General features: G+C 49.7%; 1 protein-coding gene and 1 non-coding gene across 3 annotated transcripts; both read right to left on the bottom strand.

Annotated features, from left to right (window-relative positions):
• Positions 1 to 18,805: 18,805 nt before the first annotated feature.
• Positions 18,806 to 190,598, bottom strand: SLC24A4 (solute carrier family 24 member 4). 2 transcript variants are annotated; one of them, XM_027066462.2, is made up of 17 exons: positions 189,753 to 190,598; positions 187,746 to 187,856; positions 78,292 to 78,368; positions 75,268 to 75,342; positions 72,301 to 72,385; positions 71,651 to 71,754; positions 70,752 to 70,826; positions 68,042 to 68,067; positions 66,390 to 66,443; positions 64,662 to 64,747; positions 60,200 to 60,369; positions 55,380 to 55,584; positions 30,555 to 30,721; positions 26,185 to 26,299; positions 21,956 to 22,068; positions 21,428 to 21,493; positions 18,806 to 20,243 (listed from the first exon to the last, which is right to left on the bottom strand). In XM_027066462.2, exons 1-17 carry the CDS (start codon positions 189,880 to 189,882, stop codon positions 20,091 to 20,093), a joined length of 1,812 nt encoding a protein of 603 aa, XP_026922263.1. In that variant the 5' UTR covers positions 189,883 to 190,598; the 3' UTR covers positions 18,806 to 20,090. The 2 variants fall into 2 exon arrangements, with proteins under 2 accessions (XP_026922263.1, XP_026922262.1); XM_027066461.2 differs by having other exon boundaries at positions 64,605 to 64,747; positions 189,753 to 190,597.
• Positions 74,701 to 74,773, bottom strand: TRNAK-CUU (transfer RNA lysine (anticodon CUU)). Its single transcript has one exon. It is a non-coding gene; the product is annotated as a tRNA-Lys (tRNA).
• Positions 190,599 to 249,043: the final 58,445 nt, after the last annotated feature.

The raw sequence follows: 249,043 nt of genomic DNA, 5'->3' as shown, positions 1-249,043 counted from the left end.
ACAGACTCAGTCCTGAGGAGCACCCTGGGATTTTTCAGGAAAAGGTCACCCCCAGGAGGTCAACTTTAAGCCTTGCTGGAGTTTCTAGGGACGATTAGCCAAGAAAAAAAGTCTCACGGCACAGTCTTGCTTTTTAAAACTTCCCCAAACCTTTCTCTGAGTTGGATAAGAGACTTTAAGGAAACAGAGCGTGTTCTTTCCCCAGATATTTTCCTTCTATCTAGAGTAGTCAATGAGAGCAGGGGCTTGAGTCAGGCTGCCAGGGTTCAAATCCCAGCTTTGTCACTTGGTGGCTGTGTAACCTCAGGCAAACGACTTTGCCTCTCTGTGCTTCAGCTTCCTCATCTGTGAGATGGGATAATAACAGTGCCTACCTCACAGGGTTGCTGCGAGTGTTGCATGAGCTCATGTAGGTAAGGGGCTTAGAACAGAGCCTGGCATGTAGTAAGTACTCAGTAAGTGTTAGCTATTATTTGTACCATGACTAAGGTCTTTAATGTATCAGATCTCACAGGAAACAAATGGCACATCTGATTAGGATAATTTGAAGAGGGTTTTGGTTTTATTTTTATTTTTGAGAGAGAGAGAGAGAGAGAGCGAGAGAGCCGGGGAGGGACAGAGAGAGAGGGGGACAGGATCCGAAGCAGTCTCTGCACTGACAGCAGAGAACCCGACGTGGGGCTCGAACTCACGAAGCGTGAGATCATGACCTGAGCCAAAGTCGGATGCTTAACCGACTGAGCCACCCAGGCACCCCTTGAGGAGGGTTTAATAAATTTGTAGGTGGGGAAATGCAAGAGAGAGTGCTGTCAGCCTCAGATCTGTTACCTTCCTCAGCCCAAAGATGGGGAGAAGGGGTAGTGTCCAGACCCAGAAGCAGAGAGTCCTGTCCTCCCCTGGCCAGGGGAGTGGAGCAGGGTCCCTCAGCCTAGGAACACAGCCAGCTCACAGTGACCCTGAGGGAGGCAGCCAGGAAAAGAAACGCTCCGAGTCTTTTCCCTCCCGCCAATCTCCTGCAGCGAGGGTATCCCCAAGTTGCCCAAGGCTGCTGGAAGCCAGAGGGCTTGGGAGCCCCTCGGTCAGTCCCTGTGGGTGAGGAGTCCCTATGGATCAGCCTGCTGGAGTGCGGAGAAGGGCTGGGGGCAGGGGCGGGGGCGGGAGGGCAAAGCTGGGGAATCAGACACACTGGCTCAAATCCCCCTCAGTCTCTGGCCCGGAAGCCGGGCAAATCAGTCAAGGCAGCAGACATGTGAGCGAGGCCGTTTGGATTCTCCAGACCAGCCCATCTGCCAGCGAAATCCACGCAGTGACCTCTGTCGCTGTTCCGTGGAACAGGAGGATCACTAGGCCAGACCTGCCTGAACTCCCGGCTGGTAAATTGGTGACATACAATAAAATGGTTGCTATTCGGGATGTTTTATTTTGCAAAAATAGATACAGAAAACAGCCCTTTCTGTGGCTTTTTCCATTGTTGGGCCCCCAATAAACCCCCTCATCTGCATTCCCTGTTACTTTAGAGAAATCTTAAAAGACCTGGCGGGCGGTGGGGCACCTGGGAGGCTCAGCTGGTTAAGCCTCTGACTCTCGATTTCGGCTCAGGTCATGATCTCACGGTTGGCGAGATCGAGCCCCACATCGGGTTCTGTGCTGGCAGCGTGGAGCCTACTTGGGATTCTCTTTCTCCCTTGCCCTCTGCCCTCCCTCCGCCCCTGCAAAATAAATAAACTTTGAAAAAATAAAAAAATAAAAGTGGGAGGAAAACCACTTTATTATTGCAAAATCAATCTGTATCCTCAGGGGTCAGCCAGGAAAAGAATGCACCTGCTGCATAGGGGCTGAGGTGGCCTGGGAACTAGACTCTGGGGAAAGCAACAGCATCTTCTCAGTTCTTGTGACGTCTGCTCAGCAGCAATGAGGGCTGGGCATACAAAGGCCTTACAACTAAAAAAAACAAGTCCTGGAAATCTGGAATTTGATAGGACCGTTTCAGATTTCTAGAGTACTGTACTGGCTAAAGAAACACTTCCGAGGGCCCAGGCACCCTCGGGGGCTAGTGTGAGATCTTACTTCTGTCTTCTCTGAGGCTCTATCTGTCCGCAAGGTGCATCTGACACTGGCGTGGGTGTGCCTTGTGAAACCCAGGGGGCACTTGGGGATTCCCCAGGTTCTGGAAAGGACAGAGCCCTGACAGACCTATTCTGCGTGTCTCATCGGAGACCATGCAGGCTGTCTCCGGCACTGGTCTCTGCAGAGAGAGGATGTTCACGAGACACCCCCAAAAGTTTTTAAAGCAGCCCTCGGCCTGGATTATTGAGGCAGCAGATTCTTGTCTGCTCTCCCACTCCCACTTGGCCAACACCATTCATCCCTGAGGCAGGAACTAGAGGCTCTGAAGATCTGCCTCAGGGAACTCCTCTCCCCGCCAAGACGACTAGCTGCATTTGTTCATCTGACTCCAAGATCTGTCCCTGAAGCCTGTCTGTTCCCAACCAAGGTGCCCTCTTAACCTGCACTTGTTACATATTTCCAGACACACTAATATTCTCATGCTTCAATTATCTTTAGTGTGAGTACAGGCTCCTTAGGAGCGGGGAATACACCTCCTTTTAAATTCTTTTCTACACCCCACCCAGCAATAACCAGTGGAGAACTCTGTAAACAGTAAACACTTAAGAAGCTCTTATTGGCTAAATAAAAACAATTTGTTACCAAGGAGGAAAGCTGCTCCATTTCTGAGTTCTGTGCCATTGTGAGGATTATCTCTGCTTTGTGCTGTCCGAAGATGAGCTAAAACTGGGGCCAGGAATATCCTCAGTTCATACAGTGACACCAGTGAGGTACTGGGAGCTCATGGAAGTCCTGTGCTGAGGACTTTTTAGGTTAGTGAATGAGCCAAGCCACAGGAAGATGCTCTTGGGTTTAAGTGACAGAAAGCTCTGAATCTAAGTGGATTGAGTACAAAGGAAATGGATTGTCTCTTACAACTTGAAGCCCAGAGACAGGAAGTGCATCAGGTATCTATTGCTGTGTAACAAATTACCCCCAAGGTTAGTGGCTTAAAACAACACAAATTTGCTATCTCACAGACTCTGTGAGTGGGGGGGGGGGGTCTTGGCAAAATTTTGATGGTTGCCTCTGCTTCAGGGTCCCTCACAAGGCTGCACTCAAGTTGTTGGGCTGGGCTGGGGTCTCATCTGAAGGCTCAACTAGGGAAGGGTCTGCTTCCAAACTCAGATGGCTGTTGGCAGGATTTAGTTCCTTCAGGGGACCCAGTTTCTTGCTGGCTGTTGGCTGGAGGCCATCTTCAGTGCCCTGTGGCATTGAACATGGCCTTTGATTCATCAAAGTGTGAAGCTGAGAAGGCAACAGAGAGAGTATGATGGAAATCACAGCTTTACAGAGCCTAATCGTGGAACTGACATCCCAACATTCTGATCCTATTCTTTTTTTTTTTTTAAGTTTTAAAATTTATTTTGAGAGAGAGAGAGAGAGAGAGAGAGAGTGAGAGCAGGGGAGGGGCAGAGAGAGAGGGAGAGAGAGAGAATCCCAAGCAGGCTCTGTGCTGTCAGGAGGATCCCAGAGCTTGATCTCACAAACTATGAGATCATGACCTGAGCCAAAGTCAAGAGTCAGGAGCTTAACCGACTGAGCCACTTAGGTGCCCCTGGACCTATTCTATTAGAAAGTCACAGGTCCTGTCTACACTCAAAGGCAGGGGATTAAATAAAGGTGTGGAGACCAGACGGCAGGGATCATCAAGGCCATTTTAGAAGATAAGTAGTACAGGCAGCTCCATGTGCAAAAGAGTCAGGGGCTCGATGCTGCCATCAGTCACTCTTTTGGTCCCTTTCTCTGCTTTGCCCTCCTTGGCACTGACTCCATCCTTGGGCTAGTTCTCGTAAGCTTCCAAGAGAGCTGTCCATGGCAGTGAGGGTCATGCTCTCTAGGTCCGTCCTGCAGGAAAGGGGAAAAGCCTCTCTCCGAAGCCTAGGACAGAAGTCCTTGTAGTGCGATTGGCCATATTAAGCCACACACCTGCCCCCGTCACCCGGAGAATGTCATGCCATGGTGGCTTATGTTACTTAGGACCCATACTTGGTCCTGGGCTTGGAAGTGATCTTCCCCCAGATCATGGTGGGGTGGGGTTGAGACCCAATCAAAGCTAAGGTTCTGCTGGGAAGGAAGGAGAGAATAGGTATTGGGTAGATAATCAACCTTGTCCACTACATTTGTATGGAAATGACCAGAAAAACAAGACCATGCATGAGAAAACATTTGGAGTTGATTGATATATTCATTATTTTGACTGCGGTGGTTATTTCATGGATATTTACATATATATAAGCATTGGGGCGCCTGGGTGGCTCAGTCGGTTAAGCATCCGACCTCGCCTCAGGTCATGATCTCACGGTTCATGGGTTTGAGCCCCGCGTTGGGCTCTGTGCTGACAGCTCAGAGCCTGGACCCTGCTTCAGATTATATGTCTCCCTCTCTCTCTGCCCCTCCCCAACTCTCATTCTGTCTCTCTCGTCAAAAATAAATAAACATTAAAAAAAATTAAACATCAAATTGTATACTTTAATATGCACAACTCTTGTATGTCCATTATACTTCAAAAAAGGCTGTTTTAAAAAGCATGTCATATCTTTAGTCATTATGTTATGAAAAACACAAAAAAATCAAGCAAATATTCTTCCAGTTTTCAAAAACTACTGTTTGATTCTGCAGAGAATTTATTCATGTCATTGATGAAGGAGTAAATTCTGAGGTATGCCTTTGTTGATTTGCTTCGGTTGTACACGTTAGTGTAAACAAAAATGTGATAATCTATAGCATTCCTATAGTTCACCGGTTGCAACCATAGGTGTGTTAGAGGTACAAGAGTTTGGCAGCCCTTCGTGAAAACATTTGGTGAGAATCAATTGCATGTGTGGAATTTATAGTAGAGCATTATATAGTTTATTATGTAAGGAAACAAGGCCACAAGTTATAGGTATAGTTCAAGTTGCTCTAACAATATGGTTTCTAAAGATTCGGCACGAGGGAGTCATTTTTCAGGATCATCTTCTTTGCCCCCTTCTCCCCCCAGTGAAGGATGGCCAGGGAGGCATAGAGGAGGAGGTGGCCCTTGGCGGGCCTGAAAGGACTCAGCCCTTCACATGGGTGCAGGCAGTGGGGGGGCAGCTGGCTCGGGAGAGACTCACTTGCCTTGTTAACATGGCCCTCTCGGCAGCACCTGGAGTGAGGGACTGGAAAGCCTTTGAAACAGTGACTTCTGGGGCGCCTGGGTGGCGCAGTCGGTTAAGCGTCCGACTTCAGCCAGGTCACGATCTCGCGGTCCGTGAGTTTGAGCCCCGCGTCGGGCTCTGGGCTGATGGCTCAGAGCCTGGAACCTGTTTCCGATTCTGTGTCTCCCTCTCTCTCTGCCCCTCCCCCGTTCATGCTCTGTCTCTCTCTGTCCCAAAAATAAATAAAAAACGTTGAAAAAAAAATTAAAAAAAAAAAGAAACAGTGACTTCTGGGAAACAAATCCATTTTTGACAAGAGGCCAGATGACTGAACATTAGCAGCTCATCAGATCTGAGTTGGCTCATCCAACCAGAAGGCAAGCTGGGAGGCCCGAGGCTCTTCTCTGGGACGCGAACTCCTACTGTGTGCCAGGTACTGTGACCCTACGTGTCAAGGTGGGGAGACAGCTCCGAGGGCGAGGACACTTATAATTTCTGCCCCCCTCCCCTGGGAATTCTTCGTATTCTGGTACGCAGTCTTTAACCATGTGTGATTCATTCATGTGTGCCCAGATTAGGGGTTCAGGATGGTTAAATAAATGAGATAAAACCTGTGTACAGAGTATATTACCTACCCACTAATGTATAAAATATTACCCCAAATGTAACAGCTTTAAGCACAGTAAACACTTTTTTTTTTTTTTTTTTTTTTTAATAATCTTACCATTTCCATGGCTCAGGAATCCTGGAGCGGCTTAACTAGTTGGGTCTGACTCAGAATCTCTCATGAGGTTGCAGTCAAGATGAAGGTTGGCAGCCATTTTGTACTATGAGGCTATATGCCTCACGTGGGAAGATAGGGCAAAAACGGAGAAGGAGGCTGGGTCGCCGCCACCATGGAGTGCGACACCAGTCTGGACTGAACACCTTTGTCTTTTTCTATGTGACAGAGAATAAAATCCTATCCTGTTCAAGCCACTGTTCTTTGGCATTCTTCTGGAGTAGGATTTCAACAGGCAGAAATAAGGGAAGGGCACCTTTGGGGAGGAACGTGACTGTGTGAGTAAAGGGTTGGAGGCAGGACCCTATTTACCTCTCAAGACAGGGATGAGGGAAAAATTAATTACCGCCTAAGAAAGCGTAAGTGCCCATCTTTGAGGGGTGCCATATTGATAACGACTAATCCTCCTTGTTTGTTTTTGTCTCGAGGGTAAGGACTGTATCTAACATTCTTTGTATAGCAGGCTTGGCAAAAAAGATGTTCCTTAACTAGTTGGTGGTCATGCCGTGATTTATTTCTATCTCACTTCTCCCTTTAGGGGATACTCACTTCCTCTGAAAATCAAGCGTGGTGTCCTCAAACCTTCCTGGCGAGAAAAGCCAGGGTGGTTTGTTTAAAATCATGGGGTGGCAACAGGCTGGTCAGTTTGATCCCAAGGAATCTGCAGATCCCGAGGCTCTGCAATGCCTTCCACCTTGTGCCCTGCCCCTGACAGGGGTGCCAAGAGGTGTGTTTGGGGAAGTTTGGGGTTCAGTTCAGGTGCTACTAATTAATGCTGCCTCGGGCAAGGCGATGTTGGGGAAAGGAAGGAGCAGCACCCACGCTTCCCAGGGGTCTCGTCTGCAGATGTCTCAGATCCTGAAACTGTGGGCTGTGGTCCTCACAGGGATCCTGGTCTAGGGCAGGGCAGGCTACGTGGTTCGTGGGACCCACTGCCGCATGAAAATGTGTGACCCCGTGCTCAAAAAGTATTGCAGATTCCAAGGCAGCAACAGCAGAACATGAAACCAGGCACGAGAGCCTTCTACGGGTGGGCTTTCTAAGCATGGGCTCCGTGACTGCACGGGTGACCTGGGGTGACCAATATCTCAGTTTGTCGCAGCCCGATGGGTTTCCCAGGACACGGGACTTTCAGGGCTACCCTGGACAGTCCCCACTTGGTCCCAGCACTCTACCTGGCTCAGCATCACAGGGAGCCTCCCCGGATCTCCTCAGCCGAATCCCTAGCCCAGAGGCCCGGGTCAGTCCCGCTTGGAGCCCCGCAGGAATGCTCTGGGTCCTGCACCCAGGAGCAGCCTCTCTGCCTGCCTGACAGTGCAGCCCACCCTGGACTCTGCTGGCTGGCCCCACTAGCTCCTCCCAGAGGCCCCAAGGGCGGAGTGTGGCAAGCTTTTTTATCTGGCAAGCTTTAAAGAAAAACTTATTCGTGACCATCGCTAAAGAAGGAGACTAAAGAACAAGGAAGGTTATCGCCTCGGGGACAGGGACCCCTGCAGTGGGAGAGAGAGATTGGGCTGGAATCCTCAGACAGCAAGGAAACAGTGGGGGTTTCTATCCAAGGAGCAGGGTGGGGTCTGTGGATGGAAAATTACTGAGAGGAAACATCAGGGGTACAGGGATTCTGGCTAAATGTCAGGGGTACGACGGATTGTGGGTTCTTGCCGAAGGAGGGCCAGGGTGGTCAGCGTCCCCTGGGGTTAGTGGGGGACAAGGAGCCAGATGGCAAGTCGAGGGTGACCAGTGTGGAGGATTGGGGCTTCTGGCTAGACCCACTTAGCAGGATTGCTTCTGAAAGTTGACAGGGTGGGGACAAACATGGAGGCCCAGAGGTCATGGGCCTCGTGGAGAAGAGAGATCAGAGGAGCCTGACCAAAGCTTGGCCAGAGAGGGGCTGTCTCAAACGCCCTTGGCCCTCTTTGTTCGCCATGGCTCTTTTTTTTTTTTTTTTAAATGTTTATTTATTTGTTTTGGGGAAGATAGAAAGGGAGTGGGGGAGGGCAGAGAGAGAAGGAGACAGAGAGAGAATCCCAAGCAAGCTCCTCACCATCTGCACAGAGTCCGATGCGGGGCTTAAATTCACAAACTATGAGATCGTGACCTGAACCGAAACCAAGAGTTGGATGCTTAACCGACCGAGCCACCCAGGCGTCCCTGTTGCCCACAGCTTTTATCTTGGGTGCTCTCCCTCCCAGCGCAGAGATCCCCAAGAAGGCAGCCTGAGACCCGCCCACCACACCCCCCTCTCCATCTCCTTCTTTTCCTGCTGCTCCTGGGTCCCAGGGCTGAGTCTCAAGACAGACAGGTGGTCTCCTCTCTGTGGGAGAAACTGTCATTCCTGCCCCGCAGGCTTGGTTCTTGATGTCCTACCTGAACCCCCCCAAATCCTCACCACTCCTAAGCCCATGTTCCCCCTTCAAGCGGTCAAGTGCGTGCTCTCCCTCGCCCTGCTGGAGAGAGAGCAGTGGGGAGGAGCTGTGGACGAGCAAGGTGTCTGTTTCGCCCGCACCAGTGCTGCCTGTCTCGGGTGTTCGCCAGACTGGAGGCCCTGGGTGTGGGGCCGGATCCGTTATCTCACACAATGGGCCGCATAGCCCTGTGTGATAGGCTTTACGACCCTCGTTTTGCAGAGGAGGGAGTGTTCTCTGAGAGGCTAAGTCAATCAGCCAATGTGGGTCCCACAGGCTTACTGGACTCCAACCTGCTCCTCCCCAGGGCTTCCTGTGGGGAAGCTGGTAGCCCTCCTCTCCGGACCTTCTCCTTTATCTCGATAATCAGTTCCTGGGTCCTGTGGGCGACGGCACCAAACAGAAGCCCACCGGTCACTCGGTGAGCATCGAGCACCTGCGCTTAGCCAGCCTCCCCTCTCCGCCAGGGTCTTCACTTCTTTTCTGGGTTTTGGACTCCTGGCCAATCGCTCCGTTCTAGCCCGGCCACCGTGCCCGGGGCCCAGTGCTTCTCCATCTGCAGTCCGAGAGATCATGCGGACACTGGAAGGCAAAGCGGGCACTGTCCTGTTTGGCAGCCTTCAGTGGCTCCCCACTGCCTGACCCCCAGGGGCCCTGGCAGCCTCGGCCTCCGTCCATGTCCCCCTCCTCGTCCCACTCATAATCTCTGCACGAGCGTCCCGTGGCCACTGTAACGAATTACCCAACGTTAGTGGCTTCAAACACCTCGGTTGTATTAACCTGCAGTCCCGGAGGTCAGAAATCCAAAATGGGTCTCAGTGGACTAAAATCAAGGTACCAGCAGCCCGTTTTCCTTCTGGGAACCCCAGGGGAGAATGTTTCCTGCCTTTCTAGCTTCTGGAGGCTGCTGAAAATCCCTGGATCGTGGCCCCACATCCCCCTGGCCTCTGCTTCTATCATCACATCCCCGCTTCCCTCTGATACCTGGCATCCTTCTGATGAGGATCCTTGTGAATAAATACATCAGGGCGACTGGGACAATCCAGGAGAGTCTCCCATCTCAGAACCCTTAACTTCACCCCATCTGCAAAGTCCGCTTTGTCCCATAAGGTGCCACATTCACAGCTTCCGGGCATTTGGGACATGCGCTTCTTTCGGGGGCCATTGTTCTGCCTCCCACAGGCCCCATAAGTTTCCCAGCTGGAATCCCTTGGGGATATCTGAATATCCCCATGTCATATTTTTCCTTTACGCGTTGCCTCTTTTTAAATCTGAACGATTTGACTTCTGCATGGCTCCTGTCTTGTGCGTCAGCTACTTGCCATCACCCCTCCTCACTCCCCTTGTCCACTGAGCTTCAGCTGGGGTCAGTGTCTGCCCTGTCAGTACGACTGGGTGCCCTTTCTCCGGGCTCCTGCCTCTGAGCGCACTCCTCCCGAGAACTTGGGGACTCCCTGAACCGGTTGGAAGTGGGCCTTCCATCTCTGCAACCAGCAGTTGGCTTGACGGTTGGCACAGAGCAGGCCTATCGAATAAATCAGGGGGTGACAAAATGTGCTCTTTTTTAGCTTCAAGGGCCCATCTGAGAGAGGTAGTTTAGACATCCCCAAATTGGTGCCCTTCTATAGTTGGCGGGGGCCATGGGTGAGTATATATCAAGTTGAAACTCTTCTAGAAAATTCCAGATGCATACTTGCTAAAGAATAATCAAAGCAGTCTCACCAGCAACAGATAATAAGAAACCAGAGGCAGGTGATTCGTTCTGGGCTAGAGGTCTAGGAAGCCCTGAAGGCAGAAGGGCAGGTTCGTGCAGGACAAGGGGTGGGGGACCTCTTTCAAGCAGAGGAAACAGCATGAGGACAGGCAAAGAGGGAGGTGACGATGGTTGATGGTCGTGGAGGGTCTAATGTGGCCCGTTGAGGCAACTGGGAGTCGCTCAATGTTTCCAAGCAGGAGAAGAACAAATCGATTCCTGCTTTAGAAGATCCCTCTTTGCACTCTTTCGAGTGTTTGGCTGTGTTGACTAAAGCTGCTGTGAACACTTGCCCACGTTAAAAAATTGGATTACTTTTGGTCACCCTGACTTTGAGGCACTTGGGAGGCTGAAGAGTCCAACAGGAGGTTAGACGTGCAGGTAAGGGGGCACCTGGGGCGCTCAGTCAGTTAAGTGTCCGACTCTTGATTTTGGCTCAGGTCAGGACCTCCCGGTTTGTGAGTTGAAGCCCTGTGTTGGGTTCCGTGCTCACAGTGTGGAGCCTGCTTAGGATTCTCTCTCACTCTCTCTCTGCCCCTCCCTTGCTCATGCACTCTCTCAAAATAAATAAACTTAAAAAACAGGAAGTGCAGGGGCCCCAGAGGGACTAAGCCTCTTGGGGCGGGTGCTTTGGGGGACAGTTGTGAAGGTTCCTATCATTGCTGCATCTAGAGAGGCTGAGCCGGACCAGTGGTTCTTGATGTTGGTTGCACATTAGAATCACCCCTGAGGTGGCTCAGCTGGTGAGCGTCCGACTTTGGCTCAGGTCATGGTCTCACAGTTAGTGAGTTTGAGCCCTGTATTGGGCTCTGTGCTGACAGCTCAGAGCCCGGAGCCTGCTTCCGATTCTGTGTCTCCCTCTCTCTCTGCCCCTCCCCTGCTCACACTCTGTCTCATTCTCTCCCTCAAAAATAAACATTAAAAAAAAGAAAAGAAAGAAAACCATGGTGCCCAGGCCAACCTGGTCACCTCTGGGGTGGGGTTCAGGGAAGCTGTGTGTGTCAAAGCTCCCAAGATAACTCCAATGGGCAGCCAGGATTGAGAACCATCGGACAGAAGAAAGACGCTCCAGGATAGTATGCAGACGAACACTTTCATTTAAGGGGCAGGTAGAAGGGAAGCCAGGAGACGGAATAAAGCCAGGCAGGAATAAAGAAGTGGAGGCCCAGAGGAGTGAGTTTGCTTATTAGAGAGGATAAAAATCCACAGTATTAAAACCTGCAGAAAGATTAGGAGAATGACAGGCCAGGGGTATCGTGGTCTGATGACACATGCAGGGCAGAGGGTGGGACACGAGACCTCAGAGGCAGCGAGTGTAAGCAGAGTCTCAGAAGACAGTGCCTTTCGTGGGGACAGAGGGAGGCCAGAATCCACTCCTCCCCTCTGCGCTGCCTGGTGGACTCCAGCTAGCACAGGCCCATTCAGTGGACTATCAGACCACCTGTACCAGGACCATGGTGAACTTGGAATCGCCTGGAGCAACTTCTAGCAACATCAAAAGCAAGTTGACAGAGCCTGAGGTGTGAAATCAACTAGGAGGTGAGCCCCCGGGAGGGGATAGATTCAGCCAAACGCCTGCTACCTTTTCTTGTGTGGGCAGCTGTGGGCAGTGGAACGAAACAGCTTCTCAGCCAGCTCAGTGAGGAGCGGAGTTCCCGTGCACAGCAAGCTTGCTCTCTCTACCCCATTTCCCCATCTGTGGCATGGAGACCATACCTGCCCTGTGTTTCACTGGCTTTGTAAGTCACAAAGCACCAGACGGACTGAGGGATGCTGAGATGCTCAGAACCAAGAGCATGTGGCTTGGGCTCTGGTCGTTAACTTGCGGTTTGTGAGTTCAAGCCCCACATCGGACTCTGGGCGGACAGTGTAGAGAGCCTGCTTGGGATCCGCGCTCTCTCTCTCTCTCTCTGTCCCTCCCCTGTTCGTGTGTGTGCACATGCTCTCTCTCTCCCCGCACCCCCCCCCCCCGCAAAAAAAAAAAAAAAAAAAAAAAAAAAGAGCACAGGGCTGCAGGACCCACAGAGATTACTGGACTGGAATTACCAAAACTATCATGGATTGACTTTCAACAGGAAAGAGTTCAAACAAAAGGGGTTTCTGTCTGTCTTTGAAAGTAGAATTTCTACCTGTGGAAAGATTTTTAAAATATATGTTTAGATTTTAACTCATTGTGGGTGCATATTTTAATAAAATACAGTAAATTACTATAGGGGCATCTGAGTGGCTCTGTCGGTTAAGCGTCCGACTCTTGGCTTCGGCTCAGGTCATGATCTCAGGTTGGTGAGTTGGAGCCCCACACTGGGCTCTGTGCTGACAGTGCAGAGTCTGCTTGGGGTCTCTCTCTCCCCTCTCTCCCTGCCCCTACCCCACTTGCACTCTCTCTCTCAAAATAACTAAAAGAAAATTTTTAAATAAATTACTAGAAAATGCAATGAAAAAAAAAAAACAGATTCAGACATAACATTACCCATCATAGTGCCATAGATGTTTATATTCTGTTTCTCTCCTCGTCTTGTTGCAGATTGGGAACAGCCTGTGAGTCCGCAGAGGTGCCCCCGTCGTGCTCCGAGTAGGACTGATCTAGCTTCTCACTACTCAAAGTAGACCAGCAGCACTGGCACCACCTGAGAACTTGCTAGAAATGTAGCATCTTTGTCTCCATCCCATTCCTGCTGAACCAGGATCTGCTTTTTAACAAGCTGCCCGGGTGATTCACGAGCCTGTTAAAGTTTGTGGTGGCGGCTGAGGCAGGTGGGTCTCAGGACACTTGCAGAATGAAGGAATTAACTAGAAGCTCTCCTCCTAATCTCAGTGTCGCCTAACACCACAGCTGATGGCCTAACCTGTTCCAGATGAACAGAACCAGACATCACTGGAAGGGCCCAGTGCCAAAGTGAGAATGTGGGCCCCCTTTTCAAAAAATCATGAATTCTAGAATGGCGACAACTAAGATTGGGGCCCTTCTGAGTGTGAGGCCCTTGGTGACTACGTGCGTCGTCCCCTGCTCATCAAGCTGGCCTTGCTGACGAGGTAGCAAATGGTTGGCTCATTCCGAACTCACACGTGCTGGTCAAGATAGGTTACAAAATTTCTGCTTTGTTTTTTTCATTACTAATCATCGTCAGTAAAAAGCTCCAAGCCTCAACCTTTTTGAATTTTCTCAATATGCAACTAGAATGGTTTTACATGGCCGTTATTCCAATGCAAATGATTCTTTCACAACGTACAGAGATGTAGGTCTGTTAAAACGTGAATGGGAGCTCTGTATAGGGAAAGACAACTTGTGCTCATTTATTTTATTGACAGTGTACAGATTTTGATATATTGCATTACAATACTGACTGCTAGGTTTCTCATAAAGATTTAGTTCATATTTACTCTAGATTTTTCTTCACAACAAAAATAAACTCATGCCAGTGTTTAGTAACCAATGATATCAATTCATTCAAATTTAATGACAGTTTTATTAAACTAAGAATCTCATATCACAGAGCATTCACAGTGCAGGAGGTCACAGTTATTGAAAAAATAAATAGTGAGATAAATATATTTATTATTTACAAGTTTTCAACTCATTGCTCCTGCTTTGCCTGTTAGAATGAACAAGGATGGCGGGCACTGAGCCCCGCATGCCAGAAAGGTCTTGTGGGGGACTCAAGTGATGTGGAACAGCCCCAGAAGTTCTTGGGTTTGGTCGTTTTAAGCGAGTTCTGTCTGGACACGAGAGCCCCCTGATTCTCTCTACCTGCTGCTTGGTAAGTCATGGCTAGCCTCCAGGAAAATCCCATGGCCCTGCAGAAACCGTGCCCAGCCTACTTCCTGGGCATCTGCAATGTGCCCGGCCTCTCCTTGCTTGGCCTTTCTCTTGGCAGCTCGTGCCTCTGCCCACAGGCCTGGCCCCATCTGGCCGGCAGCCCTCTTTCCTCTCTAGGTAATCAAGGCTCTTTTTGTCTTCACCCAGCAACTACTCCGGCTTGGCGGCTGCTGGCCAGGAGACACACGCAGAAGGCACTTTGCTCCGAACTGGACATCCAGCCTCCCAGACTAACAGCCCCCTTAAGACGTTCCCCAAGGTCCGGCCACAGAAGCTCAGCCACAGCCTCTGTCCGCTGGGTCCCCAAATATCCTTGATCTAAGCCACGTGGAGGAAGCTTCAGGAAGTCTTTAACAGCTCCAAAGGGCACCTCTGGAGGGGAGGGCAGGGATGCCCCAGTGGACAGAAAAAAAACAAACAAACCCAAAACCCACTGGAACATTTGATTTGGAAAAACACAGCTGCCTTGCCCACACCCTAGTCATTTCTGGTGTAAGGGAAAGCCTTGCTCCTTCTTTTGAAAGGAGACTGTCCGTCTGGATAACTGGGAATTCCTATCTTGGGAATTCCGGAGCGGGAGCAGGGAGGGAGCTGTTGTCTGAGACCTTCCCTTTACGCACAAAGGCTGATCATACCAGACCACGCCACTAGAAACCCAACTGCACGTACTTTTTCTTGATAGCTTTAAAAAAATTGTGTTTTCCAGTGGTGGGGTAGGCAGAGCACATACTTTCTCCAGGATTAAGGGTTTTATTGGCCTTGACCATGGAAAAGTCCCAACCAACATGTTACATAAAAAGCAACTGTTTAAATTCTGGCAACAGTGGGAATAGGTGTGGATTGTGTCCCTGTTTGTCATCAGGCTTTTAACCAAGGAGTGGCCGATCCCAGGCCCAGAAATCGAAGACACGGATAAGCTACACGAAATAGGGCTGGACTTTCAAGGGGTCCAGGGGGCATTTTCAGCTCTCAGAGCTGCCTCCCCTCGCCCCCAGTTCCATCTCGGGGTATTCGGGCCTCAGATGTTTCCGCAGACTGGAAGCATGTTCTTGGCCCCTGGTGCAAAGTGGAGGGCACCTGACCCCGACAAATGGGCACCGATGCCTGTAAGAGGCGAGGAAAAACCTTGAACACACGAAGATAAAAGGTGACAGAAAGCAGGCCTACTGGCCCCTGTTCCTGTGTGTAGGTTTCACAGAGACAAATGGAACCAGGGTGCCATTTGTCATTGAAAAATGAGAATAAAAAAAAAATCTCCATAAAATATCAAAGCTCTAATACCAGCCAGCTGGCTTCCTTGTTGCGATGGAAAAAACAGCCCCACCTGGGGGGGGGGGGGGCGGAATGGGAGAACAGTGCTTTTTGTCCCAATTTTACGCAGATGCCCACTTCCTCGAGGTTGGGCAGCATGGTGACAGGGCGGATAGTCTCCCGTTGGCTACCAGGCTTGAGTGACAGCCTGACCACAAAACCAGTTTGCTTTCCTTATTGAGGAGCAAATACAATTACCTAAAGGTCTTTAAAAAAACATCTGTATCCCCGTGGTCTGTGCCCTTTGGGAAACGTTTTCAACAGCACGGCAACCCCGATGAGTCAGGTTGGCAAGAGGCTGGGCTCGAAGTGAGGAACCAAACAAAATCTGTGTCCCACCCGTGGTCTCTGCCTCGTGGGAGGGGTCCATGGGAAGAATCTCTTGTTCTGCCGCTCACATGACTGATGCAGTGGGGAAGGTTCACCCAGTGAGGGAAGAGTCCCCTTCCTCTGCGCTTTGAGAAGGCCCGGAAGGAGCCTTCATGCTTGAGGGGCTCACGTGATCAGCTAGAGAGACCAGAAAAGCCCAAGTAGGTGTCCACACCCGGTGGGGGTGTCCAGACACTTGGGCGAATCCACCAAGAGGACAGGGGTCAGCGAGACAGCATTTGGGTGTGTATTCGGGGTGGGGTGGGGAGACGACAGATTTCCTGCCACCCAACAGCTGCCCAGAGAGTTTTCAGAAACTTCTGGAAGTTTCTTTGGGCATGATGTGGCAACAAGGCTGCCAGGACACGAACCATCTCGGGTGCCCCGGACGCATCTGCTAACTGTCCCAAGGGGAGAAAGACCTACAGAATTGTGTTCAGAGGGCATTAGAGAGACCCAGCAATATTTAAATCACGGCACAGGGGAAGAACATCCTGAAGATTTTCACCCTAACACGCAAGTTCCTTGTTTATTGAAGTAACAAGCACTTGCTGAGAGCCTGTCACATACGCAGCACAACCATCTTTTCCAGGCAGGGAGGAACATGGTCTGCAGGGGGAAGGAGAGAGGGGGGTGGGAGCAAATGGGCCACCCCCTCCCTAAGTGCCCACTCAGTGTCAGGGTCACAGCCCCATCAGAACATCAAGGCCACTGAGGAGCACCGGCCCAAGCTGCTTCCCTCCTGCTGGCCCCCAGGGGAAAGTCCCCAAACACGGCAGGTCCCCAAACACTGTTCCAGTGCCTGAACCCCACTGGCCCATCTCATGCCTGGGCAGGGAGGGCAGGGCATGGAAGCAGCTTCAGCCGCTGGTGCTGGGATTCTCCCCCACTTTTCCGCGGAGTGGGGGCTCAGAACTGACCCTCTCCCAGCCTATCACGCCTCTGTCCACCCCTACCTTAAGGAGAGGGAGGACCCTAGGACTCAGGTAGGAGAAACGCCAGGGGGACGGAAGGGGGTCGGCAAGGAGCCACCCTCACTCTTCCCGGATTCCCAGCACTTGTGTGGAGTCCGGCATTCCCTGAGTACCTGGCTCCTGCTGCAGTGGTCAGGCTTGCAGTTCCTCGTCTAAAGGGAAAGAGTGACAGTTTCTTTCTTGAGGACCTAGACCCCTGGGCAGCCCAGGAGGGGGGTCTTTGGTTGGGGACTGCAGGACTGCCCTAGAGTCATGTGCATTCCCCACCTGGTTTAATCTGGCTCTGGGAGGGTTCTGCCTTATCAACCGCTTGGGTCTGTAAAAGGAGGGGATGGACAGAAGCAAGAAACAGCCCTAACAGGTGCGGGGAGAGGTGGCGATGGGCAGGTGAAAACTCACAAGGGCGGCGAGGTCTGCGCACAGGGGCGAGAATCACAGAGACCGGCACACTGCAGGTCATGGGAAGGATAACGACTAACCTGTCTATAGCGCCCTTAACCATTAGTCTCTCCCTGCAGCTGACCCAGAACCTTCCTCCGGGGCCAGGTTTTCACCCACCTGTTCACGCCTGAGCCGGTAAGGGGAAATTCCAAACCAGAAATTGACAGGAGTCCCCTGCTCCCGATTCTACAGACATTTTCAGTCTCAGTTGCAACGGTTCGTTTTTCTTTTCTGCTCCCAATGAGAAGAGCTAAATTTAATTTTTTTATTGCCTATTTGTGACGCAGAGTAATTACCCCATGCTAATTAGCTTCGGGAATAAAATAAAAGGAAGTAATCCTGCGGAGTGATGAAAACATTATTTTAAGATGAAGTCCTAATTAATCAAGCAATTCTTTAAACCTGTGATGGAAAAATATTTAAATAAGAGACTTTTTCACTTACAGCACATGGCTTCCTAGTTACAATAAATGCACAGATCCTTTAAGGAAGCTACATTGGCACATTAGAGTCCAAAGAGAATTAGCCAGCAGGAGTGCTCTACGCACTAAAAACACTATTTTAGCCTCAAACTGCCAACAGCAGTATACTTTATCATCTCAGATGGACTCCGCTGAGGAAGAGGCAGGTCATTGGGATGTATTCTCTAAAAGCTACACAAGGATTCAGAGAAGTGAACACCAGCAGGGACACCCTCGGGGGCCATGTGGCCTGTGCCTTGTAGGGAAAAAGATCTTTTGGTCTTTACCAGGGGAAAAAAACGTACACTGGATAGAGATAGATATTAGGATACGAGCTGGGGCACCAGGAGTCAATTAAATATTTGCTGAAGTCTTAACTTCAACAATAAGAACCAACCACAAGGGCAAAGACATGCCTCCGCCCACCCCCTCCCCCCCTCCCCAACCGAGGATGGCTGACCCACTGGCTGACCAGGGAAGGGTAATGACCGGGAGCCTGGCTCTGCTCTACTTACTGACAACAGACCTCGAGTCACCTGATCGCTCCGAGGCTAGATTTTCTGTTAAATGGAGAGACCAAATCCTACTTACATCAACAGGGCAATTTTGAGAGTCAAGTTGGAGACAGACCCACTCTGAAACCCAGAGGAGTCTGTAAGACCAAAGGGACCAGGTGGGCTTCCCTAAGAGGTCACAGAGGGCTTGGAAACCCTGCGTATCTGAAGTTGATACGAATGATCCTCCCGGCTCCCACCTAGCTAATTTCTTAGGAAAATCACCTTTGCCCTCCATGGAAAGACCACTGAGCCCAATCCAGGTAAAGAAACTTAAAGAGGAACCTTAATGTGGTGTAGTTACTAACACTGATGCGGATCCAGAACAGAAGCCCGGCGACGACGGTGTTCCCTCCCACCTTAGGCTTAGGCTCACTTAAAGGACACCAACTCGAACGCTCCCTCCTTCTGAAAATCAGGAGGCCCTAACAAATACAGCCACACATTCAACCTCGAGTCACAACCTTTGTGTTTCAGGAAGGAATGAGCTGTTGGTTTAGGCTCATCCCCGACGACTGATTACAGGTGAATGGCTAAAAACCTGTCCTCACACTATCACGGGCAGTTGCCATACAGTCTTCCGTGCAAAATATCCCAATATTAAAAGTGCATCAAATCCAGTAGACTTTTGCAATAGAAACGTTACAAAAATAAAAAAAAAAACACACCTCTATATAAAATTAATTGTGCTTTCTTTTTAGAAACCACGGATGGTTTGTGTTCATAAATCTTTTTTAATATATATTTGAGAGCTACGAAGCAGGTGAAAATTATTTCCTATTTTTCTATTTTTGACTCAGCCTCCCGTCCTTGGCCCTTCACGTGGAGCCCACTGTAAGGCTCTAAAAATTCCAAGTTACGTTTTTCATACTCGCCTCCAGGTAACCAGACAGCAATTTTCAGGAAATCTCCCATCTTGTCATTAACTGTTACTGGTGATACACTCGTTCCAGCAGGCTATGGAATTTGCTGGGCATACAGACGACTGGGTCTTTCGACCGGGTGGTTTTGAGAGCAGCGCATTAACAAAGAAATGACAAACCCAAACCGACAGGGGTCCGCATCACACGGAACGTCTGGAATGTATGGCTGTGAGCTTCCATCTCCACTGTGTCTCTGAATTAGCACCTAGGTAGATGTTAGTCTTTCACTCTCTTCTGTGTTCCAAACCAAAAGTCTTAGTGTCAGTGCGACATGATTGATACACATAGGATTCATTTTCCACGGGGTGTTACCTGTTCTTGGTCCCCGGCATGGCCTTTTTGTACGGAATGAGATTTTTCAAGTATGATGATCGACATGACATTTTATTTTTAATATTTCACTGCTCATTCTCCGAACGCGTCAATGAAAGTGGTAAGGAAATTCTCTTTTCTGCGGCGAGAAGCAGTTTCTGTTCTTCCAGCTTTTCCAGAGAAAGGGGCAGAATGTTTGCCCTCGTGGCCCCAAACCCTCAGCAGATGGAGGCCTTGCCCCCTCCAAGGTGTGAGTGTTTCCAGCAGAAATGGGAGGGACTGAGTGTAGCACAGGCTGCCTCAGGGACTCACACCCTCTGGCCCAGAGGGGACACCGGAGAACGACATTCCTATTTTGCACTTGCCCCAGGGGACCTCACATTCGCCGGCCACCTCACTTCTGAGGCTGCCCTACGACAGAAAGACAAACTGCACACAGATGTCCTCACTAAAGTGTCCGAGACAGATGAGACACAAGTACATCCCTGCGGCTGCCAGCTCGGGGGTCTGCGAAGCCACTCCCATGGCGGCCCCCGAATCTTGCCTTGTGTGGGGAGGGCAGCACTCCGAGGAGGAGGAGGATGCCCAGCAGCCTGGCCCGTGACCAGACAAAGACCACGATGGCTCTTCCTTCCAGTGTGTGAAGGAACAGACGGTGGCCACCGAGGCAGGAGAGACTCGTGGTGGGGGAGGGAGGGAGAGAGGAGGCTGGCATCAGAGTCCAGAACAGCCCCCCGTGGGGGGTGGGCAGCAGCTCGGCTTTAATCGTCTTCTCGGCACATCGGCAGGTTGACGAAGGTGAAGACGTTAAACTCTATCATTATCGAGAAGCACAAGAAGACGGCATAGAGGGCCAGCACACAGACCCCCAGCTTCCGGTCAAGTCTCCATTTGTTTAGATGGATGCCGAGGACCTGGAGGGACAGAGGACAAGCAGTGGCCTTGGGGACAGAGGAATACAGGGAGGCATTTTACCAGGGCCACTATACACAAACTAGGAACTGCAGAACTTTCTCCAAAGTGTGGACAAGGGCAGAGCGGTACCACAAGGCACATCCTGGGTCTGGTCAGACTGAGTCCCTGAGGGCTTTGAGACCTGTCTGATGGAAGGGCGAGTCTTGCCCTTGACCCAGGCCTGCTGGCTCCAGGGACACAGGCAGCCGCCCCCTCTGGGCTGGCCCTCCCCGAACAGACACACCACTTTGCTCAGGACCCATGTTCGGCACCGAGGGCCGCCCTGCCTGGACTTCCTCTAGCAACAACCAGGGACTTTCTCTGGGTCTTCCCTTTGCTGCAGAACTTGGCATCCTCAGCCCCTCTCTGGGAAAACTTCTGATGCATCTACTGGCTCACGGCTTGGCAAACTTCAGCTTGGACCACCTTTTGGTGTGTGTGTGTGTGTGTAGACGGGCTTGGGGGCATATCCTCATTCTACATTCTTTCTAGACTCTCCCACACTTCACTGCCTTTCCTTCTCATCTCTGATTTGAGACTTCCTAAGGACTGGATCACAGTTACCCCATCAGAGCAACATGATGTGTTCTACAGAGACAGACCAATCTGGGTTCAAATCCCAGCTTTGCCACCTCCTATCCCTGGGATTCTGGGCACACTTTCTCGAACCCGAGCCTCGATTTCTTCCGCACAACGGGAATGGTATCATCAGGTGGCTGTAAGGACTGACTAGCATAAGCAGAGGTAAAGTGTATGGGACAGACGTGTGGGTACGTGGGGTGAGGAGGCCTCAGTATGAGGGTGTCCTGGTCCCGAGGCCTGACAGCCATGCTCCCCACCTGTCAGCTTGGATGGACAGGGGTGAATTTCTCTCTTACTGGCACTAGTGAGGGGAGACAGACTGGGCCGTGGGGATACAGGGAGGTGGGTCACTTGCTCTGGTGACTTCTGGGTCACTCAGGCAAAAATGTGGTGGTGGGGGCCAACATTCTTGGCACCAACTGTGTCTGGAGGGACCTGTGAATTTGTGTTTGCTCATTTTTATGCCTCACTGCCAAGGGGAGGAGGGAGGGCTTTCAGAGACTCTGCAAGTGACTGTGGATCCCATGGAACGACACGTAATTCTGGAACCGGAAAGACTCACGGTGAGAGCGACGGAGCCCAGCAACAACACCACGGAATAGACCAGACCCCGGCTGTTGATCTTCACCTGGAAAAACAAACACGGGTGCCCTGAATCTCTGGGCTGCCGGGGCCCCCATTCTGAGAGCCTGGCGTACCCCGGTGTATTCCTTCCCCTTCTGGAAAGCACAGGCGGGTGTTCGCAGTGAGCACATGGCGTGGAGGGTCAGCCAAATGTGGGTTTAGGCCTCGGCCCTGCCTGTGAGGGAAAGGACTCGGAGGGGACGTGCACGCCCACAGGCTGCAGTGTGGGGTGGCCGTCCCGATGTGTGCTCAGCACATGGGGGCTACACATGGGCTTCTCCCCAACAGCTGCTCCTCCGGCTGTCCCGGAGGCCTTCAAGGAAAGGGGGTGCCAGGGTGCCAAGGGGAAGGGGGCAGCGTGTCCCCTGGAGCTCTCGGCTGGAACAGGGCCAAGGCCACTGTCATTCCCCGTAAAGTGCTCGTGTCTGGCGTCCATCTGGCTTATGGGGCAGTGAGAGGAACTTACCGTGGACCCATAGTTAATAACCATGGTCTGCAGGCCCCAGGGTATGCCGAGTCCCACTAGGATGTCAAACACATTGCTTCCTATGGTGTTTGAGACCGCCATGTCACCAAGGCCTAGAGGACAAGGGACATGAGTCATTCACTGAGGTGGCTGGAAACCCCTATTAGCGTCCTAGGAATCCCTTCTTCACAGACTCCGAATTTCAGAAACTTTTTATGAAGTCTAAATCCACTCTATGAAGTCTAAGGGGTCTCTTAGGGACCGAATTGTGACCCTTAAGATTCATATGTTGGAGTCCTGACCCCTGATTCCTGGGAATGTGGCATTATTTAGAGATAGGATCTTACAGGGATAAACCACTTAAAATAAGTCATTAGAGTCAACCCTAATCCAATATGATTGGTGGGGTTTGTTTTTGTTTTTTTAAGTAGGCTTCATGCCCTGCATGGAGCCTAAGCAGGGCTTGAACTCACAACCTTGAGATCAAGACCTGAGCGGAGATGGAGAGTCGGATGCTTAACCGAGCCACCCACATGCCCCCCAAGACGACCGGTGTTTGCTGATGTTCTCCAGGGGCTCACTGCATGCTTCACCCTTGTTGAATCCTCCCAGTTACCCTGGGAGGGAGAGGGCACTGTCCGCTGTCTCACATGGCAAATAATGGAACTGAGGCTTGGGACATGCCCAAGATCACACAGTTTGTGGGCGGTCCAGCATCCTTCACCCCGAGCCATGATGTGTACTTGTGGCCCAGGTGATGGTGCCATGACCTGGGCTCAGAGGATAAGCTGTCAGGTCCTCCGCCCTCATGGCTTCTGCAGAGTGAATTCTTTTCTCCCCACTAGACTAGAAGCATCTTCGAGGCTAGGGGGCCATGCCGTCATCCCCTGCTTCCTGCCCAACCAGCCAGTGTCATGCTGGCCACACAACCTAAGGACTTAATGATCGTGAGGGGTAGGAAAAGTGAGAAAACAAACGTTCACAACTAACACTCATGCTGGCTCACACCTGTTCTAGCCCGGCTTCTGAGCTCTCATTCAACGTGAGTGTCAGAACCTGGCACACGTACAAATGTGTGTGCAATGAACACACCCGAAACACAAATGGCCACAAGCACACAACTGCTCTTGTCACCGAGAAGCCTGCAGCCACCCAGGCCGGCACCTGGATGGTCGGCTCACCCGTTTGACCACCGGTGCCGCTGCTGGAAGCCAGGTCCCGCCCCGCCTCCTGCCCTGTCGCTGTCCTTTGCAGACCTCCGGGATACAAGGCCTCCCTCGACACTGACACTGTCTTCAGTGACTTGAAAATCGTGGCAGCTTGGTGCCGCTGGGGGTGGAAGCTCTGGGAAATCAGCCTTCCCGCGAATGCAGCTGCTGTTTTGAGCCAGCTACTCGCCCCCATCGTTCGATGGGTCGATGACTGAGTTTGAGGGGCACCTGGGTGGCTCAGTCTGGTGAGCATCTGACTTCGACTCAGGTCACGATCTCACCGTCTGTGAGTTCGAGCCCTGCGTCGGGCTCTGTGCTGACGGCTCAGAGCCTGGATGGAGCCTGCTTCGGATTCTGTGTCTTCCCCCCTCTCTCTGCCCCTCCCCCACTCGTGCTCTGTCTCTCTCAAAAATAAACATTAGAAAATAAAAAATAAAAAAAAAGATGCCCGAGTTTGAGAGGACGAGGGTCTCTCTGACGCGGTGGCCTTCCTGCCCCACACAGGTGCTGCGTATAGAGGAATCATACGGCAACACTTCTCAGCCTTTAAGAGCACAGGACTCGCTTGGGGGCCTCACTGAAATGCAGATTCTGAGTGGGTCCGGGGTGGGCCTGAGACTCTGCATGTCCCACAAGCTCCACACACAGAGCCGGGAGCCTTCAGGGAGCCGAGGGCGCCCTATCCCTGCGTGCTGCGGGATCTGCTTGTGGGTGGACAAGCAGGAGTTTCAGTGCCCTCTCATGAAGAACCCTGATGTTCTCATCAGTGGGGGAGGGGCGGAGGGAGCCGGAGAGAGAATCTCAAGCAGGACCCGTGCTCAGCGTGGAGCCCAACACGGGGCTCGATCCCACGACCGTTAGATCATGACCTGAGCCGAAATCAAGAGTCGGACGCGCTCGAACGACTGAGCCACCCAGGCGCCCTTACGATGATACACTCCACCCCTGCCTTGCCTTTCCTCGGTTTCTGTGCCCCCACACTCCACAGGGCTCACTCTGAGATGACGTCCTACCTCAGAGCCTCACTCAGCCCCAGCTCCCAGAGCCCCCTTTCTGACCTCACTGGGGCCGCCCCCTCCCCAGGCCTTAACCTTCTAGCATCAAGACCCCTGCCCCCAGACAGCCCGGACTCTGCGGGCAGTTTCTTCAACTGCATTCTCTTGCCCCCTTGACCTCCCATTGTATCAACCCAACAACCCCAGGGCCAGGGAACTTGCCCTCTCTCATCCTCTCTCATCTGTTACTGGCGCTGGTGTGACTGAGTCCCACCCAACTTTGTGCCACAGAACACCAGCCAGGCCCTTGGGGCTCACTGCCTTTCCTATTCCTCCCTGTACTGGCTTGAACAGTGCCCGGCCCCGCAACTCACGTCTGCCCAGCACCTGTGAATTGGGCCTTACTTGCAAGGAGGATCAGAGGAAGGTGAAGTCATAACTGAATTAGGACGGGCCCTTATGCAGGGACCGGTGTCCTCGTGAGGACAGAGAAGTCTGGACACAGACGCACACAAGGGGAAGACCACCACGTGCCCACGGAGGCAAAGACCATAGAGACACAGCCTCAAGCCATTCGGTCATCATTACAAGCCAGGAGAGAGCCCTGGGACAGACCCTTCAGCCTTTGGAGGGAGCACGGGCCTGCTAACACCTTGATTTTGGACTTCAAAGTCTCCAGACCCGTGCGACAATCAATCTCTTGTTTCAAGCCACCAAGTTGTGGTATTTTCGCTATGGCAGCCCTAGGAAATGAATGCACTCACCTCAAAGGTCACTCGATCACACCCCGTTCGCCTCAGCTGCTGTCCCCACTGTCCCCATTCTCCTCAAGCCTCCAGCCTACGCCAACCACGTTCCCACACTCCTCTCCCCTCAGCTCTTATCTTCTCAGGACCAACCGACCCCTCAACCAACCCTTTCTCCTAACTCGGAGGAATGAAAGGTCCTTGGCCGATTTTCCAGAGCCGACTTTCTCGTTGGGGACTTCTGTCCCCTCTGAGGTGTCATTCTGTGATTGGCCCCCACCTCCCGCCCCCCCTCCCCAAACTTTCACACTTTCGTTGGTGGATGAAGATCTATGGAAGTGCATGCTGGGTTGCTACCTCACCAGTGGAAACAGCCTTTATTCACTGCCCTTTACGGCTCTTTTGTTCTGCCATTAAACAGCATACAGGTTGACCCATGCCACATAGTGAGCCCTGACTTTAAGAATAGGAAAACAGAGGCACGTGGGTGGCTCAGTGGGTTAAGCATATGACTATTGATTTTAGTTCAGGTCATGATCTTGTGGTTTGTAAGATTGAGCCCTGCATCAGGCTCTGTGCTGACCACACGGAGCCTGCTTGGGACTCTCCCTCTTTCTCACTGCCCCTTTCCCACTCTGTGTGCCCCCCCCCCCCCGCCTCTCTTAAATAAATAGATAACCTTAGGGATGCCTGGGTGGCTCAGCTGGTTACACGTCCGACTTCGGCTCAGGTCATGATCTCACGGCTCATGGGTTTGAGCCCCGCGTCAGGTTCTATGCGGGCAGCTCAGAGCCTGGAGCCTGCTTCAGATTCTGTCTTCCTCTCTCTCTGCCCCTCCCCACTCGTACTCTGTCTCTCTCTCTCAAAAATAAACATTAAATAATTCTTTAAATAAACTAAAAAAAAAAAAATAGGAACCAGATATAGGATATCCCTGCTTTGCCGTCCCGGGACCTGAACACTCCTTGTTACTGTTATATTTGGTATAAGAAGTTGGAGCTTCAGCTCTGTTCAATGTCGCACTGGTGACTTTAGAGCAAGTTCATTTTTATCCAAGTTTGCACAAGCAAATGCTTCCCAAGGGCTGGAGGCGTTATATCTTGGTAGTATTCTCTCCACGGATGGAATCTGCTGCATGATGCTTTCCCACCATCAGCTGGCTCTGTAGCAGGACTTATCAACTACCAGGCAGAAGAGCCATGAACTAGAACTCCGGTGGGGGACGGGAGCCTGCATGGCGATGCTCACAGCTGTGGGGGCCGAGGCACCGTCCTTACCTTGTCTCGCCACGATTAAGCTGGCCATGCAGTCCGGAACACTCGTGCCTGCCGCCAGGAAAGTGATACCCATGATGACATCCGGGATCCCAAGCGTGTATCCAATAATGGTCACCTGCAGAAGACGGGGGACAGGAACTCACGGAGGAACACCCAGACCTTTGCTTACTCTGAGTGTTTTCCACTTGAACCACAGCACTGCTGTTTTATTTACTGTTTTCAAAAGTCTAGCAAACGCAGTCAGATGAAAACAAAAGTCACCTACCGTTTCTCAAGACCCACAGACAACCACTATTAACACTTTTCATGAGCCCGCGGCTCTCAAACTCCAGCATGTGGAAAATCTTCTGGGGAGGGGGAGGCTGGTTACAGTGCAGACTTCTAGGCCCCACCCCAAGTTTCTGATTCAGGAGGTCTGTGGTGAAGCCCAGAGTTTATATTCCTCACAAGTTCCCAGGTGGCCGGGACCCTCAGGCTACTTGTCTGGGAACCCGCTTGAAAACCGCTGCTTTACAAAACATCCTTGACTTTCTCTTCGGGGTGTGAGAAAAAAAACAGAATCAGATGACACTATCGACACAGATTTTGCAGCTACCTGTTTCATGTAATAATTGACTGTGAACACCTGTCCACCACACATTCTCAACCACGACACTGTCTTAAACTGATGCACAGATTTCATTGCACGGCTCTGGAGTTTCAGCGCATCCCTCACCGGTGGATATCGAGGTGGTCTCTTTCCCACTGTGTATAAGTGACATTTATTGAGCACTTGCTGTGTACCAGGTGTGTCACATGCACAATCTCAGGCTCTCTATTATCCCCACCCACTGGGGAGGGGCCACTCTCGGCGTGCTCATTTTACGCCCCGGGAAACAGAGGCTCAGAGAGGTTAAGCGGCATTGCCTGTGGGCACGAGGCTGGTGAGCCGTGGAGCAGGGATTCTGGGCCAGGTCTTTCCGACTCTAAAGGCCATGCGCCAACCTCAACACCACGCACCTTGTGCGTACAGCTTTGAGTTCTTACTGCCTCCTTAGGATAAGCTCCAAGAAACAGAACTGCCGGAGGGAAGGACATGTGAGCTTTGAAGGATCTTGACTCTCGGTCACACAACTCCCCTGATAAATGCCTGACACTTGAGAGATGGCTGGGGCCCTGAGTAGCAGCCAGATGGAAAGCCCTAGAAGCATCTGGATAACCCCATTCAAAATACTCATTAGCTCTGGCTTGCTTCCCCATCTAAAAACTGGGAACACTGGCATCTCTTAGGGTAGTTCACATCTTGATGGATGGCTCCAATCCCAGTGAACAGTTGTTTGATTTAGACAAGCTGGTTTGCTTCTCTGAGCCTCAGTCCCCTCATCTGTAAAACAAGCTTGTTGATAAAGATTAAATGAGAAAGTGTGAGGTGACCATGCCTGGCCGGTGCAAGATGTCCGTAGGTGTATGTTTCCCTTCTCTTTCAGTCATTCACCTTACAATCCATAGGGGCAGAGAGAATGAGGGTGATCAGATTCACAGAGCTCAGAGAGCCCCAGATGAAGTAGGCTAAGTGCAAAGCTCAGCCCTGGAATGTAGTCAGAGCATGTGGACTGCAACAACATACCTCCCGGGACAAAGCTTTGCAGGGGGGTTTGAAGATGCCCCACCTGCTGAAAGACGGTACCCAGCTCAGCATCACCAGGTACAGGGCAGAGCACACACTGACAGGCCCGCCCTGGTCTCTGCAGGAAGAGACACCGAGGAGGCCAACATGGTCTGCTGATCCATCAATCAATGTTCAGTCTACCTTGGCCATGATGGAGATCTCCCTAAGTACAACCAGGCCATGGCCGACTTGCTTTCAGTGAGGGATGCCAGACATCATAAACACAGGAGCCTGGGTTATTCTGACGTTATTGGATGCCTCCATTTTTTTTTTTCTAAAATCACTGAACTGTGTGGCTAAGAAGCCAAAGGATGGAAGAACAGAAGGAAGGCCTCGTGTGTGCGTGCGCCATCCAGGGTGCTTAGGACCGGAGAGGCCACCTGAGTGTTGCTTTGCCCTGGACTCCGGCCCTGGGCTCTCGGAGCCCACCTGATACTCAGGCTTCAGAAAGGGAAGCAGAGCTGAGTCCAGACTCTGGGGCTATCTGTTGTGACCTAGTGGAAGTCACGGCTCCCCTCCGGTCCTCAGTCTCCCCAACTGTGCAAGGGAGCTGGACACGGCAATCCCTTTCGAAGGACCCTCCGTTTTGACACTGGCATTCAAGAATCATTTCCCCTGAAGGCTTAGGGGTGAGGGATGCAAAAGCTGGTGGGAGTAAGGGGTGGGCAGGTGACCCTTCACTGCTCCCTGACACACCGGTCAGGGCATAAGGAAAGTAAGCTCGTGTCCCTCTGGCCAGCACTTCTTGCTTCCGTAGAAATGAAGGCTAACGTGGGGTGCTGTGACCTATACAATTTCTACTATCAGGCTCATTCCATTCCCTCCAAACTAAGGCGGGTTGACGTTCAAAACCGTAGGTAAGGGGGCCCCAGCAAAGCGGCTCCTGTGACCCCGGCCAAGCCGCTGCCATGACTCTGCTTTAAGAAGTGTGGGTGGGGTCTGTAAGTCCAGGTGGTGTGGATGAGGGTGCTGTTAAATGTCCTGCCTCACTGCCAACTAATAGAGCGGATTTCAGAATACTACTGTTTTCAGTAGAGAAGAAAAAGTCTCATTCATTCATGAATTTGATCTTATGTAATTCTCATAACCCACCTGAACGTCATGGAATACTTTTTTTTTTTTTTTTTTACTTGCAGTTGTTAGTTTGGGAACGCACTTTAATAAGAGAAACCACTGGATCCTTTTTATCGAATATAAAGATAGGCTGGCGTTAACCCTATTCAGAAAAATGTCAATTTACAAGTGCAATTCATTTAAGGAATAGTTTTCATGATCTTTGTCCTCCTTTTCTGGGGGTGGGGAGGGTTGGAGAGTAGCTATTTTCAACTCCTCCCACCCCAACACACACACACACACACACACACACACACACACACACACACACACACACCCCCAGCATCTATAAGGACTTTAGCCTTTATCTGAACAAAGCATGGAAGCAGCATTGGCTGCACCTTGTGGTGCGAACAGCCGTTAGCTTCGGCGGTGACCGATCTGTCATGCTCAGACCACGATGCCCGAACAGACACTTCCACTCTCCCAATGACCCTGTGAGGCAGGGATGATCGTCCCCCTTTCGTAGAGGAGACTTGTGGCTCTGGAAGCTGAGTCACCTGAGTTCGTGGCTTGTGAGTGGGAGATCTACGATTCAAATTCATTTCCATGTGATCCCACAGCCCTTTTCTCCCTGCCACACTGCTCCTCTGGGGTTACGGGAAAGGCGGCCCCTGTGCCTCTCAAACCAAGACTCTCTGCCCTCTGCAGCTGGCGTCAGGCATCAGGCTCTCTGCCTGAAATGTCTACACTGCAGTGCGAGCTGCTGACAGGTGAGCTTTCACAGCAACAGAAACAGCTGTCTGTCACTGCTCCTCTCCTGCTCCTGAGCTCCCTACGTGGAGCGGAAGGGGGGAACCCCATGGGGTGGCACACGGAGCAAGGGGGAAGGGGCTCCTGCTTGGCCCGCCCCAGGGGGCTGTCCCACGTGGCCCAGAGGAGCTTACAAGGAACTGTGCCAATGCCTCTCTGCCTGCAAAACGTCTGTCCCCATGGCATCAGAAAGCTCCAGTAGGAGACTGATAGGCAGCTCGGGGTCACAACTGAGATCATGGACTCAGGGCCCAACGCTGGGGACTAACCCCAACTCTAGACCTTACTGATTATGTAACTAATTGTGCCCTAGTTGGTAGTCGTGCAAGGGGGCCGATGACTCCATCTGGATGCCTCAGTTTCCTCCTCTGTAAAATGGGCAAAATAAAAAACACCTACCCCATCGGGTTGCCATGAGGGCAGGGGTTCCGGAAAGGGCTGCCTTGTGTTGTCTCCCTCACGTTCCCCCCAGGGACCCTGGAGAGGAAAGGGGCCTAGTGACTAGCCCCCCAGAGATCCTTATACAGCAGCCACGCCACCCCCGCCGTATTCCTCTTTGCACGGCACCCGGGCAGCATGTCTCACAATCTCCGTGTGAAGGTCTGTCTCCCTCAACGCGCCCCAACTTCTGCCTGGAAGGCAAGCGCCACGCGGTGTCTATCTGGGCGCCCCCGGTGCACGGCACTGCCCCGCGCTCCTCTGCTGAACCTTTCTACCCAGCGACATGCCAACAGCTGCGAAGGGAGGGACTTGCACAGCAGTGCCTGAGGCCACTCTTTGAACCCAGCTCTCCCAGCCTCCAGCAGGTGCCGGGCAGGGGCTGTGCCTACAGTCCGCCCTCGCTTCCTCCACTCACCAGCCACACCATCAGGTAGGAGAAGACAGCAATCCACAGCGTGGCGGTGATGAAGGTGACCATGAAGTACTTCTCCCAGCGGGGCTTGCTGCAGTTGGGGATGGTCACGCACAGGAGGAAGATGAGCGGCCAGGTGAACACCCACTTGGCTTTGTCCCCTCTTGCCTCTGCAGGGGGGCGGAGCCGGGGGCGGGGCGGGGAGAGAAACACATGCCGGTTATACACCTGCCAGTCTACCTGTCCGTTTCGTTTCTCAAGCCGAACAAGACAACGCCCCCAGTGTGAGCCCCTGAACTCAGAAGTACACGCCTCCATAATGGCACCCTGGAGGCGATCTCAATAAGACAAGCCGGTAAGTGTTTGCTGACCGAATAACTTCCGTCAGTCCAGATCTTTCGTTCGTCAGAGTAAAGGAAAGCGAGACCCAGAGCCGGAACGGATTTGCCCAGGAGAGCTGGAGGGGGGGGCTGTGGGATACGGTGGGCTCTGCAATCAGACAGACCCGGGTCGGTGTTCAGACGACCTTGAGCAATCCCATAACTCCCCCACCCCCCCCCCCCCCAACGGCAAGAGTTGTAGTAACAACAGTGCTATAATCAGTAGACGGAGTCTTTGCTGTGTGGAGCAGGCATAGGGCTAACTAAGCGCTTTGCCTTTTAGTGCTTTCTTCATCTGTTGAACGGGAATGTTTTCTCTTTCTTGGGTGTTCCAAGAACGACATGATGTACACAAAACACACGCTGCGGCATACAGTAGGTACTTTGGAAACCTCAGCTCCTTTGTTCCAAGATCATATGCTCGGCTCGTTGCAAACGCGAGACTAAAGTGTGGGTGTCCTGGCTGGCAGGTAAGACCTCACTGGCCCCTACCGACAGAATTGACAAACAATTCATCCATGAAGAAGTGGCTTCAATAAGCCTGTGTGCAAGCCTGGTGTTCTTAATTAGCCACTGAGTATGGGTGCACATGCAGACTCACAGTCAGCTTGTTGCCAATGAAACAGTGGAGGACGGACTTCTGAGGAGTCTCTCCTCCATAAAAACAATGAGAACATTGGCAAAAATGGTCAGATCCAGCCTTTTTCAGAACTCTGGAAATGGACCAAAGGCTTGTAGTAATCCAGGCAGAGTTCACTTAAGAAAACTGGCTGCATATCAGTGAGAACAGTGAGCTTTGTGGAGTGTTAACTTGCTCTTTTTCCATTCCTTCCCACTAGTTCTGGAGTAGCCTTGAAAACCATCATCCCCGGCATCCGCCGCAGGGGGCGGGACAAGGCTGGAGCCCCTTCAAGTCCATTCTGGGAGAACTGGCATCTTCTGACTTGTCTGGTGGTTTCCTGGAAGATCCCACTTCCAAGGCTGTCTTTATTTTTCCTGCATCAGAGCTCAGCCAGTGTGAACAGCTTTTTCCTTGGAGGCATTTGTTGAAAAGAATCAGAGGCAACTGCTGAACATCACAGTGTCCACGGGGGTGGATAACAGTTGGGACAGACAATAAGCTGACCAAACAGCTTAAAAAAACAAATTGGGGAATGGGATGCCTAGCGAGGGCTTTGAAAAGCTCCTACATATCTTGGTATCTAAAGACCAAAACCATATGCCCGTGGTTATTCACATGCTCGGTGAAGATTTGAGAATGCCCTAAGCTGTCACTTCTGCCTCAGGGTGAGCCTCTGAGCAAGCAAGGAAGTAAAGACTAAGGTACATTTGTAAACTTCCTGCCTCAGTGTTGAAGGTACGCCTCCAAACACACACAGAACTCATCAGCAAAGCCTGGAAGATTTGTTTTGATCCAGGCATCTAGAGAAATCTCTGTGCAATCATTAGATGACCCTCAAAGAACCTGGAAGCTATCTCAGGGGCTACAGTGAAGAAGAATACAGATTTTACAGAATTAGCTGAGAAAATTCACTGAACAAACATCACCAATAAGCAGTGGCAACAAGCAGCCCTGGGAAGGGAGAAGAATCTGATGTCTAGCATCATCAAATTATTATTTTAAATGCCCAGTCTTCAACAAGAAGAAATCATGAGACATGCAAAGAAACAAGAAAGTATGGTCCATACATAGGAAAAAAATCAGTCTATAGAAACTATCTCTGAGGAATTCCAGACACTGGATTTACTAGACAAAGACTTTATTTTCTTATTAATTTTTAAAAATGTTTATGTATTTTTGAGAGGCAGAAAGAGACAGAGTGTGAGTGGGGGAGGGGAGACAGAGAGGGAGACACAGACTCCAAAGCAGGCTCCAGGCTCTGAGCTGTCAGCTCAGAGCCCGACGTGGGGCTCGAACCCACGAACCGTGAGATCATGACCTGAGCCAAAGTCGGACACTCAACCGACTGAACCACCCCGGTGCCTCTATTTTTTTATTATTATTTTAAAGTTTACTTATTCATTTTAGTAACTTCTACAGCCAACGTGGGGCTTGAACTCACCACCCCGAGACCAAGAGTCGCTGCTCTACTGACTGAACCTGCCGGGCACCCCTAGACTAGGTGGTTCTATAACCACTCCACAACGGAAAGAAATCAGAAATCAACAACAGAAGGAAAACTAGAAGTTCACAAATATGTGGAAATTAAACAACATGCTCCTAAATAACCAATAGGTCAAAAAATAAATCAAAAGGGAAATCAGAAAATTCTTTGAAATGAATGAAAATGAAAATACAATATAACAAAACTTATGGGATAATAGGAAAGGCAGTGCTTAGAAACTGGTAGCTATAAATGACTATATTAAAAAAGAGGAAAGATCTTAAATCAATGACCTAACATTTCTCCTTAAGAAACAAAAAAAAAAGGGCACCTGGATGGCCCAGTCAGTTAAGCATCTGGCTCTTGATTTTGGCTCAGGTCATGATCTTGTGATTCATGGGTTCGAGCCCCATGCTGGGCTCTGCACTGATAGTGTAGAGCCTTCTTGGGATTCTATCTCTCTCTGCCCCTACCTGCTCGTGTTTTCTCTCTCTCCCAAAATAAATAAACATTAAAAAAAAGAAAAAAAAAGAGCAAATTAAGTCTAAAGAAAGCAGAAGAAAGGAAATCATCGAGATTACAGTAGAAATAAAAAAAATTGAAGAAAGAGAATAAAACTAAAAGTTGGTTCTTTAAAAAGATCAATGAAATTGACAAACTGTTAGCTAGGCTGACCATGAAAAAAAAAAAGGGAGAAAACTCAAGTTACTAAAATCAGGAATGGAAGAAAGTGATTGTTAACGAGCCTCACGCAAATAAAAAGAATTATTAAAGAAATATTATGAACAATAGTGTGGCAACAACTCACATAGCTTAGGTGAAACAGATAAAATCCTACCAAGACAGAAACAGCAAAGCTGGCTGAAAATGAAAAAAAATAATCCAAGAAGATTTAACAAGAAACTGACATAGTAACAACAACAACAACAACAACCCTTATAAGTTTACGGCCTTAAAGTACAACCAGGACCAGATGACTTCATGGTGATTTCTACCAAATGTTTAAAAAAGAATTAGCATGAATCCTTCACAATTCTTCCAAAAGGTAGAAGAGCAGGGAACGGTTCCCAATTTGCTCTATGAAGCCAGTATTATCCTGGTAACAAAGCCAGACATCAAGAGAAAAGAAGCAGACCAATATCCTTATGAACACAGATGCAAAACTCTTCAGCAAAATTCTGCCAAACCGAATCAAGCAAACATATAAAAAGGATCATAATCCCATGATGAAGTGGGATTTATCCCAGGAATGCAGGCTTGATTCAAATATGAACTTCAATCAATTCAGCATACCATGTTAATAGAATAAAGGAAAAAAAAAAGCTGCACAATCATGTCCACTGAGGCAAAGGAAAAAAAAAAAGGTATTTGACAAAATCCAACACCTTTTCATGATAAAACACTCAACAAACTAGGAAGAGATGAGAATTCCCTCATCCTGATAAAGGGTATCTACAAAAACCCCCATAGCTAACACAGTTAATGGTGGAAGACTGAAAGCTTTCAACAACATGAGGATGTCTGCTCTGATCATTTCGATTCAACACAGTACTGCAAGTGTTAGCCAGGAACGCTAGGCAAGAAAAAGAAGTCAGTCATTCAGCTTGGAAAGAGAAAGTAAAACTATTCTTATTTGTACATAGCATGATCTTGTAGAGAGAACATTCTAAGAAGTCTACACACACACACACACACACACACACACAATTACAATAAACATATTTAGCCAAGTTGCAAGATATAAGATCAATATACAAAATTAAATTGTATTTCTACACACTGACCATGAACAATCCAAAAATGAAATTAAGAAAACCAGTTCCATTTACGATAGCGGCCAAAAAAACCCCAAAAACAAAACAACAACAACAAAAAACTTAGGAATACATGTAACAAAAATCCGAGATTTATATGCTGAAAACTACCAAACAACATTGAAGGAAATTTAAAAAGCCTTAAATAAATGGAAAGACAGCCGTACCTTAAATCAGAAGATTTAATATAAAGATGGAAATGTTCCTCACAAACTGATCTATAGGTTCAGTGCAATCCCTGTTAAAATTCTAGCTGACCTTTTTTGTAAAAATTGACAAGCTGTTGCTAATATTTATATGGAAATGCAAGGGACTCAGAACAGCCCAATCAATCTTGAAAGAAGAACAAAGTTGGAGGACTTACATGCCCTGATTTTATAATTTACTGGAAAGCTACAAGCACTCAGCAAAATGTGCTACTGACATAAGGATTTATCTATCAAAGGAATAGAATTTTGAGTCCAGAAATAAACGAACTCATCTATTTAAGGTGAATTCATATTTAAAAAGGGTGCTAAGGCTATTCAATAGGGAAAGGACAGTCTTTTAAACAAATGGTGCTGGGACACCAGTATATCCACCTGCAAAAGAATGAAATTAGATCCCTCCCTCAAACCACATACAGAAATCAACTCAAAATGGATCAAAGGTCTAAATATGAGGTGAAACTATCAAACTTTCAGATGAAAACAAGGGCATAACTCATGCCATTGGATTAGGCAACGGTTTCTTAAAAGACACACACACACACACACACACACACACAAAAGAAGAAATAAATTAGATTTTACCAAAATTTAAAAATTCTGCCTTCAAAAGATACTATCTAGGAAGTGAAAGACAATCTACGAGATGGAAGAAAATATTTGGAAATCATATAAAGTTCTAGTTGGCAGAATATACAAAGAATTCATCACTTAACAATAAAAAAATCTCAATTTGGAAAGTAGTCATAGGATTTGAATAGACAGTTCTCCAAAGAAAAAACAAAAATAGTCAAGAAGTATGTGAAAAGATGCTCAACATATTTTGTCATTAGGAAATGGTAAATAAAATGGCTTGGTGCCCACAAGTATGGCTATGCCAAAAAGGATAGATAATAATATTGGCAAAGATGTGGGAAAATGGGGACCCTCCTACGCTGCTGGAGGGAATGTAAAATGGAGCCACCTCCTGGAAAATAGATTGGTAGTTCCTCACTATGCTGCACACAAAAAACTTCTATTCAAATGCTCATCGCAGCATCACACATAATTGCCAAAAGGTAGGAACGACCCAAGTATCCATTAAGCAGTGAGCAAACAAAATGAAGAATAAAAACCCAATGGAATATTATTCATCCATAAAAAGGAATGAGGTACTGACCCACACTGCCATAGCTAAATCTAGAAAACATTGTGCAAAATGAACGAAGGCGGACACAAAAGGCCACATGTCATGTGAGTCCATTGATATGAAATGTCTAGAACAGGCCAATCCAACAGAGACAGAAAGATTAATGGTTGTCAGGGGATGGGAGGAACCAGAGTGTTCAAGGGTGTGGGGTTTTTTCCGGGGGGGGGGAATTTTCTGGAAATCTATAGTGATGATGGCCAAACAACTTTGCAAATACACTAAAAACCACTGGGCTGTCCACTTCATAAGGGTGAATTTTGTGATACACGAATTATGTCTCAGTAAGAAAAGAAACTGCAAAGTAGGCTGGCAGAAACTCTACTAGCTTTGCATGTCTGTGCTTGAATCTTCCTAAATCATTAAAAGCATATTTGCTAAGAAACCCTCCCCCCAGCCTGCTCATAATAATGAACAGAATATGGTTAGCTCAAAAATCAGCAAATCCATTCACGTATTCAACCTAGAGACTTCATCAGAGAAACATTCGTCTTCGCAGATCTTCCTCTACATACATGCATACATACATACACCTTTCTGTGCCTTGTGGTCTTTGTGCAAAGGGCAGAAAGGTTTCCTGCCTGATTGGTTTGTCCACAATTCCTGGCTCTTCCCTCATCAGCCCCCGCCCCAAGTCATCGAGGCTGCTGGGGAACGCCTAGGGCATCTCCAGAACTGAACCAAAACTCCGTACCTAGGGGAAGAATTCACTTCAGGGAACTGTTAACTCGGAACACTTAAATTCTCGGGCGCATCTTTGGAGATCTATACAAATGCCACAGCAGAAAGATGGTTTTCTTATTTTCACAGACACAACATTGTGTTGTGTTTCTGCCTGGCATGGGTTTCACATCTGGTTTGGACATCTACCCTGAGCTGGCCCCACCCAGCTGGCAAGCTCACGACCCACCATTGTTTTCTATAAAACAATGCTCCATCAGACCTGCTCTGTGCTTTTTCAACTGTTGGATGAGACCCATTGGTGGATTGTGAAATCAACTTAAGCGGGTGGCAACCAGCATTTTCTTTAAAAGAAGTAAACATTAAGAGTTCTGATCTATAGTTAAGAATGAACTATTATCCTATGAGATTTGCTTCCTTTTTATAGATATCTGTATATAAAATACTTATTGCTGAGGATCATGGTCAAAATATGGAAAACTGTGGAGTGCTCATGCTATGCCCCCCTCGCCCCCACTATCCTACATACACACCTTCCACCTGTCTGCAGACTCCCCATTGTTCGGACTCTTCTGGAAAACCTTTCCTCATTAACTCAGTCCCTCATGATCTCTTTCTACAGTAACTGCTTTGAATTTTAAGAACACATAGATGTTTGTGAGTTACTGAAACTACCCAAGCTGACCTATGGCCTTACTGCCCAAATCCACCATCCACACCTTTCCAGGATAGGGTGCAAACACGGCTGGTAGCAGCTTCTGGTGCCTTCTGCAGTAGCCTGGAGCATACGATTAGCAGGAGGTGATGCACTGTCCTACTTTCTAATAGCTGGCACTGCATAATTCAGCACTTTATGTACCGTTTTGTTCCCAGATTGCTGTGTATGCTGAAGTGCAATAGTTAAAGGCCAGGGACAAGACAGGCAGTGGGCAAAAGGCCTGGCATCTGACACGGGTTCAAATCCAGCTGGGTAACTCATCAGCTATGGGTCATAGGGCAAGCAGTCCCCCCAAACCCCTTTTCCTGACCTCAGATGGGGGTGATGATAGCGAACTGGGGGCTTGGGAACAAGACAGTACTTGTCAGTGCACTGGGGCTGTGAAATACTGACCCAGCTTCAGATATTGTAGGGAGCTATCACCATGGCTCTCGGTGTCGGCTCGGATGTCACGGTCACTTGCATGAGTTCTGAAGCCAGAGCGCAAGCTGCTCACAGGCAAAGACTTTCTGGATTTTTACATGCTTGTGTCCTTGGCAGAGTCCAAAACATGAGAAATGATTGGGAAACCAAGGTCCAGCCAGGATATAGGGACGAGAAGAGGAAGAGACCATCTGACATAAAAACTAAAAAAAATCTCACAGATGGGGCGCCTGGGTGGCGCAGTCGGTTAAGCGTCCGACTTCAGCCAGGTCACGATCTTGCGGTCCGTGAGTTTGAGCCCCGCGTCAGGCTCTGGGCTGATGGCTTGGAGCCTGGAGCCTGTTTCCGATTCTGTGTCTCCCTCTCTCTCTGCCCCTCCCCCATTCATGCTCTGTCTCTCTCTGTCCCAAAAATAAATAAAAAACGTTGAAAAAAAAATTAAAAAAAAAAAATCTCACAGAGCAGATGTAAGAATTCTCATTTGAAAGAATCCTCTCTTCCCAGGAGAGGATTTCTATAGATCACGCTGATGAAATGGGATTTCCTCAACTTCTCTGAGAGAACAGGACATGTCACGGGGATGTATCACCAGAATAGAGACAGAGAACCCTCTGGGGAAAGGAGGTGCAAATGTCCTGGAAATGCCCAGGCCTTGCTGGGTGGCTGGGCATGGGAATTCGGATTCACCGAGATTCCTAGGACAACTGTGACAGCGATCCTGATGGGGGGAGGCATTTTCTCCCAGTCACATTTGTGCTCTTGCCTGCCACTGGCCCAGGGGTGGTTTCTATCAGACTGAGTTAATCAGAGTCTGCTTCCCAGGATGAACTTGAGACCAATGGCAGCGTGTGGGCAAAACTGTGAAGTGAGGGTAGGAGAGGCAGAAAAGGGGGATAGGTAGAAAGGGGCCTGCCTGATCATGTTTCCTGGCCCTGCTTGGTCCCGAGACCCGCCTGCACCAGCCCCGGAAAACACATATGTACCTTTCTCAGAAATTTCCCTTTCCTGTTTGGGGGGGCTCTAGCTGGTTTTTGTTTCTGGTAGCCAAAGGGTCCTAAGCAGCAGTGAAGACAGAAACAGCCCTGCTGTAGGAGGGGTTTTTCATCCTGCTACCCTGGCCGGAAGCTTCTCACTCCTTGTTTTAATTCTGTGCTCACCACGCAGCCTCCTGCCCCAGGATGTGGTCTCCTGACATGTCCACCAGGCTGGGCCCCAGCTCGCTCATCTGCAAAGTGAGGACGAGGCTACATCATTCGTTCTCAGGACTTGCTGAACAACTGTATCACCTGGGGTGGAGGGTGTGCTTAACAGAGTTTCCCGAACCCTACTGAGGTCCTACAGACTCTTTCTGCTTTGATGCCTTCAAGGCTGTGCTCAAATACACGTTATCTTGCCAAACCCAGATCTGGTGTGTTTTAAAATGCACCTAGCATTGGTTTTAATCAGGTATGGTAAGATGCACAAAAATGATGGTTTTTTTTATATATGAAAGTTTTTATATTCACAGATCCCTAGCAACAGGAGGTGAGGCATGCCACGCTGGGGAAGGACCAGGGTTGGTCAGCAGACAGAAGGAACAGGCGGAAAGCACTGGGCAGGAGCCTTTATTGGGATTTCCATGGGAAAGAGCGGGTACAGTGGGAAGGCTTAGGATTGGCTAGTTTGAATAATGTCCGCAGGCTCTGGGTGTCAAGGCCATCTCTAATTATCTGGTATTTGACCCTGGGGTGGTCAGGGCAGAGGAAAACTGCCTCATGGGGTGGCAGAGGCAGACAGAGGTGGGGCTTCAGAGTACTGGGATCTGGATTGGTTAGTTTGCGTATAAAAGGTGTGCTCCTGGATAAGTTAGTAGTATGCAATCTCTAAAAATCAGCAAGTTCGAGTGCTTCTGGGTTGTACTGGCCAGCACCCATTCCTTTACTGGTAGCAGCACGCTACTGTTCCTTTGGAGAGCCAACCCCCCATTACCACATCAGCCCATGTGGCTTGGAGGGCTGACTCCACCTCCTACCTCTATGGGTGGGTGTGTGATTCAAGCTTGGCTGATCATGTGTCCCATAAATACTTGGTGTGTGCATTCTCTGTGCTAGGCACCATTCTCGGTAGTGGGAATCCAACAGTGAACAAGACAGCAACCCTTTCCACAGAGGGGTTTACACAGGTTTGGGGCTGGGCGCACGACTAGAGTGTCAACCCCGGGGATTTTGCTGGGAATCGCTGCCTCTAATATCCACCGTCCCCTCCTTCTTATTAAAGGAATCCTATTACGTGTGCAACATTTTCCAGCTAGAAAGCTTAAGTTCCTAGGCTTTCCTGCGGGTAGGAGGGGTCACAGACGGTGCTGGCAACGAGACGGAAGTGCAAGTCCACACGATGGAGCTTCTAGAAAGGTGAATATTTTCCTGAGGAGACAAGACTAGTGACATGTGTCTTCTGCCCTTCGTCCTTCCTCCTTGTTCCTGGCTGAAACACGGGCACACCAGAGTTGCAGGAGCAACTGGCAACCCTGAAGACAAAAGCCACCCACTAAGGATGGAGGAACAGAAAGGGGACACTGATGATATGCTAGAGCTACAAGACTAACTTCGAGTCCCTAACTTCAGGGCTTCTTTCTTGTTAGGTAACAAGAACCCCTTGAGGCGAAGGTTCGGTCACTTGAATTTTCTGTTACATGCAGCTGAATGCAATGTTTAACTCAGACAGGGGCACAGCCTGTGCAGTGAATTAACCCAATGGGATGGGAGCCTGGACGGCTGGAAGCCATCTCTGTAAGATGCCCAAGGATGAAGCCACCCCAGGGAAAGCACCGCCCGGAGACGGACAGTGTCTTGTAACCATCTGAGCCCAACGTTGAGCTTTGCCTGAATGTAGATTCTCCCAGAGAACTTGCCACTATGGGCTTTTTGGCTCAAACCAGCCTGAACTGGGTTTCTCTAACAGTAAAAGAGTCTGGACTGATTCCTGGGTGAAATGAGTTTTTGGGGGGCGGGGAGCTGCAAGGGTAATGCAGCAGTGTCTATGCCTCGGGACATCTCCCCCAACGCCACCACCAGCAGCCCCTGCTGGCTCCCACTGCCTTTCCTTCAAGTTCAATGTCGGGGACATCTGAGATGCTCTGCACAGACTCCAACTGACGTGCAAACACAAGAGAAAGAAGGACTGCAGCTGTTTGTGTCACTAAACTCTCAGGTTTTTCTTCTGAAGTAGAAAATTACGATATAATTATGTGGCAAAAATCCTTAAAATGAACTGTAACAAAACAGATGGCTAATCATACTGGAGGCAAAAATTGAGAACGGATACAATTGCTGATGAAAATTTCAAACACATTCATTTGGACAGTTCTCTAGACACGCCAACTAAGGGAGTGGTTAACTTGTGGCACGTGGGGCTGTGTGTCCCTGCACGATAGAGGTCCACGAACCCTGGGGCTGGGAGCGTCTGCACGACCTAGGGAGTGTAGCCATAGACCAGGGGTCCTCAAACTTGAGGTTAAGTCTGAATCCTCTGGAGAGCTCCTTAGATGCTCCCCAGAGCTAATGGCTTGGCAGGTCTGGAATGGGGGACCCAAGAATTTCCATTTCTAACAAGATCCTAGGTGCCTTGCTTGTACTGGGACCACACTTTGGGAACCACCATTTCTGATGAACTCCGTATTGAAAAACAGCATGTAATTAACAAACTAAAAATTCACCCATTTAAATGTACAATTAGTATTTGTATATTACGAAGCTGTGTAGCCATCACCACTATATAATTCCACATGGTTTTCATCACTCCCAAAAGAAACCCTGTACCCATCAGCAATCGTGCCCCATTCTCCCTCCTCTCTTCAAACTCTGGCAACCACTGACCTGCCTCTACAGATTTGCCTATTTTGGACATTCCATATAAATGGAATCACAATATTTATCTGTGTCTGCCTTTCACTTACATGTGTTTCCAAAGTTCATCCATGTTGTAGCAGGTATCGGTATTTCCTTCCCTTGTATGGACGAATAATATTCCATTGTATGACTACACCATATGCTTACCTGTCATCACTTGATGGGATATTTGGATTGTTTCTACTTCTTGGCTACCATGATTGAGGCTATGAACATTCATGAACAAGTTTTTGTGTGGACACAGGTTTTCATTTCTCTTGGGCATACAGCTAGGGGTGGAATTGCGTCATATAGTAACTTTGTGTTTAACTCTTTGAGGAACTGACAGAGTACTTCCCAAGAGGCTGAACCATTAGGCATTTCTAACAGCGGCGTGTGAGGGTTCCAATAGGTCCGCATCCTTGCCAACACACTTTCTCTTTTGAACCTTGCCATTCTAGCGAAGGGGTATTTCACTGCAGTTTTGATCTACATTTCCCCGATGACTAATAATGTTCAGCATCTTCTCGTGGACTTACTATTCGTACATCCTCTTTGGAGAACTATTCAACTCCTCTGCCCATTTTTAAAATTAGGTTGTCTTTCTGGTGGTGAGTTCCAAGAGTTCTGTATATATTCAAGATACTAGATCCTTATCAGAAATACGATTTACAAATGTTTTATCCCATTTTATGAGTTGTCTTCTCATGTTCAGTGTCCTATAAATCACAAAAGTTTTACGTTTTGATGAAGTGCAGTTTATGCTTTTCTTTGGCTACTTATGGTTTAAGAATCCATGGTCCAATCCAAAGTCATGAATGTGGACACATGTTTTCTTCTAAGACTTCCATATTTTTCGCTATTACATTTAGGTCTCTATTTCGTATTGAATTATTTCGACGTGAGTTTGGGATACAACTTCACTTTTTTTTTTTTTTTATTGTGGTTATTTTCCTAGCACCATTTGAAGACTCTTCTTTCCCCATCGATCTTGGCACTCTTATCAAAAATTACTTGACTTTAAAAGCATTGGGTGTATTTCAATACTCTCAATTCTATTCCATTGATCTACACTTCTGCCCTTATTTTAGTACTAGTCTTGGTTACATCTTCGTAGTAAATTTTTTTAAGTTTTTTAATTTTGAGGCAGTAAGAGTGCACAAATGGGAGAGGAGCAGAGAGAGAGAGGGAGAGAGAGAGAATCCCAAGCAGGCAATGCAGGGCTCGAACCCATGAACTGCAAGATCATGACCTGAGCTGAAACCAAGAGTCGGACACTTAACTGACTAAGTACCTAGGCACCCCTGTGGTAAATTTTAAAATCAGGAAGTGTGAGTCCTTTAACTTTGATCTTTTTCAAGATTGTTTTGGCTATTCAGGGTCTCCTGCATTCCCATATGAATTTTAGGATTAGCCCACCAATTTCTTGCAAACAACAACAAAAAAAGCGAGATGGGATTTTGATTGTTCAGGATCTGAAGATCAATTTGGGGACTGATGTCATTTAAAATATTTTTTTTTAATTATTAAATGTTTATTTTTGAGAGAGCAGGGAAGGGACAGAGAGAGAGGGAGACACAGAATCCGAAGCAGGCTCCAGGCTCCAAGCTGTCAGCACAGAGCCCAATGTGGGGCTTGACCCCATGAACCATGAGATCATGACCTGAGCCAAAGTCAGATGCTCAACCGACTGAGCCACCCAGGCGCCCCTCATTTAAAAGATTTTAAATCTTCCTATCCAGAACATGGAATCTAGATCGTTGAGGTCTTTCAATGATATTTTGTAGTTTTTAGTATGCACTTCTTATGCTACCTTTGTTAAAGTTATTCCTAAGTATTTTATTCTGTTTGATGCGATTACAAATGAAATTGTTTTAATTTCACTTTCAGGTTAACGGTTACTGGACAGAAATACAACTAAAATTTGTACATTGCTCTTGCATCCTGCAAATTTACTGTTTTTTGGTGGATTCCTCAGGATTTTCTGTATGCAAGATGTTATCTCTGAATTGTTTTACATTTCCTTTCTCATCTGGAGGCCTTTTATTTTTTCTTGCCTGTTTACCCTGAATAAAGGCTCCAGCACAATGTCGGACAGAAGTAGTGAGAGTGACATCTTGGTTTTTGGTCCTGATCTGAAGGGGAAAGCTTTCAGTCTTTTCACCGTTAAGCACGATATTAGCCATGGGGTTTTTGTAGACGTCCTTTATCAGGTTAAGTTTTCTTCTATTCCCAAGTTTGTCACGTGTGTTTTTTTTTTTTTTTCCATCAAGAAAGGGTGTTGGGGGGCGCCTGGATGGCTCAGTCGGTTGAGCGTCTGACTTCAGCTCAGGTCACGATCTCGCGGTCTGTGAGTTTGAGCCCCACGTCGGGCTCTGGGCTGATGGCTCGGAGCCTGGAGCCTGCTTCTGATTCTGTGTCTCCCTCTCTCTCTGTCCCTCCCCCGTTCATGCTCTGTCTCTCTCTGTCTCAAAAATAAATAAACGTAAAAAAAAAAAAATTAAAAAAATAAAAAGGGTGTTGAATTTTCTCAAATGCTTTTTCTCTATGGAGATGATCCTATGTTTTTCCTCTTCAACAATGTGGTGTCTTGTTTTTCATACGTTGAGCCAATCCTGCATTCCCAGCGTAAATTTCATTTTAACTCCATTTCATAAAGAGGAAAGCAAAGTTCCATGAAGGCTACTAGACTGCCCCCAATCTCACAGAAAACTAGAGGCGGAGCCCCAGACTCTGCCTCCCCAGCCAGCGACCTCCAGGCTGGCCTTTGTGGGGAGGCAGGGGGTGAAGGTGAAGCACGGTCAAGGCTAGATCAATGACTGACCTCACCGTCACCCCAAATTTGTGTTGTGTCTTCACATCTTGGAGGTGGTTTGCACGCACACTCTCTCTGTTCTTCACATCAACTTTTTGGGGGACATTCTCCCTACTTCACAGGTTAAGTATATTGAGGTTTGGTGAAATTCAGTGATGTAAACATCTCAGAAAGTGAGAGGTAGAGCCAGGACTTGAAAGCAGATCTTCAAAGTTTAGATCCTCAGTCCTACTATATTGCTCGCCTGCCCTGAGTTCCCTGCTCTCAAGGCCTGGGGACATCCTTTTGCTACCCACCAGCTGTCCATCTAGAGCCTTCAACTCTTAGCTCATGGCTGTGATCTAAACAGAAAAGTCCTCTGGAGAGGAAACCATTAAAGTTTTCTTATTCCTTGGGGCAAATGAACTTTAGAATCAATTTTTAGCTTTCAATACATTTTTATCCTTAGACTTAGATATCGTCCATATTTAGACTTAGCATTAAATGAACTGCTTTCTGGGGCACCTGGGTGGCTCAGTCAGTTGAATATCTGACTCTTGATTTTGGCTCAGGTCATGATCTCACGGTTCCTGAAATCGAGCCTCGCACAGGGCTCTGTGCTGACAGCGTAGAGCCTGCTTAGGATTCTCCCCCCACCCCACCTTTCAAAATAAACAAACGTTAGAAATAAATGAATTGCTTGCTTTCTGAGGGGCACAGAAGCTCCATAATTAACTGAGGCTAGACTGCCAGGTTCAAATCCCAGCTATGGTATATGCTGTGCGAACTTGGAAAGTATTAAGCCTCTCTGTGTCTTCAGTTTCCTCATCTGTAAAATGGGGAGAACCATGGTTCCTACCTCACAGCACTATGGAAAACTAAAAATGAGCCAACACAAGTGAGGTATTTAGAATAACACCCAGTGCTGGGGGGGCGTCTGGGAGGCTCAGTCAGTTAAGCATCTGACTTCAGCTCAGGTCATGATCTCACGATTCACAAGTTTGAGCCCCGAGACAGGCTGGAGCCTGGAGCCTCGTTCTGATTCTGCCCCTCCCCCACTCACGTTCTCACTCTCTCAAAAAAAAAAATACAAAAATAATAACACTCGTTGCCAAGTGAACACTAAACTTAGCTAGCTATTGTTGATATTAACAATTGTATTAACTTCCACTTAATTGCATACGGCTGCCAAGCACCGGGCTGGGTGTTTTTACAGAAAACAGGCTCAGAGAGCTACGGCAGCGTGCCAGAGGTCACACAGCTAAGAACTGACAGACCCAGGATTCCGACACCGAAGCCTCTTATGACCCCGTCCTGACTTCTGGAGGGTGGGTTTTGATCTTGAGGGCACTAGAGGGTCGAGGAGAGGCCGCATGGGAAGCAAACGAGGTCAGGACCACAAGCAAGCTGATCTGCCACACTGAGGCTTGGGAGGGAGGGGAAAAATGAAAGCGAGGATGAGGAAGTAAACATCAGGCTTCAGCAAAGTCAGAGGCAGGCCCTGTTGAGGGCTGACACAACGATGCAGGCAGGCTGGGCACATGGGGACCCAAAGCCCAGGAAGGATGTACCTGGCAGCCCAGGGTGGAGGCCTTCCCCAAGGGAGCCACCTTGGCCTGGTCTCCATCCCCCCCACCCCCCATCACCGGCACAGCCAGGGGACAGACGTGGTAACGGAGAAGTGGGGTTGAGTTCCCTCGGCTGGTACAGACCCCCGGGCCCCCACCCCGGCCCTGTGGAGGCTCCACATCCAGCTCTGCGACTGGATGTAAAGGGGTCCCAGAGCCAGAAGGTCTGGGGTTGGTGTGCCAACGTCCTCATTCTGAAGACCCCAAGTGAGGGCCAGCTCTGGACCCCACTTCAGGGATCTCAAGGCTTCCAGCAGAGAGGGTGGTTCTGTTCCCAGTCTCTGCTATGTGGCAGTGGGTGGATCCCCAGCCTCCCCGAGCCTCCACGTCCCCCTCCGGGAGATGGTGGTAAGTCCTTGGCCTCACCCCCCTCAAGGAAGCGTGGGGAGACCAAAGAAAAGCAGAACGTACGGAGCTCACTGCCCAGTCTCTGAGGGCCTCGTCTGAACTTGGAGGCCCCAGGAGCACGAAACAGAGGCCGCGCTAATCCCAGAAACACCAAGAGAGTCCAGAACACTCGCTGGCCTGCCACCCCCCACCAGCACACCCTCTGGCCTTGAGCGTTGTGCACACTCTACAAGGACAGGGCAGGGCTGGTGGTTCCCAGTGTTTGAAAACCACACAGACCCAGCAGCCAGCCTCCTCCCTCCCCTTCCTTCCTGCTGCCCCTTACAGCTCAGGGCCGACATGCCACCTTAGCAGAAGGCCCTCTTGGCCCAAGTCAACAGTGGCACCAAAGGACGGCACTTTGGAGTCGGGCAGGCCTGGGTGCCGGCTCACCTATGGCACCCCCTCTTCCGTGTGCAGCTTCCTGAGCCCCAGTCCGCTCATTTGGCAAATAGGGACGAACACCAACCACCAGCAGGGCTGCTGGGCAGTTCCCTAAGTACTTAACATAAGGTGCTGAGCCCAGTGCTGGGGCCAGAGCAGCTGCCTGATGAAGGTAGAGGCTGGGGCCCTGCCCCTCCTCGGTCTCCCGTAGACAGAGCCATGCGTGTTCCTTGGCAGGTCCGGTCTGAGTCATCAGTAAACGCTGGGTTTACTGCTTTCCTCCCTGCTGCACTTTGGCTCTCGTGAAAGTGGACGTCCTGAGCCGGCCCTCCGCTCCCGTTCTAACCTCCCTCCGGTGTCTGCAGAGGTAGCTCCCTGACTCCCTTGAAGCTCCAGTCCCAGACTCAAGAGAGCATCCATCATGTGAGAAGAGTGGAGGCGGGGCCAGGCGGCCTTCCTACTGCTTTAGAGGCACTCTGGTCAAGCAGGGCTTGGGGGATTACTGGGATTTGCTACAGGGCGTCCGTGCCCAGGCACTAGCTGAGTGGACATCAGAGACAGTCCGGAGGTCTGGCCATCGTCCCAGTGTCCAGTTCGTGTTGCTGTGGGAGCTCAGGCACAGCTGTGGCAGCAGCCTCCCGGTCCCTGGATCCCAGCTCTGATGGGAAGATCTTGAACTCAGCAGCTCTGTCACACCTTGGCTCCCCACCGCCCTGATTCTGGTGTGGCGGCGGTGGGAGCTGGCTCAGTGGGTGGGCTCCATCGTCACGGCCGGTGTCCAGACTAGAGTGCCCTTCCCATGATCACGTAGGGCACCTACATCTCCTCTGTATTAACTTCTAGTTTTCCTGCGTCTAGAAGGGCTACAGCCGCCATCTCCTGATAGCGCTAGAGGCGGCCGTCATGGGTCCAACGAGGGATGCCGGCGTGCATGTGCCCAGACCCTCCTGCTCAGGGCCACCCTTCTTAGGGGCCACCAAAGCCATGGTGGCTAGCACAGTAGACTGACCAGGGGTGGACATCTGACCTCTGGACCAATGGCATTCTCTCAGGACTGTGGAATTCAGATACAGCACCAGTGAGCTAAGTTAGGGAGGCTGGAACTGTCACGGGTCGGTCTGGGGTCTATGGGAGGCCACAGTCTGCCACGTGGGCAGTGAATTTGAGAAGGCCGGTCTGCAGGCAAGGAAAAGAGAGGCGCATGTGAAGTAATGAAGACAAGGGCCAGGAAGAATCCTGATATCCATTGAGGCCCCGAGTCCAGACCCGACATGTCTCCAACGGTTTCTGTGCTCTTGGGATCCACAACGTATCTCTAAGTCCTTACTTTAAAAAAAAAAAAAAAAAAAAAAAGGTTCCCTTTTTAGCGCAAGGGAGCCTGGTGGGCTTCATGTTGCTGGCATCTGCAGAGGCTTGGGGACCCCAGCAGCTGATGGGTCCTGGACCCCTTCACCTCCTACCTCCCAACTTGCTCTGTCCTGGCCTGGAGGCAGGGACATCACGGAGCAGATTCCTGGGCAGGTGCCTGGATGTTTGGTTCCTTCTGCTCAAGACTGCCCCTTGGGGAAGCCCCTGCCCCTCTTTGGGACTCAGTTTCCCATTTTGTAGGAGGAGATAGGTCTTAAACTCCTAAGATCCCTTTCAATCCCAGTATTCAGACACCATCTGTCACTAATCACAGAGACCTGGAGGGAAATTACTTTCATTAGATTAAAAAAAAACAAAAACAAAAACCATTGAGACTCTTTCTCCAGTATGCTCTGTTATCTGTTTTTATAAACCACCCACAAGCCAGAAGCTGAAAACATCCAAATGACTAGCAACTGGCAGATAAATGTGGTAAATCCATACAATGGATCGTTCAGCCACTCAAAAGAACAAAGTGCTAGCACTCACAGCAACATGGATAAACCTTGAAACCACACTGAGTAGTAAAAGCAGCCGGTCACAAAAGGCCACATGCTACATGATTCCATTCATATGAAAGGTCCAGAATAAATTCCAAAGGGACAGAGGAGTGGTTGCCAGGAGATGGGGGGATGGGGCATGATTGCTAATGGGGAAAGGGGCTTCTTTTGGAGGTGGTACAGATATTCCGAAACGGATGGCAGTGATGGCTGCACAACTTTGTGAATATACTAAAAAACGCTCAGCTGTATACTTTAAAGGTGTGAACCCTATGGTAAGTGACCGCTGTATCCATACGGCTGTTCTAGGGGGTGAAGGACACACTTCATCATGAGGAGCACGGAGCAATGGATAGAAGTGCTGAATCACTAGCTTATACACCTGAAACTAATATCACACTGTGCTAATTACACCGGAGATAGGATTTAAAAAGGATGAAGTTGTTACACTAAAAAGTAAAAGTGCTCCACCAGCGTTTGTTCTCATTGGGCTGTGAGGAGACCACCTCAGGGCTTCGCGGTGAAGGACACGGACGCTCCTTTGAAATCCTGACTCTGACTTACGAGACCATTTCTCTGGTGGCTCCTGAGACAGAGGCAAGAACAAGAGACTTTCCACCGTACAGAGACGTGTCTCTGGGGGCCTGGAACAGACGGGAACCGTGCGCGGAATTTCACATGTAAATGAGCGCACGGCACCCGGGTTTCTCTACCGCTTTCACGGATGTGCCAAGGGGCTCAGCAGCAAGAACGTGCCCATGGGTTTCTAGAGCTCCATTTCTGCAGCACGCCCCCCTCCCCCCCAAACAGGGTTTTCAAAGACTAAATAGACTGCTCTCCTCCCAGCCGGGACAGCTTGCTCCAGTGCCACCTAGAAGTGAGAAAGATGGGGTGGGTTGGGGAAGAGTAAGCCCTAAAAGCGTCCCGAAACCTCCAGGTCGCCTGTGCTGAGTTCTACTATATTGAAGGAAGAGAAGGTGCAGCCGTGCCATCCAAGGCCTGATGAGAGCATGTGAGGTCCCCAAAAGGCCCATCATTCAGCTCGTTTCAACAGTTTCCTTGCCACAGATTATTTGGCAATTCGCTGGTTGGGCTACCGTGCCGCCCCCCCCCCCCCCGCCCCGAGTGCGTCTGGGGTCCAAATACCAGTGTGCAAATCCTGGCTCTGCCCCCTCCTCCTGAAGACCTTGAGCAACACAGCCTCTCTGCGCCTCAGTGTCTTCACATGGGAAATGGCGATGATAGCACGCACCTTCCCGGTTGTCGTGTGGACTCAACGGGCTAATACGTCAAGTGCCCTGCCTGGCCCACTGGAGCGCTCAGTGAGTTTTACCTCCTGTTACTGTTCCAGCCCCAATCAAGGCCCTGGACTTCAGAAAGGCACACCTGCGTCCTAGTCTCTCTACTGACAGGCGCTCAACTGCCTCATAGGTCCTGGATACATACGCACCCGAGGCCATTTACTTGCTCTATGACAGCTCTGGGGCTCATGGTCTGGGACTCTGCTGCCCAGGGGACCAGCCTGTGATGGCATCCACAGCTCGGGAGGCAGAGGCTGGAAGAGGGCTCCCCACTTAATGGCTGTGTGGCTTGGGAAGTCGCACAGCCTCTTGGGGCCAGTCGCTTCACTTCTCTGTGCCTCTCGTTGCTTTGCAAAATGGAGAGAACTGTCCCCACCTCATGTGTTGTGAAGATTAAATCAAAGAAAACACACAGAAAGTTCTTAGAACAGGGCAGGGGACACAGAAGCCCCTTAAGAGCCTGGTTCCTTGAATTTTTACTCCATGCCTGACATCCAGCAAGTCCCCAGCGCTGTGAGAACAGTGGCCAGCGTCCTGGTATACACGATGGGACTCCCTTCCCCTTTCGGGGGCAGAAGAAAGGCGTCCCGTTGGTCCACAGAGCGGGGGCCTCACAGACCACAAGTCAACCACAAACGGCCTGCACGATGGGCTTTCCCCGGCCAGGCTGGGACTCACGGTCACCAGCTGGCAATTTCAGAGCAGTTCCCAGGCTGCAGGCCAGTTTCCATGGGAGAAAAAGCTTCTCTCCCCTTCCTCTTCCCCCAGCCAACAGCTGGCCTGGGAAGCTTGTTAACCAGCCTCCGCAGCCCGGAGTAGGAAGAACAAGGCTACATTTGATGTCAATATAACACTAGCAGCAGCTCAGGTGGGCATGAAGGCCGCCAGGTGGGCACCAGGGACAGGCGGCTGCTGCCTGTCTCCAGCTCCAGCCCACAAGCCCAGTGATCCCTCATGCGGGCGGCAGAGCCTGGGGGCCACAGGCTGGGGCCCCTCCTCCACCTGTCAGCGGTGCGTTAAGGAATGCTTCCCGTAGTTAATTGCTTGGACTTACCCCACACAGCTATAAGCTCCTAAAGAACAGAGACCGTGGCTGTCCTGTTCCCACCTGCATCCCCAAAGCCCACAACCGTCTTGTACGCAAATATCTACTGAAAAGAAACACTGTCTTATCTGCAAAGTGCCCAGAGCTGGGTTCCTGGCACACAGCAGGTGCCCCCTGACGCTCAGGATGACCGCAGCTCCCGGCCTCCAGGGATCCTGGCACCTGTGACCTTTCCAGAACATGGCTTGTAGTCCAAACAGGGAAAGATGTGAAAAGCTGGATATAACTCAGTTATAACTCAGTTAATGTAACTGAGGGACAGAGGTTTAGGGAGGCGAAACAGCTTCCCCAGGGCTACCTGCTGGTGAGTGGTAGAACCAGAACTTGAACCCAGGACATCTGGATTCCAGAGCCTGCCTCCCAGGCTGCCCCTGACGACACAGAAGAGCTGTGAACAGAACCAGTGGGCCTCGATTTATTCCTGACACCGCAGCTAGGCTGGTTTCGAGCTGACCAGAGGAATGGCTTCTCCCTTCCTCCCATCCACACCCCTGCTCGCCCATGACCCCTTCCTGGGCCCAGTTTAGGAGCCCACTAGCTCCCTCTGCCCTTGGGGCCAGCTCTTGGGGCTGGCCCTCAGCCCCAGATCATTGTGAAGCGACCACCAGAGATGAACTGAAAACAAGGTGAGCGAGAGTGGGTGGCCAAAGGGCCTGGAGCCAGACGTGGGCTTTCCCAGAGGCTCTGGGCCCCACCAAGTTCCTACAAACCTCTGCCCCACACGAGCCTCGTTTCTCCTTGCCCGCTGTACACACCTGGATGGGCAAAAGCCACACAGCTCCCCTTCTACGCCCCACTCCTCAGAGGAGGCAGAGGTGAGGGCAAGAGGAGGAGCAGGAAGTACCTTGTGGTTTCCAAGGCAACACCCGGAAACACATCCATCCCTGGGGAAACAAAGGGGGAGAGAGCTTTCTGCAGGGACACAGGAAGCCAGGCCTGTTCCTGAGGGCTAGGACAGGCAAGCCCTGGCAGGAAGCTCCCTGCACTTGGCTCTGTCCCAAGCTGGGCCCTGGGGAATGTCCTGGAGCCTCTGGCTTGAGGAAGAAGGTGGAGCAACAGGAAGCCCTGGGCCACCAGGAAGGGCAGAGGTCCCTGCGGGAGGACTCACTGGGGCACAGAGCCCGGGAGCTCCCTGGTCCCCAGCCCCGGCAAGATAGCAGCATCAGAGGCCCCCTCCCCATGTCGCCCAGGACGTGACCTGCCCAGAGTCCTGCACAGGGAGCTAGATCCCATTCCCCGCAGTCACTTCTCTGAGAAGCGCCAGGTCCCAGTACAAAAACAAGGAAGGGACAGCAGGCCTTGGGGTTCACCCCACCCAATCCTGCCAAACTCAAGGTTTTGAGGAAATGGAGAGGTGAGTGGTCCTTACATGTGGCTGCCTCAACGGCAGCTGTCAAGAAGGACATATCCTTCTTTGGTTTCCTGCAGAGTCCTGGACGGCGGGCAACGTCCAGACAAGGATCCCCATGAAGTGGCCCATGAAGGGTGGTGGCTGTGGCCCCTCAGGCCCCATATCTGCAAAACGGGGACTCTGTCACCCACCTCCTGGGACTGGAGAAGACGACTCATGGAACGGTAGCTCCTCCCCGGAAAGGCTGGCTGGACCTCGGCTGCCTCTCCCTCCGTGTGACCACATCCCAGCCCCCAGTGCATCTGGTCCTCAGCCCCTGAAGAACTGAAACCCTGGGGTGCCTGCAGCCCCGAGGCCCTGTGCTTGCCCTGTGTGGATGTGGGAGAGGAAGTGGGCTGGTAGTGTTATGATGCAGGGCTGTGTGGGAGTAGCTGGGGTTCCAGACTCCGGGCCTATGCCTGGACCTCTTATGAACACAGAAGTGAAAAATTCTAGGTGGGGCAGGGCCCTGTCCCGCTTCATTGGACCTGGAGCAGATTCTGCTCCGGGTGGACACACTGCCCTCCCGGGATCCTGCCCCATGAGATCTTCTCTCCTGCAGTGTGTCCGAACAGGTAATCGGATACAGGTTCCCAGGATCTGGAGAAGACGACATATTCTTTCAGCACCCCCACACCCAGCCCCAGGGGCCAAGCTCCCGCCCAAGCACAGCGTGACCCACAGGCCACAAGACAAGCCGCTTGAGTACAGCCCTTGCTCCCCCAGAGTCTTCCAGCAGGTGGGTGGATGTGTCAGGGACGTGTGAGACCCGGTTCCCCTCAGCCTTCTGGTCGGCAGAGGAACACCTGGGGAGGCCTGAACCCCAGGGATGGGCCCCTCTGCAACCTCAGTGACGGAAAAACATTTCACTTTCCCGGTCTGCCCTTAATGTGAAAGAAGGCTGGAAGGTACTGACCAAGAGCATCAATTTCTAATCTGGCCAGGTCCCACGAATCCCCCAGAGAAGGCGTGAAAATGCTGATTCCCAGGTCCCGTGCCAGGCTTTGAAATGTCTGTGTTTTAGAACCAGACCCTGAATTTTGGGAAGAGACCCTGAGAAGCTGTGATCGGCATACCCTGGAGACACTCATCGAGTAACTCCGAGGCAGCCCTGTGATCCCAGAGGGCTCTATTTTCAAGATAAACGAGGGGGCATCCGGGGGGCTCAGCTGGTTAAGCATCTGACTTTGGCCCAGGTCATGATCTCACGGTTCGTGAGCTGGAGCCCCACGTCGGGCTCTGTGCTGACAGCTCAGAGCCTAGAGCCCTGCTCCGGATTCTGTGTCTCTCTCCCTCTGCCCTTTCCCTGCTCACACTGTCTGTCTGTCTGTCTGTCTGTCTCTCTCTCAAAAAAGAGAAAAGATAAACCACAGTGGCAGAGTATTGCAGCTGGGTAGGCCCAAGCCATCTACCTGGGGGCAAGAGTCATCCCAGAAAATGGGGATGAGGGACTGGACAGCCTCTCTCTCCACAGAGCCACCTCCCAAATTAGGTGCTCTGTGAGCCTGATGTTAAACACAGAATTCTTTTCAGAAAAACATCAAGTTCTGGACAAAAAAAAAAAAAAAAAAGGAATTCTTCTGCCTTTCAGAATGACCAGATGCCAAGATAAAAACTCCAAGGTGGGGAGGGGGGGGCTTTGTCTCCTATTTAGGACTTGAAGAAACTTGGTTAAAGATGAAGGTACCCTGGGCGTGTTTGGGGCTCCTCTTGTATGTGAACTCACTGGAGAGACACCTGCTAATCACCTACCATGTGTCAGGCATGAGCAAAACAGCCAAAGATCCCTGCCTTTGTGGAGGGGACATTTAAACAGAGACCCGAAGAAGGTGAGGGAGCAAGCCCTACGGACCACGAGGGAAAGTGCATTCTGGCGACGGGCAAGTGCAAAGGTCCTGAGGTAGGGCGTATGTAGTATGTTCTAAGAAGGATGGTGAGGAGGCCGGTGTGGCTGGAGCAGAGGGCACACGAAGAAGAGCAGGACGTGAGGTCAGCAAGGAGCTGACAGTCAGAGGACACTAACTTCAGAGGTCACACCTCAGTGAGGTGAAAAATGCTGAGGGCTTAAGGCAGAGCGGTGGCCTGATCTGACCTATTTACGAACAGGAGACGTCAGATGTATAAGGTTTAACTGTATAAGGTGTAATTTGTGGCCTTAGAATGTCCCGTCCCAGCAAATGTAGGGTTGGAGAGTCTGAGCAGGTCCATAAAAACAACAGTGCTGGCTGCTTTTTCTTACTGCAAAGGCAAGACCAGTTGCCCTGGGCATTTAAGTGCAGTCACTGGGGGTTCCTGGTACCCCTCCCCGCTCCGTGTCTCCAGCCGACGTGCTCTGTGGCACACAGGCTCCCCTACACCGGGCATGCCTGCGTCTCACTGCAGCGCTAATCCATCAATACTTAGGACATATTTATTTATCAAGTGTCTCCAAAGAATCCCGGTGACCTAATGTCGACCCTTCACACCAGCCCCGCCCCCACTGCTCCTCATGGGTCCGGGCCTCCCTCCTGAAGACCACAGCTTAGCCCGAGGGCCCTGCACCCCAGGACTCACCAGGCACGGAGAAGGGGGACAGGAAGGCAGCCTCAACGGGCTCGGGCTCTGGGGGTGGCGGTGGGGGTGGGGGTTGCTGCTCCTGTTGCCGCTGAGGGTCCTCAGGGTTTTCCACGGGAACATTCCCATTCTCGATATTTTCGTGTCTCCCGTTCTGAAGCGGCTTGCTGCTCACACCGTTTGCCGAGTTGATCAGTCTCTGCCGCTGTGTGGACAGGAGGCAAGTCAGTCGCCAAGACATGTTACAGAGTATCGCACAATGGCTTTGCTCCTTACAAGCACACAGCCCTTCCAGGTTTCTGGAACACACCCCTGGAGGCCAGTTTGCCTGGGAACTGGCCCAAGAACCTTGGAATCCACCTAAGTTTGCTCATTTCCATTTGCGGTGCTCATTCCAGCTCCTCCGGTGGGCATTTACAAGCTGCCTGAAGACGGTCACAGGGAAAGCCTGCATCGTTGTTTTTAATTTTTAAAATGTATATTGTGCAAAAAGTACATTTCTATGAAGCGTAGAGCTCGATGATGTGCTACATCAAGATGCAGAACATTTCCAGCCCCTCAGAAGACTCCCTCAGGCACCTCCCTGGTTCATATGCCCCTTTATATGTAACCACTCTGCTGACTTTTTACAAACATCGGTTAGCTGTTCCTGAACTTCGTATAAATGGATTCAAATAATATGTATTATGCTGTGTCTGGCTTCTCTCACTCAATATCTGTGAAATCCATCCACGGCGTCGCACGACTCGGCAACTTAACTATTTTTCACGGCTGTAGAGTAATACGTTGCATAACCCGCAATGCATCCTTTGCCTACTGAAGGGCACTGGGCTGTTTCCCTTCTTTGGTTATTATGAACAATGCTCCCGTGAACATTTGTGCACTTCTGGACACACGCACTCATTTCCCTTGGGTATTGAGGAGTGGCAATTCGAGGCCACGTAGCAGGTGCGTGGTGAACCATTTCGCACTCGAATCAGCAACGGATTGGAATTTCAGTGGCTTCCCATCCTTGTTAACACCTGACACTGGCAGTCCTTTTATTTAGTTTTTTTTTTAATTTTTTTATTAACGTTTATTTATTATTTTTGAGACAGAGAGAGACAGAGCATGAACAGGGGAGGGGCAGAGAGAGAGGGAGACACAGAATCTGAAACGGGCTCCAGGCTCTGAGCCGTCAGCACAGAGCCCGACGCGGGGCTTGAACTCACGGACTGTGAGATCATGACCTGAGCCGAAGTCGGACGCTCAACCGATTGAGCGACCCAGGCCCCCCTTATTTAGTTTTTTAAGTTTATTATTTTGAGAAAGTGTGTGTGCGCAGGTTGGGGAGGGGGAGAGAGAGGAAGAGAAAGAGAATCCCACCCACCTGTCCCTTTCCCTGCCCCATCTCGTAGTGACTGGCAAAGCCCGCCTCCTTTCCACCCAAGCAGAAGCCTGGCTTCCTCACCAAGTCCATGGGCTTCTATAAGCCAGGGAAAGGCAGAAGCCACATTTCAAGACATCAATAGGTTTCACTTTCCAAGGAATCTGCCTTCCTGTGCACACTTCCCCTTTGTCCGGCTCTGATTACAAACACCAGTGGGTCCGTCTGAATGAGGCCTTGGGGGTAAGGACTGTCACACAGTGGACACTTATATACCTCTCCCAATTCTTCACCAGGAAACAAAGAGTCAGTGAATGTGTCCCCCAAGGCACTATTCTCTTCCTGTGTGTCCAACGCCTATCCTCATGGTTACCAGAAGTAAAGATATCATTATGAAAATACACACATGTTATTTCTCTTAAAAAAAAAAAAAGGAATTGGACCATTTATCTGTCTTCATGTTGGTTTTAGGCAGGGACTCCTAAATCATGATGTCTAGGGTGGGGTGAAGATTTTAAAATTCTTTTCTTACAAGTGTATCCATAACACTTAACATACTGAAAAGAGCAAAGAGATCTATGCCTGTGACTTAAGCCCACATATGCAGGCACAGTGTTTTGCTACCTGTGTAACAAACCCAAGTAGCGTTAGAAGACCGGTCATCCCTGTAGTTAAAAATAAAAACCTACCTGTGAAAGGACAGAACTGTAAAGAGGGAGGGAGGCACGACTTAATGGCAACATGAATGGCAGAAATGTGAAGAGGTCATGGTTCTAGCTTAATAGGAACCAACAGAGAATTGTACCTGGAGAACTATCTAAAGCTACCTAAGGTTGTATTAAAAGAGGCATAGATTGTAACACAAAGGAGGTGATGGATCCCCACGCTGCAAGAGACAAACTGGAAGATGGTGAGGACTGGAACCCTGTTACATCAGGGAGGGTGTGAAGTTCCAAGGATGTTTAGATTCAAGGAGAAAATCGGGGGGTGGCAACTACTTCCTGATGTTCCAGGAGCTGCCACGTGGAAGAGGCCATTAAAAGCAACCCAAGCAGGCACTATTATAGAGGGAATAAAGATATAGAAAGAAGGGGCAGAGGAGGTGCCCCTAATGATCTATGCAGTCCCACTTACATAGTCTAGACTCAGGTTTGGGTGGGAATTCCCGTTCTACCCTCATGTTAGTGGTGTGGCTTTCGGCAAATTAGTTTGCCTCTCTGATAAATTGCAAGTAGCATCTTCGGATGGTAAGAGGATTAATGCTGAAACGCAGGTAAAACATCCTGCACCTGCCTGGCACTCAGCAGGTGCTCAGGAAATGACAGCTAGATGCACCAGCTCAAAGAGACCGGTACCCAGGTGGGAGACGGATTCATGAGGCAGGGGAAACTGAGGATGGGTGAAATTCTGTGCCCCTCGGCAACTCACTTCAGTGGCCACAGGGGAGGACAGTCAGGTGTAGCCTTGGAGTAAAGGAAAGCCATACCTCTCACACGTTCCCCCAAACACCCCCACCCACCCCGTGCAAGAACCCTCTCAGCTGCTCTGCCCTCTCTTGATGAACAAATGAGGGCATCTGTCCCACAAGTACTAGAATCTACCACGGATTAACTGCAGCTTTACAAACAGCTCTAACACTCTGGAATTAAAATAACTGAACATTTGAATGAGACCAAGGGTCTTAAGAAACAACTTTGAATCTGGGCATTTGGGTTTCCCACTCCCATTGCCCGAGGCACTGACCCCAAGATACTGGTTAGCCTCCAGGCAGAGTTGTGTGTCACTGAAATTTTTAGTGCTGTAAGCCTCCTGCCAAACATCCTCAGTTAGAGAAACTGAGGCCCAGGAAGATTAAGCCAGTTAGTGGCTAATGTGAGATTGAAACTCAATTTCCAGGGGCGCCTGGGTGGCTCAGTTGGCTGTGTCCGACTTTGGCTCAGGTCGTGATCGATCTCACAGTTCATGAGTTCAAGCCCCACATCTGCTGCTGTCAGCGCAGAGCCTGCTTCGATCCTGTTTCCCCCCCACCCCCACCCCCCTCTGCCCCTCCCCCAATTGCACTCTCTCAAAAATAAACATTAAAAATAAAACAAAATTATCTCAATTTCCTCTACTAGCCTGGCCTCTCTGGCTCCCAGTGCTGCCTTCCAGGGAAGTCAATCCCAACCCAGGGGGGTGGGGGGGGGGGGGAAGCAAGATTTTCCCAGCAGCCTGAAGAAACATCTGGGGGCAGGACAGTATTTTCCCAGCTCATCAAAACCCCCATTAATTCCCTGGTGTTTATCCCATGAAAAAGATACTATATACCCAAATCCTTCAGAGTGGTCCCTATCCCCACTCAATGGGTACAATTATCATGCTCATGAAAAACAGCCAGAGTTCAGTAAAATTTCATTGATTCATATTTTACTGATTTGAATCAAAAAAATGATTCAGAATGATCCAAAATCTGCAATGTTTCTTTTTTATTTTATTTAAGTTTACTTATTTATTTAGTTTGAGAAAGAGAGCAGGAGCTAGGGAGGGGCATAGCAAGAGGGAGAGAGAATCCCACACAGGCTCCACACTGTCAGCGCAGAGCCCGACATGGGGCTCGAACCCACAAACTCAGAGATCATGACCCGAGCTAAAGAGTCAAGTGCTTCACTGCTTGAGCCGCCTGGCGCCCCCGCACTCTCTTTCTTAATACACCTTCCACACGGGGGACATACGAATCCAGACGTGTTCAAAGTACACATCCTTTAAGTCCTGTGTGATATCATTCCTGCATACACCTGACGTGCTAACTACCGATTATTAGCTATCAAAGTTTCAAGCTCTCTGATAACTACCTGGGTCTGAGGGTTAAGGACTCACAACTCCAATATGCACACGCACGTATGTGGCAAAGACTGAACAAGCTGGTGAGCAATTAGAACCCCGCATCTTTGCTACACTGTGTGTATATTATATGGCATTAAAGCTTTTTTGTTTTTCCAAATGAAAAAGAGGGCACAAAATTCAAGCGGCCCATCAGGGTGTAGAGGGAAAAAGGCAGTTTCCAGAGGTAACTGCCATCCACCTCTGTTCTTGGTTTCCTTCTAGAGTTGTAGCATCTGTAGAGAACAGGTATGTGTTCACGTTTTTTTTTTTTTTTGTTCTAAGTGACACTTTAAAGACACAATCCATACTTCTGTCTGGCCTTTCTCCAATTAGCTTTACTGGAGCGCGTCACAAAATACTCCGCGGACATCGTGGAAATGGTACTCGATTGCGGCCTGCCTTAACACACCTCTGGATCCGATCGTTTGCTGCCCGTAGGGAATGTTTGCGCCTCCTTCCTTCAACAGGTGCAGTAATAAAGGACATCCTGGTGGCCCTAACAGCAGGAAGCGCCCTGATAAGCCAGGGCCTCCTCAAAGCGCAACGCATCACCCCAGGCTACTCACTCTCAACGCCCTTTACGCAAACGTACCTCATTAATTATGATCCTACTGGCCATCCGTAGTCGCGTCCTGGGCCCAAACTTATTGGTGATCATGATGCGTAAGCCCGCCTCCGGGAAGCTGAACTTGGGAGGGCTGGAACTCATGACCTCATCCACCATCACCACCGCGTTTTTGCTGTACTGTGGCTCCTCCTTCACTATATTGAGCACAATGCCACAATTAGTGCTGACAACTCCCTAAAGACAACACCCCAGCACTGAGCTCATGACTTCCCCTCACGCTGCAGACCTCCTTGGGCTCTGAGCCCCGCACCCGCTGGGGAGGCTGACTTAGTCCTAGTGGACCACCTGCCGACATGGGCTATTCGCCGGGCCCCGTGGTCCCTTGCTACAGGACTCCTTATGAGCAGACACTCCACATCCAGCCCCGCTGCCAGATGATGCCCCCCTCTCTCTGGGGCCCCTCTTGGCCAAGTGCGGGGTCTTCTGGCTCCTCGTCTAAGCCTCCCTGGGAAGCCCATCTATAATTCAGACAGGGTCCCTCCCACCCTGTGACTGTGAGGGGACCTTTCTTACCCTCTGTTGACAGAGGTTCAGAGGAAACTTTAGAGACTGACAAGGGCCCTCTAGGATGGAAAATGCTAGAAAGCATCACACGGCACTGGCTCTAAACTTCCCACAAGGCCACCTGCTGTTCCAACAACCATCCCCACCTGGTAGAGAAGGATACATCTAACTTTGCTCTCCCCGAGGCCGGCAATGAGGACAAAGATATGGCTCACAGGCCCTGAATGAGGCAAAGGAGACCCAAGAGGACAGCCCACTTGCTGAAGGCTCACAGTGAACTGCTAGCCAAATCCAGGGTCTCCAGTAAAACGGACACCCTCCAGCAGGGAGGCAGCTCTCTCTGACCCTTTGCTCCCCCCTCATAAGGCTGAAGAATAAATCTCTCCAGGCCTCAGGCTTTTTCCTTGCCACCTTCACAGACACGCTCAGGGCTGGAATCCTGAGGGATTGGACCTCTAACTCCTGAGCCCTGGAGGAGGCAGTCATGAGACCACTCTGGAACACAGCACACAGAAGCAGGTGGAGTTTTCCCCTCTGCACCGGTCACCAGCTCCCGGTGAGGGTCCCCTTCTGGGCAGGAGTCGTCAAGAGCAAATCCTCGCCAGAGTTAATGGCACAGACACGAACAAGTGCACACCAGACATGCACACTCTCCCCAAACAGGCAGCAAGGCTCAGCAGACAGGAGGCGTGTGGGTTAGAAACAAAGCCAGGGAGGACCATGCATTTGTCGGAGACAGACACTAACCTCCAGTGAGGCTTGCGCTGAGGTCACGGTTGGTTGGTTGGTTTTTGTAATGCACGTGTTATCACTTGGATGAAAGCAGATTACTTACAATTTAGAAGAAGAGAGTTAAGGAGACAAAGGCCAAGAGAGATTGCCAGAGGTGATTAGCTTGCGGTGGATGCCAAGAGCTGGGGGGCAGCATTCTTGATGGTGGCCAGGGGGTTATTTGAAGGAGTTAGTAGAAGGGTTCCTGCTACAGGGGGCTTCAATGCTCAGGGTCCCCGGCTTTGGGGATGGCCCCTCTCCCAGCCGATTTCCCTGGCTCTGTCCCACTCTGAGGAGCAGGAGCCTCTGAGCCCATCACCCCTCGCAGCTGTAGGAAAGCCTGAATCCCTCCCTCCTTGGGAGACTGCAGGCTCCAGGCTCCGTCCAGGTCCATTCTAGAACGAGCCCTGACACAGGCATCCCCGGGCAGGGGCAGGGGGCACTGGGCTCAGAAGGAGGGAGCCTGTGGAGTTTTAGAAAAACCCAAACATCCGAACAAAAAATGAAGCTGGAGAATGTTATCCCCCTCCCCCCCCACCCCCCCCCCCCGCCCCCGCTCCTCACCGCCCCTGCCCCGCCCACCGCCCCTCCCCCCCTGCAAAAAAGAGAAAGCTGGCCCGAGATGATCTGGTGAACTGAACCATATGACCTTTAAGAACATCTAAGTATATAAAGGCATTTTGCAAGAGTGGTAGTAACAAGGTCAAAAACCTGTCAAGAAGTTGGGTTAAAAATGTTGATTTGATACAGGAAGTGCCGAAACCGGTAACAGGAAAGCTAGAGCCGTGTGCGCATGCGTGGGCTCTAGACAAAGTCTACCGGCCAGCAATCTTGGACTTCCTTGGGAGGGTGGGTAGAGGGGGACCTGCCTGCAGGCGGAGGACCAGGGAGGCGAGTGCTCTCCGCATTGGGAAGATTCCCAGCAACACTGGCTGAAAAGGCCAACTCCTGAAGCCCCTTTCTCAGCCCCTGCAGGGTTCCTGGGGACTCCTTGCTCCTGCCTCAGTCTATTTGAGGGGGCATTGCCCTGCAGTGACTCACACACAGAGTCCTCCGCCAGCCGGGCTACGAAATCCCTAAGGCTGCATCTCTGGGACCCCTTCTCTCCAATTCCAGGCCTGCACCTTTTTCTCCTTGGTCTTTATCTAAACACCTTCCCCACCCCCCCCCACCCCCACCCCCCGATCAAAGTTGGAAGGAGGCCTATCTTCTTCCTTGCCCTGTGTTTTGGGGGTGGGGTGGGGGAGCAGTCCTGTGTCTAATCTTACAATTTTCTAGAAATTATCTTGGACTCAGATATTTGGGGGGAAATAATAAACTTGTGGGGAAGGTCCTACTGCCCTGGGTACAAAAGGAACGGAGACAGAGCCATGACAGAGGTCCAGAAAAGGCCCCAGGAGGGCCGCGGCCTCACAGCAGTCCCCACTGCCCTGAACAGGGAAGTGGCTGAGGCACCCGCTATATTGCATGTGACATGTTTCCCATAGGACACTGGTGAGAGGTGTCCTACCTCCCCCACACAGGTGGAAGGTAGCTCTGGGGACTGGCACCTGAAGAACTGGGCTTCTTCCGCGGACCTGAATGACCCACCACCTGGAATCTCTCTTCTTTGCCATGAAGGTGCAGAGGACCGGGGAGCACTAAATCTCTGTGTGCAGGACCCGGCAGAAATCAACCTCTGTCCTGAGACGCTGTGTGTGTGTGTGTGTGTGTGTGTGTGTGTGTGTGTGTGGCGGGGGGTGGGGGGGGATCTGTAACAGGGACCTCAGAGCCACTGTATCTGCAGAGCTAAAATGCAAACCAGCAGCCACATCCGTCCCTCCCCTCTGAGAAGGTTGTCCTGGAAACGGGATCCCCCCTCTGGTAGGCTGCTCCACATTTATGCAACAGGAAACACAGACACAGCCCCGGGCTCCACAGGCTGGACACTGGTACCTTCTCCCCAGGGGCTTTCTTTAGAAAGCCTTCTCCTGTATGGAGAGATTCATTCCTGCCTCAAGCACCTGCAACAGGTGTCTTCCCCAGGGGGTCCCCTGAGACGGGACAGAACAAATTTGCCTGAAGTCCAGGGGAAGGGGCACTACCCGGATCCACCCGGGAGTAAGGACTAGCAAGGGGGCCAACGAGTACAGACTTCAGCCCCCACATGTCCCAGACACGAGCAAACAGGTCCCCGGGACCACCTGGCCCGTCACAGACACCACGCAGGAGTTAAAGTGGCCTGAAAGAGGACATGACTTGCCCAGGGGCATGGGAGAGAGACCCTCAGGTGGCCAGTCCACCTGGCATGCTGGTTAAGAAGGACTGGAGATGCCAGCCCAATCTGTTTTCCCACGTCCTCATTACCAGGGTCCATTCAGGCCCCAACGCTCACTGGGCTTGCAGAATGGAGATGCTCCAGTCTTGCTGGCAGGTGGCCCCACAGACGGATCCCTTAGTAAGCGGTGGATGAAGATGTGGCTTCCAAAGTGGGAGCCAGGTGGGCCTAGAGGACCAGGGGAGCTCGGCAGGGACCACATGGGCTGGCTCCCGAGGCCCAGAACCCCAGACAGCGGGGCCAAAGAGCAGCTGAGGAGGCAAGGCTGCCGCGCCCCGGGGCAGGGCTCCCAGGCAGGGCTCCGTGGGGCCCACTCTGGGCATTCCCGCTCTGCTCCGCGGCTGCCCTCCATAGCCTCGCTGTTGCTCTGGGCGACGAGCCAGAGGTCCCTCCAGAGCAGAGTCCTCCCCCTGAACTGGGCCTGGCGTGTGGGAAATCACAGGGAGGCCTGAGTCTGCTCTGTCACCCCAAGTCATCAGCCTCCTGCCACCACCTTTCCCAGGGATCGGGGAGGTAATTCACCGCATTTCAAAAAAGCCCAGCAGGCCTGGAGCCTCCTTCAGGCTCCAAACGTCCCCAGGGTGTGAGGGTTTGACTTTGTCCGTCCTTCTCCCTTCTGTGCAAATGTAAATCTGAGCCACACCTCATTGAGGGCCCTGGGACCCAAAGTAAGAGAGTGACAATTTAGAGGGAAGGTGTGTGTGTGTGTGTGCAGGAAAGACCATGGGAGAGAGGCTTTGGTCACACTTTTGGCCACTCCTGTCTGCTCAGCCTTACCTTGCCCCAGCAATGGCAGGGAGGGGTCATCAGAGCTAGTATCACAGTAATCATTACCATCCTCCAGCTCACTGCTGACCGTGTTGCCATTTGCAATGGTCTTTTGTTTGATGGTGAAAAAGGCCTGCATTTTCACATTGTACCTGGAAGCGAAGGCAGGAGGTCAGAGTCGCGGGAGACACCTGGCAGGAGTGTGGGGCGGGGGGGGGGGGGGGGGGGGCCGCCTCCCGCCGCCCTGTGCACACACAGTCACACCCGGCCCCGGGAGTGTCCCAGGGGCAAGGGGGAGCCGAAGGCTTTCATCTGAGCTGACAGTCCCAACAGGACCCCTAGAATAACACGTGGTCGGAGGGCTTGCTCCACGGAGCCGTCAGTGGCCTCCTGGGGGCGTAAGGAATCTTCAGTTCCAAGAACATGACTGACGCCTACTTAGACACGTCCAAAGCTTGTCCTCATAAGAGAAGTTCAGGTCAGCCTGAAGGACAGGCTCCAAGGAGCTGTCACCAGGCTGTCCTCCCAACAGCCTTGAGTCCCACTCCTATGGGCTGCCCGGCGGGCCATCCCTGAATCACTCACAGCCAGGCCCAGAGAAGACACTGTCTCCGTCTCAGACCTCAGGCTTCCCCGCCTCACTGGAAGGTGCTCAGAGAGGAGTTCACCTGAGGACAAGCCTCCTGCACTTGACAGTTTATCACCCGTTTTCACAACACATTATACATGTTTGATATAAATGTGGAGATTCATAATGTCGTAAAGCTCAGTGTTGTTTTTAATTATTTCTGGAGGTGTGAACAAGAAGGTAAAACCTGAAGATGATGATTCAGCTCCTGGGTAGTTTTTCCTTTTTTTTTTTTTTTTTTTTAATGTGGCAAAACATAGGCAACATCAAATTTGCTACTTTAACTTTTTCTATTTTTAAGCATACAATTCACTGCCATTCATTACACTCACAATGTTGGGTAACCATCACATCACCATTATTTACTTCCCAAAATGGTTTCAGCATCTCCAACAATTCTGTGCCTGTTCATCAATTAGTAATCACTCCCTCCCCCACACCCCTGGTAATCTCGAATTTACTCTCTCTCTGAATTGGGACTCTCCTAGGGTATCTCGCAGAAGTCGAATCATCCAGTATTTGTCCTCCTGTGGCTGGCTCCTCTCACTTAGCATGTTTTTAAGGCTCATCCACGTTGTCGCATGTGACACCATTTCCTCCCTTTTTTATGGCTGAATAATATTCCTCACGGGCAGTTCTGAGAGCACTCTGACCCAGGCAGCTTCAAAGGGCCGCAAAAGCATCGCACGACCTGGGACCCGGTGTCTGCATTTTCGTTGCTGTGAGTGGTGTCCCCAGAAGTTGTGCAAGGCAGCAGCCGTGACAGATGGCACTGGATAAAGCCTGGAGCAGAAGTGAGGCCGCCTGGCTCTTCAAAAAAGAGCGGTGTGAAACTATCAGGAGATTTACAGTGACAGCGGAAAAGAGCGGCCACTTGGGCACAGAGAAATCAGCACGGAGCAGGAAGAGGGCTTGCTTGCTACTTGTTTGCCAGCAGCCTCATCTGCAACCCACCAGCCGCGCCTCCCCCGGCCCGGGTTTGCACAGCACCCCAAAACAGTATCTGAACACCTCACCCCAGAGGGGCATCCTCCAGAGAACCGGGGCCGGCTGGAAGTCACGGGGAGGTCTATCAGTTAGTTTTGTCCGGGCTCTAACGAAAGGCCAGAGCAGGAAATGGAGGAAGGCGTCAGACTGCCCCGGAGAAGGAGACAGAAGGTACTTACTTCATGATCAGAATGTAAAACACGTACAAGATGATGAGCACCAGGCCTTCCCACCTCAAAGAGAGAAAGGAGACTGGTTAGGGCTGGGGAGGCCCGCAGCACTGAGGCCTGGGGGTGACTGGCAGAGAGGGCGGGGAGGGGGCAGGGCCGGAAGTCCTATGATCCTGCCTGGCCCCGGAGCCCGGCCCAGAACTCCGGCATCCAGGGGTGTCTTCCCCAGCCTGTCCTACAATCTGAAGCCCTCTTGGGGACACAGAAGGCTGACGGTGGGCTCTTCTCAACTACAGGGGGCCTGCAGGGCTCAGGCAGAGTCCCATCAGCTACGGAGAAAAAGGAGGGACCAGGGCCACCACATCGCAGGACTCACAGAGGAGAGTGACCATAGTCATGCTGACTTGATGCTTAAGAGACCCTATGCTCACCAGAGATTCCGACCAGGGACCAGAAAGGCTGTCGGTACAGAAGGGGCCCTAAGAACTGCCCGAAAAGAGGGGCTGGTACAGGAGCCTCCTGGGCTGAACACAGGGGCGGGGCAGGAGTCTTCGGGTATATACACCACTACCGTCTAGCTGATGCAGCGCTCAACCCCACGCGTGGCGGGGATCTGTAGCTCAGACCACAAGCCTCTCGGGAGCCACACACCTTAATCTGTTTGGTAATCCGACAGCTGCATGCTGAAGACCTACTATGTGCTAGGTATAAGGTACGATTGGTTTGGGAGCTCTTCCTCTACTGTCAGAGCCCACAGACCAGCAGAGCCACAGAGAGATTTGTAGATGACCCCACTGCCACCACCCTCGACCCCATCAAGGAAAAGGAGAGCCCAGATGAGGCGTGGCTTCCTGGCTCACATAGTGGGTTAGGGGCTGGGTGGGGGCCAAAAGCAGGCTTCTGTGGGCCCAGAGCACATGGCTGCTCACGTCAGCCAGCTGACTGTCCTCAGCCAGGCCTCCTGAGTACAGCCCCACAAATAAACACAGAGGATGTGGACTCTGAATCACTGTCATAAAGAGATCATGTCTATGGCTTATGAACGTATGATACACTCATGCCCTATAGGGCGAATACGCCAATCTTTTCTTTAAAGTTGCTGCTTTATGGATCTGAATTAAGGAGTCATTTCCTATCTCAAGGTCATAATGGTGAGTCCCTATATTTTATTCTATTTTGTTTAATTTTCCTTTTTACAGTGAGATCCTTAATTCATCTGGAATCTATTCCTGTATAAGGTGTGAGGGAGGGATCCGATGTGATTCTGTTCTGTAATAGGGTTCCCAGTTTTGCCAGCAGCGTCTGAGACCCTCTCCCTAACTCACTGTCTGTCGTGACAGCTGTCATATTTCCCCAGCCAAGAAATGGGCCCATTACTAGGTTCTTGGTTCCATATTCCATATTGGCCTACGTTTACCCCGGTGTAAAACACCACACTGTTTTCGTTACTTTAGCTTTAAATATATTTTGTTATTTGGCAGTGCAGGAACACTGAGGGATTCTTTGTCACTCTGAAAGAATAAAGGTGTGATTGCTTCAAACGACGCCCTTTTTGCAAGTTCAAAAGCTCATGTTTGTAAAAATAATTTCAAAAAGATTCAATGAACCCAATGAGGAAGAATACTACCAAAAAAGGAACAAGAAACAGACTTAAAACTTACCACACGATTTCTTCATCATATATGAACTGGAAGGCAAAAGAAACAAAGGGTGGGGGACTTATTTATTCCAAAAGAACACACACAGGTCCCTACACACTCCGAGCTCACATATCATTGCCTTGTTATTTCTACACAAAGCTGGGCTCCTCTCTCCATTTCTGGGTTTCTCAACGGGAGGAGGTGACCTTAGACCTTAGTCGAAACCTAGACCAGAAGATGCCAGACTATGCGGCTCAGCTCAGCCTCCCAAGAGAAACGGCCTGTGCTTCATGACAGTCCGAGTAGCTGTTGGGGCCAACCTGCCATCACTAAGGGCACAGCCTTGCTGGAATCAACACTCTTAAAAACTAAAAGGACACCTGCCTGTCTACCTACAAACCTATGTACCTACCTATCCAGGGGACTCGTGTGTATGGGAGGGAAGGGATATCATTTTCTTAAAATAGAAAAGTGACCCCTTTGGAAATTCTGAGGGCAAAGGACCCACTTGTGCTATTTGAAGGGAGGCCAGGGGTGATGGTGCTGTCATGATGATTTCTGAAGAGGCCACTGACATTGCCCAACAACTCCACCAAGCATCTCTGGCACAGACCCAGATGAATGACACTTCTGTGGTCCAGGGGAGGGATCCTGTGACCACCTTGGCCAGGCCCAGTGTGGACAGGCAGGTGGAAGGACTGTGCCCACCAACTGATCTTGGAGACATAGGGTCCCCACACCAGATACCAGAAGAAGCCAGGGGGCTGCTGTCTGGACTTGGGCCCGTTGTGACCCTCTTCTGGTTGTCATGGCAGGCGTCACACACAGAAGCTGCTGTAGGGGCCACTTCTGAGAGAGTCATTCCTGGCCAGGCATCGCTGTGAGGCTCCCCAAACACAAGGCTCCGAGGCAAGGGCACCCAACAGAGGAGTGCCCAGTGCCCTCCCCCGCCAGAACGTGAGAACACTTGTGGGGGATATTTTTAGTTTTTTACAACCCCATGAAAGGTTACTGGCATTTAGCCCAGGGTGCTGACCAGTCTAGAACCTGTGAGCTATTTCTCTCAGAAGGGGTTTTCCACATTTGGCACACGTCCTATTTAAAAGGTCTTGCTAAACATTCAGGCAAACGGGGAAAACAAAACCAAACAAATCTGAGCCCAGAACTGAACGCTATTTTATAAATCAAAGTACTTATACTTTTTTAAATTACGTATTTAATAAATATTCAATTTTCTAGTGAGGTAGCTATCATGTAAATGGAGGGATGATTGTACTTGGGCTCCGCCCACGATTTCATCAGGAGTCATTCCTAATTTTGGAAAATCACGTCGTCAATGTCAGGAATGCTCGTGGGGTCTAAGGCTCCAGCCCAGCACGGCCTCAGTCTGTGCTGGTGGTTTCTGGGCTCAGAGATTTTTTCCTTTATGGGACAACGGATTCCACCATTCAGTGCTGTAGTGTCTTTGTGCCCAGACATTTACACACTGAAGGATGTTTTCGTCTTTTATACTTTGAACATCACGTTGATTCTTTTCTACAACTGTGTATGTACAGGTCAATGATTTTTACCTGTAACTTTCATTTTGGGGGGTGTAGGAGGCTGGGGTCCCAGTAACCCCCTGCCTGACATTCACGCCACCCCTGGATATGTGGCCTGGACCCAGGGACTGGCTCCTCATAAAGAGAATATGGCAAAAGTGAGGAGCTGTCACCTCCAAGATTAGGTTATGGGCAGAACGGGCTTCCGCCCTGGTACCTTCTCACCCTCCCTCTGAAGGAAGCCAGTTACCCTGTTGTGAACTGTGCTGCGGAACAGCCAGCCAAGCGGGATTGGAGGCCTATCCACAGCCACGTGAGTGACCCCGAAAGTGGATCCTCGTACCAGGGCCAACACCCGTGAGAAACCCTGAACCAGAGGGCTCGGTAAGCCACTCCCAGACTCTGATCCACAGACAACAAGAGTGATCAATACTTGCTATTTCAAGCTATTGACCTGGGGGGAGATTGGGTACCCAGCCACAGACAGTACGAGGGATGTGACTGTCCTTTCCAGGTGGCTCTAGGTGGTGTAAGGTTGAGAACTGTGTCTGGGGGGAGCACATTCCAGTCAATCTGGGCACACCACGTGCACCTGCCCTCATGCCACCACTTGGATTGAAATCGCTCCCTTGTTGGATGGTGCACTTCTCAGCAGTAGCCGGTGTCCTGTGCCATGAAGGCACCCTGGCCCTCGGGGGACTGCAGGGATATCGCCCCTCGCTTTCCACGCTACCAGACTCTAGAAATCACTGTTCCAGCTCTTCCGGCTTTTCTCCCTGGTGCCCCGGCTTCCCACTCTGCCTGCCCCCAGCCTGCTTCTCTCCCTCCTGCTCTGCAGTGAGCTGTGAACCCAGAAACTCTGATTCTCAGGAAACCCGGCGCTGCGTGAGGATCTGAGGGCCCGATGAGCGAAGGGCTTGAACTTAACTGCGTGGACCGTGTGACCACGCTCTGACTTTTCCAAGGCCTTTTCGAATCCAAGGTGGGCCCGGGATGTGCTCCATCACTAAGGTGTCAGGTAGGAGGCTTTCAGGCAAGGGAGGCACAGCGGGGAGGGGACTGGTCAGTTTGACTACAGTGAGCGGTCAGCACAGCCCATGGTTGGGGTGCCCTGGGTCCTCTGGTTATAGTGCCAGGGACAGAGATGGGCAGGGGTCATGTGCCTGCACAGGGGCAGGAAGGAAACTCACGGCAATGAGCACGATGACAGAGAGGGTGTAGTACACGGAGTCTCGGCACACGGCCCACCATGTCAGACGGACCACCTGCCAAGCAAAGGGCCGTCAGCGGCTAGTGGCTGGAGAGATGGGGGCGGTGGTGTGAGGGTGGCTTTCTCACCACCCCCAGACCCCCACGGGTGCAGGGACATGCCCAGGGAGCAACTCCTAACTGTGCCACCTGAAACCCATCTTTCCTGGCTGCTCAAGGCCACCCTGTGTTTTTCATTATACGTGGGGAACAGAACAGAAAGCACGGAATGTTTATAAGTGACGGCAAAGCTTCCCTCTGTTCCTCCAAGGTAACAGACATCTCAGGCTTCACAGCGGAAGCCCAGGGTCAAGGCAGAGGCCAGAGGCACTTGCTTCCCCTGTGATTCTGGAACCTCCTGGTAGTAACTAGCTGCCCATCTCTACCTCCATTGGCCAGGCAGGGCCTAATCATGAGCCCAAGTCTCTGGGGTTGAGTCTAACGCCCACGTGACCCTGAGGACCAGGGAGATGCTGATGGGGTACCAACCGCAGGCCAACGTCATGCTCCTTGCCAAGGAGGCCAAAGCAGGCTTCAGATATTTCCAGAATCTAGCTCAGGGTCAGGGTTACAGGAGGCGCCTCTCAAAGATGTCCTGCTGTTGAATGAATGCTCACCCTTGGGCTGGCCAAGGGAGCAGACCCCGTCCCTGCTCTCAGATCCACTGAGGCTGGATGTGCAAGGAACATCAGAGGCCACTTGTACACATGAGGACCTGGGCTCGGAGGGGGAAGCCAACTTGCCTGCAGCCTCGAGCAATTGAGGGCACAACTAAGGTGAGGCCTCGGGTCCCCTCACTGCTGTCCCTTATGTCACTCTACAAAGGGAGAAAAACACCGACCTGCCCCGCAAATAATCCACAGACTCCAATGATACACAGGATGTTAAACACCGCAGAGCCCACAATGGTCCCAACCCCAACGTCTCCGTGGGTGATGAACACTCCTGGAAGGGAAAGGCAGAAATCCTCTTGTGCGTACAATTCCTCAGACCCAGGCTGCTGCAAGGCCCTTGTCCCCAACCCCATGGACTGAGGAACTGGTTCTAGGACGCCCATGATGCTGACAACGGCCAAACCAGAGAGGAGGAAGTATCCCGAGGGACCACCTACTCCACTCTTCCCCGCCTCCCCCCCCCCCCCGCCTTTTTTCCCCTTTTAACAGCTTTATTGAGAAATAATTCACATGCCATAAAACCCACCCATTCAAAGCGTAAGACCCAGCGTTTTGGTAGAGTTCCAGAATGGTGCAGCCAGCACACAATCTGATTTTAGAACACCTTCGTCACCCCCCAAAAGAAACCTTGTACCCATCAGCCCTTTGCTCCACCACATGCCCCGGGGAACCACGAGTTTACTTTCTGTCTCCCTGGCTCTCCCGTTTTACAGATGAGAAAACAGAGGCTCGGAGCTGACGAATGCCCTCACTGGTCACGGCCCCAGACCGGGGCTCTCTCTAAGATCCCACGTCCCCAGCTGGTGGGATTTCTTACCAATAACAGAGGCAAACAGCTCGGGCGTCGAGCTTCCCGCAGCCATGAAGGTGGCTCCGGCCACATCTTCACTCAGATGGAGTTTCTGAAACAGAAGCAACTGCGGACATTCAGGCTGTGAGGCGGGGAGAGCAGACACAGTCCCCGGATACTCTGGCAGCCGCAGAAAGCGTGGGAAAGCTGTGCTGTTGCCAGAGTCGAGCACCCTGCACCCTGAGCACACACGTCTCCTGCTACTCTGCTGGCCGCTCAACCCAGAGGCCCCCGTCCCCTTCTTCTGTCAGTTTCCGCTCATTCCCCAAAGCCCCTGAACGAGGTCTCCTTGATGAAGCCTTTCCAGGTACAACACCCAGGACAGGTGGGAGGGTCCGGTCCTCCCATTAATGAAACACAAATCACACAGTGAGGGTCTGAGGTCTGTGAGCTTCCCTGCCCCACTGGCCGATGAGGGCACGGTCGGTCTTTTTCACCCACGGATCGCCAGTGCCTAAGAGAGAGGCTGGTACACAGCGGTGCTCAATGGGGAGCCACCTCCGATGCCCACACAGACCTTGGGTACCATGCGGACTGCGACGCATCGGGGCCGTGGAACCCGGAGGCCCCAGACACACAGCTTGGCTCTTGCATTCCAGAAGGCCTTCGCCGTGGCAGGCCCGATGCCCGGCTGGCCGCTGAGACAAACACCCAGGTACCCTACTCCCAGGGATAAGGGAGAATGAGGCAGGGCTGGAGCTCTGTTGAGACTCACTTTGCTTGGCAAGGCCGTGCTCCGGCCACAGAAGCCCATCCTCTGATTGGGAATGTGGTGACGGGGACTTTTGGTGCCAGGAGAAACCACCGAGATCCTGGGTCTCCCTGAACAGCACCTTTTTTTTTTTTTTTAAAGTTTATTTTTACTTATCTGGGTGAGAGAGAGCAAGCAGGGGAGGGGCAGAGAGGGAGAGACAGAATCCCAAGCAGGCTCCATACTGTTAGCACGGAGCCCGATTCAGGGCTCGAATTTACAAACTGTGAGATCGTGGCCTGAGCCTGAATCAAGAGCCAGATGCTTAAATGACTGAGCCGTCGGGGCGCCCCTGCCTGAACACCACCTTGAAGGTGCCCACCCTGTGGTATTCAGAAGGCCTCTGGGCAGGGCTGGGTCTCCTCTGGCATCCACCTTCCAAAGCACCCTGGTCAGCCCGGGGCTCTGGAGTCCCTGAGGAACACAGAGTCTGGCACAACCTCCCTGCTGACCTTGCTGACCTTCTATAGAAGGGGTCCCTCAGAGGGGTCAGAGCTCTGGGCTTGACAGAAGCTGGAGCATGGCACAATACTGACCTACCAGGGTGGAAACCCGGCCACCCTAACCTTGTCAGACAGGAAGGTTCCACAGAAGATGTTCTGCCATCAGAGCATCTCCAGTATCTTCTAGCAGAATACAAACTGTTCTGCCTTTGTCTCCTGGAACACCCTTCCCTGCCCTCTCTGCTTGGAGAAATCCTTCCCACTTCGGAAGTCTGGACCAAATACCACTTCCTCCACGAAGCCCTCCTAGGCTTCTCCCCGAAAGAGACATTCCCTCCCTCCTTTTGGCTCTTCAGTCCTTTGATGGCTCTTACTAGCCCCTTCCGTTGGTTTTTGCCTATAGGGCCAAGGCCATCCCGCTCATCCACCTCTGTGTCCTTACAGAGACAGGCAACCTTGAGGGGCACCTCCACGGCACATGGTCCTGTGCTATTGGTCACCCATCTTCCACAGGCTTCTGCCACCCCCAGAATGGCAGGGGACCCACCCCCCTTTGCTGGGGTCCCCAAGCTCTCGCATTAGTGAGTGCCCAGAGTGCACACTCTGTAAGGCCCAGCTGACTGGCTTTCCCGAGGGCCTCCTCCGAGGAAGCAGCAGGTGGCTTACCCCCAGCACACTGCTCCAGGGGCCCTGAGGCGAGGCCTCCCACCCCGACACCCCCGGCGGCCATTTCCAGATTCTCTCCTTATGCTCCTTCTCTGGCTCAATTCGCTTACTGACCTGTGGCTCGTTCTGAGTGAGGTGAGAAGTGGAGTGGTGAGCAAGGGGGGGCGGGGGGAGGGGAGGCCTTTGCACACCCCTGCCAGGCCACTCCCTCTTCAGGAGGCCCAAGTCAAAAAGTCCCTGTTCTGTGCCGAGCAGCAGGGAAGCACCTGTCCTAACAAGCTGTGTCCCCCGGCTGCCAATGTCACAACAACAAGGCGGCCTCAAGTAGCTGGCAGATCTCACACGGACGAAGTGAGCCAAAGCCCAGAGTCACCTGCACATAGTAGCTGCTGCAAACAGAGGTGATTCTCCTTCCCTGGCTGGAAGCCAAGAGTAAGGCAGAGCTGAGAGACACAGGAGACTTAAAAACAAATTTCTTTGTAAGATTTTATTTTTAAGCAATAACTACACCCAACATGGGGCTTGAACCCACAGCCCCGAGATCAAGAGTCACATGCTCTCCCGACTGAGCCAGCCAGGCGCACCAGCACTGGAGTTTTTACGTGTGAGGCAAGAGACAAGAAAACCAAACCTTCACAAATACTTAAAGGGAAAAACGTCAGCCTGTGAACTTGGAACAAAGGGCCTTCCTCGCTCCACCTCTGCATCTTCCCCAAAGACACAGATCCCTACCTGGTGCCTGCCACCCGCAGCTTGGTATGAGAAATGCTCCCTAACCAGACAGGCTTGGCTTCACGGCCAACAGCTCGCCATGAAGCCAGAGGCTCTGGGTGATGACCGCACGCCTCTTCTTCTGCCAAATCTGGGAGAAGACGCCCCCCCGCCCACCGACTCTCCTCTGGGGGTTCCAAAGCCAGGCTTTGCTGGGGCCACACTAAGCGTTTGGCCTGACCATCTTCACCACCAGAGTGCTCCCCACTCAGTCTGGCCCTGACACGTCCCGTGTCCTTGGTCGCCCCAGCCCTCCACCCGCACCCCGGCTTTGCTGAGGGATCCCAAGTCCCTCCTGCGTACCTCGCAGATCTTCTCTAGAGACGGAACGAAGAAGTCATCACACACTATGGCCAAGGCGTAGAACATGTACAGAGCCTGAGAAGGAAATGGGGGATCGTCAGCGAAGGCACCTACCGCCAAGGAGGCATGGCTGGGCATCCGTCATGCCCAGAGCCAGCCTGCCAAGGCGGAGGCACACACAGAGGAAGATTCTAGCACCACAGAGGCTGGCTCCCTCAATCCTCTCACGAGCAGATGGGGAAACTGAACCCAAGGAGGGGAAATAATATGCTGGGCGGCAAAGGGGCCAAAAGCTCAGGCCACACGGCCTTGGGCTCTTTCCTCTGCTCTTAAAGCACCAGCTATCTCCCTGGCACGAGAGTATGGTCTCGAAATGCAAGATCTCACCCTTAGGGCCAAGGAGAGCATTTAGAATCACCCTTTTAAGAGTTTAAAATAATACTTATCCCAATTTTCCCCCTTCATTTTTGCTGAAGGCACCATTTTCTTCTTACCAGCTGGCCACCCCCTGCCGAAACAAGTGGCACTTTGAGAGCCAGCGGTACCTGGGATGCTACCTAATGTTGGCAGAGGTTCAAAGACACAAGCCACTCACACTGGGGGGTTCAAGGCACAAAAAGTCCAGATTCTAATGCTGATTCTGGGACTTAGCTGCCATGTGACTTTGGAAAAGTCACATCTCCAGGTCTCCATTTCTTCATCTGTTTAATGGCAGAGTGAGAACAGATTGACAGTTTTCTCACGGTTTTATATACAGAACCCCTCCCTGCCCTGCCCATCCAACATGGTTTCCCCGAGCCTATCCTATGGGCCAGGCACTATTCCAGGCATCAGGGATACATGGTGAATCTGCCAGGAAATGCCTCTGCCTCCTGTAACTTACCTTAGCGGGGAACAAAGAGATAAAGTCTAACTGTTGGGGAAAGGCAAGTGCAAAGGTCCTGGGGCAGGAGTATGCTTGGTGCACCTGAGGAACAGCAAGGTCACTGATGCAGGTAGAACACAGTGAGACGGTGATGGAAAACGAGGATGTGAGGTTGGAGGGAAAGGCAAGGACCAGAGAGTCCATGGACAGGTGGGACTTTATGCTAAATGCTAAGGGAAGCATTTCTTTCTTCAAAGACAAAGTGATATGGATGCTCTATTCACAAAAATGGGAAAGGCCGGGCTGCTTCAGCAAAAACAATTGTGAAGTTGCTGAAGTAGCACACTGATTAATGGTGATTAAATCAACTGGAAGATCGGCTGTGGCCAAGGCCTCCAAGGCCTTATCTCCTGGAGCCCAGGTATGCTGTCCCTGGATCTAATTATCTTTGGGGGGAAAGCAAAAAGAAACAAATACCGGGGGTATGGGTAAAGGAGAGAGACTCTTCTATAAAAATCTCAGGATACGGACTTGAATTCACCGCCCCCCCACCATAAATTCTCCCCAACATCATCTCCCAGGCAAAGGGTGATCCCAGCTCTCTTGATTCCCTCAGCAATACTCAAGAGAAAAGGAGGCCAAGAAGGCACCATACGGCCCAGGCCAGGAAATTCTGAGAAGCTTCCTAGTGTCGCAGACGACAACTGGCTCCAAAGTTTGAGCCTTTTCTTGCTCTAAAGAAGGGGTCAGCAAAGTTTTTCTTAAACGGCAAATATTTTAGTATTGACAGGCCACGCAGTCTCCATCGCAATGACTCTGCTGCATTAGAAGAGAACACGGAGTGGGTATGGCTGAGTTCCAATAAAACTTGATTCACAAAAACAGGAGGTGGGCTGGATTTGGCCCTCCAGCCACAGTTTGGGAATGTCTGCTCTCCAGGGTTTCTGCAAAATTCCTGAGGTGTTCTCAGGTTCAGGAGAAAAGGCTTTGGGTCAGCAAATGCCAAGACCTTCATGGGGCAGAGCACCAGAACTACGGGACTAATTCGCCAAACCCACACCCTCTCAGTGAAAGGGGAGGGCACGGGAGAGCCAGGGGAAGTGGGAAGATAATATCTGTCACAGAAATACCCAGGACTGTCATTCAATATACTGGGTGGGGTTTAGCAGCCACAGATAATCCAGAAATGACCGGAATGGCTGTGTCCTGAGAAAACTTTATTTACAAACACGGGCAGCGCCTACTCCCGTCACAGGAGAGCTGACTTTGACCTGTGGCTTAGGTTTGGACCCGCTGTTCCTCTTGGAATTGTTGTTTGAACTCCACCACTTGTCACCAAGGCGCATCTAAATCCAATTCTCCAGGAATTGAGGAAGTGCACCAAAGTTTTCAATTATAGATTTATGGCAGGGTGGTGAAATTGGCGGGGGGGGGGGGGCGGGGGGGCGGGGAATCCCGGCAATCATGTATAGGGCGCTTTTTTTTTTTTTAATTTAGTGACTTTATTTTTTTATTATATGAAATTTATTATCAAATTAGTTTCCATACAACAGCCAGTGCTCATCCCAAAAGACGCCTATAGGGTGCTTCTTGACTCACATGCACGCGTGCTCACATGTCTGGGAAAGAGGCTGTCAGTCCCTTTTTAAATTTTTTTTTTTTTCAACGTTTATTTCTTTTTGGGACAGAGAGAGACAGAGCATGAACGGGGGAGGGGCCGAGAGAGAGGGAGACACAGAATCGGAAACAGGCTCCAGGCTCTGAGCCATCAGCCCAGAGCCCGATGCGGGGCTCGAACTCACGGACCGCGAGATCGTGACCTGGCTGAGGTCGGACGCTTAACCGACTGCGCCACCCAGGCGTCCCTGTCACTCTCTTTTTCTAAAAGCAGAAGATGGGGCACAGGAAGACGGGACTTCGGGGTCACTTGCTGTGCAACCCCGAGCAAGCCACCTGACATCTTTAAGATTTCTTTTCATCTTCCTTTCTTTTTTCTGGCGGGGAGGGTTAAAATGGGTCCAGGATCCGTTCTCCTCGCGGGGCGCTTCCAAGGGTGGGACATCTTTGGCACGCCAGGGCTCTGCTGTGCTCTGCACACAGGCGTCACCTGCCGGAGGTTTAGGGACATCCCAGCCCCTCCCCCCCACGCGGCCACTTACTCCGAGGATGTGCAGCAGGACGGCTCCGTGCTGTCGCTCCTTATTGGAGAACAGGTCTGTGGGGAACTCATGAATCGCTGCAAGACAAGGGGACAGAGTGTTAGTCTCCGTGGGCCTCCTGATGGGACGGCCGCCCTTGCAGTCTGAGTCTGGAACTGCAGAGTCTGTTGTGCCGGGAACCGCCCCGGGAAGGGGCCAGCCGGCTGCTTCTCCTTAGGCCACGGCAGACCTGTGCTCTCCAGTAAACGTTGCTGAACGTGAATTATCCACAGACATCCTAGGAACTCGAGGTGATCAAGCTTACCACACCCCTCGCAGTTTTCTGACGTAGGAAACACTTCCCGCCCACGAGAATGGCAAAGACAAATAACGACAAATGCTGGCAAGGACGTGGGGATACCGGAGCCCTCGTAACTGCTGGTGGGAGAGTAAAATGGGACAGCGCTGTGGGGAAACAGTCTGGCAGGTCCTCAAAACGTTAGACTGAAGAGTTGCCACAGGGCCCAGGGAGTCGACTCCCAAGTATCTGCCCAAAGGAAAACACGTCCACACAAAACTTGCACACGAGTGCTCATGGCAGTGTGATTTCATGATCGCCTCGAAGTGGAAACACCCCAAAGAGCCACCAGTGAATGAACGGATAAATAAAGCGTGGTCCATCCAATGGAATAGTATTTGGCACTAAAAAGGAAGGAAGCAAAGGGGCGCCTAGGTGGCTCCGTCGGTTAAGCGTCCGACTTCGGCTCAAGTCATGATCTCACGGTTTGTGGGTTCAAGCCCCGCGCCGGGCCCTGTGCTGACATCTCGGAGCCTGGGGCCTGCTTGTCATTCTGTGTCTCCCTCTCTCTCTGCCCCTCCCCACTTGTGCTGTCTCTCTCTCTCAAAAATAAATAATAAACAATAAAAAATTTTAAAAAGAAAGGAAGTACTCATAGATGATGGAAGAACCATCCAGGAAGAACCTGGAAGAACCCTGAAAATGGTATGCTACGTGAAAGAAGCCAGTTACACAAGACCACATGTTGTAAGATTCCCTTAATATAAAATGGCTGGAATAGGTAAATCTATTTGGTAGATTTGTGGTTGATTAGGACTGGGAGGTATGAGGGCTTGGGGGGTAACAGGTAAGGTGGGCAGGGTTTCTATCTGGGTTAATGAAAGTGTTCTAAAATTGTGGTGATGCTTGCATAATTATGAATATGCTTAAGAACCACTAAAGTGTGTAACTTTAAATAGATGGATTGTATGGTATGTGAATTAAATAAATTAAATAAAGCTGTTACCGTGGCAAACTTCAAACTTGCTGTCCCAGGATTCTGGGAGATCACCCGTTGCCACAGTCAGATCAGAATTGAGAAGCAGGCTTATTCCCTCACTCTGGAGTCATTTCTGGTCCCCTGCCTGCCCCCCAGAGTTCAGGGACACGTGTTCTCCTGCAAAGCCCTTTCAGCTTGTCCAAAGCTCACTGGTCCCTCTTCTCTACCTCTCCGACCACCCATGACGGATCTGTCACTCCAAATGGGGAAGCCAAGATCCCAAAGAGGTCAGGTGACATCGGCTGGGTTGGGGATGGCAGTGCTGGCAGGACAAACCCCTGTCCCCACCCGCCCCACTCCCCCATGCTGTGGACTCTCTCTGTGGAGCCACACACACAGGGAAAATCATCCGTGGGAGTGAGGCTCCAGGTAAGTCTTGGGGCATGACCCCAGGCTGAGGTGTAGCAAGGTAGGGATGAGGTCTGAGAGCATTGGCCCCTGTCCCCTCATCCCCTGGACCCCTCAGCCACCAGGTGCTTCCACTGGCGTACCGCCATCTTGGATCATTGGGTACCAGGTCATAGCCCCTCCTTTGTCCCCAAGAATACCCTGCTGGGGTGGGTACCACCACTCCTGTTACAGGCTCTCATCATCCTTGGATGCTGGTAGGTGGCCCTGTGATGTGCAGAGCCTTCTGCATCAGAAACCAAGCACTTGGCTTTGGGGTATCACCCTTGACATTCCCAAAGGATCTGGGCCACTCGTTTGCTTCTTGGGCCTCAGAAAGTTCACAGATAATTAAGGAATAATTCCTTCTCACCCCACCTGCCCATTCAAGATGACCAATGGATAACTACATTGTGAATGTCATTTCTACAAGTCTTCTGTCAGACACTCCCACACCCCCACGTCTCCATCACATCCAGCTAGACTGGAAGCTCCAGGAAGGCAGGGCTCCACACTGCCCCGTATTACATTCTCAGGGCCTTAGCCAGGCCTGGCACACAGCAAATTCCCAAAACACTTTAACAGTCAACTGAATAAAGGTGCTGGGGGTGGGGGGTGCGGCTCAGTTGGTTAAGCATCCAACTTGGGCTCAGCTCAAGACCTCGCGGTCCGTGAGTTCACGCTCTGTGTCCAGCTCAGAGCCTGGAGCCTATTTCGGATTCTCTCTCTGCCCTTCCCCACTCGTGCTCGGTCTCTGTCTCTCTCAAAAATAAACATTAGGGGAGCCTGGGTGGCTCAGTCAGTTAAGCATCTGACTTCGGCTCAGGTCATGATCTCACGGTCCGTGAGTTCGAGCCCCGCATTGGGCTCTGTGCTGACAGCTCAGAGCCTGGAGCCTGCTTCACATTCTGTGTCTCCTTCTCTCTCTGACCCTCCCCTGTTCATGCTCTGTCTCTCTCTGTCTCAAAAATAAATAAACACTTAAAAAAATTTAAAAAATAAACATTAAAAAAATTAAAGTCAACTGAATAAAAAATAGTAAACTACTAACAACCCATATTCTCTTATCCTATTAGAATGCTTTCATTACCCTTACAGACTCCTTGAACACTTAGAATGACACCTGGTTCATAGCGGGTGCTCAATAAATGCTTGTAAATATACTCTCTAGGACAAAAATCTCTTCTCTGGAAATATAATTTGGCCCTAAGCTCTGAAAATGATGACTTCTCCCTTATATGGAAAATCTTCTGTTTTTTAAGATCAGATTCTCCCACAAGACATGGAAAACATCAGCTCCCCAGACACCCAGAAAATGTTCCCACTTTAAAACAAGCAGCATTTAATGAAAGATGGATTCTTTCTCTTCTCTGGGGTATTTTTCCTTCTGTAATCTAAATTCTTTAATAAAACTGCTGCTGTCATTTCAAGGGCAGGGGTCTGCTTCAAGGTCTGTCGGCTCAGAGATGATAATTATAAAGGAAGGGGCTCAGCATTCCTGCGGCCAGGGCCTTGTTTCCAGGAGAAACGTAACAGCCCAGGATATTTTGGTGCAGATCAATGGACATTTCTGCACCGAACATTCGACACTGTTCCTGATTCTCCAAATCTGTGTTCAGAGAGCTGGTGATTTATTCAATCCTGGGCATTCTTTGAAAATTAGAATAAAGTAATGCGCCTTTCTGCCGTGAGGATGTATCAGCTGGGCTCCGGGAGGGGGGAGGTATGGATTATAAATGGCTTTGTCCTTGGTAGGAACAGGCTTCTATTGGTTCAGCCACAGCCTCTTGCTCTGCGACCCCCTGCGTAGGCTGGAGGGCTGCAGGGGGAGGACATGCCATCCATGCCTTAATTTTGCCAGCAAAGATGGAGTAACCAGCACACCTACCAGCTGCTAATGACCCATTGCCCTCTGCACCCACCCAAGTCTTCTGGACACACAATGAACTCATGAGGCAGGCCCTGTAGCCATGAATGTCCCTGTTTTCCAGATGAGGCTCAGAGGGGGCAGTGAGCAGCTTGGGGACCCCAGCCACATAAGCCAGGATGCACAGCGGGACCCTGAGCTCCTTGTCTAGGATTAAGGGCTGCCTCTAACCCAGACGGAGATCCCACTGTAAAGGGGGTTGGAAGACCTGAATGGGAGTTCTGATGCAACTGCCCACAAGCTTATGGGGCCCCGACTGCGTCCGTCCCTCTATGTCTTCAGGAGCCATCTGCTGCCACGCAAAGTGGTGGAACACTCACTGCTACTATGTGGTTAGGAGCGGGCAGATGGCCACCCTGTCCTCTCCAGTCGGCAGCTGGTAGCTGGGACCAGTCCACTTCTCAGTTCAGGAATCGAAGCTTCTAGAAACTGGCGTCTGGGCAGCAGACCACGGAGCAGGCACAGCAGGTACCTGTCCGTCCCACCTCCATCGCGAACAGCAGGAACTTTAAACCACAGACAGCCTATGCACCTGCTCAGGGCACTGTCTTTAGAAGCAGATGACAGGTTTCAGGAAAGGCCTCTGTCCCTTTCCTATTACTCTCATGACCTTGGCAAGTTGCTTAACACCTCAGGGATTGTCCCCTCACCTGTAAATGGTGATCGCCATGCCCACCAGGCTGCGGTAAGGGTTAAGGGATCCAGACAACTCTGCACGGCACTCCGTGTCATTCAGAACGGTTACCTTACAGACTCCACACTTGATACAAGTCTGCCCCCACCCCCGTTCCAGACAACGAGCCTTGGGTTTGTGAAAGCAAAAGGGAAGACAAAACCAGCTTAGTGGGGAAGAGCAAGAGACCGTGGAGATCAGACCCGGCCACATCAGGGTCTGGATGCTGCTGCTACTTAATCCTGGCTTCCTGAGAAAAACTCCTCTCCTGGCCTTGCTGGGATCAGGAGCCCCTGGGCCACGTTCAAGGGTGCGGCGATGCTTGCAATGTCTGCAAGGGGCCGAGCCGCCCCGTCTGCTCAAATCCCTACCAGGGAGGACGGAGGAATCAAGAGGGCAGGTGCACGCAGCTTTTGAGGCCATGCCTAAGCCTTTAAGCTGCAGAAATCCGGCAGCGGTGGGTGTGGGGGAAAAGATATGCCTTCAGGTGGAGCTGAGCTCAGGAAACCAGGGATGATCCCAGCACCCTGACACCTGCGGACGGGGGTTGGGGGAGCCCGGGGCGAGAGGAAGGGAGGGAAAGCTGCCGGAGACCCAGCAACCACTGCCCACCTCCCTTTTAGGATTCTTTCCTTTGAACTTGGGTGCCCAGAGCCGGCTTCTCCATCACTCTAGGTTCTGAACACACCCCTCTCCTTACATTGCACCTTGGGCGTGAACCTTCTAGTCCACCCACACTCCGCTGGGTCCAGGGCGGGTGGGAGCTGGGGAGAGGTCTTTCCTGCCCTGTGCCTTCCTGAACATCGGAGGGAAAACTTTAAGACCCCTGGGGACAAAAGCCTCTGCAACCCTCCCCTCCACCACCAGCGACCTAACACCTTATAAATGAGACCCCTAGGCACACGACCTTCTCTGTGGACAAGCTCACACGGATAATGCCATTCTATTTCAGGAACCCTGAGTTCATGTTACCCCTTCAAGGCTCCGTACTTTTGCCAACAGTGCTGCTAGTTTTCAAAATGTATTAATTCGTTCAAGCATTTGCTGAGCACCCTCGGTAGATGTCAGGCCTTCTGGGCATGGGCAGACGGGATCCTGATGCATCTGTGAGCATCCGCAGGCCTGGCATTTTTTTCATCCTGGAGCGTGATTGGACTTTCAGAGAAAGGCAAAGTTATCCAGAAAGCGGTAGGTTATCAAGATGGCAGACGCCCTGCTCCTGAAAGAGTCCAATATGAATTTCTTGAGCATTGACTGTGTGCGGGACACAAGCATTTACTACGAGCATCCCAGACGTGCCCTTGAGGGGCTGGCGCAAGTTAGACAAGTAGACAAAAGACTGAGAGATGACGAGAAGCTTGCAAGAATGACAGGGAGCGAACCAAGCCAGGGTTGGGGAGGGGGTTACTGACGCGAGGGGGGAGGGGGAACACAAGCCCATGGAGAGAGTGGCGCCCACATCAAGTTTCGAAGGCTGCATTACAAACTTCTCAAAGCCCTCTCATCTGTCACATCAGTCCTGAGAAGACCGTCATCCCCATTTTCTTGATGACAAAATAGAGGTTCTGAAAAGCTAAACGAGGCGCCTGTGGTCATGCAACCAAGGTTTGGCACAAGCGAGGACAGGGGGACACAGGCTGGGAGCCCAACCGACACCAGTCTCTCCATCAGAGCATTCTGCCCGCAACAGGTGCACATCTCAGAACTCGAGTCTCCTATACCCAAGGACAGGCTCCGTACCCCTGCAAGCTCTGAGGACCACAGCCAGAAGTCACATTCCTAAAAACAGGACCACACACATGTTACAGGTCCATTCCGCTGACAGTCCGCGAGCCGCCCATGCAGAGGTCTTGTCCGTCACTCCATGGATCTACGGAAACCCGTCACTCATCTTTCTCAACATACTTGAAACGTTTAATAAAACTTACCACGCCCTACTTATGATGTATGAACATATGAATGATCTATCCACCCACCCACATTACATACAGAATTCATTCTTCGGGGCGTGCATTTCTACGGGTCTTGGGACATCCACCACCACGCCCCGAGACAGCAGAGTTCCATCATCCCCCAAATTCCCTCGTGCTGCCTTTTTGTAGTCAAACCCTCCTCTGCACCCCAACTCCTGGCAGCTACTGGTGTCTCCTTTTCCCATAGACTGCCTTTCCTAGAATGTTCTGTCAGTGGAATCATACAACATGCAGCCTTTCTTTTGGCTTCTTTCACCCCTTCTGGTCTTGCTTCTTTTACTTGGCAAAATGTACCAGGATCCACCCACATTGCTGTGTGATCCCACCTTCACACGATGCTCTCACTTCGTTTCTTTGACACCCCCCCCCGCTTGCACAGTGTCCTTCAGAAGCCCCTCCTTTGTGGGACCCCAAATACTGTGGTTCTCAGGGCTCTGCCCAAGCCCTCTTCTCCATCTATGCACTCTCCCCAGGTGGCCTTGGCCTTGAATTCCTAATCTCTGCAGATATCTCCCAAATCCCAACCTTTGCTGAGCTCGAGACCCAACATACCCAGGTACCAACCGGTCATCACACCTTAGCCGTCCTATAAGTACCTTAAACCGTCCCCGGTGAGTGGCCCACCATCCATGTTGCTCTGCACGGAAGAAATCCCGGCGCTGTCCCTGATGACCTCCTCCTCCCCCACGCCCTGTGATGGGTGGACAGGGCCAAGGGCACCCAGCTTCCATTTCAACTTCCTTCCACGCACCTTCCCGTCAGGGACGCTAGACAGCGCACAGGCTGTGCACTGCATAGTCACACGTTCACACGTCCTGGCCCTATTTCCTGTCCTGTGGAGTCTGGACGACCTTGAAGCTAAGCGTTCGGAAGGAGAAGCAGGTTCTGCCAAGCCAGGGGGCTCAGAGGGAAGAAAAGATGCAGAGGGGTTCTTCCTCCGGCGACCAAGTTTATAAAGCCCATGTGTTGAGAGGCTCTCCTGGCAACAGCACCCACTTCCGTATTCCTGCACAGGATGTCTTTGAACTTGATCATCCCACTTCCAACTCCTGTTCCTTTAGCCTTTCTTGCAACTTTGTAAACACATAATTCCCTGAATTCCTTTCTGTTTAAAAATATGGAGAATGGCTTCTATTTCCTGTACTGAACACTGACTGACACTCTGTCCTACTATTTTTTTCAAGTTTATTTATTTCGACAGAGAGAGAGAGAGAATGAATGGATGAATGAATGAATGAATCCCAAGCAGGCTGTGCAATGTCAACGCAGAGCCTGACACAGGGCTCCATCTCATGACCCTGGGACCATGACCTGAGTTGAGATCCAGAGTTGGATACCTAACCGACTGAGCCATCCAGGTGCTCCACACTCTGCCCTCTTTTAGCCAATGCTCCTTAGGGTCCTGGCCATCTTACTTCCTAACCAACTTGAGTTCATCCACCTCTCCATCTCCACCAACCTCTCCCAATGTGCCCCTTTCTGTGTTCCACACAGAGCCAGACCAGTTCCTCCACATGCGCATATGGCCTGAAACCCTTCCGTGGTTTCCAATTGCTCTTAGGATAAATGCCCAAACCTGCATGGTGTGGCCCGGACAATCTCTCGTCTTCTCAAGCCACCTGCCCTCCCACACGGGCTCTGCTCCGGCTTCACCGCTCAAGCCTGTGAGCTGTTGGATCCTGGCACGAGGTGGGTGTTCAGGACACGTCCACGGAGTGAATACGTGTCTGGCTTTCCACCTCCCTTCGGACACAAACCCGAGAGCTGCTAGAACGAGCTCTGCCCCAAGGATATCTAGGAGACAGGCTGGCTGGCCCTGCTTTCTCGGCTCTGGGCTTCCAAAGTGCTGCTTAGATGCTGAACCATGACCTTGCCCAGAAGGAAAGTGCTGGACGGAGATGTGCGTCCATTAGATGCTGATCCTTCCCCGACCTTACAATTAGTCGATTCTCTTTAGGGAATATAAACTGTGAATTGAATTTTTCAAAACAGAAAAAAATTGCCTCAAAACACGCCATTCTCTCTCTGCTTTCTACCTTAGTTAAAAATAGCCCCACGTTCTAAGCCCTGACGTTTATTCTGAAACTATGCAAGTGAGACCGTAAGGCTGGAGAGTAATTTAAATAGCTTCAAACTTCCATCATTTCAACTTGTGTGTTTTAGAAACCACCCAAGTGCCAGAAACCAAAAGCAAAAAGAAAAAAAAAATCGTGATTTTCCCCCAATTCTATGGTTTAAAATAACTTCGCTAAGAATTTTATACCTTTCATGGGCAATAGTTGGAATGTCTAGGTTTTATCATCACCCTCATGTCTCAAACAGGAGCAAAAATAATTAAATCATTGGCCTAACCAGCTTGAAAAGGAGTTTAAAATCCTATCTTTTTTTTTTTTCCAGCACATTCCAAAAGAGATTAAGCACCACCAAAAATAAAAATTTGATTGGAAGATCCAGCAGCAGGATCGCACTCTCCAGGAGCAACCGCCACGGAATTTTAGGGCTGGAAGAGGTTCCAGATGCTACGTGGCCCAGTTGTCCTTCACCCAGGACAGGGCATTGGGCTTATCAAAATTGGGGGCGGGGGGATATTTTCTAAGCCAACACCGCCATCCCCAACTCTGTCCCTAGCCTGATGCTGAATTTCCTTATCCTGTCCGTGAGAACCACTTAACTTCCCATTTTAAGGGGGAGAAAAGCACACTGACGTCCAGAGAGGTCAAGGGCTTTCTTTACCCAGCATCCCAGCTGGTTAGCAACAGAACTCCAAGAGCCCAGAGAGACAAGTAGACAATGGCCACGGCACACAGGACCACAAAACTCGGACTCTTGTGTCTGCAGGAAGCCCAACGAACCATGACTGGCCCAGACGGTCAGGGCTCGGTCAGCAAGCCTCCTGCTCGTCGCCACTACCAACTCAAGACCAGCCAGAGAAAGCTAATATGCTCCCTGTAACAGACTCAATAAAACTCATGCCCAGCAGGCACCTTATTTACAAATTAGGTGTGTTAGCCCGGGAGGGCTGCTATAACAAAATACCACCGGCTGGAGGGCTTCAACAACAGAAATTCGTTTCCTTGCACTTCTGGAGGCTGGACATCCAAGATCGGGTTGCCCCCCGGGGTTGGTTTCTGGTGAGGCTCCTCTTCCTGACTTGGGGACTGTGGTCTTCCTGCTGTGTCCTCACGTGGCCTCCTCTGTGTGCGTGCAGAGACTGTGAGCTCTGGAATCTCTCCCTCTTCCCAGGACTGGTCCTACTGGATTAGGGCCCCAGCCTTATAACCTCATGTTACCTTAATTACCTACCAAGGTGCTCTCTCCAAATACGGTCACATGGAGGTTAGGGCTTCAACATACAGACTGGGGAGGTGGGGAGACATAATTTTGTCTATAACATAGGGTCTTTGCCGATGCAATTATTTAAATAAAAAATGAAGTCATACTGGATTAGGGTGGTCCCTAAATCCACTGACTGGTGTCCTCATAAGAGGAAAGGACACACGAAGACACAGAGAAGGCAGGTGGCGACGAACTCAGAGACCGTAGTGACGTGTCCAGCAGCCAAGGAACACCAAGGATGGGTGTAGCCACCAGAAACCAGAGCAGAGACAGCAGACAGATTCCCCCCAGAGCCTTCAGGAGGAACCAACCCTACGGATACCTTGATCTCAGACTTCTGGCCTCTAGAACAGGGACACAATACGTTGATTGTTTTAAGTCACCCAGTTTGCGGTAATGTTACATCAGCCCTAGGAAACAGACATACTCCCCAAACCAATGGCATGAGATGTCCTGCTTCTAGTTCACCCTCCGCCAGCCTCCCGTGCCAATGACCTCCCACCAGGGCACACCTAGGCCTCTCCTGTTTTCACGATAAAGCTTTTCTACCCCCCTACCTGCCTGAGTCTCTGCCAAGGGCAAGCGGTAGTAGTGGACCCCCTTGCTACAGTACACGGAGCAAACAGCAGGGATGTGTTCTCGTCTGGGTGGACTTTGTTCATCTGCATAATTCCACGGGCCACTGGCTGTGTCTGGCTGTATTTCTCCCACAGTAGGTTGGGCGGTCTCATAGTGCCAAGGGGACAATTCGTTCACCCCTCTTCTGCCCCCACCCCTCTGCTACAGGATCTGATAAAGAATGCACACAACGTATCTCAAGTTCATCAGCAACCGAGATTCTTATCCACATTACAACCACCAAACTCTGAGCCACTCACCAGCCACCACACAGAGGTACTGAGTATATCAAGAGGACGGTGATTATTAGGGTGAACTGTTTCTACTTGGGGGACACAGATGTCATTTTTTGTTAGCATGATATGATGTTTTATGTATAAACCACAAACAGCAAATAGGTGTGTATATGGGGCTTACTGTGTACCACGCCCTCTAAGTACCTGACACATAGTATTCCTTTTAATCCTTACAACAAGGGGCACCAGGGTAGCTCGGTTGGTCAGGTGTCCGACTCTTGATTTCGGCTCAGGTCATGATCTCGTCGTAAGATCGGGTCCCTCATTGGGCTCTGCGCTTGCTCACTCTCTCTCAAAATAAATAAATAAACATTAAAAGTAATCCTTGTAACAAGCCTGTGAAATATTATCATCACCTCCATTTTACAGATGGGCAAACTAGGGCACAGAAAGGTTAAGGAATTTACCCAAGGACACACAGCATCAGAGCCAAGAGTGATATCTGGGTAATTCAGCTCTAAAATAGCACTTGATTGTCTATGAAGAACCAGAAAGTGTTTCTTCTCTTTGACCCAACTCATCACTGGCTTGTATTCTGTTATTCAAAATATAAGGGAAAGACCACACATGTGAAGATGCTCATTACCTCTAAAGATAAAACACTGAAGTCCCTAATCATCCAGTAGTAGGGAAATGGTTATGTAGTTGTGACACATTTCTCCGATCCCTCCACGAACATTTACTGGCATCTACCCCACCCCAGCATGGCTCTGTATCCTGGGAATGCATCCATGAACAAGAGAGGCAGAGCCCTTGCCCTCATGACAAATTTAGACAAAGTGTTACTGACAAGACATTGGATGTGGAAATAAAACTAATTATAAATGAAAAAACACACACGATCGCATGTGGTTTGCGTGCAGCTATGCACAAATAAGCGAATGAAAACAACCGGAAAGAAATATACCAAAACCAATCTAGCGGCTATAGCAGGTGGAAGAATTCTAAACGGCTTCCTCTTGCATGCCCCTCCCCACTCTGCATGCCCCCCCCACATACGCCCCCCCACTCCACATGCCCCCCTCTGCATGCCCCCCCTCCGCATGTGCCCCCCCACCTGCCCCCCTCTGCATGCACCCCCCTCCACATGCGCCCCCCTCTCTGCATGCACCCCCCACATTCCACATGCCCCCCTCTCCGCATGCACCCCCCCACTCCACATGCCCCCCCACTCCGCATGTCCCCCCCACATGACCTCATCCTGACTAATTATGTGAAGACCCCATTTCCAAATAAAGTCACATTCAGAAATATCAGGACTTCAACATCTCTTTTTGGGGGATGCAGTTCAACCCACAACGGTGCTCGTATTGTTGACTTGATTAACTCGATCTGTGGAACACAGGCATAGAAAATAACTCCCCATAAAAGAGCTCTTAAGAAAACATAGCAATGGCCATCAGTAAGTCTTTCATATGCTCTAATTTTCTCAAGACAATCCTGATTCACATCTGCTGTCCAGAATGCTTAACAGTGCCCCTTCCCTCTCAAAAGTGTCTCAGTTTGGATGATACATTTCATGGTCACTCTGCTCATTAGGAGTTCAGTTACCTGGAGCAAATATTAATACCAATTAGCTAACAAGAGTTCAAATTAATCTGTGTCGATATGCCAGGAAAGACCTTCATCATTTCTAACACAGACACTCAATATACCCTTATCCTGGCCGGCCTCAAGTTCAACAAGGTAAGTGAATACTTGCTGGGGAAAGGCAAGTGCAGAGCACGACCCCCAAGGACACTCAGACCGAGGCAAGGATGGATGAGTTAAGAGTGAGCAGGGGTCCCGGCCCCCTGCTAACCAGTAAGGGACCTGGGGGAGGTTGGAACGGCCCTTCCCTTTACCTGGTGCAGAGGTCAGGGCCAAGCTCTGTGCTGGAAGGGATGGTTAACATGTGGCCACCCGGCTCAGCTACAGCACCCAATCATTTAATCAAACACAAATCTAGGTGTTTCCATGAAGGTGTTTTGTGAATGTGGTTAACATCTACCATCCAGCGTCTAACTGACTTTAAGTAAAGGAGATTGCCCCTGATAACATGGCTGGGCTTCATCTCATCAGATGAAGGCCTTTAGAGCAAAAATTCTGCCTCAAGACTGAAACGTCAGCTCTTGCTTTGAGAGTTTCTAGCCTGCCTGCCCATCCTACAGATTTCAGACTTGCCAGTCTCTGTAATGACATAAACCAATTTCCTGGACATAAATCTTGTTATGAGTGTGCGTATGGATATGCCTCTTACTGGTTCTTCTTCTCTGGAGAATTCTGACTGATACACTGGACCTTGGCAAACTGGGCCTGGGAAGTGGAGAATGAGGAGCTGTTCCTCCTGTCCCCTGGATGAGGCAGAAGCCAGAGGCCAGGAGACAGAGGGACAAGCACATAGAGTTCGCAGAGGGACCTGCCAGGCTACTCTCACCATTTGATAACCCACAGCTGTAGGTCAGGGTCACCCCCTCAGCATCCTTAGGTCACTCCCTGTCTCCCCACTCCACCCCCTGGGGGTTTCCCATTTGGCCATCTTTCTCTTTGGCACAACCCTGCCTCTCCCCCAGGGGACCTCAAAACAAGAAGCATCCAGCCAGGATTCAGCACAGACAGGGGCTGAGTTCATCAGTCCTGTTTGGGAAGGCACAGTGAGATCCTCCTGGAAACAGATTGGTTTCTCCCCTCCTACAGTTGCTTGTACATCAGGCAGTCCCTCAGTGAGCACTGGCCAAGGAATTATGTGGTCCTTATAGACATTTACACATTTAATAAGCCCAACTAGTCGCTATAGTTCAAACAACAGGGTAAAGCAGGGGCGCCTGGGTGGGTGGCTCAGTTGGTTAAACCTCCGAGTCCTGATTTCAGCTCAGGTCATGATCTCACAGTTCACGGGATCGAGCCCCACATCAGGCTCTGTACTGACAGCACGGAGCCTGCTTGGGATTCTCTCTCTCCCTTCTCTCTCTCTCTCTGCCCAACTCCCATGTGCATGCACTGTCTCAAAATAAATAAATAAGGATTTAAAAATAGGGTTAAACAAAATTGCAGGTAGAAAGGAAGGAACTGGAAGCTTAATGTATTTTCCAGATGTCTCACATAGTAGGTGCTTAACTAAACATCTGTTGAATGATTGGCAGCTATGCTTTGGACATACAACCCCTCTTTCCTAAGATCTCAGAACAAAAAAAGTCTGCCTAATTCCTTCTAGGCTCTGGGCTTATTCTTGTCCTTGGCTCTGTCAAAACATTTCCAATGAAGAGTCGCTAGGGTCTGAATTTTATTCTTGGCTTTCCTTTGTGAGCTTATGGAAAATTACTTAGCTCCTTAAGTTTCCACCAAACACTGTGAGGTTTGAGGAAGTTCTTAGCCTGTCATAAATGGGAGATTCATCTGAACCACAGAACAAAATCTAAGATAAAGCACACCAGCTCGTTGGAACTTTACCTGTGGCCATTTCTCTCCCTAGATGTTATCCCAGGCCCATCCCCTCCCCTTCAAAAAACATCAACCAAAATCAAGGTTCATGAGGCAGTAAAGAATCAGACAACATGCTGTATCAGGAGTCCAGAAAGTTCAATTCTGGCCTCAGTTGAGCCACTAACTCTGACAGACCTGACCTCAGTTTCCTCCCCAGTAAGAGGAGGGCTGAGGTAATCAGAGACATGGGACCACAACCGTTTCTCGGCTCAGTTCCACTCATGTCGAGTCCTCTTGCTGGAGAACGCCCAACACAAGGCAGGAAGGAAGCAAATCATTAAGCCACGGAAACAATTCTTGGCTTTCCTGCCAGCCCCCTCTCTTCCTCCACATACCTGCTCAACGCAGCCGACTTTTACCAGGGACGCCCCACTTTGTGTTTGGGTTAAAAAGTTAGAAATGGGGTGACACCCCCAAAGTCACTGACTTCTCTGACTTCTCACCTGCCATGCCCTGCCACCCACCCCCCCCCCACCCCTGAAGTATTTCCACTTCACAGAAAGGATGGTAGGATTTCTCTACACCTCCGTAGAGTTCAAGGCCTTCAAATTTAAAATCCGTGCAGCCCTCAATTCCATCTCCCACCATTTACGAGCCTATTCTGGGCCACAGGATGAAAGGCAAGAGCCTTGACCTTCCAGGCTGACCACCCAACATGGGGAGGAAGCCATCCCAGACCCGGGGCCAGAACTGGGAAGGTAACCGGCCCGCTGGCAGGGAGAGCCTGGCAGAGGAGCGTGTCAGCACGGGCTCTGGCTTTGGAGGGCGGTCAGGGGGTAGAACAGCTTCCAGAAAGTGGAACAGTAGGACTCCAGGCCTTCCTCCGGAGAATTCTGAGCGACGCCATCTCTGAGGAGGTGGGTCACCCAGGAGGCAGCCAATGCACTCCTTCCAACACGAGGTGAACGTCACCTTTCAAGGGTGAGTCTGCTTTTCAGAGGAAAGGTCAGTGTACAAGATGACGAGGAAACATTCTAACAAGGGCCTAAGAGTGACAAAATCCCAGCACACGCTGACATCTACACGAGTGGAGAATGTTCTCTAACATTTTTCTGTGATGGAATGTTGTCTGGGAACCTCTGTTTATCCATCCGTGAAAGGGGCAGAAAAGAGAAAAGGAATAAGCATTTAAACACGTTTCAACAATTTGACCTTGTGACGATCAAGTATGTGGTCATTTTTCTACTGACTTCTTTTTCTAGTATTTTATAAAGAAACAAGGGTTTTTCGTTTTGTTTTTTGTTTTGTTTTTTTTGCTACAGAAAGTTTGAGAAGCAGTCATCTGGGGATGTGGTTACCAACTGAGGGTAATTCTGTCTCCTCACCCCCACACCCAGCCTAGGTGACCTCTAGAAACATTTTTGGTTGGCAAAACTTAGGGCAGGGGTACTACTGGCATCTAGCGAATAAATGCCAGGGATGCTGACCACCTTACAAGGCATGAGACGGTGCCCCAAAGAATTATATAGCCCCAAATGCCAATAGGGTCCAGGTTGAGAAACACTAGTCCAGGGAATAAAATCAGTTAAAATGGTGGCTGCTGCCATTTTTCTAGATAGGTCTCCTGAGGCATGGGGAAACAAAAGCAAAAATAAACTACTGGGACTACATCAAAAAAAAAAAAAAAAAAGCTTCTGCACAGCATAGGAAACCATCAATAAAATAAAAACGCCACCTACTGAATGGGAGAAGTTATTTGCAAATGACATATCCGATAAAGGGTTAGTATCCAACATATATAAAGAACTGATACAGTTCAACATCAGAAAACCATAAATAATCCAAATAAAAATGGTCAGACAACCCGAATAGACATTTTTCCAAAGATATACAGATGTCAGATGTATAAAAAGATACCCAACACCACTCATTATCAGGTAAACACAAATCAAACCCACAACGAGATCACTTCACACCAGTCAGCATGGTGTGAAGGTAGGAAATGACAAGAGCTGGTAAGGATGTGGAGAAAAGGGAATTCTCGTGCACTGTTGGTGGGGATGTAAACTGGTGCAGCCACTGTGGAAAACAGTATGGAGGTTTCTTGAAAAACTGAAAATAGAATTCCCACATGATCTAATAATTCCAATATTGGGTAACTACTCCACAGGACCTTTGCACTAATTTGAAAAGAGACAGAAACAACCCCAGTGTCCACAAATAGGTGAATGGATAAAGAAGACACGCATATATACACATATACACACAGTGGAATTTACAGAGCCATAAAAAAAAAACAAAAAGAATGACATCATACCATTTGCAACAACATGGATGGACCTAGAAGGTATTATGCTGAGTGAAATAAGTCAGAGAAAGGCAAATACTACATGATTTCGCTTAGAAGTGGAATCTAAAAAGAAAACAAATGAACACACCAACAAAAAAGCAGAAACAGACCCAAAGGTACAGAAAGCTGACGGGTGCCCTCAGAGGGGATGGGAGTGGGGGGGGGGGATGGGCAAAATGGGTGAAGGGTGGTGGGAGATACAGGCTTCCAGTTATGGAATGAATAAGTCACAGGGATGAAAGGTACAGCCTAGAGAATAGAGCCCAAGGTATTTTAACAGCACCATATGGGGACAGATGGCAGTTACGCTTGTGGTGAGCACAGCCAGACCCAGGGTCACGTACAGAGCTGCTGAATCACTATGTCGTACACCTGAAACTAACAACATTGCGTTACAAAAAAATGGCAGCTTCTACTTTCGTCCACTGAACGCTGATGCCTACATTCACTCTGCCTCCTTGTAATTACGACCTGCCCACTCCCTGCCTCTCACACATGGTGTATCTATACCAGTCCACACGCTGTCCCCGCTCACAAAACTCTCTCTCCACCCAAACTGAGTGGCTAGGAACAGGCCAGAAAATTCTGACTCCCGCCCCCTCCCCCTCTTCCCCACCCTCTCCTGAAAGTCTCATGAAATCCACTCAAATCCACACCGTTCAATAATGGCACATCTCTTGCCTATTTCCACCAACTTCCCTGTGCATCCCACCACAGCGGAAGATTTTTATTCTGCCAGCTGTGGCTCTGTGTGTGTGTGTGTAGGTTCCTATACGATGAGCAGGTCTGTCCCTGCAACTGAAACTGCCCCCGGTCCTGATTTTGAATTTCACTCCTTTGGATAAGCGCAGTGCGTGTGCAATCTATCAGGAGGATGTATGCTAGGGGCTGCAAGGGAATAAGGGTAAGTTAGCAGGCAATGTTCACAGTCTCCCACAGAGGGGGAAGCAGGTGGGGAGCGGAGGGTGGCTGGAACAAGACAAATGCCACGGGAGAGGTTTGAACAGCTTCAGTGGAACACAGAAGAGGGAACAATGAACTCTAACTCAGAAAAGGTGACTCAGAGAAGATGGGCAGTCAGGAGAGCTGAGCTCTGGAGGATTTCCAGAGTCATGTCAGGAAGGGGGTGAGAGGCTTTCTAGGCAAAGGAATGAACTGGATGCTGCGGCAGGAAGGGGGAGGGAGCCCAGGAGGCCGGGAATGCTGCACCATCAGGACCCAAGCGTTCTGGAAGGTAGGGGAACATGACAATGGGAAGACATACTGGGACGTGGGACTGAACCAGATCACAGGACCTTGAGTACCAGGATAGGAACCTAGTGTCTCAATGACACCAGGGAGCCCTGGAAGACTTCTGAGCTCAGGCATGACAGGATTCGAGTATTTTAAACCAAAAATTGGCAAACTTATTTCTGTAAAGGGCCAGATAGTAAGTATTTTAGGCTTTGTAGGCCATATGGTCTGTGTCGCAACTACTCAACTCCGCCGAGCAGCAGCCGTATAGGATACATAAACAAATGAGCATGGCCATGTTCCAATAAAACTTTATTTATGTTCACTGAAATCTAAATATCACGTAATTTTCACGTCCCGCAAACTATTCTTCTTTTCATTCCTTCTCCCCACCCCCCAGCCATTAAAAATAAAGAAACCATTTTAAGCTTGTGGGCCATCTACAAACAGATGATGATCTGGATTTGGCCTGTAGTTTGCTGATGCCAGTTTTAGAAACACATTCGGGGTGGGGGGGGGGGGGACCGTGAGGGACAGGGGCCTCAACAGAAGCTTCCGGGGCTGGAGAGGAAGGGACAGATGCACAAATGCTGGGGCAACCTGGGCTGCCAGCTGGAAGACTGAGGGGGGCCAGAAGAATGCATCTATGGCCTGGCTGGAGTGATGGGTGGGCACCACGATGCCATGAATCTAGAGGGGTGACAACGTGGGGTCGGCAGGGGTCAGAGAGGCTCGTGGCTGGGGCCACACATCCAGGGCCAAGAGGACAGAGTGCCTGGCCCACACGCAGATCAGCCTGTTTCAAAGAGAGCCCGATCATACCAGAGTCGGCTACTCAGAGTCCTTGGGGTAGGTGATCGAGTGGACATCTGTTGCCTGCCTCCCAGCATCCTATAACCCTGGGTCGCCCTGTGGGAACGTGCCCTCTCCTGTTGTTGCCCGGAAGACTGGAGTGGGGCTGGTTCCACCTTAGGGTTGGTTCAGAGACAAGTGAACGGTCCCATGGGAGTCAATCTCAGGAGCAGCTTTTTTTCCTGCTAAACCTCAAAGTGGTCAAAATGCACACCAGGGCTTCCGAGGGCCTCTGTGCAGAGACGTGCTGTGAAGGAAGCCACGAGGGAAGGATCGATGCTGTTGCCACCCACTGACCCCTAGATCCAGCCATACTGAAAGCTAGCCCTGACCTCCCAGTTCAGGAGCCCATCATTTCCCATCGCCCGCTCAAGCCAGTCCAGGCTGGGTTCTGGTCACTTATAACCAAAGCCCTAAAACATCTAGCTGCGGCTAGAATGAAACCCGGGAGGGCAGGGGCCTGGATCCTAGAATCATGTGTGACAAGGCGCCTGAGAAGATTCTTTGACAGACAATCTTATCCAAAGCATTCACACCTGTCTTATTTCTCTTAGTGCATCTTATACACAGCAGGTACTCAATAGTTGCTGGTCCAAGAATGAAGGCACATAATCCCAGGGCAGGAAACACACTGAGCTAGTGGAAACTTTGAAAAGAAACATCGGCAGGAAGTATGGATTCCTTTTCCTTCTCCACTGACTGAGGGTTCAGGGAACCCATGAGCTTCAGGGACCTGGTTCTGCCTCATTCAAACCACCAAGACAGGCCCCAGCCAGGAGAGGAGAGACTCATGGGGTGCCGGCTCTAAATGCATGCTGGGTAAGAGCCTACATGGAAGAAGGGAATCAAGGGGCAAGGCTCCACCTGGGCAGGGAAAATGTTGGCTATGAGCAGCACTCACTGGGCAAAGAGGGAAAATGGGCACCTGAGCTCTATTAAGTGTCTCAACGTTGATTCCAAGGCTGGAGGTGGAGACACAGGCAGGCAGCTGGGGGTCCCAGGCCTGTGCCCCGACACAGGCTCCAAAATATCCAGTTCAACTGTGACTTTCCATGAAATAGGTGTATAGAGAAGCTGGTTAACGGGGCACTACACGACAGGAAGGAAAGAGCACTGTGCAGTGAGTCTGCCCTGAGTCTCAGCCCTGATATTCATTGAACGCCTGACCTTCGGTAAGTCAGTTCCACTCTCTGGGACCCGATTTCCTCATCTATGATGAATGAGAGAGCTGGACCAGAGAAGTGATTCTCAAACAGAGGGGAGAACTCCGAGTTTGTCTAAGAGGTGTTCAAACCCGTGAGTGAACACAGAATAAACATGCCTCCCATATGCACAAGCATCAGTGTGGATACTTGCTGTCGATGCCTTAGATTTTCTTCAATTACTAAACCCACAATCACTTTTGGTCCTTCCGCCGTCTCCGCGTCCAACACACCACCTCCAGATGGCCAGTGCCCTCTGCCTCCCCCGAGGGGCACACGGCAAGGTGGACCTTCATTGCTTTCAACTTCTTGTTCCGTCACCTAACTGTGGGGTGGCCTTGACAAACAAGCTTCTTAACCTTGCCGTGTCTTCATTTCCTGTTTATGAATCAGGCCTAATATCAGCCCCCACCTCTCAGACTTGTTCAGAGGACAGAGTGACAGGATGCGTGTAAAAGTGTGCAAGAGGCTCAGCATGCAGCGAGGACTCAGGACATGTCCGCTATTCCGTGTAACCAATGACGCCAGAATGATGCCACTCTCTTGTGCACATGCACGGAATTTTACCTTAAAAGAGCTGCCCTTGGGGCGCCCGGGGGGCTCAGTCAGTTAGGCATTGGCTCTTGATTTCGGTCGGCTCAGGTCATGATCTCACGGTCCTCAAGCCCAGCATGGAGACTGAGCCCAGCATTGTGCTCTGCACTGACAGTGGGGAGCCTGCTTGGGTTTTTCTTTCTCTCCCCCTCTCGGCCTCTTGCCCACCCTCGCTCCTCTCTCTAACATAAAAAAAAATTTTTTTTTAAAGATGCCCTTACAAAGATGCTGTTACAAGTCAGGAGGGGGGGGTCCCCCATTGGGGGTGGAGGTGGGGGGTGGGCGGACTACAAGGGGACCGGGAGGGCCTTCTGGGGCTAGTAACAGTGTCTTCATCGAGGGTGCTGGTGACATGCGTATGTTCTGTTTGTGAAAATCTATGAAGCGTGCTTTCCTATACGTATGTTAGCCTTCAATAAAAAGTTCTAAACTGCATTTAATGCATGTGCATTTTCTCTCCCTTGTTCCTTTCCATCCTTTGCAACTCCATTATTTTCTGTGCTTCACAGCCTCGAACGGCTTCCAGCTTTCTCTGGCTCTGTAGGAAACTGAGTTGTGGGCAGACAGCACCAGCAACGCCCACCCCCCCATCCTACCCCCCCCATTCCTCCATCCAGCTGTGCAGCATCGCCTCCCCTTGTTGCTAAGGTCAGCTTGCTGGACCTCTCTGTGTCTTAATGACCCAGAGCAATTGAACCACTGGGATGGGAAGAGCCCAGGAGACTGACCTTAACTCAGCATCGGCCAAGAAGCTATTTTCCACCAGTCGCCCTGACCCAGCCCCACCGCTGTCTGCAGAAACCCGAGCCAAAGCCCCACTCACCTCCCCCCCCTTCACCCCAAGACTCAGTGAGCCGGTCCTAGGGCCAGATTTCCTTTATCTGTAGCTTCTTATCTCTCAGAAAACTCCAGCCCCTTATCTATTTAGTCCCCCAAACAGTGACTTGTAATTCACAGATACTGGAATCAAAGTTCCCCACTTTCTCACACTGAGGGAAAGACATGCATACATCTGCACTAACCGAATTTTCCCAGCAGGAGGGCTTCCTGTTGGGAGAACAGGCAGAGTTTAACCTGCTTCAGGACAAGGAAAGAATAAATAGTCGCGATTAACACCAGTAGGGAGATAAAGGAAGCAATCTTTGTTAGTCATTCTCTTACTTCATCCCAATTACCACCTGATGGGGAGGTTTCATTATCCCCATCTGGCAGATGAGAAAACTGAGGCCCAGAAAGGCTAAGGGACTTGTGTGAAGCCTTCCGGCCCATAAGCAGGAGAGCCAGAACTCAACACGAGCCAGATGGGCGTGGCTCCACAGCCTGGGGTTTCTCCACCTTGGCTCACTTCTCGCAGCCATCTTAAAACAGTCAGCCCACCTAGGAGGCTTCCAAGGTAACACAAACTCACACCCTTGCAGAGATCCACAGAGCATTCGCCCGGTCCCAGGCCCTGGCTCCCCTGACCCTCCCCACCCGCCCGCGAACGGTCCGCTCCTATGTTTCCAATAACACACTTACTGCTTGCCATTCTGGGATCACCAAGTAAATAACGAAGCAAGTTACTTCCTTACACAAATAAACCCAGAAGACTCCATTTAACCACCACAAATACAGTCAGAGATTCAAATGCCAGGTCCATTTACTCACCCCCCCCCCCCTTTTTTCCTTCCATCCTGACTCATTCCCTCTGGTGGATGAGAACAACAAGCATACATAACCCATATGAGCATCCCGTGACGATTCAGCACTTTGGTTCACATGAAATCATTTCTGTCTGAATCTACGCTGGGAGTAAGCCTGCCATCTCAACACACACACACACACACACACACACACACACACACACACACACACAGTTCTGCTGCCTCCGCTGTATCGGATTGCCTGCAAACTAGTTCTATAGTTTGCTGTAGTCAATCCTGTAGTCAGTCCTGAATGCTGGACCCCACCGGAGTGAGGTCTGTGCTAAACAACCCCAGGCTCTCCATCCTGACCACTCAGGAGCTGGTGGAGAAGCTTCCACCGAATGTTCATGCTTACCTCCTCCCTGTTGTAAACACAGTTCCTAAGCCCTATTCTCAAATCTCTGGAGGAGATCTGACTTGCAGCTGAAGGACCGATCGATCTGGTGCCTGGGTGGACACATACCGCTCCCAGGTATTGCGGAAACGTCTGCAACAGCTGATTTGAGGGCAGAGAGAGGTTATGTAACTTGCCCGCAGTCACACAGCAAGGGGCAAAGTAGGGGTTTGTACTCAGTTGACCCTTCATCACTGTACTGTGTTCCTCTCTCCTCAGGGAGGACATGCACAGGACCCCCAGCACTAAAGAGAGTACTGAGCATATATGTATGTGTGTGTGTGTGTGTGTGTATATATATATATATATATATATTTTTAATGTAATTCACTTTCCAGAGAAAAAGAGCTGTCAGTCAACTACATACTAGTATAAATTAGCCCCATCAGCTTTACCTCTTAATACTGAGCATTAACAGCACTCAAAGAATGAGTAGTGTGGCTGACAGAGAAGCTACGTACATAATGTAGGAACAGAGCATATGGGGAGGGGGTGGGGGTGCGGCGCCCAAATGGAAATTTCTAGCAGAGTCTTCTGAGAAGAGTGTTAGAAGGATGTAGAAGAAAGGAGGAATAGATGAGAGAAGACGCCTCCTTGGAAATTTGGCTAAAAGCTGGCCCTAATTGCATCCAGAACACTCGGGGGCAATTCTCTAACTTAGGAGGTCCCATTTCTAGAACCTCAAACTCCAGCCAGTACTCTTGGAGCTTCAGACAGTCTGCTATTTTGAACTAACTCGGGAAGGTGGGGTGTGTTGGGGGAGGAGGAGGGCTCACTGCTCACACCCGCCTGCTGGCCGTGACAGTGGGGGGCTTGCCACAGACCCGGGCTCCCCTTCCGTGGCACAGCAGCCACGGCCGCAGAGAAACAGCTGCCCACCAGAGGACCTCATCAGCCAGGCCACAAGTGCCATGGGTCCCTTTTGCCCCCAAAGAGCTTCAGAAAACAGGCATGTCTTCTCCACCCTCTCTCACCTTTCACAGGGGCCCTGGAGGCCACCTGTTGATGATGGCAAAGCAGAAAGGAGCCCGGGTCCCTGGGTCACCGCTCAGGAAGCTTCCCTGCTGCACACACACGGCGGCTTTTTGTGGGATGGAAAGTGAACTCGTACTGGTGAAGCTACTGAGACTTGGGAGTTTCTCTGTTACTTTGGTGATCATTTTCCCAGCTAACCTCCAAAAGAATCACATTTTCAAATTTCTCAAACATCCACCTTCGTGATCTGGCTGGGGGTTTGGATCGCAGTACGTGGACCCTGATAGGAGACGTGAAGGGTCTGGACCTCTCTCTGGGGCTGTCACTAAGGAGGCACACCCAGGCAAGGAAAACGTTGAGACTGTGGATATAAAACTCAGTATATTTCAGGACCATGACAATCAGGAAGTGAGTGGCCATACTCAATTATGATTACACTTAGCGCTCAGTAATTCTGCCTGCCTCATAGAGGTATTTTTAGAAGCCAGGGTAACCAATTTTATGTCCTGCTTTTGACATATGGTTTACTTATTCCAGCGGACATTTATCTTGTTCAGCTTTGCCCTTGTCCCTTGGAACAAGAGTATAAGTTGATAAATGTTATCTGTGGACCACAATCAGCAAACTATAAAGTGCCTAAATGTTATGGAGCCATATATCCCATGACTTTTATTAGCCCATCATGAAAGAGACCAGGCAATGGACCTGGAGGAATTTGAATATATTTGTCCATATTTCTCTTTTACTTTTAAGCATTGCTGTTTAAAGGAAAACACAATACATTTTGTTATTAGTAGGTGTATTTGGCCTTTGTGTGGTCTGCACCCTAGGAAAAGGCTGGACAATTTGGGGAGGTAGAATGAATTCATCAGTCCACACGAGCAGGGCTGAGATGACTCCCTGCCCCCACACTTCATTCCTACTAAACCACCTGCCTGGCTGGATACACATCCTGGGGTATTGCAGAATTAGCAGCAACTCAGGTAGGGCACAGAGAGGTTTAAGTAACTTGTCCAAGGTCACACAGTAAGGGGGACATTTGGGATGTGAACCCAAGCAGTCTGAATGTTGAACACAATCTCTATGCTGCTACAAAACATGGTCTCTCTGCTCAGGGGGATGGTCTTCCAAAGGACTGCTCTTTGCACACCCTTCCCGGACTCCCTCAGGCACACAGAGGGCTCCTTTTACACACATGTCCACTCTGGCCACTGTCAGATATACTGAAATTGTTTTCTCATTCAGGCTTATATTAGCCCAAAGAATAAGGTGCCCCCTTCCTGAAGACATTTTGCTTCTATCTACTGGAATATTGTCATAACAATGAGACAAATCCACCATATCTAAGATTTGAATGGAGCCTTTAGGGTTGTGCAGTGCACAACCTGCACAGCTGTAAACAGCGACCTATCACTAGACCTTGAGCACCAGTTCCTTGAAGACACTGTGTTCTTCCATTTGGTGCTGCCAGCTCCTAGCATAGCACCAGGCACGCAATAAGGTCAAAGCGACGTTTGTTGATTTAATTCGCCAAGTGTTGCTGGGTAACTCAACTGTGAGACGCAGGTAATTTCTGTGCCTTCCTTATGAGACCGAGGGATGAGGCCACAGAATTTTCTGTTCACTATACCCCCTGCACCGCTGGTGAAGCAAGGACTGCTAGTTACTAGATACCTTGTAGGACGTCCTCCCTGTCTTGTGAAATGGAGATACTTCCAAGACAATCATTTCCACTTGAGGCTTTCACCCCCGTTTCCCAGGTTTGCCTCCAGGTGGGGAACTGGCAGATGTACCAATGAGATTGGAGATTCGTTCCCTCCCTTTCACGAACTCCTCAAACATGCTTGTTTACATCAGGTATCAAGAGTACTTACAAAAGCAAAAAGTATTTGCAAAGTAGGAATCCCGCACTAAACACCAATGCCCAGAGAAATAAACAGGAAAAGACAGATAACAGGGGACCCACGTTCTCAGGTTGCTTTTAGGTCTGTCAGGAGGCAAGAGTTAGCTTCGTATCATCGCAATGAATTATGACAGTGGATTGTGTGCTCAGTTACATACTGGTCAGTACTTGCCCAGAGAGGGAGGGATGCCCCTAATGAACCAGGATTCACAGCCCAGAGTACAAGGACCTGCAATCCTACGTGGCCCAGAGGAGGCAACTATGGTCAGAGCTTCCTTGTCAAGCTCCATGAAATCTTCCCTCCCCTGGTTTGCCTGCACTTTGGCGGTAGATGGGTAGGGTGTGTTTTCCCCAACTGTAAGCCAACATCCTCTTTTTTTTTAAATGTTTATTTTTGGGGGGAGGGGGGCGGCAGAGGGAGACACAGAATTCAAAGCAGGCTCTAAGCCCTGAGCTGTCAGCACGGAGCCCGACACGGGGCTTGAACCCACAAACCGCGAGATCAGGACCTGAGCCAAAGTCGGACGCTTAACCGACAGAGCCACCCAGGCGCCCCAACATCTCTGGGTTTTCTCCAGTTTATCTAGGTGTCATAACTACACATCATTAACAGAATACCACCAGTTCTAAAACACGAGTACTTTATTTAAAATTGCACTCTGCCCACCTTCCGCTTCTCCCAGAGCCCCATCCTCCAAAGCTCAGATGAGGCAAGCTCTTCTCTGCAAAGCTTGCTCTAGGCCACGTTCCTCTCTCTTCTCTACCTTTGCAATTAATAAATTTTACTGTAATTGTCTTAATGAACCAATGTGATAAAAACTCTCACTGGGAGAATTTGGAGGGTACCAGAGGGGGAAATGATTTAGCTCTATCACACTGCAAAGCCCCGGTAGCCAGCTAAGTTCCAGCCCAATGACTCACTGAATGGAAAGGAGGGACCGAAGTAATTGGAGGAGCTTCAAGATTTCAGAACTGCTCCCAGAAGGCAATAAAACGGTGTCAGTGTTAACATGGGGCGACATTTCATTCAAAAGTCAATGCCATCAGATAAATATTGGTTTCTTTCTTAGGTAATACCTTGCATGTGAAAATTAACAGTAACATCAAGTTATTTTCCATCCAAGTTTTGTGAAGATCCAACTGCCTTTTCCTAATATCTTTGAGATGTGTTTGTTTTATCCTTCCTTGGAGAAAAGGAACATCAATCGGATCTGGAAACTGCTAATCTGAACCACCGTTTGTATTCATCATGCCAAATAGGAAATCCTTAGCTCTGTCTAGCAGGTGTCAAAAACAAGGAGAGCCTCGGCTGCACAAGCAAGTTTATGGCCATTTAGACCCCAAGGAGTGACATTTTTAGCTCGATGTGCATGAAATTAACAACATGTTATTTGCTGAGAGCTGGGGTCTAGGTAACTCTGTATCCCACTGAAAATGCATTTTAAGATCAATTAAGGGCTGAATAATTTAGCAGGGCTCTCCCCAGGTATTTCAAGCGAGTCGTCTAACAGGGCTGAGCAGGATGAGGTTGTTAAGATTATGAATTAAGGTCCTAAATCATGCTGGAATCCCCCTGAAGTCAGCCACCTGATGATCTTCAAACATGACACAGTTCCTGAGTGTGTCAGATTCACGTGGACATGGTCCTTGACCGTGAGGATCTCACTATGGGTAAGAGAGGCACTGCGTAAAGAAGGGGAGGCCGAGTGTGGGACCGCTCCACCCAGGGCGGCCGTCTCTCAGTGGGGACTGTGGGCACCTGTGTGGCTGGGTGTGCTAATTCCTTCTCGCACCTTGGCTAGTTGGGGAGGGGTACGTTTGAACCCAGCCAGGGGTGGGCGCAGGCTGGATGGATGTGAGGCAACCCATCCTAGCACCCCGGGCTGGTTGGGGGTCCTGAGAAGCAAGTGGCTGAGGCTGATAGGCTTTCTCTAAGGACCAGAAAGCTCCAGGAAGGAGGAAGAGGTCGTCTGTAAGATCGGGTCTTCGAGCACCTGCCTCCGTCCAGGCTCAGACCCTCTTCCTCCAAAACGGTTCACACATGCCCTGCCCACTCCTCTGACAGTGGATGCCTGCTACCCCCACCCCCCACCCCTTCTTAGCCCCGCTGGGACTATGCCGGGGCATTCTTCAGAGACCCTCAGTGGTCCCCACTGTCCCAGGGACGAGGCCACCCTCAACTAACTGCCCATCTGCTGCCAAATGGTCTCCAAATGCCAGTTTACCAACCGCGACGGCCCATCTGCAGGGTTCACCCAACTTAGGCAGACACACACCAAGGACACATTAAACAAACACCACCACACCCTGAAATGAGACCACGTTGGGTGTGTGGACCCAAAATGGATGACAGCAACGGCCCATCCCCCCCCAGGCCCAGCTCCAAGCCAGGGCCTGGGACAGAGGAGGCTCAAAGGTGGCCCCTTTGTTCAGGGCTTGGCCCTGGGGGTCCCCATTTGCATTTTATGGTTTGTTCTCAAAAAGGACACAGAGAGGGGCCAGGTTTGGGTCCTGCTGACCTGAGTCAAGTGTTCTGATTTGGGACCACTTTGGAGTCAGATCCTACTTATTTTATGGACCCTAAGTATATCGCTTGCTTTTGTTTTTAGGGTGAGGAAAAGGGTACGGGTAGGAAAAACCTCTCTACCAGGTGGGCTCTTACTTTACTTCTCTTAAGTCCCAGCTCGCAACACTAGATAATCACCAACAGAAATTCCAGAAACATCCTTCGTTCCTTCCGGGACTTGGCTCTAGATAATTCCGACCTTGCCAGCCATTCTCCTTGGGAGGAGACCGCCCCCTCCCCACCGTAGCCCGGTCACTGCCCCACATGCATCTCTGGCCATGCGCACCTCTCCACCTCTGTTCGCGCACCCCTCCCCACGCACGCCGAGCACAGAGCACCCCTTCCCCCACAAGGCTGGGGCAACTATTCTCACGCCAAAAGCTCTTTCCTCCTTCTGGAACAGGGGAAAGAGCACTGCACTGAATTAAAGGAAGCCGCTCTGGGCTCATCGCAGACTCCTTTTCAAGCCAAAGACAGACACCCAAGTAGCTCCAGACCGTGATCGCTCAGGCACAGATGGCCGCTCCACATGGTGACTCAGGGACTCCTCCCAACACCGCCCAGCCGGGAGAACCAGACAGGAGCGGGAGGAGCTGGGCACGCGGGGAGGCTGGTTTTCCGTGGGATTCTGAGAAAAGACACCTCTGTATTCCAAATGCAAATCTGGGATTATCCACGGTGATCGATTTCACACCGTCCTCCAGCCTCAGAGCAACTGAGAACCACTGGTATGAAATACCAACAGCAAAAGGGTGTAGTGTGTCCTGTTCCCAGGACTCTTCTCTGTTTAAGGTTCCACAAGCAATCAACACTCGGAGATCATTAAGAACACGTATAGTTTCCACCTCCAGTTTCTTACCAAAGAGAAAATGGTATTAGTACGACAGGCTTCTTTCTCCCCGTTGGGATCTCTGGGGCAGGACAGCGTTGGCACAGGGAATGTGCCCCATAACCCCGTCATGATGGCAGGTCTCCAATTCTCCTCGCTCCACTGGTGTCAAGGGGAAATGTCCTGAGCAGAGGGGGTGAGGGCAGATTCAGGAAGCCGTTGAAATGCCCCATCACATCAGTCACTAGTGACTCAGTGGGCCACTGAACCACCAAGGAAGAATCCCGACTACCAGAGAGAGATACAGAAAACAGAAAGGGTAACGAAAACAGTGGAATACGAAGGCATGCACGTGGTGTATGAAACCTACCCCACCACAGACAGAGAGCTACGGACGCCCCAGAAGTCAATACAACGAGGAAACTGTGACCCATCTTCAAATGCAACCCGGAGCTACTGAACGATGCAGAAGGTCACATTCCTAGTTCGGTCCCCATCCCTTCCAGTGCTGACTGCTGCTCCCTAGTCTAATCAGGGGCACACGTTCCCGCACCTTTTGCTTTTTTATCTTTTTGCACCACGGCCCACAAAGAAGGATTAAGAGCACTGGAGGCTCCCCCAGCCTCATCCGTCCCCACATCCCAGGGCACCAAGGACTCCATGATAGAAATGAAGCATCACTTAATAGCAAATGGAGGGCAGGGTGGGGAGGGGCAGGAGTGTGATTTATTCAGATGCAAATATACCACGTGTCTCTTCAATAAGTCATGGGGATGAAAAAAAGTTCAGCCTAAGGAATAAAATCAATAATATCGCAATAACTTGGTGTGGTGACCAATGATCACTGGTAAGGATACTGTAATGTATACAACTGTTGAATCATGATGTGGTACAACGTCAACTCGACTTCAGTTAAAAATAAAAAAATGGAGGGCGCCTGGGTGGCTCAGTCGGTTGAGTGTCTGACTTCGGCTTAGGTCATGATCTCACGGTTCGTGAGTTCGAGCCCCGCGTCAGGCGCTGTGCTGACAGCTCGGAGCCTGGAACCTACTTTGGATTCTGTGTCTCCCTCTCTCTCTGCCCTCTGCTAATCACTCTCTGTCTGTCTCTCTCAAAAGTAAATAAACATTAAAAAATTTTTTTTAAATAAAAATAAAAAATGGGGCACCTGGCTGGCTCAGTTGGTAGAACATGTAACTTTTGGCCTCAGGGTTATGAGTTCAAGCCCCACATTGGGCATGGAGCCTACTTAAAAAAAATAAAAGTTAAAAAAAATATATGTGTGAAAAGAACAGCAGCAATTAAAAAGTATGACCATCTCGGGGCACCTGAGTGGCTCAGTCAGTTGAGCACCCGACTTTGGCTCAGGTCATGATCTCACAGTCCGTGAGTTCGAACCCCACGTCGGGCTCTGTGCTGACCGCTCAGAGCCTGGAGCCTGCTTCAGATTCTGTGTCTCCCTCTCTCTCTCTGCCCCTCCCTCTGCTCGCACTCTGTCTCTCTCTCAAAATAAAGACACAAAAATTTTTTAAAAAGTGTGACCCTTTCAAGACAATAGAAAGTACACTCATAAAGCACACTTCTTTAAGTCAAAAAAATTCCAACTCTCCATGCATGTTATGTGTGGGTAGGAACTGGGTGCATTATCACCCATTGCTGAGTGGAATCCAAACTTCTTACAGAATCCTGAATTAGGGCCTTCAAGCTCTAGAAGCTAGAAGCTCATGAATTTTAGTTTACAAATAAAAAGTCTCACCACAGAAACTCTTAATTGCTAGCTCAGGTCCTAAGTAACCCTTCCTAACTTCCACATGTGAAGTTTTTGGAGCTAGCTGAAGGTACATCATTGCCCGCAAGAACCAGGGAGGATTTTTTTTTTTTAATGCTTCAGGAGGAGCCCCTAAATCTTCCAGTCAAGTGTCAGATACTGCTCTCAGAATTGCCGGTCTAGAGAAACCTTTCGCATCACTGCATCCTCAAAGGCAACAGGGCCTGGCTTCTTTCTACTTATGCAAATGGAGTGCGGCCAAGTTTAACCCTTCCTTCAAGACAGCAGAGCGCCCCTGCCCCCTATTTAGGCAAAAACGGCGGGCTGCAAACATCAGGCAAAAATGATGGGCTCCCATTCTCTTCCCACTTCTAAAGGGAACAGGATGACAATCTATATACCAATGTGGGGTCAAGTTCACAACTGTTGGCCTGTCTTATGCATCCTGGAGGCCACCCCTACCTTCCCCACTTACCTGTGCCCCTTGTCATGCCTGCTGTCTGGCTTCTGAGCGGGAAGGTCACAACAAGTTCAAGTCTCACCACATCCCTTAACTGGTATCTTGCTTTTGTAACAGGGGGAAGGGAGCCAGGAAGTTTGCCCCGAAACAGAAGCACCTGGACTGTACCCATCATTTAAAATCAAACCCCATTCACAGACAGCATGTACGTGGTATCGTTGCTGTCCCACACGATGTGGGTGTTAACGAGCTACTTGTGGTTCCGGGTGGTTTTATAGGTTGTAGGAAGAGCCATCTGAATTCCTACTGAAATAACATCACCTGATTCTAGTCTCCTTTGATTGTTTCGCACAAAATTTTATGCAAAATTATATATTACAGTCAAAACGATAATATTATGACAATAGTAATTTTCCATCTGGAGGACTATTTTTCATTGCTTGCAGAAATCTGCACTCCTGCATTTAAAAATCATTGCAGGGGCGCCTGGGTGGCTCGGTCGGTTAAGCGTCCAACTTTGGCTCGGGTCATGATCTCGTGATTCGGGAGTTCAAGCCCCACGCTGGGCTCTGTGCTGACAGCTCAGAGCCCAGAGCCTGCTTCAGATTCTGGGTCTTCTCTCTGCCCCTCCCCCACCTGTACTCTGTCTTCTCTTTCAAATAAATAATAAACATTACAAACATTTTTTAAGTAATAAAAAAAATAAAAATCATTGCAAATGGATAGGGTTCCCCTAAACCAAGGAACACATCCAGAGATGACAAACAGCAAAACCTGAGAATTAGTAAGACAAAATTAGGGACCATGGCATTATTCCTTTAAGAGCTTGTCTTGAATGGAACTGGAAGCATCAACCGTTCCCCTTGGTACCTGACCCAACCCCTATTTCAGACCGTAGGCGTCTACATGGGGCAGGGGTCCATGTGAGGCACACACCCTTGAACCTTCAGTGCTGCAGGAGATACTTCGTATAGTCACACAAAGGACAAGATTAGAAACTCCCAGCACCTCCAAGCATCAACTGCTCTTTAGAAACCTCCAGGGGGGGAACTCCTCACTGATAGTTCAGATTCCATGGCTGATGGAAAAGGAAAGTGAATCCTAACCGATCGTTTCTCCCTCTTACTCTTTGCCCCTAACTCAGGGCTCTGGGATTTCACTGTTGAGGCATCTGGGTACCCACCTCCCATTCCAAGGCCCCCTTCAGTGGGTGGTCTTGAAAGTGAACTACCCCATAGGGCCCACAAAGGAACCCTGAATATCTCACTGCAGAGCATTCGTTGGAAACAAGGCCACTTCGAGCCATATCCCAGAGAGGAAAGCTGTTGTCCTGATACAGAAATCAAGGTGTCGTTTGTGAGGACGGAAAACTGGCCCAGGCTACAAACAGAGCCACCAAGGCCCAAAGGTCCAAAAGGGAAGTGGCAGGCAGAGGGGACATCAGGATGAAATCAAACAAGAAGGACAAAATCGGGGGAACCCAGGAGAGAAGAAAAACCTAATAATGTCTCATTTCTTCCAATGATCCTAAAACTAGGAGAAGATAAGCACCCAATGCATTTTTCACATCAAGATGTATTAGTTTTCTACACACCAATCTCTAAATCCAGAAATCCTGCCTTACCTCTAGAAAATTACAGAGAGTTTCTGATAATGTTGAAAGAGAGGGGTCAGTAAAATCTACAGGGCACTGGGGAGGAGGAAAGAGCTGTTTGAGACAGGTGCCTTCCTGAGCGTCCCATATGCAACCAGAGCTGGCTGCCATGGTTCAGCCTGGGCTGGGGGCTCCGTGGGGAGAATGCAGAGCTGGGGTCAGGAAGGGTCATTCCCATGTCAGGGCGGAGAGGTCTCATGTAGTTGCAGCCAGATGTCAGGTGAAGCTGTCATCATCTGAAGGTTCAACCGGGCCACATGCCCCCAGTGGCACACTCAAATACATGGCCAGCACCTGGCATGGGCAGTTGGCTGGGATCCCAGCTGGGGATGGGAGATGGGACACTCCAGGGTCACTTGGCCTTCTCAGGACACGGCAGGTGGGTTCTATGCAAGAGAGTCCCAGGAGAGACAGACAAAAGCTGGAAGGCCTCTTATGACCTGTTCTCAAAAGTCCAGAATGTCTCCTTTGCCACATTCTACTGGTACAGCATATGGGGCAGGAGATACCATTTTCCCAAGGTGGCCACCACAATCAGTTACACCTACCAGGTACCACATACTATTCCAGGCACTTGAGTGACTCAGACGGTCTACACGGAGCTTATTCCAGGAGCGAGGTGGTGATGCATCCCAAGCCAGACTCTGGGGAAACCAGCATTCCAGAGGGGAACCAGCCACACTGAGACCCTGGCTCCTGATCACAGGGCACAAGGGTTGGGTTGGGATACACACAAAACCTGAAGATCAAACCCGGTGAAAGACTTGGCGCTCTTCTAGTGAAACTAACAACGGGAAGCGTCTCTTCCAATTCCACCCTCTTCCCATCCCACTCCCGCGTATGGCAGGTGTGGCCAGCTGTCCTCCAAAGACCGTGGCTCTTCCAGGAGAGGGTTGTTGCTGAGAAGGAACCGTCCAGCCAAGGACACCTGCTAGAACCCCCCGCATTAGGTAGGGCATGCGACCAGCCCTCTCTGGTGGAAGTAACGCGCACCCTCCCAGACCCTGGTCGTCAAGCAGCAGGTGTGCTTCTTACACCCTTTTCTTTCCCCATCCACTGGATGAATGTGTATGACTTGAGCCCTATGGAGACAGAGCCATAGAGGGAAGGAGCCTGGGTCCCTGAATGACCACACAGAAAATGCTCCACCGGCCAGCACCACACCCTAGAGCGTTAGATCCTGAGAAGCAAACCGTTATTACAATAAGAGGCTGAAACAGGAGGCACCTGCTATACCAGCTGGCATCCTATCTAACATTATACCACCTCCCGGCCATGGTCAACTCAAGGTTCCTGAAACAGGAATTGTGTTCCCTGGCAGACCCAGTGCCCCAACCACTGCTGTAAAATGGCACTGGCAGGCCTGTCTGGTGATGAGCACAAGGGTAGTGACACACACGTGTCCATGGGTGCGGACAGCCTCCTGGGGCTCACAGAGGAGCCCCCAGCCCCGTCGGCACAGGGCACACAGTACAGCCCCGCAGAATGTTCTATTAATTTTGTGACTGTTGTTCTTTCAAATTTCTGGTGGTAAAGAATTAAAGGTTCAGAAAACGTTTTAAGAAAATATGCTGTCAGATCTTAGGGGAAAAATTAACTGGAAGAACAACCATGTTTTAACCAGGGGAGGGGTTAAAATGAAGGCAAAAATGTGTTGAGAGTGTTTAAAAATATCTTCAGTGTAATGAAGGCTGACAAGCTAATGAGACTGAGGAGGAGGCCAGGAACCAGGTCCTGTTTGACAGCATGGTGCCCTCTCTGCTCGGGGGAAGGTGGATGCGGGCGAGCTGGTGTGGGCATGCCTTGGCGGGACCCAGAGAAATGCACTCCCCCTTTGGTGGTGGCATGGGGGACATTGCTAACCTGGGCTCGGAGGCCAGCGGGGACAGCAGCAGGGACACCTGGCCGGGGAGACACAGGCCCGAGGGAAGCAGAGGTGATGGGAGGGAATAAAACACCAAAATACCTCTGCAGAGGGACCAGCTGGCATCAGACCAACAGCACAGAAGAGGGAGCTGGGACACCAAACAAACAAGTTGCCAAGGATGCTTGGGACCGCAACGCAGCCAGGAAGCAGGAGCCCGGGGGCGAGGGAAGGTTTGAGCAGCAAGGCTCAGGAGCCCAGGGAAGACACAGGAAATGAAAGTGTGCTAATGAGGCAGTGCGCCCTGGGGAGGCAGCACCAGCTTGGCACAGGGGAGCTGCTCTGCCAAGAAGCAGCTGAGCCACCCAGGCTCAGTCGCCAATCGCCCCTTCCACCTTTCTGGGTACCCATCTCTAGGCCCTTGCGGGCAGAACCTTCTGGGGAAGGGAGAGGGCAAAGGCCAAGCCACGGGGACAGGGTTGGGGGTCCCCCCTTTTCCCCAGGCATTGGGTTTCCAGAAGCTGAGCCCTGGCCCAGGTTGCACAGACCCCTGGCTGGTGAGACAGGGCTGGGCTCTCTGTTCTGGGTGCAGATCAACACTCTGGGAGCCAGACCTGTTTCAGATCTCAGCTAAGCCGCTTACCTGACAAAAATATCAAGGCTCCTCTTGATATTAATGGGGGCTATTAAATGGGGGTTAACCGTACCCACTGCACATGTGTTGAACATTTAATAAAAGAACGCAGAGGAAACGTCCAAACAGAGGAAGTGCTCAGAAAGGTTTTCTTCCAGGAGTGGGGTGGAGAGAAAGGCTGGGTTTTTTCCCTTTTTTTTTTTTTTTTAATAATTTTTAAAAAATGTTTGTTTATTTTTGAGACGGGGTGAAGGTGAAGGGCAGAGGGAGAGGGAGACACAGAATCTGAAGCAGGCTCCAGGCTCCGAGCTGTCAGCACAGAGCCCGATGCGGGACTCAAACCCACGAACCGCGAGATCATGACCTGAGCCAAAGTCGGACACTTAACCGAGCCACCCAGGCACCCCAAAGGCTGGGTTTTTCTTAACACTTAGTATGGGAAATGTGACAAAAACAGAGAACAGAGAGAACAGTACAGTGAATGCTCCTGCAGCCATCACCTGCCTGCACAACCACCAGCTCGTACTCGGGGTGATGTGGTTTCATCTCCTACCCACCCCTCCCCACCTTGCCGCCTCCCCATCCCCCAGCCAGTTTATCATGAGGACAATCCCAGTTAGCGTAGGATTTCTACCATAAGTGTTCTAGTGCACAGATCTCAAATAAGTGCTTTTTTAATGTTTATTTTTGAGAGAGAGAGAAACTGAGTGTGAACGGGGGAGGAACAGAGACAGAGGGAGACACAGAATCCGAAGCAGGCTCCAGGCTCTGAGTTGTCAGCCACAGAGCCCGACGCAGGGCTCAAACTCATGAACTGCGAGGTCGTGTCCTCAGCCGAAGTCAGACGCTTAACCGTCTGAGCCACCCAGGCACCCCAATAAGTTGCCTTTTTAAAGCAGACTCAATGCAGAATCTGGATAGAGTCCCGGAGTGCCCAGGGGCGTTCTCTGCCCCACGTGATGCAAAGGGCGAGCTGCAGAGCTGTCACTGGAATCGGCACCGACCACCCCGGACCGGCAGATGGGCGAGGACACCTCCAGTGTTCCCTTTCCCTGGGTGCCAGAAGGGAAATGGGAAGCACCCGCATCCCTGCCCCCCACACTAAGAGGGAGGGCCAACCGGCCCACCCGTTGAAGCCTGGGCCGGAGGACAGGAGTCCCCAGTCCACGCCGGTGGGCCCTCTCCAACAGAGTTAGAAGCCAGCCATCGGGAGGCCCCAAGAATGAAAGAGAACCTAGCTGGGGACCCTGCCTGGGCCCCCCGCAGCCGCAGGACCACAGACCTCACTGGTGAGTCCAGGGAAAGCCCACCTCTCAGGACAGGGGCACCTCTCGGGATGCCCTTTATACCCCAGACCTAAAGGTCGCACACGCAAGTCCTTCTGAGGTCGGGCTCAAGGTTTTATCAGGCAACGATAAAGGAAAACAGTACAGGGACGGGGCACCGAGGGGGGGGGGGGGCCCAATCAAGGGATGCGCTGTCGATACGGTTTAAAAATAGTACGGCAGCTCCTCAAAAAATTAAACAGGGAGTTGCCATTGGATCCAGCAGTTCCCAGTCTGGGCCCGTACACGAAAGAACAGAAGGCAAGGACTCGAGCAGACAGCGTGCACCTGCACCCGTGTCCAAGGCGGCGTTTTTGACAACAGCCGAGAGGCGAAAGCCACCCCAGTGTCCACCCGTGAATGAACGGGCAAGCACGACTCGGGGTGCACGCACAACGGAGCGTCACTCGGCCTTGACGAGGAACGATGCAGGACGTGTGCTATGTACCACCGATGAACCTTGAGGGCGTTGTGCTAAGCGGAAGTCAAAAGGAAAACAGATACATCTAATCCAGAGAGACGGGAAGCAGAACAGCGTAGGAATGCCCTTAATACCACTGAACTGTGTTCTCAAAAATGCTCAAAGTGGTAAAATTTACGTTACGTAGATTTCCCAAAGTAAGAACTAAGACCCGTCAGGGCGCCCGGGTGGCTCAGTCAGTTAGACATCCGACTCTTGGTTTCCACTCAGGTCATGATCTCACAGTTCGTGAGTTCAAGCCCCATGGCGGGCTCTGTGCTAATCGTGCAGAGCCTGCTTGGCATTCTCTCCCTCCCCTCTCTCTCTGCCCCTACCCAGCTCGTGCTCTCTCTCTCTCAAAATAAATAAACTTTAAAAATATTAATACAAGTTGCCCTACTCATGGTTACCACTGGCCAGAAATTTTAAACGTCAGTGATAAAAAGCCTCCTCTCCAGAGGCACACCCTCCCACGGCACCCCTGCCTGGCTGTCCCTGGATCCCCACACCTCTTGCTGTTTCATTTCCTCCCTTAGACCCTGTAGGACAGCCGGATGCTGGCGGAGGTGGGTCTACAGGACAGGGGCAGGGACCGGGGAGGGGTGGGGGAGGGGGGACAGCCAGGTTTACTGCAGGAGGTGGAAGCACGTTTGTGCTCACAGATGTCTCTGAGAACACATTATTACACCTATAGAAGCCCTCTCCCTCTGCCTGCACCTGCCCACCATGGACCTCCTGGAATTTCAACACAAGGAATAGACAGAGCCTCAAAGGCAGGGTCACAGGCCAGCAGCCCAGGCCAGGGACAGGCAAATCATTCCGCACAAAAATCCCAGTTCTGCTCAGATAATCTGCTTATATGTTAAACACGGATTAATGGAAACCTCAAGCAAACACTTTAGTAGGATGCACCATGTTGCTGGGGACTCCATTCTTCTCGGACTTTTGCAGTTTGACTGCCTTTTGGAGGAGGGATGGCGGGAGGGTGAGGGGAGAATGAGGTTGGCTTTAAATAATACTAATTCTGGTTAACAGCAGGTAGTGTGTATCATTTGAGAGCTATGTGCTAGAAGCTATCCCGTTCCCCAAAAAAGTAGACTCTGGGAGCAGAGGCTGTCTTGCTCGCAGCGGGACCCCCAAGCACCCCACTGGTTTTAGGCACTCAGGAAATCACAGAAGGAAGGAGTGTTAGTGTTTTATGTGCATTCTGTTAGTCTGCACGGTGACCTGGGAAGGCAGGTCTGTTAGGATCCCGTTTTACAGATGAGAAAACTGAGACACAGAGAGAGCAGGTGACTTGCCAAGATTATAGGAGTTAAGCCCAGGCCTGTCTCTCCCCAATGCCACCGCGGTGTTCTCCACAACAGTCCACGTAGGGCATTCCCTGGAAGGCCACCTTGCCTCCCCAAACGTGCCCTAGAAACATCTACCAGAGGGGAAAGAGGAAACTATTTTGAGAAACACACCTACTTTTAAGTTTCTAAGAATGGAGGGTTAGAGTCTGAAAATCCCCCTTCTGAGGGATCCCATAGGTCTTTCAGAAGCCTGCACCCTCACCAGATGGGCAGCTGCCTTGAAGCCATGGGGCACATGGGATCTGAGCTCCCAGAAACAAGCCTTCTGGAAGCTTCTGGTTCCCCCATAACCGCTCACCTGTCCTGTAGCAGAGGTGGATACCCAGCTCCCTCCCCTCTCCCCATGCATCCACTGAGCTGGGACATCAAGTTCAAGAAAAGCATGGAGGGCTCGGAGAAAGGGACCCGGGATGGGCAGACACCATCCTTGAGACATCCCAGCTCAGACTACAGATCCGCACCCAGAGCACACACAGGTGTCAGCTCACCTGGAACCTTCAAGGGCCCGTCCCTGTTGCTAAGCAGCCTTGGGAGCGGGCCATCATCAAAAGCCTTGAGTATACACCTCCATAAGGTTGTGCAACAATGCCCTGTCGCCTCCCGCTGAGCTCATTTCCCCTCTTTGGTGACAGGAACTACCTGGCAGACCCCTCCGGCTAGTCTAGAAGACACAGCACCTGGGAGCACCGTGTGCGTGGAGTGCATGGGAAGGCGCCATGTCTTGGAGATGCTGAGAGTACAGGCGTGATCACCAAGCCCGCAGAGCAGTGGCAGTCTACGCTTGCCAGGCACCTGCTGTTTGTCAGGCACGGTTCTTCTGAGTGTTGCAGGGGGCTTCCTCTATTGCTCAGACTGCCTCAGTGCTTAGGATCCGCCCCAGCTACTCTGGGCCATCACCCTGCCCATACAGGATGGAGACTCAGAGAGGTTATGCCGCAAAATCACACAGGGCTGTGAGCAAGACCTGGAGTTCAGCTGCTGCCAGTGTGCCCTGCCAAGTGTGGTCTCAAATGCCACCCTCCTCTTACACTGCTCAGACCGAGTCAGGCTTCAAACAACAGGCAGGGGTCGGCGGGGGGGGGGGGGGGGGGGGGGGTGGAGGTACACGGAGCTGGATGCCTCCTTTCTTTGCGTCCCACCAACGCAAAGTAACCAACCCCCATAAAATGCCTCCTGGGCTCAAGGAGGAGGAATGAACACCCGCCGTGCCCCAGCTGGCAGGTTCATGTCTATTGCGGTTCCCACGGCCCCAGTGACAATGGCTCTTCCGCCCTAAGGCCAGCCATTGCTGTGTGAGTGACAGTCTACACCCTCCCACCTGTCTCCCAACTTCCTTTCCCAAGCCTGTCCTCTTCCCCTTCCTCAGGCCCAGTCTGGCCCAGCTAAGGGCTCCCTGGCATCGGAGCCCCTGTTCGCCATGTTCCCTCCGCCTGGGCTGCCCTTCCCCAGCTCCAGGTAACTCATATTGAAAGCCTCGTGGGGGCACCTGGGTGGCTCAGTTGGCTAAGCGTCTGACCCTTGGTTTCGGCTCAGGTCATGATCTCCCATCCCATGGGTTCAAGCCCCGTGTTGGGCTCTGTGCTAACAGCAGAGAACCTGCTTGGGATTCTCTCTCTCCCTCTCTCTGCCCTTACCACCCTGCTCGCGCTCTCAAAATAAATAAACATTAAAAAAAAAAAAAAAGCCTATAGTCTTCCAAGGCCTGCCTAGAACACCACCCTCCTCTAAGAAGCCACCCAGGACTGACCTGCTGGGGCTCTGAACTTGCTCCCCTTTCCTAGAGGGTCTTGAGACCATTCTACTTGTCTTTATACCTAGTTTACCGCTGTCTGCTTAAAAGCAGGCTTCTCACCCAGTTTAACTTTATATCACCCCCCCATGACAACCCCAGGGTAGGCCCCCAATGCGCAAACTGATGATGTTTTTAAACATCACAACTGACCTTAAAACCCCCTCTCCATTAAATTTCCCTGAAAAAAAAAAAAAATCAGCTCTAAAATGCGATTATGTTACAGGGTACAAGCCTCCCTTCAATCTTGATGCAGCCCTGAAATTTAAAGTGAATTTTAATTACAGAAGAGAGGCTAAAACCTCTGCCTGAAGAGGCCTGTCAGTTTCCTTTCTTATGCTGATAATTTCCAACATTACTTTCCTCCAAAGGTCCTGCCTACTGCTGCCAGGCTCTCCTAAGGAACTGTCCAGTGTATTTCATGCTTGAGTTGGGGGCAAAAAAACCCCAAAAAACAAACAAAAAAAACCACTGGGCGAGTGAGACAGAAATATTCACAATGCCCAAGTGCTAATCAAAAATTCATTCGGGTCAACGTTTACTCGGTTCATATCTCACTGGAGTCAAGCCGGAGTCATCAGTGGTTTGCTCCTGACTAATTCTAGCTTACATTCCAGAGCTGATCTCAGCCTGCAATGGTGAGGAGGGTCCGGCCAGGCACAGCCCTGGGCAGCACTGAGAGCCTGCACCCGGAAGGAGATAAAGAGGGGGCAGCAGGAGACCCCCGCCCCCAACCAGCCACAGGCACTGGACGTCGGCGTGCCTGGGAAACCGTCCTCATCTGTAGTATTCCCACTCATTCATTCACAAACACTGCGGCCTGTCCTGTGCCGAGCACCTTGCTGGGGCAGGGGAGAGGCTGCTGAGGCTGAAAGAGCTTCTGTCTGGGGCAGCTCCCAGTCTCACAGGGGAGCCACAGGTGGGAAACACGCAAGGTCATGGGCATGAATGACCCGTGTAGCCGGTGGAGATTTCAACCCAGGGGTGACAAGAGAGGAGGAAGCAGTTCCCGCTGCCTGGGGCGCCAAGAGGCAGTGTTGCAGAAGAGGGAAGATCAAGTGTGTCTTAAAGGCTATGTGGATGGGTGTGCGTCTGGAGATAGCGAAGAAGGGCATTCCAGGAGGGGGAAGGCATATGCAAAGTCCCCCCCACTCAGGACATTCTGTCCTAGCTCTTGGCCCCTGGGTGGCTGGCTGCCTTCCCTAGCCCATCACTTCCACAACCAAGGTCCACTACTTTTGATGCCTGCTGGGGTCTACGCAAGGGAAAGGGGGCACAAAATGAGGCTAGCTAGCAGGCTGGGGGGTCTTACGTGGCAAGGTTCCAGCTTGGGCCAGACCTTTAGGAAATGTTAGGTCTCCCCCTGAGAGGACCCCCGCAGGGTCTTTACAGTTGAGAGCAACGATCAGATCTGCTGGTTAGCCAGACAACATGGAAGGGGATAGGACTGATGGGTTATGGCAGGGAGGCGGGCAGGGGACTGCTGCAGCCGTCCCCACAAGGCATGCGGGGGGTGGAGGGCAGGTCTGAGGCAAAGTATGTGAGGAAACTGAGGCTGAGAGAGATGGACCAATGGCCTCATTGCTAGTGAATGAAGGGACTTTCTAACTGAATCCAGGGCTCTTTGTCCACGCCTCACCCCCCCACCGCCCCCCACCTCCCAGGAGGCTCCGTGGCCGGGAACAGACGCACTTCCTGCATCTGCCACTAGAGGGCAGAGCGCCCAAGGCAGGACCTTTTTAGTCACAGCATCAAGAAATCCCCGGGGCCACTTGGAGGGCACCGGATTCCCTAAGAATTGCTCCAGGACCGATTTTACAGTTTTTAGGAGATTCCTTTGTTTCCTCATAGGGTTAACGTATAACCTCCACAGGAGGTAGCCCGAATCCGCTTTGCATACCAGCTATGACGACAATCAATGGCAAGTTAACGTTCGCTTCCCTCAGTTTCTACTTCTGCCTACCTCCTAGGTTATTCGGGGGATTAGAGGATTACATGAGTGAGGGTACCTCCAAGAGCCTCGCCTGGTACCTGAGTAGTAATAACAGATGGAAAAACAGAGGCTCAGAGAAGTTAATTTGCCTAAGTTAGAGCTAGCAAGTTGTGGAGCCAGAAGGCCTTAGACATGTACATCCATGTATGAATCTACCTGCCCATCTATCTTTTGCAAGCCAGAGTATTTATCTATTTTAATTTTTGTTTATCCTTGAGAGAGAGGGGGACAGAGCACAAGTGGGCGAGGGGCAGAGAGAGAGGGAGACACAGAATCCGAAGCAGGCTCCAGGCTCTGAGCTGTCAGCACAGAGCCCGACACAGGGCTCGATCTCACAAACCGTGAGATCGTGACCTGAGCCGAAGTCGGAGGCTTTACTGACTGAGCGCCACTCAGGTGCCCCATTATTATTATTTTTTTTTTTTACATTTTTTCAAAAGCTCCCCAGGTGACGCCAATATGCAGGCATGGTTGAGAGTCACTAGCCTAAAAGGGTAAAAACAAAGCAAAATCATGTCACTGAATAACTGAAGAACTTAAATGTACCAGAGGCCCAGCTGAAAACTCCTTATGTGATCATCAGAGCGCATTGGGTGGCGCAGGGGGCATCTCCACCGTCTCACTGTGGGGCCACCACCTCTCACTTCCCCTGTCCCAGGGCCATGGTTTCTGACTGAACCCTCACGACCAGCCCTAGGAAAGGAACAACCCCTTCCCCACGAGAGACACCGAGGCTTGGAAGGGCCCCCTCTCTTCCCCCCTAGTCGCCGGCTCACAAGAGGCAGCGTCAGACGCCTCCCGAGCCTCTGTGCTGCCCGTCAGGCCTCTGCACCCAGCCTGGTGCAGGATGGGAACGGCCTGGCCCGCAGGCTGCATTCTGGGTGGTGCTCGACCCTGGGGCAGAAGCCACAAGTTCCGTCCTGGGCCCCCGAGCTCACCTGCCTCGACCCCGCGCAGGCCGCGACTCCACGTGGTCACCAAGGTGGCTGAAAAGGCAGCGCCTTCTGCTCGGACTTGTCCAGAGAAGCCCCACCAGGGCGGGGCGCTGAGAACAAAGTTGCAGGTGACCAGCATCTACCCAGACACCTGGGAGTCACTCTGCATTGACACCTGCCCCTAGCAAAGGGCCAGCTTGCGCCCCCCTAAGCCTGCAGGGGACGGAGGCCTTTATGGCAACCTGTGGCCCCGGGGGGGTGGGCAGATTCCTGTCCGGGGCCAGGAAATGTGACCAAGTATGGGCCCCCTCCTCCATAACTGACCCAGGCCCAAGAATTATGAAGGATAAGTAAACACGGTTGGGGACATCCTAGGAAACTCAATCTGGCCCTTACAGCTTAACATCCCCCCTCCTCGATCTCTTGTAAATGTGAGGTGCTCCCTGTCACGGCCAACTTGTTCGGCCTCCGACTGCAGAGGACCCCCTTTTTGGCCAGTGTCTGGGTCCCCCCGCCCCTTCGGTGCTCATGAGCTCCTCCTCCGCGCCAGGCACAACTCCAGGCCGTGGGGATGCAACAAACCGCGTGAGGTCCACGTCCCCTAGCATTTGCTGGCAGGACTGAGAGGGACTTGACCCCAGTTCTGCCGTGTGACCCAGCTTCACGCAGAGCTTCAGGGAATACAGAGCAAGGCGGGGTGGGAAGAGAAAGAGGCCACCATACAGGGGACACAGACGACAGAAGGCTTGAGGAGAATCCGCAGCTGATGGGATGGTTTGGGCAAAAGCAGGAAGTGGCCGAGTGTTCCCAGAACAGAAAGGTCAGTGTGGTTGGAGCACAGCATGTGATGGGCAGGTGGTGGGAGATGGGGGTGTGCGGGAGGAAGATGGGTTTCATGCATGACTGCTGGCCTGTGGGAAGGAGCCTCGAGCCCCATCAAACTGGGCATCAAGTGGTGTGGAGGCCACCCAGGCATCCTGGAAGTGTCCTCTCTCTGGGAAGGGGGAGACGCTAGGAAAGAGAGGGGAGCAGGGGTGTTCCAGTTCCCCCAACCTGAGACACGCCCTCCTAGATTATTCCAGCAGCCCCTGCCACGACTCTGTCCCCCAAGCCCACCCCTGTCCCCACCCCATGCCTCTGTCTCCCAGGCCCACCCCTGTCCCCTGCCACACCCTTGTCTACCGCCATGCCCCTGTCCCCCAGGCCCGCCCCCACGGCCAGGGAGGAGGCAGGTTTGGGGCCTCTCCTCTGCCTTTAGACCCTGAGCAGAGCCTCTGAGAATAGCACCAACATCTCTCTTTGGAGTCCTCTCACCCATGTGAGCTCACCGGGCCCTGTGGACACCCCAAGAAGCCAGGCTGACAGCCCCCCTTCCTTTTACAGACTGAGGACTGGGGACCTGCCCAATAGAGGTTCTCAGACTCAAAACCCACTTCGGGCTGTTTCCTTCATCCACTCATGAAACCAGGGAGCTTTTAATTCCCTTAAAAATCACACTAGCCATAGCACTAGGTGTCCTCTCTCCAAAATACCACTTCAGTCCATTTTTACTAAAGACATCTTATTTCACTGCTGTCATTACTACAATTTATTAAAATTAATGACTTCCAGGGGCACCTGGGTGGCTCAGTCGGTTGTGTCCAATTTCGGCTCAGGCTCAGGTCATGATCTCACAGTTCTTGAGTTCAAGCCCGACATCGGGCTCTGTGCTGACAGCTCAGAGCCTGGAGCCTGTTTTGGATTCTGTGTCTCCCTCTCTCTCTCTGCCCCTCCCCTGTTCACACTTTGTTTCTCTCTCTCTCTCTCTCTCTCTCTCAAAAATAAATAAAAACACTAAAAGAAAATTTTTTTAATTAAAAACTTCCACTCAAAAGACACCTGTAAGAGTGAAAATGGAATGCAGTCCATATCTGAGAAAGGACTTTTTCAGATACAAATCAGAAAAAGAACCTAATAAGAAAACAAGACAAAGACGTATCATGCAGGTGGGGAGAAAAGGATATCCAAACAGCCATTATATCAACACACAAGAAATTGGTCAGAACCATGCATATCTTCACGGATGCATGTTAAAGTCATGAGATACCAGGACTGAAATGTTGGGTCAAGATATGAAGTACCAAGAACCCCTGTACCTTCTGGAAGCCACATAAAGTGGTCAACTGGAAAACTATCCAGCCATAGCTATGAAACATGTCCAAGGAAATTCCCACCATCCAGCAATTCTTCCCCTTCGTGTGCAAAAGAAAATGAAAGCCCGTGCCTGCCAAAGGCAACTGTCAGATGTTCACCACGGTAGTATTCCAAATAGCTCCAAACAACCTAAATAAATGATCATTGACAGCTGAATAGACGAACCAATCGCTTATGAACTCATTCCATGGAATTTGACAGGGCAGTGAAAAAAATCAACTCCTCTTCTCCACAACAACATGGATGAATTTCAAATAACGGTGAGGAAAAGCTGCCAGGCTACAGGTGCACACCCATTCCCCTGAGGTCACACCTAACCGTGTGTTGGGCAAATCCCCCTGTGGGTCCCCCAGCAGCTCAAACTCAAACCTCGTGCCCCGATCTCCTCCCTTTTAAGTAGGATCCTAACACTCCCCTTCCCCAAGCTAGAGACCCGGGATAACCATAGCTGCCCCCCTCCCATCTCCTCTTCCAAAAGCAAATCAGGTGCCTGGTTTACCTCCGGCCTCTAAGCCATCTTCCTTGACCATACTCTTCCCTGACCATACGTACCTCTCCAGCCCCACCTCATCGCTTAAAGCAACCTGACAACCTGGCCCACTGCTTTTCCCAGTCCGTCTTCCATAGAGCAGCCAAATGTCTGATCCAGAACATTGTGCCCCGTCACTCCCCACCTCACCCTCAGGATAGGGTCCAAGCCCTTCTGCACACACACAGTCCCCCTTCCTCTAAGGGTATACTCCTCTCCTGTTGCTGGTGGCTTCCCAAGTCAGGTTAAGTGTCCAGCCCAACCACCTGTACCAGCTCTATGCTGCTCGACAACCTCGTGTTCATGCTGTTCCATCTACTTGGAACATGCTTCCTGGTTGTCTTCTACGAGCTGACTGCCACTTATCTTTGAACTCAGCTCAGGCAGCACCTTCTTGGTTTGGGTACACACTTACCTCCAACTCTTAGTCCTTTAAAAAGTGGATTTAATTGGGGCATCTGAGTGGCTCAGTCGGTTAAGCGTCCAACTCTGGCTTAGGTTCATGAGTTTGAGCCCCACATCGGGGCTGACAGCGCAGAGCCTGCTTCTGACTTCCTCTGACTCCCTCTTTCTGCCCCTCCCCCACTCACCCCCCACTCATGCCCCCTCTCTCAAAAATAAACTTTAACAAAAAGTGGATTTAATTGATCTGTTTTAAGATCTGCCCCCTTGCCCACTACATTCTAGATGCTTTGTGAGCAAGTGCCAGGCCACACGGCTCCCAGGCAGGACAAGGCACTGAGTAATGTTGGTTTATCTAAATAAAACATGCTTTGTCCCATTTTGCCTTCATAAGGTAGTCTAGACACATAGAGTTGTCCTGTCTTACTCACAGTTAAGGAGACAGATTCTGGAGTAAGACCCAAGTTCAAATCCTCAGCAGCTGTGGGTCCTGGACAAGGCCCTCCAGGATCTTACTTTTCACATGCATCAAGTTGGGGAGATGCTGACATGACTGTTGAGATAATTAATGAGATGCCCATGGAAGGCAGGAATGTTCCCCCTGTGGGGAATTTCCCAGGGCATTATCGATCTGTCCTTCCGACAGGTCACTTAGCAGAGGGATCTCCTCTATGCGACTGGCAACCTGGGCCAGGCTGTTTGTGGTCTACAGGGCTCCCCGTGCGTTGCAGGACGCCTAACAACCTCCCTGGGCTCTATTCACCAGATGCTTGTAAGAGCCCCTCCCTCAGGGTTGTGACAACCAGGAATGTCTTCAGAGGTTGCCACAAGTCCCCTGGGAGGCAGCCAGGGACCACAGACTTAGATTTTGATCCTAGGAACACCCAACCCCTCCCAGCACCTGAGCCAACGCAGGTTTAACCAGCTGATCCCAGTGCTGAGAGGATAATGCACGTCTGGAAAACTCACATGCCCGGTGGGGACAGGGTATGCTAGCAGTCGCTCAGCAGGACCTGGACGAGCACGGGCTCACGAGACACCCGGCAAATGGCTTCCAGGACTGTGGTCAGCCCCAGCCCAGCCTTAATGCCGTGCGCATGGACGGACCACAGAGGAAAGGAAAATCAGACACCTGCTAAGTGCCCCCAACAGTCCGTGTGGCCTGAGAACATGCACAGCGATGTGGAGTCACCCACACGACAGGACGTACCGGGCAGGGTGCTGACTCTGTTCTGTAGAAGAGGAAACTAGAGTTTGAAGAAGTGGTACACAGGTTAACTAACTTACCTGACATCACACCGCTTGGAGGAGGGAGGATTTGAACCCCTGCCCGTCTCCGTTCAGAGCCCATTCTCGTCCCCACTGGTCCACACTGCCCGTTGAACCACTCCACTTAAAGGTCCTCCCTACCTTACTCGGTTTCATGCCAAGTTCTAGTAGTTTCACACACACAATAGTACGTGTGGTACAAGAACCCAAAGCGTCTTATTCTCTCCAACTGAGGTGAAACACAGAACGTAAAATGAACCATTTTAAAGTATACAATTCGCTGGCACTTAGTACGTTCACGATGTTGTCAACCACCCAGCCCATCTAGTTGCAAGAACAGTTTCTTTCTCCCAAAATACAACTCCTTACCCATTAACCAGCTACTCCCCATTAGCTCCCCTCTCTCCACAGCCTTTGACAACCGCCTGTCTCTAAGGGTTTGCCGATTCTGGACATTCCACATAATGAAATCCTACAACATGGGGCATTTTGTGTCTGGCTTCTCTCATTTAGCATCGTATTCTCCAGATTCCTCTAAGACACAGCAAATATCAGTCCTTTGTTCCTCTTTATGGCTGAGTAACGTTTCACTGTATGGATATTCCACAGTGTATTTACACATTCATCAGTGCACGAGCATTTGGGTTGTTTCCACCTTCTGGCTTTTATGAATATGTCTATGAATATTTGTGTAGGAGCTTTTGATTGAGTGCTTGTTTTCAATTACATTGGGTAGATACTGGGTTATATGGTAATTCTGTGTTTAACTTACTTAGGATCCTCCAAATTATTTTTTTAAAAATTTTTTATGTTTATTTTTTGAGAGCAAGTGAGACAGAGTACAAGCAGAGAAGGGGGGCAGGGAGGGGGGAGGGAGAGGGAGAGGGAGAGGGAGAGGGAGAGAGAGAGAGAGAGAGATCCTGAATCTGAAGCAGGCTCCAGGCTCTGAGCTGTCAGCATAGAGCCTGACGTGGGGCTCGAACTCCCGGACCATGGGATTATGACCTGAGCTGAAGTCAGGTGCTTAACTGACTGAGCCACCAGGTGCCCCTCTCCAAACTGTTTTCCACAGCAGCTACACCACTTTGTATTCCCACCAGCAGTGTGCGAGGATTCCAATCTCTCCATAAGCTCACCAACACCTTTAAAAAAAAAAAATCACAGCCATCCCAGTGGGTCTCAAGTGGTCTGTCCCAAACTCTCTCTTGATCAAACAGTAATGAACCTTATTCTAGGGCTCAGCAGAACTGATGGGCACAACAGGGTCCAAGTACATTTCCTCCTATCAAATCCAATCCCCAGAAAGGAATTTGGTAAAAAGTTTAACTGTTTGAGGGGAACGTAATCACTCGTTTAATTTCTCTCATTTCCGTGGCCTTATTCTCAGAAGATCTGGGGTAGAGTGGGGGGTTGTAACCTCATTTCTAATCAGATTTGGGTTGTTATGACTCTACAGGCTGGCAGGCAATGGAAAAATGTACTCTATAATCTGTTGACATTTCGTTACCCAGAGGACTCAAAAACACATGTGCATTTTGAAATTTAATAAAACCAAAAGGTAGGAGCAAATGTTTAAAGAGAATAAAAGATCTATTAACAAAAATAGGGCAAGCCAGCAAATTGCAAAACATTGTATCCAATGTTTAAAGGTCCCCTAACTCTGGGTAATAGGAATGTTGAAACATCCTATTTTTTAAGGCTCCATATAGCAAGAGCACAAATCTAAAATTCAGACTCGACTCTCAAATGCTGAGCATAATGAGAAAACATGACCAGAGCCAGTGCTACAGAAAGTCACAGAAGAAAAGGCAGAGCTGGGGGACGGTTGCAGGGGACAGCTTCCTCTGCAGAATGCCTGTGCCCTCTGCAAACTGGGAACAGGTGCCTGGTGCCCACCCAACGGGCACCTACCTATGCAAGCAGTGTCGGGCTTGGGAAGACACCTGCACTTCAGAAAAGCTTCCATCTGTGGAGATTAGCTTGTGATTTGACGCCACCTTCCAAGAAACCCAAGACCGGCCAGAGTTGGGACCTTCAAGATGCTCATGGGTTTGATCCTCGATGGTCACTCACAGCCCAAGGACCCTCTGAGCCTCTGTCTTCTCTGTTCAGCGGGAACCACACCACCTGCTCCACTGGAAAGGAATGGCACGTGGTGCTCCTCGCACAGGAGGGACTCGACTGATGTGAGTGCTCCCTCCCAGCCTTCTGGGGGTCAGCCCCGCACTGGCTCAGGAGCCCAGCCTGGCTCGGGAAAGGTGGGGTCAAAGTCAAGCATGGTCAAACACATTCCTGACGGTCCCTGAAACCACTCTTCCGTCTCCAGGACCAGCACCCAGGGAAGAACAAAAGCAAAGAACGTTCTAGGCTCCTCTCTGCCTTTTGTCTGGGGCTTCCTTCTCCCCAGTGGAGGCAGTAAAGACCCCAGTCCAGTTGGAACAAAGAAAATAAACAGAATGTTCCTCAGGTCCAATACGAGTGGTTATGTCATTCAAAACAAAACAAAACAAAACAAAACAAAACAGCTTTTGGGGCACCTGGGTGGCTCAGTCAGTTAAGTGTCCAACTCTTGATTTCAGCTCAGGTCACGATCTCACGGTTGTGAGTTCAAGCCCCACATTGGGCTCTGCACTAACAATGCAGATCCTGCTGGGGATTCTCTGTCTCCCACTCTCCACCCATCGCCTCTCAAAATAAATAAACTTAAAAAAAAAAAAGCATTTCAGAGACACATGCTGAATTATTTATGAGTGATATCCCATATGATATACGGAATTTGCTTCAAAGTAATGTTATAGGAAGGGGTGGATGGAGAGGGTATTGATAAAACCGCCTGGGCTGGCCATAAGTCTGCATGGAGATGTTGGGGATTATACTATCGTCTCTGATTTGATAGATTTTTGAAATTTTCCACAATAAAATATATATATATATATATATATTTTTTTTTTTTTTTTTAATAAGGAAAGGCTAAGGGTGCCTGGGTGGCTCAGTCGGTTAAGCTCAGGTCATGATCTCACGGTCTGTGAGTTCGAGCCCCGCATCGGGCTCTGTGCTGACAGCTCGGAGCCTGGAGCCTGCTTCCGATTCTGTGTCTCCCTCTCTCTCTGCCCCTCCCCCGTTCATACTCTGTCTCTGTCTCAAAAATAAATAAACATTAAAAAAAAATTAAATAGGGAAAGGCTAAACATGGTTAAAAACACACAGAGCTAAGTGAAGGGTGTTCTCTACAGAGTTCATGGTCTTCAACCTAAAAGTCCCCTGGGTATAGAGATAGATCCCCACCCCCACCTCGTTCTCAGTGGGGAATTTTTCTGCTGTATGAAAGAACTCAAGGAAGAGAAAGTACCGCAGACTCTGAGAGCGCTCGCGCTTCATAAGTGACTGCAGAGCAAGGGGGGAGTGGGACAAGACAGGGCTGGTGTCACCAGTAGGGGACACAGACCTCTGGAACGAGTCAGGAGCACACCGGGTACCCTTTCCCACTCTCTCTAGCCCACCATGGACTCAGCCAAAGTGCTGCTCCTCCCAGGGCCTCTGTTCCCTTCCAAGTGTCTATTGTTCTTAAAAACCACCACGCCCTCTCTCTTCCCTAGGGCTTGGCCAGGCAGGTACAAATGTGACGCGTGATGGGCACTGTTTCGCCACGTCTCTGAAACCTGGAGATTGACGTCACCCTCACTCTACAGATGAGAGACGCAAGTTCACAAAGGCCAAGAGTCAAGGGAGTGAGGCAGATCCTCAGGTTCGGGAAGCCTGGGCACACTTTGCTGCAACACACAGAGTCTGAGACACTTGATTGTAGGATGCTGTTCCATCCCTGGCTCGACAATGCGGAGTCTCAGAGCCAGGTGGGCATGCTCGCGGCCCTGACCTGCAGCACAGGTAGTACGAGTCCTATGAGAAGTCCCCACCCGTTGGCTGCCTCTCTCTGGGACACCCCAGGAACTGTGCACTGTGGATCCCGGGCAGCCCTTATTCTCTTGTGTGAGCCTCAGGCTGTCGGTCACAAACACCTGTGGACAGCGACTGCTCAAGGTCAGAACCAGCCAAGGTCATGGGCTCCCTGAAACCAGGTGTTCTCCTTTACTCCGTCTTGGAAAGTGGGTCTGTCTAGTGAGACATGTACGCTCTCAGACAGTCACAGAGGCTGAGAAGAAACCTACACATACTGAGGACCCCTCTCCCTGTGACGACTACCCCCCAGTACTGATTCATGCCGACACGCCTTTGCACACGTTCCTCTTCTGCCAGCCTAATTCCTGCCCCCACTTCAAGATGCTGCTCAGAACGCCGAGAGCCTTCCCCGGCTAGCTGCCACAGGCTAGAACTTTCATTTTATGATGATGCATTTTATTTATATAAACATACCACTGCCTGTGTTTCCCTCTGTGTCATCCTTATACCCCAGATCCTCAGATTCTGGAACAGCTCTCTCCGTTCTTGATTCATACACCCACTGACTGTGACAGTCTGGAGGTGGGAAATGTCCGTGACCCCTGAAATGTACCCTTCATGAGCCACAGCATGAGTTCAGGGCGTGTGCATGCAAATTCACTGAGACTCGGATGGAGAAGGAACCTGGCATGTCTCAAAATGTCTTTATTCTGCCCTCAAACTTGACTACAGGCTGAGGCTCCATAGGGTAGAGAATTCTAGGTCGGAATAGCTTTCTTTTAGGATTTCCAAGGCATTATACCCTGCAGCCTTCTAGCCTCCAGTGCTCTGGCAAAAAGCCTGAAGCTGCCTTGGGTCTCGGTCCTTTGTATGGAACCTCTTTCTTTCTTGTTTTGGAAACTTCTAGACATTTTTCTAAATACCTGGGACAAGTTCCGAATGATAAGCCTCAGTGAGGCCTCTTTTCATCCATTTTGCCAAAGACCTAAATGTACTTTTCATTTGGAAATTCAGTTCCTAGAAGTGCTTGTTACTTTTTTTTTTTTTATGATTTCCACTCCCACCGCCATTTTTCTTATCTCCTCTTTCTAGAAGATTATTCTGATGTTTGACCTTCTGATCTCATTCTCTAATTTTTGTCACTTTTTTCTGGGTTTTTTGTTTATAATAAAATGTTTTATTCATGTATTTTTAATGTTTCTCAAATAAATGAGTGAATGATGCAGTCAGAACAATTAGTACATGAACACCATTCACAGAAAACAGGTGTATCTCAGACTAAGAGAACTTCATACAACAGTAAGGACAGGAATTGCATTTTATATGGGGCGCCTGGGTGGCTCAGTCGATTAAGCGTCCAACTTTGGCTCAGGTCATGATCTCATAGTTTGTGGGTTGGAGCCCTGCATTGGGCTCTGTGCTGACAGCTCAGAGACTGGAGCCTGTTGCAGATTCTGTGTCTCCCTCTTTCTCTGCCCCTCCCCTGCTTGCACTCTGTCTCTCTCTTTCTCAAAAATAGCCATTAAAAACAATTTAAGGAATTGCCTTTTATATTTGTGTGGTAGGCAGGACAGAAATTATGAGCTCCGTCCTCGCGGCAAAGAAACTGAAACCCACAGAGGTAAGGAGGCTTTCCAAAGTCACTCAGCTGATAAGCAGCAGATTCAGGCATCTTCTGTTTTAAATGTCTTTTTGCTCTATATCAAGGAGTTCTTTCTTTTAACCATTTTTTAAGTTCTTCACTTCACCTGTAAATTCTGTGGGTCCTCATTTGCAATTTTTTTTAATATTAAGTTACTTTGAGACTTCAAATCTTAAAGAGAAGTTTAAAGAATTGCAATGAGGGAATATTCTCCAAGACAGATCACATTAGGCCACAAAACAGGTCTCAACAAATTTAAGGAGATTTAAACATGTCCGGCATCTTTTCTGAAACACAAATCAATTACAAGCAAAAAATTGGAAAAAGCACAAACATGCGGAGGTTAACCAACATGCTACTAATACTAAGCACTCAATGGGGCAACAAAAACAAAACAAATCAAAGAGGAAATTTAAAAATACGTGGAGAGGAATGAAAATGGAAACAATAGTTCAAAATCTTTGGGACACAGAAAAAGCAGTTCTAAGAGGGACCATTATATGATCATCTCAATTGATAGAGTAATTCAGGCCTATATCAAGAAACAAGAAAAACCTCAAAGCAACAGTTTAAACTTACACCTAAAGGAGCGAAGAAAAAGTCCAAAGTCAGAAGGCAAGACATAATGTTGGAGTTGAAATAAATGAAATGGACACTGAAAATAAAAACAAGGTTGGTTCTCTGAAAAGACAAACATTAATAAGCCTTTAGCCAGGCCCATCAAGAAAAAAGTTCTCAAATAAAATGAGAAATGAAAAAGAAGGAACAATTGACACCACAGAAATAAAAAGGATTAGAAGAGACTACTATGGAAAATTGTATGCCAACAAACTGAACAATCCAGATGAAATGGGTAAGTGCCTAGAAACATACAATCTTCAAAGACTAAATTCGGAAAACACAGCAACTCTGAACAAACCCATTATTAGTAATGAAGTTGAATTGGTAATCAAAAAACTCCCAAAAATCAGAAGTCCCGGACCAGATGGATTCAGCGATGAATTTTACTAAACATTTAAAGAGTTAATACCTATCCCTGTCACACGATTCAAAAAATACAAGAGAAAAGAAAACTTCCAGATTCATCCTACAAGGCCAGCATTGTCCTAATACCAAAACCAGACAAGGATACTACAAAAAGGGGAAACTACGGGTCAATGTCCCTGATGAACATAGACGCAAAAATCCTCAACAAAATTTTGGCAAATCATTTTCAGCAACACATTAAAAGGATCATTTTACCATGATCAAGTGGGATTTATTCCATGGAGGCAAGGATGGTTTAAATATCTACAAATCAATCAACATGGTATGTACCACATTAACAAAACGAAGGATAAAAATTATATGATCAGGGGCCCCCGGGTGGCTCAGTCGGTTGCACGACCGACTTCGGCTCAGGTCATGATATCGCAGCTTGTGGGTTCAAGTGTCGCGTCGGGCTCTGGGCTGACAGCTCAGAGCCTGGAGCCTGCTTTGGATTCTGTGTCTCCCTCTCTCTCTGCCCCTCCCCACTCATGCTCTGTCTCTGTCTCAGAAATAAACACCAAAAAAAAATTTTTTTAATTATATGATCATCTCAATTGATGCAAAAAAAAAGCAATTGGAAAAATTTAACATCAGTTCATGATAAAAATTCAACGTGGGTTTAGAGGGAACATACCTCGATACAATAAAGGCTATATACAACAGACCCACAGCTAAAAATCATATTCAATGTTAAAACTAAAAGTTTTCCTCTAAGATCAGGAATAAGACAAGAATGTTCACTCTCGCCACTTTTATTCAACATAGTACTGGAAGTCCTAACCATAGCCATCACACAAGTAAAAGGAAGAAAATTGGTAAGGAAGGAAGAAGTAAAACTGTCACTGTTTGCATATGACACGATATTATGCACAAAAAAACCCCAAAGGACTCCATCCATCAAAAAACTACCAGAATATACGAATTCAGTAAAGTCGCAGGATACAAAATATACAGAAACCTATTGTATTTTCATATGCTAATAATGGACTAACAAAAAGAAAATTTTTTTTAAATCCCATTTTTCAACTGCATCAAGAATGAAAAGAATAAATTATCAGGGGAGCCTGGGTGGCTCAGTTGGTTGAGTGTACAACTTTGGCTCAGGTCACGATCTCATGGTTTATGAGTTCAAGCCCTATGTTGGGCTCTGTGCTGACAGCTCAGAGCCTGGAGCCTGCTTCAGAGTCTGTGTCTCCCTCTCTCTCTGCCCCTTACCGCTCATGCTCTCTCTCAAAAATAAGCATTAAAAAAAAAAAGAGTAACATACCTAGGAATAACTTCAATCAAAGGATAAGTTTAACTCTGAAAACTGTAAGACACTGATGAAAGAAACTGAAGGCCATACAAATAAATGGAAAGACAGACCATGTTCATGCACTGGAAGAATACTGTCATAATGGCCATACTACCCAAAGCAATCTACATATTCAATCCAGTTCCTATCACAATAGCAACAGCATTTTTCACAGAAACGGAACAATCCTAAGATTTGTATAGAACTACAAAAAACCCCAAACAGCCAAAGCAATCTTGAGAAAGAAGAACAAAGCTACAGGTATCACAATCCAAGATTTCAAGTAACGCTACAAAGTTATAATAATCAAAACAGTGTGGTAGGGCAAAAAATAGATACACAGATCAGCAGAGCCCAGAAACAAACCCACACATACATGGTCAATTAATCTATGACAAAGGAGGCCAGAATATGCAATAGGGAAAAGACAGTGTCTTCAATAAATGGTGTTGGGAAAACTGGATAGCTACATGTGAAAGAATGAAATTGGACTACTTCCTCACACCATACAAAATATAAACTCAAAATCAATTAAAGACCTAAATGTAAGACCTGAAACCATAAAAATCCTAGAAGCAAACATAGATAGTAATCTCTTAAAGCTTAGCAATTTTTTTTTTCTGGATCTGTCTCCACAGACAAGGGAAACAAAAGCAAAAACAAACTACTGGGACTATATCAAACTAAAAAGCTTTCACAGAGTAAAGGAAACAACAAGGTGTAAAGGCAACCTATTTAATGGAAGAAGATATTTACAAATGATATCATTGACAAGGGGTTAATATAGAAAAAATATAGAGAACTCACACAATACCAACACCCCCCCGAAATGGGCAGAGAACTAAATAGATATTCTTCCAAAGACAACTTCTAGACGGCCAACAGATACATGTAAAGATGCTTAATATCTATCACTCACCCTTGGGGAAATGCAAATCAGAACAACACTAAGTTGTCACCTCACACCAATCAGAATGGCTAGCTAGTATCAAAAAGAAATAACAGGGGTGCCTGGGTGGCTCAGTATGTTGAGCATCTGACTCTTGATTTCAGCTCAGGTCATGATCTCTTGATTTGTGAGTTCAAACCCCATGGCAGCCTCTGTGCTGACCGCGTGGAGCCTGTTTGGGATTTTCTTTCTTCATCTTTCTCTGCCCTTCTTCCGCTCGTGCACGCACGCGCTCTCTCTCTCTCTCAGAATAAATGAACAAACTTTAAAAAAAAAGAAGAAAAAGAACAAGCATTGGTGAGGATGTAGAGAAAAAAGAACGCTTGTGCACTGTCGGTAGGAATATAAATTGGTGCAACCACTATGGAGGTTCCTCAAAAAATTAAAAATAGAAATACCATATGATCTAGTAATTCTACTATTGGGTATTTACCCAAAGAAAACAAGAACACTAGTTCGGAAAGATAAATGCACCTCTATGTTTACTGCAGCATTATTTATGATAGCCAAGATATGAAAGCAACCTAAGTGTCCACTGACAGATGAATGGATAATGATGATATAGTATATACAAACAATGGAATATTAGTCATAAAAAAATAAAATCTTGCCATTCAGGACAACATGGATGGACCTAGACAGTGTATGCTAAACAAAAAAAGTCAGAGAAAGACTTCTATGGTTTCACTTATATGCGGAATCTGAAAAACAAATGAACGTTTCAAGCTATACTACAAACCTGTAGTCATCCAGACAGTATGGCACTGGCACAAAAACAGACACATAGATCAGTGGAACAGAATAGAAAACCCAGAAACAGACCCACAACTATATGGTCAACTAATCTTTGACAATGCAGGAAAGAATATCCAACAGAAAAAATACTGTCTCTTCAAACAGTGTTGGGAAACTGGACGGCAACATGCAGAAGAATGAAACTGGACCACTTTCTTACACCATACACAAAAATAAATTTTAAATGCGTGAAAGACCTAAATGTGAGACAGGAAACCATCAAAATCCCACAGGAGAACACAGGGAACAACCTCTTTGACCTGGGCCAGAGCAACTTCTTACTAGACACATCAGCAAAGACAAGGGAAACAAAAGCAAACAGGATCTATTGGGATCTCATCAAGATAAAAAGCTTCTGTACAGCAAAGGAAACAATCAACCAAACTAAGAGGCAGCCTATGGAATGGAAGAAGATATTTTCAAACAACATATCTGATAAAGGGTTAGTATCCAAAATCTATAAAACACTTATCAAACTTAACACCCAAAAAACGAGCAACCTAGTTAAGAAATGGGCAGAAGACATGAATAGACACTTTTCGAAAGAAGATATCCAGGTGGCTAACAGACACATGAAAAGATGCTCAACATCACTCATCATCAGGGAAATATGAATCAAAACCACAATGTGATACCACCTCACACCTGTCAGAATAGCTAAAAGCAACAACTCAGGAAACAACAGATGTTGGGGAGGATGTGGAGAAAGGGGAACCCTATTGCAATGTTGGTGGGAATGCAAACTGATGCAGCCACTCTGGAAAACTCTAGAGGTTCCTTAGAAAGTTAAAGATAGAACTACTCTATGGACCAGCAATTGCACTACCAGGTATTTATCCGAAGGATACAAATATACTGACTCAAAGGGGTACATGCACCCCTATGTTTATAACAGCATGATCAACAGTAACCAAATTATGGAGAGAGTCCAAAATGTCTATCGACTGATAAAGAAGATGTGGTATATATATTCAATGGAATATTATTCAGCCATCAAAAGGAATGAAATCTTGCCATTTCCAACAATGTGGATTGAGTTAGAATGTATTATGCTAAGTGAAGTAAGTCAATAAAAGAAAGACAGGTACCCTATGATTACACTCATATGTGGAATTTAAGAAACAAAACAGATGAACATTGGGGTGGGGGGGGGGAGGGAGAGAGAAGAGAGGTAAACAAACCACAACAGACTCTTAACAACAGAGAACAAACTGAGGGTTGATGAAGGGAGGTGGGTGGGAGACGGGCTAGATGGTCATGAGTATTAAGGAGGGCACTTGTTATGATGAGTATTGGGTATTGTAATAAAGTGACCAATCACTGAATTCTACTACTGAAACCAATCTTGCACTGTATGTGAAGTAGAATTTCAAAAAAAGAATAACTGAAAGAAAAAACCAAACGAAACAACAAAAAACAGAAACAGACTCATAAATTCAGAGAACCTGAGGCTGAAGGGGATAGAGGAGGGGGTGGGGGCGTGGGAAATGAATGAAACAGGTGATGGGGATTAAGAGGTACAAACTTCCAATTCTAAAATCAATAATTCAGGGGAATATAAAGTACAGCACAGGGAATGTAGTCAATAACGTAATAACTTTGTATGATGGCAGACAGCAACTGTACTTACTGTGGTGAGTAGAGCACAATGTACAGAATTATGGAATCACTATGCTGCACACCTGAAACTACTATAACATTGTCCACCGTACTTCAATAAAATAAAACCTACAATGAATGCCCTTGTACCCTTTAGACCTACTGACCAATTAATATTTACCATACTCACTTTCTCTGTATCACACATTTGTTTTGCTAAGCCATTTAAAACTTAGTTACTGATATAAAATTCAGCCCTAAATACTTCACTGCCTTTTCCCTTAGAACAAGAATATTCTCCTCCATACCAATGGGTCTCACCAAGGGAGATTTTGGCCCCCACCCCCACCAAAGAGAGATTTGACCATGTCTGGAGACATTTCTGGTGGTCAAGACAGGAGGGGGTGCTGCTAGAATCTGGTGGGTAGAGACCAGGATCGTTCCTTGACATCCTATAATGCCCAGGTCAGCCCCCACCATAAAGAATGACCTGGCCTAAAATGTCAACAGGACCAAAGTTGAGAGATCCTGCTTCTACCCACAACACTATTGTGACTATCGAGGAATTCAAGTTTGATGTAACACTATCTCACATATGGCTCATATTCAGATTTCTATAGTTGTCCCCAAAACGTGTTGCGCAAATATATATATTTGCCTTCTTCTCATTCCCAAGTCTGAAGTCTCCACATTAGTTTCTTACATGCTATTCTACATATGGATTCTCTGGTTTCCTCAGGTTTCCATCCACACTGAACATCTTGGTAAGAATACTACGCAGGTAATGCAAAGTCTACTTTCATCCTGGGACTACATGCCGGCTCCTTCCACTGCATAGTTGGTTGCCTCCAAATTGCTTTTTTTCTGCTTGGTTTGCAAAATCAAGTTTCTCCTGAGATGTGGGGTGGTTCTCGGCTGCTAGGCTGACATGAGAAGCACGAAGCATGGCCTTGGCTCAAGGCCTCAGTTACAGGACTCTCAGGCTGTTTCAGTGGAGACCTCTGGAAAGCAGGGCCTTTATTGTTTTGGTGATTTTTTTAAACATTCAAGTATGATTAACATACAATGCTATATTCGTTTCAGGGGTACAACAGGATTCAACAATTCTGTATTTTTCTCAGTGCTTATCAGGATAAGTGTACTCAATCTCCTTTATCCATTTCACCCCCCCCCCCACCTCCCCTCTTGGGCAACTACCAGTCCATTTTTTGTATTCATCAGTCTGTTTTTTTGTCTCTTGTTTTTTCATCTGTTTTGTTTATTAAATTCCATATAGGAAGGAAATCATGCAGTATATGCCTTTCTCTGACTGACTCATTTCACTTAGCACTATACTCTAGTTCCATCCATATTGCTGCAAATGGCAAGATTTTGTTCTTTTTGATGGCTGAGTAATATTCCACTGTATACATACCACATCTTCCTTATCTATTCCTCTATTAGTGGATGCTTACATTGCTTCCCTATCTTGGCTAGTGTAAATAATGCTGCAATAAACATAGGGTGCATATCTCTTTTCAAGTTAGTGGGATTTTTTTTTAATGTTTATTTATTTTGAGAGACAGAACTGCAAGCAGCTTCCACACTATCAGCACAGAGCCCGACACAGGGCTTAAACTCACAAACCATGAGATTATGACCTGAGCCAAAATCAAGAGTCAGATGCCTACTGACTAAGCCACCCAGGTGCCCCTCAAGTTAGCATTTTCATTTTCTTTGGGACCAAAGAAATACCAAATAAAAATAAAATAAAAATAAAATAAACCAAATAAATAGCTTTTGCACAGCAAAGGAGACCATCAGTAAAACTAAAAGGCAACCTACTGAATAGGAGAAGATATTTGCAAATGACATATCTGATAAGGGGTTAGTATCCAAAACATATAGACAACTTATACAGCTCGATACCATTAACCGAATAATCCCAGTAAAAGATGGGCACAGGAGCTGAACATTTTTCCAAAGCAGACATCCAGATGGCCAACAGACACATGAAAAGATGGTCAACATCACTCATCATCAGGGAAATGCAAATCAAAACCACAATGAGATATCACCTCGCACCTGTCAGAACGGCTCACATCAAAAACACAAGAAACAACAAGTGCTGGCAAAGATGCAGAGAAATAGAGGTCAGAGTCTTTAGATGCTTCCTCTGCAGCTGATCAGAGTCCCCAAGGGAAGAACTTTCCAGTCTCCTCCAAGTGGGTACAGAATTGGCCACGAGTTTTTTGGAGGCTGAGTGGGGGAGGACAGCTTCGGGTCTCCATCTGGCATACAAACCCCCTCCTTAATCGCCCATCTCCAAGGACCCTTGGTTTCATGCTTTCCAAAGAGAAAATTCTCATTTTCTGCCACAGTCTGGACAGGGCAGTCTGGTTGTGGTAAATGGGGAGGAGGCGGTACCGAACTGCTCCCCAGACCTCTCCCCAGCCCTCCTGTTTTCGGGGGCACCCAGACCTCTCCCCAACCCTCCTGTTTTCGGGGGCACCATCCCCCCTGCCCCCAAGCTTGCGGGACGGGGTGACTTACTCCTTACACTTCTGTTTTCCAGCTTCAAACTTTTTTCTTTTTCTGGTCTTTCTGAATTTTAGCTTAAAAAAAAAACAAACCCTTTCAGTGAACTCATAATGGGAAGTGGCCAAGGGGATGTGCATTTTCAAGCCACTACCTTTACCGGTGAGCCCGCGTCGTTTCACACTGAAGCAACAGGTAGCGTCCCCAAACCAGCCACCGTAGGAAGTCTCCAAAGACACAGGGAATACAGTCATCCAGCACTCCTACGTCAGCCATCCTCTCGGTGGCACGCCGGAGCCTCATCTTACCTGCCCAGCAAAGGGTCATGTGACTCTCCTGGGGCTGTCACCTTGGTAATTCCCTCCTCGTTGTGGCTCAGACTCTGCCAAGTTAGCGGTTAACTTGCTGGGATGAGTAAATTGCCACTCGCTTCTGTCTGGAGGGAGAAGAGACAATCCCAAAGGCGGTGGTTTCGTCGCCCTGCAGGATGTTGGCAAGCTTCGTGCCTCACTTAGGAATCGGATTCCAGCACCCTTTCGCTAACCAGGTATATGGGTCCCCTGGATCTTTCCTGGGGTGAGATCCATCGTGCCGCTGGTTCCCTCGTTAATGAGTTCGGTAAGTCTTTGACACGTGCTCGCCGTCGGTTTGTAGGAGAATGATGTGCTTAACTTTTTCAAAAATGTACTCTGACAGCCCTCCCAGGGCTTCTGTTTCTCTGAGTTTCTGCTTCTCTCAAATGCTCATTCTCTACCCTGCAGCAAATGCTGGCCTTTCTCCACTTTCCCTAAGCTGTGATACCTTTGCCTCTGTTTTCTCATCCCCTGAAGCACCCCAACCCTCAGGGCCCTCCTGGGCAGTCCGTGGCTGAAGGCTTGGTATTACAAACACCAGGAAACGGAGCACGGCGCTGGGCACCGAACCGCTGACCATTCCCTGCGGGACGGTCCAGCTCTCCCTGTATCCTCTCTTTCCCACTGTTTCTCCTCTGGAGACCTACCTTCCCACTGCGGACACACCCCTTTCTTCTCATTCATTTCTCCGGCAGAGTGCTTGGCTTGCTCCCTCAAATCTTACCTTCCAAACTGGGCTGGGGCCAACCAAAACCCCGTCGTGTTGCTCTGATCCTGGTGCAGAGGTCGGAAGTCCAGCTCTGACCTGACCGACTAGGCAACCTTGACCTTGCTCTGCCTTTTTGGGAGGGGGTCCGTGAGTTAACACCACACACCATTAGAAGAGTACCCAGCACACAGCAAGCACCCAGTAGCTCCTAAATGTACAAATCCCCATCTCGAGCCACGAACAGCACTGAATACACTGACTGGATTCTTGCTCTCTCATGATTAGGGTCAAAGGACAGACCTCCCAGCCTCTGGTGCAGGAAGACCCTGGTGTACCTTGTCCTTTCTTCCTGCTGCATCAGAAAGTGTTGAGGTGACACACAAGGACCACTCCACAATTCCTGGACGGTCCCTCGGACACCCACCTGCTCCCTCAGCTCTACTCCTGGGAAGGTGTCACCTCAAAGCCAGACGGAAAGTTCAGTCCTCAACCAAAGCCAGGCAGGGGGTTTTGCAGAGTGGCCAAGAGGGCACTGAACCCAGAACAAGACGTCCGGGTCTAGTCCCAGCACGCTGCGCACCAGCTGTGTGACCCTGGGCAGGTTACTCAGGCTCTCTGAGCCATGGGTTGAAAACAAATGGAATGAAGTGCCTCTTTCCTACCCACCTAAACAGACAATGCTTCTGTAAGACCACAGGAAAACCTGAAGTGAGAATTGCCATCCCGCAATCCTCACTATTCAGCCAACAGAGGGGTTGGCTGTTAAGTTTACTTGTTTTTAATATTTAGACAGATCCTAAAGAAATAAAGAGCAACTCTGGCTTTGGGCAACTTCACCCCTGACCCGCCCATAAAAACCAGCACTGTCACCTAAACCCAAGTCTTAAACCAGAGAAGTTTAAAAGAAAACAGTGCCTGTGGCCTCCTCCTGGTTCACGTTTGTTTGTTTTCACGGGGTGGGGGGCAGGAACGGGCACACATAGGTGTGTCTGTGGAGGGGACAGGCCTGCATTTTAACCGAGTCTGCGGGAACAGAGACCAGGGGTGGCGAGGGATAGAGAAACAGGTTTCTAGAAAGTGCCCAGCAGCTCCACAAAGTCCACCAGATGAGCTCCGTCATCCAAGCAAGCCCTGAATTTGTCCCAAGGCTATGCTGGCCCATTGTGTCACTTCCAAGCTCCAAACCCCCACTGAGGACGCTCAAAGGGGAGGGTAGCAGCAGCTCCGGCCAAGGAGATTCCACCCTGAGCGCTGAAGTCAGAGGGTAGCCCCGTAAACCTCACGCCCTCGGATACAGTGCACAGCTACAGGCACAAGGCCACCCCCGTTTCGGTGTCTGCGCGTGCTCCTGGCTGACTGAGGCTGCCAAGACCTCGTTCCTGTGGCCGACAGAGCTGTCTACCCTGAGCAGCTGCTGGCAAACCCATCGTCCTATGACCGCCTGCCCCCCCCCCCCCCAGAGAGGTCTGCGTCCCCCGCGCACTCTGCTTCCCCCTTCCTTCCCAGGCACCTGGCCCCAGGATCAAGGGCTCCCGGGTGAAGGCCGCACTGGACAGCACGCCCAGAAGGAAAAGGGTGCCTCCCTCCCCACTTCAGCCAGACTTCACTATAACTACCTAACTTCTCAGGGCCTCCACCTTCTCACCTAACTAGGAACAGAGTGGTACCTATCCCACAAAAGCCTGGGCCAACCAACCCACTTTACGCACGTGAAGGATTTACCACAGTGCCTGCCTGGCACACGGTAAGCTCTCGAGCACAAGGTATTACCATAAGGCTTGGGCTACATTGGACACTTGGTGAACAGCAGTGAAGCATGGTAGTGTGAACACGGGCCCTGCCATCAGACTGCCTGGTTCAGATCCCACCTCTGCCGCCCGGCCTGCGTGACCCTGGGTAAGTTTCTTTCTCGTGGTCTTGTTGCAAGAATAGTTAACAGTGGAAACCACCCCGGTCTCCACTGACTACCCGCACCGTGGGGTGCCACTCCACTCAGCAATGAAAAGGCAGGCATGCATCATCAGTGGTCCATCTTTAAAACTTCCCGCTACTGGGTCTCTGTCTGGTTTTGGAATCAAAGTAATACTGGCTTCATAGAATGAGTCTGGAAGTTTTCCTTCCCTTTCTATTTCTTGGAATAGCTTGAGAAGGATAGGTATTATCTCTGCTTTAAACGTCTGGTAGAACTCCCCTGGGGAGCCATCTGGTCCTGGACTCTTATTTGTTGGGAGATTTTTGATAACCGATTCAACTTCTTCGCTGGTTATGGGTCTGTTCAAGCTTTCTATTTCCTCCTGAGTTTTGGAAGAGTGTGGGTGTTTAGGAATTTATCCATTTCTTCCAGGTTGTCCAATTTGTTGGCATATAATTTTTCATAGTATTCCCTGATAATTGTTTGTATCTCTGAGGGATTGGTTGTAATAATTCCATTTTCATTCATGATTTTATCGATTTGGGTCATCTCCCTTTTCTTTTTGAGAAGCCTAGCTAGAGGTGTATCAATTTTGTTTATTTTTTCAAAAAACCAACTCTTGGTTTCGTTGATCTGCTCTACAGTTTTTTTAGATTCTATATTGTTTATTTCCGCTCTGATCTTTATTATTTCTCTTCTTCTGCTGGGTTTAGGCTGCCTTTGCTGTTCTGCTTCTATTTCCTTTAGGTGTGCTGTTAGATTTTGTATTTGGGATTTTTCTTGTTTCTTGAGATAGGCCTGGATTGCGATGTATTTTCCTCTCAGGACTGCCTTCGCTGCATCCCAAAGCGTTTGGATTGTTGTATTTTCATTTTCATTTGTTTCCATATATTTTTTAATTTCTTCTCTAATTGCCTGGTTGACCCACTCATTCTTTAGTAGGGTGTTCTTTAACCTCCATGCTTTTGGAGGTTTTCCAGACTTTTTCCTGTGGTTGATTTCAAGCTTCATAGCATTGTGGTCTGAAAGTATGCATGGTATAATTTCAATTCTTGTATACTTATGAAGGGCTGCTTTGTGACCCAGGAAAGAACATCCAATGGAAAAAAGACAGTCTCTTTAACAAATGGTGCTGGGAGAACTGGACAGCAACATGCAGAAGGTTGAAACTCGACCACTTTCTCACACCATTCACAAAAATAAACTCAAAATGGATAAAGGACCTGAATGTGAGACAGGAAACCATCAAAACCCTAGAGGAGAAAGCAGGAAAAGACCTCTCTGACCTCAGCCGTAGCAATCTCTTACTCGACACATCCCCAAAGGCAAGGGAATTAAAAGCAAAAATGAATTACTGGGACCTTATGAAGATAAAAAGCTTCTGCACAGCAAAGGAAACAACCAACAAAACTAAAAGGCAACCAACGGAATGGGAAAAGATATTTGCAAATGACATATCGGACAAAGGGCTAGTATCCAAAATCTATAAAGAGCTCACCAAACTCCACACCCAAAAAACAAAGAACCCAGTGAAGAAATGGGCAGAAAACATGAATAGACACTTCTCTAAAGAAGACATCCGGATGGCCAACAGGCACATGAAAAGATGCTCAACATCGCTCCTTATCAGGGAAATACAAATCAAAACCACACTCAGATATCACCTCACGCCAGTCAGAGTGGCCAAAATGAACAAATCAGGAGACTATAGATGCTGGCGAGGATGTGGACAAACGGGAACCCTCTTGCACTGATGGTGGGAATGCAAATTAGTGCAGCCACTCTGGAAAGCAGTGTGGAGGTTCCTCAGAAAATTAAAAATAGACCTACCCTATGACCCAGCAATAGCACGCTAGGAATTTACCCAAGGGATACAGGAGTACTCTCAACAATAGCGAAATTATGGAAAGAGCCTAAATGTCCATCAACTGATGAATGGATAAAGAAATTGTGGTTTATATACACAATGGAGTACTACATGGCAATGAGAAAGAACGAAATATGGCCCTTTGTAGCAACATGGATGGAACTGGAGAGTGTGATGCTAAGTGAAATAAGCCATACAAAGACAGATACCATATGTTTTCACTCTTATGTGGATCCTGAGAAACTTAACAGAAACCCATGGGGGAGGGGAAGAAAAAAAAAAAAAAGAGGTTAGAGTGGGAGAGAGCCAAAGCATAAGAGACTCTTAAAAACTGAGAACTGAGGGTTGATGGGGGTTGGGAGGGAGGGGGGGGTGGGTGATGGGTATTGAGGAGGGCACCTTTTGGGGTGAGCACTGGGTGATGTATGGAAACCAATTTGACAATAAATTTCATATATTGGAAAAAAAAAAAAAAAAACTTCCCGCTAAACAAAGGAAAAGAAAAGGAGGCTATACACTCTGTGATTTCGTTTCTCTGCAATTCTAGAAGAGGCAAAATTTTGGTGACAGCAAGCAGGTCAGTGATTGCGTGGGACAGGGTAGGGGTCAGGGAGCGACTGAACGCAGACAGTATGAGGAAATTTCAGGGTGGGGGGAGGGCAATTCCCACATTTAATCGGTTACACAAGCACACACAATTACTGAAGTTCTCAAACTGCGCGCTTAAAATCGGCGAGTTTTACAATAAAGCGAAAAGTAGACAAAAAATGAGAACAGTTAACAGACATGAAATTTTTTTTTAATTTTTGAGAGAGAGAGCATGAACAGGGGAGAAGCAGAGAGAGAGGGAGACACAGAATCTGAAGCAGGCTCCAGGCTCTGAGCGGTCAGCACAGAGCCCGATGCAGGGCTCAAACTCACGAACTGTGAGATCATGACCTGAGTCAAAGTCAGACGCCTAACTGACTGAGCCACCCGAGCGCCCCTGACATGAAATTCTAAGAACCGTGGCCAACACATGGCAAGGGACCAATAGATGTGAACTGTGATCATAATCCCCTTCAACCTGCCTGGGGACCTCACATCACAATGCCTGCCAGCCCAGGGGACGTGAGGCTGGCTCAACCCTTCAGACTGCTCCCTCTGAGCCTCAGGCCCCGGGGACAGAGGGCTGAGCAGCTACAGTCCCACGGCGGGAAGGAGGAGGTCACCAGTGCACCACGCTGGAAGATACACTAGATGGGGGAGCTCAGGGGAACAGTCCAGGGGTGGGGAAGAAGCATGAGCCCATACTCACGGGTTCCAGTTCATCCTCATCAATGCCAGCACTTGGGGAAGCAGGGAGCACTAACCCAAGCCTTCCTGGGTCGGCCCATCCAGACACAAAGGTATTGGGGGTAAGCGACAAGCCTGTGCAGAAGCTCGCTCCAAACGAGGGTCATTAGGACAGTAGCAAGCCCTGGAATCACAGTAGGTGTTTTAAGATCTCCTGGACCTACAGGGGCACCTGGGTGGCTCAGTCTGTTAAGCGTCCAACCTCGGCTTAGGTCATGATCTCACTGCTCGTGAGTTCGAGCCCCGCGTTGGGCTCTGTGCTGATAGCTCAGAGCCTGGAGCCTGCTTCGGATTCTGTGTGTCTCTCTCTCTCTGCCCTTCCCCCACATGTGCGCTGGCATGCTCTGTCAAAAATAAACAAACATTAAAAAAATTAAAAAATAAGAAGATCTGCCTGAGATCTGCCTGACCTACAGACCTCCTCTCATCAATGCTCCAACAGCCTGGGGAGGTGAAGTTAGATCAACATGAACGTCTCCTCGGTGAGCACCAGTGTCCTCGCCCTCGGAGTCCCCAAGACAGGGTGGTGACAGGCAGCGGGCAGACCACAAGTTCGCCCACGTTCAGCAGCCTGGCTGTGCGAAGGAAGGCAGTCCCCAGCTCAGGCCAGGGGGTATCCAGGAGGCTTCACGGGGGCCACATAAGCAGAGTTGGAAGGATCAGGCAGAGGGAAGGTCAGGAAGTGAGGCAGGGAAAAGAAACCCACAGGGCACATAAACGGGCTGCTTGGCCCCTTTGGAGAAGGAGATGCACTTTATCCAACATTTACTAAGCACGTGCCGGATAAACGTTCAAGATTCTGCTGGATACACCCAAGCAGGAGCCGTGACCATCTTGGTCACCAATTTGTCATCTGGAGGGAGCAGATGGAGGGGCTCTGAGTTCCTTTGGGTGATCAGGGACAGGCAGCGGCTACACAAAGACCGGGGAGAGCATGCCTGGTGGAGGAAACAGCGAGTGCATATTCAAGTCCTTCCCTCCTTCCCCAGTTCCAGCCTCTGGTGATGGGGGAGGTCTCTGGGAGGGAGAAGGCTATTTTCCTTTGGGCTATGTGCTCCAATGTCACTTCCTTGTGCCCACTGCCACCGTCATCCTGGATCCTCCTCATACACAGGTGTTCTGTGTATACACCTGCTTTGTGCCTTGTGTTTACAGATAACTATTTGTGCTTTCTCCTCCTCTCCCTTTTTCCTGCCCAAGGGCAGCGACCCCACCCCCTTTACTTTGTGGCTCTGGCCTGCTACTTCCCCTTGTCCTTCCTTCCCACCCCTTTCCGCCCCCAAGAGCCTAGCCCGGAGCTCTGCCGGGGGAGGAGGCAGTCACCTAAGGAGGTACCCATGACGGTCATGGATCTAGTCCATTCTGTGAAAGTTTAGGACCATCACATGCCACTGGCTGCATGCTGGGTGGAGAGCTGAGGAGCCCACAGTGTGTCCAGAAAGGCAGATCATTATGATAACACATACGTGACACATTAATAATTATAACTTAAGTGTGTCATGAAAGCCATAGTGAAAAAAACAAAATGAGTAATTCTGTCCAAGGGCATCAGGAGTGCTGCCGGGAAGGTATAGTTTCAGTTGGATGTTGAAGAATGAGGTTGGTATCATGAGACAGAGCATGCCAGAGAAGAGAAAGCGCGGGTGACAAGGAAGCATCTGTGGGCAACGCCATCAGGGTTCAGGTGGCCATAACCCCATGCAGGTGCAGCCATGGAACCAGAGAAGCAGGAGGCGGAAAGTCAGCACTTTCAGACGCCAGGCTGAGAAGTTTCTTCTTCATCCCAAAGGCCATGCAGAATTCTGGAAACTTAAATCAAAGGGAGGATGTGGACAATGGGAGCTCTCAGAAGGGCGGTCTCATGGGCAGGAGAATGACAGGCTAGAGGGCAAAAACCACCCTGTCATCAGTCTCTGTCATTAACACAGTGTGTAACTGTCAAGTGCTTTATGTTCTGAGAAACCTCGGCCAAGCAGCAGCCACTGGCCACAAGCCGGCGGCCAAGGGACCAGGGCGCACAGACCAGCTTTCAGATGACGTGCAGGCTCCGATTCGCTTCCAGACCAGATGTCTGCATACAGTGCCCACAGTAATCGCCCTTCACTCCGACTCCAGCGGCGAGCTGGCCTGTAACCGCGACCTCCCACGACTCAGATGGGGACGGTCTTGTCCTCCGGGCGCAGAGGGAGCCGAGCCGTCTGATTCATACCCTTTGCAAGAGGGAGATGGTCAGATGACTAAGAAACGTAAGGAGTTTTCCCTTCCTCAGAGTTCCTTCTCTCTTCCGCTTGGTTATTAGTTAAAAAAAAAACAAAAACAAAAACAAAAAAAAAACCCCAGTACACTCCAAGTTTCATTAACTTGGCCTAGGGAAGTTCAGCAAGGTGGCCAGCTTCTTCTTATCATGCGTCTTGCAGAGCAAGGAACCCCTGGGACAGCCTCTGCTATACAGTAGGTATCCAATGGTTGCTGACCAAATATCGAGAACATCATAGATTTGGCCTGGAGCTGCTGCCTCTCTTTGCACATTTATTCCACACAAGTTTTTGAGCAGAACGTGTTGACCCCCCCCAACCAACACCAGGACTGGATAAGAGTTACGACTGTGACAGCCTCGACCACTTTAGAAAACAGCGCTCTTATTTTTAAGACAGAACTTCCATCTCTCTGGAAGCTAGAAGCCATCTCTACCAGGACCCCCCACCCCCACCCCCACCCCAAATGCTTTTTACGGGTGCCCACGTGGGTCATGGCTGTGAACATATACTGGCTCGCTGACCCGATCCTACATTTCAATGGGGTCAATTCTACCTGCAGCTGCCCAATGGGTGCATCTACCCACCCACTTCTGGGCAGCAAGAGGTGAATGCGGGGAGAGTGGAGAATAGAGGGGTCAGGAAAAAGAGAAGGATTAAGAAAGAGAAGGGGAAGCACAGGGATTAAGCGCCTGGGAAAGGACGGGGAGGCAAGCAGTGACCCAGCAGGGGAAGTCCCAAGGTACCACCATCCAGCCATCTTGGAAAGGGAATTCAGAGGCACTCTCTCCAGAGACCTGGAAGAGGAAACCAGGAAGGCTGGGCCTGACTGACAGAGTCTAGCGAACCCAAAGGCCCCTGAGGTCACACACCAGGGCCCCCTGAATCAGGCTGGGGCTGGACAGGGAAGCCTAAGGCCCTAGGGTTTCTATTTCAGCCTAACCAAGCAAGGACAGGAAAGTCCCAAGCCTCAAACCCAAATTGCAGTCAGGGAACCACACCTGCTCTAACTTTTCTATGTTCCAGGCCATTACCAGCACTCATCACTTCAACAAATGTTTCCTGAGCACCTATGAGCCAGCACTTACACACGGTTCTCCTCCTGGCCCCAGAGATAAGATGCTCCCCAAGGCTACAGTCTTTGCCCCCCTACCCCACCCCACCCACACCCCAGGATCCTCTATCCAACCCCTATTTGCCTAGACTCCATCTCCAATCACCAGCCGGGCACCTGTTCCTACTTGGAGGACCCATGGAGATCTCAAGTTAAACATTAAGCTAAGCCCACCCCACTCCAGACACCCTGACTCGTGTCATTCTGACTCCCCCACCCTACCCCCCCATAATTATCACCCAGCTTTGTGGTCCCACCAAACACCATATTCGTTTATGATTTCTCTCCCCCAGCACGCTGGATTGTAGCACCATGAGGATGAGGGTTTTCTTTGATCTCATCACTGTCCGGGCACCTAGCAGAAGATCAAGCCTGTTGACTGAACAAATCTGGTTGTGCTCCCCTCGCCTCTGAAAGGTCTCTCCCTTCATTTGTTTTCTTCCCATTTCGACCTCCCTCTGCTTTATTTTTACAAAATGACCTAGCAACCAGAAATGCACACAGCTGAGATCTCAAGGTTTTAAGAAAATTAAGCCGTGCCCCCCCTTCTACCTTCCCAAGCCCCCCTGCCTCCCCTACTCCATTTCTCTACCCCTGTGACATTTTCCAAGGAGAACGTCTGAAGTCGAAGGTTGATGTGGGTTTTATTTTTATTTTTTAATATTTTTTAGCTAGCGCAGGGAACATTTTTGCAGTTTCAAATGCTATCTTCAGCAAAAAAATGTTCTATTACATAATCGGTCAACATCCCCGAGATGAGAAACGTGTGGGGAATGTGCCAACTGTAGGAAAACCTGAACCACTCAACAGCCACGGGCAGATTTTGGCCATGAACACTTGTGGCTTTTTCCATTCTGACACCTCCTACCTGAGAGCTGAGGCCCGGCGCTGGTGGGGAGCATGGCAACACCATGTCTTTTTATAAGATTAAAATGTTCCCTTTCACTTCAAACGTGTGCTTAAAAGGCTTGGCTGCTTTAGTCTAATTGCTTTCACACACAGAATGGCTTGTCCTCTGAAATGCAAGGCGACACTGTGAGCCACGTCAGGCACTGGAGATCTTTGCTCCATAGAAACTGAGAGTCTGTGGTAACCTGGGGGAATTGGCGGGTGCCAAGGGAGGGACAGTGGAGCCGAGGGCCAAGCCTGTCACTCACCAGCTGGTCACCAGGGCAAATGACGTGAACTGGATGAATGGGCAGTGTGCCGGGCACCACAAACACGGATCAAGGGACAGCCATCCTCAAAAGGTCACAGATCTAGTGGAGGCGATGGACAGTCCAGAGAGCAAATACCTAACTTGTCCAGAAGCCACTTCCTCACCTGTCCAATGGGGCATCGCTTTCCCCATATACCGAGACGGGGATAATTTCCTCCCTCACAGGGCTTCAGTGAGGATAAAATGAAGGGAGAAAATATGTCAGGGCACTGGTGTGGGGCAAGGGGTCCTCAAGATGCCATTAAAAAGCAGATGATTTGAGAGGCGCCTGGGTGGCTCAGTCAGTTGAGCATCCGACTTCGGCTCAGGTCATGATCTCACCATTCGTGGGTTTGAGCCCCGCGTCAGGCCCCGTGCTGACAGCTCAGAGCCTGGAGCCTGCTTCGGATTCTGTGTCTCCCTCTCTCTCTGCCCCTCCCCCACTCACACTCTGTCTCTCAAAAATAAACAAACATTAAAAAAAAAAAAAAAGATGATTTGGAACAAATAAATTCATATTCTCATCAGCTCGATTGTGAGAGCAGGAGAAGGAACGGTGTCTAGACCCACTTGGGGGGAAGGGGTGTCTCAAATGCTGGACTGGGCTTGGCCTGGGAGGGGTGCACCTCCACACCAAGGGCCCAGCTCTTACGTATTCCCACCCGGAGCCAATCCCCATAAGCCGGTAGCCATGATGAATCTTAGTATCTGGTCAGGCCTTTCCATGATCTGCTTAAGTAACACAATCCACACTTGTTGTAGAACCACAAAACCTCCAGGCAGATAAGGAACAAATACATCAGTTATTTACAGAAAAGAGAAGTTACAAAACTTGAAATGACAGAGAATGGTTCTTGAACAATAGTCTTCCTTTGACACGCGGAAAACAAGTTTAATGGTGAGGGTGTAAAAATGTCATAGCACCAATTATTCACCTTGTAATAGAATTTTCTAATTAACAATGGGTCACCAATGTTTGTTTAAAAACAAAGAATTATATCCTGCAGATGGCAAACTGGCATCTTCTGGAAGGCAGTTTGATAGATCAAGGTCTTAAAAATGTGTGTACTCTGCCCAAGTAATTCTGTTTTCAGAAAAGCATATTAAGGAACAATTGTAAATATTGTTTTAAAAGCTTTTTTTGCCAAAGACATTTATTTTCTCACTTTATTTATGATAGCAAAAGTTAGAAACCACCTAGAAATCTAACAACTTGGGTCAACAGTCTAGTTTACTTAATGGTGTAGTCATTTTCCAGGATACAATGCAATTATACAAAGCAATCTTTGGCATAAAAACAGACACGGAGATCAACCGAATAGAACAGACAGCCCAGAAATAAACCCACACATACGGCGAATTAATTTATGACAAAGGAGCCAACGAAGAAAGGACGGTCTCTTTGATGAATGGTGCTGGGCAAACTGGACAGCCACGTGCAAAGAATGAACCTGGAGCACTATCTTACATCATACAGAAAAACTGATTCAAAATCAAAGACCTGAACAGAAGACCTGAAGCCAGGAAGTTCCTAGAAGAAAACATAAGGTGGTAAGCTCCTTGACCTTGGTCTTAGGGATGATTTTTGGGGGGAGGGTCAGACAACAAAAGCAAGCACAATTGGGACCATTTATCAAACCAAAAAGCTTCTGCACAGTAAACCATCAACAAAATGAAAAGGCAACCTAGGAAATGAGAGAAAATACCCCTTATCCTATGTCTGATAAGGGGCTAATACCCAAAATATAGAAAGAATTCATACAACTCGACAGAAAAAAAAATCTGATTAGCAAATGGGCAGAGGACCTGAATAAACATTTTTCCAAAGACATCCAGATGGCCAACAGACACATGAAGAGATGCTCAAGATCACTCCTCATTAGGGAAATGCAAATCAAAACAACGATGAGACTTCACCGCATACCCATCAGAATGGCTATTATCAAAAAGACAAGAGATAAGCTTTGGCAAGGAGAGCAAGGAGAACCCTCATGCACCGGGAACAGGTGCGACCACTCTGGATAACAGTATGGAGACTGTTAAATAATTAAAAATAAAACCACCCTATAATCCAACAATTCCACTTCTGAATATTTATGTAGCAAAAATAAAAACACGAATTTAAAAAGATATCTGCACCCCCATGTGCAGCATGATTTACAACGGCCAAGACATGGAAACAATGGGTAAGAAAATGTAGTATATATACATTAGAATATTACTCAGCCATAAAAAAGAACGAAAGCTTGCCATTTGTGACCAGACGGATGGACCTTCAGGCCATTATGCTAAGTGAAGTAAGTCAGACAGAGAAAGATAAATATACCATGTGATCTAATTTACATGTGGAATTTTAAAAACAAGGTCATAGATACAAAGAACAGATTGGTGGCTGCCAGAGGCAGGGGGTGACAGCTGAGTGCAATGCACGAACACGGTCAAAACTGAAAAATTTTTTTAAATATTCTTTTAAAAGATAAGACAAAGTTTATTCATGAATCAAATTCTAAGTGGAAAAAAATCAGGATACAAAACTGTTCAATCAGCTATGTTTAAAAAAAAACAACTCATGTGTAAAAAAATTACAGAAGGAAATACACCAAAGTTTTAAGAGTTAGTTGTGTTTAGGGGTGCCTGGGTAGCTCAGTCAGTTGAGCATCCAACTTCTTCAGCTAAGGTCATGGTCTCAGTCCGTGAGTTCGAGCCCCGCATTGGGCTCTGTGCTGACAGCTCAGAGCCTGGAGCCTGCTTCGGATTCTGTGTCTCCCTCTCTCTCCTCCCTTCCCCCCAACTCATGTTCTCGTTCTCTCTCTCTCTCTCTGTCAAAAATAAATAAAAACATTAAAAAATATTTTTTAAAGAGTTATTAGTTGTGTTTACAGGTCTTTCCCCCCCTTTTAAAATATAAACCATTTTATTTATTATAGTATAGTATTATTTCCTAAAATGCGTTCCTCAGAATACTAATAAACGGATTGGTCATAGTTGTACTAATACACAGAAACAGTGGGTCCAACAGGACAGAGTACCTGCTGTAGAATTTCTCTTTAGCATGTGAAGGTGGGCTGTGATTTTCTGAAGGACAAACGATACACGTTTCCCAATGTCCTTTACCACTGGATCATCTCCAGGGTTTATAATGCCATGGAACACCCTGGAAGATGCTGCAGGAAACTGTGGTTACCAAGGACACCTGCAAATCTTTAGAGAGATATGGATACTCCCTTAGCACTCTTTCCTGGTCCCATTTCCACAGTATCTTGTATTTCACATAAATCCTGCCTGGGTTTGAATCCCAGGCCCTCAACATCCCAGGCAGATGATCTTGGGTATTTAACGTGTCTCTTCCTCACCTTCCTCCTCTTCAAAATGGGGACAATAAAGGGGCGCCTGGGTGGTGCAGTCGGTTAAGCGACTGACTTCAGCTCAGGTCACGATCTCACGGTCCGTGAGTTCGAGCCCCACGTCGGGCTCTGGGCTGATGGCTCAGAGCCTGGAGCCTGCTCCCGATTCTGTGTCTCCCTCTCTCTTGGCCCCTCCCCCATTCATGCTCTGTCTCTCTCTGTCTCAAAAATAAAATAAACGCTAAAAAATTAAAAACTAAAATGGGGACAATAAGAATACCTACTTCAAAGGGTGGGATCCCACTTTCTGAATAAAAGAACAATAGTGGCATGGTTTAGCCGATAAAAAAGATGACATTACTGCTTTTATAGTCAATATCCACGCTATTATAAGGAAGTTGCATTACATTTTTTAAAAATTAAGTTCCTATTTTGCAAGCAATTCAAAACCGTGTTTGGTCAATGTAAACATGACATACATGTTTGTTAAATAAAGAAAATCCTCATAATGCACACCAACAAACTTTAGTTTGTAAAGTCCTTTATGGCATTTAGGGGTCATTTTCCATGGAATTCCTCATGTCAGAAAATTCTGACTTATCCACTCATTCAACAATGAATGAGTATCTACTGCTACCTGGGCTTTGTTTAGGGACCAGGAACACAGCAGGGAACAAGTCAAACGATCTTGGCATTCAAAGAACTACATTCTAATGGGGAGGGGAGGTAAAGAAATTAAAGGAAAAATTAAGATAGTGACCGATACTTTTAATTTAAGAGAGTAATGGGCGCGGGGGGGGGGGGGGGAATCTATCGGGTAAACAGAGAAGGCACTCTGAGAGGATGATAGTGATATTAAAGGTACAAAGGAAACAACCAGGTAAAACTCTGGGGAAAGGAAAGAGACCAGCAAGCACGAAGGTCCTGAGGCAGGAATGAGGTTCACCTGTTTGAAAAACAGAACTAAATCCAAGATGGCTACAGAGTGGGGTAACCAAGAGGTAAGGGCTTTGGAAGCCACCTGAAGGTTTAATATAGCTGATGAAAGAGCGGGAAGTGACATAACATGACCTTTTTTCCAAAGGTCACCCTACGTTAATGGGACAATTGAGTTTATCTAGCAGAAAAGGTGACATTGGATTCCTCTCAACACTTACAGAAATCAACACCAGGCTAATTACAAAATCAAATGTGAAATGAGAAACTACAGTTTGTAGAAGATAAAGTCGGAGAATGTGTCTGTGACCTTGAGGTAGAGAAATCAACCTTTAACAAAAGGTAAGGAATATTAACTATATAGACTGAGGCATTTGACTATATTAAAAGACACCTCTTTATCAAAAAAGACAACCTTTAACAGAAAAAAGGCCAGCTGAAGACCAGGGAATATGTTTAGCAAAACCCAAAGAACTCAAATCCAAAATATATAAACAACTTCTCCAAATCAGCAGGACAGCCAGCCTACAGAAAAATGAGTAAACAGATATACACAGGTTTTAACAAATCATTCTGGTTGTATTTGGAGCGGATTGTTGGGGGAAGGGTCGGTAAGGTGCCCTCCCACTATTCTAGAGGAGCCCAACAGGTGAGACTAGATGAGGCCAGGCTCTTCCAAGGCTAGAATAGACTAGATCACTAGGCTAGACAAGGTGGGGTGAGTGCTCTAAGCTTTTAGCTTCCCAGGCCAGATCATCACCCTAGACTACATCAGAGAGGATGGCAACCAGGACTGAGGAGGTCACAATGGAGAAAGGGAGACAGATTCGGGACATGTTCTGGAGGTAAGCGGGTCAGACAGGTGGGGTACAGGAAAGCAGACCATGTGATGGCTTCTGGATTATGCACCTGGACAGCTGGTGATATCAATAAAAAGGTGAAGAACTGGGCCAGGCAGGGGGACAGGTGCAGGAGGACATCAAGAATCTGCGTGGATCATGTCACCTTGGAGAGGCCTATTGATCATCCCAGAGGGGGCGTCCACAGGCCACTGGATATTTGAGCCTAGAGCTCCCCACGGTAAGATGAGTAAAGAAAGCTGAGCAGTAGTCACTGGGCAGCCCAGCCAAAGTGACTCACCCCTCCTGCACCCAGACTCCCGGCATCTACGGAACAGGTGTGGACCAACCAATGTGCTGTAATGAGATTTCAGCAGGTGATCACAAACAGTGGAAACCACAAGCACTCTATCGTCGTCAAGGGTCAACTGAATGAAAAATAAACATGTTTGAAAATGGGTCACCATCATCTGCTCTTTAGATGGAGGAAAAAAAGGACCCATCCCAGTTGAATGCATGGAGCTGGCCTATCTGAACAGACTTTTTCCTTTCCAGATCCTACACAGTATTTCTGCCTCGTGTCCCCTCTGTGCTGGATGGAAACAAGTCATTTTCAGAAAAGGAGAATTCTCAGTAGAAAAGGACCAACTTTAATTTCTCTCCCCACTCTACACTTTTGGCCAAAACAGCCTCAAAGAGCAGGTCCTTCCAGGAGCATATTTTCAGAAGTTAACTTCCCAAAAAGAAACACTTGTCAAACTTAGTTTGACAAGGAAGGAATTCTCATTCTCTCTCTCTCTCTGTCTCTCTGTCTCTCTCTCCCTCTCTCTCTCTCGGAGACTTCTATTCTTTCATTCCGCCAAAAGCAGCCTAGGACACGTGGAAACAAACTTCCTGCCCTTGTTACAATTTCAAAATGCAACACATATTGTTTACAAAATTTTTAGTTGCAGTAAAATACACAAGACATAATGGTCTACTATCTTTTTTTTTTTTTAATGTTTATTTATTTTTGAGAGAGAGAGAGAACGCCTGCGAGCATAAGCAGGGGAGGAGCAGAGAGAGAGGGAGACACGGAATCTGAAGCAGGTTCCAGGCTCTGGGCTGTCAGCACAGAACCCGACGTGGGGCTCGAACTCACAAACCATGAGATCGTGATCTGAGCCAAAGTCAGCCACTCAACTGACTGAGCCACCCAGAGCCACCGTCTTAACCGGTTTTAAGGGTGCAGTTCGGCGGCATTAAGTACATTCACACGGTTGTGCAGCTGTCCCCACCGTCCATCTCCAGAACTCTTTCCATCTTGTAAAACTCAAACTCCGTCCCCACAAAACAACAACTTCCCGTTCCCTCACCCATCCCCCCCCCCCCAGCCTCTGGCACCCACCATCCTACTCTGTCTTTATATGAAGTTGACTGTTCTCAGTAACTGATAGAAGTGGAATCATACCGTAACCGTGTTTTTGTGAAGGGCTCGTTTCACTTAATGAAACGTCCTCAAGGTTCACCCGTGTTGAAGCGTTTGCCAGAACGGTCTTCCTCTTTAAGGCTGAATAACATTCCACTGTGTGTATATACCACATCTTATCCACTCATCCATTGGTGGTCACCTGGGCTGCTTCTACCTTTTGGCTGCTGTGAATAATTCTACCCTGAACATGGGGGTCTCTTAGAGACCTGCAATACATGTATTCTTCACAGTTTCCCAAGTGAAATTTAATCAAGCGGACCAATTTCTGGCTTTACACCAGGATTTCCAATTCCTTCTTACAACGAGCTTTCCGTATTCATCTCTACTGAGTTAAGAAGAACTTCTCTCTAGATCTGAGTTGATAAGAACTTCCCTCTAGATCTCAATTGTGCCAAGAGATGACCTCTCATCTTATCCTTTCCAAGGAAGGCTATAACATTCAGTTAACCCTTGTTGAGAAGATGGCCCTAGTAAGTCTGAAGAAACTGACAAATGTTCCAATACTGAAGGGAGAACGCAAGTATCCAACTAACACCCATCAAAGCTAGAAAGACGGTCGAGGAAAATACCAAGGAAATAGCTCCACTCAGCTCCAACACCAAGAAATGCCCTACCTCCAGTTACCTGAGATCCTGGAGATACTCAGCGTCAGATCACCTCCACAAGGTTCATTCGGCATGGAGAGTGCATCCTCTGTACTACGAGAGTCAAGAAGGCTTTTTTTTTTTTTTTGACTTAGTGTTTCAACCATCAAGGACATGTAGCCATAACACATGTGTGACCATGATTAGCACACCCGAGTTATCAGGTAGATGATGGACGTGAGAGAGAGAAGAGCCAGATCCCAGAGAGAACAGAAATGTGTCCTGCTCCAGAGTCTGGACTTCATCCCATACCCGTGGGACCCACGGAAGCTTCATCAAGGAGAAGGACACGGTCTATGCTGTGACAACTTCCTGAGCAGGTCCTACATTCCTGGCACTGGCCATGTGATGTGCATCCGTTTATTCCTATAATCCTCACAACCCAGGTACTGCCATCCCCACATCACAACTGGAGAAACTAAGAGAAAGGACAAATGGCTCACCCAAGGTTACATGGCTAGTAAGGGACGGATCCAGGGTAGGATTTCAGGACTTCTGGCTTCAGAGCCTGTTCTTACCATAAAGCTGTGCTACTGTGTAACAATTTGCAGAGACTGGTAAAGGCAAAGAGGTAAGTTCATTCTGGTTTTTAAGAGACAAAACATGGAAAAAGGTCACATTAATTTCGTCAGAGCTCTGTGCTTCCTGTTTGGACTAAGTATGGGCAAGGGGAGGATATGGGGTGGCTCAGCCTTACCTTCCGGCAGCACGTGCACACTTACAAGCAAACAGGGCGCCAGTCAGGGAATGGGAGAGAGTAAGCACCATCCTTAACTCACAAGTGGAAAGACTTTCCCGCCACATTCAGAAGGTCTCACCTGGTGGGATTGCCTGGCCCACGTCACTCATTACAACTTTGGGTGACCTCTGGCTACAGAATGGAGGCAGACCCTCAAAAGCATGGCCACAGGACCTGGCCAGATGCCCCTGAACCTGACGAAGGCAGTGCTCCCAGGCCGAGCAAACCTGAGCTTCCCCTCTGTCCTTTACCCCTTTCCAACCCAGTCGTGGCTTCTAGCACACAAGCAAAGAGGTCTCTCAAAACACCAGACCAAGGGGCACCTGGGTGACTCCCAGTCAGTTAAGTGTATGATTCTTGATCTCGGCTCAGGTCATGATCTCACAGGTTCATGAGCTCAAGCCCCTCATCGGGCTCTCTGCTGTTAGTGTGGAGCCTGCTTGGGATTCTCTCTCTCCCTGTCTGTCCCTCCCCATCTCACGTTCTTTCTCTCAGAATAAATAAACTTTAAAAATTTCCAAAATACCAGACCAATAACTCGCCCAGTAATCCCACCTGTAAGCTATGCATCATAACAACGCTTCTGCCTTCTTCAGCTTCAACAATCTATACGTACGTGTCTGTAGGGAGCCAGTTAAATAGACCATAGCCCACTATACAACAGAATACTATGGGGAGGAAAGGGTTTATTTACTACTGATGATCTGGGTTGGCCTTCAACAGCAAGGAAAGATACAGAACAGTATATACGCTTGCTACGAACTGTGTGAGATGCAGGGATCCTCACAGCCCCGTGCTCTGGGATATACGTGGCAACATCTGGTAATGGGGTACCTTTGGGGAAGGGATTTGGGTTACTGTTGGACAGAGCCGGGCAGAGGGGGGGAGAATTTTTATTATAGCCTCTTTCGTTCTTTTTGGATTTGAACCCTAGGAATATTTTATTCGAAGACTAAGTTTTTAAAAATTCCCTACACTGAAGTGCAGGTACTCTCCAGGGCCCTCTTGAAAGCACCATCAGGAAACCCTACTCTGAATTTTGAGGGATTCGAATTCAGCATTTCCCAACCTCTCCAGAATCACATTCTCAGGCAACAGGGCTGTTAGGGACTCAATGGTGAGTCCCCTCCCCCCCCAATTCCTATGCTGAAATCTTAACCCCCCAGTGCAACGGTATTAGGAAGTGGGGCCTTTGGGAGGTCATTAGGTCATGACGGTGGTGCCCTCACAAATGAGATTCTTGCCCTTAGAGGGGGGGGGGCCCAGAGAGCTCGCCCTTTCTCTGCCGGGTGAGGACACAATGAAAAGTCAGCTGTCTGCAACCAGCAAGAGGACACTCACCAGAATGCGACCATGATGAAACCTGATCTTGGACTTCCAGGCTCCACAAGGGTGAGGAATAAATTTCTGTTGCTGATAGACACCTAGTCTAAGTACGGTGTTCTGTGAGAACAGCTCAAAAAAGACTAAGGTAGGTACTTATTTCCAAAGGTAGCTGATAGCATTTCCTAAGGGTAGATTTCATTTCTAACTTAGGCAGCCTCAACTTCTTTCTTGAATGTTCTTGAATGTTAATGGCCTCACCCCCCAGAGAAGCCCCCTTGCAACTCTAACTCACCCGAATTGGGTTGGAACGCACCTCGGGCATCAGCTACAGCCTCCCCTTTTGGCAGATGGAGGAAAAGGTCCAGGGAACAAATGAGTTTTGGGACAGCTCTCTGGCTTCCAAAGTACATCCCCTCCTAGGCCTCAACCCATCAGCAAATTGAGGCTGCCACGCATCTGACACCATCTTCTGGAATCAGGATCTATGCTGATGACAATGAAAAGCCCTAGTAGGGGAGAGCCCTCCATCAAAGTCCAGATTCAGTCCCCTGGCCAAGAGGGTCCAATGTAGTCCCGGCAACCTTAGGGCCCCACCTCCCACCTCCATCCCCATCTCTCTATACTCCAAACTCAGCAGTGTTGCTGTAACATACCACACTCTTGCCTGCCCCAGGGCCTTTGTACCTGCCATCCTCGTCCTCTGTCTCCACCAGGGTAATTCTTACTTGCCTAGTGTGTGTCAAGTTGAACACCCCTGCTTTGGGATAGTTTTCTCTTGCTAGGGCGAACCCCCATTTAGGCTCTAACTGCCTCTTGTACTTGTTCTTAGCTCCTCTCACTCTTGGCTCGTTGTTCAAGGTCTATCTTCCCTGTAGACCCTCCTCCTTTCTGCAGACCTTCCTCCCTTCTGTTCAACCCTACCCCACCGCCAACTAAAAAGAAGCCTGTAACTTTCCAGGAAGAGAAGGAGCACCTAAAGAGGACTCTAAAGGACTCGTGTCTTGCTCACATCCATGGGGGAAGAGAAAGCTGAAGGCATTTATTTCCCCCACACACACACTTAACAAGAGCCACACACATTTATTGACTTGAACGCCAACCCTCTGAGGTAGGTTCCGTCATCCCCATTTCATGGATGGGGAAACAGAGCGATTAAAAAAAAATGCCAGAGTCACACAGTGTGTGAAGCGCAGCCAGCCTGCCCTACTAACCACTTGCACGATGCCTATTAATCACCCTGAGCTTTCCACACGAAGAGCGTGAGGGGTGTGTGCGTGTGTTGCTTTCAGCTAAGCTCTAGGGGAAGGTCAGTTGCCAAAACCCAAATTCCCACCCCTGGGGGAGTGAACAGGACGGCTGGCAAAATTCCCAAGTCCTTGAGCTGCCTCTTTTCCATTCGCATCAGGGACTCCGCTAATGTGCACAACGAGTCAGGTTTGCTGGTAACTTAACACCTCGGTAATCAGCACACTGCGTGTGAAAAATGTACTCTCCCTGATGAAATCGATGGCCTTTGAGATGAGTGGAGAAGATGAGGTATCCTTAGGGGAGGTCGTCTCCACCTCCCCACCCCCACCCCAGGGTGACTAGGGAGTGAAGCCTGCATCCTGCGTCCTTAGGTATGGGGCCAAGGCCTGATCCCCAAACGGCTTGGATGGTTTCTGGCTGTCTGATCCTGACTATAAAGTTAAGTGAATCCTGACGCTTGCGTGTTATGGGTTCTACCTTACGCCAATCCTTCTTGCAAAGGGTGTATTAGGACTTCGTTCCTCTTACTGAAGGTTAGAGGTGTGGCAAAAACATATTAACAACTTGCTTTCTTTATAACCGGGTTGCAGGAGGGCTAAGAAGTCGCCGGCACCCATCCACGACCATTAGCAGCTCCCAAAAAGAACCACACGGTGATGAAACTGGTGAGATCAGTTCACCAATTATTACTCTGCTGTCTTTCTAGATACAGAGACTTTAATGGGGTCCAATGCATCCGTGGGCCTACAGCTTACTGTTTATAAGTGCATTATTTTGAACCAGGGCAAGCTTCCCTCCGTGATGAGCTCTAAAGCATTCCTTTTGGCCAGATGTCTGCCAGGTTGAGTGGGGAGTGTCTGCCCTGTGGGACCAGGACAGCAGCACACCCTCGAACCCTCGAGAACGGCCTCTTAGGAAGGCAATCAATTACACAGCTCCTTTATCCACAATTCAGGAAGGAAACATTCTGCCATGGGAAATAAGATTCTCAGCCACGCAGAGTATTTGAAAAAAGCAAGTCATGAAAACAACTGAACCACTCTGCTGGCATGCCAGCCCATTTGAATGAACCCCCAATTCAACAAAGTTTGTATTTTAAAACTCCCTGCAGCAGCCTGAGGGATCCTTGAGGGGATAGAAACGTTCTGTATCTTGACTGTATCCACGTCGATATCCCGGCTATGACACGGAGAGTTTTTCCAAAGTGCTTCCATTAAGGAAAACAAGGTAAAAGGTAGAAGAAATCCCCCTGTACTGTTTCTTACCACTGCCATCTGACTCAACAGTTCTCAAAAAGTTTAATTTAAAAAGAAATGAAAAAGAATATGCCCTCTATATTCACAAATTCTTCTGATCACTACATCGGCTTTCTTACCTGGAATTGGGGGGTGTCTCTATTCTTTCCCTCTTGTTTTGTGACAGTTCATTTTATGAGCCTTCTGGAGCCTGCGACATGATTTGCTGCCCCCACTCCCTGCCACCTTGAGAACTGGTAACTCCAGATCATAAGCCACAGTCAGCAGCTAAACCCTCTGCAAAGTCTGGGCTCCTTCAAGAGTTTAGGTGGTCACTTGTATGCGAGAGTCTCAGTAATCACTGCTCCCACATTCACAGAGGCTTGGGCTCCAAAAGCTATCACCGAAGGGGGCCCTTAGAACACTGTGCTTCAGAAGGACTTTCCCCACACACATCAGATGAGGCCCAGAGAAGATACACGGACATGCTGAGCCCATTTTGGATTTCTCTAGCTGAAATTAGACCTCCGTGTGACTCTTAGTGGAAAAGTTAACCCAGAAAACCAAGCGATGAACAACAAAAAACTACCGTGCAGCCTCCATTTCTGATGTGCCCAGTGTGGGCCCCTGGGGCTAGGAATCAGGAAACTGCCCACCGGGGTGCCTGGGTGGCTCAGCAGGTTGAGCGTCCAATTTTGGCTCAGGTCATGATCTCATGGTTTGTGGGTTTGAGCCCCATGTCAGGATCTGCACTGACAGCTCAGAACCCGCACTGACAGCTCAGAACCCAGAGGCTGCTTCTGATTCTGTGTCTCCCTCTCTCTCTGCCCCTCCCCGACTTGCGCTCTCTCTCAAAAACAAATAAAAACATTAAAAAAAAAAAAAGGAAACTGCCCACTGACTTTGTGACCTAGAGCGGGGGGGCTGGCACATGGGGTTAATAAAGTTTTATTGCAACACAGTCCTGCACACTCCTTTGCAACTCACCCTGTAACAGCAGAGTGGGGCAGTTGCCACCAATAGTGGATGCCAGCAAAGCCTAAAATATTTCCTCTGGTCCTTTCCATCAATAGTCTGCTGCCCCTGACTTAGAGCAATAATCATGCGAAAAATGCTACCCCACCAGAGTTTTCAGGTGCCAAGCACCATGCCAACTGCTGTTTCCACCTCAGCTGATCCAATCTGCAAAATAAACCTCCAGGGCTAGGATGGTCTGCACCTCATATATAAGTAAACAAAGGCTCAAGGAGGTTAAAGCCTGCCCAAATGTAATAGTAAGTGGAGAAGCCAGGATCGAAATTCTAGTGTGTCTGACGCTGAGTGCCCGGCTCCCTCCATCACATCACCTCCTGAGCAAGTCTCCCCACTCCTCGTGGGGAGGAGGAGGACAGAGTCACAAAAGAAGTTGTAATGCCCTAACTCCTCCTTTGCACATGATGAGAACAACTCTTTCCCAATCAGGTATCAGGGACCAGGGTGATGCCCCAAATGCCCACTAGAGTCACCTATGGAGATTATAAACCCCCAATGCTGAGGATATACCCTGGACAAATCAAGTCCGAACCTCTGGGCATGGACCATTCTGCAGTGGTTTTCAAGGCTCTCCCAGTGATTCGAATATGCAGTCACCATTCAAAATTACCAAACTGGGTTGGGGCGCCTGGGTGGCTCAGTTGGTTATGCGTCCAACTTCGGCTCGGGTCATGATCTCACAGTTCATCAGTTCGAGCCCCGCGTCGGGCTCTGTGCTGACAGCTTACAGCCTGGAGCCTGCTTCGGATTCTGTGTCTCCCTCTCTCTTTCTGCCCCTCCCCCACTCAAGCTATGTCTCTCTCTCTCTCTCTCTCTCTCTCTCTCTCTCAAAAATAAACATTAAATAAATAAAAACTACCAAGCGGGGTTGACTTCCATCATTTTCTTTAAAAGTATTTGTAACATACACCTAAAGCCCACGTAACATCGTATGTCAGCTATACTTCAATTAAACAAAAACAGAATGAGTGCAATGAAAGGAAAGCCGTGCAGAAGAACCCAAATGCATAGTTTTCACTAGAAAACTATGTTACTTTGGGACGCCTGGTGGACTCAGCTGGAAGAATGTGTGACTCTTGATCTCAGGGTCATGAGTGCAAGCCCCACGTTGGGTGTGGAGCCTATTTAAAAAAAATTAAAAATTAAAAAAAAAAAAGAAACTATGTTACTTTGGAGAAAATTAAGTTTGATGAAATTGGCTTCCTTATCTTCATAATAATTTTCACAGTGGTGCTACTTTTGATATTTTGATAGAGTTCTATGCATTTTATCTGGTGTATAATTATGTATCCTAGATCTCAAAATAAAATCTGTGTTGTATCATTAACATCATTTTCTTTCTTAAAAAAAAAAAAAAAAAAAACAAGGACAAAAGTATTTTTATAACCCAGCTACTTTCAAAAAGGTTTGAGATCAGAGTCAAAGGCTGAAAGCCAAGTACTAGGACGCAGAAGTAACGATAAAGACAGAATGGATAATTATATTCCTTAAAAATGCTAAGGGAAGCAAGGCAAGTGAGAATAAAACACAGTTTAAGTTTCCTGGCAGCCAAAGCAATAAGGGCACAATGAGAATCTCAGTAACCAATGAGACAAACCATCCCTTCCTGGCAGCTAGCTTACCTCGAAGCTTTGGTGTTCCCAAGTCCGCCTTCTGCCATGAGTGAGGTCTTACACCGCAAGGCAACATACCAGGATCCTGGTGCCCTTCGCTCCTTAAAAGATCCGAAGCATCCCAGCACAAACCAGGTAAAATGAGCCCAGTGGGGGACACTAACTGGGATCAGGAATGTACCTCATCGCTATATTGGCTCCCAAGGAGGAAGAAATAGGAGATTGATATCAGAACCCATAGAAGAGCCTGTGTATTTTTTAGTAAGAATACAGAGTCAAGTGTAAAGGATTTAGAAGGTTAAACATAACGTTATGTCCAGCCACATAAAGGAACCATACTGGCAGTGAGGACCACACAGGAAGAAGCTCGGTGGGACCCCGACCTTGAGGTCATTCTTATTCCAACCCCACCCCCACCTCTCCCACCCTGGTCCCAAACCACAGGGGTGCCCAAGTCTCCCTGCAGAATTTTCCAGAGCAAGGGAGGTGACATCCACACCCAACCCAGCTTAGTTTAAAAAAAAATTTTTGTAATGTTTATTTATTTTTGAGACAGAGAGAGACAGAACATGAGCGGGGGGGGGGGGGGGGGAGAGAGAGAGAGAGAGAGAGAGAGAGACAGAATCCAAAGAAGGCTCCGGACTCTGAGCTGTCAGCACAGAGCCCAATGTGGGGCTTGAACTCATGAGCTGCGAGATCATGACCTGAGCTGAAGTCGGACACCCAACTGACTGAGACACCCAGGTGCCCCCCAGCTTAGTTTTTAACGGTGATTGCAGATTCAAATCACTGGGAGAGCCTTGAAAACCACTGCAGACTGGCCTACGGCCTAGAGGTTCGGACTTAATTTGTCTGGGGTATGGCCTCAGCATTGGGGGGTGGGGTGGGGTGGGGGTGGGGGTGGGGGTATAATCTCCACAGGTGACTCTAATAAGCAACTGAAGTCAAAAACCACAGCCCTAGTTCAATGCCAATTCACCACGTGACAATCATTTTCCCCTTTCATAAGTAAAATTACCCCCGCAAACAGCTATTACCGCAATGTGAATAACAGCATGAATATAAGGCCCTTTTAATAGACGGTTAAATGATGCCATCTCTCCCTCATGACCTCAGATTTCAGCCCAACATATTATGTTCCAGAGAGACTTCCCTCCTTGCCCGCAGATCACGCTTTCCCATAATTAATGTTTACTGAGCACCTCCTGTGTGCAGAGACTGAGGACACGTGGCCTCATGTGTCCCGTCCCCCCTCCCAGTCATCCAGAGGTAGGGAGGATAAGCCCCATTCTATAGATGGAAAAGTGAAGCTCCAAGAACAGCGTCAGGTTTGAGGACAACAGACCTTCATATTCCTGCGTGGCTTTTTTTTTTTTTTTTTAAATCCCATTTGGTATAAAATCTGAACAGTAAATAGAAACAGAAAGCTTCAGGGTACCTGGGTGGCTCAATCAGTTAAGTGCTCTGACTCTGGATTTCAGAGCCCAGGTCACGATCTCACGGTTCGGTTAGTGAGATCGAGACCCACACGTCAGGCTTTGCACCGACAGTGTGGAACCTGTTTAGGATTTTCTCTCTGCCCCTCCCCCCACCTCTCAAAATAAATAAACGTGAAAAAAAATTTTCTTAAAGGGGAAATAGTCCGGGAGTGCCCTCTGTTCTGGCCACACTAGTCTCCCCGCCCCAGAAACACCCTCCTCAGGCCCTTTGCACTTTCTGTTCCCTTGGCCCGAAACCCAGCTCCCAGTACTTCTCCTCCGGCAGAAGAGACACCCAGGCCCTCCCCCTCACCACATGCAGACCTCGCCCCCTAACAGGCCTTCCCTGGGCTCTCTTTTAGGTCCCCAAACCCATCTGGGTCACTACCTCCTTATCCTCATTTCTTTTTCTCAGGATATTCGTCAGCTCACATTATACATCTACCTACCCACAAATTTATCTTCTGCCTCCTCCAAGAAAGCAAACTGTTTTCCAAGAAAGCAGGGACTCTGTTCACCACCACATCCCCGAGTGCCAGGCACGGCCCAGGTGCTCAATACCCACTGTTGTAGCAGCCCTTGTCATGGGTCAAAGCCTGTTCCCAGTGCTCTAATTATGGTAACGCACTGCTCACCAAGACTACTCACCTCAGGGGTGTCATCACCCACCGTTCTATAGATGGGGAAACTGAGGCACAGAAGAGTTAATGAGGAACTTGCCCAAGGTCACGGGCAGTTAAGTGGCAGAGCCAGGATTCAAACCCTCGGGCAATCCAGCTCCAGAGTCTGCACTTCTTTATTTATTTTTGAGAGAGAGACGGAGTGCAAGCAGGGAAGGGACAAAGAGAAAGGGAGACAAAGAATCCGAAGCAGGCTCCAGGCTCTGAGCTGTCAGCACAGAGCCCCACACGGGGCCCGAACTCACGAACCGTGAGATCATGACCTGAGCCTGAAGTCGGATGCTTAACCAACTGAGCCACCCAAGCTCCCCTGGAGTCTGCACTCTTAATCATTTCCTGAATGAATGATTAATGAATCCGTGAGTGGAGCGGCCAAATCCCTGAGTCCCTCATGGGGTTGCCCTGAAGTTTGCCCCTGGGGTACAGAGCACCCTGACTGGGCATTCTGTCCATTCCCTCAGCCAGGCTCCATCAAATCTTTCCATGCTGCCCGGACAACAGTTTGGGCAGCAGCAGGATTTTAGGACATTTCAAAGCCAGGAGACAGCCCGAAATCCACCCAGATACCTCGCTGTGACACAGGCAGCGCAGGGCACTTGGCAAGCTGGCCAGATGGAACACGTGAGGTCAGCCAGGCTCTCCTCGCTTGTGGAGGGACTAAAAGACTAAGCTCCCTCCCCGGCAAGAACCCGGCCCCTGTGCCTCCCTCCCTCCCTCCCTCCTTCACCTCCAGGCAGCTTCCATTTGTACCCCCATGTGACCAGGACCCACTCCTTGTGACCCTTGAACAGGGTCAAGTATCACCTCAGGACCAGTTCCATCCTCTGCCCCGAGGCTGGAGTCATCTCCCCAAAGCACGTGCCTCATCGGCCCAGTCTTTGGCTCAGAAGCCTTCCCCCAACTCCCACTACCTTGTAAGAAACCCAAACTTCTTAGCTGGACAACAGAAGCCTGCTGTCATCTGATTCCAAGATGATCCCTCTTCCCCAGATCTCCCGCCCCTCGCTTAACACTACTCGTGAGCAAACCACACTATTCTACTGCTGAGACCGTATCCGACAGCCTTCGCCCGCTAAAACCATCGGTTATGATACAGTAACAAACAACCCCCTGAAACCTCATACAAACATCATACAACACACTCTTAGTTCTCATTCGCATCACATACTGGCAACCACAGGTTGGCTTTGCGTGTCTTCCCATTCTAGAATCCAAGCAGAAGGAGGAGTCCCACGCAGGACACTCCATCCTCATGGGAAAGGGGACAAAAGAGTGAGAGCTGGAAGAAACACACATGGCTTTTATGGCTCCCCTCAGGTATGGTCTAAGCCGTGTCCTTGGCCAAAGCAAGTATAGGATTGAACAGCCTATAATGCAAGTCGCATCCACACCTATTCAAGAAGATCTAAAGTCAGGTAAATGCAAACAGTCACACGAGCCACTGCAGAAAGCCCTGCCTCGAGACCTCAGTCCACATGATTCCCTCCATCCATAAGGGTCAAAGGTTGTCTACACCCTTACAGCCAATTCCTCCATGAAGACGCATAAGGAAACACCTGGTGCTTCTCTGAGCCCTGACCCCTGCCGGTGTGTCGATGTGTGTCCCTCAAGCCCCGGAGAGCATGTCAGTTATTTGTACTTCACAGTTCACCTTCCTGTTGGACAATAATTTAGGATCCTTGGAAATGGCATCAGTCTTCCTCCCTAGGGTATTCTGCACGGAGTATGTCTTTAACCAGTGCAAACGCAGTCACTGAACAAGTTTACGGAGGGCTAGATTTGGCTTTGGAAGATTTTTTTGTTTTGTTTTGGGTTGTTTTTTGTTTTCTTTTGTTTTGTTTTTTGGCAGTAAGAGAGTTCCTTTCCTCATGACAACCCGCTGATATCTGGATTCATGTTTCCTCCTCCCTCCCGCACTGTATTAGAGAGAGCCCTGCTCAATTCGTCTACACTTGCCAAAGTGCCTCCCACATCAGAGGCTCTTGAGTTTCCTGGCTAAATGAACAAAGGAGTGTGTGAGCAGATAGCCCGAGCAGACTTTTAGCTCAGAGGCAGCGAAGGTTTGAGAGGAGAACCCCATCAGTCTGAGAGGCAGGGAGAGTATCTGGGGGAAAAAATCTGGCCTCAAGGATTAGCCAACTCCAGATAGCTATCACTCAGTGAAACGGAGAGTGACAGTGAATTGCTGATTAAGTCTGCAAACTGCTTTCTACCTTGTCTGCCAACTACCCCCGGAAAATAAGACGACTGGGTACTACAATTTAAGACACGGGATGGCATCCAAATACTTCTAAAATAGGATTATAAAAAGAAAGAGGTGAATGAACAGATGAGCCACAACAGACCCCATCAAGCAAACCCCAGCATCATACATTCCTGGAAAGAGTGGAGCAAGTCCAAAGATAGAACCTGGAGTAAAAATGGACTTTTGGCTGGTTTTTTCCCAGGCCCATAATATGCTTACAGAATAACATAAATGCCGTTAAGTGTTTCCCCCACATCGCTACACATCAGACCAAAGTGAGACTGGGCAACCAAGATTGCCAGACCCTGGAAATTAAATAGGGACAGCAGGCTACTAAACAGTAGCTCCTGAGGTCAAGTCCCGCAGAGACAAATCCCCATCTCAGGGAGGGGCAGTGTTTCCAAGCCCAGGCCATCTGGCCGATAGCACAAAGGCCAGAAACTCTAGCTCTCAATCTCCAGGTGACAAGAAGAATCAACAGTGATCTTCCTGGATGAGAAATATTTGAATGTGGTGCTCTTAATGCAGGAGATTAATGCGTGAGATCTCATCAATGAATGAGACTTCAGTAAAATATCAAAATCAGAAATGCCCCATCGGATCTGCATTTAGCTCTGCATAATTACGGTAAGGCAAGTCCACATTTGGGCACCCAAAGGCATCGCTGGTGATTTCAGGTAAGTGTGGGCCTGCCTCCTGACCAGGTTGGCTCCTTGAGGACAGGACCTTTGGCGGCCTCCCTAGAGAGGTGGGTGACAGATACCTGTCGATAATGGGATGGATTTATGGGAGACTGAGGCCGAGGGGCTGCTAATTACCAGATCATCCCCTTGCTCCTGGGCACACCGCCCTCACCACCCTGCACCCTGCACGCCCGTGGCAGAAACTCCAGTGTTGGAGCCTGATCTGGGTGAGGAAGACTCATGGGGGACTGCAGCACACGAGGTCCTGGGACTCTCCAGGCCTCTTTTCTTGTCCGGGCACCACACTGCAGCTGGGAGTGAACCCCTCCCTGCACAGCTCCCTACCCTGGCTGCTCCTTACCACCACCTTGGAGCTTGGAGAACACGTCCACCCGAGTCCCAGCCTTATAGATTCTGATTTAATTGGTCTGGGGGCAGGGGGGGGGGGGTGGGAAGGCATGGGTAAAAAAAAAATTTTTTTTTCAAGCTCCCCAGGTAAGTCTAAAGCACAGCTAGGATTGAAAACCTCAGCAACAGACCTGAAATTTCCTCACATACTGTAACATGCAAGGTTGGGAATAGTGGGTTGGATTGTTAGGCATTTCTCCATCCATACCCACACACCCCAAAGATTTGGAAAATACTGGGTTTAACAAGTTTAAAGCTCAGATACTCGCACACCCATGTTCATAGCAACATCATTTACCACAGTTAAAAGGTGGAAACAATCAAGTGTCCACCGATGGATGAATAAACAAAATATGGTATATGCATTAGATGAAAGGAATAAAATTTTGGGTGAACCCCGAGGACACAATGCTAAGTGAAACAAGCCAGTCACAAAGGACAGATGCCATAGGATTCTGTTTATCATGAGGTACCTGGGGTAGAGAGACAAAGTAGAGGGTGGTTTCCAGGAGCTCAGGCATGGAGAAAATGGGGAGTCATTGTTTAATGGGTATGGAGTTTCAGTTCGAGAAGATAAAAACGTTCTAGAGATGCAGTTGCCCAACACTGTGAATTACTTAATGCCGTTCAACTACAGCGGCATTTAACTTCTAAATGGTTAAAATCGTAAATTTTACGGTTTTGTGCATTTTACCAAAACAGAATGCTTGTAAGTGTAAAGGTTTCTTTTTTTTTTTTTTTAAGGTTTATTTTTGAGAGAGAGTGTGAGAGCAGGGGAGGGACAGCGAGACAGGGAGACACAGAATCCAAAGCAGGCTCCAGACTCTGAGCTGTCCGCACAGAGCCCGATGCAGGGCTTGAACTCGTGAACCACGAGATCGTGACCTGAGCTGAAGTTGGATGCTTAACCACCTGAGCCACCCAGGTGCCCCTAAGTATAAAGGTTTCTTTACTGCAGAATATTCCAGAACCTTGAACACACTGCTGCGGCCCCCTCTGTCCTCACCAGAGGCAGACTTTACAGTCTTTCCCAGACTTAATTTGATCATGGAAGTTTTCTTGAGCAGGAGATGGAGGGAGGGGGCAGACCACCTGTGGACTGGTGCTGCTCATGGAATGCTGGGTCAAGCTTCACATCCCGGAGCTCTGGTTCAGTAGCAGTCACAGCACCAAGCAAAACAGCCCACAGGTATGGTCTCTTATTTCTGCCAAACCCCCCCCCCCCACCGCCCCAAGTAAGCACTTTGACCCCCATTTCACTGATGGGGAAAGTGGAGGCTCAGAGAGACCAAGAAACCCGCCCAAGGCCACACAGCTCACTGGCAGGCCTGGGACCCAAGCCCAGGTCCAGCAGACTCCATACTGTTCTCACTGCTCTAAGAGTGGTCTCCAGAGAAGCACAGAGATCACCCAGGAGTTTGTCAGAAATGCACAGCCTCAGGCCACACCTCAGACCTCCCCCTGCATCTGCCCCTTTAACAAGGCCCCCAGGTGATCATGGGCACATTAAAGAGGCAGAAGAGAGCTCAAAACCTGCTGCCTTCCTCTCAGGTCCCTTCAGACATGATTGATTCTAAGCATTCATTTTGAGCTTGGAGCTGGGGGGGGGGGGGGGGGGCGGCTGCAGAAACAGCAGCAACATCTTCCCCGTGCACGTGGTCTGCACCCCCTCTCCTCTTTTCCTTCTTCCTGCTAATGCATTCGGGTCACCCAAAGCCCACAAGTCATTTAGTTACACCACACTACATTGGGATTTTTGCCAGCTCAGAAAAAACAAGCATAGTTTAAATGATTTCAAAGCAATTCTTTCAAGGGCTTGCCCTCCCCCGGGGCTACAGAAGAATTACCCAGAAATGGGAGAGAGAAGAGACGGGACACAAGGGCCGGGGCCAGTCCACCCTGTAGCCAACATGGGGGTGTGTGTGTGTGTGTGTGTGTGTGTGTGTGTGTGTGTGTGTGTGTGTGTGTGTGTGTGTCTCTCTCTCCAGCATGCTGCCAAATCCAAATACCCCAGGTGATGGGATTTCCCTCCATTTTCCTGGGGAGGCTGTTGGAGAAGCCAAGGTTTCCTTTGAGAGGCACTTCGGGGAGGCCAGCTGCCTGGTTCTTCCCCTCCCTGGTCTGCCGATTCCCCAGGTACAGCCTCTAGGCACCGGGTGAATCTTGCGAAACCATCCGGTGCCCCTTCCCACAGTGTTCTTTTCAGGGAGGCTTAGCTAATTGGCCAGAGCCACTTAGCTTCCCTAATCTTCACTTAAAAGTCATTCTATCTACTCCATTAATCGCCTTTATCAACACTCCTGTGGGCCTCTGGGACGTTTCCACCTCTTTCTGGTACCCGGTTTCTCCGGGCTGGGACCACCCTCCAGCGCAGAGACTATTCCTGCCTCTCTTCCACCCCTCCTGCCCTGCAGGACCCAGTGCCGTGTCCACACCCTCATCCGCCACCTACGGGGAGGCTCCCTGCACTCACGGAGAGCACAGCACAGGCATGTCAGTGGTCCCCAGGCCCCGGTGCTCGTCTCCAAATAAGGTGAGGCACGAAAGTCACCAGGACGCCAAGGGAGGCTAGGCTGTTGTCACCGGGCCAGGTGCCCACCTGAATGCCCTTTCAGGAAGAGGGCTCGGTTCCCCCCTTTCCTGCTCATCAGAGGGGGTGGAGAGGGACAGAAAAGGAAACCAGGAAGAGGCTGTAAGTAGTGATTGTCCTGCAGAGAAAGGACCCTAGAACCTTCCCTTTCTTGTGTATGCGCAGTGCTCTACATTTTATAAACTCTTTCCCGTGGTTTTGTTTAAATGCCAATGTGTGGCTTCTCACAAAAGCACCTGCAAAGTCCTGCTGGGATTCAGCCATGCTGATGTAAAGAGCGTAATAAGCCGGGTGTCCCAACACTTGAGGTGGAGTGCAAAAGGAACATGAGGGCAGGGCTCCATGCTCCGCTGAGCCGTGCTCCCTGGGGCCAAGATCCACACCTTTGTGTCCCTTCAGCTCCCCGCCCGGCAGGTGCCCAGGGTCCTTGCACGTGGGTGAAAAGAGGGGTGAGCAGTCACTCGGGAGGCGAGAGTCAATCTTTCTGACTCTTAAAACCCTTCATGAGCCAGAGGGAGTCCAGCCGCCCGAGCACGGTAGCACCTTGGGCTTCGCACAATGCAGCCACAGGGCCCGCCACGTCCCCTCGAGGACCCAAACCCGAGACCAACTGAAAACCACCACCCTTATCCCTGATCCGGCCAGGCTCTGTACCACCCTCCGTCTGCGATCACCACATCCACCACCAGGAAAATGCCGCACACTCCCTTCTGTCTAGCAAATACCCACTTGCGTCAAAGCACAGCTCAAATGCTGCACGCTTTGTGATGCCTTCCAGCCACGCTGGGCATTACAGAGCGTCATTCCAGGTCACACACGGCGAGTACAAGTCCACCTTCTCCTTCTAACCTGGGGACTCACGGAGGAGGACAGGATCTCTCCCCCTCCCCCATCCCAACATCCAACCAGCACCCCACCCACGGATGTCCGATGTCAGAGGCACACTTAGGAATATGAAATTCAGGACAGACACCAGCCGCTGTGCCCGGTCCAAGACTCTTCTTGGACGAGGGTCCCCATACAGGGGTCCAAATCTACAAAAGGAAGGAGTGCTTCCCGGGCCCCTGTCTTGGATAACGGTGGCGCCAGGGACCACCCACCTGCACCTGGGAGCAGAGCCAGCCCCCGCCTCTCAGCTTGCAAATCCAGCACCTGCTGAGATCTGTAGCCTCCACCTCCCCAGCTATTGCTCAGCTTCTCCCGTGAGACCATCGCTTTTGCCTACGTCTCGCCTAAATAATGGAGCGATAGCTCCAATTGTTTTCTCGGGCTGCTTTTTTTTGGGGGGGGTCCCCAAAAGCTCATCGGGCATAATGCCAAGTACTTTCACATGTGCCTCAGCTGAAGCTATCGTCCCACGTGGCCCGCGGAGTCATCTTCCCAAAACACAGAGCTGCTTGGAACCACTGGCCCCCACCGCCCAAAGGCCTTCGGGTGTTTACGGCTCTCGGTCCCGCACACACTCACCACAGGTGACCTGCCTAGCCTACCTGCTCACACACCTTGTGCCCCGGTTTACCGAGCACCCACCTGTCCCTCAGCCAGGGGACCCTTCATCTTCCCCCAAAGAGCTCTGGGGCCAGGCCGCCCATGTTCGAATCCCTGCTGCTCACACCTCTTGTAAAAAATGGGTCGGGGCACCTGGGTGGCTCAGTCGGCTGAGCGTCCGACTTCGGCTCAGGTCATGATCCCGCAGTCCGTGAGTTCGAGCCCCGCGTCGGGCCCTGTGCTGACAGCTCAGAGCCTGGAGCCTGCTTCGGACTCTGTGTCTCCCTCTCTCTCAGCCCCTCCCTCACTCATGCTCTGTCTCTCTCTGTCAAAAATTAATAAACATTTAAAAACTTTTTTAAAAACATGGGTATCACACCAATGAGGATACCACCACCTACCTTCCCAAGACTGTCACAGGGGCCAGCAAGGTGGTGCACATCAGGCACGGAGAACAGTGCCATTCGTGGGTCAACCCCACTATTACCCTTCAAAAGTCAACCTGCCCATCTTCAGGGACCCCTTTGATGTGGTGCACCTCTTGGTTCTGACATCCAGGACTCAACTGTCCCTCCTCTGTTCCCACCACAGGGACTGCGGCCGTTCACACTCCCCCTCGTATTAGGGGTTAACTTTGTCAACTCTGCTCCTCTCCACCAGAATCGAAGCTCCCCGGGGGCAGGGTCCACATCCAGGTCAGTTTCCATTTCCCCACCGGCCCAGCAGACAGGGTTGGCCAGTCAGCATTCACCCAGCAACCAAACATTAAACCCAAGGATGGCTTCCGACCTGAGCTCAGAGAAACTGTCCTCAGGAGGCCTCTTAAGTAGGGTAATTTTTTTTCATACAGGTGATTATTTTAACATGTAGACATGTTCAGCAAGAGCTGAACCAGCTGGCTTGAGATCAGCCCAGCTAAAATGTTGGTCCCTGAAGTTGGCATGCGTAATGGAATGAACGCAGACATTTATAGCATGAAATGAGGGAAACCGATGGCAGAGTCCTAAGGGCTGGTATGTGTGGGGACAACCGAAATGATCTCCATATCTTTCCATTCTGCCTAAAGCGTCCACCAACAGGCCCTCTGCCTCACCCAAGCCAAACACAACGCTTCGGCCAAATCCTCTTTGCGGTTTTATGGATCAATTCTGAAAAGCCCCGGATAACTGATTTTCTCTGGTCCACAAGGAAGGAAGCCTTCAAAGGGGCAAGCATCTACCACAGTTGGGCAAGCATCTACCACAGTTGTGCAAACAGTGGTAACGACATTCTCACAGCACTTTGCACTTAATCTTCAAAGCTCATAAAAGTAACACAAACACCCTTCTGCCCATTTCACAGGCAGGAAACGAAGGCTCCCGTAGCAAAGTGTCTTCTACAAAACTGTACAGGTTGTGTCAGGGCCAGAGCACAAACTGGTCTCCAAATCCCTCATTCATCACATCCCACATCACCAACAGGAAGGACCAGATTTAAAACCCACATCGGGAGACCCAATGCAGCCTGTATGGGCTGGGCAGTCTTTCAGCATCAGCCATGCAAAAGTCAACAGCTTCTCATCCTCAAAAACTTAACAACAAGCAAACAGAAGTCCAGATGTTCATTTTTTTTTTAAGTTTATTTTGAGAAAGAGAGAGAACAAGCGAGCAGGGGAGGGGCAGAGAGAGAGGGACAGAGAGAATCCCAAGCAGGCTCCCCACTGTCAGCATAGAGCCCAACTAGGGCGTGAACTCACAAACCAGGAGATCGTGACCTGAGCCGAAATCAAGAGTCGGACACTTAACCGACTGAGCCACCCAGGGGCCCCAGTCCAGATGTTCATTTTTAACTTGAACGTGAAATAAAGCAAGTGCTGCATTGACAAAATTCACCCTCAATCCTGCATCAGAGGCCAGTCCTAAACGTTTATCCTGTAAACTTATAGTTTAACACAAGTTATTTTCCAGAGATAATTTCAGCAGCAAGAATTTGTACAGCACTTGCTCTGTGCCAGGCACTCTTGTGAGCACTCTGCGTAGACTAACACCACATTCAGTGCTCATAGCCCCACAAGGAAAGTACCGTGTGGCCTCCTACAACACACACACACACACACACACACACACACACACACACACACCAGGCATTGCTCTAGAGCTTGGGCTACCGCGTGGCCTCCTACAACACACACACACACACACACACACACACACACACACACACACACACACACCAGGCATTGCTCTAGAGCTTGGGCTACCGCGTGGCCTCCTACAACACACACACACACACACACACACACACACCAGGCATTGCTCTAGAGCTTGGGCTACCGCGTGGCCTCCTACAACACACACACACACACACACACACACACACACACACACACACACACACACACCAGGCATTGCTCTAGAGCTTGGGCTACCTCCGTGAACAAAACAAACCTTTCCCCTCCCTGAGGTTAGAACACAAAGTAACTAGCTCAAGGTCAAGGTCGCCTAACTGGGAAGGACAAACACAGGACTGGAAACCAGGCAGTTTGGCTTCAGAGTCCACCTTCTGAACCCTTAATCCCTCCTGGCTGAGTGTTCTGATCTGTCCCAAGGCATCAGGCTAGAAGGGGCAGCTAAGGAGACAACAGCCACTTTTGCGGGGCAAGCTCCTGGACAGGTAGATGGATGGGGGTCTGTCCGTCCCATCACCATTGGCTGCAAGCTGAATTGACACCACATTCTAGCTAGCCTCAGAACCAAGGATGCCAGGGACACAGTCCTGCCCTCTAGGAGCTCACAGGCTGGTGGGGAAGGACTGGCAAACATCTCCATTGGTACAACCGCAATCTGTCCTGAGCAATCACCGAGCTCAGCACCACCTGTGAACTGGGGTGACTGTCCTACCTCTGGCTCAGTAGGGCCCCCGTGAACCAGTCTGCCAACTCCACCCTGGGGTCCGGTACATTTCCCAGCCCCGGCCCCCCTCCTTCTGCTTTAAAAAAAAAAAAAAAGTAATCTGATTCAGCCCTAGCCCTGGTTAAGCACAGACTTCTTGCTAAATCCCCAAAGCCTAATTACTTACTATTCTGCACGGTAATCTTAGGAGGTGTTTGTTTTCGCTCTCCCCTCGGAGAGCTGGTGAGCAAGCAGCAGCGGTTGCTAGCAAGCATTGCTGCAGGTACAGACGTGATGCTGCGATTTCCCAGGCAGCATGTTCAAGTACACTGTGCCTTCTGCTTAGCATGTCCTTCCACGGCCACCTCCTACCCTTCGAGGCTGGGATCAGAGGTCATCCCCGGGAAGGGCACCCGGGCACCCTTCCCATGAACCACTGCACTCCTTCCTCCCGAGGCAATTGCCACAGGCAGTTCTGAGTTATCTGAGCACCACCCCCGCCCCCCCCACCCCCCCCGCACCTGTCTCCCCTATTCCGTGGTGCATTCCATGACAGCAGGGCCCCAGGCCATTGAGGCTTCAGAGCCCAGCCCGGTGCAGAGTGCACAGGCACTCAGAAATGCATGTTGCATTTGATTTCTCCTGCCATTGCTAGGAGACCCAGGGCTGGAGCCCTGCACGGTGCTGAATTAGCAAAGGGCGCTGTAGGTCCAAAAACAGAGTGGTCATGCTTTCCCATCCGTATGGGGATGATCCACTGAGCAGAGAGCATGCCTTGCTTTGGCTTCTCAGCCACACAGTGACTGTCTGTTCTTTTCCCAAGGGGGGCATTCCACGGTCCTTTCAGGAGAAACTTTTGTATACTGTTCTGGCACATTTTTCTTCTTTTTTAGTAAACCGCTATGTTCCAATGTCCTCTTCAATAACGGGCCATGTTTAATAAATTTATTTTAAAAGCTTTTCTGTGGAGTTGAATGACTAGCTCTCTTCCACCCAAGGCAACACATGGCACTGCTTAATGCTTTCCATTTTTAACTTGGGGAGGAATGTTCCTCAGAGTTCAAGAGGAAGCCGAGTGGGCGCTCTCTGGATTGCGGGAGGCCCGCATGGCACCAAGAGTGGAGAATCTGGAAGTCGGGGGGTAGCAGATGGCCCAGTAGGGAGGAGAGATTGCTAGCAGATGGCCCCAATAGTTTGGATAAGGGGGGAAAAAACTTTTAATAGCCAGAGAAACCCTGAGAAAGAAGAATAAGGTAGGAGGCATCACACTTCCTGATTCAAGCTAACTTATAAAGCTCCAGTTACCAAAACAGTATGGTACTGCATAGAAACAGACAAGCCAACAAATGGAATAGGATGGAGAGCCCAGAAATAGACCACACATATATACAGTCAACTGTGTGTTGTAGTCAACTGTCCTAGTCTTTGACAAGGGAGAGGGAGCCAAGAACACTCAACAGAGAAAAAAGGGTCTCCAACAAATGGTGCTGGGAGAATTGGATATTCATATGTAAATGAATAAAACTGGACCCCTACCTTACACCGCTTACAAAAACTAACTCAAGATGGATTAAAAAGTTAAAAGGTAAGACCTGAAGCCATGATATTCCCAGAAGAAAACAGAGGGATAAAGCTCCTCAACACGGATCTTGGCAGTGAATTTTTGGATACAACACCTAAAGTACAAGCAATAAAAGCAAACATAAACAAGAAGGACCCGGTCAAACTAAACAGCTTCTGCAAAACCAAAGAAAGTATCAACAAAGTGAAGAGACAACCTACAGAATGGGAAAAAATATTCACAAACTATGTATCTCCTAAGGGGTTAATATCCAAAATACGTAAGGAATTCAGACAACTCAACAGCAAAAAAATAATCAATTTAAAAAGGGCAAAAGACCTGAACACACATTTCTAGAAAGAAGATCTACAAAAGGCCAACAAGTACATGACAATATGGTCAACATCACTAGTCATGGGGGAGACGCAAATTAAAACCACAGTGAGATACCACCTCACACCTGCTAGAATGGCCAGTATCCAAAAGACAAGGTGTGACAAGTATCGGCGAGGACGTGGAGGAAAGAGAACCCAGTGCCCTGCTGGTAGGAATGTAAAATGGTGCAGCCACTATGGAAAACAGTATGGAGGTTCCTCAAAAAGTTAAAAATGGAACTACCATATGACCCAGCAATCCCACTTCTGAGAATATACCCAAAGGAAATGAAAATACTAATGAAAGGATATCCGCCCCCTCCCTATATTCACAGCATTATTCACAACAGCCAAGATGTGGAAACAACCTAAGTGCCCGTTGATGGCTGAATAAAGAAGATGCGTATATGGAATATACACAACAGAATATCATTCAGCCACAAAAAAGGCGGAAATCCTACCATTGTGATGCCATGGATGGAGCTTAAAGGCATTATGCTAAACGAAATAAGTCAAATAATCAAATACTGTACGATCTCACTTGTAGGCGGTGGGGACGAGACAACCAAACTCACAGAAAAAGAGATCAGGCTTGTGGTTGCCAGAGGTGGAGGGTCGGGGAGGGCATACTGGAGGAAGGTGGTCACGAGGTACAAACTTCCAGTTACAAGAGAATTAAATCCTAGGGATCTAACATACAACACAGTGACTACAGCAAACCATGCTGACTGCATGGTATATGGCAAAGTTGGTAACAGAGTCAATCCCAGGAATTTTCATCTTAAGGAGAGAAATGTTTTTTTTCTTTATACTTGTCCACAGAAGATGGATGTTAGCTGAACCCACTGTGGTAATCGTTTCACAATATATGCACATCAAACCATCACACTGAAGCCTTGAACTTCTATGGGTATGTACGTCAACTATTTCTCAAGATAAGTGGGGGGTGGGAACAAACTTTTGATTGCAAACAAACCACTATTAGAAACACACCCAGAAGCAGAGCCCACACAGATGTGTGTTACTGCAATGAACAGGCACCCCATTTCTCAATGGGGTTCCCAGACAGTGGGGTGCCCAGACAGTGACAGAGACTGGAAGTGGCAGTGGAAGGCTCCATTTCCAAATCATCTTTTCCCACCCACCCATGGATAATTATGGATAAGGATATAGGCTCACAACTCAGCCCATCCAAATTAAAAGGCTCCACAGGGAATATTTAGGGCAGTGAAACTATTCTGTCTTATCCCATAATTGTGGACACACATCATCATAGATTCATCCAAACTCATCAGAAGTACAACACAAAGAGTGAATCCTGATGTAAACTCTGGACGTTAGTTTGCAACAAATGTACCACAGTAATGCAAGACGTTAGTAGGGGAAGCTATTGATACAGGAATTCTATTTGCCACTCAATCTTTCTATAAACCTACAACTGCTCCACAACAGTCTGTTAATTAAACACACACACACACACACACACACCCCTGGCCTCACTTCTTGCTAGCTAGGTGACCCTGGACTAGTTATTTCATCTGAGTCTCCTTTCCTCATCTGCAAAATGAAGACACTAACAGCACACACCTAAAAGGGAGGTTAGGAGGAGCAGGTGGTAGCCACCATGATGACGATGACAATGACAGTGACAGCAGGAGCCATGTGCTTGGGACACCTGAAACACTTAATGCCTCCATAGATCATGTGGTCTCAGTCTTACAGCAGCCCTATGAGACAGGTAGGGACTGCTGCTATCCTCAGTTGACAAAATAGAAAACCTGAAGCATAGAGAGATTATGTAAGTTGCCCAAGGTCACACAGCCGGCCAGTGGGGGGGCTCAAACCCACACATCTGCCTTCACCCCGTCAAACGGCCTTCTCCAAGAAACAGCGAGCTGGTGCTTGCTGGGGAAGGAGCCCTTTCTGGTGGCTGCAGAGAGCGCCAATACCGGGACCCAGATCTTTGGTCCCTAAGCCATTTGATTCTCTGTAATAACATCCCTACTCCCAACCCCCCCAAATGCAAAGAACGATCCCTCTGATGATGAGCTGCCATCTTCCTGGGCCTCCACTTGTGACCGGGCTGGTGGCTGTGCAAGCCCATCAGCATTCCAAGGTGGTTGGGGACCCTTTACCCAGGAAACCACCTGACTCTGCAGGTTGCCCCACCCAGCAAACCCCCTCCCCGGGCCGGAACTTCTGTCCCTGCCCCCCCTGGGGCCATAACTGGACTGACCTCGCTGCACCCAGTAACTAGTTCAATCCTTGCTTCTCTGAGTCAGGGTTTGCGTTTACGTAACAACTTTAAAACTTCAGATGTGCTGATCTCCCAAGCCTGCTGAAGCAGCATTCGAACAGACACTGGGTCAGAATCCAGACGCTGAGCCACGTCCCCAGTAGCGCCTCACCTCCACGCCCACATCCTGATGTACTTTCTGCGGCTCTAGGTCCCCTCCTCCCCCCCCACCCCTGCTTTCTCATGCTTTCCGCACCTCTGCTCCCCACACACGGGCGCCTACAGAGACCCACTGCAGCGCTCACCTGCTCAGTGACCTCATCTCCTCCCAACCCAGCCTCCACGTCAACTCCCATGTGCGGGCCCGCCCCACCACCTTCACCACCCCCCTCTCCTCCCACTGTGGCCGTGCATCAGCCCTGGCACAGAATCACGGGTGAGGGTAGATCAGAGCCAGCTTAACCGTTGAAGAGCCTCCATCAAGAGCCCACATCCACCACTCTGCTCTCCTGAAAGCCTAGGAACTGCCTCCGTGCCCAGATCTCTTTCATGTGCCCGTCACCCCAGCAGCCGTCTTTTCCCAGCTTTCCTTCCATGGACACCAAAAGTTTGCGTCCTCCCAAAATGCCTATGTTGAAGCCCTAAGCCCCGAAGTAATGATATTTGAAGATCGAGCCTTCGGGAGATGATCTAGGTTAGACCAGGTCGTGATGGCAGGGTTCTGGTCTGATGGGATCAGGGGCCTTACAGGAAGGGACCGCAGGGAGCTGGCTCTCACTCCCTCTCTCTCCTGGCCACGTGAGGGCATAGCAAAATGAGGGCAGTCCACAAGCAAGAGTTCTCATCAGAACCGGATCAGGCCTTTAGACTTCCAGCCTCTGGAATTGTGAGAAAAGACATTTCTGGTGTTTAAGCCACCCGGTCTTTGGAATTCTATTATAGCAGCCTGAGCAAAGATAGACACATAGTCATCAGCCATTTCAAATTGACGACTATTTGAAAAGCAGAAAACCAGGGGTGCCTGGGGGGCTCAGTCGGTTGAGCATCTGACTTTGGCTCAGGTCATGACCTCGCAATCCAGGAGTTCGAGGCCCATATCAGGCTCTGTGCTGACCGCTCAGAGCCTGGAGCCTGCTTCAGATTCTGTGTTTCCCTCTCTCAAAAGTAAATAAACATTGAAAAAAATATTTTAAGTCAAGAACAGAAAGCAGCAAACCAAACGAGACAAAGCAAATCCCTCCAGGATCAATGGTGGGGGTGTGAGGAGGGGGCAAAGCTCCCCTCTCTTTTTTCGAATACGGGCATAGGATATTGGGCACACAAGTGAAGAGGTAGGACATTGTGGAAGACAGAGCACTGATGACTTCAAATGTGACGGAAAAGGCAGCTAAAGGAGGGGGGAGGAGGACCCACCCCAGCTTTACAGCCAACGTGTAAAGTAACACCTCATTGTCCAGAGCAAAAAAACCTAACAGTTTTTCAATTTAGAGGTTAGTCCTGCAAGGTGAGCCAACTGCCAACATCCCAAATCTTCAAAATATTTTTTAAAAAATTTGTTTTGAGGAGGAAAAAAAATACACATTTGGCAGGATCCCTACTTAACTTGTCCTCATAAAATTCAATTAACAGATAGTTTCCCAGGACCTACAATTCACAAGCACTGTATCGTGTCTGGGGGACGCAGATAAGAAAAGAAAATAAGGACAACGGAAGCTAATGTCTAAGCATATAAGAATTCCAAGGGTATCAACTCGTTTATTTCTAACAATCCTCTGAGGTGGATGTAATTATCACCCCCTTACTGTCCCAGAAGGAAAAACTGAAGCATCTGCTCGTTTTAAAAAGCAAACAACGCTCAGTCGGGAAGTAAACCAACAATATAACAATGCACAATTGTGTCTACAAAGAACAAGGACAAGAGAACCGGTGACCAGAAGGCTATTGGGGCACCTGGGTGGTTCAGCTGGTTGAGAGTCCGACTTTGGCTCAGGTCACCATTTCGTGGTTTGTGAGTTCGAGCCCCATGTCGGGCTCTGTGCCGACAGTTTGGAGCTTGGAGCCTGCTTCAGATTCTGTCTCTGTCTCTCTCTGTCCCCTCCCCTGCTCATGCTCTCTCAAAAATAAACATTAAAAATAAAATAAAATAAAAAAGGAGCCTACTTTGGGTTGGGTAATCAGAGGAGGCCCATGGGACATGTCAATGACAACCCATTTTGGAGGATCGAGGGGGAACAGCATGGTTCCCAGAAGCTCCAAAAGTCAGCCACAGGACATGCTCGCCACCAGTCCTAATCTCACAGGTCAGAGCTAGGCCCAGGCATCCGTATTTGTCAGAGCCTCCAGGTGACAGAATCCCGGGTTCCTCCCACTCTGGTGCCACTGCCAGAGACATATACAAACTCTAGTTCCTGAAGGTTTGTCTCCACCCCCAAATTCCTACGTTGAAGCCCTAGTCTCCCAAGGTAATGGGAGTCTGGGGTGGGACTTCTGGGAGGTGACTGGGTTTGGAAGAGGCCATGAGGGCGAGGTCCCCATGGTGACAGGAGTGCCCTCATAAGAAGGGGAAGAGAGACCAGAGCTCAGATTCTCTCTCCACCCGGTGAGCACACAGGGAGGCAGCTACCTGCAAGGCAGGGAGCGGGCCCTCACCCGGAACCACGTCTGGGCTCCCCAGCCTCCAGAGCTGTGAGAAATACACATCTGAGCCACCCCGTCTGTGGCATTTTGTTAGGGCAGCCCGAGCTAAGACAGTTCAAAGTCACGGCCTCTCGTTCCTATTCCATGCGTTTTGCGTGGAGGGACCCACCTCTCTTCTGCAGTGCTCCCTCTTCATAGACTGTGAAAGAAAAATTTAAGTCCTAAGAGGCACCGATCTCTGGGGGAAGATAAGGACTTTCCCACAGACCTCAGGGGTCAAAAATGATGATGATTTTTTTTTTTTAAGCTTCCCTACATTCAAAAATGAAACCCACTGGTTTCCAGGAAAGTCTCTAGGTTATCCCAAGTCTTAGCCTTCATTCAACATTCAAATACTTAACTGAATGCCTACAAAGGGTCAGGCAGCATCCTGGCTCAGTGCTTCTGGGCCGGTAGTGTGCACGCGCATTGCCCCCGGGGATCTCCTTGGGATGCAGATTCTGATTCAGGAGGCCTGGGTGGACCTGAGACTCTGCATTCCCGACAGGCTGCCAGGTGATGCCAATCCCACTGGACAGCAGGTCTCTAGCCCAGTGAGCATCAACCCTGGCTTCATCTTGGACTCACCAGGGAGCTCTTAAAAAGTACAGATTCCCGGGCCCCAGAGCAGTGAAATCAGACACTCCAGGGACAGGACCGGAGCATTTCAGAAGCTCTTCCGGGGCTGAAAGATGTGGGCAGAGCTAAGAGTCACTCTTCTGAGCACAGAGCAGTGAGCGAGGGAGCCCTCAAGGGGAACAGAGGACAAGTAAGCTACTTTAGATGGCGACACCAGTCACAGAGATATAAGGTAATGTGATGGGGGAGGTACCCAAGCCGTGATGCGAATAATGAGATAGGAACACCAGCAAGGCCTGGGGAAGTGGCCCCAGGTGGAGCAAAGAGCCCATTTTCCACCTCGAGACTTAAGAAACCACCAGAGCAGGGTACCGTTCAGGTTTTCTGGAAAAGAAACTATTCCTTACAAAAACATGAACTTTTGTTGACTGTCCATGGGGGGCAGGGGCAGGGGTGCACTTTAGCTCTAGATGTTCTGACAGAGCAGGAAATTCTTAAAGCCCCATCTCCCCACATGCCCCAGAGACCTCATCTGGCAGACCAGGACTGGGGGTCCCCTAGCCTGGGGAGACAGATGCAGAACAGAAACCTCAGAGGATGCAAGAACCCTCCGTGGTTCTTTAGAGGCAACTCCTTTAACTGTGTAGAGAAGAGAGTGGTCACCCTCTGTCACACTCTGAAACTGTAAGTGGGAGGAAGTTCTGATCCACCTGTACCAAAGCAGCGGCCTGGGGATGGGACCCTGTAAGGGAACAGTTACAAAGAGTCGAGCTCCTGCTCGGACCAGAAGCAGAGCCCGGGACTCAAGTGTATGCCAGCCCAAGCCCAGCCCTCCCCCCCGCGGCCCCCCCCCCCCCAGCAATTAGCTTAGGGAGTCATGTGACCCAAGCCAACAGAACTTCACTACCTCCGAAGCGCCACCGGTACCCCTCCCAGCACTATGAGGTCTGGGAGGACAGAAAGCTGGAGCCTAGTAACCACCTCCCCACGCCAGAGGACTTCCGAGTCCAGAGACAGAGAGAAACTGAGTCATGACACTTCACCTTTGATCTCACGCTTTCAGAGACTGACCCAATAAATTCCCTTTGGCACTAAACCCAGTTTGGGCACGTTTTCTGTCTTTGCCCTAGAGGCCTGCCTCATCTGGAGCCCAGGACTACGCCAACTACTTCAGACCTGGTCCTCTGAGCCCCTGAAGGGTTCCCGGGGGGTTGGTGACTGTGCGCAGGGCCTCTGCCATCCTTCTGCCTCACGGAATGTTCCCTAGGTCAGGAGCCCGTCTTCTACAGGACAGTAAGCTACTTGACAAAGCTGCCTCTTAAGCTTGCTTATACACCCTCCCCAAGTGCCCATCGGAGGGCTGGACACACTACAGCAGGCGTGTGCTACGTGCTTGTGAAATGGCAGGGGGCCCGGGGATGAGGTAGCTCGAAAGAAGCCGGGAGTCAGCCCCCACCTGGGCTGCAGGAAAACTAGAGCAGGTGCAACAGAATGGGGAGGGCGTGGGATCCAGACCCAGGTGACCCAGGAATGCTCCTGACCGCCAAGAGCTCTTGGGGAGTCACTAAACTTCTGAACGTCCCATTCTTCATCTTTGCAAAAACCCTGGAAGGATAAGTGTTTCATACTCAAATGTCCTTTCACTCCATCATCCGAAGCTTTATGGAATCCTCTCTACACGCAGGGCCTGATTTCCGAAACAGTCAACCAAAAGCATAACCCACAGGTGTTCACTATTACTAAAGATATTATTTCCGATACCCTCTCTGTAACGGGGACAAGGCCAGGTCTTCCTGCCGAATAGGATGCCTGCCCCACAGTTAGTCGGGTAATTTTTGATGAGACAGTACACTGAAGATACAGAAGCAATAAGGGGGCACAGGAGACTATCCCAAGAAATGGGGCTCTGTCTCAGCCAATGTGCCCAATGTGACAGAACTTAGAGGAGGGCATAGCCTGACTAAGTTGAGGGTACCAGAAAGCCAGAAACCAAAGATGCACTGCTCCAGATTCTTTACCCAGAGTAGCAAAGTGTCCCCGGCCCTTGCGGATGGTGCAGATTCCAGCGTCTCAGGTCCCCGGAGGGCACGGACCCCAACATTAGTCTCTGGCTGTACATGCATGTGTTCACCTGTCCGGTCCATGCCTCCACCCCTTCTGGTAACGAAAGATGTCCAAGGGAGGTTAAATGACTGGATGAGCACTGTGGCTGGGAGAATTACCTGGAATTTCTCAGGGATCGATGGTCCAAGTTCAAAGTCAATCCCAGCAGCTTCTCTGCAGGCCTGTACTCACCTACCCTCCCTGCCCCCACGAGGCCTTCTCAGAAGGCATCCTGAGGGGAGGGAGGTGGATGGTGTAGTAAAACAGGCTTTGAGGGAGAACCCTGGCCTCCTATGCCCGTGGAACTAAGCATTTTAATCACACAGGCCTAGATCCCAATGCCAGCTTCACCCCCCAGAAGTCCTGTGACTTTGAGCGACTCCTATCTTCTCCCTAGAGGTTTCCTGATGTGTAGAATGCAGAGAAGGCATGCCTACGAAAATAAGTCAAGACTGCCATCCAAACCTGCATCTCTGCCCTGGATTTCCACTTCCTTTTACACACAGCCTTACTGATCTCACCTTACCAGATTCTTCCAACAACCCCAGAACAGGAAGTCCTATTCTGCCCATTTTACCAATGAGAAAACAGACATAAAAAGATAATATGGCTTCCGGGCAACTCGGTGGAAGAGCCAAGTGGTCCCCATCTACAATCTCAAGTTCCCAACGGGCTTTTGAACACTTCACCCCACTGGGTCCTTCCCACAATAGATCCCCAAGTGTTGGAGCCAGAACTCAAGCCTGGGACTGCCCCCGAGGCCTGGGCGGCTTCTATTTGCCTCACTGCTTGCAGGTACACTCCCGGGATTCTTCTTTCCCTATTTAAGCAAAACCTGCCTGTGGCAGAACAGATAAAATGTCATTTCTGGGTCCCTACAGCCTCTGAGCCCCTGGAGGAGCCTGAAGGGGAACATCGGAATTGCCGCCAGCAGAATCCATTTCCCGAGCTGGCACCATACCCTAGGAACTTCCACTGCACACACAGACCCCAGCCTCCACAGCGTCCTACCCCTGCAGATGCCCTGGCGTGCTGTGACCCTCACGGGAGGGTCATCCCAAAGTGCCACCTGCCACGGCAGCTGCATTTGCTGCCCCGAGAGTTCCATCAGATGGATACCGTGAACAAAAGGGAAAGAAAACAAAGACTCCCCCGCCCAGCCCCGGGCAAACAAAATCAAGACAGCCTTTAGGAGCGTGGTGAGAACAAAAAAAAAAATGAAATTTTAAAACTCTCCAATGTGACCTTTCCCGTTGCTGGGTAAAGAAAGTACTAGAGTTGCTTAGCAGCACAACTGATTAATGCCTGTACGTCACCTTTTCTATGCCTGACAGCTACCCTTTCCCACCCAGGTTCATCAAAGCACCTGTCTCAGCTCTGGCTGTAACGTCCACATAAGCACCATCTGGAGGCCAAATGCCTTGAGGCAAGGGGGAGACGGATTTCTTACCAGGATCCGTGCAATTCTTAGCTGTCTGAGTCCCGTTCATTGGTGCCATCAGTTTTCTGTTCCTCCATGTATCTGGTAGAACATGTTTGCTAGCAGAAGCCGTTTTATGCCCTGGATTGGAAAAGAAGTCACAAACACCGCTAGGTCAAAATGGTGCTTTCTTCCAATGACCTTACACGTCTGTATCTGGCTACATAAGCAACAGCCCTGTTTGACTACTCGAGCCACCCGTAGGGAGTGAGACAACGATTAGAAGCACAATATCACCTGCTTGCACTCGGTAATCTGTTTCTTAGATCTGGTCCATTGTTTCTAGTCCCAGATGGGTCAGCATGTGATCTGACCTTGGCCAAGAGCACTCAGCCCCTCACAGGGTAGGTAACCATGAAGTTCTCATCCAGTAAACATGCTCAGGTGTCCCTGCCCCTGACGAACTACAAATGGATTATTAGGTCAGCAAAAAGGGGGGAAAAGGTTGATGGGATCTGGCCCAGAGCTTCTCACCCTTGAAGGTCCACAGAAATCACTTGGGGACCTTGTCAAAATGCAGATTCTATGTCAGTAGGTCTGGGCTGGGCCCTGGATTTCTGTACTAACAAGCTCCCAGGTGATGCTAATTCTGCTGGTCCAAGAGCCACACTGAGTAACAAGGGACATCAGCGGTGTGGATGCCAGTGACCAAACACTGTTAAACTCCTAAAGGTAATTTCTGATCTAGCAAATAAAAACGATTCTCACTTTAAGAGCTTCAAAGTATTCATTTACCTCTCCTGATGTGCACACAGCTTCAGCTGGGTAATAACAACTCTTCTATTATGCTGACACCTAAGAGCCTCTAAGCATTTTGTTTTTTCTGGGGGTGTAACTGAGGGGAAAAATACACGGACTCGGCCCAAATGCAAAGCAGCCGGTTAAGATGTTCAAATAACCTTCCTGGGTTTCTGTTGGAAAGAGCCATTTTTTTTACCTTATGTTCTCAAATCACAAAGTTGGGGTTTTGAAAAACAGTTTAAGAATTTAATGAAGTTCCACCTGATTTTCACCTATCACTATAAACCTCTCTAGATTGTCCCTAACTGCTCAAAAAGGCACTTCCTGCTTTATCTCCACCCTCCGGGTTGCTAAGTCACCTGCATTTTTCTTTTTTTTTTTTTTAATATGAAAAAGTAAAAGGTCCACAGCGCCCAACTAAAAACTGGAGTGTTAGCCAAGTGAATGTCCTCTGAAGATTCCACATGGGCTCACATCCCCCACTCCACCCCCAAACAGATCTTTTTTTTTCTAAGTTTCTTTCTCCACCTCAGATTTGCATATCCTAAGAGACTCCCAAATCACTCGGTCTTGGATGAAGGAGTGCGGCTTCTGGTTCCAGACACCAGTGCTCTCCCACCGTGGGGATTAAAAGGAGTTAAGCGATGCTGAAACATGGCAGAAACCTCCCCAGGGGATTGCCCCCCGACGTCTTCAGGGTTTGGAGAGGATGCATCAGGACCCCCAGGGAGCTCCTTTGGCCGGCGGGGGGTGGGGGGGGGGGCATGGATGAGACCCAGTGCCCAGCCTCAGAATCCGGGTTTTTGAGAAACGCGGAACACAACCCTCTCCGCTCGCAAAATTGGAAAACGGACCACTCAGTTCGGTCCTCCCGAAGCTAAGAGAATTCACACCTGAACCCCGCCCCTGAGCCGCCCGTTCCCCCACGCACTCTGGGGACAGGACTCGGGAACGGAGGGGCCCCATGTTCAGGCTTTCATCTTAGTAACACAGAACTGCAGCCGCGTCCCGAGCCCCCAGGGGCCGCGCGCAGCTCAGGGAAACGGGGACCACAGCTCAAAGCGTCGATGTCAGCCCTCCCGGGTGCGCTCTACCTGCCGGGTGGGGAGGGGACGGGACCGGATGAACCCTTGGGACCAACGTGGCAGGGAAGGAAAGGGAGACGTCTCGGAGCTGCCCGTCGGCTTCCCAGCCCAAGCCCCTCAACTCCCGGGGCGGGACCGCACCGGCACCTACCCAAGCTGCCAAAGAGGCCGGACGCACAGCACACCAGGGCCAGCACCGCGCACACGAAGCCAACTTGCCGCGGCAGCATCTCTCGCCTCCTGCGAACTTTGCGCGGCCGGAGGGGCCCGCGGAGGGCCATCCTGGAGCGCCTGGGTGCCGTCCCCGGGAGAGGATGGGGAGCTTCGGCGGCCGGAGTGCTAGCTGTGGCCGAGCGGCGCTAGGGCTGGAGCGGGCGAAGCTCAGAGGCCAGAGGCTCCGGGCCAAAGCTTCATGGCCCGCGGGCGAGGTCGGCGGGGCGGCTGGAAGAAGGGAGGTGGGGGCGCGCGGCGCAGCCGGAGCTCAGAGTCCCGCGCGCGGCGTGCGCGCTCCGCGCACCATGGCTCCGGGGCGAGGAGGCGATGCCGGCACGGTGGCGCTGGCGGCCCTGGTCCGTAGGGCTGGCGCAGTCGCGGCGCTGGAGCCGCTACCTGCCCGCTCAGCCTCGGCGCGCTCGCCCGGCCGCGGCCCCGGCAGCAGCGTCCGGGGGCCCCCGCGGGGAGCACTCAGTGCGCCCCCGCGCCCCACGCCGCCGCTCCCACTCGCAGCATTCTCCCCCTCCAAGTTTGTCGGCGGCCGCCCAACAGCAGTGCCCCCCTGCTTCCCGGCGAGCCAAGCCCGGCGGCCCAGCGCGCGCAGGGAGAAGGCAGACTGCTTCCGCGGGACCCGCGACCCTCGCCGCGAGTGGCCTCCACGCCAGCCCTCCCGGGGGCGAGCTCTCCCCGGGAACTTTCTCTCCGGCTGCCAGCGCCTGCGTCTGCGAGGCCGTGGCGCCTCCCGCCCGCAGCTCTCGCCTCCCTTCTCCTCCCCTCCCGCCCGCCTCTCACCCCCCTCCCCAGCACGTGTACTCCTCCCCGAGGGCGCGCTCGCCCGTGCGCTCCTCCCTTCCCCCCGGGGAGGCTCAACTACTGACCAATATAATCGCCCGCCCCCCCCCCCCCCCCCATGGAGCCGAAACAATCCCTTCTCTACCCTCGGAGGCTGCCGCAGAGAGGAACAGGTTCTGGCAACGCAGGGACTCTCGGAACGAGGGTTTCTGTCGCGCGGCCGCTCCTGTGCGGGCTCCCCACGACCCCCGAGGCGACCCGCGCCCCCCGCACCGCCGCCTCCCCCTCGGGGCGGGAGATGCACGGGAAGATTAATTGCTCGAGCGGAGCTGACAAACAGGCTGGCACCGAGCCAACAGGCGCCCGCGCCCTCCGGGACCCGCTCCTGCAGGGCTCTCGGGGCGGGCGGGGGGAGCCGGCGGCGGGGACCTGCAAAACGCTCCGGGTCAGGCAGAGGAAGAAAACCCCAGAGTTAACGCGGCCCCGCCACCCAGAGTTGAGCTTTTGATGTTCTGCAGCCTTGCCGCTTTGCAGGGCTCTGTGGTTTGGGTTGGTTTTTTCTCCTGGTCTCTGACCGGCTCTCTAGGGTAAACCGCTTTAAAAAATGGGGCAGGAGGGAGAAATTCAGAAGACCAGCAGCTGGAGTGGAATCCCGGTGCAAGCAAGTGGTGGGGCCCTGCGAAGGAAGGGCCTCAGCCCAGAGGGCTTGCGACTACCCCTGGGACTGACTTCCTTCCCTGGCCAATTCATCGCACACCTAGTTAGGACCTGCTAGGGATTAAGTCCACTTAAAATCCTTTTTTTGGAGCAAGGCCAGATCTGTTTAATTAAATAAATACACACCCACCGTGCGCAGGGACCTGTGCCAAGTGGCAGCCAGCTAACAAAACAAAACAACCAAAAAAAAATGTGTAAGATTCTGCCCCAGCTTTCAAGGAACCCTAAATCAAAGGGGAGCCGGACCCTCGGATAAACTACTGTTTAATAAGTCAGTTCTAAAAGTCACTGTTCTGCAGAACGTGCATGTTCCCGTCACTACCTAAAATGTGGTCCACGGCAGCGTGAGCCTTGCCTAGAACTTGGAAGAAATGGAGGCTCCAAGTCTCCAGCCCAGACCTCCTGACAATGTGCATTTTTTATTTTTTATTTTTTTTTTTACATTTATTTATTTTTGAGAAAGAGAGAGAGACAAAGCACGAGCGGGGGAAGGGAAAGAGAGAGAGAGGGAGACACAGAATCCCAAGCAGGCTCCAGGCTCTCAGCTGTCAGCACAGAGCCTGATGCGGGGCTCCAACTCACATACCACAAGATCACGACCTGAGCCGAAGTCCAAGGCTTAACCGACTGAGCCACCCAGGCACCCCAGAATGTGCATTTTTAACAAGACCTTCTGGAGATCTGTGTCACATCCAGGTGTGAGAAGCATAGCACTTTCAAGCCTGTCCCAGTGCCTCTGGCTGATCACCATCCGCATGGTTCCTCCTAGTCTAAGCAGGGACAATTGTGTTTGTGTTAGAACACAAGTAAATACCTAGAGGGCCTGGGGAGGGAGAAGGCTCACTAATTATTTTTCAGCATCCCGTTTCAGTGGCTACAAAGATACTGAAGGCATGAACACAAGACTAATTGTGGTGGAAACCCCTAGAGGAAATGCAATGGAAAAGGCAGTGTTGGTCTCATACAGAACAGCCCAGGGCTCTTTTTTGTCTGTAGAGATGCCTTACTTACCATTAAGGCTTATCCCCCATATTGGTGACAAAAAAAGGTACTTCTCATACTATTGCCGAATTTTCTTCTCATCGATTAGCCCGTACAAGGACGCGTTTATCAATAGCAAATAGAAAACCATAGAACGTGTTACATATACCATTTTGAAAGCTAGCCAAGAGCCCTTGGCATCAAATCGAAGCCAACAGAAAAAGCTGAAGTGTTAATATGCTGTTGTCCTCTCCATAAGACAAAACCTTAGGGTCACATTGGTTAAAACAACTCCAACAACAACAACAAAAAAAACTCCAATAAACAAAATGGCTTCTGGTTACTAGGATTTAATATTGTCTAAAAACTTTTGTCTGTGGAGCTCACCTAGGGCTGTTTAACACAAATTTTTGAATCCAAAACAGGCCAAAGAAGTCAACGGGTATCTGCCATTAAACATTTAGCCAGCTCTTTAATACAGCATTTGTGTCCTTTGACATCTTATACCTATGTTCAGTTAGTAGTTAGAACCCTTGAAATAATTTCATACGCACAAATGGGTTCCTTGGATCTGACAGTTTAAAAAGCAATTCGTCTGAATTGTACTTTTTGCTTCATTTAAATAGTGGCCATTACCAAATAGCCTGTGCTGCAGCTCTAATGACTCACCCCTGCAGAAGAGAGAATTGGGTTTTATGTACCTTTCAGACTCAAAGCATTCAGGAGCATTTTCTAAGTCAGCAAGGCTATGGGGACAAATGGAAAATGCATTTCTGGGTTTATCTTAGGCCCTAGGTCTGGCTTCAATGCCACTGAATTCAGAGTATCTCCACCCACCCCCCCACCCCCCCCACCCCCCCCCCACCCCCCGCCGCCACTGCCCGGCCCCTGTGACAGTGTTTTCTTCTGATGTAACATAGTAGGAGACCATCCACAAAGTCAAACAGTTTGGGCCATTTTAATAAGAAGGTTCAGTCTGTAGGGATAGATACAATTTTTTTTCTAATGTTTACTTATTTTGAGAGAGAGAAAGAGAGAGAGAGACTGAGTACGAACAGGGGAGGGGCAGAGAGAGAGGGAGACACAGAATCCAAAGCAGGCTCCAGGCTCTGAGCTGTCAGCACCGAGCCCAACTCGGGGCTTGAACTCATGAATTGTGAGATAATGACCTGAGCTGAAATCAGACGCTTAACCGACTGAGCCACCCAGGTGCCTCCCAATATATTTTTCTTAAAAATCCTTTCCTATGACATGCAGAACCTGACCATTTAATAATTCTTCTTGATTTTTTCCAAGTTTACTAGAATGACCTTCTCTATAAATTCTAATTCCTCTTGCTCTGCCTTTCAGATGGCTGTAGGTATCAGTCAGCCCCAGCGAGGGCGGTGGTTCTCAGTCCTGAGCATGCCTCAGAATCTCCTGGAAGGTGTGTTAAAACTCAGATTGCTGAGCCCCACCATAGGGATTCAGATTCAGTGAGTCCGAGGTGGGGCCCGATAATTTGTATTTCTAGCAAGTTTCCAGGTGAAACTCATGCTGCTGGTCCAGGGACCACCCCCCCCCACCCCCCCCACTTTGAGAACCACTGGGCTAGCTTATGCCATGGTGACCATAATATACAACAAGAAAACAACACAATTTTGTTTTAGAGTAGCAAAATGTGCAACCCCAAAATATGCCACTTTGGCATAGGGATTCTTTTGAGCTGAAGGCAAATGAGAAGAAGCAGATACAAGAAACACTCTCTGCCCTTCCTCTAGTTATGTAAAAGGGGGACATGAATTTGTAAAGGCGCTTCCCCCACACCAGTAAGGAGAGAAGTTAATCAGTGGTGACAACTCTAGATCCTTATCAGCCCGGAGACAATGCCAGAGGGATCTATCTAACAAATTCTGCTAAAACTAGCCCTTATCTACCACTGGCTCCCCCTATATTTCCCTTCTCACAACCTGCCACCCCATGGAAGCTCAAAGTCTTTTTCCTTTGTCTTGTCACTGGCTAAAAGTGTAACGTTCTTTTGTTCAGAGTCTATACAAACCCAAGTTCTTTTTTGAAAAAAAAATGTTTATTTCTTTATTTAGAGAGACAGAGACAGGGTGAGCAGGGGAGGAGCAAGAGAGAGAGGGAGAGAGAGAATCCCCAGCGTACTGTCAGCATAGAGACCAACGCGGGGCTCAATCCCACAAACCGCGAGATCACGACCTGAGCTGAAATCAGGAGTCGGCCGCCCCACTGACTGGGCCACCCAGGCGCCCCTATAAGCCCAAGTTCTAACCACCCCTTTGAGTGACTGATTGATTGCTGAGTGCTCCCGTGTGTACGCATGATGCACACGTTAGTGAACTTCTGTTGGTCTTTCTCTTGTTAACCTGTCTTTCCTTGATCTAATTTATAGGACTCTGGCCAATGAACGTAAGGTGGGTAAAGGGGAAATGGTTTTTCTTCCCCCACACTTGTCCTGTGTGTCTTGGGGACAGCTACTCAGGTACCTGGGAGCAGCCACAGTCTCAAACATGGCTCTTCACCAGAAGGAGACTTCTGGAGGATCTTGCACTGGCAAAGGAATATGCTGGTCTGGAAGGGACATGCTTACTGCTCCCCACCAGTCATCGGCCAAAACCAGTGGCGTGGTCCCACCAAACCACCATGAGGTCCTGTATTGCCATTCTTTTCCTGCTGACTAAGATCTCAGCCCTGCAGTGGACAGCCCCGGGGAAAACTCCAGTGCAAACCTCAGCCCTTTCCCTTGCTTTCTAGGACCTTTCCTGCCTGCCCCTCCCCGATCCCCAGTAGAACTGGTCCTGCTTGTTGCAGAGCCCCTAGCCTGTATCCCCATTACACAGCCCGTGGCAATGATCGAGAGTATCCATCTCCTGCTGGCAGGTGAGGGCCTCAAGGACTTGCTGTCTTATCCACGGCTGTGCCCAGCACATTAGGTGCTTAATAAATAAAGTATTCATGCAGTGAATAAATAAACACATTTTGGCTACAATGTGAGGCAGGTAAAAAAAACAGCTGCCCCTGTTAGGTGGTGCCTGTTCTCACCATCACTGTAGCGCCCCCCTAAGTTTCCACTCATCTTCACTGTCAAGGTCATCAGGGACCTGTGGCTACATCCCAGCAGAATCTGACACTCTTGATCTCACCTTTCTCTCAGTAGTCACATCCGGGACTTTCTGGAAGGTGCGTGCTTCTGGGTTTTCTCTTCCTTCTCTGACCAGCTCTTCCTTCAGCCCTCTGGCCTCCTGTTCTGGGCCCTTCTTCTCACTCCGGAGAGCTCATCAGTTCTGTGCATGGCATTGTTTATCCTCTGCTGCTGACTCCTAAGTCTGGAGCTGGAGCTGGGGCCTCCTCAGGAATTTGGTCCCGTGTGTTCAGGGGATTGCTAAAATTTCAAATCTGGGCCTCATCCTTGTCTTCCTGCCCCTTCCCCTCCCGTGCCAGTCTGTCGCCCCTAGGACCTCTGATCGGTCCACCTCTTGCCATCCCCACGGGCTCAATGCCTCACCCGATCCCTGCAGCAGCCTTCTTAACCAGTATCTCTAAGGCCAGCCTTCCCAGCACATTCCTGTCTCCACTCAGCAGCTAGAGTAATCTTACCCAAGGAGGAAAATCCGATTATGTCCCTTTCTTCTGTGAAACCCTCAGACACTCCCTGTTGCTCTCAGGACAGACTTCCAGCTTTGTAGCTCGGCATATAGGACCCTGCGTGATCTGTTCCGGCTTCTCCACGTTGGCTGCACGTTCAGCCACTGGGGGGCTGGGGAGGTTTTCAGCCACTGGGGGGCTGGGAGGGGGGCACGGGGCCTTGGTATTTTATCCGGGCTGCAGCCAGGGTGGAGAACCCTGCTCCAGACCCTCACCGCCCCTTGAAGCCCACCCCTTACCATGCCTTTCCTTGCTCCCCAGGCTCCAGCCAGCTAGTCAGAATCACTTTCTTGTTCTTCAGAGATGACCCTTGTGTCATCTTTCTGGAACACATCTTCCCACCTCCAAAGCCCCCTCTACCTAGGACTGTGGACTGACTGTTTGTGCCCCACCCCCCAAATTCACACGTCGGAATCTTTTGCCCAATGTGATGGTGTTTGGAAGTGATTAGGTCAGGAGGGTGGAGCCTTATGAGTAAGCTCGGTGCCCTCATAAAAGGGGCTCCGAGGGCTCTCTCTCTCCTTCTGCCACGGGAGGACACAACGAGAAGATGACTATCTATGAACTAGGAAGTGGATCTCACCGGACACAAAATCTGCTGGCACCATGATCTTGGACTTGCCAGTCTCCGGAACTGAAAGCTAAATGCCTGTTGTTTATAAGCCACTCTGTCTATGGTATTGTTATTAGAACAGCCTGAACCAAGACACCCGGCTAACTCTTTTGCTTCCAGTTTTAAGGAAGATGTCATGACCTCTGAGAAGCCTTCTAGGACCACTGACGCCTGAGTTAAGAGCCCCCTCTTCTGTGTTTTTATGGTGCCTTGTACTTCTGTCAAATAATCCATCAGACCGAATTGTAATTGCCTATTTGCTTACGTGTGGTTTCTACCAGACTCTAAGCTCTGTGGGGACGGGAACCACATCTGCCACACTCACTCCCTGGATTTAGTAGGTGCTCAATAAATCCTCATGGAAGGAAGGGAAAGCATACCTGGCCCACATTCAGCACATGTGACTCTGCCCGCCACGTTGCTCCCCTTGGCATGTGCCATATGCAGTGTTTTCACCATCATGGCACCTTTTGATCCCCATAACAGCCCTGAGGAGCAGGCAGTGCCAGACCTAGCATGCCCACTTATTGGGTTCCTCACACTTAAGCAGCCTGCTCGAGCTTGCACAAGGAATGAGAGGTACAGCCAGGATTTGAACCTGGTCTTCTGCCCGTTAGCTATACCCTCACCCACTCCCCCATGCCACAGCTTCTCATCCTGATAGGCATGCTAACTAGCTTGTGGGATAAGTGAGTTCTGGGTGGAGACAGAAGGCTATACCTCATGGCGCTATTTCCTGCCTGGGCCATCTCCTAGTTCCTGAGTAATGGTGCGGACTCCCAGCCAAGGCTGATGGGAGGAGGGAGGATCCTTAAATACACTGGACCTGGGGTTTCCTAAACTCAAGCGATGTGGCTGCTCCATGGTTTGCAAGCCTGCTTCTCAGATTCCTCGGATTTAAATACGAAAATAACCCGTCCCTTTGTTCACCGTTCAGAAAACATTTAATGAGCACCTAACTGTATATCGCTTCATGCTTCAATATGTAACGCCCCCACCAGCCTATGAAGAATATGTCAGAGTGAAGAGTAGCCTCCTGTGTCAAGGAAATCCGGCACCAGAGTGCAGTCCACGTTTCTAAGGGGGCTCGGCACCTCAGCACCACCCAGGGACCCAGGCTCTTGCCACCTTGTGGCTCTGCCATCCCCTAGGCCATTATCATCAGCTACATGGTCAAAGCTGATTCACCGCCACGCGTCCAGCCGACGGGAAGGAGGAGGAGCGGCCAGTGTTGGAAGCCCCACCCCCACCCCGGCTACATCCCTTCTCATATTCTGTTGGCAGAAGCTGAGTCTCATGACCACACCTAACCAAGCAAGGCTAGAAAATGCCTACCTGGGCAGCAGTGCCCAGGTGAATTCTGTAACTGTGGAAACAGAGGAGGGGGGCTGGTGGGCAGCTATCAGCCTCTACCACCGATGGGGTGTTGGGACTCAAGGAGAATAAGGGGCTTGGCCAAGATGCCTCGGGTAGCAAGCCGCAGATCCCAGCCTCCTCCCCAAGGTGCAGATTACTGAGTGCCCTCTACACAATGCCCCTCGGGTCACTCAGCTCTGAAAGCAGAGGTGAGGCTGGTAGGGCTCCCCATAAGGGATAGTCGGAAGGGCTATCTGGCAAGGGACACGGCTCGAAAGCTGCCTCTGGTTTAGACCCTCGCTCATTGTCTCCAGCCGAATTGGCCTCTCCGTGCTCACTATGAGCCATGACATTGCACAAAAGCCAGATTTTCCTTTCCAGTCAGTGCGCTGCACAGCCAAAGGCTAGAGCAGCGTGGGTTTTTGTTTTCCTGTGCATGTGCCCTATTTTCGCATTTCTTCATTTCTCTCTAATGGCTCGGGCCCCGGGAGCCCCAGCCTCTCTCTGCACCTCTGGAAGGGCCTCAATACACAGGAAGAAATGACAACTAAGCCAGGAGTAAAATGGCAAGTGCTGGGAGAAGGGGACAGATAGAGTGTTGGAGATTTTCGTCCCAGGGAGTTGTAGATGTGCCACACGGGAAATCACTAACTGCCTCTGGGACCGCTGGGGCGGGCGTGTCCCCAACCCAAGCGCATTTCAGCGCGTCACCCGCCTCCAGAAGCCAATCCCGCATGGTGAACATCCTTCTAGTCTGTGCTTTGGGGTTTTAATGAGGGAAAGTTTCACTTTGCCCACTTTGGAGGCTCCTGTACAAACATCCCTGCTAATTCCCACTCAAGGGACAGCCATGGCTGGAAGACGGGAGAGGATTGAGATCCGAGGACTGAGGTGGCGCACCGCCTGCCCAAGCTGGGGAGCTCCCTGGGGCGTCTGGGCAGGAATGCGTGGGCCAGAGAGCGAGAGTAGTGAGTCCGGGCGGCCAGCCAGGGCAGCTGTCTGCGGGGAGCTGGCCAGACACAAGGCCAGCACTTGCTGGACAGGCAAGTTCTTGTCCCCAGCCAGGGAACTGGACGTCCTTTGGTGCGGTTACCCAGATAATATCAGAAACTCGGAGTCAAGCATCTGAATGATCACAACCAGCCTCAGCCCCTCAGGAAAGGCGTCTGGGTCTTTGTCAGACTCCAGACCTAGCTCAGCGCCTTGCTCTAGTAACTCAGCCGCCCCCAGATCGCACTGGCTCAGCGCTTCGTCAGTTTATTTTTCACTTGAATGATGTCCACATTGGGTGGAGGGGCAGGCAGCTCTTCTTCACATGGTCGGTGAGGAGTCACGGTCCCCTCTATCTCCTGGCTGGGCCATCCTCAGCCCGTGGCTTCTGAGGGTGCCGAGCCGGTCTGTGCCGAGACAGCCGCGGGGAAAGGCACGGAGAATCCCAAATGGAAGGTTTTTATAGGCCAGACCTGGAAGTGGCGGCTTCAACTCCACCCACATCCTAGGGGTTAGAACACAACCTTGGGACCACAGCTGCCAGGGAGGCTGGACCCGCTGTGCGCCCCCGGAGAGGAGGAAGGGGCCTGGTAAATAGCCTGTGCCATGCACAAGAGACATATTGCCAAGGCCTCAACAGGAACAATCATCACAATGTATCATTTATCTACCCTGGGTCTGGGACAGGCAGTGTTCAAAGAACGTTACATCTATTGACTCATTTAATCCTGCCAACAACTCCCAGAGGTAAATACCATTACCCTTGTCAGTTTTCAGGTGGAAGAGCCAAGTGTTCTGAGGGGTTAAGGAACCTGCCCAAAGTGACACAGCTACTAAGTGACAAAGCTGGGATTCAAAGCCAGGCAGTCTGGGTCCAGGATCTCTGCGCTCAGCCGTCCTACCTCAAGAATGAACTTTCCTTGGGGCGCCTGGGTGGCTCAGTCGGTTAAGGGTCCAACTTCGGCTCAGGTCATGATCTCACTGCTCATGAGTCCAAGCCCCGCGTCTGGCTCTGTGCTGATAGCTCAGAGCCTGGAGCCTGCTTTGGATGCTGTGTCTCCCTCTCCTATCCAAGCCCCCCTTTTACAGCCAGGGAAACTAAGACCCAGGAAAGACAAAGAGAGACCGAAGCTCAGAATTTCAGGTGCAGAGCTTACTCTCCTGCACAGATAGGCTGCCAGTAAACACTTGTTAAATGAATGGATGGATGGTTCTATTTTCGTATGTGATTGAAAGTGTTTTTAAAGTACCAAGCACCCCTTTAATTTTAGATATTAACTTTCACAGGGACCACCACCCTTGCTCTGAGCCAAAAGACTGAATAGGAGCCTGGAACAACAACCCATTTGAAAATAAATTCACCACCTGCAAGTCTTTTGGGGAATTAAAATAAAAAAAAAAATTTTTAAAAAAAAGGCCCAGAAGAGATTTACCACTTTGTTGCATAATAAAGTGCCCCCCAAAGTAATACTAATACTTTAATGTCTGTTATGCAATGCTGATGGGTCTGTATGACTCAGCGTTTTAAATTAATTTAAAGGATTTTTGATGAATGTTGTTGGCTAGATTTGGGGCCTCTCCTTTTCCTCTCTCCCCCCTTTCGACTGGGTTCTGAAAGCAAACTCTCCAGCAGATTCTTACCTGCAGCGGGGAGAGATTTTGGGTAGAGGCAGGCAGATACTTGAGAAGATATCCAAGAAGAGAAAGAAAAGAGCTTTTGTGAGCAGCACACAGCTCTGATCTCCCCTCTGACCACCGCTGAAACCACCCTCCACTGGGTCATGCGTGTGAGCGGTCATGAGGCCCTTCAAGCCGAGAGAACTCTAATCCCTCAGGCTGCTTGTAAATAATAATGTATAAACTTATGATTAGTATTCTGTTTCAAAGGCCAGTGATCAAAAGACAGCAGCCGGCCAGAATGGTGAACTTTAGAACTCAGCTTTTGAATGAACTCTTCACGGCGTCCCTCTGTGGATCCAGGCTTCACGCCTCTGGGTCTTTGTTCCGCTAGAATCTTCTCTTGGTCCCCTCAAGGATGCCCCGCTGCCTCGGGACACATCCATAGGTGCAGGCTGTGCTCTGTAACAAGGCGGTGGATTCCCTCATCCGGTTCTCAGCTTCTCTGCATCATTCTCTGGTTTGCACAGAAAGAGTCCAAGCCACAGGCCCTAGGGTCTCCGAGGAAGTGAAAGAAAGTGTCCGGCCTTGAGGAGACACATACTTTCAGGACATCTGTGCCCTTGAGCGACAGTGTCATACACGGAGCCCCGGTGACCTGGACGACATGGGGCCTTTCTGAGACAGTGGTAATTCTCCCCCTGCCATGGACATTAGTTTTCAGCAGCCACGTTCCATACTTCAGAACCAGGGGATGAGTTTCAGGAGCACGGACAGCGGGACCAGGGAAGAAGTCAGGGGTGCCGGGGCCTGCCCAGGGGCGGAGGTGCTGCTAATCTCTCTCCTTATCCCCATGTTCTGCCCGCTGTCCTACCATTTCTGTTCCCTGTTCCCTCTGCTCCGGCTCCCAGCAAGATGGCAAAGTCCCAGCTGGTGTGTTCCACACCCAAACGCCTCCATAGTCAGACTTTCTACCAAGGTAAGAGTTTAAACGCAGTGGGTCCCCAGCTTTGGGGTACAGATGCCTGGGAAAATTTGCTGAATGCCATAGACGCTATCCACCCCCACCCACCCACCCACTGCACCCCAGGAAAGTGTACAAACTGTACATATGGGATTTGGGGTACAAATTCTGGAGGACGGAGGACTGGAAACTTCCCCTGAAACTTCAGGTGGCCCCCACCCACTGCCAAGGTCTTGCCAGGCCTATTCGTATTGTAGAAATACAATTAGAGCTTAGTCTACTTAGTGACAGACCACTGAAAGGCCGAACAGCCTTCGATGCTCAAAGCAGTAAAGATCAATTTCTCCTTGCCTCTCCAAGGAGAGAAAGGGAATTCTCATGCTGACGCTAAGAAGATGGAGATGTTCTATGTTTAGAAAATTCCTTATGCTACAATCCCCTTTTGGAAATCTACGAGGTGTATTAAAGCTCTGAGAAGATCTGCAGCGGTGAAGCCTCTTATGGTCTGCCGAATCCAACATTTCCCAAACTTATTTGGCCCTGGCACCCTTTCTGCTCCTATCACCAGTTATGTCCCCGTAGAACTGGTGTTTTGAGGAGTACGGATTAGCCTAACGTCTGCACTTTACAGGTGGGGAGGCTGAGGCCTAGAAAAGGGGCATGACTCTCCCAGGGTCACCCTGAGTCAGGGGTGGAGCCGGGCCTTGGCTTCCTGGCTTGTGGCTCTTTCCATGTGGCAAACTGCCATGGTAAAGAGGACTTCTTGGGGCGCCAGGGTGGCTCAGTAGGTTAAGCATCCAACTCTCAATTTTGGCCTGGGATAAGGATCTCACACTTCGTGGGATCGAGCCCAGCATCAAGATCGACACAGACAGTATGGAGCCTGCTTGGGATTCTCTCTCTCCCTCTCTGTCTGCCCCTCCCCTGCTCATGCTCTGTCTCTCCCTCTCTATCAAAAATGAATAAATAAACACGAAGAAAATTTCTTAAAAAAAGAGGACTTCTCTAAGGACGGGAGGCATGGCGTGATTCTCAGCTCCCTCTTTCTTCTGAGGAGCCCACAGAAAAAGGCAGAACAACTGTGTTCAAGTCACTGAGGGTGAGGGGGGCTGGCGGTTGCAGAGAAGGGCATTGTCAGGGCCCCAGGTTTACAGCCCAGGGCCCAGAAGTGCATGTGGATTTTGCTCCATGGTAATATTCTGAGGGCCTGGAGAGCTCAGGACAAGGGCCTCAGGCAGGACCAGCTTGGCGCAGGCTGGAGAACAGAACCTGGAGAGCAGACCTGGCTCAGGGACACCCTTATAGGTCTGGGGACCCATTAGCATCACCAGGGAAACCTGATGGGCCATCCCTGGGAGAACAGACAGCAGGCACACCCCCACCTCCCGAGCGCACCTTGGAAACCAAATACAAAGGAACGGCCAGGGCTCTGATGGGTGAGTGGGGCTGCTCTGGGTCCCTGGGATGTGGGCAGAAAGGCAGAAACTCTGCACCAACTGTGCAAGGAATAAGCCTCCCTTTCTGTTTCCTTTTTTAAAACCTACAGATGAGGGACTGCATCCCCCCACTGCTCCAAGCCTGCTCGGCAGCCAAATGAGGAGCCCTCCCTTACCACTTCCCCAAACCTTGACCCGTAGGAACAGCAGCCTCTCCCCACAGGACACTCGCGGGTGGCATCTTCCCAAACATGCCGAGCCTCTCTCTCCAACTTCCTGAGGCCAGGAGTGTTCTTTGGTTCATTGCTAAAGACCCAGCAATCATGTGATCATTCACTCAGAAATCAAAAGATGCTAAGGGTTGCTAGGAAGTTGAAAGAAAAAGGTCTGACGTTTTTCTATTTCAAAAACAAAACAAAACAAAACAAAACCAATAATCCTCCTTGTCATGCTTATAACTATGTGGAAGTGTGTGCATTACTATGTATAGGCAGAGACTGGATATAAAAATACCTCCTTTGATAAGAAGAAAACATATCGATGGCTTCAGTGGGGTTCTGGGCTATTCTTTGGGCCATGGGCTGCGTCCCTGTTTCCTTGAATAGAGACAATTCCTGCAATGATGCTGCCTGAACGTGGAGCTTGCTGAGACCCTGGAAGTGCCTGTCACTGGTGTCCCTCTGGGCTGACAGGACACACGAGGGATCAAGGGGGTGTCCCTTTCATCCGGGCACTCAGGGCCTTTCCCTGAGGCAGAGGAGGGGTCCCAGTCTGGGCTGCCTCAGGGACCACTCCTGCAGCCAGCAAGACAAGAGGAGGCGATTCTCAAAGCAAGAGGCGCAAAGAATGTCGTCACCAACTGCCGGCCGAAGCCCCAAGTCAGGCAGCTCCGGACAATCGCTATCGCCCTGGCACAAGATCCCTGGAGACAAGGGGGTGCCCTTGCCAGCCTCCTGCCACCTTAGGGTCCTTCCCCTGCACCCCACCCACCCCTCTTCTGCCTATCAGCTATACTTCTCCTCAGACCCTACATCCCAGTTACCCTCCGTGCTGTCCCCTCCCACCTGTTTTTCTATGACTCTGAACCGGAACAGGAAAACCGCCAATGCGGGGCAGGGGGTGATTCCTAAGACAACGAGTAGGGTTTGGGGTCCGCAGATCTGTGCCTCACTCTCACATGGGCCTCACAGGCTGGGTGGCTCCGAAAACATCACTTAATCTCTTCGCGCCTCAGTTTCCTGGCTGTGAACAATGGGGGCTGGTCTTTCCTTAAAGGCCTGTCCCCCATCGACTGAGCCCTGAACGTCTGTAGGAGCCTCTGTCTTCTGCCACACGCCCCAAAGCCCGTGAGAGTGAGCCTGAGTGTGACCCTCCCTGCGCTCACGACGCGGCCCCGGGGTGTACCGGCTATGCTCCCAAACCTGCTTTCCCTCTCCCACCCCACACAGCTCCCAGCACAAGGCTTGGGCCCCCACCTCTGTGCTTTGTGTCTGTCCACGGATCCTGCTTCCTCCGTCTGCTCCCCGGAGCACCTTATGGACTTGCTTTGCCTTAGGTCTCTGGATCCGTCCACACTTAGTTTCTCTCCAACATTCTCCACCCGGCTCTGCCCCTCTGTTGGATTTTTGTCTGGACGGAGCCCACCCTTGACTCCCTTTGAATGGGGAGGTGGTGAGTTTCAAAGGTGAGACAAGATCCTAAGGCAGCACTAACCTCATTCGTGCCTGGCACCCAGAAGATGCTCGCTGCGTCACTTTCCTCCTGCTTTATCTTCTGATTTCTTGGGTCTCCCGGCTTCCGGAACAAGTGATCCACGCTAATGTCATTCCTTTGGCAGGACTGGATCTAGTATTGCTTCTGCTGGAATGGCAACTGGACTGGGTCTTACGTGCCGTTTCGTGATCAACCGGTAGTGACTTCCCAGAGCGTCGCGCTGCAATGGAGGAGAGTGAGTCTAGGCTCGAGGGGGAAGAATACCAGGATGGGCCCGCGGCGTCCGCCATGAGTATGCCACTGTGTGGCAATGGAGAAAGTCACTTCACTCCTCCAAGGCTCCAGTCCCTCATCTCTAAGTGATGGAGGCCTACCAGCTCCATAAGTCACTCTGAGCCCCTCATCTACTAAATACCCCCTGAAGAGAGAGCAGTGTTCTAGAGACCCTTTGGCCCCCAGGCCACTGGAGAGCTGGCTCGGGCATCCTTGCCGTGACCCCCTCAGCATCCGGCTCCCCGTGGCTTCCCAGGGGAGTCTCACCCTTATCCCTAATGGCAGGCCTGTTGGCTCTGGCTCCAAACCCCTAAATTGGGAAATGTTCAACTGCAGATTGTTTACATTGTGTATTCAGAGTACGAAGTGGTGTTTGAGAAGTGTTGCCATGGAAACGGTGAAGTGAGGAGGCAGCTAACTATGAAGAGAAATAATCCAATATTAACACGCCCAAGCTACGCTCTTGGGCTGCTGTAAATCAAATATCATGTTATCAAGCAGGCAGCCACTGTCCACGTGCCCAGCCTTAGTCTTTGAAATTGGAAGAAACTACCTCTTGGGTCTAGTTGGTTAACGAGCCCATAGCAAATTCTGGGGCTCCCTGATTTGGGGGCCGAGATGCCTTCCAGCTCCAAGAGTTGATGCCCCTAGGCCAGTGGCTCTCGAACTTCATTGACTGGTGCCCCCCTTGGATAAAAAGAGCCGGTGGTCCACCTGCCACAACCTGTCCTGATTTCCATCATGTGCGATAACACACAATACCACCATCCAAGCAATTTCGAGGGACCCAGAGGCGCACGTACACACCTGCCTTTGTGACAGGGATGTGGATGATTTGCAAATGAATTCTACCGTCTGAAATGCTAGCATCTAGTTGCTGGAAAATTACAGACTCCCCAAACGGTTGATACAAATAGGCATCACTACACGCTGCAGGGTTAACCAAACAGCCTGTCACCAACTCCATGGATACTGGTGAGTCTGAAAAGCCCAGCCAGCACAAGGCAGCGCGGACGGGACGCTGGCAGTGGGGATCCTTCCCGGAGGTTCAGGATTCCCAGCCATCTCTGCTGCCAAGAGCTGGGTGGCCGCCAGACTCCTCGGGAGAATGCTGAATTAGAGCCCTCAGCAAATGCTAGCGACAGGCTCCTTTTACCTTATAAACACCAAATATTAGGAAGCTTCGATACTCATTTGTTAAGTAACGTTGATTGTATGTGACAATGAAAGGCTTTGGGAAGGAGTGCTCTTTGCCTGGGGAAAGGGTTTGCGTGTTTGTTTTAGGAGGGTCCCCGAGGCTCCTCCCGTGGGCTGCAGGTCACTGAGAATCGCGAGCAGGCAAAGGCCAGCAGGTGCGTCCGGAGCTTTGCAGCTCTGGCCCTCCCTCCTGACCACTCGGTGTGGCACAGTGCCGGGGAACGTTACTTCCCCAGCCCGGGATCTGGGCCAGCTGCATCAGAGTCGCCTGGGAACTTTTGGAAAAAATGCCCTCCTGGGCCACAGCTCTGGAAATTCAGATCTACAAGGTCAGGGATAAAGCTCGGGGATCGATCTACGCTTTCCAAAAGGTCCCCGGAGCGTGTGACAAGCAGCCATGGGTGGGGAAGTGCTGGGCTCTGTCCTGCCGTGAGGCCGCGGCCCGGATGGAAAAGCCTTAGCACCTCCGTTTCTCCGTGTGTACACTGAGAATGAAATGCTCGCCCGCCCCCACCTCCAGGGGCCGTGAGAGTCTCAGGACACAACTCTAGAAAGTTCTGGGCTCAGCTTGACTCCTGGCGGGTCCCTGGCAACGTTCATCTGGAAGCAGTGTGGCCCACAGAGACCTCCACGGGTGCTTCACAGAAGTGACATTTTAGTGCTACGCTTTACGACCTACGTGGACGTTGTTACGTGTTCTTTTAGAGGTAGCAAGTGCTTCCTAATTTCTAAGTCTGTTGGGGGCGGGGGGGGGGGGGGACAAGAGACTTCAATTTGGAGTCAAAACGACCCGCATTGCCATCTCAGCTCTGCCATTAGCTGTGCCGGCTAGCTGTGTGGTGTCCCCTCTCTAAGCTGCAGTTCACGGTCTTTAAAATAGAAATAATCATCCTTACCTCACAGGGAAAAACAAATTTACCTTAAAATCTTTCTTGAGGGGCGCCTGGGTGGCTCAGTCGGTTAAGCGTCCGACTTCAACTCAGGTCACAATCTCGCAGTCTGTGAGTTCGAGCCCCGCGTCGGGCTCTGGGCTGACGGCTCAGAGCCTGGAGCCTGCTTCGGATTCTGTGTCTCCCTCTCTCTCTGACCCTCCCCCGTTCATGCTCTGTCTCTCTCTGTCTCAAAAATAAATAAACGTTAAAAAAAATTTTTTTTTTTAAATCTTTTTTGAGGCGAATCCATATGACCATAGGAATAAAATAAACGACAGGAAGCCCCAGCAAGCCAGCATGGGGGGCTTGCAGCCAGACGAGCAATGCACACCCCAGGAGGACAGAATAGGGGGGTTGTGGCTGAAATTCTAGTGGTTCGAAGAGGCACAGCAGCTCCCCCGCCCAGGTCAGGGTGGCCAGCCCCCAAGTCATTGGCGGGTCCTGCTTCACAGGCTCTGGGAAGCAAACAGCATCTTCAAGGGCCAAAGTGCAACTCACACTTCTCCATGCCAACTCAGTAAGAGATGCCAACACGCCAGCTTGACAAGATGCCCGGGCTTTTGCCCTGGGCCCCCTGCCCTGCTAGGCTCAGGAACCCCTCAGAGGTGCCTCTGTGTACCCAAGCCGGAGGCTCCGTCCTAGCCGTGCTCGTCTGGTGCCCATAAACTCAGGCAGCCCCCTAAGGCAGGCAAAGCCCACGGTGCCACTGGGGACACAGACGACTTCAGTTCTGCTGCTGGACCGTGACGGGCCCCCCACCCTTAGCCCGCCATAGCTCCCCAGGGAGTCAGGTGGGATGCTCTGTCTGCAGAGTTACTGCAGATCTGGCCTGGACACCCAGGTTCTGGTCCTGCAAAGCGACTTTTACAGCCACTTGGCTCAGGCACAAAACCTCAATAGCGTCCTAGACAACTAGGACGGTTGTCTTGTGGAAATTAAACCTCTGTTACCCTTTGGCCTCTGGCCCTTGTCAAGGTTCAACCCTTGACCCTTGGGAGGGTCCCATCCTCCTGGAGAATTCTATTGTGGAGGCTGCTATGACACTCCTGCCACCTGATCAGAGTCACCCCCAAGGGGTGGGGCAGGGGTTAGGGCCCTTTTCCTCCAAGGGGGCATGTCTGCTCCTTGCCTAGTTCTCCCCAACAACCTCCAAGCTCGGCACCGGATGGCCGTGTCAGGGGCTCGGTAGTGCAATTCCACCTGCTCCCGGAGTCTGGACCCAAGGCCGGGTCAGGGGCACCTGTCCTAGTCAACCTGGGGCTCCAGCACACCAGCCGGAGACCTGGTCGGCCCAGGGGTAGCATTTGCTTACTTCATGTCTTAGTCCGTTTGAGCTGCTCTAACAAAAATACAATACGCCGGGGCGCCTGGCTGGCTCAGTCAGAAGAGCCCGGGGCTCTTGATCTCAGGGTTGTGAGTTCGAGCCCCACATTGGGGGTAGAGATTATAAAAACAATAAATAAATGTAAGAAAAAATTACCATCCACTGAATTTTATTTCCCAGATTTGGAGGCTGGGGAAGTGTACAATCAAGGTGTTGACAGAGTTGGTGTCTGGTGAGATGTCCACCTAACGACTGTGCCTCCACACAGCAGAAGGGGCAAGGGAGCTCTCCGGGGTCCCTTTTATAAGGGCACTGATCCCATTCGGGAAGCCCTCATAACCTAATCACCTCCCCGTACCATCACATCGGGGAATTGGTTTCAACACATGAATTTGCAGGTATGGGAGGCAAAAGCATCCAGCCTATTGCACTTAAACAAATATTGTCTAGGGGCGCCTGGGTGGCTCAGTCGGTTAAGCGGCCGACTTCAGCTCAGGTCATGATCTCATGGTCCGTGAGTTTGAGCTCCGCGTCGGGCTCTGTGCTGACAGCTCAGAACCTGGAGCCTGTTTCAGATTCTGTGTCTCCCGCTCTCTCTGCCCCTCCCCCTTTCATGCTCTGTCTCTCTGTCTCAAAAATAAATAAATGTTTAAAAAAAAAATTAAAAAAAAAAAAAGAGTGGCCTGGAGCTGGACACTTCCGGCATGAAGGAAGATGGTCAGGAAGAGAGATGGCATTTTCCTCTGCCCCGGAGATGGTGAAACATCTCAGGTGGCACCCACTCCTCTGCCACATTTGTGACCAACTCCGGGAGAAGCCACACCAGCTGGAGCTCTGCAAGCTAGCAGGAAGTCCAGGCTCTGCCCCTGAATCTGAAACTCATGTGGCATTTGAGTTTATTGATTAAGAGTCTGCTGGCCTCCCGGCTCGTGCTCAGGAAAATCCCCTTCTCATTACGGCCCAGCTTGGTTTCACCGAGGTGTCTTTTAAAGTTCCCAGCAGAAGTGGGGGCGGGGGGAGGCACAGTTGTCTGCGTTTCAAGGCGCGTTTGTTTCAAAGTGGGCTTCGAATAATGCTGCAGTGCAGAACTGAGCCATTGTAAGCGGATAAATGCAGGGCTGACGTCTGTGGGCCTATTATCTGAACTGTTACAACTGCCGGGGAAGAGCGGGCTTGCTGACCATCAGGACTCACGTGACCAAAAAGCAGAGGGGGAGGAGGGGTGGTGAGGCCGGCTCTCTGCTGATCACCTCACTTTGCTGATTGTATAACAAGGGGGCTAGAGAAAGTTCCATTAGCTGGCATCGTGCATCTGTGGCAGAGAGGGAACTGGTTGGGCTTCTGTTCCCCGGGCTCTTGAAAACCATGCCAACAAAGGAGGCGGGGGGAGTTCATTCTACAGTTTACCATCTCTATTCTGTTGGATTCTCAAGTTCCCCTGTTTCCAGTATTAGTATTACCTGGCATCCAGAGAGTGGATGATGACTTTTTAGAAACCGTGATGTTTATGATATTTTGTAGATTGGTTTCTCCCATTCAGAAGGACAAAGATATATGGGGGCAAGATACAGAACTACAGGTTTTCAATGCTATTAGGATCAAAGCTGTTACTTTCAATAAGTCAGGCAAGTCATTTTTGTAGATAAAGAAACTGGCTTGCTCATGATCAGATTCTAGGATTCAAACCCAGGCGACCAGTAGCCTTTCCATTACAGCATAAATGCTTTTTTTTTTTAATTTTTTAAACGTTTATTTGTTATTGAGAGACAGAGAAAGAGCATGAGCATGAGAGGGGCAAAGAGAGGAGGAGACACAGAACCTGAAGCAGGCTCCAGGCTCTGAGCTGTCAGCACAGAGCCCGATGCGGGGCTTGAACCCACAAACCATGAGATAGTGACCTGAGCCAAAGTCGGAGGCTTTACTGACTGAGCCACCCAGGCGCCCCGGTTTTTTTTTTTTTTTTAACATTTATTTATTATTGAGAGAGAAAGACAGAGCATGAGCATGAGGGGGGTGGGGAATGCTTTTGTTCCTTTATTCATTCATTCAGTAAATATCGATTGGCCACCGCTTTGTGCTGGCAGTAGACCAGTGAATCAGTAAGCAAAGTCCCTGCCTCATGGGGCTTACTGTCCAGTATGGGAAGACTTGAGTTTTTCGATTCAGGTGAGTGTACCTCCTAGCACATGTTGCCCGGTACTGCGTACCTAATCAGTGGTGAATAAATATTTAATCAGTGCATGAATAAACGCCCTAACGGTGGCCTTGATTCGTGACTCTTCATTCGTTCACCCAGGGCCACACTGAGAAGGTGTTCCAGATATTAACCCACCAGACGCAAGTGAGGTCGCTCGCAGATGGTACCTCAGCTCCATTCCAGAGAGCAATTTGTAACTTTTTCTCGTGAAGCATGAACTTGGAACAATTTCGAAATGGCAGGTGCACAAATTATTTCTCCAAGGAGAAGACAATTTCGTCTTCCCACTTCTCATCATGCAAATCTTTCGACCACAGTTGGTAATGAATGGAAATCGAAAAATGAGATCCAAAATTCACACTTAACTGTTTGGAAGAAGCGTTTTTGTTGAAAAAAGCAGCTGAACAGAACAGGGGGCTGGTGAGGGCAGGGTCTGCTTCTGAGACATAGCTGGAGCTAACACTGAGGTGAATGTCAGAGCAGAGAAGGCAAGAGAACGAAGTTCTAGAGAAATTTTCTTTTTCCATTTTAATGTGAAAGTTGAGTATTCAAGGTCTAGAGACTAATTGTCATTTGTCTGCATTGAGTCCACCATGCTTCCGCTCAGACTCAATGGTCTCATCAGGGATGCAGGGACCTTCATGGCCCAGCCCCACCTGCCTTGTTAATCTCATCAGGCACTATGCTCACTCCATCTACTCTGCTTCATCTCCTCTGATACCCTGTCTTCTAGAACACACCCCTCTCTCCTCTGAGAGCCTCTGCTCAAGCTGTTTCCCCTTTCCAGAAAACCCCTACTCAAGATCTAATTCAAACACGACCCCCTTGGCAAAGCCTTCCCTTAGACGGGCTGGAGTTAAGCCTTCCTTCCTCTATGTTCTCTTGGCCCTTAGCTCAAACCTCTCATGTAGCGTGTTTGAATCCCTATTTTGACTAGGTAGCAGTCTATCTCTTTTACTGGATTTTGAGTTCCTTGAGTCTTTTTTTTTTTTTAATGTTTTTTATTTATTTTTGAGACAGAGAAAGACAGAGCATGAGCAGGGGAGGGGCAGAGAGAGAGGGAGACACAGAATCTGAAGCAGGCTCCAGGCTCTGAGCTGTCAACACAGAGCCAGATGCGGGACTCCAACTCATGGAGTGTGAGATCATGACCTGAGCCGAAGTCAGGCACTCAACTGACTGAGCCACCCAGGCGCCCCGAGTTCCTTGAGTCTTAATCACCTTTGAGTGAACCTCAGTACCCAAAAGCGTGCCTCGCATCCATGAGTGGCAAAGAAAAAGGATATAAATACCAATTAAATGTGGGGTTTAGGTTGGGGGAAATACTTGCTGGGTATAAAAGACAGGACTTTGCACTTGATTACTAAAGCAGGATTATGGAACAGCCTTTCTTAAAGGTATCTTAAAGACATTTACTAGTTTGAGATACTTAAGTGCTTGGAGGCAGAGGAATGACCAAAGGCAAAATGGGGATGAAGATGGGCGGTAGGGCAAGCATCAACTTTGGAAAGAACAAACCAGAGAGAAAAGCTCCTCCCTCTCTTCCTGATTTGGGTGCAGTCCCCATGGTGGCTGTGTCCCTCCATGGCCACTGCTTCTGCCAGGTGGCTCCTGTCCCAAGGTCACAGCTTTTATCTGAGCTCCAGGAATACTATTCTCTCCCCTTGTCCCTTTGGGCCCTGGGGTGGTGATGGCTTCCAGCTGCTGTGCGTCCCTGGGTGGGGGGTGGGGGGGTGAGGGTGGTGCTCAACATCCCCTGTTGGTTCCCTCATCCCACTCATTCCTTTATGAATAGGTCCTTTAGCTTCAAAACTGTTGCTGAAAACCTTGACTGATACCCACTGTACAACTCCAAGATTCTAGCTACTCCAGAATTCTGCTTGAAAAATGCTAGGTATTTCCCTGCCATACCCAGGGGCTGGTAAACCATAACCCATAGGCCATATTTTTACAAATAAAGTTTTATCAAACGCTTTTTAATTTATTGGAATGTCACTTGTTTTTATAAATAAAGTTTTATTGGGACACAGCCACACCCATTCATTTACACACCGTCCATTTCTGCTTCCATACCACCGCACTGGCACAATACTTTTGACTGACAGGATGACCCACAGAGCCTGGAACATTTTTATCTGGCCCTCTACAGAAAAAGTCTGCTCCCCCGCCCCCTTGTTTCTCACTATCTGCATTAATAGGCTGTTACTTTAACATCCATCTGCAAAATGTCTTTTAGAGATTTCTACTTCAAAGGTCTGGTTCTCTCTTCCGTCCTAACATCAAAACACCAGTTTGACCCTTCCCATCCTTTCCAGGGGGCTCCACTAGGTAAAGTTCAAATTCCAGAGTACATCTTTCTCTCATTTCACCAAGTGATACTTGCGTCCCCCACTTGCCATGGTGGCTCCTCGGATCCAATACATTATTGGTTATCTTGATTGAATCAATGGTTATGCACCATTGATTTGTTAACAATTTCTCTGAGGAGGGGATTGAAACACTAAGTGCATAAGTCCATTTCAACCACATCAGAATTTCAGAAATGTTACGTTGTTAAAGATAAGGCACAACCCTGAACTGAGGATCGGCGATATCAGGGAAGAAGAGAATGTGAGGATAATGGTTACAGGGCTCCTGGGGAATCCGGCCACGGCCAGGTCCTCCAGGGTTTGGGAGTTAGGCCACGAAGTTTGACTATTGTCCTGGTGACAATAACATGCTCTTAGGGGACTGTGTGTAAGGAGGCAAGTGACATGGTCAGATCTGGCTTTTAAGGGACCACTGGGCAGCCTGTGTGGAAAGACGGACTGAAAAGGGGCAGACTTCAGGAAGGAAAAGCAGACAAAAGAGGCTGGTGTGGACGAAAGGCTGACAGTGGGACCAGACACTGGGATGTGGACTCAGGACAAATTTCTGAGATGAGGTGAGCGGAATTGCTGAGAAGCCCAGGGCAGAGGGAGGGGAAGGCAGTGTTGGAATGACTCCCAGGCTCCTTCTTGGGCATCCGGAAGAACCAGATACGTGCTCTGATGGAGGAGCACCCAGGAACCCTTTTATTTCCTGGATTCCGAAGCCCAGGCTCAGTTCTTGCCCCTGGAACAGGTTCCATGGTGACCAAGAGATATGCCTTGTTTTGATTTTAGGAATTTAGCAATGGAACTCACAGCTTGGAACAGCGTGGGGAAGGGGGTGGCCACAGGTGATTTGCATGTGCCCCAGGAGGCTGGACCAGAGCTACCCGTAGAGGCAAAGCATTTTCCCTTTTGCTGGAAGGTTGCACTCAGGGGTACGGGTGGAGGCAGGAGTTGGTGGGATTGAAGATGCCTCATTCTCCCTCTGAAGGCTGCCTACAGAATAGTCACCCTAAATCTTCCCAGGGTCACAGTATCCCCTCTGCTTCTGCCCCCACTGGATCCATGGCTCAAAGTGCCAATAAAGGAGAGTGTCAGCCCCAGTTATGGTGGTGAGGGCACCTTGGAGGAATGCTCCTCCCCACCCCCACCCCCGTCCTGCAGGGAAGGTCATGTTAAAGTCCCAGAGCAGGAACCTCACGGTTGCTGGGGACAAATGCCCTGGAAGCTTCCAGAGCCAGGCACAGGCTCCCTTATTCCCTCTGCCCTTAGAAAAGAAAAACGATTTGACAGTGAGGTGTGTGCTGGGGGGGGGGGGGGCAAGCTTTGTTTTGTCCTCACCTTTCTGGTCTGAGAAATCACAGCACCGTAGGCAGCCGTGGCTTGGACCACAGTGAGTTTTCATTCATGGCTGGAGGGGCAGCAGAGTGTAACAGGTGCCTACGGTGCCGGAGGCAAGGGCGGTCTACCCTTCCCCCCTCACCTGGTCCCCTAAGACTCTGTCTTTAGTGAGAAGGACCAGAGATGCCACAGGAGCCGCAGAACCACAGGGGGTCAAAGGTCTAGGTTCACTGCGGAAGGCCCTTGGGCACACTGACTTTGGGGGCAGTGCAGAATCAGTGGGGAAGGGCATCTCAAGAGGACTGAAGGGTCCCATTGGATTGGAATGTCAAGGGCAGCTCCTGAGAAGGGGCTGCGGTGGGGCCTCATTTGAAGTTAGTATCGAAGAAAGCAATGGTACATGGGCTGCCCCCACCCCATTCAGGTCCCTCTGAGGGCATTTCCTACACGGAGAATAGCACTTCCCATTTGTATAGAGTTTTGCAAATTTGATTCCAAGATTCACACTCATTTTCTTACGTGGATCACGCAGGTAAAGGCAGGACTTACCGTGCTTACTTCTCCAGCTGAGAACCCAGTGACCCCTGCACTTTTCTCAGGTCCCACAGTTGGTGAGGGAAGGAGGGGTTTCCAGCCTGGGAAGGCTCCTTATTATCTCCACGGTGAGATGATCCAACATCCAATTGTCTCTCCCTGACACATGTAATCAGGTCTTGAAATGGGTCCCCCTGAAACAATCAAGCTTTTCACTGCATCACAAGAGACCTCAGAGGAAAGAAGAGATGCTCTCCCAGGTGGGGGGTCACCTGCTGTGACCGTATGTGCCACAAAAGGCTGTTGGCTCTGGCGCATGTTGGTTCCAACCCCCCTAAGACATGCATTATATACACATATGCTTTAACTCAACCAAGATGTATTTTTTTAATCATAATAATGTTAAAGATGATCATTGGCCCTTCCCCAAAAGGTTGAGACAGTTATTCTGGGATATTTTATCAGTCCTAATAACCAAGTGCTATTAAAAAATCATTTAAACTCATCCAGTTAATTAAGCCTCCAATTACAAGGAAGGTAGGAAAGTTGCAAGATTTTCTGAATACTACTTAATAAGGCTTTTAGTTTGAAGACTATTGTGTCACTTTGCTCTAACACCACAAAAACCTGCCTTAGTGGAGATTAAAGTAGGGATTCTTCAAAGGAGATCATTTCTGTTGAACTGCATAGTGAGTTCTTTATGCCCAGATGGCTGAGAACCCTGTATTCGCTCTACTTGAAACTGTCAAAGGAAAGATGTGGTTTGAGAGAGAGAGAAAGAGGATGAGAAAAAGAGGAAGACAGAGAGGGACAACAATTAAGAAAGGGAGAGGTGAGACAGCAGTTTCCTAAAGCATAAAAATAACTTAGAGAAGAAAATGCACCGGGCCCACTGGGGTGGGGGGAGGTGTTTCAGTGAGAAGACAGAACATTTGGTTTTAGGGACCCGAATTCTGGTTAGAGCTTTCTGGCTTTGCCGCTTGCCCTTGAGCAGATCCCTTGGTTCTGAGCTCCGCTCGAGCACCCAACTGGTATTAAATCTCAGGAGCTTTCTACACCCACTTCCTCCCTCACTAAGAAACTGGGTTTTGTGGCCACCTTGGGCATATCAGTGCCTTAGATGTGTATGCGATTTCCATTTCAGACTGGTTCACTCGTATCCTCTCTCATCCGCTTCCCAAATAAGCCTAGCAAATTGTCAGGGTGGGAATTATAGACCCATTTTACAGATGAGGGGCCCGAGTTTCACGGGACTTAAATGCCTCATCCAATTCCCTAGTAACTAGAGTTTGGAAGCAGGGCTTGTGGCCAACGCCCTGCCTGCCAGAACATGCAAAATTTCTTGAGCTCAGGAGTTTATTCACATTCAGAAAACCAGATCCCGTACGGATTTTCCATTTAGATCTCCCCTTTCCTAACTAAGTTGTGCTGTCTGGTTGGTGAGATGTAACTCAGAAGGTTAGGGATTCTTCAAGGTTGGGATCAGAAAAGTGTCACAGTGACTCTGGCAGGTGGTCTTAGCCACAGTGGAGGATAGTTGCGAGTCACTTTGAGTCAGTCTGGCAACTCAGGACCTGTGTTTCTCTAAACAGGCGGGGAGGAAAAGGAACTGGGTGTTGCTCTGAGAAAAGGCCTCGGAGCCCGTGGTGGCTGTATGAGTTTGCTCAGAGGCCACAACAAAATACCACAAACTGGGTGGCTTCCAACGACAATTTATTCTTTCACTTGTGATCTGGGAGGCCACAGGTCCAAGACCTGACTGTCGGTAGGGCCACGTGCCATCTGAAGGGGCCGCAAAAAAATCCTGTCTTGCCTTCTCTTAGCTTCCAAGTAGTTACAGACAACCCTTGGCCTCCTTGGTTTGCCCTCCACCGCCCCCACCTCTGCCTCTGTCATCGTATGTTTTTCTCTCTGTCTCTGGGTCCACATGATCTCTTCTTCATAAAGATGCCAGTCTTTGGACTATGGGCCACTGCTCATTCGATATGACCTCATCTTAAGATGACACCCGCGATAGTCTTATTTACAAATAGGGTCTCCTTCGCATGTGCTGAGTGTTTGGGCTCCAACGTGTCTTTTGGGGGAACACTATGTAACCCATAACAGGTGGCTGCCCCTTAAACCCCCACTTCTGAGTTTCACAAATAATTTTCAGGAGGGTTTCCCACAGTGGACACATGTCAAATGCTTTGGCTTTGAAAAAAAAAAAATAACCTGAAGCAACTTCAGGAAAAGAAAAATTTCTGTACTCATGCAAAAAGGGAATTTCAACATGCTCTAGTTAAGTTTTTTTCCCAGTACCATATTACTCGAAGAAAAGTGAAACGCTTCCATTGGAGAACCTCCAGGTGTGACAATATACTTAACATTAAACGGGGTTCCTCAGGCTCCCCGAGTAAAGTGTTAATGGAGTCTGGGGGATTGCCATCACTCCACAGCTAAGATGCTCGTTACATGTGGTTGTAAAAGAAAGCAGTTTGGGTCTTAATTCATACTTGCTGAAAAGACACGGTTTTACTAACTTCTGTTCCATGAAATGAAATACATTTCTGCCAGAACTTCCAAAAAACACAGTGCTTTTTTAAATTTTTTTTTTTTTTTTGAGAAAGAGAGAATAAGCGGGGGAGGGGCAGAGAGAGAGAGAGAGGAAGAAGGAGATCCAAAGCGGGCTCTGTGCTGACGGCACAGAGCCCAATGCGGGGCTCAAACCCACCAACTGAGATCACGACCTGAGCCAAAGATGGACATTTGACCTACCGAGCCACCCAGGCAGCCCGACATAGTGCTTTTCTTACAGGTGATATGGATCACTGGCAAACAAAACAAAACAGGGCAATGTAAAAATTCTAGAAAAGCTGTCTATTCTAGTTTGGGCACATATTAATTTCTTGTGACATTATAGCAGTTTCACCCTCTGCGGGTCTAAAAGGTGATGTGGGGTACCGTATCCACCTGTGTTCCTTCTTTCTGCTTTCATCCCCTCCCCTGCTTCTTTGTCGTTTTTTCCCCTCCTTAAGAAAAAAAAAAAAAACAACATCACAGTAAAGGGACAATACACAGCCCCTCCCCACCCTCCACCTTGTTTTGGGCTTTGAAAGAACAACCTCATTTTATAGTCCTCTGACCCCTCCCAGAAAACTCTATCATTTCTGCAGCTGCAAAGTAAAAGGTTTCCTTAAGAAACACACAGAATAGGGGGGCACCTGGGCAGCTCAGTCGGTTAAGCATCCAACTTCAGCTCGGGTCATGATCTCGTGGTTCGAGAGTTCAAGCCCCGCATCGGGCTCTCTGGTGCCAGTGTCGAGGCCACTTCAGAGCCTCTGTTCCCCTCTCTCTCTGCCCCTCCCCCGCTTGTGAGTGCTCTGTCTCTCTCAAAAATAAATAAACATTAAAAAAAAAGAAAGAAACACACAGAATGGAAGGGTCAATCGTGGGCCACATGAAAGAAGCATGCACCATCCTGCTCCTTCCTTCCTGTCAACCCGAAGTACCTGAGTCCCGATTCTAAAACTTGAAAAGAAAGGAAATTCACTGCAAACTCCACTTTTCAATCTCCTTCTAAAGTCATGCCTTCTCCCTTCTATCAGACATCTGCAGGTGTCTCCTCAGCATCCGTGTTCCCCTTCTCTCTCCCCCGCATCTTCCAGTCTCTGTCTGAAGACCCTTGTGAGTCAGGACAATCTTATTCCAAATGATTCTGGCTCCAAAGATAGACCACGGGATGAAGCCAGTTAATGCGTTCCGTGTCCCTGGCCATAGTGATTGGTTTGGGCATAGACATGGCCCGTGGCCTGGGCTGATCCAACCAAAGTGAATCGGAAGACTTATACTGAAAATGCAAAGGCAACGATCATCTATCCCCCTTTGGATAGCAGTGAGGACCAGCAGCCACCCTCTTTCTTCAACAGGTGCTACCTTCAGATGAAGTCAAGGCTATGGATGGCAGAGTAGAGAGATGGTCCTTAATAATGTTGCTGAGTGGCTGGATCAAGCTTCATGCGAAACTCACCCTTCTTTGTGCCATTTAGTTACACAGCTCGATAAACCCTTTTGGGGCTTCTGGGTCACTCAGTTAAGTGTCTGACTCCTGATTTCCACTCAGATCATGATCTCGTGGTTCATGGGATCGAGCCCTGCGTTGGGCTCTGCACTGACAACATGGAGTCTGCTTGAGATTCTCTCTCTCCCTCTCCCTCTGTCCCTACCCGATGCCCCATGCTCTCTCTCTCTCTCTCTAAATAAAAAAATAAACTTAAAACTTAAACTCCCTTGATTATTTAATCCTCTTGAGATGGGTTTTGTATTACTTACAAGTGAAAGAATCTTTTCTCCCCTCCCTTACTTCTCTTTGACCCCCTTTTCCATACACACCAACATTCTTCTGATAATACTTTTGAGGTGCTTGTGGAATATTCAAGTGGCAATAACTAGCACAGTCCAATAGAACTTTCTGTAGCGATGGCAATGTTCTGTAGCTGCACTATCCAACACAGTAGCCACGTGTAACTATCAAGCTCTTAAAACGTGGCTTATGTGAATGAAGAACCAAATGTTAAATTTTATTTTATTTTAAGATTTTGACTTTAAATAGCCACATGTGTCGAGCAGTGACTTTAGTGAACAGCACAGATCTAGAAAGAATTTGAGAACATGGAGTTAAGACATATGTTAGGCAAAGACAGAAATTTGGGGGTCTTGAAGTTTCTCAGAGCATGTGGGGCGAGAAGAGAGTGAGGGATAGCACTTGGGGGGGAGGGTATCAGTGTTTAAGTACAAGTGAAGAAAAAAGGAGCCAGCAAAGGATATTGAGAATGTGGGAATGGGAAGTAGGAAGAAAAGCATAAAATACGGGAATCTTGAAAGCTAAGAGAGGCACATTTCAAGAAAGGAGGGGCCTATAACACTCCCACGTGCAGCAGAGGATACAACAAGATAAATATATTGGCCTCACCAACACGAAGGTCATTGGTGGTCATCAGAAGGGTGGTGGCATGATGGGAGGGGACACCAGATGGTTTGAGACATCAGAACTGCTACACCCTCAGTCATGGTCATTAATGATCATAAAGAAGTCAGACTATGGAATGTCCAGGAGACTTCAGCCAAGTAGGGACTAAATTTATACTTCTCTGGGTCTTTACCTTGTTCACTTTGATTTGTTTCTAGGGGACACAGAGGTCCCCTAGACACAGAGGTCTAAAAAACTTTTAGAAGTTTTGTCAAATCAAATGTGGCTCCCTAAAAAACATGGTGGTATCTCCCATGCTTGTAATCTCAGATTCTAATGTCTATATTTTCAGCTTAGGCCATCGAGCAATTCATTCCAAATCACCATTTTCTCTTTTCTACCTCGGATATATATTTATTTGAAGCTTCTATTTTTAGCCTGTCTGAAGAAAAAAAAAGTAATGGGAATTCACAGGATTTATTGCACAAATTACTTCTCGGGCTCCCTCTGACCTCCATCAAGGCTTCTGACAGTGGCATTGTATTTCTTATTTATTAGATTTTTAAGTGCTCTGTTAGGTAGTTTACAAGCTTTCCTTAATGTCTCTGCAACCCAAGTGCACAACAGCCGCTGAAAATTGATCACAGGTCATATCTGGCTCATCTTTAAATTTAAATCACATGTATCCTTCTTCAACTCCATACAGCCTTCCAACAGAGACTTTTGTGAGCCTTCCAGAAAAACCAAGGAGACTAACTTCAAAGTTATTTATAATACACACACGGGGCATTGTTTTTCCTTTATACTAATGGTCAGAGTGAAAGCCAAAAAAATCTAAATAATTTCTGCAAAAACATTGCACTTCCCGCAACTAGTGAGAACACTTGTAGTTCACTCCCTAACTGCTAAGTTCTAATGAGGGTTTTGAGAGAATTCTCCCTCCGATGAACTCATTTTTCAAGCTCTCGCTGATGAGCATTTTGTTGGGACACAAGAACAAATCATCAGGGAATGGGTAAGGCCATCCTGTGCCACTCCCTGGGTCCCGGGAGACCCTTAAGAGTTGTGGTTTTAGTCTACCTTCCACACTGCTTCCCGCACCCTGGGCTATAGCTGATGCTGGGTCTTTTCCAACTTCTTGCCTTAGCAAATGGCTCTTCTCTGCTTCAAATGCCTTTCCCTACCTATCCATCAGCAAACTCCTACTGATCTTTCAAGACCCATTAGCTGTTTGAGAGCCTGGGGGGCTTTCTCTGGGTCCCAAGAAGAAATAGCCATTTCTTCCTCTTGGCACTCACTCCCCATTTATAGCTTGAGCACAGCACCTTTTGTTTGTTTATGAGTCTGTCTCCCCTGCTAGATTCTTCCACGGTAGGGCTCATGTCTCATTCATCTACCTCTAAAACCTAACGCAGGGCTTAATGCACGATAAATCTTCCCCAAGGATAGCCAGATGGAGAGTGAGTGGTGAATGAATGAATGAACAGATGATGTCTACAGAATTCCAAACCAGCAAGGGCTGCAAGGTCAATGCAAAGCAGACATTTTGGAGCAAATACACATGAAAGGTGGAACACAACAAATAATATCTGAACAAAGAATAAATATAAGAAAGGGGTGCTAGTCTGGGAGATCCAGGATTGGCATTGGCACTAACTCCCTGTGTGACTTTGGGTAAGACACGTCCACTTCCGTGTCCCCTATAAAAGACAGGGTTTGACCAGTTGATCACTAATATCCTTTCTGGCTCTAACTTTCTCAATCCCAAATCATAGGATGGAACTTCTGGAATCCATGTTATATTGCTGGTGATTTGCCGTATGACAGGTGTCAATAAATATCAGATCTTGAGAAGGAGGAGGCTGTTTTCATGAATTCAGGTGCAATTTGTTTCAAATATTAAGACAAAGATTGTATCTACTTCCTTGTAAGCAGCTCATTTTTTCCCCAACACTTCTCTCCTCTACCCAGCACAATACGGGTATAGAAGTTCCACAGATATGGATTCATTGAGCTAAACATTTCCAAGTTGGTTCCCTCCACTTACTGAGCCATGCATTCCTCCATTCATTCATCCACTTACCTATTTGTGTGTTCAACCACTCACCCATCCATCCAACTGTTTATCCACCCATCCAATAAATATTTGTTGCATACCCCTCCCTACGTGCCCAGCACTATGCCAAGGACAGAGGCAGTGACAGCCACCACTTGGTGTCACATGCCCATCCCAGGGAGAAGTAAGGGAACTCACTCCTCCCCTGAGGAGCCCTCCCCAAACAGCTCATTGTCAGAACACCTCCACTATGTGGGAAAAGGGTAAATTAACATGGGTCCCCATCATCCACAGAAAGAGTGTACGGGAACCAGAGATGGTTAGCCTGAACAAGGGAAACCTGGCAACCTGGAAGACTTGTCCTATAGGCAGGCACAAGCAATGGCATCCCCTAGAAGTTAGAGACACGGATGTCCGCTTAACATATGAGCGAGCTGGCTAGCAGAGCAATCAGAAAATGGAACGGGCTGTCTGAGAAGGTAATGAGTTCTCTGGTACTGGAAGCAATTGTACAAGGGCTAGATAATCATCATTTGCTGGGAAAGTCGCAAAGGGAATTCAAGCACGGAAAGCAGGGATCGGACAAGGTGACCTTCAAAGTTCCTTCTCACCCTGAATGTCAGCGTTCTAGGGGCAAGACCGTTATTGTTTGTGTCCAACTCAGGGCCCGGACAGTCCATTTAGCATCTGGCATCCTCACCTCCGCCAGAGCCCCTCAATTCTATTGGAGATAAGCTGGCAGAGAATACAGAAGCCTCTCCACCAGATCGGTTGGTCTGCATCTATGAAAATAGTTTGGCAGCAAGAATCCTCAGAGATATAAAATTCTTAACCAGGAAAACAGAAAAATCGGATGGGTTTCAACCCCACCTCTTCAGACGGACGTTGTACCTGAATTCACAATGTCAGGCAGAAATTCTCCAGCCGTCTTGGGTCACCAGGAACCCGGAAGTATCCCCAGCCTGCGTTTCTGTAGTTTGAAGCTCCGAGCCTGTTGGGTTTGCAAACAACCCCACCTGTCATCTCTTCATCCCCTGATGTAGCCACCCTCTTGGAACACAGACCTGAGAATTCCTTTTCTCGGATTGAAAAATTAAAGCAGTGAATAAGAACAAAGAAAAGAATTCTGAGAGGTTTTTCTTCCACCCCTAAAGAATCTCATTTAACCCTGCAAACACTGGAGGTAAGTTCTAGGGAAGCAACCTTGATCAACAGCTGTCAGGGAGATTTGAACAAGTTTCTCCGGTCCCTTTCTCTGCCTTCACGAGCACAGGAGCTCTAGGCGCTTCTGTGACTACCTTTCATTTCTCAGTGGGAGGAACAAATGAATGTGGCCGTCTGGAGAGCTGGGTTTATTGGAGAAATAAATCTCTTTGGCTAAATATGAGCCACACGGAGGAAACAAAGGAACTGCTTTTTAATGACCAAGGTTTAAATGAAGCCCAGTAGCCTGAAGCAGAACCCCAATTAAGAAGAGATGGGAAATTAACATCCAAGAGACTACTTAAGGTTTCCTTAATACATAAATATCTCCCGAGCACCCGCTAGGTACCAGGAATCGTTTTGGTGGCTGGGTTTTAAAGATAAATAAGAAACTCTCCCTGCCCTCCAGGGTTTGACAATGTGGGGTGCAGGTGGAGTTAAAGGGAAGAGGACAGAACAGGGTGAGGAGAGATATCATCATGATACGACACAGTGCTGCAGAAACGTATCTTACCAGGAGGGAATCAGGGAAGCCTTCCCGAAGAGGTGCTGTTTGATCTTGTCTTGAAAGATGTGTAGGAGTTTTCAAGGGGGGAAGGGAGGGAGAGTTCTTCCAAGCAGAAGAAAGAGCGTGTGTGGGTAGAGGAGCTGGGAAGGAGCAGGACCCACGATGTTGAGAACAACGAGTTCGATGTGAGCCCAGCAGTGGGAAATGAGGCTACACAGGCAGGCTGGAGCCCCGATATGAAAGCCATTGGGGCCGTAAACACATTGGGACTTTATTCTGTAGGTCAGGGTTTCCCAATTTAAGGGACAGAGAATCAGCTACAGAGCTCACATTAAAATACAGATTCCAGGGCCACCGCCACAGAAATGGTGATTTTGGGGGCACCTGGGTGGCTCTGTTGGTTAAGTGTCCGACTTCGGCTCAGGTTATGATCTTGCAGTCCGTGGGTTCAAGCCCTCCATCAGGCTCTGTGCTGACAGCTCAGAGCCTGGAACCTGCTTCGGATTCTGTGTCTTCCTCTCTCTCTGACCCTCCCCTGCTCACACTCTGTCTTTCTCTCTCTCTCTCTCTCTCTCAAAACTAAATAAATATTTTTTAAAAATTTTAGGGGCACCTGGGTGGCTCAGTCAGTTAAGTGCCCAACTTCGGCTCAGGTCATGATCTTGCAGTCCTTGGGTTCAAGCCCCGTGTCAGGCTCTGTGCTGACAGCTCAGAGCCTGGAGCCTGCTTCGGATTCTGTGTCTCCCTCTCTCTGCCCCTCCTCTGCTCGAACTCTATCTCTCTCTCTCAAAATAAATGAAATGTTAAAAAAAAAAAAAAGGAAAGAAAGAAAAGGAAAGAAATGGTGATTTTCTAGGTCCGGGGTGGCCCGGAAACCTGCATTTTTGATGAGCACCGATGCATGTGGTCCACACAGCTGAGGAGTATCCTCAGTAAGAGCGGAGAATCTGCTGAGCAGATGGGGTGCGGGTGGAGGAAGGGGCGAGGCTAGTGCTTGGCCCTTCCTCGGCTGGAGGCCTGTGGAAAATGACCCGGAGGGGGAGGGAGGTAGAGAATAGATGGTCACAGAGGTACGGGAATTGCAGATGGGGCGTTCGGGGGGGATGACAGCAGGACCCCTCTGGCGTGGCACCAGGGAGCCCTCTCTCTGGTGGACTGTCCACGCCACCTGGAGCAGTGAGACGGAGGAAAGTAACCCGGGGCTGCAGGAGATGTTGGGGCGGAGCCCGCCTGCTCATCGGCCGCATCCTGGGGGAAGGGTCCGTCCCAGGGGAGCCAGACCGTGTGTATGTGCTGTGCCACTAATTAAGCCCGAGGCCCCAAGCCTGGGGAGGGGCTGGCACCCAGGCTTGGAGCAAAGCTGGAACACAAACAAGTGGCCAAGGCAGCTGACGCTCCGCTCCGCCCCAGTGACATCACCGGTGACGACACAGTCCCATGGTTCTGCCCCAGCCCGGGGCCTCCAGGTGACCCCGCTTCTCAGACTGTCGCCAGCTCAGAGGAGTTGTCCTTTCAGCCATGCCTTCTCTCTCGCAGGTTCCCTGAGCCAGGCAGCAGGGCGACAGATGACCAGCGGCCTTGGCAGCGACCGGCCCTGTTGTCAGAAGTAAGGAGCAGTGGCCGATGTCTTGATGGTGTTACAAAAGCAAGGAAGTTCCCTTCCTTCTGAGGGCGCTCCACTGCCACGAGATCAGCCTGGGGCAGGTGCAGCCATGCCAGGAGACCGAAGAAACGGGAAAGCCTCAAGGCCGCCACTGTTGACCAGCCCAGCTAAAGTCAGCACCCGCGTGGTGCCTTATAGCAGAATTTCTCAACCCCTGTGTAATAGCCCCCACCTAAAAATATTTAGCACGCCCTCTAAAGTCTTTAAGTGAATTTCAGAGATAGTTTAACTACAGAACTCATAATTTCCAGAAAATATATAATGCCCTGTCTGTGATAGAAAGGAGAGATGAAAAGTAAATTAGGATAATATATTTCACAGCTATACGAGGTGACATAAGGAGATAACACCTGCATCTCTAACTAGAATGGATGAGACAGCTAACACACCCAAAACCTGGCACAGGGATATTGTATCGATGACTCAAGCACCATGAATAGAGTCGCATTAGAGATTCGTTTCCTAAATGTGTGTTGCAGAAAATGTGAGTTTTCTAAAGGGGAGCATCATTTTTGATAAAGTTCTGAACAAACCAAGGCACAACCCTCCCTCCCTTTGCCTGGCGATGCCTTCCCATGGACAGCATACATATAAACATTGCGAAAAGCAAAACCTGTGTTCTGCAAAATAGAATTGGGTGCCAGGTTCGGATGATTGTGGGTTGTTGTTTTTCACCCACGTGAATGCACAGAGGAAATGAAAAGGTCGTGAGTGACAGAGGACAGTTCATGGTGTCCCTCACGAAGCAGGATTTCTCCCTGGCTTCTGCCCACTAAATGCTGCGAGGTCCCCTAACTATTGTGACAACCCAAAGCCTGCAGCCACAGATTTCCAAAATGCCCCCTAGGGGTGGTCCTGTGCCTCCGAGGACCGGAGCCGTGGATGTGACAAAGCACTTTCTTGTACATTAACTGATCTGTGCCTCCCAATTGAGGGAGATGGGAAAACGAGTCCAGAGAGAGAATGGCTCACATCTAGGTTCGTGGGGAGTTAGCAAAAGAGAGGGCACTCAGAATCATCCAACAGTTCATTGGATGAGGCTGTGGACCCCTGACTCCCAGTCCCTCAGAAAATGTGGCTATATTTGGAGGCAGGGTCTCGGGAGAGGGAATTCAGTTAAAATGAGATCATTAGGGTGGGCCCTAATCTAATACGACTGGTGTCAGGGTGCCATAAGAGGAGATTAGGACACAGGCACAGAGGGATGACCATGTGGGGACAGAGGGGGAAGGAAGCCATCTACAAGCCAAGAAGAGCCTCAGAAGAAAGACCAGCCCTGCCGACGTCTTGATCTCAGATTTCCGGCCTCCAGAACTGTGGGACAACGCACCTCTGTTGTTTCAGCCACACAACCTGTGGTTCTTCGTCATGGCGGCCCTAGCCGACAAAGACAGATGGGATCTCGAAGATTGTCTAGTCCGTGTAAATTGCCTTGGGATTGCCAGGAGCCGGTCTCGTGGCTTCCAATCTGTCATCGTCCACCCACCAACCACAGGCTGAAAGGGCAGACACCGCATTTCACTCCGTCGGCCAGATGAAGTCGTTCACACCCTACCAGGTAGACTCAGGAGTCTCCCTCACCCGGTCAAGAGGGAGACGGGTTACAACCTCTAATTGTATCTCGAATGTTAGGGAGAACTGTGTAGCCCAGATGAGACCAAATCAAGCCAATGCATTACCCAAATTACATTAATTACCCAAATCTCTGTGTTGAGGCTCCATCTGCTTGGCTGAAGGGAAACTTAGTCATTGCCTGGAATTCGTAGAATCAGCAGGTGTGCTGACTCACGTCTGGAAACCAGAGTTTTTGTCCTCATAGCTCGTTTGTCCTGAGGGGGGTGGGCAGACAACCAGGTGCCCCATGATGGCCAGACTCCCCGGATGCACCCCACTACCAACCCTGGTATTCCATTTCCAGCTGCATTCCGTCTCTGGCCCAACCGTCACGATCCCATCGTGCTGGGACAGCTCGGAATTGTCTAAGTCAAAACGCCTTTCCTTGTTTTGTTTAGGTGAGGGAGTCCCGCAGCATGGTGACCTGTGGCCCGATGTTCCACACACCCACAGACACTTTCTCCCAAAGCGCATAGTGGTTCAGGAGCTGGCCTCCATCTGGCTCCTTGACCAGCTGCTTCTCTGACCCTCCCCTCCAACCCTGTCACCTTGGCCCCGAGGCCACTGGCCAGTGCAGAGTCCTGGCTCCCCGTGTTGGTTTGGGAGGAGGGGAGAGCGCTCCTAGGACAGGTGGTCTCCCCTAAATCCGGCCTCAGAAAGGGGCCATGCCAGTGTATCTCATGTTTGCCAGCGCCTAAACCTCTACAGGGCTCGGAATGCTCACGCCCCTTTGCCCTGAGGCCCCCTAGGCCCCCAGATAAGCTCACACAAGGGCTCACAGCACCGGGGCGGGGGCTCTGCCCAGCTCTGTCCCCAGCAGCCAGGCCCTCGGCCTCCCGGTCCTCCTGCCATTCGCCCCCACCTGGTGTGACCCGTCAGCAGCACTCGTCGCGGCCACCTCCTCGTCCTCTGAGACGCTCACCCACTGGGCTGTCCGGTCACTGCCCTCTCCTGGTTTTCCTCCCACCTTACCAGCCACTTGGTGCCCCAACCTCTTGTTCATTTCTTGTCTCCACAACCTCTCCATGCTGGGGGGCTCTGGGGCCTCCTCTGCCCTTTGTGCTCTCTCCTTGGGTGAGTCTCATGGATGCACTGATGACTCTAAGTTTATGTCCGTGCCCTGGACTCCTCCTGTAAACTCCGGGCCTGATCGCGCCATGGCTCACCGCCTCGGCCAGCCTTGACGTGTCCACACTGCACTTCTGATCCTCTGTCCCACAAACCAGCCACTCTCACGGCCTTAGCACGTGTCAATCCCGCTCACCCAGATCCTTGGAATCATCCTAGATATGCAACCGTGGGCACGGTGCCTCGGTGTTCTCATTTGTAAGATGGGGATGACAGTTTTTAACTCAGAGTTTTTATGAGGATAGGGGCACCTGGGTGGCTCAGTCGGTTAAGCGGCCGACTTCGGCTCGGGTCATGATCTCACGTTTCGTGGGTTCGAGCCCCACATCGGGCTCTGTGCTGACAGCTCGGAGCCTGGAGCCTGCTTCGGATTCTGTGTCTCCCTCTCTCTCTGCCCTACCCCTGCTCGCGCTCTGTCTCTCTCTGTCTCTCAAAAAGAAAAAAAAAAAGGTAAAAAAAGAATTTTTATGAGGATTAAAGGAGTTAAAATTTGCAACAGCCTTACAGCAGGATCTGTAACGTGGTGAGTGCTGTGGGCATTAGCACATGGATCAGTCTTGGGCTCTTCTCTCTCTCCCATCTCCCATCTAATCTGCCAGTAAATACCATTTGCTGCACCCACAAAATAGCACCTGACTGCTTCTCACCACCTCCCCTGTCACCACCCTGGTCCAAACCAGTGATTTTCAGTAAATTCATAGTTAGGCAACCATCATCATAATTTTGTTTTAGGACATTATCTTTTTTTTTTTTTAATGTGTTTATTTTTGAGAGAAAGAGAGGGGCAGGGGAGGGGCAGAGAGAGACAGAGAGAGAGAGGGAGACACGGAACTCAAAGTGGGCTCTGACACAGGGCTCGAACTCACGAACTGTGAGATCATGACCCGAGCCGAAGTCAGATGCTTAACTGACTGAGGCACCCAGGCGCCCCTAGGACATTTTCATCATGTCTTTTCTGGACGTTGCATACAAATGGAGTCATACGAGATGTGGTCTTCGTGTCTGATTTTCTTCCCCTTTGCCAGGGCTCCGTCCCCAGGACTAACCCCTGCCATGCAAGCAGCAGGCGCCTAACCAATATTTGCAGGGGAGAAGGGGGTGTTAAAGGACCTTCATGTTGTGGCAGGTGTCAGTTTGTTGCTTCTTACTGCTGAATGGGTCCTATAGTGAGCTTCGCTCAAGCCTCCCTGCTTGGCCTGCCAACCCACACCCTCTACTGTGCACACAGAAGCCAGACAAATCCCTCTAAAGCAGGGGTCGGTCCACCCCACTTGCTGAAAACCTCCCACGGCCTCCATCTCAGAGTAAAAGCCACAGTCTCTACAAAGGTGGCTTAGTCTGTTCAGGCCGCTGTTACAAATACTGTAGACAGATCTCACGGTTCCAGGGGCTAGAAATCTGACATCAGGGTACCAGCCTGGTCGGGTTCTGATGAGAACCTTCTTGGCTGGCAGGTGACCATCTTCTCGCTGTCTGCTCATCAGCACAATCTCGATTTCTCTCTCTCCCTCCCTCTTCTTCTAAGGCCGCCAATTATTGAATTAAGACCTCCCCTGTATGAGCTCATTTGACCTTAATTACTGCCTAAAAGCCCCCTCTCCACCTACAGTCACACTGAGAGTTAGGGCTTCAACACAGGAATTTGGAGGAGATACAGTTCCGTCCATAGCAAGAGACCTGCAAGGTCCCCTGCCTGGTCTGGCCTCACACCCAGCACCCTCCCACCTAGGGCCTTTGTCCTTGCTGTCCCCTCTTCCCAGACCACCCTTCACCCAGACATCTGCATGGCCCCCTCCTCACCGCCTTGAAGTCACTCAGCTTCCCTGACACCCACATGCTCCCCCTACCCGACGTGGTGAGTCCCTCAGCCCTGCTCTCCCACCTCACTCCCCGCCGCCTCTCCCCCTTCCAGGCTTAATTCTCTCCATTGCGCCATCTGACGAAATAGACGTTTTTACTTATGTATCGTTTATTTTACTTGGAAGGGGAACTGCATGAGGACAAGGGATTCTGTGGCTTTGCCCCGGTTCTTACCACCGCCATGCATGCAGTAGGCGCCTAACAAATACATGTAGGAGGGAAGAAGGAACCGAGCGCCCGCTGAGCTCCAGGCCCTGCCCAGCCACAGTGGTGCTTCCCCACCAGCACTGGAGACAGATCTGAGAACTGCAGGCAGCCGCATTGCCCAGGAACAGGGCTGGATCGTGCTTACGCTGTGGGCCAGGGTGAGTTTGCACTCGAGGACCCAGCACCGTGACCCGGCCCCACAGTCTGGTCGGGGAGACAGGCCCACGGCAGAGCCCCGCCCGGCTTCTGTTCACCCACTCCACCAACATTCCCCAAGTTCCGCCCCCGGGCCACGCACACAAAGATGGCAGGATCCGGTCCCCGCCCTCCTGGGTGGGGAGACAGGCCCGATCCAAGGCAGCTGACGTGCCGGTAAAGGATGCAAAGGGTGACTAACCCCACTGGTGGGTGGGATCCGCTTCCTGGCGCTCCACCTGGGTCCTGGGAGACGATTAACAGGCAGAGCAGGGAGGTAGGGCACGTTAGGGAGAGGAGATTCACTGTGCTGGGGAGGGGGAGGCCATCTGGGGTTGGGGAAGAACACAGATAGGCTGAGTGGTTTTCAAACTGCTCTGCAGGGTTCCTTATAGCCTCCTGAGAGAGACAGCCAGGAGAGGTGGAGGCCCGGGGACGCTGAGCTCCCCGGGTTTCAATCAGAGCATCTCTTTGTGTCTGTTTCACACAGGGACCTTCTCACAAGATTTCCTTTTGACAAAGAATTTGAAAGCTGGTGCTATTCAGTGCTCTACAATAGACCTTTCTGCGGTCAGGGAAATGTTCTATAGTAGCCATAGTCCATTTGAAATGTGGCGAGCCCAACCGAGGAACTAAGTTTTTAATTGTGTTTAATCTTAATATAAATGGAAGCTGGAATAGCCCCACGTGGCTCACGGCCACCATACTGAACGGTGCAGCATGGCGACAAGAAGCCGATGGAAATGCTTAAGTGGGACCACATGACCACAACTCTGCCGTAGAAGCAGAACCCCATAACCGCCTTAAGAAACCGATAAATTTATTCCTGTTTTGTTGATGAGGGAATCAAGTCTCAGAGAAATAAACTGACTTGTGTAAGGTTTCAGAGCTGGTACGTAGCTGACGTGGGTCTTGAATCTAAGTCCTTCTAGCACCGAACCTGGGAGCCAGCCACAGACGCAGGTGCCCGCTGGGGCATGTCCAGGTGATTTATATAAATCCTATCGTTGATAATTATGACTGTACTGACATCTTTTGCGCCAGTGAAGTACCAGTGGGTCCTACATGGAACACACCCCAAATTCTGCCGTAGGATAATGAGCCAATATGATGGTACAGGAAGACTTTCTGGTTGAGTTTCCTAATGATTATTTTCCCTTTTTTCCTGGCAGGTAAAATAATAAGTTGGGAAAAGCCTTCACATTCATCCTTGAGAGGTCAAGCTCTTGTTTTTCCTTCCTTGGCTGTTTTCACATTCATGTGACTCAGAAAGGGCTGACTAGGGAAGGGAAATGAGAGTTGCTCAGGGGAAAGCAGCCATAGTCTCCACTGATCTTAACAGAATGTGGGTTTGTGTAATAGTCAGGGCATGGAGGGTTATGCTTCAGTAACAAACAACCCCTAAATCCCAGTGACCTGAGACAACAACGGGTATTACTCTCTCGTGCTGCATGTCTATCTAGGGTCAGCTGGAGCCTCTGCTTAACATGGCCTTTCAGAAACCCAGACTGACAGAGCAGATTCCTTCTCAAACACTGTCAAGGCCCCGAGGGTTTCCAACTGTGACCTAAATGCTCTGGCCTGGAGGTGAGGTGCGTCACTTCCACTCACAACTTACTGGCCATCACTGATCCCATGGCTCCGTCCAAGCACCCAGGGGCAGAAGGGGTACTCCTGATGGAAATACCTAGCCTTAGCCCTAGTGGCCACCCCAGTGGAGACCTGTGGGTCTGTCCTGCCTGTGCTTTTCCTATTTGGGAATTCTACCCTCCTGTTGATGACCAGGAACAGAAAGTCGATTGAGAGGACAGGTGTTGTAAGATACAACAGACCATCGGAAGTTGGAATTGAACGGGTGCCCCCTGCCAAGGTTTTTCAAATCACAAACTACTTTTTGGCTCAGACGCGCCCCCTTGAGGGAGCTGGTGAGGAACAGTGACCCACCAAGTTTCAGGGAAGGTGAGATGCCTGCTCCAACTCAGAGCTGGAGGGGCCACAGAGGTCATCTAACATAACCCTGTCATCTCAGGGATGAGGAAATCGGAGCCCACAAAGGAGTTTTCCTGAGGCTTCCTGGGTAGGCGTGGGACTAGTACGCAGCTCGCCTGGATCCTAGAACTGAAAGAAAAAAATTTTCCCCCATGGCTCACCAACTGCCATCTCTGCATAGACTCTGATGGAGGGGAGTGAAGGAAGGGAGGGGAGGGGAGGGGAGGGAGGGGAGGAAGGAGGGGAGGGGAAGACGGAAGCTGAAAGGTCGGGGGAGTGACCCCTGGACCCGGTTACCTTTTCATCAGCAGACCCTGGACAAATAGTCCCTTCCTTGATCAAGGCCTTTCCTGTCCCCTAAAGCAACATCTCTGGCATGTCCTGTGGGAGTTCCATTTCATTTTGTCATAAACCACCAATCTAGATGCTTCTTCTGGCTTCCTGTGACTTTCTGAGAAAGCTGGAGCCACATGTGTCAAAGAGAGGGAAAGATCCAGAGACAGAAATGGGCAGTGGAGGTGAATTTGGATGAGTGCGGCCTGCAAAGAGCGCTTAATGTGGGCTTTCCATCCGCCATCCCCAAATTGGGTGCTCTGAGGACTACCGTCTGGAAACTTCTGGTTTATTTTCCCTTGTCCAGGGGCTCTCTCCTCCACTGCTAGAATGTAAGTTCCATGAGGAGACCGACTTTACCCGCAGTCCTGCCTGGCACCGGGCCATGTCCCAAGCGCTGGCAGGCACATTGCAATGTTGGCATGAGTTCAATAAGTATTTGCTGAGTGGATTTGAGGAGACATTTAAAGGCTGTAAATGCAGAGGCGACAGGATCATGTTTGTCTTTCAGAAGGAACCAGAGAGAGACATGTGCAAGTGATATCTGAGCTAGTCTCAACGATGGTGAGGGAGGAGCTGGAGAATAAGGCACGTGGAGAGCCAGGAGAAGGATGGTCCGATGGCGGGGACACCTGCAAGGGGAAGCTACACTACAGGCACTCGCTCGCTCACCTCACACTCTCCCTTGGATGTGATGGTGAGCGTGGGGGATGGTACAAACGAGGGAAACTCAGCAAAATACCATCATCCCAAACCCCTGTTGTCCGCAATCCGGCTTCTTCCTTCTCTCGATCCAAAGACGATGCGAGGGGTCCATTTGAGCCCCGGGTCCCCACCGCCTGCACAGACATGCTGCACCCCATGACCCCTGGGGGGAATGAGCCAAAAGCAGAAAGGTAACAGGGACAGATAATCCCTGAAGTGGTCGGACACGGTAGTGATAAGTGTGGGCTGACAGGGAGGGTTGTCGGGGAGGAGTCTTTGAACCCAAGATCGGAGTCAAGGCTAGCTAGACAAAACTAAGGACCGGAGGCTGAAACTAGCCTCTGCCAGGCTGAGGGTGTCTGTTCTGCGCCCCGGCCGGCGGCCCATGTGCTCTCCTGCTCTCTCCTCCACGCATTCGCTCACTCGTACCAGTCCTCGCCTCTCTCTTGAGCCCTTTAATCTCCCTGGTCCTCAGGGAATGCTTGTTTTAGGGGACTGGTTTGGGACACGTGTATTTGCCCTTCTGATCCACAGATTTTCTTGGTCAAAGCAAATAATCCCTAGGAGGTAACAGCTGGGCACTAGCTTATATCGTCTTCACAATTTAAGGAGGACCACTTCACAGATCGCCAGGATTACCACGTAAAGCTCATCGGGAGCCCCGGCAAGTTGTCAGATCCCTGGGGAAACCCAAGCACACAGCCCCTCCTGGCCTCGGGAAGAAGACAAATATTTAACGTCGGGAGAGACATGTTGCAACCTTTGCAGAGACTTTGGAACACCTGCAATTAAGCCCAACCCCTGATTAGTCTCTGTAAAGGCCTCTTGGCTTAGTTCCAGTCCCCAAATCTGAGGCAAGCTGGCTTTCTTTGGGTGAACCAGAGGAAGAAGTACTTTCAGGGTGAGGCTCTCCCAGACATGAAGCGGTAGGGGTGGGGGTGGGGGGAACCCAAGCTGAATAACATGTCAAAACTAACAATCTTGTTATTTAAAGCTGAGGGGCAGGGAGAATCCTATAGAAGCACTGAGGACTCCCATTAAAACCGAGAGAATTCACCATGATCGACGGCTCCAGTGAACTGCAGGGGAATCAGAAGTGACTGATTAGACCATCTCTTTAAAGCGTCGCCAAAAACTGCCTTGGAGAGCGTACCTGCACCTCGACCAGTGAAAAATGCATGCTCCAATAATGTCACCTGTATTAAATTATCACCCTTCTGTCCAGGTGTATACAAATTGATCTACTGATCCCTGGCTGAGGTGTGAGGTTGAGAATTTTGGCACGTGTTATAACACACGTATCCGCGTACGAGCTTCTCTGTGTTTTCGCTCTCCGAGCTGGCAGGTGGCCCAGGCAGTGGAAGTCAGGGTGCAGGAGGTTGAGGTCACCTTTTAGAACCTCCCCCCCCGCCCCCCGCCTCTAGGTGGTTCTTGTTCGGTTGGATGCACAGCCTGAAGCCAGCTGTGGCCGGTGATCCTACATGACCATGACATGCTCTTGGTCCTGAGGATCAAAGGGGTGCCTGGCTGTCTCTCAGCCCGACTCAGCCAGGCTTCACGGAGCTGCTTCTCTGCTCCCTTCTACCCTTCATCACCTCATCCCCCACCTCCCCTGCCACTGACAGGACTACGGTGGCTGATGACCCCAGCCAGCAGACAGTGACTCTCTCTACCTTCTGCACCTCTCGCCGGTAGATCTCCTCTTGACCCTCCTCCTTCAGATCCTGAAGTCTGGCCCTTGCCATTTACGAGAGCACTGCTGAAATCTCTGCCTGGGCTATCTGGTCTCCAAGCCGCCTCTCCACCGTGGCCAGAGTGATTTGTCCAAAGCGCAAATCAAATCGCGTCCCATCCTACCTTATCTCTCAGTGGCATCTCACTGCCCTCTGGGAGACAGTTACTCCCTTGTAGAACTTGGGAAGTTTTCTGATTCTGCCCCCCAGGGACCCCGCCTTCCGGCCATATGAAACAACCTGTGGGTAACAGCCCCGGCCCAGCCACCTTACACCTCTGTGCCTTTGCACATTCTGTTCCCTCCGCCTGGATGTTCTTCCTTGCTTTTCTGATTGACAGGCTTTGCTTTATCCCTGCAGCCCTGTTCAAGCTTTCCTTCCTCAGCGAAGCCTCTGACACCAAGCAGCAGAGCCTGAGACAGGGTTTCTGGTTCAAGTGATTTACGGGGAAGGGTAAGAGGACAGCAGGATCGGGGAGGGTACAGGCTGAGCGGGCATGTGGACTCAGCTGGGAACGAGCTTCAGTCTGAGCATATGCGAATGTGGAGCATGCCCTGCGCCCCGGAGCTTGCCACTCACGCAGATTTGAGGCAGAGACGGCAGCTCCTTGTGGCCCCATCGGTCATTGGCCACGATCTCTGGGGGTTGGGGATGGAGGGAGCTTCCTGCTGAGGCAGCTTCCTGGCAGAGGGCACTTCTCCAGGAAAGGGGGCAGCTGTGAGGGGTGAGCAGCCGACACTGTGGCAGCTCGGGGGTGCTGGCACTCACCTGTAAAGGGCCCTGGAGCGGGCACCAGCAAGGTCCACGGTGCCGCTGGCTTGCAAGTTTATGTGGTTCTGAATTTCCCTGCAGGCTTCTTAGCACTCAGGCTGCTGAGCCCCCCACCCCCACCCCAGAGATTCTGATTCAGCAGGTGGGCTTGGCCTGCTAATTTGAATTTCCAACAAGTTCCCAGGTGATGCTGATATTGATGGTCCGGACCCACCTTTTTAAAAAAATTTATTTATTATTAAAAAAAAGTTTTATTTAGTATTTATTTTTTGAGAGAGAGAGAGAGGCAAGGCACAACAGGGGAGGAACTGAGAGAGAGGTGGACCCAGAATCCAAAGCAGGCTCCAGGCTCTGAGCTGTCAGCACAGAGCCAGGCACAAGGCTTGAACTCATAGACTGTGAGATCATGACCTGAGCTGAAGTCGGATGCTTAACCCACTGAGCCACCCAGGTGCCCCTAGTTTATTTATTTATTTTGAGCGAGAAGGTGTGAGCAGGGGAGGGATAGGGAGAGGGGAAGAGAGAGAGAGAGAGAGAGAGAATCCCAAGGAGGTCCATACTGTCAGTGTGGAGCCTGATTCGGGGCTCGAACTCACGACCCTGGGATCATGACCTGAGCCGAAATCAAGAGTCAGACTTTTAACCGACTGAGCCACCCAGGCAACTCCCACCCACCCCATCACCCTTTTTTTTTTTTTTTAAGTAGGCTTCAGGCCCAGCGCAGAGCCCAATGAGGGGCTTGAACTTATGACCCTGAGATCAAGACCTGAGCTGAGTTCGAGAGTCAGACACTCAACTGACTCAGGTGCCCTGAGACCCACATTTTGAGAATCACAACACTAGACCTTCTCTTCCTCGCCCTCCACTCCATCATCAGGACAGAAACTACCTCATCCTTGGTCAGTTCACCCAACACCTGCTAGATTGCACCATATAACCTTGGCCATGTCATATGATGGTTGCTGGTAATGATCTACCTCCCTTACCAGCAGAGAACTATCAAAGAACCGGCGTTGATCTTCTTCATCTTTGTGTCTACACATCCGAACCCAGTGCCCCACACATTGTAGGTCTCAATAAATCCATCCTGAATGAATAAATGGATGTCTACAGCAATGACGCAAATATATTCTCCGCTGCCCCAGGGGTCGGGGGCAGGATAAATGGCTGTTTTAATGCTTCCTTGCTCCAGGAATGGAGAGAAGGAAGCTCTGATTGTTTTTAAGAAAACCACATGAAACTTCTCACTGTGCAGAGGTGATGCCAAGCTGGGGAGAGAGAGAATGAGCAGCTGAGCTGTGCTGTGTAATAACGGCAGAGTGGTCTTCACTGCAGAGAAGCACCTTTAAGATCAGGATATTGAGTGGGAAGAGGGAAGGACGTTAGCAATCTGGACCCCAAGAGAGCAGAGGGCAGAGGGTCGTGGTCGGGGTCTCCGGGTGGGGAAAGAGAGGGGTGAGCGCACTCACACAGGTCACACATTGACCCACACCAAGCGGCAGCAGGTTGGGGGCCAAGGAGAGAGAACACGCCTGCGGGCTGGGGTCCTGAGATCCACTCTCAGATACTAGGTTGCTCTCTTTTCTACAATATAATTCCTGAGTCTTTCAGAGAAATCCAAGAGCAAGAGACAGCCTGGTTTTTGCCGAATGTTGGAGAGCCGCGTAAGGTGGGCCAAGAGGGAGCGGCCTGGACAGGCCAATAATGGACGATGCTAGAGGTGCCCCAAGGTGGTAGAGTGGCTGCTGAGGGAGGGGTGGGGAGATGGCCCCAGGAGGGGAGGGGCTTCCCACATCATGGGACTTTCAGAGCTAGCTCTGGGAAAATTCCACACAAACCAGGATGAGATGGGTGCCCTCCTAGATGGTGTGATCACAGAAAACAGTACCCATCTGTGGAAACCATCAGCATCCCCCAAGACTCCCCAAATATGTTGGTAGGGGAAGCAGTTAAAAGCTGGTCTTCCTTCCATCTCTCAGAAAGGGCACGAGGCTAGTTGGCTATTAAGGGAAGCGTGACCCTAAAGGTTGTACATCTGAGGAATGTATGATGTAATACATTCAGAGTAACCTGAAGGTGTTTGGAAAATTCTTATCCTGGCTAATGATTCTATACCAGTCTTCATCAAGGAAAACAACTAGCAAACGGGACAGAGTGGACCCAGCAGTGGACCAAGAATCATGAGACTTGTGCCCTCACCCCGGCCCTTCCACTAACCAGCTGTGTGACCATGGACAAGTGAATTGCCCTCCCTGGACCCCACTTTCCTCCCACGTAAAAATGAAGGTTTGAGATAGGTATGGGATTCTTTTGTGCACTATGGATCCCTTTGGCAGTTTGGTGAGGCTAATAGATACCTTTTAAGAATAATGTTTGAAGTGTATAAAGTAAAATCAAATTTACATGAGAAACCAATTATATTGTCATAAAATTATCAACATACTGAAAAAAGCATTTTGTTATATGGTAACATATGCACTTCTTAACAGATGCAGTAAAGAATAGGACCCAGCAGTGGGTATAACAACTATAATCTCAAAGTAGTTAGGAGCACAAACAGTATTTCAGGATGTCTGTGACAATTTTCATTTGATGTGAAAATATTTGTGATTTTTATCAGTGACGACATCGCAGGTGCTATAATGCCACTGTGCTTTTTTGTGCACATTCATAATGTAGGAAGGAAATGCTACATTTCAGTTAGAAGTTGCTGAAAATAAAAACACAGTTCTTCCCTTTCTATTTTCCCCTGATTTTATCCACAAACCTTATTACGGGCTAAATTGTGTTCCCCAAAATTCGTATGTTGAAGTCCTGACTGCCAGTACCTCAGAATGCGATTGCATTTGGAGACAGGGTCTTTAAAGAGGAAGTTAAAACGAGGTCATCGGGGTGGACCCTAATCCAGTATGGCTGGTGTCCTTATAAGAAGAGATTAGGACACACGCACATCAGAGGGAAGAGCCTATAAAGACTCAGAGAGAAGGCGGCCATCTGAAAACCAAGGAGAGAGGCCTCAGAAGAAATCAACCCTATTGACACCTTGATCTTGGACCCCCAGCTTCCAGAACTGGGAAAACAAAAATGTTTGTGTCAGCACCCTTGTCTGCCGTGTTTTGCCATGGCAGCCCCAGCTAACTACGACAAACCTCCAGGTCATAGACCCCAAGGTAAGAATTCCAGGGGCGCCTGGGTGGTTCAGTCGATGAAGCATCTGACTCTCGATTTCTGCTCAGGTCATGATCTCATGGTTCATGGGATCAAGCCCCATGTCAGGCTCTGTGCTGAAAACATGGAATCTGCTCGGGATTCTCTGTCTCACACTCTCTCTGCCCCTCCCCTGCTCACGCTCTCTCTCAAAATAAATAAACATAAAAAAAAAAAAGAAGAAGAATTCTAGAATGGAATAGTGTTTGGCTGGCTCAGTTGGTGGAACACGTGACTCTTGATCTCAGGGTCATGAGTTCGAGCCCCACATTGGGTGTAGAGATTGCTTAAATAAATAAACTTAAAAAAAAAAATTTGCCTTTGAGTCTGCCCATGCTGACAAAGCCCTCTGTGCTGGAAAACAAGGGCTCTGAGGATGAACATGAAATCGTTAAGCCACTAAGGAGAAGCCAGGACGAGAAGAAGACCCAAGCACTGACTGTGTGGTTGCCCCCAGCGTGCTGAGAAACCTCCCCGGGGCTCTCCAGGGCAGCCCCTGTGGTCCTCACAGTGTGTCCACACTTCAGCCCACAAGCCTTCACGACCGTGTGGACGATGCCTGCAAGAAGAGAATGGCAGTTCGGGACAGGAGGCTGAGGTAGGTGTTCCCGGTACTAGAGGGCCTGCCCTGGGAGCACGGCCGCCCAGCCAGGGCACAATTGCTGGGGGTGTGGTGAGAAGGGTCTGGATTCCCTGGAGTTCAAGAGGAAGTGCAGGGAGGTAGGAGAGAGTGGAGGGGGACAGGAGGGAGAGGGAGGAGAGAAAGGGAAGACAGAGAAGGAGTTATTGAGGTAGGAAAGAAGTAGGTAAAGGAAAGAAGGTGGAGGAGGTAGGGAGAACGAGACTGGGAGAAGGGGAAGACAGAGAGAGAACAAGAGGGAGAAGAAAGAAGGAGGGTGGGCCAGCAAGGTTGTCTGAGGCCCCTGGCCTCTCGGGGGCTGTCAGTGACCCAGGAACACAACAACCGGGAAAAAGACTCAGAGAGGGGGACCCCCCTCACCTCCCACGGAACATGTGATTCCTAATGACTGAGCCCCAGCTCACATGCTGGCTGCTGTTTCAGCCATCTGTGAGTGGAAGAAAGGCCTTTCCCTGCACAGCCCAGCTCCTTGCTCTGGGGAGGCAGGACGAGGAGGGGCTGCCTCTCAGCCCGACCTGGGCTGTCTCTGAGGAGGCTGCCTCCATTCAGGCAGGGAGGTTGCCGGCCTGGCCTCCACGGTTGGCCAGCCGCTCCTCCTCCCAGGGCCCCCGCCCTTTGCCGTCTCACGGAAACTCATTGACAGGGTTTATTTTCTCGATGCAGGTTTGTTTTGCAGTCTTGTCAGCCCTGATATGCTTAATACTTCCCCAGAGAGCAGTGTGAAGCCATTGCCATCTCTGAGGTAAATACCTAATTAGGATGCTTCTGAACAGAGTATTATTTACTTGGGAGAATGTACCTTGGGTCAGTGTGCAATTAGGGAGGTTATTTTCTCAAGAGAGGGTGGTGGTTCCGACAGTCCCTGTACTTAAATATGTCCTTAAGTGCTACTTAAAGCATCTGGGGTACCTGGAAGCCACCCTTCATTTATTATTAAGAGACTTGCCTATTACAACATTCATATAACTGAACCACTGGGGGTGAGGAGAGGGGAGTTGTGATTCTGACTCTATGGCTGAGAGAGGCAAAGCCATACTCCGGGTCATCACCCAACTAAACCAGTAGCAATGGCTGATTTACAGCCCAATAGGCCCATTGATTCAACCAAGAATCTAGTCTAGATCAGGCATGGTGCTCAGGATTTTCATTTAGAAGTTCCTGTTACTCAGTACCTATGAGACTTTCAGCAGGAAATTACACAGCATGACAAAAGCCAAAAGAAAGCTCACTGAAGAGACAAGGCGATCATCAGAACCAGACTCAGATGTGACACCCGTGTTGGACATCAGCCAGAGCATTAAGATTAATATGATTGATATGTTGAGGGCTCTACTGGAGGGGTAGACAATATACGAGAACATATGGATAACGTGAGCAGAGAGATGGAGACACCAAGGAAGAATAAAAAAGAAAGGCTGGAAATCAGAAACACCACAACGGAATGAAGAATGCCTTTGATGAGCTTATCAGAAGACTAAACGTGGCCACGGATAGCACCAGTGAGCTTGGAGATAGGTCAATAGGAATTTCCCAGCTGAGAGGTACAGAGAAAAAGAAAAAGCATGACAAAAGCTGAACCGAACACCCAAGCACGGTGGGACCACACGCGAAGGTATAGGATACGCATAACAGGAACATCAGAGGACAAGAAAGAGAAAATGGAGGAGCATCTGAAGTAATAATGGCCAAAAGTTTCCAAAGCACAGGTCTAGGAGGCTCAGAGGACACCACGCAGAATACATACCAAAACGAGCAAACTAACCTCGCACCCGGGCACATCACATTCAGACTGTAGAAAACCCAAGTGGAAGAGGAACATTGAAAGAAGCCAGAGGAGGGAAGTGCCTCCCCTCTAGAGGAACAAAGGTGAGAGTTACAGCAGGATTCTCAACATAAAGAATGCAAGCAAGAAGCAAATGCAGGGAATATTTAAAATGTTGAAAGAAAAAACTCACCAACCCAGAAGTCTGTATCTGGTGAAATTATTCTTCAAAAGTGAAAAAGATAGAAAGACTTTCTCAAAAACAACAACAAACAAACAAAAAATGGAGGGATTTCATCGCCAGCAGGCCTGCCCTGCAAAAAAAAAAAAAAAAAGAGAGAGAGAGAAAGCGAAAAGGAGTTCTACAGGCAGAAAGAATATAATATAGGTCAGAAACTTACTTGACATAAAGAAAGGGAAAGCATCAGAGAAGGAATAAATGAAGGTAAAATAAAAAATCTTTTTGTTTGTTCTTATTCTTTTTTTTTTAATTTTTTATGTTTATTTATTTTTGAGAGAGACAGAGACACAGCGCTACCAGGAGAGGGGCAGAGAGAGAGGGAGATACAGAATCCAAAGCAGGCTCCAGGCTGTCAGCACAGGGCCCAACGCAGGGCTCGAACTCACAAACCGCGAGATCATGACCCCAGCCAAAGTCAGATGCTTAACCAACTGAGCCATACCGGCGCCCCTTGGTTACTCTTATTCTTAACTAATGTAAAAGATAACTCTGCCTGTAGCAACAATAGTAACAATGTATTGCATGGTTATAGCAGATTGGTAAGGCAATGAATGACAACAGTGTGACAACAGTGTCCCCCTAGAAGGGAACACTGGGGAAAAGTACCTGCACTACATGTGAAGTGGTATAGTAGTATCTGAAAGTAGACTTACATTAATTAAAAACATCTTTTGTAACCCCCAAGGTAACCATTAAAACAAAGTAAGAGTTGGGGCGCCTGGATGGCTCAGTGGGTTAAGTGTCTGACTCTTGTTTTCCGCTCAGGTCATGATCTCACGGTTCATGAGTTCCAGCCCCGCATCTGGCTCTGCACTGACAGTGCGGACCCTGCTTGGGATTCTCTCTCTCCCTCTCTCTTTGCCCCTCCCCTACTCATATTCTCTCTCTCTGTCTCTCTGTCTCTCTCTCTCTCTCTCTCTCTCTCCCCCCCTCCCTCTCTCCCCCCTCTCCCCCCACCTCCTCAAAATAAATAAATAAACTAAAAAAACAAAAACAAAAAACTAAGAGTTATTACTGCTGTGCTAAGAGCAGAGATAAAATGGTTTGTTTAAAAATGCTCAATTAAAACGAGAGGAAAGACACTTCTGGTTTCTGGGGTGACCTGTAGGAAGCACAGACGTCACCACACTATCCTCATTAGTAAAAAGCTAAACAAACTGACAAATCAACTCTCCTTAAGATCTGTAAGAGTGGTGAGGTCATAGAGCAAACCACTACCCCCTCAAATTGGAGAGACCGACAGATAAATAAATACAGAGAACCATAACTTACCAGAACAGAAACCCACAAGCAGCAACCGGGGAGGGAGCCAGTGCTGAAGTAGGAAAATCCGCCCTGCAATTAACCAGTTTCGGGAGGCTCCCTGCAGACAAGTCTGAGCTCAAAACTCCAGGGCCACCCAGTCACAGGGAAGCCCCTATGCTTTTGTGTGGCTCTAACCTTCCACACAAGGGAAGGGAAATAGCCAACTCTGGCCCCTGGTAGCCATTCTGTCCCACTTACAGAGGAGAAAGGAGCCTGAGAATCATGTGTGAAGTTCAGAGGTATAGACTTGCTAAGAGTAAGACCTAATCATAGGACTAAAGAATGCTTACACACACACACACACACACACACACACACACACACACACACACACTTCACCTCCACATTACTCACAGCCTGTTTACAACAGTTTCTTTTACCGGAAATATCACATTCAGCTATCGAGGAAAATCACAAGACGTTCTAAAAGACAAAAACACAGTTTGAAGAGACCAAGCAAGCATTAAAACCTTGTCAGCTATGACAAGGATGTTGGAATTATCAGACCAGGAATTTAAAATATCTATCACTGGGGCGCCTGGGTGGCTCAGTCAGTTGAGCGGCCGACTTCAGCTCAGGTCATGATCTCGCGGTCCGTGGGTTCGAGCCCCGCGTCGGGCTCTGTGCTGACAGCTCAGAGCCTGGAGCCTGTTTCGGATTCTGTGTCTCCCTCTCTCTGACCCTCCCCTGTTCATGCTTTGTCTCTCTCTGTCTCAAAAATAAATAAACGTTAAAAAAATTTTTTTTAAATAAAATAAAATATCTATCACTAATACGCTAAAGGCTCTAATAGGTAAAATAAAAACCAGGCAAGCACGGATAGGCAATGTAAGCAAAGAGAAGGGAATTTTTAAATATTTTGAATTGAATATATGAACTGCATAAAATGGAAACTCAGCTTATCAATTTTGTGGAATGCAGCAAAAGCAGGGCTTCAAGGGAAACATATAGCATTGAAGGAGTATATTAGAAAAAGAAGAAAGATCTAAAATCAATTAGCTAAATTTCCATCTTAGATAAGTAGGAAAAAGATCAAATTAAATCCAAAGTAAGCAGAAGAAAAGAAATAATAAATGTTAGGGTGGGGATCAATGAATTTGAAAATAGAAAATCGGTAAGAGAAAAATCAGTGAAATCAAAAACTGATTCTTTGAAAAGATCAATAAAATCGGTAAAATTCTAGTCAGGTTAACTAAAAAATAGGATACAGAGGCACCTGGGTGGCTCAGTTGGTTAAGTGTCCGACTTTGGCTCAGGTCATGATCTCACAGCTCATGAGTTCAAGCCCTACATCAGTCTCTGTGCTGACAGCTCAGAGCTTGGAGCCTGCTTCAGATTCTGTGTCTCCTTCTCCCTCTGCTCCTCCTCCACTCATATTCTGTCTCTCTCTGTCTCTCAAAAATAAAACAAAAAAAAAAAGAAATGGAGAGGATACAAACTATAATATTAGGAATAAAAGGGAGGACATTACTGCAGATAATAAATGATAATATTAAATGATAATAAATACTAAAACAACAAGTCTATCCCCACAAACTTGGTAACCCAGATGAAACAGACCAATTCCTTGAAAGATACCATCTGCTAAAACTCACACAAGAAGAAATAGACGATCTAAATAGGCCTATATCTATGAACAAAATCAAATCAATAATTAATAACCTTCCAAAATAGAAAGCACCAGGCCCAGATGGCTTCACTAGTGAATTCTACCAAATATTTACGAAAGAAATTATACCAATTCTCTACAGTCTCTTCCAGAAGACAGAAGCAGAAGAAATACTTCCCAATTCGTTCTCTGAGGCCAGCATTACTCAAAGTCAGACAAAGACATTACAATCAAAGAAAACTAAAGCCCGATCTCTGCCAACAACATACATGAATCCACATTATAGTATCATACAGAGGTGTTTCACTGCCCTAAAAATCCTCTGTGCTCTGCCTGTTCTCCTTGCCTGTCCTCCACCCCACGATCATCACTGATCTTATTACTGTCTCCATAGTTTTGCCGTTTCCAGAATGTCATGTAGTTGGAACCAGTATGAGCGTAGCCCTTTCAGACTGGCTTCTTTCACTTCGTCATATGTATTTAAGTTTCCTCCATGTCTTTTCATGGCTTGATAGCTCATTTCTTTTTTTTTTAATTTTTTTAATGTTTATGTTTGAAAGAGAGAGAGAGAGAGCGAGCATCGGTGAGGGAAGGGCAGAGAGAGGGAGACACAGAATTCGAAGCAGGCTCCAGGCTCCGAACTGTCCGCACAGAGCCTGACGCGGGGCTCAGACCCACAAACCGTGAGATCCTGGCCTGAGCTGCAGATGCTCAACTGACTGAGCCACCCAGGCGCCCCTCATTTCTTTTTAGTGAATAATATTCTATTGACTGGAATGTACCACAGTTCATTTCTTTGTTCACCTGCTGCAGGACATCTTGGCTGCTTCCAAGTTTTGGCAACTATGACTAACGCCACTATAAACGTCTGTAGGCAGGGTTTTCTGTGGGCACAATTTTTCAACTCTTTTGGGTAAATACCAAGGAGCAAGGAGAATCTGTTTAGCTTTGTAAGAAAACACCCAACTGTCCTCCAAACTGGCTATACCATTTCGCATCCCATCAGCAATGAATGAGAGTCCCTGTTGACTATATCTTCACCAGCATTTGGTGTTGTCATTGCTCAGATTTTAGCCTCATTGTCGTTTTTATTTGCATTTCCCTGATAAGTTATGGTGTGGAGCGTCTTTCCATATGCTTCTTTGTCATCTGCACATCTTCTTTGGTAAGGTATCTATTAAGGTCTTTGGCCCATTTAATTATAACAAATGTAATACTCTGGTGAGGATGTTGATAACGGGGGAGACGATGCATAAGTGGGGGCAGGGGGTCGAAATCTGTGTACCTTCTGCTCAGTTTTGCTATGAACCTAAAGCTGCTCTTAAAAAAACAAAGCTTAAAAAAAAACAGAGGAGGCAATTGTTTAATGGGTACAGCATTTCTATTTGGGAAGATGAAAACATTCTGGAGAAGGACCATGGTGATGGCTGCACAACAAGGTGAGTAGTTAATGCCACTGGACTATACACTTAGAAGTGGTTAAAAAGATAAATTTTATGTTTTGTATATTTTATCACAATTTTAAAAAGCCAGGGAAGGCAGAAAAAATGGGGAAAAAAGGAAGAAATGCAATAAATAGAAGACAATTAAAAACACAGTAGAGACACCTGGGTGGCTCAGTTGGTTAAGTGTCTGACTCTTGACCTCAACTCAGGTCTTGATATCAGGGTTGTGAGTTCAAGCCCCGCATCCCATGTTGGGCTCCACGTCTACTTAAAAAATAAAAAAAAAAGACCAAAAACAAAACAAACCATGGTAGATATTAATCCAACCATATCAATATTCACTTTAATGTGTCACAATGTCAGGGTGCCTGGGTGGCTCAGTCAGTTAAGCAAGCATCTGAACCTTGATATCAACTCAGGTCATGATCTCACAGTTCATGGGATTGAGCCCCGAGTCTGGCTCAGTGCTGACAGCACAGAGCCTGCTTGGGATTCTTTCTCTCCCTCTCTCTCTCCCCTTCTCCTGCCCTCTCTCTCTCTCTCTCTCTCTCTCCCAAAATAAATAAATAAACTGTAAAATGCAAAAAAAAGTAGCAATCTTTAAAAAAAACAAATAAAAAATAAATGTGCCACCATGTGAACAGGTTAAAAAAAAAAACCCATATCAATTAATGCAGAGAAAGCATTTGACAAAATTCAATACCCACTCATGGCAATAATTTTCAATACACTAGGAACAGAGAGGAAATTTCTCCGTTTTGTAAAGAATATCTATAAAACCCTACAGCTAACATCATAATTAATAGTGCTAGATTGGATGCATTCCCTGTAAAATCAACAACAAGGCAACAAGTGAGAGAGATAGTCTCTCTCACTACTCCTATTCAACATCATACTGGAAGTCTCAGCTAGTATAACAAAAAAATAAATACAAGCTGTACAGATTGGAAAGAAAAAATAAACTGTCTTTATTCACAGATAACATAATTATTTATATAGAAAACCCCAAAGAATCTACACAAAAATATTCCTGAGACTAATAAGTGAGTATTTCCATGTCACAGGACAAAAGATCAATATACCAATTCATTTCCAATATACCAAATGAACAAAAAATCCTATGTACAATGGTACCCAAAATATGAAAGGCTCAGGTTAAATCTAACAAACACATACAGAATTTGTATGTGAGAAACGACAGAACACTGGTGGAAGAAATAAAGGATCCATGTTTTAGAAGAAAGCATAAAAGAAAATCTACATGAACTTGGGTCTGATGATGAGTTTTAGATACACCGAAAGCACAAGCCATGAAAGCAAAAAGTTACAAGACAAACCCCCCAAAGAATCCCTGGAACCTATGAATGTTGCCTTATTTGAAATAAGAAGTCTCTGTAGAATGTTAAGGATCTTGAGATGAGATCATCTTAGGTTTTACAGATAGACCTTAAACCCAGTGACAAGTGTCCTGACAGGAACTCACAGGGGAGAGTTGACAGACCAAAGGGAAGGCAGCAATGTGACCACAGAGGCGGAGATTGGAGTCATGTGGCCACAGGTCAAGGGCATTTAATAGGATGGGATGAAAATGGCATTTTCCCTCTGTGGACCTCCTCCCCCAATCTAATCAGGAGAAGAACCTCAGACAAATCCCAGTTGAGGGACGTTCTACATGATCCTGACCAGTACTCCTCAAAATTGTCATGATCCTCAAAAACATGAAGTCTGAGAGACCATCAGAGCCAAGAGGAGTGTCAGGAGACACGAAAACTGGATGTGATGTGGTTCCCTGCATGGGATCTTAGAACAGAAAAAGGAATCTGAATAAAGTATGGGCAGTAGTTAATAACAATGTGTCAATATTGGTTCATTGTGACAAATGTGCCCTACTAACATATTAATAATAGGGGAAGCCGGGAGTGGGGTATGCAGGGACTCTGTACTGTGTTCACAGCCTTTCCTTTATTCTAAATCTATCCTAAAAGAGTAAATTTATGGGGTACTTGGATGGCTCAGTCAATTGAGCATCCACCTCTCAATTTTGGCTCAGGTCATGATCTCACAGTCATGGGATCGAGCCCTGTGCTGAGCGTGGAGCCTGCTTAAGATTCTCTCTCTCTCTTCCGGGCATCCGGGTGGCTCAGTCAGTTAAGCGTCCGACTTGGGCTCAGGTCATGATCTCATAGTTCGTGAATTTGTGCCCCGCACCAGGCTCAGGCTCACGGCTGTCAGTGCAGAGCCTGCTTCAGATCCTCTGTCCCGCCCTCTCTGCCCCTCCCCTGTTCATGCTCATGCTCTGTCTCTCTCTCTCAAAAATAAATAAACATAAAAAAAAAAGAGTAAAACACTCCCTTTCTCTCTGCTCCTCCCCTGCTCATGCTCTGTCCCTCTCTCCTTCAAAAATAAAGATTAAAAAAAAAAGGTTTTTTTTTAAAGAGTAAATCAAACTTAATAAAACAAACCCTGTTGTTTATGATCTATTAAAAATGAAGAAATAAAAAATAAACACTCCCTGAAAAATAAATGTCCAAACACAGACACTTTCCAAGGATCCCATATATTACTTAACCCCAAGCAAGGAAAACCTGAAGAATGTGTCACCTCCTGTAGACTGGGGCCTCTGGGGAGGGGGCTGGGGTCGGGCCCTGGAGAAGGAGCTACAGTGAAGATAAAGGGGGAGCTGAGCACAGGTGGATGGGGACAGTGAGCCATAAAACCGAGGACAATAGCCCCCAGGTCTGTGCACCTGAAAACCTTTAACAAAAGGAAGGAGAGAGCATTCCTGGAGGTTGAGGGTCGGAAACGGTCGTACCTGAGCGCTTCTTCTCTGGGTGGAGGCGGCGAAGTACAGGCCTCAGGGACAGGAAACAACTCAGTTTCCTCATCTGTAAAATGGGGACATGGACATAACAATAATACTAACTTCTGAGGCTCACTGTGAGGTTGGAAAGAGGAGAATCTATGAAAAGAGCTTTTACCGTGTCTGGCACGTGAAGCCTTGATGAATGGTCGCTATTGCCATTTCAGTGATATTCTTCTTAGGCCAGATCGGTAATTACTTCCCGCAGGAAACGTGTTTCATTGCCTGCCCTGCCCCCACCTCCGTCCTCAGAAGCTGCTCCTTCGGAGGG

This window comes from Acinonyx jubatus, chromosome B3, assembly GCF_027475565.1.
Source record: "Acinonyx jubatus isolate Ajub_Pintada_27869175 chromosome B3, VMU_Ajub_asm_v1.0, whole genome shotgun sequence".
Lineage (NCBI taxonomy): Eukaryota > Metazoa > Chordata > Mammalia > Carnivora > Felidae > Acinonyx > Acinonyx jubatus.
Note: the sequence above shows the minus strand (reverse complement) of the source record. Positions and strands in the feature narration are given on the sequence as shown.

Coding starts and splice junctions, on each gene's coding strand:
- SLC24A4 (XM_027066461.2), bottom strand. CDS start 189,882: ATGGCCCTCCGCGGGCCCCTCCGGCCGCGCAAAGTTCGCAGGAGGCGA. Junction 60,370..64,604: donor CCTGCCATTGCTGGGGCAAG/GTAAGGCTGAGC, acceptor TGCTCAATATAG/TGAAGGAGGAGCCACAGTAC. Junction 21,494..21,955: donor TTATTAACTATGGGTCCACG/GTAAGTTCCTCT, acceptor TTGTTTTTCCAG/GTGAAGATCAACAGCCGGGG.